The following is a 234,405-nucleotide window of genomic DNA, read 5'->3' as shown; positions in this document are numbered from 1 at the left end:
TGCATCTTTTCTGTTCCTTGGCTCTAGCCAAATATTTAATGTTATCCTTGACTCCTCTGGACAAACTCTCTCCCCAGCACTGCAATGTCCTCCTTAATACCACTTCTCTTTTTCTCAGTTTCATATTTTTCCTGAGCACCTTGTTTTTAGAAATACTTAATGTGTAGGCCATGCATTGTACCAGCTCTCGGTTTGCAGATTGGATTTGTGCTGTCCAACTGATCTGATTGAAGATCAAGAGTAGCTTAAAACAGAGGGTGACTGAAGAACAAACGAGCAGCATTGATTGGAGTCACAAACCTCAAATTGTTTGTTCATTTGAAGAATTTTGACAATGTAATCTTGTTTTCTAATCTGGTGCTTTTTTCTCATCCAGACACTTTATACCTTCAGAATTTAAGTCCACCTGTTCAGTGGGATTTTGAATCAGGAAGTGACTTTATTTTTTTATTTTATATAAAAATAAACAGGATTTCTTCACGTCAGGAAGAACATTGAGGTTTCATAAAATTAGCTTACAGCTGTTTTTACTTTAAGATCAAATGTTGTTGGATGCTGAACTTTTCTCATTTACTGAAGACACTCTTTGGCGAATCGTCGGCTCCCTTTGTAAACACTGTCTCTTGTCCCGTTCTCATGCTGCTGAAGACAGAAGGAGCAACTGCACCTTCCTGCTCTGTTAGTACAAAAAACATAGTCACAAAACTGTCCCACTGATCCCAACAACCAAACATTGGACTGTAGCAAAAAATGGGCAAGCCCAGAACATACCAGTCCACAACAACAGTGATGTAAGAGCACACAAAATAGGAACAGAGCTAGACCATCCGGTTCATACAGATTGCTCCATCATTTAATATGGTCATGGTGATCTTGGCCTTCACCTTTACTTTTCTACCTGCTCTCCATATCTCTTAATCTCCTGAGTTACCAAAGATTTGTCTATTTCGGCTTTAAGTATAGTCAACTATATGACTCTAAATATTTGCAACCCTTTGTCTGAAGTTATTTCTCCTCATCTCAGTTCTAAATAATTGGCCCCTTATCTTGAGAGTGTGCCGTGGTGTTTTAGCCTCCCCAACCAGCAGAAATTATCTCTCTGTCCACCTTGTCAAACCCCAGGTTTCAATGAGATTCGCCCCCCCCCATTCTGCTAAATTCCAAATAAAACAAGTCCAATTTGCTCAGCCTCTCATTGTAGTAGAATTTCCTCATTAGAACCAGGAGCAGGCAATACAGCTTTTCAAGCCTGTCCCATCATTCAATAGGGTCATGGCTTCTCAGCCTAATCTCTACTTTCCTGCTCGTCTTCCATTACGTTTCATCCTCTAGTAATTAAAAAACTATCTATCTTCTCAAATTTTTTTGGTGTTCCAGCGTCTGCTGCACACTGGGGGAAAGAATTCCAGATTGATGACTTTTTCAATGAAGTAACTCCTCCTCGTTCCTGTTTTAAACCTTAGCCAAAAAATATGGTCTCTCATTCTAGGATGTCCAACAAGAGGAAACATTCACTGTACATCTACTCTGTTGATCCACTTTAGCGTCTTATATACCTCAGTTGGATAGGGTCATAGCGTCGTACAATGCAAAAGAGGCCTTTCGGCCCATCAAGTCTACATAAGAGCATAAGACATAGGAGCAGAATTAGGCTACTTGGCCCATCGAGTCTACTCCACTATTCAATCATGGCTGATATTTTTCTCATTCCCATTCTCCTGCCTTTTCCCCATAACCCCTGATCCCCTTATCAGTCAAGAACCTATCTATCTCTGTCTTAAACTAACAATATCTACCACTAAAGGCACACTGATCCCATTTTCCTGCACTTGTCCCATATCCTTGAATGTTGTGATTTTTCAAGTGATCATCTTTTTATACTGCAGTGAAGTTACTGTGAAGATCCCCTTGTCACATTCTGGCGCCTGTTCGGATACACTGAGAGAGAATTTCACATGGCAGATGCACCTATTCAACACATCTTTCAGACTGTGGGAGGAAACCGGAGCACCCTGAGGAAAACCACGCAGACATGGGGAGAACGTGCAAACTCCTCACAGACAGTGACCCAAGCCAGGAATTACAAAGAACAAACAAAATTGACCCGGGTCCCTGGTTCTGTGAGGCAGCAGCGCTAACCAGTGTGGCATTACGCTGCCCTAAGTTAGGCTGTGACCCAACCAACACTCTGTACAAATCTAATATTATCTCCTTGATCTTTTGGGGTGGCACAGTGGTTAGCATTGCTGCTTCACAGAGCCAGGGACTCGGGTTCAATTTCAGTCTCAAATAACTGTCTGGAGTTTCCATATTCTCCCCATGTCTGTGAGGGTTTCCTCCAGATCCAGTTTCCTCCAGATGCTCCAGTTTCCTCCCGCACTCCAAAGGTGTGCAAGTTAGGTGGATTGGCCATGCTAAATTGCCCTTTAGTATCGGGGAAATTAGCAGGGCAAATACGTGGAGTTATGGGGATATGGCATGGTGGGCTTGATGCTGGAGGCTTGATTGACCGAATGACCTCCTCCTGAACTACAGGATTCTATGATTCCATGAGGATTATACTCTATACCACTGTGGCCACCATGGTGGCACAGTGGTTAGCACTGCCATCTCACAATGCCAGGGATCCAGGTTCAATTCCAGACTTGGATCTCTTGTCTGTGCAGAGTCTGTAAGTTCTCTCTGTGTCTGCGTGGGTTTCCTCCGGATGCTCAGTTTTTTCCCACAGCCTGCTAAATTCTCGCTCTGTGTACCTAAACAGGTGCTAGAGTGTGGCGACTAGGGGTTTTTCACAATAACTGCATTGCAGTGTTAATATAAGTGAACTTGTGATGATAAAGGCAAGTGTCCCATATTCCTTCTGACCCATCCTATTAATGTGTTCTGTCGCCTTCAGGGATCTGTGAATAATTATCCCAAAATCCCTCTGTTCCTCTGAGCTACCCAGTTTCCTGCCATTCATTAAATAGTGAAAGGAGATTCGTTAGGAAATCAGATGACATCAGAGCCACAGAAGTGATTCCAGGATGGTAAGTTGTCTCAAGAATTTCACAGAGCATACAAATATTTGAATTAGGAGCTGTAGGAGGCAACTCTTCCCCTTGAGCTATTTGGCCACTCAATAAGATAATGGCTGATCTGATTGTAACTTCAACCCCATATTTCTGCCGACCTCTGATAATCACATTCTCCCCATGTCTGCGTGGGTTTTTGATAAAGAATCTATCAAGCTCTGGTTTTAAAATATTCAAAGACTGCTTCCACTGCCTTTTGGGGAAGAGAGTTCCAGAGACTCACCATCCTCAGAGAAACATTTCCCTAATCTCTGTCTTAAATAAGCAACCCCTTATTTTTAAACAGTGACCCCAAGTTCTAGATTCTTTGACAAGAGAAGACATCCTCTCTACATCCACCCTGGTCCCCTCAGGATCTTAAATTTTTTGATCAAGTCACCTCTCGTTCTTCTAAACTTTAATGGATACAAATCTAACCTCTCCAATCTTTCCTCCTAAGGCAGCCCACCCATTCCTGATATTAGTCCAGTAAACCTTCTCTGAACAGCTTCTAACACATTTACATCTTTCCTTAAATAGGGAGACCAACACTCCAATAATCCAGATGTGGTCTCACCAATATCCTTTACAACCGAAACATAACCTTCCTAGTTTCGTAATCAGTACCCCTCACAATAAACATTAACATTCTATTAGCTTTCCTAATTACTGCACCTGTAGCTTTTTGTGAACATGCACTAAGACACCCAGATCCTTCTGCTTGTCAGAGCTCTGCAAAGTCTCACCATTTTGGTAATAAACATTTTCATTCTAGCTGCCAAAATGCACAATATCAACTTTGCCCACATTATAGTCCATCTCTCAGACCGAGTGCAGGGTGTCGAAATTTGCTGATGACACCAGGATTGGGGGAACGGCAAATTGTGCGGAGGGTGTGGAGAGTCTGCAGAAGGATCTAGATAGGCTGGGTGAATGGGCCAGGAAATGGCGAATGGAATTTAATGTTGGCAAGTGTGAGGTGGTCCACTTTGATAGGAATAATGGTAGGAAGGACTATTACTTACGGGGCGAAAAACTGCAGCAGGCGACGGTGCAGAGGGACCTCGGGGTCCTTGTGCCTGAGTCGCAAAAACCCAGCCTGCAGGTGCAGCAGGTGGTCAGGAAGGCGAATGGGATGCTGGCCTTCATAGCGAGGGGGATTGAATATAAAAGTAGGGAGGTCTTGCTGCAGCTGTATAGGGCATTGGTGAGGCCGCAGCTGGAGTACTGTGTGCAGTTTTTGGCGCCACACCTGCGCAAAGATATTTTGGCCTTGGAGGGAGTGCAGAGGAGGTTTACTAGGCTGATACCGGAGTTGAGGGGGTTGAGCTATGAGGAGAGGCTGAATAAACTAGGCTTGTACTCGTTGGAGTTTAGAAGAATGAGGGGAGATCTCATTGAGACGTATAAGATAATGAATGGGATGGATAGGATAGAGGTGGAGAGACTCTTCCCGCTCAAAAAAGACAGTAGGACTAAGGGGCACAGCCTCAAGATAAAGGGGGTGCGGTTTAGAACGGAGTTGAGGAGGAACTTCTTCACTCAAAGGGTGGTGAATCTCTGGAATTCTCTACCCGTTGAAGTGGTGGAGGCTGCCTCGCTAAATATTTTTAAGACGCGGGTTGATGGGTTTTTGATAAGAGAGGGGATTAAGGGTTATGGGGAGAGGGCCGGAAAGTGGAACTGAGCCACGACAGATCAGCCATGATCTTATTGAATGGCGGGGCAGGCTCGAAGGGCCAGATGGCCTACTCCTGCTCCTATTTCTTATGTTCTTATGTTTTCTCACTCACTTAACCTATGTTCCTTTGTAGCCTCTTTATATCCTCTTCACAATTTACTTTCTAATCTATCTTTGTGTTGTCAGCAAATAGAGCCATAGAGGTTTACAGCATGGAAACAGGCTCTTTGGCCCAACTTGTCCATGCTGCCCTTTTTTTTAAAACCCCTAAGCTAATCCCAATTCCCTGCATTTGGCCCATATCCCTCCATACCCATTGTACCCATGTAACTACGTAAATGCTTTTTAAAAGATAAAATTGTACCCCCTCTATTACTACCTCTGGCAGCTTGTTCCAGATACTCACCACTCTCTGTGTGAAAACATTGCCCCTCTGGACACTTTTGTATCTCCCCCCTCTCACCTTAAACCTATACCCTCTACCCTGGGGAAAAGATTTTGACTATCTACCTTGCCTATGCCCCTCATTACCTTTTAGATCTCTGTAAGGTTCCTAAGCTGCAGAGAAAAAAGTCCCAGTCTATTCAGCCTCTCCTTATAACTCAATCCATCAAGTCCCAGTAGCATCCTAGTAAATCTTCTCTGCACTCTTTCTAGTTTAATAATATCCTTTAACAAGGTGACCAGAATTGCACACAGTATTCCAAGTGTGGCCTTACCAATATCTTGTACAACTTCAATAAGACGTCCCTGTTCCTGTATTCAATGTTCTGACCGATGAAACCAGGTATGCTGAATGCCGCCTTCACCACTCTGTCCACCTGTGACTCCACTTTCAAGGAGCTATGAACATGTACCCCAAGATCGCTTTGTTCTGTAACTCTCCCCAATGCCCTACCATTAACTGTACCATTAATTATGCTGTCATTTTTCTATGTTTCTATAGCCTAATAATCTCTAAGGTGGGGACATGTTCAGCACAACTTTGTGGGCCAAAGGGCCTGTATCAGGCTGTAGTTTTTCTATGTTTTTATTGACTGAGTAAGTCCTGTCCTGGTTCAATCTGCCAAAATGCATCATGTCGCATTTGTCTAAATTAAACTCCATCTGCCATTCGTCAGCCCACTGGCCCAATTGATCAAGATCCTGTTGCAATTGGAGATAACTTTCTTCACTGTCCACTATGCCACCAATTTTGGTGTCATCTGCAAACTTACTAACCATGTACCCTATAATTCTCATCCAAATCATTAATGTGAATGACAAAGAACAGTGAACCCAGCACTGATCCCAAAGGCACACCACTGGTCACAGGCCTCCAGTTTGAAAAACAACTCTGTACAACCTCTACAACTCTCTACAAATGTAGCAATCATAACTTCAGTCCCTTCATGCAAGCCATTGATATAAATTGTAAGAAGTTGAGGCCACAGCACTGACTCCAGTGGTATACTACTCATCACATCTACCAAGATCTATTTCCTGTTAGCCAGACAAACTACAATTCATGCCAATACCTTACCCACATGTTATGATCTTTTATTTTATGCAAGTGCCTTTCATGTGGCACTTTGTCTTCTGAAAATTTAGGTACAGAACATCACCAGCTCATTTTTATCCACAGCACATGTGACTCCTTCCTCTGTGACTGGATCCTGAACTTCGTAACTCACAGACCGTAATCAGTAAGGATAGGCAACAACACCTCCTCCATGATCATCCTCAACACAGGTGTCCCACAAGACTGTGTTCTCAGCTCCCTACGATACTCCTCATACACCAAATTCCACTCCAACTCGATTTTCAGTTTGTTAATGACACCACCGCAGTGGGTCAGATTCAAACAATGATGAGATAGAGTAAGGAATGAGATAGAGAATCTGGTGAACTGGTGTGACAACAATAATCTCTCCCTCAATGTCAACAAAATGAGGGAGATTGTCATTGCCTTCAGGAAGTGTAGTGGAGAAAATGCCCCTGTCTACATTAACAAGGATGAAGTAGAAATGGTCAAGAGCTTCAGTTTTTTTAGGTGTCCAAATAACCAACAACCTGTCCTGGTTGCCCCCATGCCGACACTATAGCTAAAAAAGCCCACCAACGCCTCTACTTTCTCAGAAGGCTAAGGAAATTTGGCATGTCGACTACAATTGTCAGCAACTTTTACAGATGCACCATCGAAAGCATTCTCTCTGGTTGCATCACAGCTTGGTATGACTCCTGCTCTGCCCAAGATGCAATAAACTACAAAGGGTCATGAATGCAGCCCAATCCATCACGCAGACCAGCCTCCCGTCCATTGACTCTGTTTACTCTTCCCGCTGCCTCGGCAAAGCAGCCGGCATAATTAAGGACCCTACACACCCCGGTCTTCCACCTTCCATCAGGAAAAAGATGCAAAAGTCTGAGATCACATACCAACTGACTCAAGAACAGCTTCCCTGCTGCCATCGGACTTTTGAATGGACCTATCTTGCATTAAATTGATCTTCCTCTAAACCTAGGTATGACTAACACTACATTCTGCACTCTCTCATTTCCTTCTCTATGAATAGTATGCTCTGTAGAGCATGCAAGAAATAAGATTTTTCACTGTATGGTTATATATGTGATAACAAATCAAATAATAAATCAATTCAAAAACTTTGAATAATTTGGTTAAATATCATTTCCTTTCACAAAACCATGTTGACTCTGCCTGATTGCCTTGAATTTTTCCCAAGTGTCCGGCTATAACATCTTTAATAATGGCTTCTAACATTTTTCTGATGACATGTTAGGCTAACTGGCCTATAGATTTCTGCTTTCTGTCTCCCTTTCTGAATAAAGAAGTTACATTTGTTATTTTCCAATGTAATAAAACTTTCCCTGAATCTAGGGAATTTTGGAAAATTAAAATCAATGCATCACGTACAATAATAAATCAAATCAAATCAATTATCTCACTAATCATTTCTTCCAAGACCTTAGGGTGAATTCCTTATGGAGCCGAGGATTTGTAAGCCCAAAAGAGCTACAATTTGCTTAATATTATTTCTCTGGTGATTGTAATTATCCTGAGTCCCTCTCTTCCCTTTCCTGCTTTACTGCTATTTCTGTAATGTACTGGTGTCCTCAATAGTAAAGACAAATGTAAAATACTTGTTGAATTAATGTGTCAACAAAGAACAACACAGCACAGGAAACAGGCCCTTCGGCCCAACGAGCCCGCGCCGCCATTTTAACATTGTGAGTCCCCCCTCCACCCATGACCCTTGTCTATGCTTATGGCATTCCACATTGAGGGAAGACTAATTTCGGGACAATTTGTCATATCTTTGGGGTGTGGGAGGAAACTGGAGCACCCGGAGAAAACCCACGCAAGCACGGGGAGAATGCGCAAACTCCCGCAGACACTGGCCCAAATCCATGTGTCTGCACAGCAAACAGTGATAGTCACTGAGCTGTCGTGTTGCCCAGCATCTGGTCCAGTTTAAGCGTACACTAACGACGTGAAGTACTAGTCTACTCTCGAAACAACCAAGAGCAGCCCTCTTACGACCCATCACGTGTACGCCCCTTGTTGGACAACAAGGCGGACCGAAGCACCTGTGGATTAAAAGAGAAAAACATCAATATACATCCTTATACAAACATTTAAGGGAATCCCCAGAAGCTCAAAAGTAAAACAAGTGAGCCAGAAAATATGTTGGAAGGTCCATAGGAATCAATTGATTCCCAGGGACGTCCCAAGGCTCCTGAACCTTATTTAAAACAATCTCCTATATCCCTCCATCTCCATCCCGCTCATGTGCCTGTCTAAGTTACTCTTAAACAACTCCAGCGTGCCTGCCTCCACCACCTTGCTTGGCAGAGCATTCCATACCCCCGCGACCCTCTGTGTGAAAAACCTCCCTCTAACATCCGAATTATACCTCACCCCCCTCACCCTAAGCCCGTGGCCCCTCGTAATGTGCGTTTCCAATCTAGGAAAAAGCTTACCACTGTTTACTCTATCTATACCCTTCATAATCTTATATACCTCTATTAGATCTCCCCTCAGTCGCCGTCTTTCAAGGGAAAATATAAGGGCAGATATATGGCAAATGGAGTTTAATCCTGTTGGCCGGAAGAATGTAGGGGTGAGTTATATGATAAAGGGTAAACCTATAAAGAGTATAGAAACATAGCGGGACCTGGGGGTGCAAGTGCACAAGTCTTTGAAGGTGGCAGTACAAGTGGAGAAGGTTGTGAAGAAAGCTTATGGTATGTTAGCCTTTATAGGAAGGGGTATAGAGTATAAGAGCTGGAGTCTAATGTTGCAGTTGTATTGAACATTGGTTAGGCTGCATTTAGAGAACTGTGTCCAGTTCTGGTCGCCTTACTACTGGAAGGACGTGGAGACTCTGGAGAGAGTGCAGAGGAGGTTTACCAGGAAGCTGCCTGGTATGGAAGGACTGGGTTATGAGGAAAGATTGAGCAGATTGGGGCTGTTTTCCCTTGAAAGACGGCAGCTGAGGGGGGATCTAATAAAGGTGTAGAAGATTATGAAGGGTATAGATAGAGTAAACAGTGGTAAGCTATTTCCTGTGTTAGAAATGCACAGTACAAGGGGCCATGGGCTTAGGGTGAGGGGGGAGAGATATAACATGGATGTTAGAGGGAGGTTTTTCACACAGAGGGTCGCGGGGGTATGGAATGCTCTGCCAAGCAAGGTGGTGGAGGCAGGCACGCTGGAGTTGTTTAAGAGCAACTTAGACAGGCACATGAGTGGGTTGGAGATGGGAGGATATAGGAGATTGTTTTAAATAAGGTTCAGGAGCCTTGGGACATCCCTGGTAATGTATAAGGATGTGGAATGATACTAATGTTTTTCTCTTTTAATTCACAGGTTATAAGTCGGTCCACCTTGTGTCCAACAAGGGGCGTACACACGATGGGTCGTACTTGGGCTGCTCTTGGTTGTTCGAGAATAGCCTAGTGCTTCATGTCGTTAGTGTGTGCTTAAACTGGACCAGATGCTGGGCAACATGACAGCTCAGTGACTATCGCTGATTGCTGTGCAGACACATGGATTTGGGCTGGTGTCTGTGGGAGTTTGCGCATTCTCCCCGTGCTTGCGTGGGTTTTCTCCGGGTGCTCCAGTTTCCTCCCACACCCCAAAGATGTGCTGTTAGGCTGATTGGAAGTAATAAATTGTCCCTAAATTAGTTTTCCCTCAATGTGGAATGCCATAAGCATAGATAAGGGTCATGGGTGGAGGGGGGACTGGTAATGTTAAAATGGCGGAGCGGGCTCGTTGGGCTGAAGGGCCTGTTTCCCGGGCTGTTTTTGTTCTTTGCTCTTTGTAAAACAGCCCCAATTTGCCCAATCTTTCCTCATAACCCAGTCCTTCCATACCAGACAGCATCCTGGTAAACTTCCTCTGCACTCTCTCCAGGGTCTCCATGTCTTTCTGGTAGTAAGGTGACCAGAACTGGACGCAGTACTCCAAATGCGGCCTAACCAATGTTCAATACAACTGCAACATTAGACTCCAGCTCTTATACTCTATACCCCTTCCTATAAAGGCTAACATACCATAAGCTTTCTTCACAACCTTCTCCACTTGTACTGCCGCCTTCAAAGGCTTGTGCCCTTGCACCCCCAGGTCCCTCTGCATTTCTATACTCTTTATAGGTCTAGCCTTTATCATATAACTCCCCCCTGCATTATTTCTCCCAAAATGCATCACCTCACGTCTATCAGGATTAAATTCCATCTGCCATTTATCTGCCCAATATACCAGCCTATCTATATCCCGTTGTCTTGCCTGACACTGCTCCTCACTGTCCGCCAATCCTGCCATCTTAGTGTCATTTGCAAACTTGCTGATCACACCACGTACTCCCTCTTCCAAGTCATTTATATATATTACAAATAGAAGAGGTCCCAGTACTGAGCCCTGCGGCACACCACTAGTGACAGACCTCCAGCTAGAAAAGGACCCTTCCACTACTACTCTCTGTCTCCTATTACCAAGCCAGTTATCAATCCATCTAGATACCTGTCCTTGTATTCCATGAGCCTTAACCTTTTCAACCATAGTTCTACTTTCCATTACCAGTTCCCCAGCAGCACTTACTACAGAACAAATGCTCACTTGGTTTACTCTTATTTGAATATCTACAGAACCTTTTTGTTTGCAGTTCTGGTCACCACACTACTGGAAGGATGTGGAAGCTTTGGAGAGACTGCAAAGAAAGTTCACCAGGATGTTGCCTGGTCTCAAGGATGTTGACGATGAGGAGAGGTTAAATAAACTAGGACTGTTTTCACTGGAAAGACAGAGGTTGAGAGGAGACCTGATAGAGCGCTACAAAATGATGAGAGGCATAGACAGGGTGGATAGAGGTTTTTCCCCAGGGTGGAAGTGTCAATTACAAGGGGGCACAGGTTCATGGTGAGATGGGGTAAGTTTAAGGGAGATGTACAGGGGGTTGTTTTTCACGCAGAGTGGTGGATGCCGGAACACGCTGCCAGAGGAGGTGGTGGGAACAGACACTTTAGTAACATTTAAGAGGCACCTGGATGGGTACACGAATAGGAAGGGAATAGGGAGATACAGTCCAAGTCAGGACAGAAAGTTTTTTTTAGTTTAGTTAGGGCATCATAGAGCATAGAACAGTACAGTGCAGGCCCTTCGGCCCTCGATGTTGTGCCAAGCTATGTCCGAACCCAAGATCAAGCTATCCCACTCCCTATCATTCTGGTGTGCTCCATGTGCCTATCCAATAACCGCTTGAAAGTTCCTAAAGTGTCCGACTCCACTATCACAGCAGGCAGTGCATTCCACACCCCAACCACTCTCTGAGTAAAGAACCCACCTCGGACATCCCTCCTATATCTCCCACCATGAACTTTATAGTTATGCCCCCTAGTAACAGCTACATCCACCCAAGGAAATAATCTCTGAACGTCCACTCTATCTATCCCCCCCTCATCATCTTATAAACCTCTATTAAGTCGCCTCTCATCCTCCTCCGCTCTAAAGAGAAAAGTCCCAGCTCCCTCAACCTTTCCTCATAAGACCTACCCTCCAAACCAGGCAGCATCCTGGTAAATCTCCTCTGCACTCTCTCCAATGCTTCCACATCCTTCTTATAGTGAGGTGACCAGAACCGCACACAATATTCCAAATGTGGTCTCACCAACGTCCGGTATAGTTGCAGCATAACCCCACGGCTCTTAAACTCAAACCCCCTGTTAATAAACACTAACACACTATAAGCCTTCTTCATGGCTCTATCCACTTGAGTGGCAACCTTCAGAGATCTGTGGATATGAACCCCAAGATCTCTCTGTCCCTCCACATTCCTCAGAACCCTGCCGTTGACCCTGTAATCCACATTCAGATTTGTCCTAGCAAAATGAATCACCTCGCTCTTATCAGGGTTAAACTCCATCTGCCACTTTTCAGCCCAGCTCTGCATCCTATCAATGTCTCTTTGCAGCCTACAACAGCCCTCCACCTCATCCACTACTCCACCAATCTTGGTGTCATCAGCAAATTTACTGACCCACCCTTCAGCCCTTCTTCCAAGTCATTGATAAAAATCACAAATAGCAGAGGACCCAGCACTGATCCCTGTGGTACACCGCTGGTAACTGGTCTCCAGTCTGAAAATTTTCCCTCCACCACCATCCTCTGTCTTCTATGAGACAGCCAGTTACTTATCCAATCGGCCAAATGTCCCTCTATCCCACACCTCCTTACTTTCTTCATGAGTCTACCATGGGGAACCTTATCAAATGCCTTACTAAAGTCCATGTATACGACATCAATTGCTTTACTTTCTTCTACACACTTAGTTACCTCCTCAAAGAATTCAATCAAATTTGTGAGGCAAGACTTACCCCTCACAAATCTGTGCTGACTATCCTGGATTAGACTGCATCTTTCAAAATGGTTATAAATCCTATCCCTCAGGACCTTTTCTGTTAACTTACCGATCACCAAAGTAAGACTAACTGGCCTATAATTACCAGGGTCATTCCTATTTCCTTTCTTGAATAGAGGAACAACATTCACCAATCTCCAGTCCTCTGGCACTATCCCCGTGTTCAGTGAGAACCCAAAAATCAAAGCTAGAGGCTCCACAATCTCATCCCTTGCCTCCCAAAAATCCTAGGATATATCCCATCTGGCTCAGGTTTTTCAAATTTGCTAATACATCTTCCCTCAGAACATCTACCTTCTCCATCCTATCAGCCTGTATCACACTCTCCTCCTCAAAAATTTGGCCCCTTTGTGAACACTGAATAAAAATATTCATTCATCGCCTCCTATCTCTTCTGACTCCATGCACAAGTTCCCACTACTACCCTGGACTGGCCCTAACCTCACCCTGGTCATTCTTTTATTTCTCACATAAGAGTAAAAAGCCTTGGGGTTTTCCCTGATCCAACCTGCCAAGGATTTCTCATGCCCCTTTCTAGCTCTCCTGAGCCCTTTTTTAATCTCATTCCTAGCTACCTTGTAACCCTCAAGCGACCCAACTGAACCTTGTTTTCTCATCCTTACATACGCTTCCTTTTCCCTCTTGACAAGACATTCAGTCTCCCTTGTGAACCATGGTTCCCTCACTCAGCCATTTCCTCCCTGCCTGACAGGGACATACCTATCAAGGACACACAGTATTTGTTCTTTGAACAAGCTCCACTTTTCATTTGTGCCTTTCCCTGACAGTTTCTGTTCCCATCTTATGTTCCCTAATTCTTGCCTTATCGCATCATAATTACCCCGCCCCAATTATAAACCATGCCCTGCCGTGTGACCCTATCCCTCTCCATTGCAATAATGAAAGACACCGAATTGCGGTCACTATCTCCAACGTGCTCTCCCACAAACAAATCTAACACTTGGCTCGGTTCATTACCCAGTACCAAGTCCAATGTGACCCCACCTGTTGTTTGGCTTATCCACATATTGTGTCAGGAAACCCTCCTGCTGTTTGTTTGTCCATCATCATCGATGAGGACCTCGACACCATTAGTCATTTTGAGGCTGGTTGCGGTGTGTCTGAAGATAACTGATCAGGGCCAATTCGGGCACGGAATGTCCCGGCACATATTGGACAGACTTGTGTAGACATTGTAGTTGTTGCACTGGTGGCTCTGGACTTGCGCAGCTCATGCTTAAGTTGTGCGTCAGCAATACACCTTGCTTTGTAAGCTTGACAGCCTTTGTGGACTGGTGAACTGGTCCACTTCCTGTAGTTACTGCCCTTTGATTGTGATCATGGGTGCATGAGGAGCAGGCTGGTGCCTGACTTCGGTCTTATTAATGTTGATGGTGAGTCAAAGTTGTCACAAGCCGTGGAAAATTTGTCCATACTGACTTGCATCCCTGGCTCTGAGCCAGCATACAGAGCACCGTCATCGGCAAAGAGGAAATCTCTCAGAACAGTCTCCTTCACTTTGGTAATAGCTTGAAGTCTCCTCAGGTTGAAGAGTTTCCCATCCACTCTGTACTTGAGGCTGATTCCAGCAACACTGTCCTGGAAGGCATCTTTCAGCATGGCAGTAAACATCATGCTGAACAGTGTGGGTGCGAGCACACAGCCCTGTTTGATGCCATTGGTGACTGGGAATGCCTCAGAGGATTCTCCGCCATCCAGTACTCTGGCCATCATGGAACTGGCGTACCATCTGAATGAATTTGGGAGGGCAGCCAAACTTGGACATGATCCTCCACAGGCCTTGTCGGCTTACAGTATCGAAGGCCTTTGCAAGGTCGTCAAAGGTTGTGTAGAGCTCGTGATTCTGCTCCTGACACTTCTCCAGAAGTTGGCGCGCAGCAAAAATCATGTCAGTAATCCCGTGACCTTTGCAGAAGCCACACGGTGACTCTGGAAGCAGGCCCAGCTCTAGATGAGTGACCAGACGAATTAGCAGGACTCTTGTGAGGGTTTTTCCTGCGATGGAGAGCAGTGAGATTCCTCAGCGGTTGTCGCATACTTGCCGATTGCCCTTCTTCTTGTAGAGGTGAACGATGGAAGCATCTTTAAGTTCCTGAGGAATGGATCCTTGCTTCCAAAAGGACTGGAACAACTCGGTGAGCTTCTCGATAAGTGCAGGACCAGCAGCTTTATAGATCTCTGCAGGTATGGCATCTGCCCCTGGGGCTTTGCCACTGGATAGCTGGCTGACAGCTTTCGTGACTTCGGCTACTACTGATGGGTCATCCACGGTGCTGTTGATATCAACCTGGGGAATCCTGTCTATTGCCTCATCGTTAATAGATGACGGTCGGTTGAGGACGGCTTCAAAGTGTTCAGCCCATCTCTGCAGGATCTGAGCCTTCTCTGTAATGAGAGTTGTACCATCTGTACTCAGGAGGGGGGAATCTCCCGAGAAATTGAGGTCTGTAGAGAGAGAGTGTTGACGGCTTCATAGAACCGTTTCAAGTTGTTTCTGTCAGCGTATTTCATCTGCCTTGGCGCTCAGCCAGACATCCTGCATTTACGCAGTTTATTCTGGACTGTCCTGCGAGCACTGGTAAAAGCATTTTTCTTGGCAGCTGAAGATGGGTCGTTCTGACTGGCCCGATGAAGACGGTGCTTTTCAACAAGTAGAGCCTATATCTCCTCATCATCCTCATCCAAACAGTCATGCTGCTTGCAGGTAGAGGACCTGAGCATCTTCAGCGCAGATGTATGGATAGCTTCCCTGAAGTGTTCCCAGTCATCCTCAGCGCTGCCTGCAAGCTTGATTTCTAAGTCTTCAGCCAGTGCTGAAGCTATGCTGGGCTTCTTTAGCTCGGCCACATTGATTCTTTTCATAACCTTGCTTCCTTGTGGTCGCCTCTTGGGTCTGATGCGGAGCCTCATTTTGGAGACAATGAGCCTGTGATCTGTCCAGCAGTCAGCACCACACATGGCTTTGGTCACTCTGTCTTTTCTCCTGACAATGGCATAGTCGATAAGATGCCAATGCTTAGAGCGGAGGTGATTCCAGGTGGTCTTGTTACGGGTAGGCAGACAGAAGGTTGTGTTGGTGATGAGGAGGTCGTGTGCTGCACAGGTCTTCATTAAGAGTAGGCCGTTACTGTTACACTTGCCCACTCCATGCCTCCCAATGACTCCCTGCCACATTGCAGAGTCACACCCTACTCTTGCATTGAAATTGCCAAACAAGATCAGCTTGTCGGTACTGCTCACTGCTGATAGTCGGGCATCGAGTTCTTTGTAGAACTTGTCTTTCATCTCATCCGGGTTGTTCATTGTGGGGGCATAGGCGCTGATCAGGGTGGCTTGACTTCTGTTCTGTAGCGGAAGCTGTAATGTCATAAGTCGGTCGTTCACACCCTTGGGTAGACTATCAAGTTTCTGAACAAGGTGACTCCTGACGGTGAATCCAACTCCAGCATCACAACGCTCATCACTGCCGCTCCAGAAAAAAGCGTATCCACCTCCAGTTTCAGTCAACTGACCTACGTTGGCAAGACGAGTTTCACTCAGGGCTGCAATGTCAATGTTGTATCTTGCAAGCTCTCTGGCAACTAAGGTTGTTCTTCTCTCTGGTCTGTCTGCTGTAGGGTTGTCCAAAAGCGTGCATATGTTCCAAGTGCCAATGATGAGTGGTGTCACCTTGTGTTTTGTTTGTTCGGCCGCAAGATGGGATCCCCGCCAGCCGCAGTAAACTGGCCAGGGTGTAGTGAAGCAGGTAATGTTTAGGGCACGGCACCTTTTCTAGCCCCTTCCTCATTCTGCAGAGGTGAGCAATGCGGTCCTGAAGAGGACTGCTCAGTTGCCCAGGTAGACGCCGAGTTCCACGCCTGCTTCGGTCAGTGGAAAACGACCATCAGCCCCGAGCCGCCTGCGTGCAGGTCCGTGACTACAGCTCCCAGTGTATCCACACCTGCTGCTTCATCGCTCATTACCCAGTACCAAGTCCAATGTGACCCCACCTGTTGTTTGGCTTATCCACATATTGTGTCAGGAAACCCTCCTGCACACACTGTACAAAAAGTGTCCCATCCGAACTATTCGACCTATAAAGGTTCCAATCAATATTTGGAAAGTTAAAGTCACCCATGATAACTACCCTGTGACCTCCACACCTATCCATAATCTGCTTTGCCATTTCCTCCTCCATATCTCTATTGTTATTTGGGGGCCTGTAGAAAACTCCTAACAACGTGACCGATCCTTTCCTATTTCTAACTTCAGCCCATATTACCTCAGTTGGCAGATTGCCCTCGAAATGCCTTTCAGCAGCCGTTAAACTATCCTTGATTAACAATGCTACTCCTCCACCTCTTTTACCGCCTTCCCTACTCTTACTGAAACATCTATACCCTGGAACTGCCAAGAACCATTCCTGTCCCTGTTCTAACCATGTCTCCGTAATGGCCGTGATATCAGAGTCCCAAATACCAATCCACGTTCCAAGTTCATTTACCTTATTCCGGATGCTCCTTGCATTGAAGTAGATACATTTCAACCCACCTTCCTGATCATGATCCACATGAGCTTGCCAAAGAGCCTGATCCTTTGCTGTACTTTTCCTTGTTTTATTTGTAGTTATATTGCTGGCTAGCTTTCACTCGTACTCTAATTCACCACCCCCCCATCTTTTTGTTATACTTTAATTTTTTTCTCAGTCTTCTAACCTACCACTCATCTTTGTGCAAATATATTCTGTTTCTTTAAGTTTAATAGTGTTTTTAACTTTTTTTAGTTGCTCACTGATGATGGGCCCTCTCTCATTGGAATGTGTCAATTCCGTGTATTCTGGAATATGCTTTTAAATATCTGCCAATTGACTTCTGTTGATCTATTCCTTAAGCACATTAATCAGTTCATTTTAGCTTTCATGTCCTCAGAGTTGCCCTTATTTAAGTTTAAAATACTAGTTTGGTATGCACTCTTCTCCCCTTCAAGCTGAATGTCAAATGCAATCATATGATTGCCTCTACCCAGGGTGCCTTCACTGTGAAGTTATCAATTAATCCTGTCTCAATGCACAATGATGTGGGTATGCCGGCGTTAGACTGGCGTAAACACAGTAAAAAGTCTGACAACACCAGGTTTTAGTCCAACCGATTTATTTGATAATACTCACAAGCTTTCGGGGTTAGCCCCTTCATCAGGTGAATGGAGAGTTCTGGCCTCAGACAGAGCATATAAAGCACAGACAGTTTAGAGATTACTGATTAAAATGTGAATCCTTACACCTAACCTGCTGTTCAAGACCTGAAGTGGCTGACAATGTGAATGGAAGGAGCACTGATCACAGTTTAAAGAGATGTGTATTGTCTCCAGACAGTACAGTAAGTGAGGTTTTGCAAACCCAGGCAAGTCACGGGGGTTACAGATAGTGCGACATGAACCCAAGATCCCTGTTGAGACCGTCCTCATGTGTGCGGAACTTGGCTATCAGTCTCTGTTCAGCGACTCTGCGCTGTCGTGTGTCGTGAAGGCCGCCTTGGAGAATGCTTACCCGAAGGTCAGAGGCTGAATGCCCGTGACCACTGAAGTGTTCGCCAACAGGAAGGGAACAGTCTTGCCTGGTGATTGTCGAGTGATGTTCATTCATCCGTTGTTGTAGCGTCTGCATGGTCTCCCCAATGTACCATGCTTCGGGACATCCTTTCTTGCAACGTATCAGGTAGACAATGTTGGCCGAGTTGCAAGAGTATTTACCATGTACCTGGTGGATGGTATTCTCACGTGTGATGATGGTATCCATGTCGATGATCTGGCATTTCTTGCAGAGGTTGCTGTGGCAGGGTTGTGTGGTATTGTGGTCACTGTTCTCCTGAAGGCTGGGTAGTTTGCTGCGAACAATGGTCTGTTTGAGGTTGTGTGGTTGTCTGAAGGCAAGAAGTGGGGGTGTGGGGATAGCCCTGGCGAGATGTTCGTCTTCATCAATGATATGTTGAAGACTCCGGAGAAGATGTCGTAGCTTCTCCGCTCTGGGGAAGTACTGGACGACAAAGGGTTCTGTCCACTGTGTCCCGTGTTTGCCTTCTGAGGAGATCGGTGCGGTTTTTTTGCTGTGGCGCATCGGAACTGCCGATCTATGAGTCGAGCACCATATCCTGTTCTTATGAGGGCATCTTTCAGGGTCTCACAATGCTCCACTTCTCCAGCTTCCACCCTAAACATGTTAAAGAAGCCATTCCCTATGGACAAGCCCTCCGTATACACAGGATTTGCTCAGATGAGGAGGATCGTGACAGACACCTCCAGACCCTGAAAGATGCCCTCATAAGAACAGGATATGGCGCTCGACTCATAGATCGGCAGTTCCGATGCACCACAGCGAAAAACCGCACCGATCTCCTCAGAAGGCAAACACGGGACACAGTGGACAGAGTACCCTTCGTCGTCCAGTACTTCCCCGGAGCGGAGAAGCTACGACATCTTCTCCGGAGTCTTCAACATATCATTGATGAAGACAAACATCTCGCCAGGGCTGTCCCCACACCCCCACTTCTTGCTTTCAGACAACCACACAACCTCAAACAGACCATTGTTTGCAGCAAACTACCCAGTCTTCAGGAGAACAGTGACCACAATTCCACACAACCCTGCCACAGCAACCTCTGCAAGAAATGCCAGATCATCGACATGGATACCATCATCACACGTGAGAATACCATCCACCAGGTACATGGTAAATACTCTTGCAACTCGGCCAACATTGTCTACCTGATACGTTGCAAGAAAGGATGTCCCGAAGCATGGTACATTGGGGAGACCATGCAGACGCTACGACAACGGATGAATGAACATCGCTTGACAATCACCAGGCAAGACTGTTCCCTTCCTGTTGGCGAACACTTCAGTGGTCACGGGCATTCAGCCTCTGACCTTCGGGTAAGCATTCTCCAAGGCGGCCTTCACGACACACGACAGCGCAGAGTCGCTGAACAGAGACTGATAGCCAAGTTCCGCACACATGAGGACGGTCTCAACAGGGATCTTGGGTTCATGTCACCTATCTGTAACCCCCGTGACTTGCCTGGGTTTGCAAAACCTCACTTACTGTACTGTCTGGAGACAATACACATCTTTGTAACCTGTGATCAGTGCTCCTTCCACTCACATTGTCGGCCACTTCAGGTCTTGAACAGTAAGTTAGGTGTAAGGATTCGCATTCTAATCAGTAATCTCTAAACTGTCTGTGCTTTATATGCTCTGTCTGAGGCCAGAACTCTCCATTCACCTGACGAAGAGGGAAACCTCGAAAGCTTGTGAGTCTATTATCAAATAAATAGGTTGGACTAAAACCTGGTGTTGTCAGACTTTTTACTGTTTTCAATGCACAATACCAGGTCTAATGTAGTGTACTTTGTGGTTGGTTTAAGAACATGTTGTTCTCAGGAACTATCCCAAAAACATTCTGTGAACTCTTCATCTACGCTACCTTTGCCCATCTAGTTTTTCCAATGCATATGTAGATTGAAGTCCCCCATGATAATTACAGTCTCTCTCTCTGACAAGCTCTCATGATCTAGTTTATACCCTGTTCTACCATGTAGTTACAACTGGTGTCCTGTATTGCACCCCCACACCACTTGCACACCCTGGTTTGCTGGATTAAGGTAAACCCTCTCTATTGTGCTAATACCATCATTCTTAACAGAACCACCCCTCCACCTTATCCTCACTTCCTGTCCTTCCTAAATGCCACACACCCATCAACATTCAGATCCCAATCTATGTCATCCTGGAACCATGTCTCTGTAACAGCGATCAGATCATACTTATTAATTTACTCTATCAATTCCTGTTTTATTTCAAATGCTACATGTATTCAAATACAGAATCTTAAGCTTTGTCAAAGAACAAAGAAAATTACAGTACAGGAACAGGCCCTTCAGCCCTCTAAGCCTGTACTGATCATGATGCCTGCCTAAACTAAAACTACGGAATCCACTATCGTACCTGCTCCCACCACCTCCCTGGACATTCCAGACATGCACCATCCTCTGTGTAAAAAACTTGCCTCATACATCTCCTCTAAACTTTTCTCCATGCACTTAAACCTATGTCTCCTAGTACTTGACTTTTCTACCCTAGGAAAGAGCATCTGACTATCCACTCTGTCCATGCCACTCGGAATCTTGTCCATGCCACTCGGAATCTATCAGGTTGCCCCTCAATCTCCATCGTTCCGGTGAGAACAAACCAAGTTTATCCAACCTCTCTTCATAACAAAAATTGTACACAATGTCCTAAATAAGGCCTAACTAAGATTCTGTACAGCTGCAACATGACCTGCGAATTTCTCTACTCAGTGCCCTGACTGATGAACGCAGACATGCTATATGCTGTCCTGACTACCTAATACACCTGCGTTGCCTCTTTCAGTGATTGGTGGACATGTATGACAAGATCTCTCTGCCTGTCAATACTCCTAAAGGTTTTACCATTTACTGTATAATTCCTACATGCATTGGACCTTCCAATTGGACCTCACACTTGTCCGGATTAAACTCCATCTGCCATTTCTCCACCTCTATGCTATCCGCAACTCTACCAATTTTTGTGTTCTCTGTGAGCTTACTAATCAGACCAGCTACATTTTCCTCCAAATCATTTATATTTACTACAAACAACAAAGGTCCCTGTGGACCTTAGTCACAGGTCTTCCATTCAGAAAAGCACCCCTCTACTGCTACTCTCTGTCTTCTATGGCCCAGCCGGTTCTGTATCCATCTTGCCAGCTCTCCTCTGATCCCGTGTGATTTCATCTTTCGTACCAGTCTACCGTGAGGTACATTGTCAAAGGTTTTACTGAAGTCCATGTAGACAACATCGACTGCCTTTCCCTCATCTATCATTGTAAGAAGTCTCACAACACCAGGTTAAAATCCAATAGGTTTATTTGGTAACATATGCTACCTGACGCTGTAAGACTACTTACTGTGCCTTCCCCAGTCCAATGCCAGCATCTCCACATGATGGCCTCATTTATCATATTTGTTACTTCCTCGAAAAACTTGGATCAAGTTAGTGAGCACAACCTCCCCTTCACAAAACATAAGAACATAAGAACATAAGAAATAGGAGCAGGAGTAGGCCATCTAGCCCTTCGAGCCTGCCCCGCCATTCAATAAGATCATGGCTGATCTGTTGTGGCTCAGTTCCACTTTCCCGCCCTCTCCCCATAACCCTTAATCCCCTCTCTTATCAAAAACCCATCAACCCGCTTCTTAAAAATATTTAGCGAGGCAGCCTCCACCACTTCAACGGGCAGAGAATTCCAGAGGTTCACCACCCTTTGAGTGAAGAAGTTCCTCCTCAACTCCGTTCTAAACCGCCCCCCTTTTATCTTGAGGCTGTGCCCCCTAGTCCTACTGTCTTTTTTGAGCGGGAAGAGTCTCTCCATCTCTATCCTATCCATCCCATTCATCATCTTATACGTCTCAATGAGATCTCCTCTCATTCTTCTAAACTCTAACGAGTACAAGTCCAGTTTATTCAGCCTCTCCCCATAGCTCAACCCCCTCAACTCCGGTATCAGCCTAGTAAACCTCCTCTGCACTCCCTCCAAGGCCAAAATATCTTTGCGCAGGTGCGGCGCCCAAAAATGCACAAAAGATGTAAGAGGCAGATTTTTTACACAGAGAGTGGTGGGTGCCTGGAACTTGTTGCCGAGGGGAGGTAGTGGAAGAGGATACGGTAGTGACTTTTAAGGGGAGTCTTGACGAGTACATGAATAGGATGGGAATAGACCAAGCTGTCTATCATTAATAAGTCCATTTGTTTCCAAATGTGAGTAAATCCTGTCTCTAAGTATCTTTTCCAATAATTTCTCTGCCACTGATGTAAAGCACCGGCCCACGATATCCTGAATTATCCTTGTAACCCTTCTTAAACAATGGAACAATAATGCCTATTCTCCAGTCCTCTGGAACTTCAATTGTAAAAATGAGGATACAAAGATTTCTCTCACGGCCCCAGCAATTTCTGCCCTTGCCTCCCTCAGTATTTCCTGAGATCCCATCAGGTCCTGGTGACTTATCTACTTTAATGTTTTTTAACATGCCCAACACCTTTTTTGATATTGACATGATCCAGAATATCTACACACCCTACCCTAGGCTTCTCATCCATCAAGTCCCTCTCTTTGGTGAATACTGAGGCAAAGTATTCATTTAGTATCTCACTCATTTCCTCTGGTTATGTGCATAGATTCCCTCCACTATCCTTGAGTGGACCAACCCTTTCTCTGGCTATCCTCTTGCTCTTTAAATATTCATAAAATGGCTTAGGATTTTCCTTAATTCTGTTAGCAAAGGACTTTCCATGACCCTTTTTAGCCCTCGTAACACCTTCCTTAAGTTCCTTGTATTATTCTCGTAGCATCGAGCCTTACTTGCTAATTTCCTCTTAGATTTGTAATCTCTGTCTCTTCCTATCATATTGTATTTATCTCATATTAGTACTTTTCTTTCTTTGATTGTCTCTACTCTTTGGTATATCACATCTTCCCAAATTTGATCCCTAACCCCCAATATTTAGTTTAAAACTCTGTCTACTTCCCTAGTTACCTGGTTCACTAGGACATCATGCCAGCACGGTTTAGGTGTAGACCATCCAGCTGTACAAAGGGGGAGGATTGTGTTAATTAACAATTATTGATGTTAATGATGAAGATTGGAAGATGAATTCCTACATCAGTGTTCTCTTGTTGCTAATTTCCCTGCTTTCAGGAACAACAACTTCTTATTGAATCTCCCTTTAGTTTTCACCACTTTATCCGGCAGCTCATTCCACACTCCCAACACTCTCTGTGTGAAGAAGCACCCCCTAATATTCCCTTTAAACTTTTCCCCTTTCACCCTTAACCCATGTCCTCTAGTTTTTTTCTCCCTTATCCTCAGTGGAAAGAGCCTGTTTGCATTCACTCTCTATATCCATCATAATTTTACACACCTCTATCAAATCTCCCCTCATTCCTCTACGCTCCAGGGAATGAAGTCCTAACCTATTCAACCTTTCTCTGTAACTTAGTTTTTCAAGTCCTGGCAACATCCTTGTAAACCTCCTCTGCACTCTTTCAACCTTATTAATATCCTTCCTGTAATTAGGTGACCAAAATTTCTAGGGACCATATCACTGTTTTTCCATCCTATTCATGTATTTGTCCAGATGCCCCTTAAAAGTCACAATCATATCCACTTCCATTACCTCCATCGGCAGTTCCAGGCACCCATGATCCTCTGTAAAACATTTGCCTCGTACAACTTTAAATCTTGTCCCTCGCACCTTAAACCTGTGCCCTTAGTAATTGACTCTTCCACCCTGGGAAAAAGCTTCTAACTATCCACTCTCTCCATGTCTCTCATAATCTTGTAGACTTCATTCCAGTGAGAACAAACCCAAGTTTTTTCCAACCTCTTCTCATAGCTAATGCTCTCCTTACCAGGCAACATCCTGGTAAATCTTTTCTGTACCCTCTCCAAAGCCTTCACATCTTTCTTTCTAGTGTGGCGAACAGAATTGAACACTATATTCCAAGTGTAGCCTAATTAAGGTTCTGTAAAGCTGCAACATGACTTTTTAAACTCAGTGCCCCTGCTGATGAAGGCAAGCATGCTGTATGTCTTCTTGACTATCTTTGTTGTAGGTAAAATGTTAGAATCCGTCATCAAGGAGGAAATAGCGAGGCATCTTGAAGGGAATTGCTTGATAGAGCAGACGCAGCACGGTTTCGTTACAGGGAAGTCGTGTCTGACAAATTTACTGGAGTTCTATGAGGTGTGTTCAGGAAGGTTTCCTGACACAGTATGTGGATAAGCCTACGAGGGGAGAGGCTGTACTTGACCTGGTACTGGCGAATGAACCAGGGCAGGTGATGGATCTCTCGGTAGAAGAGCATCTTGGGAATGGTGACCATAATTCTATCTCCTTCACAATTGCATTGGAACGAGATAGGATCAGGCAGGCTAGGAAGGTGTTTGTCTGGGGTAAGGGGAGATACGAAGACGTCAGGAAGTTACTTGGACAAATAAACTGGAAGGAGGCGTTCTTAGGGAAAAGTACCGAAGGAAGGTGGCAGATATTCAAGGAATGTGTGTCTGGAGCTCTGAATGACAACGTTCTGATGAGACAAGGGGGTTTTGGTAGGTCGCGGGAACCGTGGTGCACAAAGGATGTGTTGAACCTAGTCAGGAAGAAAAGGAAGGTGTACAAGAGGTTCAGGGAATTAGGAGAGGTTAAAGATCTTGAGGAGTATAAGGACTGTAGGAAGGAACTTAAAAGGGAAATTAGGAGAGCCAGAAGGGGTCATGAGAAGACCTTGGCGGGTAAGATTAAGGAGAATCCCAAGGTCTTCTATAAATATGTGAAAGGTAAAAGGATAAGAAGAGAAGGGATAGGACCTATAAAAGGTGAGGGGGGAAAGGTTTGTGTGGAACCAGAAGAAATGGCAGAGGTGCTTAACGAGTACTTCGCCTCAGTATTCACAGTGGAAGCTGATCTGGGAGATTTTGTTATGGATTTGCAGCAGATGGAAAGGATTGAGTACGTGAATATTAAGGAGGAGGATGTGTTGGAACTTCTGAATTCTATCAAGATAGATAAGTCGCCTGGACCAGATGGGATGTACCCCAGGATACTGTGGGAGGCGAGGGAAGAGATTGCAGAGCCCCTGGCGATGATCTTTGCGTCGTCAATGGAGACGGGAGAGGTTCCGGAGGATTGGAGGATTGCGGATGTAGTTCCTATTTTCAAGAAAGGGAACAAAGATAGCCCGGGAAATTACCGACCGGTGAGTCTGACCTCAGTGGTTGGTAAGCTGATGGAGAGGCTTCTGAGGGACAAGATTTACGACCATTTGAAGAGGTTTGATATGATCAGGAATAGTCAGCATGGATTTGTCAAGGGCAGGTCGTGCCTTACAAGCCTAGTTGAGTTCTTCGATAATGTGACTGAACACATTGACGAAGGAGGTGCCGTGGACGTGGTGTACATGGACTTCAGCAAGGCGTTTGATAAGGTCCCCCATGCAAGACTTCTTGAGAAGGTGAGAGGGCATGGGATCCAAGGGCCTTTGGCCTTGTGGATCCAGAACTGGCTTGCCTGCAGAAGGCAGAGAGTGGTTGTGGATGGGGCTTTTTCTGAATGGAGGTCAGTCACCAGTGGAGTGCCCCAGGGATCTGTTCTAGGACCCTTGCTGTTTGTCATTTTCATAAATGACCTGGATGAGGAAGTGGAGGGATGGGTAAGTAAGTTCGCTGATGACACGAAGGTCGGTGGTGTTGTGGATGGTCTGGAAGGATGTCAAAAGTTGCAGCAGGACATAAATAGGATGCAGGACTGGGCGGAGAAGTGGCAGATGGACTTCAACGCGGATAAATGTGTAGTCGTCCATTTTGGCAGAACCAACGGGATGAACGAGTACACTATCAAGGGCAGGAGTCTTAGCAGTGTTGAAGAGCAGAAGGATCTTGGGGTCCGGGTCCACAGGACTCTTAAATCGGCCTCGCAGGTGGAGGAGGTGGTCAAGAAGGCGTATGGTGTACTGGCCTTCATTAATCGAGGGATTGAGTTTAGGAGTCGGGAGGTAATGCTGCAACTTTATAAGACCCTTGTCAGGCCTCATTTGGAGTACTGTGCGCAGTTCTGGTCGCCTCACTATAGGAAAGACGTAGAAGCTATTGAAAGGGTACAGAGGAGATTTACAAGGATGTTGCCTGGACTGGGAGGCATGCCTTATGAAGTTAGGTTGAGGGAGCTGGGACTCTTCTCCCTGGAGAGACGAAGGTTGAGAGGCGACCTGATAGAAGTTTATAACATGTTGAGAGGAATAGATAGGGTGGACTCTCAGAGGCTATTTCCCTGGGTTGAAATGGTTGCTACGAGAGGACACAGATTTAAGGTGCAAGGAGGGAGGTTCAGAAGTGATGTTAGGGGTAAGTTTTTCACTCAGAGGGTGGTGAGTGAATGGAATCGGCTGCCGTCAGTGGTGGTGGAGGCGAACTCGCTGGGGTCTTTTAAAAGACTTCTGGATGAGTATATGGGGTTTAATGGGATTGGGGGTTATAGATAGGTCTATAGATTGGTAGGTGTTGATGTGATCGGCGCAACTCGTGGGCCGAAGGGCCTGTTTGTGCTGTAGTGTTCTATGTTCTATGGTCTATGTGTCTAGGGCGGTGGATAGAGGAGAGCCGGTGGATGTGGTCTTTCTTGATTTTCAGAAGGCATTTGATAAGGTACCTCACAAGAGGTTATTGCAGAAGGTTGGGGGTAGGGTGTTAGCGTGGATAGAGGATTGGTTGTCAAATAGGAGGCAGAGAGTGGGGGTCAACGGGTGCTATTCGGATTGGCGGTTGGTGACTAGTGGAGTGCCCCAGGGGTTGGTGCTGGGGCCTCAACTTTTTACCATTTATATAGATGATCTGGAGGAGGGAACCGAGTGTAGGGTGTCGAAATTTGCTGATGACACCAAGATTGGGGGAAAGGCAAATTGTGCGGAGGGTGTGGAGAGTCTGCAGAAGGATCTAGATAGGCTGGGCGAATGGGCCAGGAACTGGCAAATGGAATTTAATGTTGGCAAGTGCGAGGTGGTCCACTTTGGTAGGAATAATGGTAGGAAGGACTATTACTTACGTGGCGAAAAACTGCAGCAGGCAACGGTGCAGAGGGACCTCGGGGTCCTTGTGCATGAGTCGCAAAAACCCAGCTTGCAGGTGCAGCAGGTGGTCAGGAAGGCGAATGGGATGCTGGCCTTCATAGCGAGGGGGATTGAATATAAAAGTAGGGAGGTCTTGCTGCAGCTGTATAGGGCACTGGTGAGGCCGCAGCTGGAGTACTGTGTGCAGTTTTGGGCGCCGCACTTACGCAAGGATATTTTGGCCTTGGAGGGAGTGCAGAGGAGGTTTACTAGGCTGATGCTGGAGTTGAGGGGGTTGAGCTATGAGGAGAGGCTGAATAAACTAGGCTTGTACTCGTTAGAGTTTAGAAGAATGAGGGGAGATCTCATTGAGACATATAAGATGATGAATGGGATGGATAGGATAGAGGTGGAGAGGCTCTTCCCGCTCAGAAAGGACAGTAGGACTAGGGGGCACAGCCTCAAGATAAAGGGGAGGCGGTTTAGAACGGAGTTGAGGAGGAACTTCTTCACTCAAAGGGTGGTGAATCTCTGGAATTCTCTGCCCGTTGAAGTGGTGGAGGCTGCCTCGCTAAATATATTTAAGACGCGGGTTGATGGGTTTTTGATAAGCGAGGGGATTAAGGGTTATGGGGAGAGGGCGGGAAAGTGGAACTGAGCCACGACAGATCAGCCATGATCTTATTGAATGGCGGGGCAGGCTCGAAGGGCTAGATGGCCTACTCCTGCTCCTATTTCTTATGTTCTTATGTTCTTACGTTTTCCATCTGTGTTGCCATTTTCAGTGACCTGTATACCTGTACACCCAGATCCCTCTGCCCTATCTTAAGGGTTCTGCCATTTACTGTATATTTCCTATCTGTATTAGACCTTCCAAAATGCATAACCTCACATTTGTCTGGGTTAAACTCCATTTGCCATCTCTCCACCCAAGTCTCCAACTGATCTATATCCTGCTATGTCTTCTGATGGTCCTCATTGTTACCCGCAAATCCACCAACCTTTGTATCATCTGCAAACTTACTGATCAAACCAGTTATATTTTCTTCCAAATCATTTATCTATATTACAAATGGCAAAGGTCCCAGCACTGATCCCTGAGGAACGTCACCTGTCATAGCCCTCCATTCAGAAACACACCCTACCACTGCTACCCTCTGTCTTCTATGACCGAGCCAGTTCTGTATCCACCTTGCCAGCTCACCTCTGATCCCATGCGACTTCACCTTCTGCACCAGTCTGCCATGAGGGGACCATGTCAAAGGCCTTATTGAAGTCCATATAGACAACATCCACTGCCCTACCCTCATCAATCATCTTCGTCACTTCCTCAAAAAACTCAATCAAGTTAGTAAGATACAAACTCCCCTTTACAAAACCGTGTTGCCTCCCACTAATACTCCCGATAAAAAACCCAAACAGGAAGTTTGATTAGGTCTGGATAAAGGAATTTGTTGCTTCCTAAATAATGGATTTATCTGTTTTAAGTTTACTCCTGGTTTTAAGGAATGGGGGCGAAGAGGAAGTAATTGGACAAATTAGCAAACATTCATGAAATGGTTTCAGTGAGATTCCGAGAGAGGAAATCCACTTCCAGATTCAGAAATCAAAATTAAATCTCAATAACTCAGCAAATAAATTGACAACTTGCATTTTAAAAATAACACCTGGGTTTGTTCAATTCTGTGTGGGTCAATTTCAAACTTTGGTTTTACACAAGCAAGAATCAATGGACAAAAAGAGAAAAGACATTCGAGAACCCATTTAACATTCGGGGTTCAGAAGTCTATCTTCTCAAGGCCTTGTTGCTATTTTATCCCCTCACTTTCCCAGAATCTGCTTCATTTGCTGGACTCACCACATTGCCTCATAACCTGGTAGGTTTTGGACTGGATTTTCTTTTCCGTTCCCAGTTTATTCCGAGCTCCTTTAATATCTTCCTCCTTCATCGGTGGCCGTTTCTTCTTAACAACATGCGCTTCCTAAATGGCACATTTTACAACAACAGTTTGCAAAACAAAAACAAAATAATTCAATAAAGAAATGAGATAAAGGTGGAATAGGGAAATTGTACCTGAGACATGATTTGACAATCTCCTCAAAGTTAATCCTCTTCCAAAAGCTCTCGCTTGGAATCCGAGCTCAGCTCAGCTGTCTCTGAGTTTTATTGCTGGTAATTTTCTAATTCTGGAGCAGGAGGTATGAGCTCAGAGTCTGTCACCAGCCACTTATTATTAACCATGATTCTTCTTTGTAGAATTTACTCAACCTGTTTGATGTTTGCAGGCAGCTGCATAGGCTCACTGGGAGGAAACTTGCAGATTTATGACATATCATTCCATCGAGTTTACAGCACAGAAACAGACCAGCCAGGCTCCGAACCATGTTACATTTCTAACTGTGATGAAGAGAGTTGCAGGGTGCAGGCGGGTTGATGAAGGATTGAACTCTGGGTTAATTGGTTGAAAAGTGATAACCATGCAGCCATTCTTCCAACGTGAAAATGAGGGACAGGATCATTCATTGAGCATCTGACTGCTGGCAATCTCAGATCCAGCTGCTACTCCTGACTCAACCCCTATCTATGGCTCTGACATTTAAACACTCTTCACAATGTTTGTACTTTATTTAATTTCATAATCAACATAGCATGCTTTTTGCTAAACCTGTTGGACTTTAACCTGGTGGTTGTGAGAGTACTTACTGTGCTTTTTGTTGATAAAGTCTCATCTACAAATCACTCGGATTTGGTGATGATAAACATTCCCTGAGACAAGATTCATAATCCAGGATTGATGAATGTTAGTCATGTCACTTTCTCAAATTGCAGCCATTAAATTTCTTCCCCGGGACTTCAGAAAAACTTTCTTATGGATAAACATATGGGTGATATTGGAATAGTGTAGGTTAGATGGGATTTAGATTGGTTTCACTGGTCGGCGCAACATCGAGGACCAAAGGGCCTGTACTGCGCTGTGATGTTCTATGTTCTATCTCTTGCTGAATCCCAAAAAGTGAATGGCTCCTGAAAGAATACAGGAGAGACAGAAGATCCCCGTGAGGCAACAGAATGCATCATCTAATACAGATTCTTAGGGATAGGATCTATATACATTTGAAACTGAATTGACTTATTAGTGACAGACAGCATGGTTTTGTACGAGGGAGGTCATGTATCACTAATTTAATTGAGTTTTTTTGAGAAGGTGACAAAAATGCTTGATGAGGGAAGGGCCGTGGATATCGTCTATATGGACTTTAGTAAAGCTTTGACAAGGTCCCTCATGGAAGGCTGGTGCAAAAGATTAAATTACATGGGATCAAGGGTGAACAAACTAGATGGATTCAGATCTGACTTGGCCATAAGAGACAGAGGGTAGCGGTGGAAGGGTGTCTTTCTGAATGGAGGTCTGTAACTAGTGGTGTTCCACAGGGATCACTGCTGTTTGTAATATATATATAAATGTCTTGGAAGAAAGCGTAGCTGGTCTGATTAGCAAGTTTGTGGATGATACTAAGTAAGACTGGCAGAGTTGTGGATGGTGATGAAGGTTGTTAGAGAATACAGCAGGACATAGATAGACTGGAAGATTGGGCGGAGAAATGGCAAATGGAATTTAATCCAGACAAGTACAAGGTGATGCATTTTGGTAGATCCAATTCAGGTGGGAGCTACAAAATAAATGGCAGAACCATCAGGAGCACCGACACATAGAGAGATCTGGGTGTACAGGTCAACAGATTCTCAAAAGTGACAGCACAGGTGGAAAAATTGATGAAGAAATCAAATGACATGCTTGCCTTCATCGGATAGGGCATTGAGTATAAAAGTTGGCAAATTATATACTTACATAAAACGTTGGTGAGGCCACATTTGGAATACTACATCCAATTCTGATCACTGGACTACCAAAAGGACGTGGAGACTTTGGAGAGAGTACAGAAAAGGTTTACCAGGATATTGCCTGGTATGGAGGGTTTGAGCTATGAACAGAGATTGAATAAACTGGGATTGTTCTCCCTGGAAAGATGGAAACTGAGGAGGTGACCTGATAGAAGTTAATAAAATGATGAGGGGTATAGATAGGGTAATCAGTTGGAAGCTTTTTCCCAAGGTAAAATAACAATTACAAGGGGGCACAAGTTCAAGATAAGGGGAGAAAGGTTCAGCACAGGATGGTGGGGGTCTGGAATGCGCTGCCAATTGAGGTGTTGAGGGAGTTACGTTAGTGACATTTAAGACTTATCTGGATAGACACATGAGCAGACGGGGAATAGAGGGGTATAAGCACTTGGTCTAGATAGGTAACCATGATCAGTGCAGGCTTGAAGGGCTGGAGGACGTGTTCCTGTGCTGGACTGTTCTTTGTACTCAAGTTCCTTGATGAAGGATGCCTCATTAGATGGAGAGAAACAGCAGAGGCAATTGACTTTATATTCAAGGTAAAAGGCATGGAAGTTCCTGCAGCACCTGGAAACAGCTGAACAACAATTACATCAATGGCCCAGAGCCCACATTGCTGCTGTAGCTTCACAACTTGTGATAAACATAAAAATATTGATCAGCAGGGAAGAAGAATACATGGTTAAAAAAATAGTCCAGCCCGAAGCAGTTAGATGGCTCAAGTCTTTAGACACAAGAAGCAGTGAACAGTCCCTCTGACAGCTTTCTGGTTCGGCAAAACAGCAGGAGGCAACAGGATTAACCCAGAATTCCAGAAGAAACATCTGATCACTGGAAGGAGTAGCTGGTAAAGCTAATCTTCAACATCCACAGCACAAGTAGCATTCCTAACATCTGGCTACAATCCAAAATAGTGGTCATTGCCAAACCAGGGAAGCCACTCAACGACTCATTCAGCTACTGTTTATCAGGCTTCTCTCAATTACATATAAGGTCCTGGAATGCCTCCTGCTACACAGACTGAGTCCCACTCTGGGAGCAGCAAATTTTCCCATCCCCCAACAGGCAGCTTTCTACATCAACAAGAACAAAGAACAGTGCAGCACGGGCACAGGCCCTTCGGCCCACCAAGCTTGTGCCGATCACATTGTCCTATCTAAACCAACTGCCCAAATGTCTCTACTCCCCATCTGGTCGTGTTTCCATCCAAATAAGTCTTAAATGTCACTAACGTGTCTGCCTCAACTGCTTGGCAGTTCATTCCAGGCGCCCACCACCCTCTGTGTAAAAGACTCCCCCCATACATTTCTACTGAACCTTGCCCTTCTTATCTTGAACGTGTGCCCCCTTGTAATTGTCATTTCTGCCCTGAGAAAAAGTTTCCAACTGTTCACCTTATCTATACCCTTCATAATTTTTAAACTTCTATCAGGTCGCCCCTCAGCCTCCATCTTTCCAGGGAGAAAAATACCAGGATTACAAACAGAAGAGGACCCAGCGCTGATCCGTGCCGACCACTAGTTACAGACCTTCATTCAGAAAAACACCCTTTCAACTGCTCTCAGAAGGTTCTGAAATTGATGTCAGATTCTGAACCTGGCATAAAGGCTTGAAAAATGAGTTTTACCAGCTTGATTCCTGGGATGGTGGGACTGGCTAATGAGGAGAGATTGAGTTGGTTAGGATTATATTTGCTGGCGTTCAGAACAATGAGATGGGGTAGGGGAGAAGAGAGGAATCTTACAGAAAACTCAGGAATGCTCACAGAACCAGACAGGGTGGATAGAGCCAGGAAGGATGTTCCCCATGGTGGAGGTGGCCAGAACCAGGGGTCACAATTTAAGGATAAATGTTTTAGCCATGATGTGGAACATAGAACACAGAACACTACAGCACAAACAGGCCCTTCAGCCCACGAGTTGCGCCGATCACATCAACACCTACCAATCTATAGGCCTATCTATAACCCCCAATCCCATTAAACCCCATATACTCATCCAGAAGTCTTTTAAAAGACCCCAGCGAGTTCGCCTCCACCACCACTGACGGCAGCCGATTCCATTCACTCACCACCCTCTGAGTGAAAAACTTACCCCTAACATCACTTCTGTACTTTCCTCCCCGCACCTTAAATCTGTGTCCTCTCGTAACGACCATTTCAACCCGGGGAAATAGCCTCTGAGAGTCCACCCTATCTATTCCTCTCAACATTTTGTAAACTTCTATCAGGTCGCCTCTCAACCTTCGTCTCTCCAGGGAAAAGAGTCCCAGCTCCCTCAACCTAACTTCATAAGGCATGCCTCCCAGTCCAGGCAACATCCTTGTAAATCTCCTCTGTACCCTTTCAACAGCTTCTAGGTCTTTCCTATAGTGAGGCGACCAGAACTGCGCACAGTACTCCAAATGAGGCCTGACAAGGGTCTTATAAAGTTGCAGCATTACCTCCCGACTCCTAAACTCAATCCCTCGATTAATGAAGGCCAGTACACCATACGCCTTCTTGACCACCTCCTCCACCTGCGAGGCCGATTTAAGAGTGCTGTGGACCCGGACCCCAAGATCCTTCTGCTCTTCAACACTACTAAGACTCCTGCCCTTGATAGTGTACTCGTTCATCCCGTTGGTTCTGCCAAAATGGACGACTACGCATTTATCCGCGTTGAAGTCCATCTGCCACTTCTCCACCCAGTCCTGCATCCTATTTATGTCCTGCTGCAACTTTTGCCATCCTTCCAGACCATCCACAACACCACCGACCTTCGTGTCATCAGCGAACTTACCCATCCCTCCACTTCCTCACCCAGGTCATTTATGAAAATGACAAACAGCAAGGGTCCTAGAACAGATCCTTGAGGCACTCCGCTGGTGACTGACCTGGAAATGCCTGTGTTAGTCTGGGATAGGCACAGTAAATAGTCACAACACCAGGTTAGAGCTCAATAGGTTTATTTGGAATCATGAACTTCTGGAGCACTGCTCCTTCATCACTCACCTGACTGAGACAAGGAGGAATTTCTTCACTCACAGTGTGGATACCTGTGGAATTCGCTATCACAGAAAGTAGTTGAGACCAGAACATTGTATGTTTTCAGGCATGCTACTGAAACTCTGCAAAATTGTCTGTTGTGTGAAAGTCCTATATGTAACTGACTCCACAATCAGCAACCAGAGTACTGTGTGCAGTTAGACAGACAAAACCAGAAATGGGCCCCGTTGGTATTTGTCCTCACGCTGCCTCACTTCAACATATACACTACTGATCTCCTGCCTACAAAGCCAAGGCTCTTTGTATATGTTGATGACTGGGTCTTTGCTCTCCAAGCTGAAGAGTTTTGGGACATTGACTAAATGTCTTGCTAAATATTTGGAAGCTTGCTTCAGATAATGGAAACTTCTTCCAAATGCAACCAAGACTTGTTTCAGCCTTCCACCTGAACAACTCAAAGGCCAGATAGATCTTCATATCCAACCATTCACTCACCACACAATGCAAAAGTATCCTTGTCCATACATTGACCTACCTGAAATAAGAGCATAAAAACATGAGAACTAGGAGCAGGAGTCGGCCATCTGGCCCCTCGAGCCTGCCCCGCCATTCAATAAGACCATGGCTGATCTTTTTGTGGACTCAGCTCCACTTACCCGCCCGCTCACCATAACCCTTAATTCCTTTACTGTTCAAACATTTATCTATCCTTGCCTTAAGTACATTCAATGAGGGAGCCTCAACTGCTTCACTGGGCAGGGAATTCCACAGATTCACAACCCTTTGTGGGAAGAAGTTCCTCCTCAACTCAGTCCTAAATCTGTTCCCCCTTATTTTGAGGCCATGCCCCCTAGTTCTAGTTTCACCCACCAGTGGAAACAACTTCCCTGCTTCTATCTTATCTATTCCCTTCATAATCTTATATGTTTCTATAAGATCTCCCCTCATTCTTCTGAATTCCAATGAGTATAGCCCCAGTCTACTCAGTCTCCCCTCATAAGCCAACCCTCTCAACTCCAGAATCAACCTAGAACAAAGAACAAAGAAAATTACAGCACAGGAACAGGCTCTTCAGCCTTCCAAGCCTGCATCGACCATGCTTCCCGACTTAACTAAAACCCCCTACGCTTTCAGGGATCATATCCCTCTATTCCCATCCTATTCATGTACTTGTCAAGATGCCACTCAAAATTCACTACCGTATCCGCTTCCACTACCTCCCCCGGCAACGAGTTCCAGGCACCCACCACTCTGTGTAAAAAACCTGCTTCGTACATCCCCTTTAAACCTTGCCCCTCACACCTTAAACCTGTGCCCCCCCCCAGTAATTGACTCTTCCACCCTGGGAAAAAGCTTCTGACTATCCACTCTGTCCATGCCTGTCATAATCTTGTAGACCCCTCAACCTCCGTCGTTCCAGTGAGAACAAGTCAAGTTTCTCCAACCTCTCCTCATAGCTAATGCCCTCCATACCAGGGCAACATCCTGGTAACTCTTTTCTGTACACTCTCCAAAGCCTCCACATCCTTCTGGTAGTGTGGCAACCAGAATTGAACACTATATTCCAAGTGTGGCCTAACTAAGGTTCTATTAAACTGCAACTGACTTGCCTATTTTTAAACTCAGTACCCCGGCTGATGAAGGCAAGCATGCCGTATGCCTTCTTGACCACCTTCTCCACCTGCATTGCTACTTTTAATGACCTATGTACCTGTACACCCAGATCCCTCTGCCTATCAATACGCCTAAGGGTTCTGCCATTTACTGTATATTTCCTATCTGTATTAGACCTTCCAAAATGCATTACCTCACATTTGTCCAGATTAAACTCCATCTGCCATCTCTCCACCCAAGTCTCCAACCGATCTATACCCTGCTGTATCCTTTGATGGTCTTCATCATTATTCGCAAATCCACCAACCTTTGTGACGTCCACAAACTTACTAATCAATCCAGTTACATTTTCCTGCAAATCATTTATATATATTATAAACAGTAAAGGTCCCAGCACTGATCCCTGAGGAGCGCCACTTGTCACAGCCCTCCATTTAGAAACACACCTTCCACTGCTACCCTCTGTCTTCTATTGACCGAGCCAGTTCTGTACCCACCTTGCCAGTTCACCTCTGATCCCATGCAACTTCACCTTCTGCACCAGTCTGCCATGAGGGACCTTATCAAAGGCCTTACTGAAGTCCATGTAGACAACATCCACTGCCCTACCCTCATCAATCATCTTTGTCACTTCCTCGAAAAACTCAATCAAGTTTGTGAGACACGATCTCCCCTTCACAAAACCATGTTGCCTCTCACTAATACATCCATTTATTTCCAAGTGGGAATAAATCCTGTCTCAAAGAATCCTCTCCAATAATTTCCCTGTCACTGATGTAAGGGTCACCAACCTGTAATTACCTGGATTATTCTTGCTACCCTTCTTAAACAAAGGAACAACATTGCCTATTCTCCAATCCTTTGGGACCTCCCCTGCAGTCATGATGTGGAGATGCCAGCATTGGACTGGGGTAAACACAGTAAGAAGTCTCACAACACCAGGTTAAAGTCCAACAGGTTTATTTGGCAGCAAAAGCCACTGGCTTTCGGAGTGCTGCCCCTTCATCAGGTGAGTGGGAGTTCTGTTCAAAAGCAGGGCATATAAAGACACAAACTCAATTTACAGAATAATGATTGGAAAGGGAGTCCATATAGCTAATCCAGTCTTAAAGGTACAGACAATGTGAGTGGAGAGATCATTAAGCACAGATTAAAGAGATGTGTATTGTCTCCAGACAGGACAGTTGATGAGATTTTGCAAGCCCAAGCAAGTCGTGGGAGTTACACATAGTGTGACATGAACCCAAGATCCTGGTTCAGGCTGCCCTCATGTGTATCAGTCTCTGCTCAGCGACTGTGCTGTCGTGTGTCATGAAGGTCGCCTTGGAAAACATTTACCCGAAGATCAGAGGCCGAATGCCCTTGACCGCAGAAATGTTCCCCAATAGGGACAGAACAGAGAGAGAGAGCATTAAGCACAGGTTAATTAAGCACCCAAGATCCCGGTTGAGGACGGCCTCAACCAGGATCTTGGGTTCATGTCACACTATCTGTAACCCCCCCACGACCTGCCTGGGCTTGTAAAATCTCACTAACTGTCCTGTCTGGAGACTATACACATCTCTTTAACCTGTGTTTATTGCTGTCTCCACTCACACTGTCTGTACCTTTAAGACTTGATTAGCTGTAAAGATTCGCATTCCAATCATTATCCTGTAAATTGAGTTTGTGTCTTTATATGCCCTGTTTGTGAACAGAACTCCCACTCACCTGACGAAGGAGCAGCGCTCCGAAAGCTATTGGCATTTGCTAACAAATAAATCTATTGGACTTTAACCTGGTGTCGTGAGATTTCTTATTCAGTCATAGAATTTGGAGGGTGGCAGCAGAAGGATGCATTTCTAAATAGAGGGCTGTGACAAGTGGCATTCCTCAGAGATCAGTGCTGGGACCTTTGCTGTTTGTAATATATATATAAATGATTTGGAAGAAAATGTAATTGGTTTGACTGGTCAGTTTGCAGACGACACAAAGGTTGGTGGATTTGCGGATAGCGATGAGGACCATCAGAGGGTACAGCAGGATATAGATTTGGGTGGAGAGATGGCAGCTGGCACTTAATCCGGACAAATGTGAGGTAATGCATTTTGGAAGGTCTAATAAAGATAGGAAATATTCAGTAAATGGCAGAACCCTTAAGCGTATTGATAGGCAGAGGGATCTGGGCGTACAGGTACACAGGTCATTGAAAGTGGCAACGCAGGTGGAGAAGGTAGTCAAGAAGGCATACGGCATGCTTGCCTTCATCAGCTGGGGCATTGAGTTTAAAAATTGGCAAGTCATGTTGCAGCTTTATAGAACCTTGGTTAGGCCACACTTGGAATATAGTGTTCAATTCTGGTCACCACACTACCAGAAGGATGTGGAGGCTTTGGAGACGGTACAGGAAAGATTTACCAGGATGTTGCCTGATATGGTGGGCATCAGCTATGAGGAGAGGTTGGAGAAACTTGGTTTGTTCTCACTGGTTTGACGGAGGTTGAGGGGCGACCTGATAGGGGTCTACAAGATTATGACAGGCATGGACAGAGTGGATAGTCAGAAGCTTTTTCCCAAAGTGGAAGAGTCAATTACTAGAGGGCACAGGTTTAAGGTGTGAGGGGCAAAGTTTAAAGGAGATATACACGGCAGTTTTCTTTACACAGAGGTTGGTGGGTGTCTGGAACTCGCTGCTGGCGGAGGTAGAGGAAACAGATACAATAGTGACTTTTAAATAGCATCTTGACAAATACATGAATAAGAACATAAGAAATAGGAGCAGGAGTAGGCCATCTAGCACTTCGAGCCTGCCCCGCCATTCAATAAGATCATGGCTGATCTGAAGTGGATCAGTTCCACTTTCCCGCCTGCTCTCCATAACCCTTAATTCCCCTGTCTATTATAAGAACATAAGAACACAAGAACATAAGAAATAGGAGCAGGAGTAGGCCATCTAGCCCTTCGAGCCTGCCCCGCCATTCAATAAGATCATGGCTGATCTGAAGTGGATCAGTTCCACTTTCCCGCTTTCTCCCCATAGCCCTTAATTCCCTTGTCTATCAGAAACCTATCTACCCGTGTCTTAAATATATTCGGCAAGGTAGCCTCCACCACTTCAATGGGCAGAGAATTCCAGAGATTCACCACCCTTTGAGTGAAGAAGTTCCTCCTCAACTCCGTCCTAAACCGCACCCCCTTAACTTGAGGCTGTGTCCTCTAGTCCTGCTGTCATTTGTGAGCGGGAAGAATCTCTCTATCTCTACCCTATCCATCCCCTTCATTATCTTATACGTCTCTATAAGATCCCCCCTCGTCCTTCTAAACTCCAACGAGTACAGACCCAGTCTATTTAGTCTCTCTTCATAGTCCAACCCCCTCATCTCCGGTATCAGCCTAGTGAACCTCCTCTGCACTCCCTCCAAGGCCAATATATCCTTGTGCAAGTGCGGCGACCAAAACTGCACACAGTACTCCAGCTGCAGCCTCACCAGTGCCCTGTACAGTTGCAGCAAGACTTCCCTGCTTTTATATTCTATCTCCCTCGCTATAAAGGCCAGCATCCCATTCGCCTTCTTGATCACCTGCTGCACCTGCAGGCTGGGTTTTTGCGATTCATGCACAAGGACCCCCAGGTCCCTCTGCACCGTAGCATGCTGCAGCTTTTCGCCCTTTAAATAGTAATCCCTCCTACTATTATTCCTGCCAAAGTGGATAACCTCATACTTGCTAACATTATACTCCATCTGCCAGGTCCTCGCCCACTCACTCAGCCTATCCAGATCCCTCTGCAGACTTTCCACACCCTCCGCACAATTTGCTTTTCCACTTATCTTTGTGTCATCAGCAAATTTTGACACGCTACACTCAGCCCCCTCCTCCAGATCATCTATATAAATGGTAAATAGCTGAGGCCCCAGAACCGATCCCTGTGGCACTCCACTAGTTACCAACCGCCAATCAGAATAGCACCCATTGATACCAACTCTCTGCCTCCTATTAGACAGCCAATCCTCTATCCACGCTAACACCTTACCCCCAACTCCATGCCCCCTAACCTTCTGAAGCAATCTTTTGAGCGGCACCTTATCAAATGCCTTCTGAAAATCGAGAAACACCACATCCACCGGTTCCCCTCTATCTACCGCACTAGTCACATCCTCATTCCAATAAACTTGTCAAACATGACTTCCCCTTAACGAATTCGTGCTGCATCTGCTCTATCAAACAATTCTTCTCTAGGTGCCTCGCTATTTCTTCGATCAGAAATCTATCTACCCGTGACTTAAACATATTCAATGAGGTAGCCTCCACCACTTCAATGGGCAGAGAATTCCAGAGATTCACTACCCTTTGAGTGAAGAACTTCCTCCTCAACTCTGTTCTAAACTGCTTCCCCCCTTATTTTGAGGCTCTGCCCTCTAGTTCTGGTTTCCTTTCTAAGTGGAAAGAATCTCTCTCTCTCTACCCTATCTAGCCCCTTCATTATCTTGTAAGTCTCTATAAGATCCCTCCTCAGCCTTCTAAACTCTGAGTACAGGCCCAGTCTATTTAATCTCTCCTCATAAGCTAACCCCCTCATCTCCGGTATCAGCCTAGTGAACCTTCCCTCCAAGGCCAATATATCCTTCTGCAAATTAGGGGACCAAAACTGCACACAGTACTCCAGTTGCAATCTCACCGGTACCCTGTACAGTTGCAGCAAGATTTCCCTGCTTTTATATTCAATCCCCCTCGCTATAAAGGCCAACATTCCATTCGCCTTCTTGATCACCTGCTGCACCTGCAGACTGGGTTTTTGCGATTCGTGCACAAGGACCCCCAGGTCCCTCTGCGCAGTAGCATGCTGCAACTTTTCACCATTTAAATAATATTCCATCCTACTATTATTTCTTCCAAAGTGGATAACCTCACACATGCCAACGTCATACTCCATCTGCCAGATCCTCGCCCACTCACTCAGCCTATCCAAATCTCTCTGCAGACTTTCCGCGTCCTCCACGCAATTTGCTTTCCCACTCATCTTCGTGTCATCAGCAAATTTTGTTACCCTACACTCAGCCCCCCTCCTCCAGATCGTCTATGTAAATAGTTGAGGCCCAGCACCGATCCCTGCGGCACTCCACTAGTCACCAGCTGCCAACTAGAAAAGCACCCATTTATTCCAACTCTCTGCTTCCTGTTAGGTAGCCAATCCTCAATCCACGCTAACACTTTACCCCGAACTCCGTGTACCCTAATCTTCTGCAGCAACCTTTTGTGAGGCACCTTATCGAATGCCTTCTGGAAATCTAAAAATACCACATCCACCGGTTCTCCTCTGTCTACAGCACTAGTCACACCTTCATAAAAATCCAGTAAATTCATCAAATACGACTTCCCCTTCACGAATCCGTGCTGCGTCTACTTGATCAAACCGTTCTTTTCTAGGTGTCCTGCTATTTCTTTTATAGGATTGGAATGGAGAGATATGGTCCCCAGAGGGGTCAGGGGTTTTAGTTAAGTTAGGCAGCATGGTCAGTGCAGGCTTGGCGGGCCGAAAGCCTGTTCCTGTGCTGTAATTTTCTTTGTTCTTTCTACTGCATGATAGGTTGTTGCATAAGGTTAAATCTCACAAGATCCATAATCAGGTAGCGAAATGGATACAAAATTTACTTGATGACTGAAGACAGAGAGTGGTTGTAGAGATTTGTTTTTCAAACTGGAGGCCTGTGACCAGTGGTGTGCCTCATGGATTGGTGCTAGGTCCACCGTTATTTGTCATTTATATTAATGATTAGGCAAGAATATAGGAGGCATGGTTAGTACATTTGCAGATGACACCAAGATTGGTGGCATAGTGGACAGTGAAGAAGGTTATCCAGGATTGCAATGGGATCTTGATCAATTGGGCCAGTGGGCTGATGAATGGCAGAACGAGTTTAATTTGGATAACTTGAAGATGATGCATTTTGGTAGATCAAACCAGGTCAGGGCATACTCAGTTAATGGTAGAGTGTTGGAGAGAGTTACAGAGCAGAGATCTAGAGGTGCAGGTTTGTAGCTCCTTGAAAGTGGAGTTACAGGTGGACAGAGTGGTGAAGAAGCATTCGGGCATGCTTAGTTTTATGGGTTAAAACATTAGGAGTTGGGATGTCTTGTTGAAGTTTCACAAGACAGTGGTAAGGCTACACCTGGAATACTGCGTACAGTTCTTGTCAACCTATTATAGAAAGGATGTTATTAAACAGAAGAGAGTGCACAAGAAATTTACTTGGATGCTACCAGGACTTGACAGTTTGAGTTATAAGCAGAGGATAGACTGGGACATTTTTCCTTGGAGTGTAGGAGGCTTAGGGGTGATCTTATAGAGGTCTACAAAATAATGAGGGGCACAGATTGGCTAGATAGTCAACATCTTTTCCCAAAGGTAGAGGAGTCTAAAACTAGAGGGCATAAGTTTAAGGTGAAAGGGGAGATATACAAAAGGATCCAAAGGGTCATGATTGTCTGTATCGAGCTGTCAGAGGTAGTAGTATTTTTGTCTTTTAAAAAGCATTTAGACAATTACATGGGTAAGATGGGTATAGAAGGATATGGGCCAAACGCGGGCAATTGGGACTAGGTTACTGGGAAAAACTGGGTGGTATGGACAATTTGGGCCAAAGGGCCTATTTCTGTGCTGTAAACCTCTATGACTCTAAAGCTTTATCTTTTTTAATATCTGTATGATGCAGTAACAATATTTTCACAACTGTCATTCAGTGTTTGAGTCCAATTGCTAGCTTGATGCTGCTGACTTGCTAATTAGGGTCAATTCTGTGCGGTGCATTTGCATTAATTCTAAACTGGATTGGAATGGCCTGAATTTAATACAGAAGGAAAATTTGGAATAAAAACAGAGAATGCTGGATGAACTCAGCGGGTTTGGCAGTATCTGTGGAGAGAAACAGTTAATGTTGCAGACCTAAATTTGAACTTTCAAGCGGTTATTGGATAGGCACATGGAGTGCACAGAATGATAGGGAGTGGGATAGCTTGATCTTGGGATTGGACATAGCTCGGAACAACATTGAAGGGCCAAAGGGCCTGTACTGTGCTGTTACGTTCTATGTTCTAAATGATTCTTCTATAGAAGGAAAACTTGGTCTGGACTCAAAACCATGTTTGAGGTGAGATCCTTCTCTATGCAATTTATAAGAACATAAGAAATAGGAGCAGGAGTAGGCCATCTAGCCCTTCGAGCCTGCCCCGCCATTCAATAAGATCATGGCTGATCTGAAGTGGATCAGTTCCACTTTCCTGCTTTCTCCCCATAACCCTTAATTCCCTTGTCTGTCAAAAACCTATCTACCCGTGACTTAAATATATTTAGTGAGGTAGCCTCCACCACTTCAACAGGCAGAGGATTCCAGAGATTCACCACTCTTTGAGTGAAGAAGTTCCTCATCAACTCTAATCTAAACTGCTCCCCCCCTTATTTTGAGGCTGTGCCCTCTAGTCCTGCTGTCCTTTCTGAGCGGGAAGAATCTCTCTACCTCTACCCTATCCATCCCTTTCATTATCTTATATGTCTCTATAAGATCCCCCCTCATCCTTCTAAACTCCAGTCTATTCAGTCTCTCTTCATAGTCTAACCCCCTCATCTCTGGTATCAGCCTAGTGAACCTCCTCTGCACTCCCTCCAAGGCCAATATATCCTTGCGCAAGTGCGGCGACCAAAACTGCACACAGTACTCCAGCTGCAGCCTCACCAGTGCCCTGTACAGTCGCAGCAAGATCTCCCTACTTTTATATTCTATCTCCCTCGCTATAAAGGCCAGCATCCCTTTTGCCTTCTTGATCACCTGCTGCACCTGCAGACTGGATTTTTGCGACTCATGCACAAGGACCCCCAGGTCCCTCTGCACCGTAGCATGCTGCAGCTTTTCGCCCTTTAAATAGTAATCCCTCCTACTATTATTCCTGCCAAAGTGGATAAGTTATGGAAAGATACTGTTCTCTTTCAAAATTTTAATCTCTTCCTATAATTCAGAGCATTAAAAAAGGCATTACAAAAAACAGCTTTGTTTTAAAATTTCCAATACTTTAATATAAAGTGATATACAAAGTATATACATCATATACTCATTGCTGTACACATTGCAACGTGATGAGCTTGGCCCAGCCCCCGAGCAGCATCTGTGAATCTGCACAAGTCTTCTGCTGATTTGGTTGATGTAGGAATTACTGTAACATTTGAACTACACAAAAAGGTTTCTCAGACATACAGATTGATTTCAATATACTGGTACCTATTGAGACATTGTTAAAGCATCCAACTTAGTCACAGCTGTATACAGCTTCTGTGGTAATTTGAATAGTTAGTATTTTTACTGACTTATTTCAAACATGATTATACCTTTCCACAGGCAATTCTCACTTACAACACACAGCTTAAACTTGATTTTTTTAAACCAGGAAGTTTTTTATTCTTTTATTTGTCCAATTCTTTCACCCGATGACAAGAAGGAAAGTGAACCAAAATTTAGTGATCAGGAAGCTAGAAAGTGTTATTTCACCATCAAAACTCACCACTTTAATCAGTAACCAATAGGAAGTGATTATTTGGCTGTGCAAAGACCCCGAGTCTTTTCGCAATACATTTTGCCGTAATCTGATCCATGGAAACAAACAATGGACAAAGGCATAAACACAGCTGCAACTGTCAGCCTGAAAGGACTGAACCAAGCATTCAATCTCCCAGGCTATCACACCATTGCACTTAAATTGATCTGCATTCAGGGAGGTTCCCCAGCACTTAATCATAGAATCCTCTCCAATAATTTTCCTACCACTGACTTATAGCTCTCTAGCCTGTAATTACCTGGATTATTCTTGCTACCCTTCTTAAACAAAGGGACAACACTCGCTATTCTCCAATCCTCTGGTACCTCCCCTGTAGCCAGTGAGGATTCAAAGATTTCACACAAGGTGGTGGGGAGCTTAGTAAGAGTGTCTGTTGGGCATGGCCCAGCTGGCAGTGCCCACCAGACACCCTGGCAGCGAACATCTGGCACCAGTGGTGTGCGACTATGCAAGGGGCTATGTCTAGGGGTCGTGTGCGCGTGAGATCCCAGGGTGTTTCACCCCATATTTCTTGCTCTAATGACAGTGAGAAATGTTTGGGGAAAATTTTACCCAAATTTTGCCCGTGGCACAACACAGCTTTCTCCAACTGTCTGAGGTAGTGACACTGTACAAGATTAGCTCTCACCCAGGGTCCAGCATAATCACACCGTCAAAACACTAGCTATATCCAGTGTCCAGGACAATGACACAATACACCACCAGCTCCCTCCTAGTGACCAGGATAATACTGTACAACATCAGCTTTCTTCAGTGTCCTGGATGGAGACACTGTTTGATATCAGCTCTATGGAATCTCCTGAAAAAAGACACCGTACAACATCTGCTCTATGTGATGTACAACACCAGCTCTATCCCATTTCCTGTACAGTGACACTGTAGAACATTTCCTCTATCCCAGTATCCAGGAGGTGACACTGTACTTCACCGGCTCTTTCCCAATGTCCGGGAGAGTGACACTGTTCAACACCAACTGCCATGTGAGGCTCTACAGCTCACCCGTGACTAATATGACACCACTACCAGCACTTATGCCTTGGCTATGACTCTGATGAAGATGTTATGGTAAAGTTATATTCTGATCTTGATAATTATCCCACTGCCACTACATAAAGGGATCGTTCTATTGGGTGACTTCAACATTTGGAGCATGACTATTGGAAAAACATTGGTGGGAAAAGCCAGGATAAATGGTGTCCTTGTATAAGTGTGCACAATTTGACCTCATTATAACAAACTATTTTCCACCAGAAGAAAAAATACAAAACCAGATGGTTTCCTGGATCAAAGCATTGAATTATGATGGTTGTTTTTTTTTGTTTTTTTTTACACTGGATATGGGTATCATTGGCAAGACCAGCATTTTGTTATCCATTCCTAACTGCCCTTGTACTAAGTGGCTTGCTAGGCTATTTCAGAGATCTGTTAAGGTCAACCACATTGTTATAGGCCAGACTAGTGAGGATGTTCCAAAAGGATATTAGTGAACTGGATGGGCCTTTATGAAAATCAAAGATAGTTTTGTGGTCACCATTACTGAGACTAACTTTCAATTCCAGATTTTATTAATTAAATTTAAATTCCACCAATTGCCATGTTGGGATCTGAATCCATGTTCCCTGGCATTAAATTGGTCCTCTAGATTACTAGGCAGTGGCATTAGAACTGCCCAACTTTCTCCTCTTTTACATAGTTCACTCCATTGAGAGGAATGATGCCCACTAAAATTATTGATTGTTTGATCAATGATGAGCATCCATCTGGCACAAAGACATCACAAGATCCAAAAGTTGTAGTGGAAGATCAGGACCTAAGCCCTAAAAGCAGCCCCAAGAGAAGGATTCCAAGTGCAGCCCATGACAATTTAGGAAACAAATTCCAGAACAATGAGATCAAATAAAGTGAGCTCTACTAGACTCTGATGTCCAGACCATTGGGTTCATGTGACCTCTTGGAGCATTACTACCTGAAAGAACAACTCAAGGAGGCAGCATTCCAACAGTTCAAGGTTGATGTTCAAAGACATGTCTGGAAGAGAAGGTACAGGTGGTGATTAGAGAGCACCTGAGAGATTGAACTAATCCTGAGCACTACGGCATTCAAAGTACAACTTCAACAAGATGTCCCAACTCCTGTGTGTATTCAATGTTCTGACCGATGAAACCAAGCATGTCGAATGCCTTCTTCACCACCCTGTCCACATGTGATTCCACTTTCAAAGAGCTATGAAGCTGCACCCTATGATGTCTTTGTTCTATAACTCTCCCCATGTCACTTATCAGGCATCCCTTTTCCTTCCCACAGACTCCTCCAATTAACTTTGAAAGTTCCTGCCAGATCCCATCAGAATTGGCCTTGACCCAATTTAGAATTGGACCAGACTTATCATTCTCCATAGCTGTCTTAAAACTAATAGAATGACGGTCACTGTCCCAAAGAGATCACTCATTAACACTTCTGACACCTGCCCTTCCTTATTTTCCAAGAGGAGGTCAGGTTTTGTCCCCTCTCTAGTCGGGCCATCCACATACTGAATGAGAAATTCCTCCTGAATACACTCAACAAATTTCTTTCCATCCAACCCTCTAATACTATGGCCATCCCAATCAGTGTTGGGAAAATTAAAATCTCTGACTATTACCACCCTATTTTTGTTGGAGCTATCTGTAATCTCCTTACATATTTGCTCCTCAATTTCCCGCTGACTATTTGGGGGCCTATATCACAACCCTAAAAAAGTGATTTCCCCCTTCTTATTTCTCAGTTCTACCCATATAGACTCAGTGACTGAACCCTCGGATACATCCCCTCTCAGTATGGCTGTGATGCTTTTCCTAATCAAAAGTGCAATTCCCCCTCCTCTCTTACCTCCTGTTCTTTCTTTCCTTTAGCATCTGTGCCCTGCAACATTAAGCTGCCAGTCCTGTCCCTCCCTTAGCCACGTTTCAATAATTGCTATAATATCCCAGTCCCATTTACCCATCCATCCCTGAGTTCATCTGTCTTGCCCATCAGGCCTCTTGCATTGAAATAGATGCAGTTTAATCTGTACTTCCCTTGCTCTGTTTTGTTTCTGTCTGATCTGTCTGGTACTAGGATTACTGACACTGCCTTGACTAATTAATGTGCTCTCTTTAATTTCTGTGCTGTCCTCAAACATTAGGCCACACTTGGAATACTGTGTACAGTTCTAGTTACCTTATTATGGAAAGGATATTGTTAAATTGGAGACAGTGCAGAAGAGATTTACTAGGATACTACCAGGACTTGAGAGTTTGAGTTATAAGCAGAGGATAGACTGGGACATTTTTACTTGGACTGGGACATTTTTCCTTGGGTGGCACAGTAGCACAATGGTTAGCACTGCTGCTTCACAGCTCCAGGGACCTAGTTTCAATTCCTGGCTTGGGTCACTGTCTGTGTGGAGTTTGCACATTCTCCTCATGTCTGCATGGGTTTCCTCCAGGTGCTCCAGTTTCCTCCCACAGTCCAAAGATGTGCGGTTAGGTTGATTGGCCATGCTAAAAAAAATTGCCCTTAGTGTCCTGAGATGCATAGGTTAGAACACAGAGAACATAGAAAAACTACAGCACAAACAGGGCCTTCGGCCCACAAGTTGCGCCGATCATATCTCCACCTACTAGGCTTACCTATAACCCTCAGGGATTAGTGGTTAAATATGTAGGGATATGGGTGTAGGGCCTGGCTGGGATTGTGGTCAGTGCAGACTCAATGGGCTGAATGGCGTCTTTTTTGGATTGGCATATGGATAATATTGGAATAGTTTAGGTTAGAGGGTCATTAGATTGGTTCCACTGGTTGGCGCAACATCAAGGGCCGAAGGGCCTGTACTGTGCTGTAATAGAACATAGAACATAGAACACTACAGCACAAACAGGCCCTTCGGCCCACAAGTTGCGCCGATCACATCATCACCTACCAACCTACAGACCTATCTATAACCCTCAATCTCATTAAACCCCATATACTCATCCAGAAGTCTTTTAAAAGACCCCAGCGAGTTCGCCTCCACCACCACTGACGGCAGCCGATTCCATTCACTCACCACCCTCTGAGTGAAAAACTTACCCCTAACATCACTTCTGAACCTCCCTCCCCGCACCTTAAATCTGTGTCCTCTCGTAGCGACCATTTCAACCCGGGGAAATAGCCTCTGAGAGTCCACCCTATCTATTCCTCTCAACATTTTGTAAACTTCTATCAGGTCGCCTCTCAACCTTCGTCTCTCCAGGGAGAAGAGTCCCAGCTCCCTCAACCTAACTTCATAAGGCATGCCTCCCAGTCCAGGCAACATCCTTGTAAATCTCCTCTGTACCCTTTCAATAGCTTCTACATCTTTCCTATAGTGAGGCGACCAGAACTGCGCACAATACTCTAAATGAGGCCTGACAAGGGTCTTATAAAGTTCCAGCATTACCTCCCGTCTCCTAAACTCAATTCCTCGATTAATGAAGGCCAGTACACCATACGCCTTCTTGACCACCTCCTCCACCTGCGAGGCCGATTTAAGAGTCCTGTGGACCCGGACCCCAAGATCCTTCTGCTCCTCAACACTACTCAGACTTCTGCCCTTGATAGTGTACTCGTTCATCCCGTTGGTTCTGCCAAAATGGACGACTACACATTTATCCGCGTTGAAGTCCATCTGCCACTTCTCCGCCCAGTCCTGCATCCTATCTATGTCCTGCTGCAACTTTTGCCATCCTTCCAGATCATCCACAACACCACCGACCTTCGTGTCATCAGCGAACTTACTTACCCATCCCTCCACTTCCTCATCCAGGTCATTTATGAAAATGACAAACAACAAGGGTCCCAGAACAGATCCTTGAGGCACTCCGCTGGTGACTGACCTCCATTCAGAAAAAGCCCCATCCACAACCACTCTCTGCCTTCTGCAGGCAAGCCAGTTCTGGATCCACATGGCCAAAGGCCCTTGGATCCCATGCCCTTTCACCTTCTCAAGAAGTCTTGCATGGGGGACCTTATCAAACGCCTTGCTGAAGTCCATGTACACTACGTCCACGGCACTTCCTTCGTCAACGTGTTCAGTCACATTATCGAAGAACTCAACTAGGCTTGTAAGGCACGACCTGCCCTTGACAAATCCATGCTGACTATTCCTGATCATGTCAAACCTCTCCAAATGTTCGTAAATCTTGTCCCTCAGAAGCCTCTCCATCAGCTTACCAACCACTGAGGTCAGACTCACCGGTCGGTAATTTCCCAGGCTATCTCTGTTCCCTTTCTTGAAAATAGGAACTACATCCGCAATCCTCCAATCCTCTGGAACCTCTCCTGTCTCCATTGACGATGCAAAGATCATCGCCAGGGGCTCTGCAATCTCTTCCCTCGCCTCCCACAGTATCCTGGGGTACATCCCATCTGGTCCCGGCGACTTATCTACCTTGATAGAATTCAAAAGTTCCAACACATCCTCCTCCTTAATATCCACGTACTCAATCCTTTCCATCTATGTTCTATGTTCTCTATGTTCTACATTCTCCCCATGTCTGTGTGGGTTTCCTCCAGGTGCTCTGGTTTCCTCCTACAGTCCAAAGATGCGCGGGTTAGGTTGACTGGCCATGCTAAATTGACCCCAGCGTCAGGGGGTTAGCAAGGTAAATACGTGGGGTGACGGGAATAGAGCTTGGGTGGGATTGTGGTCAGTGCAGACTCGATGGGCTGAAAGGTCTCCTTCTGCACTGTAGGGATTCTATGATTCCAAGAATCAGATACTGAAGCAGTCCATGCCCAGAAGCAGCAAGACCTAGACAGCTGTAATGTGTATTTTCTTCAGCAGCCATGCCAAATTTAATAGGATTATTGTTGCCAAAATCCTTTCAAATAGGATGATCACATTAAACCATGAAGGTTAGTGTCACCAATTAATTAATATTTATTCTGCCAAAGCAGACATGGGTTAGCAACAGGGGTACCATTATGAAATAATTTTGGACGGCTGAATGCTTTTGGACAGAACAGATCAGCAACATACATTTTTAATGCTTTGTTAGTGAAACTTGCAAAGTAAAGCCTGACTACAAGATCTGGATTAGAAATTGAATGCTTTGTTGCTGAACTGGGATAGGGTCATTTAAGAATGGGCAATAAATGGTGGTCTAGCTGGTGATGCCCACATCCCACAAATGAATAAAAAAGTTGGAATTTTGACCAAAGCCCATTGAGGTAAAAGCAAATTACTGTGGATGCTGGAATCTGAAACCAAAAGAAAAAATGCTAGAAAAAGTCAGCACTTTGACAAAGGGTCATTTGGATTTGAAACGTCAGCTCTTTTCTCTCCTTACAGATGCTGCTAGACCTGCTGAGATTTTCCAGCATTTTCTCTTTTGGTTACAGCCCATTGAGGACTGTGTTGCTATACTGTGCTGTCACCTTTAATCAGTTATCAAACTCAGCTGCCATTAGGTTCCAACTGATCCAGGTAAATATAACATAAATAAAGCAATACTTTTTACTTACTGTCATGTCACAATCAAAGAGGACAAGGAAAAGAGAGGCCGGGTTAGAGAAGATGGGGACAGGCAGGGTTAGAAAAGGATGGAATTAATTCACAGTTGGCCCGTGCCCTTTCACCGTCTGGATTTTTAAGCTGTGGCTCCATTATCACTTTGGTAATTGCTGAGGTCTCACACACTCACCTGATCACCAACATGTAACCACATTGTGCAGTAATTACAGCTGCTGGCTATAACCTTTAGGATTCACAGTTCTTGGGCAATATACAAAACATACAAACAAACTGTGTGACAGATTTAATAATTTAAAACAAAAGGAACAAAAAGCTGATTGCTGCAAAAAGAAAAATGTTCTGCAGCATCCAGTGGTCCTGTACATTTTGCATTTCAGGGACTGCTTGGTATCATTGTAAAGAGGAGAGTTGATCATAAACTCACAATCATTGCAATCTCATCTTTTTTTTTAATCTTCCAGATTCACTCCACCATTTTACGCAGTCCATTTTCATATTGCAGCTTAGAGCAGGAAAGTGATGGCACGATTGTTCCTGCTAACTCTGAAGGGCAAGAGCATGACCCTGTGTCATACTGGAAGGCCCCCAAATCGCAGCTTCTTTTTAACAGGCTTTAAGTTCATCAGTCTCCTAAGGTCCTCATCACCTTCAGATTCATCCATCTCGTCATCTGCTGAAATGAGAATCTGTAAACCGCATTTATTAGTGAGATCTGGAAATCACATCAATATCTGCACACAGCACATATTTATCAAAAGTCAGAATTTACTTCAATCTTTCAGCTTCCTACATCTTTTACAGGGTTTGAAATAGCTTAAGAACATAAAGTAAGACCTGGAGTGGACCATATAGCCCCTCGAATCTACTCGCCATTCAGAAAGTTGATGACTAATCTTGGCACCACTGCTACTTTTCCACCTATCTCAAAAACCCGTGATTCCCTTCAGAGTTCAGAAATTGGGGGTGTAGTGGGGCAAGATCCAGGTAGGGCAGTATAGCTGAGAGCAGAGTGGAGTGAAGTAGGCTGGAAGGTTGGGATTGGGGTTAGGGTTGGGGTTGGGATTAGGGTTAGAGTTGGGATTAGGTTGGAAATGGAGCTGGCTGACTTTGGGGACTTGAACTGAACAGGAGTGGGGACAGGAGAGGAATTGCAAAATGATGTCAGAGGACAAGCAATCACACCAGTTACGTATGGTTATGTATAGACCAAGCTTTTAATTTAATCTAAATTAATCAACTATAAAGTAAGGCTTGATAGATTAATCACTATAATTAAAAACTAAAACCAATTTCATAATTTATCACATAGTTAATCAGTTCTAACTTTGAAATTATGAAAGAAATAGTAAACTAAAGAGTGGGCAGCACAGTAGTTAGCACTGCGGCTTCACCTCTCCAGGGACCTGGGTTCGATTCCCAGCTCGGGTCATTGTCTTTGTGGAGTTTGCACATACTCCTCGTCTCTGCATAGGTTTCCTCCGGGTGCTCCGGTTTCCTCCCACAGTCCAAAGATGTGTGGGTTAGGTTGATTGGCCATGCTAAAGAAAATTGCCCCTTAGAGTCCTCAGATGCGTAGCTTAGAGGGAATAGCGGGTAAACATGTAGGGACATGGGGGTAGGGCCTGGGTGGGATTGTGGTCGGTGCAGACTCGATGGGCTGAATGGTCCCTTCCTGCACTGTAGGGTTTCTGAGTTCTGAGTTTTTCAGCAAACTAAAATCTAAAGTATTTAGAAAATAGGAGATTTTGTTTCAGTTAATCTCCCTATGAAAAGAAATGGCATCAGCACAAGAGCAGTAGTTGGTTGGTAAGTAGCTGATGAGTGTTTAAGAACATAAGAACATAAGAAATAGGAGCAGGAGTAGGCCATCTAGCCCTTCGAGCCTGCCCCGCCATTCAGTAAGATCATGGCTGATCTGTCGTGGCTCAGTTCCACTTTCCCGCCCTCTCCCCATAACCCTTAATCCCCTCTCTTATCAAGAACCCATCAACCCGCTTCTTAAAAATATTTAGCGAGGCAGCCTCCACCACTTCAACGGGCAGAGAATTCCAGAGATTCACCACCCTTTGAGTGAAGAAGTTCCTCCTCAACTCCGTTCTAAACCGCCTCCCCTTTATCTTGAGGCTGTGCCCCCTAGTCCTACTGTCTTTTTTGAGCGGGAAGAGTCTCTCCACCTCTATCCTATCCATCCCATTCATCATCTTATACGTCTCAATGAGATCTCCCCTCATTCTTCTAAACTCTAACGAGTACAAGCCTAGTTTATTCAGCCTCTCCTCATAGCTCAACCCCCTCAACTCTGGTATCAGCCTAGTAAACCTCCTCTGCACTCCCTCCAGGGCCAAAATATCCTTGCTCAGGTGTGGCGCCCAAAACTGCACACAGTACTCCAGCTGCGGCCTCACCAATGCCCTATACAGCTGCAGTTAAGTTTTAAGTTTAAAAGTCTAATAAATAGAGGCAGGGCAGGCACCTAGGTCTTGTGGAATTTGCATCCAGTTCCTAGTGGGCACTGCAGGACATTAGAAAATCATATGTGCAGGAAGTGTCGTTAGTTGCAGCAGGTCAAGCTCAGGATCTTGGAGCTAGTAAATCTTACAACATCAGGTTAAAGTCCAACAGGTTTATTTGGTAGCAAAAGCCACTAGCTTCAGAGCGCTGGCTGCCCCTTTGTCAGGCGAGTGACTCACCTGATAAAGGGGCAGTCAACGCTCTGAAGCTAGTGGCTTTTGCTACCAAATAAATCTGTTGGACTTTAGCCTGGTGTTGTAAGACTTCTTACTGTGTTTACCCCAGTTCAACACCGACATCTCCACATTATGAAGCTCGAGCAGCAATGTGGTTAACTCTTAAAAGCCCTCTGAAATGGCCTACCATTAAGTTCAAGGGCAATTAGGGATGGGTAATAAATGCTGGCCAGCAAAGCCCACGTACCTGAATGAATAAAACAAAAGGATCCTAGTATTTTTATTTTTTAGATGGGACATCAGTATTACTGGCAAAGCCAGAATTTGTTGTGCCATCCCTAATTGCATTGAACTAAGAGGCACTAACCAGTCAATGACATTTCTGTGGGTCTGGAGTCACATATAGGCCTGACCAGTTAAGGATGGCAGATTTACTTTTCTAAGGGGCAAAGTGGTTGGGAATGGACCAGAGGTAGTAATGATCACCTAGAACAGAAGCCAGAGAGAGGAACTGGAGGCAGTGAACAGATGAAAAAGAAGCTGTTCTTTATTTAAATGAATGTATGATTGCTTTAAGCGCCTGCCACATGATTTGATGGTGATGTAATTGGGATGTTTCACAGACTGCTGTTTTAGTTTCATTTTCTACTCTGTATAGGCAACAGCTCCTACATTAAATGCGATCTTGTTATTTTGAATCTACGGCCGGAATTCTCTAGCTATTCACGAGATTCTCTGGTCTTGCTGCAGTGAACGGAGATTTGGCTAAGTGGAGAATTAGGACTTACATGTGCAAAGAGCATCTTTATCTTTTTATTTAAAAGCCACAACAATTAATATTTTTAGAACATTACAAAAATAAAACTAGCGACGAGTCAGGATACTACCTGTGCTATCTGCTGGCTGATTGCAAAGATGGTCACTAATCTTATCTGCACATCCTTATGATATAAAATATTGTCAGAGTGTCATGCTAATGCTGATTCATTATCACACCTACCTTTACCAGTTAAGCAGATGCCACCAACTAGTTTTGCTAATATTTTTATTTTTCTCTAGTAGTTCATTTGCCTGAGACAGTTTCTCAAGTTCAGTACATACCAGAAATGATCCTGTGGTGGTATGTTACTGAAAGTAAAAACAGCTGGAATGCATTGTATGCATCTTGATTTGAAACCATATGTGTCTAGAAAGCTTCAGTTGACCATCCAACGTGGGTGCCTATTCTGGGAACTCTGGGTGATTATTTCTCCTAGCCTGCATGGAAGTGTTCTTGAACAACTATATGAAGGACATCCTGGTATAGTCCGGATGGAGGAATTAGCTCATCGTTATTTTTGGTGACCAGGTGTGGATGCTCAGATTAAAGAAAAAGTGGGACAGTGTCAATCCTATGCACAAAAAAGAAATACATCACCGTTGTCTCCTTTACCCCCTTGGGAGTTGCCTAAAATGATGCGGAGATGCTGGCGTTGGACTGGGGTAAACACAATAAGAAGTCTGACAACACCAGGTTTAAGTCCAACCAATTTATTTTATATATAAATTGGTTGGACTTAAACCTGGTGTTGTCAGACTTCTTATTGTAGTTGCCTAAAATGCCATAGCAATGATTGTATGTAGATTTTGCTGGTTCATTTGATGTTTACGTGTCCTTCGTCATATTGATGCACGCTCAAAGCAGACAGAAGTTATCATGAGATCTATTGGAACTAAACAAACCATTGAAAAACTTGACAAAATTTTGCAAGATTTGCCAGACCAGGACAGATCGTTGGTGGTAATGGTTCCCAGTTTACAGATGTTCGAGAATTATTGCAAAAGTAAATGGTATTCAGCATATAAAATCCACACCAATGGATTAGTTGCAAGATCCGTACAATCCTTGAAACATTCTTTGAAAGCTTCAAGATAATAAGATTCAGTATCAAGTCATGTGAATAACTTTTTGGCATCTTATAGAAACACTGCTCATGTGACTATCTAAAGTTTACCTGCATTATTATTCTTAAAGAGAAAGTTGAGAACTACATTTGATTTGTTGTTACCCCCAGAAACTTCAGAGGCAGTAGCATCAACAACAATCTCAAGCTACTGGATGAGAAGGAAGGTCAAACAATGCTCATCTGAACAATGAGATTGAGTGTAATTACGCCTAGAGGGAGAAATGGGTATGGGCCAAAGTGTTAGCAAACACAGGCCCAAATTCTGACACGGTTCAAACTGAAGATGAGCTAGGTTGGTGACACCATGCTGACCAATTGCTGTCATCTCGAAATTATTTCTCAGAATCATCTCCAAAAGTACCAATACATTTAGTCCCTAGTGTTGTGAATACTACTGCGAAAGATTTAGTTGAATCTGAGTTGCCTGATGATTGTGTCTTTGCTGCTGCATGGCATGAGAATGATGCACAATTAGTTCCAAGAGAAGAAGTCAATACTGAAGTTCCAAGGGGCTGTTGGGATCCAAGGGGCTTTGGCCTTGTGGATCCAGAACTGGCTTGCCTGCAGAAGGCAGAGAGTGGATGTGGATGGGTCTTTTTCTGCATGGAGGTCGGTCACCAGTGGAGTGCCCCAGTGATCTGTTCTGGGACTCTTGGTGTTTGTAATTTTCATAAATGACCTGGATGAGGAAGTGGAGGGGTGGGTTAGTAAGTTCGCCGACGACACGAAGGTTGGTGGTGTTGTGGATAGTCTGAAGGGATGTCAGAAGTTGCAGCGTGACATAGGTAGGGTGCAAGACTAGGCGGAGAAGTGGCAGATGGACTTCAACCCAGATAAATGTGTAGTGGTCCATTTTGGCAAGTTAAATGGGATGAAGGAGTATAATATCAAGGGTAAGACTCTTAGCAGTGTAGAGGATCAGAAGGATCTTGGGGTCCAGGTCCATAGGACTCTTAAACTGGTCTCGCAGGTAGAGGATCTAATCAAGAAGGTGTATGGTGTACTGGCCTTCATCAATCGAGGGATTGAGTTTAGGAGTTGGCAGATAATGCTGCAGTTTTATAAGACCCTAGTCAGACACTTGGAGTACTGTGCGCAGTTCTGGTTGCCTCATTACAGGAGGGATGTGGAAGCTATTGAAAAGGTGCAGAGGAGATTTACAAGGATGTTGCCCGGATTGGGTGGCATACCTTACGAGGATAGGTTGAGGGAGCTCGGTCTTTTCTCCCTGGAGAGATGAAGGATGAGAGGTGACCTGTTAGAGGTTTATAAGATGTTGCGAGGTATAGATCGGGTGGATTCTCAGAGGTTATTTCCCAGGGCTGAAATGGTCGCTACAAGAAGTCACAGGTTTAAGGTGCTGGGTAGTAGGTACAGAGGAGATATCAGGGGTAAGTTTTTCGCTCAGAGGGTGGTGGGTGAGTGGAATCGGCTGCCGTTGGTGGTGGTGGAAGGTCTTTTAACAGACTTCTGGATGAGTACATGGGACTTAATAGGATTGAGAGTTATAGGTAGGCTTAGTAGGGAGGGATATGATCAGCACAACTTGTGGGCCGAAGGGCCTGTTCGTGCTGTAGTTTTTCTATGTTCTAAGTCATATTATTGGGTCAAGGACTGCCAAATTCCAAAACATCGTATACAACCAAACAGGAATAGACATCCCCCTGATGGACTTTATTATTAACTGTGTATAATGAATAATGGTGAATATTACTGTGCCTCGAGTTTTACGGATCCAATGTAGAACATTAAGAACATAAGAACATAAGAACATAAGAAATAGGAGCAGGAGTAGGCCATCTGGCCCTTCGAGCCTGCCCCGCCATTCAATAAGATCATGGCTGATCTGTCGTGGCTCAGTTCCACTTTCCCGCCCTCTCCCCATAACCCTTAATCCCCTCTCTTATCAAAAACCCATCAACCCGCTTCTTAAAAATATTTAGCGAGGCAGCCTCCACCACTTCAACGGGCAGAGAATTCCAGAGATTCACCACCCTTTGAGTGAAGAAGTTCCTCCTCAACTCCGTTCTGAACCGCGCCCCCTTTATCTTGAGGCTGTGCCCCCTAGTCCTACTGTCTTTTTTGAGCGGGAAGAGTCTTTCCACCTCTATCCTATCCATCCCATTCATCATCTTATACGTCTCAATGAGATCTCCCCTCATTCTTCTAAACTCTAACGAGTACAAGCCTAGTTTATTCAGCCTCTCCTCATAGCTCAACCCCCTCAACTCCGGTATCAGCCTAGTAAACCTCCTCTGCACTCCCTCCAAGGCCAAAATATCCTTGCGCAGGTGCGGCGCCCAAAACTGCACACAGTACTCCAGCTGCGGCCTCACCAATGCCCTATACAGCTGCAGCAAGACCTCCCTACTTTTATATTCAATCCCCCTCGCTATGAAGGCCAGCATCCCATTCGCCTTCCTGACCACCTGCTGCACCTGCAGGCTGGGTTTTTGCGACTCATGCACAAGGACCCCGAGGTCCCTCTGCACCGTCGCCTGCTGCAGTTTTTCGCCACGTAAGTAATAGTCCTTCCTACCATTCTTCCTACCAAAGTGGACCACCTCACACTTGCCAACATTAAATTCCATTTGCCATTTCCTGGCCCATTCGCCCAGCCTATCTAGATCCTTCTGCAGACTCTCCACACCCTCCGCACAATTTGCCTTTCCCCCAATCTTGGTGTCATCAGCAAATTTCGACACCCTACACTCGGTTCCCTCCTCCAGATCATCTATATAAATGGTAAATAGCTGAGGCCCCAGCACCGACCCCTGGGGCACCCCACTAGTCACCAACCGCCAATCCGAATAGCACCCATTGACCCCCACTCTCTGCCTCCTATTTGACAACCAATCCTCTATCCACGCTAACACCCTACCCCCAACTCCATGTCCTCTGACCTTCTGCAGTAACCTCTTGTGAGGTACCTTATCAAACGCCTTCTGAAAATCCAGAAAGACCACATCCACCGGCTCTCCTCTATCCACCGCCCTAGACACATCCTCATAGAACTCCAGTAAATTTGTCAGACACGACTTCCCTTTAATGAAACCGTGTTGCGTCTGCCCTATCAAGCAATTCCCTTCAAGATGCCTCGCAATTTCCTCCTTAATGACGGATTCTAACATTTTACCTACCACAGACGTTAAACTAACCGGCCTGTAATTCCCCGCCTTTTGCCTGGCACCCTTCTTAAACAACGGCGTAACATTAGCCGTTTTCCAATCCTCCGGCACTTCCCCGGAATCCAGCGACGTCTGGAAAATAACCACCAAGGCATCCACTATCACCTCCGCCATTTCTTTCAGAACCCTCGGATGCATTCCATCCGGTCCTGGGGACTTGTCCACAATCAGCCCCTCCAGTCTGTCGCGCACCACCTCTCTAGTAACAGTAATGTCATTAAGACCCTCCAGTCCTACCACCTTTCCATCGCTAACACCCGGCAAATTATTCACGTCCTCCTCCGTGAAGACAGAAACAAAAAAGTTATTCAAGACCTTAGCCATATCCCCATCCCCTACCACTAGGTCCCCTTTCTCATCCGCTAAGGGACCAACGTTCACCCTAGCCAGCCTCTTCCTTTTTATATATTTATAAAAACTCTTGCTATCCTTTTTTATATTAAGCGCTAGCCCAGCTTCATAGCTTCTTCTACCCTCCTTTATCAACTTTTTTGTCAATCTTTGTTGACATTTAAACCTTTCCCAATCCTCTTCTCGCCCACTGCTCTTAGCTACTCTAAATTCCTCCGCTTTTAATTTAACACTTTCCTTCACCTCCTTCGTTATCCACGGCTTATTACCTCTTATCCACGGCTTATTACCTCATTACCTCATTACCTTATTACCTTATTATAATTTGTTTTCATTATGACAGAACGAAAGAGGGAAGGGTGTTATAGATTTCAGTGGTTGCATGTTTGCTTTCAAATTTGATGGTGATGTCATTGGGGTGTTTTACTGGCTCCTGTTTTAGTTTCATTTTCGACTCTGCACAAGCAACTGCTCCTATATTCCTCCACTGACAGCTCCTCTGACAAAGGGTCATCCAGACTCAAAACGTTGGTTATGTTCTTTCTCCATAGATGCTGTCAGACCTGCTGAGGTTTTTCAGCATTTTGTGTCCCACATTAAATCTGTTGTTGGTTTGAGTCTGTGTGTGCAAAACACATCTTTTTCTTTTTGTTTAAAACCCTCAACCCACATATAATTAGAACATTACAGAGGCAGTAACCACCACAAAGAACAAAAAATATTACAAAGTGCCTCCAGGTGTGTACCGATCATGCTGCCCGTATGAACTAAAACCCACTAACTTTCTGGGGACCATATCCCTGTATTCCCATCCTACTCATGTATTTGTCCAGATGCCCCTTAGAAGTCACTATTGTATCTGCTTCCATGACCTCCCCCAGCAATGAGTTCCAACCACCCACCACCCTCTGTACAGAAAACATGCCTTGTACATCTCCTTCACACCTTGTCCCTTGCACCTTAAACCTATGCTCCATAGTAATTGACTCTTCCACCCTGGAAAAAAAACTTCCGACTATCATTCTGTCCATGCCCCTCATAATCTTGTAGACTTCTATCAGGTCGTCCCTCAACCTTTGTTGTTCCAGTGAGAACAAAGCAAGTTTCTCCAACCTTTCCTCATAGCTAATGCCCTCCAGGCAACATCCCAGTAAATCTTTCTGTACTCTCTCCGAAACCTCCTCATCCTTATAGTAGTGTGGTGACCAGAATTGAACACTATATTCCAAGTGCAGCCTAACTAAGGTTCTATAAAGTGTCAACATGATTTGCCAATTTTTAAACTCAATGCCCCAGACAATGAAGGCAAAAATGCTGTATGCCTTCTTAACGACCTTCCATCTGTGTTGCTACTTTCGGTGACCTGTATACCTGTATACCCATATCCATCTGCCTATCAATACTCTTAAGGGTTCTGCCATTTACTGTATATTTCCTATTTGTATTAGGCCTTCCAAAATGCATTAACTCAAATGTGTCTGGATTAAACTCCATCTGTCATCTCTCCACCCAAGTCTCCAATCGATCTATATCCGGATGTATCCTCTGATGGTCCTCATCTGCAATTCCAGCAACCTTTGTGCCATCTGCAAACTTACGAATGAAACCAGTTACATTTTCCTCCAAATCATTTATATATGCTACAAACAGTAAAGGTCCCAGGACTGATCCCTGAGGAATGTTACTAGTCACAGCCTCCATTCAGAAACGCACCCTTTCACTGTCTTCTATGACTGAACCAGTTCTGTATCCATCTTGCCAGCTCACCTCTGATCCCGTGTGACTTTTGAAGAAGACGTTAGAGAAAGGACCTAGAAGCAAGAAACTAGATTGAAGAGCTATCTGATGTAGTTCAATCTGAGGCTCCAGAGCACAGTGGTCGCATACTGAGAGATATTGCAATTTGCCACCACAGATAACTGATAAGTAACTTGTTGGTGAATACTGTTTCTTTATCTTCAAAACCTACATAGTCAATCTCCTCAAGACCAGGCAACATCCTGGTGAACCTTCTTTGCACTCTCTCCAAAGCTTCCACGTCCTTCTAATAGTATGGCGACCAGAACTGCACGCAATACTCCAAATGCGGCCTAACGAAGGTTTTATATTGTTGCAACATGACTTGCCAACTCTTGTGCTCAATGCCCTGGCCAAAGGCAAGCATGTCATATGTCTTCTTAATTACCTTGGCCACTTCAGTTGCACTTTTAGGGAATATGGACCTGCATACTCAGATCTTTCTGCAAATGCTCCTAATGGTTCTGCCATTCACAGTATAATTCACACCTAAAAATGCATCACCTTGCATTTGTCTGGATTAAACTCCATCTGCCATTTCTATGTCCAAGTCGCCAACCTATATCCTAACGTATAGGTTACGGGGATTGGGCAGGGGAGAGGACCTGGATAAGGTGCTGTGTCAGAGAGTTGGTGCAGACTCGATGGGTCAAATGGCCTCTTCTGCACTGTAGTGATTCTATGAAGTGGGGACAAGAGAATTTATAATGGAGAACAGAGAAATACCAGAGAAACTAAACCATTACCTTGAATCAGTCTTCACACAAAGTTTTTCAGAAATACTAAGCAACCAAGTGACTTGTTAAACTGAGGAACTGAAAGAAATAAGTATTGGTAAATACGTAATACTTGAAATATTAACTGGATTGAATATTGATAAAGTCCTGGAGCAGGTCTGGTTCATCCCAGAGAGTGTTGAAGCAGGTGGTTAGAGAGGTCGTGAATGAACTGGTGATAATCTATCTAAATTCTATAGATTCTGAAAAAGATCTTACGGACTGGAAAGTGGCGAATGTAACCCCACTAGGGAATAAGAGGGAGAATGGAGAACTACAGTCCTATTTGTCTGACAATAATATTAGGGAAAATGTTAGAATCTCTTAGAAGGATGTGATGATTAGATATTTAGGAAAGAATGGTAAAATTGGGCTTACTCAATATAGATTTAAGAGAAGGAAATCATGTTTGACAAAGTTTGGAGTCTTTTGAAGATATTACTTGGGGCATTGGAGAAGGAGAATTGCAGTGTTACACATTGTTCAAAATGGGTGTAAGGATAAGCTCAGCAATTTACACCTTGGTGGTGGGAAAGCTCTTAGAAGAGATAACTCTTGACGAAATTAATGTCACTTTGAAATAAAAGGATTAATTAGGAAATCCAGCACGGATTTTTATAGGCCAACTGTTTTTTACTAACTTAATTTGTTTTTAATGAGCTACAGATAGGGTTGATGAGAGTAATCTGAGATTGATGTAGAATCATAAAATGCTTAGTGCAGAAGCAGGCCATTTTGCTCATTGAGCCTGCACCAACTCTCCAACAGAGTATCTTATCCACACCTTAAAAAGCAGGACCTCCAGGGTAGTAAACTCAGGGTTACTCCCCGTGCCATATGCTTGGAACTGAGAGATAGTACAGTTGAGCAGGTGGCTAAAGAGCAGGTGTCGGAGAGAGGGCTTTAGATATATGGATCACTGGGATGCCTTCTAAGGAAGTAGGACCTGTACAAGAAGGTTGGGTTGCACCTAAATTGGAGGGGCACCAATATCCTGGGCAGGAGGTTTGCTCTTGCTGTTTGGGAGAGTTTAAGCTAGTGCGGCAGGGGGTGGAACCAGAACAGCAGGCCAGTAAGTGTGGGGACTGGAGAAAAAAAGTGAGATTGAGATAAACTTGGTTCAGAGTAAGAGCAAGCAGAGGGAAGCTGCGGGGCTCAGCAGGACTGGGGGTCTGGAGTGTGTTTGCTTCAATTCAAGAAGTGTAACAGGTATTACAGATGAACTGAGAGCCTGGATTATGATGTTATTGAAATTATGGAGACATGGTTAAAGGCAGGATAGGACTGGCAGCTTAACATTCTGGGATATTGTTGTTTTAGACAGGACAGAAGGGGAAACAAAAGGGATGAGGGAGCTGATCAGGAGTACATCTTAGCTGTGTTGAGGGAGGAGCCATTGGAAGATCTTGCAGTGAGGCATTATGGGTGGACCACAGGAATAGGAAGAACATAAGAACATAAGAAATAGGAGCAGGAGTAGGCCATCTAGCCCTTCGAGCCTGCCCCGCCATTCAATAAGATCATGGCTGATCTGAAGTGGATCAGTTCCACTTTCCTGCTTTCTCCCCATAACCCTTAATTCCCCTGTCTATCAGAAACCTATCTACCCGTGACTTAAATATATTCAGCGATGTAGCCTCCACCACTTCAACGGGCAGAGAATTCCAGAGATTCACCACCCTTTGAGTGAAGAAGTTCCTCCTCAACTCTGATCTAAACTGAGCCCCTTATCTTGAGGCTGTGTCCTCTAGTCCTGCTATCCTTTCTAAGCGGGAAGAATCTCTCTACCTCTACCCTATCCATTCCCTTCATTATCTTATACGTCTCCATAAGATCCCCCCTCATCCTTCTAAACTCCAACGCGTACAGACCTAGTCTATTCAGTCTCTCTTCATAGTCCAACCCCCTCATCTCCGGTATCAGCCTAGTGAACCTCCTCTGCACTCCTTCCAAGGCCAATATATCCTTGCGCAGGTGCAGTGACCAAAACTGCACACAGTACTCCAGCTGCGGCCTCACCAGTACCCTGTACAGTTGCAGCAAGACCTCCCTACTTTTATATTCTATCCCCCTTGCTATAAAGGCCAGCATCCCATTCGCCTTCTTGATCACCTGCTGCACCTGCAGACTGGGTTTTTGTGACTCGTGCACAAGGACCCCCAGGTCCCTCTGCACTGTAGCATGCAGCAGCTTTTCGCCTTTTAAATAATAATCCCAATTTCACCAAGGGTGAAATCAAAGTTGGGAATGTACTATAGATCTCCCAACAGTCTGCAGGAGACAGAGAAGCAGTTTGTAGTCAGATACTGAAAAGGTGTGAGAAAAAGCAGGGTAGTTATGGTGGGTGACTTTAACTATCCCCATACTAGAACATAGAACATAGAACACTACAGCACAAACAGGCCCTTCGGCCCACAAGTTGCGCCGATCACATCAATACCTACCAATCCATAGACCTATCTATAACCCCCAATCCCATTAAATCCCATGTACTCATCCAAAAGTCTTTTAAAAGACCCCAGCGAGTTCGCCTCCACCACCACTGACGGCAGCCGATTCCATTCACTCACCTCCCTCTGAGTGAAAAACTTACCCCTAACATCACCTCTGTACTTGCTTCCTTGCACCTTAAATCTGTGTCAGGGAATCCCTTACAGCCAGTGGCTCAGATGGAGAGCAATTTGTTAGATGTGTCCTGGAGAGCTTTTTGATACAGTACGTTGACAATCCAACCAGAGAGGGGGGCCACACTAGACTTGGTATTGGGGAATGAGCCAGGCCAGGTGATCACTGTTTCAGTTAGCGACCATAACTCCATAAAATTTCTGGTAATCAGGGATAAGGACAAGAGTGGCCCCCGTATGAGGGTGCTTAATTGGGCAAGAGCCAATTACATCCTAATTAGGCAGGAACTGGGGAACGTGGATTGGGATTGGCTATTTGAGGACAAATCCATATCTGGCAATTGGGAGGCTTTTATAGGCCAGTTGATTGACGTGAGGACAGGCATGTCCCTACAAAAATGAACGATAGAAATGGCAGGATTCAGAAACAATGGATGACAAAGGAAATTGTAAGCTTAGTCAAAAGGAAAAAGGAAGTACGCAATAGGTCTAAGCATCTAAAAACTGATGAAGCCCTTGAACGAAAGTAGGGAGGAACCATGGACTTAGGAAGGCTAAAAGGGGCCGTGAAATTTCATGAGCAAATAGTGTCAAGGAGAATTCAAGACTTTTTATGCATAGATTAGGAGCAAGAGGCTAGCAAGAGAAAGAGTAGGCCCATTTAACAACAACAGAAGTTACGCATAGAGCCACAGAAGTGGTTGAGATTCTTAATGAGTACTTTGTATTGGTATTCACCAAAGAGAAGGACATAATGTATATTGAGGTCAGGGATAGGTGTGAATGCTCTAGAGAATGTCAATATATCGAAGGAGGAAGTACTGAGTATCCTAAATTGCATTAAGATAGACAAGTCCCCGGGGCTGAATGGGATCTTTCCCAGGTTACTATGGGAGGCAGAAATAGCTGGGACTTTAACAGATATCTTCCCATCCTCTTTGAGCACAGGTGAGGTTCCAGAAAACTGGAGAATAGCCAATGTTGTTCTCTTGCTTAAGAAAGGAAGCAGGGATAATCCAGAAAATTATAGGCTAGTGAGCTTGACATCAGTGGCGGGAAAGCTTTTGGAGAAGATACTGACGGACAGGACATATGTACATTTGAAGAAAATGAACTAGTTAGTGACAGGCAGCATGGTTTTGTACAGGGAAGGTCATATCTCACCAACTTGATTGAGATTTTTGAAGAGGTGACAAAGATAATTGATGAGGCAAGTTTATATGGACTTTAGTAAGGTGTTTGGCAAGGTCCCACATGGTAGGCTGGTTCAAAAACTAAAGTCACATGGGATTTGGGAGGGGCTGGCTGGATGGAATCAGAACTGGCTTGGTTATAGAAGATAGACAGCAGCAGTGGAAATGTTTTTCCAAATTGAGATCTGTAGCTAGTGATGTTCCGCTGTTGTTTGTAGTATTTATAAATGATCTGGAGGAAAACGTGGGGGAATCTTATTAGTAATTTTGTGGATGACACGAAGATTGGAGGAATTTCTGATAATGTGGGGATTGTCAGAGGATACAACAGGATGTAGATAGATTGGACACTTGGGCACAGAAATGACAGATGGAGTTAAGCTGGACAAATGTGAGGTGATGCATTTTGGAGAATCAAATTTAGGTATGAATTATAGTGTAAATGGCAGAGCCCTTAAGAACATTAACATACAGAGGGATCTGGGCGTGAAGGTCCACAATTTCTTTAATGTGGAAACACAGGTGGCCAAGGTGATTAAGAAAGCATATGGCATGTTTGCTTTCATCAGCTGGAGCACTGAGTACAGGAGTTGGGAAATCATACTGCAGCTATATAAAACCTTGGTTAGGCCGCATTTGGAGTATTGCGCGCGGTTCTGGTCACCACACTATTGGAAGGACGTGGAAGCTTTAGAGAGAATGCAAAGAAAGTTCACTAGGATGTTGCTTGGTCTTGAGGGTGTTGACTATGAGGAGAGGTTGAATAATAAATTAGGATTATTTTCATTGGAAAGGCAGAGGCTGCGGAGAGACCAGATAGAGGTCTACAAAATCATGAGAGGCACAGGCAGGTGGGCTTTTTCAATTACAAAAGGGGAAACTTTCAAGGTAAGAGGGGCAAAGTTTCAGGGAGATGTGCAGGGAAAGTTTTTCATACAGAGTGGTGACTGCCTGGAATGCACTGCCAGAGGATGTGTTGGAAGCAGGTACATTAGCAACATTTAAGAGGCATCAGGATGGGTATATAGATAGGGAGGGACGAGAGGGATACAGACCCAGTAAAGGCAGAAGGGTTTTTTTAGTTTAGTTAGGGCACCATAATCAGCTCAGGCTTGGAGAACCCAAGGGCATGATCCTGTACTGTACTCTTCTTTGTATTTGGTAGATCTAAGGAGGTTTAGTGAGTTACTACAGTGCAACTTGTAGATGTACACACTGCTGCTCTGCGTTGGTGGTGAAGGGAGTGAACATTTGCAGGAGCAATATCAATCAAGTGGGCTGCTTTGTCCTGGATGTCGAGCTTCTTGAGTATTGTTGGATCTGCACCCATCCAGGGAAGTGGGAAGTATTCTATCACACTCCTGACTTGTGTCTGTAGTTGTGGACAGGCTTTTGGGAAGTCAGGTGGTGATTTACTCACCACAGGAATCCCAGCCTCTGACCTGCTCTTCAAGCCACAGTATGTATATGGCTAGTCAATGGTAATCCTCAGAATGTTGATAGTGGTGGATTCAGTGATGGTAATGCCATTGAATACCGAGAGGTGATAGTTAGATTCTTTTTTGTTGGAGTTGGCCAATGACTGGGAATTGCGTGGCACAAATGTTACTTGTCACTTATTTACCAGTCCAGGCCTGGGTATTGTCCAAGTCTTCCTGCATTTGAACTACTTCAGTATGTGAGGAGTCATGAATGGTGCTGATCATTGTGCAATCCTCAATGAACATCCTTACTTCTGACCTTGTGATGGAAGAAAGGTTATTGAGAATGCAGCTGAAGATGGTTAGATCTGCTACACTCTCCTGAGGAACTCCTCCAGTGATGTCATGGAGTTGAAATAACTGGGCTCCAACAACCACAACCATCTTCTTTTGTGCTAAGTGTGACTCCAACCAGTAGAGGGTTTTCCCAGATTCCCATTGATTCAAGTTTTGTCAGAGTTCCTTGATATAACAGCCAGTCAAATGAGGCCTTCATATAAAGGGAAGTCACTGTCACTTCACTTCTGGAGTTCAGTTCTTTTGTCCATAAGGTCAAGTGCTGAGTGACCCTTGCGGAACCCAAACTGAGCATCAGTGAGCAGGTTATTGCTGAGTAAATGCCTGTAAATAGCAATGTTGATGATCCCTTCCATCTCTTTACTGATGATCGAAAACAGGCTCATGGGACAGTAATTGGCTAGGTTGGATCTGTCCCATTTTTTGTGTACCTGGGCAATTTTCCACATTGTCGGGTAGATGTCGGTGTTGTAACTGTACTGGAACAACTTCGCTAGGTTCTGGGGCTCGGGTCTTCAGGACTGTTGCAAGAAAATTGGCATTGCCCGTAGCATTTGTGATAAGTGCTACTCCTTTTCTTTTGTCATTCTGCCTGTCTTTTCAAAATTCAATTACACTGAATATGTATTTTCTCACCTTGGTCACAATGCAACTATGTCTATTAGATCAAACCTGTTTATCTTCACTTGCCGTATTAATCTGCCTGTTCTGTTAAAAATTCTTCTTGCATTCAGAGAAAAGGATGTTTCGTTTCAGTGGAAAATGCTGGAAAATTTTACTTTTGTCTTTAATTTCAACTGTTTTACTATTTCCTCAAATTTGAACTTATTCATTGATGTACTATTATTGTTACACTTTTAGTGCCTTTTACCTATATCACCATATTTTGTGACCTTGAATTTTCTCTTGAGAGTTAGAAATTTTCCCCTAGCATTTTAAAGCCTCATCTGTAACCATAGGCAGTCGATTTGCCAGGACACTAGTCCCCATCTGATTTAAGTAGGATATCCCAATGGAACAACTCTCTCTTTCCCAGTATTGGCATTAATGCTTCATAAATCAAAATCGCCATCTTCTTTCAATCACATATTCATCTTTCTGATCCTGTTTCAGTTTGGACAGCTTGTAATCCAGAGATTAAAGTTCTGCTTGTTAATTTGAAATTAACTTACTTGAATTTTAGCTCCTCAAATTCTCTTAATGGAACAGCATTTCTACTTTGAATGTGACAACTGGATCTTACCTCTCCAAGTTGGTGACAAGGACATTACCCCTGGCAACAAGCAGGCAACACAACCAACAGAATTCCCATTGTGGCCATGAAGAACAGTATCTATCCCCCAACTATATTGTATCTTATTATGCCTGCTTTCCTTTTCATCCCCTTCCACTTGATTGGCCTCAGGTACTGCCTCTTAGGAACATAGGGCATAAGTACAGGAGCAGGAGGAGATTCCCCCACCACTCAGTAAGATCATGGTTGATGGGACTGTGGTCTCATACATAAGAACATAAGAAATAGGAGCAGGAGTAGGCCATCTAGCCCTTCGAGCCTGCCCCGCTATTCAGTAAGATCATGGCTGATCTGTCGTGGCTCAGTTCCACTTTCCCGCCCTCTCCCCATAACCCTTAATCCCCTCTCTTATCAAGAACCCATCAACCCGCTTCTTAAAAATATTTAGCGAGGCAGCCTCCACCACTTCAACGGGCAGAGAATTCCAGAGATTCACCACCCTTTGAGCGAAGAAGTTCCTCCTCAACTCCGTTCTAAACCGCCTCCCCTTTATCTTGAGGCTGTGCCCCCTAGTCCTACTGTCTTTTTTGAGCGGGAAGAGTCTCTCCACCTCTATCCTATCCATCCCATTCATCATCTTATACGTCTCAATGAGATCTCCCCTCATTCTTCTAAACTCTAACGAGTACAAGCCTAGTTTATTCAGCCTCTCCTCATAGCTCAATCCCCTCAACTCCGGTATCAGCCTAGTAAACCTCCTCTGCACTCCCTCCAAGGCCAAAATATCTTTGTGCAGGTGCGGCGCCCAAAACTGCACACAGTACTCCAGCTGCGGCCTCACCAATGCCCTATACAGCTGCAGCAAGACCTCCCTACTTTTATATTCAATCCCCCTCGCTATGAAGGCCAGCATCCCATTCACCTTCCTGACCACCTGCTGCACCTGCAAGCTGGGTTTTTGCGACTCATGCACAAGGACCCCGAGGTCCCTCTGCACCGTCGCCTGCTGCAGTTTTTCGCCACGTAAGTAATAGTCCTTCCTACCATTCTTCCTACCAAAGTGGACCACCTCGCACTTGCCAACATTAAATTCCATTTGCCATTTCCTGGCCCATTCGCCCAGCCTATCTAGATCCTTCTGCAGACTCTCCACACCCTCCGCACAATTTGCCTTTCCCCCAATCTTGGTGTCATCAGCAAATTTCGACACCCTACACTCGGTTCCCTCCTCCAGATCATCTATATAAATGGTAAATAGCTGAGGCCCCAGCACCGACCCCTGGGGCACCCCACTAGTCACCAACCGCCAATCCGAATAGCACCCATTGACCCCCACTCTCTGCCTCCTATTTGACAACCAATCCTCTATCCACGCTAACACCCTACCCCCAACTCCATGTCCCCTGACCTTCTGCAATAACCTCTTGTGAGGTACCTTGTCAAACGCCTTCTGAAAATCCAGAAAGACCACATCCACCGGCTCTCCTCTATCCACTGCCCTAGACACATCCTCATAGAACTCCAGTAAATTTGTCAGACACGACTTCCCTTTAATGAAACCGTGTTGCGTCTGCCCTATCAAGCAATTCCCTTCAAGATGCCTCGCAATTTCCTCCTTAATGACGGATTCTAACATTTTACCTACCACAGACGTTAAACTAACCGGCCTATAATTCCCCGCCTTTTGCCTGGCACCCTTCTTAAACAATGGCGTAACATTAGCCGTTTTCCAATCTTCCGGCACTTCTCCGGAATCCAGCGACGTCTGGAAAATAATCACCAAGGCATCCACTATAACCTCCGCCATTTCTTTCAGAACCCTCGGATGCATTCCATCCGGTCCTGGGGACTTGTCCACAATCAGCCCCTCCAGTCTGTCGGGCACCACCTCTCTAGTAACAGTAATGTCATTAAGACCCTCCAGTCTACCACCTTTCCATCGCTAACACCCGGCAAATTATTCACGTCCTCCTCCGTGAAGACAGAAACAAAAAAGTTATTCAAGACCTTAGCCATATCCCCATCCCCTACCACTAGGTCCCCTTTCTCATCCTCTAAAGGACCAACGTTCACCCTAGCCAGCCTCTTCCTTTTTATATATTTATAAAAACTCTTGCTATCCTTTTTCATATTAAGTGCTAGCCCAGCTTCATAGCTTCTCCTACCCTCCTTTATCAACTTCTTTGTCAATCTTTGTTGAAATTTAAACCTTTCCCAATCCTCTTCTCGCCCACTGCTCTTAGCTACTCTAAATTCCTCCGCTTTTAATTTAACACTTTCCTTCACCTCCTTCGTTATCCACGGCTTATTACCTCTCCTCCTACGGTCCTTTTTGACCATCGGAATAAATTTCTGCTGAGCACCAAGAAAGATCTCCTTAAAGATCCTCCACTGCTCCTCAGCAGACCTACCTTCCAACGCGCTCCCCCAGTCCACATTCGCCAATTCTTCTCTCATCCTACCATACTCCCCTCTGTTCAAACAAAGGACGCGTGTCCGGGAACCCACTTTCTCCTCCTCCATCTGCACCAGAAACTCCACCATACAATGATCACTCTCCCCAAGAGGATCCTTCACCGCAAGGTCCCTAATTCTACCCGCCTCATTACATAGCACCAGATCCAAGATAGCTCGCTCCCTCGTCGGCTCCAACACACACTGTTCAAGGAAATTATCCCGGCAGCATTCCAAGAACTCCTCCTCGAGCCCACCTCGTCCAACATGGGTCGACCAATCAATATGCAGATTGAAATCCCCCATAACTACTGCCGTCCCATTCCTGCACGCCGCACTTATTTGCGCGTTAACAGCCCGCCCCACCTCCAGATCATTATTCGGGGGCCTATAGACGACACCCACCAGCGTCTTCCTCCCTTTGCTGTTCCTAATCTCCACCCACAACGATTCCACGTTCTGCTCCTTGTCACCTGCTTCAAGTCCACTTTCCTGGCTGTACCCGAAACCCTTAATTTCCTCGTCAATTAAAACTCTAATTCTGCCTTGAATAAATGCAATAACAAGGCTCCAGTGCTTTTTGGGCAAGAGAATGCCACAAACAACTCTCAGAATAAACAATTCTTATCTGTTTTCAAAGGGAGACCTCTTATTCTTACAATGTGTTTCCTAGCTCTGGTTCTGCCTCATGTCACAGTTATAGTGTAAAGGGTTTAGACAGAATGAATTTCTTGAAATGTTATCAGGGGAGTTTTTTGTATCAATATGTAAAAGGCCCCACAAGAGATGGCGCAGTGCTGGATCTGGTTCTGGAGATTGAAGCCGGACATGTATTCAATGTGGCAGTGGGAGAGCATTTTAGAGATACAGACCACAACATGGTACAGTTCAAATTTGTTATGGACAAGATGATGGCCTGCAAAAAACAAAGGATTGGGGGAAGGCAGATTTTATTAAAATAAAGCAGGATCTGGCCAACGTTGACTGGGAACCGCTTCTTGTGGGAAAGTCTACAGTGCAGCAAGGGGGCATTCAAAAAGGAGCTGGGGAGAGTACAGGTTCAACATGTTCCTGAGAGGGCTAAATGTAGGAGCAATAGGTTCCGGGAATCCTGGATGTCAAGGACAATTCAGGACTGGATGAGGAAGAGGTGAAAGGCTTTTAGCAGATCCAAAGAGAGCAATTCAGCTGTGCCCCTAGAGGAATACACGAAGTACAAAGAGGAACTTAAGAAGCAACTGGAAGAGAAAAAGGGGGCATGACAAAGGAATTGCAAACAAGATTACAGAGAATCCTAAGATATACTATAAATACACTAAAGGGAAAAGGTTAACCAGGGAAACAGTAGGATCCATTAGAGACAAATAGGCAATCTGCGTGGGAAGCCACAGGACATTGGATGGATGTTGAATGGATACTTTTCATTGGTCTTCATTCAGGAGGAGGGCATAAATACAGAATTCAGGAAAAGGGACAGAGGACCTTAAGCAGTTTGACATAATAAGTGAGAAGGTACTGGTGACTTTGACAAGCTTAAAAATGGCCCCAATCAATTGCATCCCAGGTACTTTGGGAGGTGAGGTAGGTAATTGCATGGGCTCAGATACAAATCTTTAATTTCACTCTGGCTACAGGGAAAATGCTAGCAGACTGGAGGATGGCTAATATGGTTCCACTTTTCAAGCAGGGTGGTAGAGATGAACCAGGGAATTACATACCGGAGATATTTCTGAAGGAGAGAATTAATCTCTGCTTAGAAAGCCATGGGTTGATTAGGAATAATGTGGAGGTGCCAGTGTCGGACTGGGGTAAACACAGTAAGAAGTCTGACAACACCAGGTTTAAGTCCAACTGATTTATTTGGTAGTTATTTATGAGTTTACTATCAAATAAATAGGTTGGACTTAAACCTGGTGTTGTCAGACTTCTTACGTGATTAGGAATAATCAGAATAACTTTGTCAGAGGGAGGTCATGTCAAATTTGATAGAATTTTTTGAAAAATTGACGGTGTGTGTGGATGAGGGAAGTGCAGTTGATATAGTTTATATGATTTCAGCAAAACCTTTGACAAGATCCAACAATGGGAGACCGATTGAGAAAGCTGAAGTACATGAAATTCAGGAAAACGTGGTGAGATGGACCCAAAACTGGCTTAGTAATACAATGCAAAGGGTGTTGGTAGAAGGTTGTTCGAGTGACTGGAGGCTGGTGTCCAGTGGCAAACCACAAGGTTCAGTGCTGGGACCCTTATTATTTGTTATATACAGAAATGATATAGATGATAATGTGGGGGGAATGATAAGTAAGTTTGCAGACAACACCAAGATTGGTAGGGTGGTTAATAAAGAAGAAGGTGGTTGTAGGTCACAGGAAGATACAGATGGGTAGGTCAGATGGGCAGAGCAGTGGCAGATGGTATTTAAGCCTGGTAAGTGCGAAGTGATGCAATTTGGAAGAAGCGACAAGACAAGGCAATATTTAACGAATGACGGGACATTAGGAAGCTCAGAGGAACAGAGGGATCATGGGGTACTTATTCACAGATTCCTGAAGGCAGCAGAGTAGGTGAATAGGATGGTTAAGAAGGTATATGGGTCAATTGCTTTACAGAGTATAAAACCAGGTAGGTTATGTTCGAGCATTGGTCAACATAGGACATTCGTTATAGAACACAGAACATAACAATGCAGTACAGGCCCTTCAGCCCTCGATGTTGCGCCGACCAGCGGAACCAACTTAATGAGCCTCTAACTAAACTATTCCAATATTATCCATATGCCTATCCACTGACCATTTGAACGCCCTTAAAGTTGGCGAGTCCACAACTGCTGCAGGCAGGGCATTCCACACCCTTACTACCCTCTGAGTAAAGAACCTACCTCTGACATCTGTCCTATAATTACCACCCGTTAATTTAAAGCTATGTCCCCTCACGTCAGCCATCACCATCTGAGGAAAAAGGCTCTCACGTCCACCCTATCTAACCCTCTGATCATCTTGTATGCCTCAATTAGGTCACCTCTCAACCTAAGGTTAGACTACAGCTAGAGTACAGCGTGCACTTCTGGTCACCTCACTATTGGAAGGATATGTTTGCACTGGACGGGATACAGAGGAGATTCACCAGAATGTTAACATAAGAACATAAGAAATAGGAGCAGGAGTAGGCCATCTAGCCCTTCGAGCCTGCCCAGCCATTCAATAAGATCATGGCTGATCTGAAGTGGATCAGTTCCACTTTCCCGCTTTCTCTCCATAACCCTTAATTCCCTTGTCTGTCAAAAACCTATCTACCCGTGACTTAAATATATTCAGCAAGGTAGCCTCCACCACTTCAACGGGCAGAGAATTCCAGAGATTCACCACCCTTTGAGTGAAGAAGTTCCTCCTCAACTCTGATCTAAACTGCCCCCCCTTATCTTGAGGCTGTGCCCTCTAGTCCTGCTATCCTTTCTAAGCGGGAAGAATCTCTCTACCTCTACCCTATCCAACCCTTTCATTATCTTAGACGTCTCTGTAAGATCCCCCCTCATCCTTCTAAACTCCAACGAGTACAGACCCAGTCTATTTAGCCTCTCTTCATAGTCAACCCCCTCATCTCCGCTATCAGCCTAGTGAACCTCCTCTGCACTCCCTCCAAAGCCAATATATCCTTGCGCAGGTGCGGCGACCAAAACTGCGCATAGTACTCCAGCTGCGGCCTCACCAGTGCCCTGTACAGTTGCAGCAAGACCTCCCTGCTTTTATATTCTATCCCCCTCGCTATAAAGGCCAACATTCTATTTGCCTTCTTGATCACCTGCTGCACCTGCAGACTGGGTTTTTGTGATTTGTGCACAAGGACCCACAGGTCCCTCTGCACCGTAGCATGCTGCAGCTTTTCGCCTTTTAAATAATAGTCCCTCCTACTATTATTTCTGCCGAAGTGGATAACCTCACACTTGCTAACATTATACTCCATCTGCCAGGTCCTTGCCCACTCGCTCAGCCTATCCAGATCCCTCTGCAGACTTTCCACACCCTCCACGCAATTTGCTTTTCCACTTATCCTCGTGCCATCAGCAAATTTTGACACCCTACACTCGACCCCCTCCTCCAGGTCATCTATATAAATGGTTAACAGTTGAGGCCCCAGCACTGATCCCTGCGGCACTCCACTAGTCACCAACCGCCAACCAGAACAGCACCCATTGATACCAACTCTCTGCCTCCTATTAGACAACCAATCCTCTATCCACGCTAACACCTTACTCCCAACTCCGTGCACCCTAACCCTCTGCAGCAGCCTTTTATGAGGCATCTTATCAAACGCCTTTTGAAAATCTAAAACCACCACATTCACCGGTTCCCCTCTACTGCACTAGTCACCTCCTCATAGAAATCCAATAAATTCGTCAAACACAACTTCCCCTTAACGAATCCGTGCTGCGTCTGCTCTGTCAAACCATTCTTTTCTAGGTGCCTCACTATTTCTTTGATGACGGATTCAAGCATTTTTCCAACTACAGACGTTAAACTAACCGGCCTATAATTCCCTGCCTTTTGTCTGCTACCTTTTTTAAACAGCGGCGTAACATTAGCCATTTTCCAATCTTCCGGCACTTCCCCAGAATCCAGCGAATTTTGGTAAATAATTACTAAGGCATCCACTATCACCTGTCATTTCTTTCAGAACCCTGGGACGCATTCCATCTGGTCCTGGGGACTTGTCCACCTTCAGTCCCATTAGTCTATCAAGCACTACCTCTCTAGTGACAGTAATCGCATTCAGGCCCTCAACTCCTACCATCCTTCTATCTTTTAAGATCCAGCAAACTATTCGTGTCCTCCTCAGTGAAGACCGAGGCAAAAAACTTATTTAAGGCCTCAGCCATTTCCTCATCTCCCACCAATAAATCCCCCCCTCATCCTCTTAAGGGTCCAACATTCACTCTAGCCAGCCTCCTCTTCTTTATATATTTATAAGAACTTTTACTGTCCTTTTTCATATTTAGTGCTAGTTTAGCTTCATAGTCTATCTTTCCTTTCTTTATCAACTTCTTAGTCATTCTTTGTTGATTTTTACATTTTTTCCAATCTTCTAATTCCCCACTACTTTTAGCCACTCTGAACGCATCAGCTTTTAATTTAATACTCTCTATTTCCTTTGATAACCACGGCTGGTTATCCCTTCTCCTACAGTCCTTCTTTACCATCGGAATATATTTCTGCTGAGTACCAAAAAAGATCTCCTTAAAAATCCTCCACTGTTCCTCAGCCGTCCTACCAACTAATCTGCGCCCCCAATCTACATTTGCCAATTCCGATCTCATCCTATCGTACTCCCCTCTGTTCAAACTGAGGACACAAGTTTGGGACCCTACTTTCTCATCCTCCATCTGCATCAAAAACTCAACCACACAATGATCACTCATCCCAAGAGGATCCCTCGCAATAAGATCCCTAATTCTACCTGCCTCATTACACAACACCAGATCTAAGATAGCTCGCTCCCATAGCCTGTTGCCTGGGATGGAGCATTTGAGCTATAAGGAAAGGCTGGATAAGCTTGGATTGTTTTCTTTAGAGCAGAGAAGGTTGAGGGGTGACATGAACGAGGTGCATAAAATTATGAAGGGTATGGACAGGGTGAATAGGAAGCTGTTCTCTTGATTGAGGGGTGAATCATAGTTTTAGAGTGAGGGACAGGAGTTTTAGAGGGGATTTAAGTAAAGGAAAAATTCATTCAAAGGGTAGGAAGATTCTGCAATGCGCTGCCTGAGAATGTAGTTGAGGCTGGAGACCTTACATCCTTTAAAAAGTATCTGGATGAGCACTTGAAACATCATTACCATCAAGAATATAGAACAAGTGCTGGAAAATGGGATTGGCAGTGGTAGTTACCATTGGTGCAGACTCGATGGGCCGAAATGCTTTTACTGCACCGTGGTACTGTGTCTTGTAGTCGGAGAACCAACAAAAACAATTGCAGCAATAATAATGGCAGTATTAGCTGCAAAAACAATTGCAACAATGAGAGGCAAGCATGCTGGGACTTTTGGTCAAGTTATCAAAAACAGGTTATAAAGTTGCTATGATCGGGCCTGTGAGCAGTGACCTGACACTTCCTATGCTTCCCAAATAAGGATAGTTGTTTGAACCAAGCTAGACACTTCAGAATCATATGGATTGAGGCTATGTTACACGCCATTTGAACTCAGCATTGTGGAGTTGTTTGTGAATAACTCCACTGGTCTGACTGAAGAATGTGATGGGGAGGCGATGGCCTAGTGGTATTATTGCTAGACTATTAATCCAGAAACTCAGCTAATGTTCTGGGGGAGCATAAGAGAAAATGCTGTAAAATCTCAGGAGGTCTGGCAGCATCTGTAAGGAGAGGAAAAGACCTGAGTTTTGAGTCCAGATGATCCTTTGTCAAAGCTAAAAGGCATAGAAAGTGGGAGATATTTATACTGCAGGGGGAAAGAGTGAAAGATGAGTCATAGCCACAAGAAGAAAGGGAAAGGTTGCTAATGGCAGTCCATAGACAGAATAGAAGGTGTGAATGGCCAAATTTGCTGATGACACAAAGATGAGTGGTAAAGCAAATTGCGTGGAGGGTGTGGAAAGTCTGCAGAGGGATCTGGATAGGCTGAGCGAGTGAGCGAATGGGCGAGGACCTGGCAGATGGAGTATAATGTTAGCAAGTGTGAGGTTATCCATTTTGGCAGAAATAATAGGAGGGGGGATTACTATTTAAAGGGCGAGAAGCTGCAGCATGCTACGGTGCAGAGGGACCTGGGGGTCCTTGTGCATGAGTCGCAAAAACCCAGTCTGCAGGTGCAGAAGGTGATCAAGAAGGCGAATGGGATGCTGGCCTTTATAGCGAGGGGGATAGAATATAAAAGTAGGGAGGTCTTGCTGCAACTGTACAGGGTACTGGTGAGGCCGCAGCTGGGGTACTGTGTGCAGTTTTGGTTGCCACACTTGCGCAAGGATATTTTGGCCTTGGAGGGAGTGCAGAGGAGGTTCACTAGGCTGATACTGGAGATGAGGGGGTTGGACTACGAAGAGAGGCTGAATAGACTAGAGTCTGTACTCATTGGAGTTTAGAAGGATGAGGGGGGATCTTATAGAGACGTCTAAGATAATGAAGGGGAAGTATAGGGTAGAGGTAGAGAGATTCTTCCCGCTCAGAAAGGATAGCAGGACTAGAGGGCACAGCCTCAAGATAAAGGGGGGGGGGGGCAGTTTAGATCAGAGTTGAGGAGGAACTTCTTCACTCAAAGGGTGGTGAACCTCTGGAATTCTCTGCCCGTTGAAGTGGTGGAGGCTACCTCGCTAAATATATTTAAGTCACGGGTAGATAGGTTTTTGACAGACAAGGGAAATTAAGGGTTATGGGGAGAAAGCAATAAAGTGGAACTGATCCACTTCAGATCAGCCAAAATCTTATTGAATGGCGGGGCAGGCTCGAAGGGCTAGATGGCCTACTCCTGCTCCTACTTCTTATAATATGTTCTTAAATGGCAGAGAAGCTGAAATCAGAGGATAAGCTGTGACAGATGAAGATGGGGGTGGGGGGCAGTGGAAGGAGTAGTTGGCAGAGAGGTTAAATTCGTGCAGGGGAAGCAAAAGGGTGGAGAAGGGAAGAAAACATAAGGGGGATAAACTAGGGGGAAAAGAAAAGACAGACAATAAAGAAATAAAAAGATAGAGAACAGTAAAAATAAAATGAAAACAAAGGCGTGGAGGTGGAGCAGAGCTCATCTCTAAAGTTGTTGAATTTGATGTTGAGACTGGAAGGCTGTGAAGTGCCTAGGTGGAAGATGAGATGCTATTCCTCCAGTTTGCATTGAACTTCACTGGAACATTGCAGCAGGCCTAATGTTCTGGGGACCTGGGTTTGAATCCCGCCATGGCAGATCGTGGAATTTGAATTCAATAAAAACACCTGGAATTAAGAATCTACTGATAACTATGAAACCATTGCTGATTGTGGAAAAACCCATCAGGTTCACTAATGTCCTTTAGGAAAGGAAATCTGCCAATCTTACTTGGTCTAGCTTACATGTGATTTCAGAGCCACAGCAATGGGGTTGACTCTCAACTGCCGTCGGGCAACAAGGGATGGGCAATAGATACTGGCCAGCCAGTGACACCCATATTTCACAAATGAATAAAAGAAAAGTCTGAGTGCCAGGAAATTTTCTGGAAGATTGGGACAGTTTGGTAATAAAGATGTGTTTCAGCCCTTTGTTTTCAGCGAAAACTCAGAGACTAACCACCACAAATGTGTCCCGGAAGAACATCTTCAGAGATGATAAAGAACCAAATTGGGAACAGCCTTGGCCATTTCGTTCTGAACCAGGCAGTATTCATTTCAGTTAAAGAGTTAAGAGTTTCAGTTAAGAGTTAATGTTGATATATTAGAATTGTTGTACGTTTGAGTCTGGTACCAAAAGCGTTCAATAAAGAAAACTGTGTTTAAACATTTGAAGCTGACTTTGTCTCTTTGTTCACTATTATGGGTTAAAACACACAGTCTCTATGACTTTGTATCACAGTGCCATGGACAGTTTGCTTAAGACACCCTGCAGTCTTTGCCTTCATCCACACAGGCAGCTAAAACATCAATCCTGTTGGATAAAGGCAAAAGCCAAGGCCCTCTGACACTCCGCCAGCTTGATATCAAGTCACATTCTCAAATTCCTGTTCACTAATCAATGCCACCACTCCATGTCAGTAAGGGCTGTGAATGCCCCTGGACCAAGTGTTCAGGTAACTCTTCCCACCCCAATGCCTCAATAACATCTAAATTTCTTCAAGATGCAGACACTTACTGCGGATATGGTTGTCTGGGATTGCACAGTTTTCCATAAACTCTCACACTGCCATTTCTATATAACCATTTTAGGTGGGGAATCTAATGTATTCCATCAATTTAGCTTAAAGCTTTTAGCTAATTATTTGATTTAGTTCAAATTATAGGCAGATTAAATTTAAAAAAATCTACCTACAACACCATAAATATTACATAGAACCATAGCACAGTACATGCCCTGCGGCCCTCAATGTTGTCCTGAGCTATGTCCGAACCCAAGATCAAGCTATCCCACTCCCTATCATTCTGGTGAGCTCCATGTGCCTATCCAACAACCGCCTGAAAGTTCCTAAGGTGTCCAACTCCACTATCACAGCAGGCAGTGTATTCCACACTCCAACCACTCTCTGAGTGAAGCATCTACCTTGGACATCCCTCCTATATCTCCCACCATGAACCTTATAGTTATGCCCCCTAGTAACAGCTACGTCCACCTGAGGAAATAGTGTCTGCATGTCCACTCTATCTATCCCCCTCATTATCATATAAACCTCTATTCAGTCACCTCTCATCCTCTTCCGCTCTGAAGAGAAAAGCCCCAGCTCCCTCAACCTTTCCTCGTAAGACCTACTCTCCAAACCAGGCAGCATCCTGATAAATCTCCTCTGCACTCTCTCCAATGCTTCCTGTGCTTTATTGGATAGCAATATTGGATAGTTTCCCATGCAATATTAAGAACATAAGAAGTAGGAGCAGGAGTAGGCCATCTAGCCCTTCGAGCCTGCCCCGCCATTCAATAAGATCATGGCTGATCTGAAGTGGATCAGTTCCACTTTCCCACTTTCTCCCCATAATCCTTAATTCCCTTGTCTATCAAAAACCTATCTACCCGTGACTTAAATATATTCAACGAGGCAGCCTCCACCACTTCAACGGGCAGAGAATTCCAGAGATTCACCACCCTTTGAGTGAAGAAGTTCCTCCTCAACTCTGATCTAAACTGCCCACCCCTTATCTTGAGGCTGTGTCCTCTAGTCCTGCTATCCTTTCTAAGCGGGAAGAATCTCTCTACCTCTACCTATCCATCCCCTTCATTATCTCATACGTCTCTATAAGATCCCCTCCTATTGGAAGCAAAAAGCAGCACTTCCTTCCCCTCTGATCCATTCTGTTTGCAATGCACTTTTTTTGTGACCATTTCACGTCAGTAAGAGATTGGAGATCATGATGGGACATATCAAAATGGAAATGTACTCCTCCTTTAAAGGTTATAACAATCAACATGCCTCCTGAGAGCTTGCTGGTCATTTTTCGAATCCATATAGCTAAAGGTTCTTCAGCTTAATGGTGGAGTGAAGGATGGGGAGTGCAGGTGGAAATGCAGAAGCTAAAGTCAGAGAAAGTCAGCAATGTAGAGGTGGAGAATTTTGCAAAGACAGAATAGTATAAGACCGTGGAGCGACTTGAAGATGGGAATGAGGGCTTTAAACAAGAAGGACGGGTTAGTGGGGACAAGGGTGACGTGCGAGTCGGCACAGGATGCAGGCAGTATAATTTTGACAAAGCTGCAATTCATGGAGAATGGTAGCTGGAAAGCCAGTGTGTGGGATGAAACATGAAGGAGATAAAGGAACGTACAAGGATTTCAACAGTTAAGATGGCTGGTAGTGTTGGAAGGTGAGAAGGGCTTGCGCATGATGATGTATGGCGATGATCTAGAAGTGGAAAAAAATGTGTTGTTTGTGCTGGAAAAGTTATGGAATCTGATGCATTCGGAGATGTGAACGACTGATTCAGAAAGTGCAATATGGAAGAGTGTTGGGTTGGGAGGTAGAGGAACAGAGTTTATGCAGCCACTGAACATGAGGACTTTTTAATGGTCATCTAGAGAAAATTATGACTCATCCAAACTCAAGACTAAAAAAAGTAAAACTCAAGTTAGTTATTTGAGTAAGTCAGTAAAGCTTTTTTTACTGGTTAACAAATAAAACAGGTTGATTTTATAAAATAACAGATTGCAGTGTTGCATTGATTGACAGAAACAATAAAAGGAAGGGACAGAGTCTTGGTGCTCCGCTTACAAGACAATTTCAGGTTAAAACAGTGTCCAAAATACGAGCAAATATTTATTTCCACCACCTTTTCAGAGGAATTAGGAATAGCCAATTATCGATGGCCTCGCCGGTGTCCATGTCCTGTGAATGAATAAAAATATTTCCAGCTACTGATTGCCTTCAACCATTAAAGACGCCCTGAATTTAAAACACAGCAAACTGTTTGCTCACCTTACGGCTGTTCATAGAATGACACTGCACAGGAAGTCACCATTTGGTCCATCAAATCAGTGCCAGCTCTTTCAAAGTCTCATTCTGCTGTTCCTTCCCCATATCTCTATTCTCAATTATTTAACAGGCAGTAGTGTTACACTCGTCTCCACAAAACTGTACAATGGTCACTCCTACCAGTACTATATGGACTGTATCTGTGACAGGTAGATTGGCAAGGACAAAGTCAAGTAGGATCTATTCCCTTACTTTTTCAACACCTAAGAGAAGTCCATTCTTGCATCTAATGTTCTTCAGGATCTTTCTAATTTAATAAATAGTGGTGATATTCACCCACTGAGATACATTCAGAACCTTACTATCCTTAGTGTTATCTTTAAATATGTTCAACATGGTGGGGTACTGTTTCATCAGCTGAGGGAGAGCAGTATGTGGTAATCAACAGGAGGTTTCTTTACCCGTGTTTGACCTGATGTCATGAGCTTTAGTGTCAATGCATTGGACTCTCAAAGACACTTCCTCCTGATGTATACCACTGTTTAAAGTTTATTTATTAGTGTTGCAAGTAGGCTTACACTAACACTGCAATGTAGTTACTGTGAAAATCCCCTAGGTTTGTCTTGCTGGTTGGATACAACTGAGTGGTTTGGTAGATCATTTCACTCACTTTGCTCTGGATCTGGAGTCACCTGGCAGCCCAATTGAAAGAGGACAGATTTAGCTTCCTAACAGTAATGAACCAGAAGGATTTTTACAAAAATTCTGAAGTTACATGTTTCATCATTATAAATAATAGTTTTTTATTCAAGATTTATTTAATTAAATTAAAAATTGTCTCTCTGCACTACTGGTCCATTAACTGGAGAAGACAGCTCAACGAACACCTTAATCCTCAATGGTGGCAGAGCCCACAAATGTAAATGTTGAGCTTTCTTTAAGTAGATGTGCCATTTCAGCCTCCTCATGAGGGCCCCATTATCAGATACCTGTCTTCAGCAATTTCGATGCATTATATCAGGTATCAAGAAATGGCTGTGTGAATGGGATGCAACAAAGACCACGGATCCCAAGCACATTCGTCCGCAATGCTAAACGTATTTTAGAACTGGTTTCACTTGTAGCTAAGCTGTTTTTGATCAGTTGTGATACTTCCATCTACCTGACAAAATTAAAAATTGCCTAGACTTTTCCAGTCCACAAAAAGCAAGACAAATCCAAACCAAATCAATTATCATCCTTATTGTCTGCTCGCACCTGTAAACAAAACAAGGTGTCTTCGATGTGATATCCAGCAGCACCTACACACTAATGCTCTATTTGAGTTCCTCCAGGAACAAATGGCCTCAGAGCTCATGACTGCTTTGGTCCAAAGAAGACAAAAGAGCTGAATTCTAGAGGTGAGGTAAGAATGACGGCCCTTGTCAACACTGCACTAGATTGAGTGTGGCATTAACAAGTGCAAGTAAAACTAGAGTCAATGGGAATCAAGAGAAAATTCTTCACTAGCTGGAGTCATACCTAACACAAGGGAAGTTGGCTGTGATTGTTGGAGACCAATCATCTCAGCCCCAAGACATTGCTGCAGAAGTTCCTCAGAGCAGTATCCAAGGCTCAAATATCTTCAACTGCTTCACCAATTATCTTCCCTTCATTACAACTTTAGAAGTAGGAATGTTGGCTGAGAATTGCACAGTGCTCACATCCAGTCACAGCTCCTCAGGCACTGAAGCAGTCCATGCCTGCATACACAATGACCTGGACAACATTCAGGTTTCAGCTAATAGCAACAAGTAATAGATTATGCTTCAGTTGTACAGGATACTGGTGAGACCACCTATGGGGCGCTATGTGCACCACTGGTCTCCTTATTTGTTTACGATTTACACAGACGATTTGTTTGTTTACGATTTACATAGATGATTTGGAGTTGGGGACCAAGTGTACTGTGTCAAAATTGACAGATGACACTAAGATGAATGGCAGAGCAAAGTGTGCAGAGGACATTGAAAGTCTGCAAAGGGATACAGATAGACTAATTGAGTGGGCAAGGGTCTGGCAGATGGAGTACAAGGTTGGTAGATGTGAGGTCATCCATTTTGGTAGGAATAACAGCAAAATGGACTATTATTTAAATGGTAAAAAATTGCAGCATGCTGCTGTGCAGAGGGACCTGGGTTTCCTTGTGCAAGAATCACAAGGAGTTGCTTTGCAAGTGTAGCAGGTTTTTAAGAAAGCAAATGGAATTTTGTCCTTCATTGCTAGAGGGATGGAGTTTAAAAACAGTGAGGTCATGTTGCAGCTCTATAAAGGTGCTGGCGAGGGCACATCTGAATACTGTGTACAGTTTTAGAACATAGAGCATAGTACATTACAGCGCAGTACAGGCCCTTCGGCCCTCGATGTTGCGCCGACCAGTGGAACCAATCTAATGACCCTCTAACCTAAACTATTCCAATGTTATCCATATGCCTATCCACTGATCATTTGAACGCCCTTAAAGTTGGTGAGTCCACAACTGCTGCAGGCAGGGCATTCCACGCCATTACTACCCTCTGAGTAAAGAGCCTACCTCTGACATCCGTCCTATAATTACCACTCCCCCGTGTTAGCCATCGCCATCCGAGGAAAAAGGCTCTCACTGTCCACCCTATCCAATCCTCTGATCATCTTGTATGCCTCAATTAGGTCAACTCGTAACCTTCTTTTGGTCTCTTTACTGGAGAAAGGATATACTGGCACTGGAGGGGGTGCAGAGAAGGTTCACTAAATTGATTCCAGAATTAAGAGTTTGGTTTATGAGGACAGACTGAGTAGATGGGGCCTATGCTCATTGGAATTCAGAAGAATGAGGGGAGATCTTACAGAAACATATAAAAGCATGAAGGGAATAGATAAACAGGGAAGTTGTTTCCACTAGCAGGTGAAACTAGAACAAAGGGGCATGACCTCAAAATAAGGGGTCCAGATTTAGGATTGTTTTAGGATTGAGTTGAGGAGGAACTCCTTCACACAAAGGGTTGTGAATCTGTGGAATCCCCTGCCCAGTGAAGCAGTTGAGGCTACCTTATTAAATGTTTTTAAGGCAAAAATAGATAAAGTTTTGAAACCTCTCAGAATCTTAAAAGTTTCAATCAACTCATCTCTTACTCTTCTAAGCTTCAGTGACTACAAGCCTAACATGTCCAACCTTTCTTTATAAGACAACCCACCCTTTCCAGGTATTAATCTAGTAAACTTTCTCCTAACTGCTAACGCATTTACGTCTTCCTTTAATAAGAACATAAGAACTGGGAGCAGGAGTAGGCCCTCTGGTCCCTCGAGCCTGCTCCACCATTCAATAAGACCATGGCTGATCTTTCCGTGAACTCACTCCACTTACCCGCCCGCTCACCATAATCCTTAATTTATCTATTTTTGCCTTACAAAAACCTTTTTTGTAACTTGTTTACTTCCTTGTCCAAAACAAACTTAAATTGTACCATGTTGTGATCGCTGTTACTAAAAGGCTCCCGCACTACTACCTCAACTACCTGTCCGGCTTCATTCCCCAGAATTGGGTCCAGCACAGCCCCTTTCATTGTTGGACCCTTCCAAACAAACACGATGGCCCAAGAACCTCCTTCTGTGTTGTAAAACTCTATGACTCTAAGTAGATGATGCATTTTGGCAGAAGTAATGGAGAGAGGAAATATAAAGACCTCCCTACTTTTATATTCTATCCCCCTCGCTATAAAGGCCAACATTCCATTCACCTTCTTGATCATCTGCTGCACCTGCAGACTGGGTTTTTGCGACTTGTGCACAAGGACCCCCAAGTCCCTCTGCACCGTAGCACGCTGCAGCTTTTCACCTTTTAAATAATAATCCCTCCTACTATTATTTCTGCCAAAGTGGATAACCTCACACTTGCTAACATTATACTCCATCTGTCAGATCCTCGCCTACTCGCTTAGCCTATCCAGATCCCTCTGCAGACTTTCCACAACCTCCGCACAATTTGCTTTCCCACTCATCTTCATGTCATCAGCAAATTCCGTCACCCTACACTCAGCCCCCACCTCCAGATCATCTATATAAATGGTAAATAGTTGAGGCCCCAGCACTGATCCCTGCGGCACTCCGCTAGTCACCAACCGCCAATCAGAATAGCACCCATTGATACCAACTCTCTGCTTCCTATTAGACAGCCAATCCTCTATCCACGCTAACACCTTACCCCCAACTCCGTGCACCCTAACCTTCTGTAGCAACCTTTTTTGAGGCACCTTATCAAACGCCTTTTGGAAATCTAAAAACACCACATCCACCAGTTCCCCTCTGTCCACCGCACTAGTCACATCCTCATAGAAATCCAATAAATTCGTCAAACACGACTTCTCCTTAACGAATCCATGCTGCGTCTGCATGCTTAACCTAATGTCATGAGATTTCATGGGCTCTGAAGTCAATGTTTGAAGACTCTCAGGACTCCTGACTGTTTAGCATTGTGTTGCCACTTCTGATGGATCTGTGCTAGATGCCACAACACATCCAGGGATGGTGATGGTGGTGATTGGGATGTTGTAAGGTGTGAGATAAGGCTGTTGCTTGACTAGTCTGTGGAACAATTCTCCCAATTTTGGCACAAGCTCCCAGGTGTTAGTAAGGGGAACTTTGCAGAGTTGACATGGCCAGGTGCGCCATTGCCAGTTCTGGTGCCTAGGTCGATATTGGGTGGTTTCATATCTCCTTGACTTTGTAGCATTTTAGTACAACTGAAAGGGTGGTAGAGGAGATTTAGCAAAATGCTTCCAGGATTGATGTTTTTAGTCACAAAAGTTGTCTTCCTTGAAGCAAAGGGAATTGAGGAGCGATTCGATACAGGTATCCAAGATTATGGCAGGCTCCAATAAGCCAGACAAGGAAAAACTGTTCCCCTTAGCTGATCGTACAAGGACTGAGGATACATGTTTAAGATTTTGAGCAAGAGGAGCTGAGGGAGTGTGAAGAGCAGCTCTTTTTTACACACACTGAGTAGGAATGACTTGGAACCTCTTAATCATGAGTTTGGTAGCTGCAGAAACAATGATTTCAAAAGGAAATTGGACAGATACTTGTAGGAAAGAAAGACGCAGAGTTACAGGGTTGTGGGACAGATTGGATTGTTGTGTGTGTGTGTGTGGGTTGGGGTGGGGTGGGATGTGGGTTGGGGTGGGGTGGGGGGCGGGGGGGGAGGGAGGTTGTGCTACCATGGACTTGCTGGGCTGATTAGCCACTCTCTATGTTGTAAATGACTCTAATCATCACTACATCATATTTTCCCATAGCTGTTTGTACCTGCAGCTCACTAACCTTATTAATCACACTTTGCATGGATAGGCTGGAATACCAAATTTAACTCAGTTCTCTTCATAATTAATATGATTCCAAAAAATTCTGCATTATTCCTAACTTTTAACTGTCCCACCCAGAACTGTGTAGAATGTGTCTACTTTTTAAATATTACATTTTGGTGTCCACAAGGAATTACGATCTGGAATGCACTGCCTGAAAGGATGTTCGAAGCAGATTTAACAGTAATCTTTTTCAGAAAAGTGTGGGGCTGACAGGAAATGCACCTTCAAACAGCCAGCACTTGCACAATGTGTCAATTGGCTTCCTTCTGTGCGGTAACATTCTATGACTCTAACCACTCACTTTTTGTTTGTTCCAAATGCAAGAGAGGGGGGAGGCTGGGGGTGTGTGGGGTTGAGGCGGGGGGTGCAGAGAGATGGGAGAATATGCGCCATGGAATCTATAAATTCTAGTAATGCAGAGAGATTCAGTGCGTGACATGAGACCATTGCTTACCTCAGACTCAGATTCCTCATGTGATGCTGCTCTTCTGTATCTGACCTTGTTGCTGCTTCTAGAGTCATCCTCCCCAGTTTCTCCTTCCAGTTTAGCTTTAGTTTTACCTTTTCTCATTAGAAAATTATCTACCACCCAAAACATTAATGCCTGTGAAGAATGAGAAAGCAAAATATGTACCGGAGTTAAGCATTATTTGATTTGATTTGATTTATTATTGTCACATGCATTAACATAGACTGAAAAGTATTGTTTCAAAGAACAAAGAACAATACAGCACAGGGACAGGCCGTTCGGCCCTCAAAGCCTGCACTGCTCATGCGCCCAACTATATAGACAAAGCGTACATCCATAGAGAAGGAAACGAGAGTGTGTGGAATGTAGTACTACAGTCAGCTACAGTGTAGAGAATGATGAACTTTACACAAGGTAAGTCCATTCAAAAGTCTGACAGCAGCAGGGAAGAAGCTATTCTTGAGTCAGTCGGTACGTGAACTCAGACTTTTGTAACTTCTTCCCAACGGAAGATGGTGCAACAGGAAGGAGGCCTATAATCCTGAGTCTGTTCCATCATTCAATGAAATAACGACCGATTTGTATCCTAACTTTATATCTACCTTTGTCCCATACCTTATCTTTTCATATAAAGTCATAGAGATTTACAGCATGGAAACAGGCCCTTTGACCCAACTTGTCCATGCTGTCCTTTTTCTTTTAAATCCCTAAGCTAATCCCAATTGCCCACATTTGGCCCATGTTCCTCCATACCCATCTTAGCCATGTAACTGTCTAACTGCTTTTTAAAAGACAAAATTGCACCTGCCTCTACTACTGCCTCTGGCAGCTTGATCCAGACCTCACCACTCTCTGCGTGAAAATATTTCCCTTCTGGACACTTTTGTATCTCTCCCCTCTCACCTTAAACCTACGCCCTCTAGTTTTGGATTCCCCTAACTTTGGGAAAAGTTACTGACTAACTGATCTGTGCCACTCATTATTTTATAGACCTCTCTAAGGTCACCCTTCCATTGTGTGCTGGAGCAGACGAGTGAAGGAGCAGAGAGAGAGCTAAGAAATTACCTGTTAAAAACCTGTTTAAATAAGTTTAAAGCACTTTGTACCTTGTAGAACTGTTTAAATCATTTAAAAGCATTTTTGTGGGCTTTTTGTATTTACCACTTTAAGAATTCTGAGGGAGTGGTTAGAAGGGAGTTGTGGGCCAGCAAGCTTTAAATCAGTGCCAGGTTTAAAAGGAGGCCTGGTGTAGACAGCGGGCAGCGGAGTGAGGGGGAAGCAGAATGAGCTATTAGGGCTTAATATCAAAAGGGCTGGGGAGAAAAAGGGCCAGGTAAGTTCATGTGGAAATTTTCAATACTACCACAGTGAATAATGGAGGGGCATGTGATGTGTTGTTTCTGTATGATGTGGGAACTGGTGGACTCCAGGGTCCTTCCCAGTGACCATGTCTGCAGTAAGTGCAGGTTACTGGAGGAGCTCCAGCTCAAGGTAAATGAGCTGGCCTCTGAGCTACAGACACTGAGGCTCATCAGGGGGAGAGAGGGTGCCATTGTTAATGGGGTGCAAGTGACATCCACCCCCCCTGGACTGGCTAACTCTAAGGGTCAGGAACAAGACGGGGCTGCTGAGAGGAGGAAGGGGGGTGGGGAGCGGAGGCATCAGCCTCTCAATCTGCATAACAGGTTTGAGGTTCTTGCTTCCAGTCTGGACGAGGACGAGGGAGGTGAGGTCGGTGAGCAAACTGCACACAGTACAGTGATGCAGCAGGACATAGGCAAAGAGAAAGTGAAAAGGAACATAGTAGTGATTGGGGATAGTGGGGTGAAGGGTATTGACGCTGTCCTTTGTCACAATGACAAAGTGCACAGAAGGGTGTGTTGTCTGCCTGGTGCTCGGGTCCGGGATGTCGCATCTGGGCTGCAGAGGAACCTGGAGTGGGAGGGTGAGAATCCGGTCATTGTGGTACATGTGGGTGCCAACGACGTAGGAAAATGCGAACTGAGGATCCGGGGAGGGAGTATGAAAAGCTGGGAATGGTATTAAAAAGTAGAACCGACAAGGTGGTTATCTCTGGGCTACTGCCTGAACCGAGTGCAGACGGGCGTAGGGTTGACAGGATTAAGGAAGTGAATGGGTGGCTCAGGAATTGGTGTGGGAGGAATGGGTTTGAATTTATGGGGCATTGGCACCAGTATTGGGGTAGGTGGGACCTGTTCGGGCGGGATGGGGTGGGTCTGAACCGTGCTGGGACCAGAGTGCTGGCTAATCGAGTAAAGAGGACTGTAGACAGGGCTTTAAACTAATTGGGGGGGGGGGGGGGGGGGGGGGGGGGGGAGAGGAGGGAAGGGTGCGAGGGTAGGTGACATTACGGGGTCTAAAGTTAAGGAGAGGGTACAGGTAAGGGAAGAGGCCGAGGATGTCCCAATAATAGAGGGAGTAGGGTGCGTGAGTATGGTTGGTGGCGTTACGGCAAATAGGGTCCAGGTGAAGGCTGGGATGAAGGCGCTTTATCTGAATGCACGAAGCATTCGGAATAAAGTGGATGAGCTGGTGGCGCAGATCGGCACAAATGGATATGATCTGGTGGCCATTACAGAGACGTGGCTGCAAGGTGACAGGGACTGGGAGATGAATGTACAGGGCTATCAAGTGTTTAGGAAGGATAGGCGGGAGGAAAAAGCGGGGGGCATAGCTCTGCTGATTAAGGATAGCATCAGGGTGGTAGCAAGGGATGATATTGGAGCCAAGGAGCAGAAAGTGGAATTGTTGTGGGTAGAGATTAGGAACAGCAAAGGGAGGAAGACACTGGTGGGTGTCGTCTATAGGCCCCCGAATAATGATCTGGAGGTGGGGCGGGCTGTTAACGCGCAAATAAGTGCGGCGTGCAGGAATGGGACGGCCATAGTTATGGGGGATTTCAATCTACATATTGATTGGTCGACTCATGTTGGACGCGGTGGGCTCGAGGAGGAGTTCTTGGAATGCTGCCGGGATAGTTTCCCGGAACAGTGTGTGTTGGAGCCAACGAGGGAGCGAGCTATCTTGGATCTGGTGTTGTGTAATGAGGCGGGTAGAATTAGGGACCTTGCGGTGAAGGGTCCTCTTGGGGGGAGTGATCATTGTATGGTGGAGTTTCTGGTGCAGATGGAGGAGGAGAAAGTGGGTTCCCGGACACGCGTCCTTTGTTTGAACAGAGGGGAGTATGGTAGGATGAGAGAAGAATTGGCGAAGTGGACTGGGGGAGCGCGTTGGAAGGTAGGTCTGCTGAGGAGCAGTGGAGGATCTTTAAGGAGATCTTTTTTGGTGCTCAGCAGAAATTTATTCCGATGGTCAAAAAGGACAGTAGGAGGAGAGGTAATAAGCCGTGGATAACGAAGGAGGTGAAGGAAAGTGTTAAATTAAAAGCGGAGGCGTTTAGAGTAGCTAAGAGTAGTGGGCGAGAAGAGGATTGGGAGAGGTTTAAATGTCAACAAAGATTGACAAAGAAGTTGATAAAGAAGTGTAGGAGAAACTATGAAGCTGGGCTAGCGCTTAATATAAAAAAGGATAGCAAGAGTTTTTATAAATGTATAAAAAGGAAGAGGCTGGCTAGGGTGAACGTTGGTCCCTTAGAGGATGAGAAGGGGGACTTAGTGGTAGGGGATGGGGAAATGGCTGAGGTCTCAAATAACTTTTTTGTTTCTGTCTTCACGGAGGAGGACGTGAATAATTTGCCGGGTGTTAGAGATGGAAAGGTGGTAGGACTGGAGGGTCTCGATGACATTACTGTTACTGGAGAGGCGGTGCTCGACAGGCTGGAGGGGCTGATTGTGGACAAGTCGCCAGGACCGGATGGAATGCATCCGAGGGTCCTGAAAGAAATGGCGGAGGTGATAGTGGATGCCTTGGTGGTTATTTTCCAGATGTCGCTGGATTCTGGGGAAGTGCCGGAAGATTGGAAAACGGCTAATGTTACGCCGTTGTTTAAGAAGGGTGCCAGGCAAAAGGCAGGGAATTATAGGCCGGTTAGTTTAACGTCTGTTGTAGGTAAAATGTTAGAATCCGTGATCAAGGAGAAAATAGCGAGGCATCTTGAGGGGAATTGCTTGATAGAGCAGACGCAGCACGGTTTCGTTAAAGGAAAGTCGTGTCTGACAAATTTACTGGAGTTCTATGAGGATGTGTCTAGGGCGGTGGATAGAAGAGAGCTGGTGGATGTGGTGTTTCTTGATTTTCAGAAGGCGTTTGATAAGGTGCTGCACAAGAGGTTATTACAGAAGGTCAGGGGGCATGGAGTTGGGGGTAGGGTGTTAGCGTGGATAGGGGATTGGCTGTCAAATAGGAGTAAGAGAGTGGGGGTCAATGGGTGCTATTCGGATTGGCGGTTGGTGACTAGTGGAGTGCCCCAGGGGTCGGTGCTGGGGATTAAGGGTTATGGGGAGAGGGCGGGAAAGTGGAACTGAGCAGCGACAGATCAGCCATGATCTTATTGAATGGCGGGGCAGGCTCGAAGGGCTAGATGGCCTACTCCTGCTCCTATTTCTTATGTTCTTATGTTCACCTTCTGCACCAGTCTACCATGAGGGACCTTATCAAAGGCCTTACTGAAGTCCATGTAAACAACTTCAGAGGGTGGTGGGTGAGTGGAATCGGCTGTCGTCGGTGGTGGTGGAGGCGAACTCACTGGGGTCTTTTAAGAGACTTCTGGATGAGTACATGGGACTTAATAGGATTGAGGGTTATGATCGGCGCAACTTGTGGGCCGAAGGGCCTGTTTCTGCTGTAGTTTGTCTATGATTTTAACAGCCACTGCCCTACCCTCATCAATCATCTTCATCACTTCCTTGAAAAGCTCAATCAAGTTTGTGAGACATGACCGGCCCTTCGTAAAACCATGTTGCCTCTCACTAATACATCCACTTATTTCCAAGTGGGAATAAATCCTGTCTCGAAGAATCCTCTCCAATAACTTCCCTCCCAGCTCACCGGCCTGTAATTACCTGGATTATTCTTGCTACCCTTCTTAAACAAAGGAACAACATTGCCTATTCTCCAATCCTCTTGGAGATCCCCTGTAGCCAGTGAGGATACAAAGATTTCTCTCAAGGCCCCAACAATTTCCTCCCTTGCCTCTCTCAGTATTCTGGGATATATCCCATCAGGCCCTGGGGGATTTGTCTACCTTGATGTTTCTCAAGAACCCCAATACCTCCTCCTTTTTAATCTCAACATGACTCAAACTATCTACATGTCCTCTCCCAGGCTCATCATCTACCAACTCAGATTTAAGGTGCAGGGAAGCAAGTTCAGAGGTGATGTTAGGGGTAAGTTTTTCACTCAGAGGGTGGTGGGTGAGTGGAATTGGCTGCCGTCAGTGGTGGTAGAGGTGAACTCGCTGGGGTCTTTTGGGGGACTTCTGGATGAGTATATGGGATTTAATGGGATTGGGGGTTATAGATAGGTCTATGGATTGGTAGGTATTGATGTGATCGGCACAACTTGTGGGCCGAAGAGCCTGTTTGTGCTGTAGTGTTCTATGTTCTAAAGGCAGAATATAGTGAGCTAGGAAGCAAATTGAAAAGTAGGATCTCAAAAGGTCGTGATCTGAGGATTACTGCCTGTGCCATGTGCTAGTCAGAATAGAAACAGCAGGATATATAGGATGAATACATGCCTGAAAAGATGGTGTGAGGGGGAGGGTTTCAGATTTCTAGGGCATTGGGACCTGTACAAACTGGATGGGGGACTGCTGTCCTTGAAGGGTGGTGGTGGTGGTGGTGCATGGTAGAGTGGTTGGGAAGGTTTAAACTAATATAGCAGGGGGATGGGAATCTTTGCAAGGATTGCTAGCAGGGGGAAATAAGAACAGGAGGAAAATACTGCAAGGAGAATGAGGAAAATGATAGAGAAATCGAGGGCCAGAGTCAGATAAAGACTGAGTAAAGAATAGTAGGAAATGGAAAACAAATGTTAAGAGTGCCACCTTAAGGTTTTGTACCCAAATAATCAGAGCATTCAAAAAAAATGGATGAATTTGTTGCACAGATAGATGAATAGGGGTATGATAATTGTAGGCATTATGGAGACATGGCTCCAAGATGACTAAGGATGGGAACTAAACATTGAGGGCTATTCAGCGTTTACGAAGGACAGGAAAGAAAAGGTAGTGGAGATTCATTGTTAATAAAAGATGATACTGATATGATATTGAGGAAAAATATTAGTATAGATGAGGAATCTGTATTGGTTGAGTTAAGAACAACAAGGGACAAAAAATATAGGTAGGGGTAGTATACAGACCACCAAATGGTAGTGGTAACGTTGGGAAAGCATTAGACAGGAAATCAGAGATGCGTGTGTTAAAGGAACATCTGTGATTATGGACATCAGCAAATAGATTGGGAGAGTCAAGTTAGTCACTGTATGATAGAGGAGGAATTTCTGGAGTGCATATGGGATGGTTTTCTGGAGCAATACATTAAGGAACCAAGAAGGGAATAGGCCATCTTGCATAGGTGTAGTGCAATGAGAAAGGATTAGCTGGCAGTCTAGCTGTGAGAAAACCCTTGGGCATGAGTGACCATAATATGGTAGAATTCTTTGTCAAGATGGATAGTGATGTAGTTGATTCTGAGACCAAGGTCCTAATTGTCAATAAAGGTAACTATGATGGTACATAAAAACATAAGAACATAAGAAATAGGAGTAGGCCATCTTGCCCTTTGAGCCTGCCCCGCCATTCAATAAGATCATGGCTGATCGGAAGTGGATCAGTTCCACTTTCCCGCTTTCTCCCCATAACCCTTAATTCCCTTGTCTATTAGAAACCTATCTACCCGTGACTTAAATATATTTAGCGAGGTAGCCTCCACCACTTCAACAGGCAGAGAATTCCAGAGATTCACCACCCTTTGAGTGAAGAAGTTCCTCCTCAACTCTGATCTAAACTGAGCCCCTTATCTTGAGGCTGTGACCTTTAGTCCTGCTATCCTTTCTAAGCGGGAAGAATCTCTCTACCTCTACCTGATCCATCCCCTTCATTATCTTATACGTCTCTATAAGATCCCCCCTCATCCTTCTAAACTCCAACAAGTACAGACCCAGTCTATTTAGTCTCTCTTCATAGGCCAACCCCCTCATCTCCGCTATCAGCCTAGAGAACCTCCTCTGCACTCTCTCCAAGGCCAATATATCCTTCCGCAAATGTGGCAACCAAAACTGCGCACAGTACTCCAGCTGCGGCCTCACCAGTACCCTGTACAGTTGCAGCAAGACCTCCTGCTTTTATATTCTATCCCCCTCACTATAAAGGCCAACATCCCATTCGCCTTCTTGATCACCTGCTGTACCTGCAGACTGGGTTTTTGCGACTCGTGCATAAGGACCCCCACGTTCCTCTGCACCATAGCATGCTGCAGCTTTTCGCCTTTTAAATAATAATCCCTTCTACTATTATTTCTGCCAAAGTGGATAACCTCACACTTGCTAACATTATACTCCATCTGCCAGGTCCTCGCCCACTCGCTCAGCCTACCCAGATCCCTCTGCAGACTTTCCACACCCTCCAAGCAATTTGCTTTTCCACTCATCTTCATGTCATCAGCAAATTTCGTCACCCTACTCTCAGCTCCCACCTCCAGATCATCTATATAAATGGTAAACAGTTGAGGCCCCAGCACCGATCCCTGTGGCACTCCACTAGTCACTAACCGCCAATCAGAATAGCACCCATTGATACTAACTCTCTGCTTCCTATTAGGCAGCCAATCCTCTATCCATGCTAACACTTTACCCCCAACTCCGTGCACCCTAACCTTCTGTAGCAACCTTTTGTGGGGCACCTTATCAAACGCCTTCTGGAAATCTAAAAACACCACATCCACTGATTCCCCTCTGTCTACCGCACTAGTCACGTCCTCATAGAAATCCAATAAATTCGTCAAACACGACTTCCCCTTAACGAATCCGTGCTGCGTCTACTCGATCAAACCATTCTTTTCTAGGTGCCTCGCTATTTCTTCTTTGATGACGGATTCTGGCATTTTTCCAACTATAGACGTTAAACTATAAAGGCCTATAATTCCCTGCCTTTTGTCTGCTACCTTTTTTTAAACAGCGGCGTAACATTAGCCATTTTCCAATCTTCCGGCACTTCCCCGGAGTCCAGCGAATTTTGATAAATAATTACTAAGGCATCCACTATCACCTTTGCCATTTCTTTCAGAACCCTGGGATGCATTCTATCCAGTCCTGGGGACTTGTGTCCATTTTCAGTCCCATTTGTCTATCAAGCACTATCTCTCTAGTGATAGTAATCGCATTCAGCCCCTTTGATCCTACCATCCTTCTGTCTTTAATATCTGGGGTATGAGGTGTGAATTGACCATGATGGACTGGGAAACATTACTGAAATGAAAGACAGTGCACAGGCAATGGCAGGCATTTAAAAAATGAATGGGTGAACTACAGAAGCTGTTTATTTCTGTTTGGCACAAGAATGGGAAGGTCTTGCTGCAGCTGTATAGGGCATTGGTGAGGCCGCAGCTGGAGTACTGTGTGCAGTTTTGGGCGCCGCACCTGCGCAAGGATATTTTGGCCCTGGAGGGAGTGCAGAGGAGGTTTACTAGGCTGATACCGGAGTTGACGGGATTGAGCTATGAGGAGAGGCTGAATAAACTAGGCTTGTACTCGTTAGAGTTTAGAAGAATGAGGGGAGATCTCATTGAGACGTATAAGATGATGAATGGGATGGATAGGATAGAGGTGGAGAGACTCTTCCCGCTCAAAAAAGACAGTAGGACTAGGGGGCACAGCCTCAAGATAAAGGGGAGGCGGTTTAGAACGGAGTTGAGGAGGAACTTCTTCACTCAAAGGGTGGTGAATCTCTGGAATTCTCTGCCCGTTGAAGTGGTGGAGGCTGCCTCGCTAAATATTTTTAAGAAGCGGGTTGATGGGTTCTTGATAAGAGAGGGGATTAAGGGTTATGGGGAGAGGGCGGGAAAGTGGAACTGAGCCACAACAGATCAGCCATGATCTTATTGAATGGCGGGGCAGGCTCGAAGGGCTAGATGGCCTACTCCTGCTCCTATTTCTTATGTTCTTATGAGTTGTGGCCAAACCATGGCTTACAAGAAAAATTAGAGATAGTATCACATTTCAGTAAGAGGGTTTAGTGAGAGTAGGAATAGGAAGATTAGGCACATGAATGTGTGGCTTTGAGATCTGGAGCAGGGGGCAAGGATTTAGATTTGTGGATCACTGGGATCTCTTCTGAGGCAGGGGTGACCTGTTCAAGAGGGACAGGTTACATTTGAACTGGAGGGGACTAATATCCTGGCAGGGAGATTTACTGGAGCCACTGGGGGGGGTGGTGCACGGAGGGCTTTTCAACTAATTTGGCAGGGGAGTGGGACTCAAAGCAGCAGGGAGACAGAAGAGGAAGTTGAGGGCAGCATGGAAGTTAAAGAGAGCATGTTATATAATAAATGCAGTGTCAGTAATCCTAGTACTAGACAGATCATTCAAAATCAGGGCAGAGAGCAGGGGAGGTCCAGATTAAACTGCATTTATTTCAATGCAAGAGATCCAACGGACAAGGCAGGTGAACTCAGGACATGGATGGGTACGTGGGACTGGGATATTAGAGCTATTACTGAAATATAGCTAAGGAAGGGATGGGTCAGTTCAATGTTCCAAGGTACAAATGCTATAGGAAAAATAGAACAGGAGATAAGAGAGGAAAGGGAATTGCAATTTTAATGAGGGAAAACATCACGGCAGCACTAAGAGGGGATATTTCTGAGGGTTTGTCCACTGAGCCTATATTGGTAAAACTGAGAAGGGGGAAATCACTTTGATAGGATTGTACTATAGGCCCCAAATAGTCAGCAGGAAATTGAACAAAACATATGGAAAGAGATTACAGGTAGCTCCAAGAAACTTAGAAACATAGAAGACAGGAACAGGAGGAGGCCATTTGGCTCTTCGAGCCTGCACCACTATTCATCACGATCATGACTGATCATCCAACTCAGTAGCCTAATCCTGCTTTCTCCCCATAATCTTTGATCCTCTTCACCCCAAACGCTATATCCAGCCACCTCTTGAATACATTCAATGTTTTGGCATCAACTATTTCCTGTAGTAATGAATTCTAGAAGCTCACCAATCTTTGGATGAAGAAATGTCTCCTCACCTCTGTCCTGGGGGTTATAGATAGGTCTATAGATTGGTAGGTGTTGATGTGATCGGTGCAACTCGTGGGCCGAAGGGCCTGTTTGTGCTGTAGTGTTCTATGTTCTAAATGGTCTACCCTGGATCCTCAGACTGCGACCCCTGGTTCTGGACTCCCCCACCATTGAAAACATCCATCTTGCATTTACCCAGAATAATCTTGTTAGAATAAGTTTCTATGAGATCTCCCCTCATTCATCTGAACTTCAGTGAAAACAATCCTAACCTAGTCAATCTCTCCTCATACATCAGTCGCACCATCCCCAGAATCTGCCTGGTAACCTTCGCTGCACTCCCTCGAGAACAAGAGCTTCCTTCCTCAGAAAGGGAACCAAAACTGCGCACAATATTCCAGGTGTGGCCTCACCAAGGCCTTGTATAATTGCAACATAAGAACATAAGAAATAGGAGCAGGAGTAGGCCATCTAGCCCTTCGAGCCTGCCCCGCCATTCAATAAGAACACGGCTGATCTGTCGTGGCTCAGTTCCACTTTCCCGCTTTCTCCCCATAAGCTTTAATCCCCTTGCCTACCAAAAACCTATCTACCCGCGACTTAAATATATTCAGCGAGGTAGCCTCAACCACTTCAACGGGCAGAGAATTCCAGAGATTCACCACCCTTTGAGTGAAGAAGCTCCTCCTCAACTCCGTTCTAAACTGCCCCCCCCCCCTTATCTTGAGGCTGTGCCCTCTAGTCCTGCTGTCTTTTCTGAGCGGGAAGAACCTCTCCACCTCTACCCTATCCATCCCTTTCATCATCTTATACATCTCAATGAGATCTCCCCTCATTCTTCTAAACTCTAACGAGTACAAGCCCAGTCTATTCAGCCTCTCCTCATAGCTCAACCCCCTCAACTCCGGTATCAGCCTAGTAAACCTCCTGTGCACTCCCTCCAAGGCCAAAATATCCTTGCGCAGGTGCGGCGACCAAAACTGCACACAGTACTCCAGCTGCAGCCTCACCAGTGCCCTGTACAGTTGCAGCAAGACCTCCCTACTTTCATATTCAATCCCCCTCGCTATGAAGGCCAGCATCCCATTTGTCTTCCTGATCACCTGCTGCACCTGTAGGCTGGGTTTTTGCGACTCATGCACAAGGACCCCCAGGTCCCTCTGCACCGTAGCATGCTGCAGCTTTTCACCCTGTAAGTAGTAGTCCTTCCTACCATTATTCCTACCAAAGTGGATAACCTCACACTTGCCAACATTGTATTCCATCTGCCAGGTCCTCGCCCACTCACTCAGCCTATCTAGATCCCTCTGCAGACTTTCCACACCCTCCAAGCAATTTGCCGTTCCACTTACCTTTGTGTCATCAGCAAATTTCGACACCTTACACTTGGTTCCCTCCTCCAGATCATCTATATAAATGGTAAATAGCTGAGGCCCCAGCACCGATCCCTGGGGCACTCCACTAGTCACCAACTGCCAATCCGAATAGCACCCATTGACACCCACTCTCTGCCTCCTATTTGACAGCCAATCCCTATCCACGTTAACACCCTACCCCCAACTCCATACCCCCTAACCTTCTGTAACAACCTTTTGTGCGGCACCTTATCAAACGCCTTCTGCAAATCAAGAAACACCATATCCACCGGTTCCCCTCTATCCACCGCATTAGACACATCCTCATTGAATTCCAATAAATTCATCAGACACGACTTCCCCTTAACGAAACTGTGCTGCATCTGCTCTATCAAACAATTCTTCTCAAGATGCCACGCTATTCTCTCCTTGATTACGGATTCAAACATTTTTCCTACAACAGACGTTAAACTAACCGGCCTATAATTCCCTGCCTTTTGCCTGCTACCGTTTTTAAACAGCGGCGTAACATTAGCCCTTTTCCAATCTTCCGGCACTTTCCGGAATCCAGCGAGGTGTGGAAAATAATCACCAAGGCATCCACTATCACCTCTGCAACAACACATCCCAGCTCCTATACTCGAAACCGCTCGCAACGAAGGCCAACATACCATTTGCCTTCTTTACTGCCTGCTGCAACTGCATGCTTACCTTCAGCGACTGGTGCACAAGGACACCCAGATCCCATTGCACACTCCCCTCTCCCAATTTACAGCCATTCAGGTAGTAATCTGCCTCCTTGCTTTTGCTTCCAAAGTGAGTAACCTCACATTTATCCAAATTATACTGAATCTGCCATTGATTTGCCCACTCACCCAAACTGTCCAGATCATGCTGAAGGATCTCTGCATCCCCGTCGCAGTTCACCCTCCCACCCAACTTGGTATCATCTGCAAACTTTGAGATGTTACATCTTGTTCCCTCATCCAAATCATTAATATATATTGTGAATAGCTGGAGTACCAGCACAGATCCTGTGACACCTCACTAGTTACTGCCTGCCAATTTGAAAAGCATCCATTAATTCCTACTCTTTGTTTCTTCTCTGCTAACCAGTTTTCTATCCATCTCAATCCCATGTGCTTTAATCTTGCACAATAATCTCTTAAGCGGGACTCAGTCAAATGCTTTTTAAAAGTCCAAATATACCACATCGACTATCTTCCTCTTGTCAACTCTACTAGTTACAACTTCAAAGAATTCCAACAGATTGGTCAAGCATGATTTCCCCTTCACAAATCCATGCTGACTCTGTCTGATCCTGCCACTGCTTTCTAAATGTTCTGCGATAAAATCCTTGATAATGGATTTGAGAGATTTCCCCACTACTGATTTTACGCCTAATGATCTATAATTCCCTGTTTCCTCACTACCTCCCTTTTTGAATATTGGAGTGACATTAGTTACCCTCCAGTCTGCAGGGACTGTTCGAGTCTATGGAATCCTGGAAGATGCATCCACCAATGCATCCACTATTTCTAGAGCTACTTCTTTAAGTACTCTGGGATGTAAATTATCAAGCCCTGGTGATTTATCTGTCTTCAATTCCATCAATTTTCCCAGCACCATTTCTGTACTAATATTGATTTCCCTCAGTTCATCCCTCTCACTAAATCTTGCATTCTTCAACATTTCTGGCATCTGATTTGTGTCCTCTTTTATGAGGACAAAACCAAAGTCCATATTCAGTTGCTCAGCCATTTCTTTGTCCCCTATTATACAATCCTGTTTCTGTCTGTAGGGGATCTACATGTGTCTTCACCAACCTCTCTCTCCACTTATATACAGAAACTCTGAGTGTCAATCTTTATGTTTCTTGCAAGCTTACGTTCGTACTCTATTTTCCCCTTCTTAATCAATTCCTTGATCCTTCTTTGCTGATTTCTAAACTGCTCCCAATCCTCAGACCTGTTATTTTTCTTGGCCAATCTATACGCTTCTTCCTTGGATCGGATACTATCTCTAATTTCCTTTGTAAGTAATGGATTGGCCCTCTTACCCATTTTGCTATTGTGCCAGAAAAAAGGGTGGTAATAGTAGGGGGCTTTAATTTTCCCAACATTGACTGGGACAGCCATAGTATTAGGGGCTTGGATGGAGAGAAATTTGTTGAGTGTATTCAGGAGGAATTGCTCATTCAGTATATCTGCACCTTGTCAAAATAAAGGGCCCTTTATACCCAATGACCAACGTTGTTTCGTGTGATCATGGTATTAAATATAAAATGAGTAGTTTCAAGAAACTAAATATTTCTACTTCAAAGTGTGTATGGATATTTAAAAAACGTTATTCTCTATGTCAAAACAATCTCTGGCAGAAATGACAAACGCATTGAAATGGCTCAGTTCACGGTCAATTCGCTCAATAAAGGCCAGTTTGTAAGGACTACTTACATTGACAAAAAAAGGAACTATAAGCATCACAATTGCCAATTCCAACTGTGGGTTCTGGATTGGATTCAGCAAGGCCACCTGTAAACAATAAGAAAGACAGGGCACAAATGATGAAAAGCTTATTTCACCAAGCAAAATTACTCCCATGACCTCCTTTCACAATACAACCACAAATGATCAAAAGCTTCAAGTTTCTAGGTGTCCAGATGGCCAACAACCTGTTCGTTTCAATGTGGGTTTCCTCTGGGTGCTCCGGTTTCCTCCCATAGGCTGAAAGTAGTATGGTTAGGTGCATTGATTATGCTAAATTCTCCCTCAGTGTACCAGAACAGACACCAGAGTGTGGCAACCAGTGGATTTTCATGGTAACTTCACTAGGAGCCTATTTGTGATGCTAATGAATAGACTTTTCTTCTCCTCTATGAATGGCATGCTTTATCTGTATCGCCGCAGGAAACAATACTTTTCACTATATACTAATACATGTGACAATAGTATATCAAAAATTTCCTTTGAATGCTGACATCACTGATCACATAAACTGCAATTGCCTTCCATGGCCAATGTTACTGACCACCACACCCACAATCTCCTGCCACTCCCACTTCACCCCATCCTAAATCTCCTTAGAATTCTTCTAAGCTCCAATAAGTATAGGCCCAATGTACTTAACCTTCCCTCCATACTCAGGAGGAATCTAATTAACCTTTTCTGGACTGTCTCTGATGCTATTATATCTTTCCTTGGAGCTTAAAGCTGGCCTAACTAGTATTCTCTATAGTTTTAGTAAAACTTCCTTATTTTTACACGTCATTCCCTTTTAAGTAAGGGCCAACATTGCACTGGCCTTCTCAATTACAAAGAACACTGAAACAAGGAACAAACAACGGTACAGCACAGGAACAAACCCTTTGGCCTACCAAGTCTGTGCCGACACATGATGCCTTTCTAAACTAAAGACATTTTGTCTTTCAGTGGTCTGTATTTCTTTAATCCCTGCCTATTCATGTATCTGTCAAGATGCCTCTGAAACATTGGTATTGTAGCTGCTTCTACCATCTCCTCTGCCAGCACATCCCAGGCACTTAACAGCCTCTGTGTAAAAAAACTTGCCTCTCATTTCCCTTAAACTTTCGCCCTTTTACCTTAAATCTATGTCCTCTAGTAATTGAGATTTCAATCCTGGGAAAAAGTCTCCGGCTATCTATGCCGCTCAATTTTGTTAACTTCTATCAGGTCACCCCTCAGCCTCTGATGTTCAAGTGAAAGAAAAAAAGAAAAGCAGAAAGTTGGTAATGCAGATACACTATGAAACAAAAAAAAAGAAAATGGAATGTTGGCATTTATTGCAAAAGGACAGGAGCATAAATGTAGAGAAGTGTTGTGGCACGATGGCACAGCAGTTAGCGCTGTTGCCTCAGTGTCAGGAACCCAAATGCGATTCCCAGCTTGAGTCACTGTCTGTGTAGAGTATGCATGTTCTTCTGTGTCTGCATGGGTTCCCTCCAGGTACTCCAGTTTCAACACTCAGTCTGAAAGACGTGCAGGATAGGTGCATTGGCTGTGCTAAATTCTCCTTCAGTGTACCCGAAGAGGCGCCGGAGTGTGGCAACTTGGGGATTTTCATAGTAACTTCATTGCATTGTTAATGTGAGCCTACAAGTGACACTAATACCTAAACTTATAAACATAAACGTATATGGTGTTGGTGAGACCAAATCTGGAGTATTGGTCTCCTTACCTGAGGAAAGATGTGGTGTCATTGGAGGCAGTTTGGAGAAGGTTCACCAGATTGATTCCAGTATTGAAAGGGTTGACTAATATGGTAAGTAAACAGTTTGGGCTTATACCTGCTGGAGTTTAGAAGGATGAGAGAGGACCTGATCAAAGTATATAAAATTCTAAAAGGAATTGATAGAGTAAACATAGACCAAGTGTTTCCTCTTTTGGGGTAATCTAGAACAAGTAGTTACAGGTAGGTTATTGCAGAAGGTCAGGGGACATGGAGTTGGGGGTAGGGTGTTAGCGTGGATAAAGGATTGGTTGTCAAATAGGAGGCAGAGAGTGGGGGTCAATGGGTGCTATTCGGATTGGCGGTTGGTGACTAGTGGGGTGCCCCAGGGGTCGGTGCTGGGGCCTCAGCTATTTACCATTTATATAGATGATCTGGAGGAGGGAACCGAGTGCAGGGTGTCGAAATTTGCTGATGACACCAAGATTGGGGGAAAGGCAAATTGTGCGGAGGGTGTGGAGAGTCTGCAGAAGGATCTAGATAGGCTGGGCGAATGGGCCAGGAAATGGCAAATGGAATTTAATGTTGGCAAGTGTGAGGTGGTCCACTTTGGTAGGAAGAATGGTAGGAAGGACTATTACTTACGTGGCGAAAAACTGCAGCAGGCGACGGTGCAGAGGGACCTCGGGGTCCTTGTGCATGAGTCGCAAAAACCCAGCTTGCAGGTGCAGCAGGTGGTCAGGAAGGCGAATGGGATGCTGGCCTTCATAGCGAGGGGGATTGAATATAAAAGTAGGGAGGTCTTGCTGCAGCTGTATAGGGCATTGGTGAGGCCGCAGCTGGAGTACTGTGTGCAGTTTTGGGCGCCGCACCTGCGCAAGGATATTTTGGCCCTGGAGGGAGTGCAGAGGAGGTTTACTAGGCTGATACCGGAGTTGAGGGGGTTGAGCTATGAGGAGAGGCTGAATAAACTAGGCTTGTACTCGCTAGAGTTTAGAAGAATGAGAGGAGATCTCATTGAGACGTATAAGATGATGAATGGGATGGATAGGATAGAGGTGGAGAGACTCTTCCCGCTCAAAAAAGACAGTAGGACTAGGGGGCACAGCCTCAAGATAAAGGGGAGGCGGTTTAGAACGGAGTTGAGGAGGAACTTCTTCACTCAAAGGGTGGTGAATCTCTGGAATTCTCTGCCCGTTGAAGTGGTGGAGGCTGCCTCGCTAAATATTTTTAAGAAGCGGGTTGATGGGTTTTTGATAAGAGAGGGGATTAAGGGTTATGGGGAGAGGGCGGGAAAGTGGAACTGAGCCACAACAGATCAGCCATGATCTTATTGAATGGCGGGGCAGGCTCGAAGGGCTAGATGGCCTACTCCTGCTCCTATTTCTTATGTTCTTATGTTCTTATGTATAGGTTTAATACTGAAAAGAGGAAGAAATACTTCTTGCAGAGTGTGGAGAATTTGTGGAACTCACAGCCTCGTAGCATGGTGGAATCCAAATCATTAAATGGTTTCAAAAAGGAGTTAGATATTTTGTCATACAAAACTGGTTAAAAGGATATGGGGAACAGGTAGGTAGGTGGCTTTGAGATTGGGGAGAGATCCGCCATGATCTGATTGAATAGTGCTGGGTTCACTGTTATTTGTCATTTATATTAATGATTTGGATTAGAATATAGGGGGCATGGTTAGTAAGTTTGCAGATGACACCAACATTGGTGGCATAGTGGACAGTGAAGAAAGTTATCTCCAACTGCAATGGGATCTTGATTAATTGGGCCAGTGGGCTGACGAATGGCAAATGGAGTTTAATTTAGACAAATGCGAGGTGATGCATTTTGTTAGATTGAACCAAGGCAGGACTTACTCAGTTAATGGTAGGGCATTGGGGAAAATTACAGAACAAAGAGATCTAGGGGTACATGTTCATAGCTCCTTAAAAGTGGAATCACAGGTGGACAGAGTGGTGAAGAAAGCATTCAGCATGCTTGGTTTCATTGGTCAGAACATTGAATACAGGAGTTGGGACATCTTGTTGAAGTTGTACAAGACATTGGTAAGGCCACACTTGGAATACTGTGTACAGTTCTGGTCACCCTACTATGGAAAGGATACTATTAAACAAGAAAGAGTGCAGAAAAGCTTTACTAGGGACTTGACAGGCTGGATAGACTGGGACTTTTTTCTCTGGAGCACATGAGGCTGAGGGATGACCTTAGAGAGGTCAATAAAATAATGAGGAGCATAGATAAGGTAGATAGTCAATACCTTTTCTCAAAGATAGGGGAGTCTAAAACAAGAAGACAGAGGTTTGAGGTGAGAGGGGAGAGGTACAAAAGTGTCCAGAGGGGCAATTTTTTCACAGAGGGTGTTGAGTGTCAAAAGCTCACAGCTTCCATAAGCTGCCAGAGGTAGTAGTAGAGGCAAGTAAAATTTTGTCTTTTAAAAAGCATTTAGTTACATGGATAAGATGGGTATAGAGGGATGTGGGCTAAATGTGGGCAATTGGGATTAGTTTCAGGGTTGAAAAATAAAATGGCAGCATGGATAAGTTGGGCCGAAGGGCCTGTTTCCATGCTGCTGTAAACCTCTATGACTCTAACAGGTTTGAAGGGCTGAATTTGCCTATTTCTGCTCCTAATTCCTAAGTGAAAACAAACCACGTTTGTCCAATCAGGGAGACAAGAGATGAAATTGCTGGGCCTCTGACGGAAATCTTTGTCTCTTCACTAGACACAGGTGAGGTCCCTGAGGTTTGCAGGATAGCGAATGTGGTACAGTTATTTAAGAAGGGTAGCAGGGATAACCTGGGTATTTATAGGCCAGTGAGCTTAACGTCCATGGTGGGGAAGTTGTTGGAGAGGATTCTTAGAGATAGGATGTATGCGCATTTAGTACAGAACAATCTCATTAGTGACAGACAGCATGGCTTTGTAAGAGGGAGGTCGTGCCTTACAAATTTGGTGGAGATTTTTGAGGAGATGACAAAAACGGTTGATGAAGTAAGGGCCGTGGATGTCGTCTACATGGATTTCAGTAAGGCGTTTGACAAAGTCCCTCATGGTAGGTTAGTCAAGAAGGTTAAGGCTCATGGGATACAAGGAGAGGTGGCTAGATGGATAGAGAACTGGCTTGGCCACAGGAGACAGAGGGTAACAGTCGAAGGGTCTTTTTCCCACTGAAGGTCTGTGACCAGTGGTGTTCCGCAGGGCTCTGTACTAGGACCTCTGCTATTTGTAATATATATATGAATGATCTGGAAGGTGTAACTGATGTGATCAGTAAGTTTGCGGATGACACGAAGATGGCTGGACTTGCGGATAGCTATGAACATTGTCGAACAATTCAGCAGGATATAGATAGGCTGGAAAATCGGGTGGAGAAATGGCAGATGGAATTTAATCCAGATAAATGCGAGGTGATGCATTTTGGAATAACTAATGTCGGGGGGAGCTATACAATAAATGGCAGGGCCATCAAGAGTACAGACACACAGAGGGACCTAGGTGTGCAAGTCCACAAATCCCTGAAGGTGGCAGCACAGGTGGAGAAGGTGTCGAAGGCGGCACATGGTACGCTTGCCTTTATAGGATGGGGTATAGAGTACCAAGTTTGTATGAAGAGTATGAGAACAAACCAAGTTAGAGTATGAAGCTAAACTAGCACTAAATATAAAAAATGACAGTAAAAGTTTTTACAAATATATAAAGAAGAGGAGGCTGGCTAGAGTGAATGTTGGACCCTTGGAGGATGAGAGGAGGGATTTAACAGTGGGAGATGAAGAAATGGCTGCGGCTTTAAATAAGTTTTTTGCCTCGGTCTTCACGGAGCAGGACACGAATAGTTTGCCGGATATTAAAGAAAGAAGGATGGTAGGAGTTGAGAGCCAAAGTGTGATTACTGTCACTAGAGAGGTAGTGCTTGATAGACTAATGGGACTGAAGGTGTACAAGTCCCCAGGACTGGATGGAATGCATCCCAGGGTTCTGAAAGAAACGGTAGAGATGATAGTGGATGCCTGAGTAATTATTTATCAAAATTCGCTGGACTCCGGGGAACTGCCAGAAGATTGGAAAATGGCTAATGTTACGCCGCTGTTTAAAAAAGGTAGCAGACAAAAGGCAGGGAATTATAGGCCAGTTAGTTTAATGCCTGTAGTTGAAAAAATGCCAGAATCCGTCATCAAAGAAGAAATAGCGAGTCACCTAGAAAAGAATGGTTTGATCGAGCAGACGCTGCATGGATTCATTAAAGGGAAGTCGTGTTTGACGAATTTATTGGATTTCTATGAGGGTGTGACTAGTGCGGTAGACAGAGGGGAACAGGTGGATGTGGTGTTTTTAGATTTCCAAAAGGCGTTTGATAAGGTGCCTCACAAAAGGTTGCTACGGAAGGTTAGGGTGCACAGAGTTGGGGGTAAGGTGTTAGCGTGGATAGAGGATTGGCTGTCTAATAGGAAGCAGAGAGTTGGTATCAACGGGTGCTATTCTGGTTGGCGGTTGGTGACTAGCGGAGTGCCGCAGGGATCAGTGCTGGGGCCTCAACTATTTACCATTTATATAGATGATCTGGAGGAGGGAGCTGAGTGTAGGGTGACGAAGATGAGTGGAAAAGCAAATTGCGTGGAGGGTGTGGAAAGCCTGCAGAGAGATCTGGATAGGCTGAGCGAGTGGGTGAGGACCTGGCAGATGGAGTATAATGTTAGCAAGTGTGAGGTTATCCACTTTGGCAGAAATAATAGTAGGTGGGATTATTATTTAAAAGGCAAAAAGCTGCAGCATGCTACGGTGCAGAGGGACCTGGGGGTCCTTGTGCACGAGTCGCAAAAACCCAGTCTGCAGGTGCAGCAGGTGATCAAGAAGGCGAATGGAATGTTGGCCTTTATAGCGAGGGGGATAGAATATAAAAGTAGGGAGGTCTTGCTGCAACTGTACAGGGTACTGGTGAGGCTGCAACTGGAGTACCGTGTGCAGTTTTGGTCGCTGCACTTGCAGAAGGATGTGCTGGCCTTGGAGGGAGTGCAGAGGAGGTTCACTAGGCTGATACCGGAGATGAGGGGGTTGGACTATGAAGAGAGACTAAATAGACTGGGTCTGTACGCGTTGGAGTTTAGAAGGATGAGGGAGGATCTTAGAACATAGAACATAGAACACTACAGCACAAACAGGCCCTTCGGCCCACAAGTTGCGCCGATCACATCAATACCTACCAATCCATAGACCTATCTATAACCCCCAATCCCATTAAATCCCATATACTCATCCAGAAGTCTTTTAAAAGACCCCAGTGAGTGCGCCTCCACCACCACTGACGGCAGCCGATTCCATTCACTCACCACCCTCTGAGTGAAAAACTTACCCCTAACATCACCTCTGTACTTGCTTCCCTGCACCTTAAATCTGTGTCCTCTCGTAGCGACCATTTCAACCCGGGGAAATAGCCTCTAAGAATCCACCCTATCTATTCCTCTCAACATTTTATAAACTTCTATCCGGTCGCCTCTCAACCTACGTCTCTCCAGGGAGAAGAGTCCCAGCTCCCTCAACCTATCTTCATAAGGCATGCCTCCCAATCCAGGCAACATCCTTGTAAATTTCCTCTGCACCCTTTCAATAGCTTCCACGTCCTTCCTATAGTGAGGCGACCAGAACTGCGCACAGTACTCCAAGTGGGGCCTGACAAGGGACTTATAAAGTTGCAGCATTACCTCCCGACTCCTAAACTCAATCCCTCGATTAATGAAGGCCAGTACACCATACGCCTTCTTGACCACATCCTTCACCTGCGAGGCCAATTTAAGAGTCCTGTGGACCCGGACCCCAAGATCCTTCTGCTCTTCAACACAGCTAAGACTCCTGCCCTTGATAGTGTACTCGTTCTTATAGAGGTGTATAAGAGAATGAAGGGGATGGATAGGGTAGAGGTAGAGAGATTCTTCCCGCTTAGAAAGGATAGCAGGACTAGAGGACACAGCCTCAAGATAAGGGGGGCGCAGTTGAGATCAGAGTTGAGTAGGAACTTCTTCACTCAAAGGGTGGTGAATCTGGAATTCTCTGCCCGTTGAAGTGGTGGAGGCTACCTCTCTAAATATATTTAAGTCACGGGTAGATAGGTTTTTGATAGGGGAATTAAGGGTTATGGGGAGAAAGCGGGAAAGTGGAACTGAGCCACTTCAGATCAGCCATGATCTTATTGAATGGCAGGGCAGCCTCGAAGAGCTAGTTGGCCTACTCCTGCTCCTATTTCTTATGTTCTTATGTACCTTCTTTATCAGCCTTCCACGAGGGAACTTGTCAAAGATCAGGGTTCATAGGACTCTCAAATTGGCTTCACAGGTAGAGGATGTGGTTAAGAAGGCGTATGGTGTATTGGCCTTCATCAAATCGAGGAATTGAGGTTAGGAGTTGGAAGATAATGCTGCAGCTTTATAAGACCCTGGTCAGACCCCACTTGGAGTACTGTGCTCAGTTCTGATCACCTCATTACAGGAAGGATATGGAAGCCATTGAAAGGGTGCAGAGGAGATTTACAAGGATGTTGCTTGGATTGGGTGGCATGCCTTATGAGGATAGGTTGAGAGAGCTCGGTCTTTTCTCCTTGGAGAAACAAAGGATGAGACGTGACCTGATAGAAGTGTATAAGAAGTTGAGAGGTATTGATCTGGTGGATTCTCAGAGGCTTTTTCCCAGGGCTGAAATGGCTGCCACAAAAAGGGGTAGCAGCACACAGCAGGCAGCGGAGTGAGTGGGAGCTGAGTGAGAAGGGCTTTGGCTCGCTGGGCTTAGGAGAGAGCAGGCTTGGAGAAGGGGCGTTGTACATTTCTATCTTTTGGCGCTTACAGGAGGTTGGGACATGGCAGGGAATATAGGGAGGAATATAAGCTGTGTCAGGTGCTGCATGTGGCAGTTCTTGGTGGCGTCACGTGTTCCCAAGGTCCACATCTGTACTAAATGTTTAGAACTGCAGCGCTTGAGGGCCCGGGTCAGGCAACTCGAGGGGCGTCTGGAAGATGCGTTTCTAGTCAGGGAAAACGAGGAGTTAATGGCTAGGAACGATGAGCAGGAAGAGGTCCCAAGGGCTGAAGAGCAGGAAGGGTGGACGACTGTTAGGAGGAGAAAGAGGAAGAAGAAGAGTAGTCAGGGTCCCCCGGCCTCCCCAGAGGCCCCCCAGTGTTCATCGACAGGGGCACAGAAAGATAGGCAGGAAGGGGGAGACTGACTTAGAGGGACAGAAGGGGGCTGGCAAGGTGATAGTGGTAGGGGATGGGAGGGTCAGAGGTATCGATAGGAGGTTCTGTGGACAGAGGCGTGACTCCAGGATGGTGGTCTGCCTCCCTGGAGCAGGGGTAAAGGATGTAACAGAAAGGGTAGAGGGAATTTTGAAAGGGGAGGGGGCACAGGCTAAGGTTATAGTACACGTAGGGGAGGGGGACATAGGAAGGAGGAGTAGGGTAGAGGTCCGTAGGCAATTTAGGGAGTTGGGGTCCAAACTAAAGAGCAGGACCTCCAGGGTGGCACTCTCTGCTGCCCAGTACCAGCAGGGCAAAGAATGACGAGATCATGCAGCTGAATGCATGGTTGAGGGATTGGTGTAGGGTAGAGGGCTTTACTTTTGTGGATCACTGGGAGGTATTTAGGAGAGAAGGGCAACTGTACAGGAGGGGTGGGGAGAATTTGAATGGGAGGGGAACTAGTGTCATAGCGGGAAGGTTAGCTGGGGTGTTTAGGAATGGTTTAAACTAATAGGGAGGGGGGAGGGTGGGGATGTGGCTGGGAGAGAGTCGGGTGAAAGGAAAATTGTCAGGGAGAAGGAGGTTCCAAGGGACACTCGTGGGTTGAACTGTGTCTGTTTCAATGCTAGGAGTGTGACAGGGAAAACGGATGAGCTTAGGGCCTTGATGTTTGTGAGGAAGTTAGATGTGGTGGCTGTAATGGAGATGTGGTTACGGGAAGGGCAGGACTGGCAGCTGAATGTTCCTGGGTACAAGTGTTTTAGGTGTGACAGAGGAGGGTTGAAGAGAGGTGGAGGGGCGGCACAGTAAAGGAGAACATCACAGTAGTGCAGAGGGAGGATAATATGGAAGAGATAGGGATTGAGTCACTGTGGGTGGAGTTGAGAAATAAAAAGGGAGAGATTACGTTGCTAGGGGTGTACTATAGGCCACCCAACAGCCCGAGGTCAGTGGAGGAAGGCATTTGCAGGGGCATTTTGGATAGGTGCAGGAAGAATAGGGTGGTTGTAGTGGGTGACTTTAATCTACCTGGAGTGAACTGGAGGGGGCCTAGAGCTGGGGGTACGGAGGGAGAGGAGTTTGTGAAATGTGTTTTGGAAGGGTCTCTAGAGCAGTATGTAACTAGCCCGACTAGGGGAGGGGCTATACTGGATTTAGTGTTGGGTAATGAGCCAGGGCAGGTGGTTGAGGTAGAGGTAGGCGAACATGTGGCTAACAGTGACCACAAGTCCATCTACTTTAGGATAAAAATGGAAAGGGACGAGTGCCGGCCGAACGGGAGTGTGCTGAACTGGGGAAAGGCGAGCTATAGCAGGATTAGGAGGGAGCTGCAGGACACTGATTGGGAGGGACTGTTAGCTGGAAAGTCCACGGTTGGCAAGTGGGAGGCTTTTAAGGGCAAAATGAAATGGTTGCAGGGGAGGTATGTTCCGGTTAAGCGGAAGGATGGGAAAGGTAGGATTAGAGAGCCATGGATTACAGGGGGTATTGAAGACTTGGTCAGGAAGAAGAGGGAGGCGTATGTTAAGTCGAAACAACTGGGTACAGAGAGTGCGCTGGAGGAATATAGGGAGAGTAGGAGGGAGCTAAAAAGGGGAATTAGAAGGGCAAAGAGAGGGCATGAAATGGCTTTGGCTGGTAGGATTAAGGAAAATCCAAAGGCATTTTATTCCTATATTAGGAGCAAGAGAGTAGTTAGAGGGAAAATTGGTCCTCTTAGGGACAAAAGTGGGGAGTTATGTATTGAGTCGGAGGGAATGGGGGAACTCCTGAATGAATACTTTGCGTCGGTATTCACGAAGGAGAGGGGTTCGGAATCGTGCGGTCTCTTGGAGGGAGCTGAGGATCAGTTGCAGGAAATATCTATTACGAGGGAGGAAGTGCTAGGGCTTTTAGGTAGCGTAAGGACGGATAAAGCTCCGGGGCCTGATGGTATTTATCCCAGGCTGCTTAGGGAGGTGAAAGATGAAATTGCTGGGCCTCTGGCGCAAATCTTTGTCTCTTCTTTGGACACAGGTGAGGTCCCAGAAGACTGGAGGGTAGCAAATGTGGTACCGCTGTTTAAAAAAGGTAGTAGGGATAACCCTGGAAATTATAGACCGGTGAGTTTGACATCGGTGGTAGGGAAATTAATGGAAAAAATACTTAGGGGTAGGACGTATGAACATTTGGAGCGTTGCGATCTGATTAGGGATACGCAGCATGGCTTTGTTAGAGGGAGGTCTTGCCTTACGAATCTGGTGGAATTCTTTGAGGAGGTGACAAAAACGGTTGACGATGGAAGAGCCATTGATGTCATCTATATGGATTTCAGTAAGGCGTTTGACAAAGTCCCTCATGGTAGGCTGGTAGAAAAGGTTAAGGCGCATGGGATACGAGGTCAGGTAGCTAGGTGGATTGAGAACTGGCTGGGCAATAGGAGTCATGATGTGGGTATGCCGGCGTTGGACTGGCGTAAACACAGTAAAAAGTCTGACAACACCAGGTTTTAGTCCAACCTATTTATTTGATAATATTCTCACAAGCTTTCGAGGGGACAGCCTCTTCGTCAGGTGAATGGAGAGTTCTGGCCTCAGACAGAGCATATAAAGCACAGACAGTTTAGAGATTACTGATTAAAATGCGAATCCTTACACCTAACCTGCTGTTCAAGACCTGAAGTGGCTGACAATGTGAGTGGTAGGAGCACTGATCACAGTTTAAAGAGATGTGTATTGTCTCCAGACAGTACAGTAAGTGAGGTTTTGCAAACCCAGGCAAGTCACACACATGAGGACGGTCTCAACAGGGATCTTGGGTTCATGTCGCACTATCTGTAACCCCCGTGACTTGCCTGGGTTTGCAAAACCTCACTTACTGTACTGTCTGGAGACAATACACATCTCTTTAAACTGTGATCAGTGCTCCTACCACTCACATTGTCAGCCACTTCAGGTCTTGAACAGCAGGTTAGGTGTAAGGATTCGCATTTTAATCAGTAATCTCTAAACTGTCTGTGCTTTATATGCTCTGTCTGAGGCCAGAACTCTCCATTCACCTGACGAAGAGGCTGTCCCCTCGAAAGCTTGTGAGAATATTATCAAATAAATAGGTTGGACTAAAACCTGGTGTTGTCAGACTTTTTACTGGGCAATAGGAGACAGAGGGTAGTTGTCGAGGGGACCTTTTCGGACTGGAGGCCAGTGACCAGTGGTGTGCTGCAGGGCTCAGTACTGGGACCTCTCCTCTTTGTAGTATACATAAATGACTTGGAAGAGAGCGTAGGTGTTTGCAGATGACACCAAGATGGCAGGGTTGGCGTGTACTGAAGTGGAATGTCAGGTGATACAACAGGATATAGATAGGTTGGTGCATTGGGCAGATAGGTGGCAGATGGAATTTAATCCTGACAAATGCGAGGTGATGCATTTTGGAAGGAATAATGCAGAGAGGAGCTATGTGATAAAAGGTAGACCGATTAGGAGTATAGAAATACAGAGGGACCTGGGAGTGCAGGTTCACAAATCCATGAAGGTTGCGACACAAGTGGAGAAGGTTGTTAGGAAGGCTTATGGAATGCTAGCCTTTATAGGAAGGGGTATAGAGTATAAAAGCTGCCGTCTAATGCTTCAGTTGTTTAGAACGTTGGTTAGACCGCATTTGGAGTACTGCGTCCAGTTCTGGTCACCTTACTACCGGAAGGACGTGGAGGCTCTGGAGAGGGTTCAGAGGAGGTTTACCAGGATGTTGCCTGGCATGGAGGGGCTGGTTTACGAGGAAAGGTTGGAGAAACTGGGACTTTTCTCCTTGGAAAGACGGAGGTTGAGGGGGGACATGATAGAGGTATATAAGATACTGAAGGGAATAGATAGAGTCAATAGTGAGAGACTGCTCCCTAGACTGGGTACAAATACGAGAGGTCATGATTTAAGGGTGAGGGGGGAAGAGGTATAATTTGGATGTGAGAGGAAGGTTCTTTACGCAGAGAGTTGTGGGGGTATGGAACGCGCTACCGAGTAGGGTGGTGGAGGCAGGAACGTTGGACTCGTTTAAGGTTCAGTTAGACAGACATGAGTGAAACGAGGATGGAGGGTTATAGTAGGGGCTATTAAATAAGGTCAGAACCTCAGGAGACACCGGAAATGCAGACTTGTAAGTTAACGTTTTTGTCTTTTTATTCCGCAGGTGGAGGTCCACCTCGTTGTCAAACGAGGGGCATACACACGGTGGGTCGTGCGTGGGCTGCTCTTGGAGGTTCCGGGAGTGGCCTAGTACTTCGTGTCGGTGTGTGTGCTTGATCCTGGACTGGTAGACGGGCGCCGCAACAGCTTGGTGACTAGCACTGCTAGCTGTGCAGATACATGGATTTGGGCCTGTGTCTGCGGGGGTTTGAGCATTCTCCCTGTGGTTGCGTGGGTTTCCTCCGGGCGCTCCGGTTTCCTCCCACACCCCAAAGATGTGCTCTTAGGCTGATTGGTTTACCAAATCGACACTATTCTCCCCTGAATCTGGCTAAGTTAGGGGTTCCATTCGTAGACACGCAGGGTAGAATAGGTGTAGGAGGATGTGGCGGCACGGGCTCGTTGGGCCGAAGGGCCTGTTTCCCGTGCTGGGTTGTTCTTTGTTCTTGTTTGTACAAGAGGACACAGGTTTGGGATGCTGGGGAGTAGGTACAGAGGACATGTCAGGGGTAGGTTTTTCACTCAGAGGGTGGTGGATGAGTGGAATCGGCTGTCGTTGGTGGTGGTGGAGGCAAATTCGATAGGGTCTTTTAATAGACTTCTGGATGAGTACATGGGACTTAATAGGAACGAGCGTTATAGGTAAGCCTAGTAGGTAGAGATATGATCAGCGCAACTTATGGGCCGAAGGGCCTGTTTGTGCTGTAGCTTTTCTATGTTCTATGATCACCTGGTATCAACCCAGACACCAATAAAACAAACAACCCTTGTGCCAAAATTGGAAGAGCTGTCTCATAGAGTAGTCAAGCAACAGCGTGACATAGGTATGATTCTGCAAGAATGACTAACAGACAACACCCCAGACACCACCATTACCATCCCGTGATATGCCCTGTTTCACTGGCCGGGTAGACCCAGCAGAGGTGGTGACACAGTGGTATATAGTAGGGAGGGAGTTGCCCTGGGAGTCCTTAACGTGGACTTTGGACCCCATGAAGTCTCATGGCTTCAGGTTAAACATGGGTAGGGAAACCTCTTATTGGTTACCATGTTCTGTCTTCCTTCGGCTGATGAATTAATACTCCTCCATGTTGTACAACAGTTGGAGGAAGCACTGAGGGTGGCAAGGGTGCAAAATGTACTCTGGATGGGGTATTTCAATATCCATCACTGAGAATGGCTCAGCAGCAGCAATACTGATCAAGCTGGTTGGGCCCTAAAGGATATACTGCTAGACTGGCTTTACAGCAGGTGATGAAGGAACCAATAACAGGGATCTCATCCTCACTAATTTGCTGGCTGCAGATAGAGAATCTGGTGAACTAGAGCGACAACAATAATCTCTCCCTCCAACGTCCGTAAAAAGAATGTGATAGTCATCAACCTCAGGAAGCACAGTGGAGGACATGGCCCTGTCTACATCAACAGGATAAAGTGGAAATGGTCAAGAACTTCAAGTTTGTAGGTGTCCAGCTCACCAACCCCGACAAGAGATACTGATTTGATTTATTATTGTCGCATGTATTAACATATAATGAAAAGTATTGTTTCTTGCGCGCCATACAGACAAAGCATACCATTCATAGAGAAGAAAACGAGAGAGTGCAGAACGTAGCAAACGTTACAATCATAGCTAGGTGTAGAGAAAGATCAATTTTATGCAAAGTTCATTCAAAAATCTGAAGCAGCAGGGAAGAAGCTGTTCTTGACTCTGTTGGTACGTGAGCTCAGACTTCTGTATCTTTATCCTGACGGAAGAAGGTGAAAGAGAGAATGTCCAGGGTACGTGGACATTCAATTATCCTGGCTGCTTTGCCAAGGCAGCGGGAAGCGTGGACAGAGTCAATGGATGGGAGGCTGGTTTGCATGATTGATTGGGCTATATTCACGACCTTTTGCAAGTCCTTGCGGTCTTGGGGCAGAGCAAGAGCCATACCAAGCTGTGATAATAACCAGAAAGAATGCTTTCTGTGGTGCATCTGTAAAGGTGACAGTTATAGCTGATATGCCAAATTTCTTTAGTCTTCTGAGAAAGTAGAGGCAGTGGTGGGCTTTCTTAACTATCGTGTCAACATGGGGGAACCAGGACAGGTTGTTGGTGATCTGGACACCTAAAAACTTGAAGCTTTCTTTCTACTTCATCCCTGTTGATGTAGACAGGGGGATATTCTCCTTTACACTTCCTGCAGTTGATGACAATCTCCTTCGTTTTGTTGACATGGAGGGAGAGATTATTGCTGCCACACCAGTTCACTAGAGTTAAGAAAACCCACCAATGCATTTACTTTCTAAGAAGGCTAAGGCAATTCAGCACACCTGCTACGACTCTCACCAACTTTTCAGATGCACCACGTAGAAAGCATCCTTTCTGGATATATCACAGCTTGGTATGACTTCTGCTGCGAGCAAGGCTGCAAGAAACTACGAAAGGTTGTGAATGTAGCCCAGTCTATCACCCAAGCCAGCCTCCCACCCACTGACTCTGTCTACACATCCAGCTGCCTCAGCAAAGTAGCCAGCGTGATCAAAGACCCCACGCACCCCAGGCATTCTCTCGTTCGCCTTCTTCCATCGGGAAAAAGATTCAAAAGTCTGAGGTAATAATAATTGCTTCTTCTCTGCTGCCATCAGACTTTTGAATGGACGTACCTCACACTAAGTTGATCTTTCTCTATTCCCTAGCTATGACTGTAACAGTACATTCTGCACTTCCTCCTTTCCCTGTCCCCATGTTCTCTAAGAACAGTATGCTTTGTCTGTATAGCGCAAAAGAAACAATACTTTTCACTGTATACCAATACATGTGACCAAAATAAATCAAATCATTGCAACATAGGAAAATGCAACGTAAGTAGGCAAATTCAACCCTTTGAGCCTGCTCTGCCATTCAATCAGATCATGGCTGATCTTTCCCTGGTCTCAAATCCGCCTCCCCATCTGTTCCCCATATTCCCTTATCCCTTTTTTTAAAATTAGGAATATATCTAACTCCTTCCTGAAACCATTCAAAGATTCAGACTCCACCGTGCTATGGGACAGCGAGTTCCACAGTTTATCACCCTCTGCAAGAAGTAATTCTTCTTCATCTCAGTTTTAAATCTACCACTTATCAGCCTATACCTGTAACTTCTTGTTCCAGATTACCCCATAAGAGGAAACATTTGGTCTACATTTATTCTATCAATTCCTTTTAAAATTTTACATACCTTGAGCAAATCCCCTCTTGTCCTTCTAATGCCCAACTTTTCAATCTCTCCTCATACATTAACTCTTTCATCCTTGGAATCAACGTGGTGAACCTCTTTTGAGCTGCCTCTAGTGCCACCACATTCTTCCTCAAATAAGGAGACCAAAACTGAACACAATAGTCCAGATATGGTCTCACCTACACCCTATACAATTGCAACAACACTTCTCTACTTTTTTACTCCAGTCTCTTTGCAATAAATGCCAACATCCCATTTGCCTTTTTTATTACACCTGCACATTGACTTTCTGCAATTCACGAACCTGGATCCCTCTGTCCGGACACACTTTGAATCAAATCAAATCGCTACCACTGACGTGAAACTCACTGAACTATAATTTCCTGTTCATTTCTATCACCCTTCTTGAAAAGTGGAACCACGTTAACCATTCTCCAGTTCTCTGACACTTCCCCCCAAGACGCGGAGATGCTGGCATTGGATGGGGGTAACAACAATAAGAGGTCTCACAACCCCAGGTTAAAGTCTAACAGCTGTTGGACTTTAACCTGGTGTTGTGAGACTTCTTACTGTACTTCTTCTTCATTCTTTGTTGATTAAAAATCAACAAAGAATGACGAAGAAGTTGATAAAGAAAGGAAGGATAGACTATGAAGCTAAACTAGCGCTAAATATAAAAAAGGATAGTAAGAGTTTTTATAAATATATAAAGAGGAGGAGGCTGGCTAGGGTGAACGTTGGACCCTTAGAGGATGAGAGGAGGGATTTAGTGGTGGGGGATGAGGAAATGGCTGAGGCCTTAAATAAGTTTTTTGCTTCGGTCTTCACGGAGGAGGACACGAATAGTTTGCTGGGTATTAAAGATAGAAGGATAGTAGGAGTTGAGGGCCTGAATGCGATCACTATCAATAGAGAGGTAGTGCTCGACAGACAAGCGGGACTGATGGTGGACAAGTCCCCAGGACCGGATGGAATGCATCCCAGGGTTCTGAAGGAAATGGCAGAGGTGATAGTGGATGCCTTAGTGATTATTTTCCAAACCTCGCTGGATTCCGGGGAAGTGCCAGAAGATTGGAAAACGGCTAATGTTACGCCGCTGTTTAAAAAGGGTAGCAGGCAAAAGGCAGGGAATTATAGGCTGGTTAGTTTAACGTCTGTTGTAGGAAAAATGCTCGAATCCGTCATCAAAGAAGAAATAAGAACATAAGAACATAAGAAATAGGAGCAGGAGTAGGCCATCTAGCCCTTCGAGCCTGCCCCGCCATTCAATAAGATCATGGCTGATCTGTTGTGGCTCAGTTCCACTTTCCCGCCCTCTCCCCATAACCCTTAATCCCCTCTCTTATCAAGAACCCATCAACCCGCTTCTTAAAAATATTTAGCGAGGCAGCCTCCACCACTTCAACAGGCAGAGAATTCCAGAGATTCACCACCCTTTGAGTGAAGAAGTTCCTCCTCAACTCCGTTCTAAACCGCCTCCCCTTTATCTTGAGGCTGTGCCCCCTAGTCCTACTGTCTTTTTTGAGCGGGAAGAGTCTCTCCACCTCTATCCTATCCATCCCATTCATCATCTTATACGTCTCAATGAGATCTCCCCTCATTCTTCTAAACTAACGAGTACAAGCCTAGCGAGGCATCTTGGGAAGAATTGTTTGAGAGAGCAGACGCAGCACGGATTTGTTAAGGGGAAGTCGTGTCTGACGAATTTATTGGAATTCTATGAGGTTGTGTCTAGTGCGGTGGATGTATTTCTCGATTTTCAGAAGGCGTTTGACAAGGTGCCGCACAAAAGGTTGTTACAGAAGGTTAGGGGGCATGGAGTTGGGGGTAGGGTGTTAGCGTGGATAGAGGATTGGCTGTCAAATAGGAGGCAGAGAGTAGGTGTCAATGGGTGCTATTCGGATTGGCGATTGGTGACTAGTGGAGTGCCGCAGGGATCGGTGCTGGGGCCTCAGCTATTTACCATTTATATAGATGATCTGGAGGAGGGAGCTGAGTGTAGGGTTTTGAAATTTGCTGATGACACAAAGTTAAGTGGAAAAGCAAATTGAGCGGAGGGTGTAGAAAGTCTGCAGAGGGATCTAGATAGGCTGAGCGAGTGGGCGAGGACCTGGCAGATGGAATACAATGTTGGCAAGTGTGAGGTTATCCACTTTGGCAGGAATAATAGGAGGAGGGACTACTATTTAAAGAGCGAAAAGCTGCAGCATGCTACGGTGCAGAGGGACCTGGGGGTCCTTGTGCATGAGTCGCAAAAACCCAGCCTACAGGTGCGGCAGGTGATCAGGAAGGCGAATGGGATGCTCGCCTTCATAGCGAGGGGGATTGAATATAAAAGTAGGGAGGTCTTGCTTCAACTGTACAGGGCACTGGTGAGGCCGCAGCTGGAGTACTGTGTGCAGTTTTGGTCGCTGCACTTGCTCAAGGATATTTTGGCCTTGGAGGGAGTGCAGAGGAGGTTCACTAGGCTGATACCGGAGTTGAGGGGGTTGAATTATGAAGAGAAGCTGAATAGACTGGGCTTGTACTCGTTGGAGTTTAGAAGGATGAGGGGGGATCTTATTGAGACGTATAAGATGAAGAAGGGGATGGATAGGGTAGAGGTGGCCAGGGGATTTGTGCATTTGTAAGCCTGTCAGATCCTCCAATACTTCCCCATTTCCTATGTCAAACTGTGCAAGTTCCTCACTGTGCCCTTTTCTGAATTCTATACCTACATTCTCCTTTTGCTGAGTGAAGATCCATGAGAAGTATTCAGTAACATCCTTCTAATACTCTGCGGTTTCACACACAGATTACACCCTTGGTCTCTAATGGGCTTTACCCTTTATCTGGTTAGCATCTTTCTTCCCTTTAATAACGAACAAAGAACAATACAGCACAGGAACAGACCCTTCGGCCCTCCAAGCCTGCACCAATGACGTGTTCCTAACTAGACCATCTGTTTGTATTCCTCTATTCCCAGTCTGTTCATGTGGCTATCTAGATAAGTCTTAAATGATCCTTGCCTTTCTGCCTCAACCACTTTGCTATGGAGCGCATTCCAGGCCCCCACCACCCTGTGTGTAAAATATGTCCTCCACATATCTGTATTGAACCTTCCCCCTTTTACCTTGAACTTGTGACTCCTTGTGTTTGTCATTTCTGACCTGGGAAAAAGCTTCCAACTGTTCACCCTGTCTATGCCCTTCATAATCTTATCAACCGCTATTAGGTTGCCCCTCAACCTCTGCCTTTCTAGGGGGAGCAACCCTATTTTATTCAATCTCATCACATAGCTAAGACCCTCCATACCAGGCAACATCGTAGTGAACCTTTTCTGCACTCTCTCCAAAGCCTCCATGTCCTTCTGGTAGTGTGGCAACCAGAACTGGACGCAATATTCCAAATATGACCTAACCAACATTCTATATAACTGCAACATCATAATCTAACTTTTATACTCTATGCCCCATCCAATAAAGGCAAGCATGCCATAAGCTTTCTTCACCACCTTTTCCAGCTGTGCTGCCACCTTTAAGGATCTGTGTACTTGCACACCCAGATCCCTCTGTGTCTATACTCCTGATGGTTTTGCCATTTATTGTATAGCTCCCCCCTGCATTAGATCTGCCAAAATGCATCACTTCACAATTATCTGGATTAAATTCCATCTGCCATTTCTCCACCCAATTTTCCAGTTCATATCCTGCTGTATTCTCTGACAATGTTCATCACCATCCGCAACTCCAGGGATCTCTGCGTCGTCTGCAAACTTATAATCAGACCAGCTACATCATCTTCCAAATCACTTTACATATATATCACAAACAGCAGAGGTCCCAGCAGAATACGTAAATAATGTATTTATAAAATATCTTAGGATTTTCTCTAATCCTGTATGCAAGTCCTTTTTCATGCCCTCTTATGTAGCATGCAACAGGTAGCTTAAATTGTTGCTCAAATGTTTGAGACACTTTCGCCTTCCAGGGTATTCCAAGGTTGACTGGGCATTTTTCAGACTCATTCATGAGTTTGTGCAATATATAGCAAGTGATCTGTTCAGAGCAGTCATTATTCTGCAGAATAGCTTTGACAAGCCCTATATGATTGCCAGGTATATAGGCCATACATCCCAATGATTGGTGGCAGCAGATTATATCAAACAGTATTTTCCTTTGCCTGTCCATACCCAACCGACTCGCAATCTGTGCGCTTCAATGAGCTCATGAGTTACGCAAACAAGTGAAGAATTCAGAAATATACAATGTAAATTTAAGTCAAGGCTGGCGAGGAAGAGGACAAAAGATACAAACCTTCTTCCACTGAGGTAACAGCAGCACTACAATCACCACAGTCTTCTCTAACATCATAATTAATAGGTAAAGTGCACACTGTCCAACCCAGGCACTGCATTCCACAGGGTCTCCTGCAATTAAAGTTCAGTACATGGAGTTAGTGCTGTATACAACTAGTTAACAACTGGATTATTGCATTACAATTTCAATAAACAATCAGCAAGAATTGGACAACATTCAAGTTTGGACTCATAGGTGGCAATTAATATCCATTTCACGCAAGTCGGAGGATAAGATCAACTTGAACAACGAAGTTCAACCACACCCCTGCCACTCTTGACATTCAATGGCATTACCAATACAGACTTCCCACTATAACATTCTGGGCGTTACCTGCCACACAAAGACTGTGTTACAAGAGCAAGTCAGATGCTGGGAAGTCTTTGGGAGGTAATTCCACTCCTGATTCCCCAAAGCATGTCCACAAAGCTAAAGACAGGAGTGTGATGGAATAATCCCCACTCGCTAGAGCGTGTGGAGCTCCAACAACATTCAAGGTGCTTGACGTAGGATAAAGTTGCCCACTTCATCGGCATCCCACCTACCACATTCAACATTCACTCCCTCAATCAAAGACGCACAATAGCAGCTTACTAAATATAAGATATCGCGTAGCAACTCACTAAGGTTTCACTCAGAAAATAATCAGCAAGGTTCCTTTGACAGCACTTTCCAACCCATTCTGAGAAGCACAAGTTTTAGTGTGGAGCTGAAGGAAATCAATATGGTTTTGGGGAAATTAATGGGACCAAAGGCAAATAAATCTCCAGGGCCTGATAACTAATTGATTTATGATTGTCACACATACTGGGACACATTGCGAGCTATATGGACAAACCATACTATTCATAAGAGTACATGGGGAAAAGGAAAGGGTGCAGAATATAGTGTTGCAGTTATCAGTGGGGTGAAGAGAAAGATCAGCTTAATATGAATAGGAACATTTAAAATTCTGATGGCAACAGGGGAGAATTTTACACGTTTTCATATTTTTCTCCTGACGGAAGAAGGTGGAAGAGAGCATGTCTGGGATGCGTGTGGTCCTTGATTAGGCTGGCTGCTTTCTTGAGGCAGTGGGAAGTGTCGATGGATTCAATGCATGGGAGGCTGTTTTGCCTGATGGACTGGGCTAAGTTCACAACTGTTTGTAGTTTCTTGCAGTCTTGGTCAGAGCAGGAATCATACCAAGCTGTGATGCATGCAGAAAAGATGCTTTCTATGGTGCATCTGTAAAAATCGGTGAGAGTCTTAGTGGACATACCGAATATCCTTAGCCTCCTGAGAAAGTGGAGGCATTGATGGACTTTCTTAACTATAGCACTGGAGTGGAGGAATAAGGATGAGAAAGGATGCCCTGAGACATGGTATATTGACGAGACCATGCAGATGCCATGACAACAGATGACTGGACACCGCACGACAATCACCTTCCTGTCAGGGAAGACTTCAGTAGTCAAGGGCATTCAGCCACTGATCTTTGGCTAAGCATTCTCCAAGGTGGCCTTCAAGACACACGACAATGCAAACTCATCAAAGAGAAACTGATAGCCAAGTTCTGCACACAAGGATAGCTTCAACTGGGATTCTGGATTCATGTCACATTATCTGGAACCCCCACGACTTGCCTGGGCTTGCAAAATGTCACTAACTGTCTTAGCTTGAGATAATTCTTTAACCTGTACTTAACCCTCTCTCCACTCATATTGTCTGTACCTGTAAAGACATGATTACTTGTTAAGACTTACATTCCAATCATTATCTGGTAATTCAGTTTGTGTCTATATATGCCCTGTTTATGAACCCAACTCCCACTCACCTGATGAAGGAACAGTGCTCCGAAACTCGTGCTATCAAATAAACCTGTTGGACTTTAACCTGATGTTGAGACATGGCCTCCACTACATTTCCTGAAGTCGATGGTTGTCGCTTTCACTTTCCTGACAGAGGGAGAGATTCTTGTCATCACACCAGTTCACCAGATTCTCTATCTCCTTCCTGTAATCCATCTCATCATTATTTGGGAACCAAACAGAGGGGAACCGGTGGATGTGGCGTTTCTCGATTTTCAGAAGGTGTTTGATAAGGTGCCGCACAAAAGGTTGCTACAGAAGGTTGGGGGCATGGAGTTGGGGGTAAGGTGTTAGCGTGGATAGAGGATTGGCTGTCTAATAGGAGGCAGAGAGTTGGTATCAATGGGTGCTATTCTGATTGGCGGTTGGTAACTAGTGGAGTGCTGCAGGGATCGGTGCTGGGGCCTCAACTATTTACCATTTATATAGATGATCTGGAGGAGGGGGCTGAGTGTAGGGTGATGAAATTTGCTGATGACACAAAGATGAGTGGAAAAGCAAATTGTGCAGAGGGTGTGGAAAGTCTGCAGAGGGATCTGGATAGGCTGAGTGAGTGGGCGAGGACCTGGCAGATGGAGTACAATGTTAGCAAGTGTGAGGTTATCCACTTTGGCAGGAATAATAGTAGGGGGGATTACTATTTAAAGGACGAAAAGCTGCAGCATGCTATGGTGCAGAGGGACCTGGGGGTCCTTGTGCATGAGTCGCAAAAACCCAGTCTGCAGGTGCAGCAGGTGATCAAGAAGGCGAATGGGATGCTGGCCTTTATAGCAAGGGGGATAGAATATAAAAGCAGGGAGGTCTTGCTGCAACTGTACAGGGCACTGGTGAGGCCGCAGCTGCAGTACTGTGTGCAGTTTTGGTCGCTGCACTTGTGCAAGGATATTTTGGCCGTGGAGGGAGTGCAGAGAAGGTTCACTAGGCTGATACCGGAGATGAGGGGGTTGGACTATGAAGAGAGACTAAATAGACTGGGTCTGTACTCGTTGGCGTTTAGAAGGATGAGGGGGGGTCTTATAGAGACGTATAAGATAATGAAGGGGATGGATAGGGTAGAGGTAGAGAGATTCTTCCCGCTCAGAAAGGACAGCAGGACTAGAGGGCACAGCCTCAAGATAAGGGGGAAGCAGTTTAGAACGGAGTTGAGGAGGAACTTCTTCACTCACAGGGTGGTGAATCTCTGGAATTCTCTGCCCGTTGAAGTGGTGGAGGCTACCTCACTAAATACATTTAAGTCACGGGTAGATAGGTTTTTGGTAGGCAAGGGAATTAAGGGTTATGGGGAGAAAGCGGGAAAGTGGAACTGAGCCACTTCAGATCAGCCACGATCTTATTGAATGGCAGGGCAGGCTCGAAGGGCTAGATGGCCTACTCCTGCTCCTACTTCTTATGTTACGTTCTTACGTTCAACGCACCAGTGAGTCATCAGCAAACTTGAAAATAGAGTTGGAATGGAATTTGGTCACGCATAGTCCATAAGGAATTGAGCAAGAAGCAGAGGACACAACCTTGCGGGGTACCGGTGTTGAGGATAACGATGGAGGTGGTGTCATTACCTATCGTTACTGATTGTAGTCTGTGGGTTATGAAATCCAAGATCCAGCCACAGAGGGAGGAGTCAAGTCCTAGGCCACGGAGATTGGAAATAAGTATTGCTGGGATAAAGATAATGAAGGCTGAGCTCTGGTCAATAAAAAGGAATCTGACACAAGTCCTTGTTGTCCAGATGTTCCAGTGTTGAGTGAATGGGCAGGGAAATGGTGTCTGCTGTGGACCTGTTGCGGCGGGAAGCAAACTCCAGTGGATCCAGGCAATCCGGGAGGCTGGAACTGATTCATGCCATGACTAAACCTTTCGAAGCACTTCATAATGATGGATGTCACAGCCACCAAACGATAGTCATTAAGGCACACTGCTTGACTTTTCTTCGGTACCGGGATGACGGTCATCTTCTTGAAGCAGACAGGGACCTCAGATTATTGTAAAAGTGGTTGAAGATGTTTGCAAATACCCCCATCAGCTGATCTGCACAGGATCCGAGTGATCGTCCGGGTACCCCATCCAGGCCAGTTGCCTTCTGTGGATTGACCTTCGAGAAAGCCGATCTGACATCTGCAGTAGTGACCCCAGATACAGGCTCTTTCAAGGCTTCTGGGGTGCATTAGAGGAGCTACATCAAATTTTTTCAACCCAAGGATTTGCTCATTTCAGATAAACTGCACTAAGTTTGCAGGTGAAGTCTTTCAGGAATTCATAAAAAAGAATGGTACACGCCACGTGTACATTGTGCTGTTTCATCCAGCTTCAAATGGTTTGGCAGGGAGAGTGGTTCAAACTCCAAAGGAGGGATTGAAGAGAATGGTTTTGATTTAATTTATTATTGTCACAGGTATTAGGATACAGTGAAAACTATTGTTTCTTGCATGCCATATAGACAAAACATACCATTCATATAGTACATAGGGGAGAAGGAATGGAGAGGGTGCAGTAGTGTTAAAATCATAGTAAGGAGTATAGGGAAAGATTAACTTAGTATAAGGTAGGTCCATTCAAAAGTCTGATGGCAGCAAAGTTAGGTTAGGGCAGGACTTACATTAGCGATCTTATGGTCTGAAGGAATCATTCCAGAATCTAAAGAATTTTGGGAAATGACCACCAATGGATCTACTATTTCTAGGGCCACTTCCTTAAGGCTTTGGGATCAAGATATCCTTGCTTCGATCTGAAGTCCTTAGCCATTTCAAGAAGATGACTATCATCCCTGCGCCAAAGAAAAGCCAGCGTACCTTAATGACTATCGTTCTGGAAACATCAACTCCAATCCCCCAGATTGTCAGGATCGACTACAGTTTGCCTATCACCCCAACACATCCACAGCAGACGCCATCACCCTGGCCTGACACTCAACCCTAGAACACCTAGATAACAAAGACACCTACATCACCTATTTATTGGCTACAGCTCAGCCTTCAACACCATTATTCCTACGAAACTCATCTCCAAACTCCGTGGCCTGGGGCTCGGCACCTCCCTCTGTGACTGGATCCTGAACTTCCTAACCCATAGACCACAATCAGTAAGAATAGGCAACAACATCACCTCCAAAATCATCCTTAACACCGGTGGCGCACAAGGCTGTGTCCTCAGCCCCTTATTATACTCCTTATACACCTATGACTGTGTGGCTAAATTCTCCTCCAACTCGATTTTTCAGTTTGAAGATACCACCGTAATGGGTCAGATCTCAAACAACGATGAGATAGAGAACAGGAATGAGGTAGAGAATCTGGTGAACTGGTGCGGTGATGATAATAAGAACATAAGAAATAGGAGCAGGAGTAGGCCATCTAGCCTCTGGAGCCTGCCCCGCCATTCAATAAGATCGTGGCTGATCTGATAGTGGTTCAGTTCCACTTACCCGCTTGCTCCCCATAATTCCCTTATTGGTCAAAAATCTACCTGTGACTTAAACACATTTAACGAGGTAGCCTCCACTGCTTCAATGGACAGAGAATTCCAAAGATTCACTATCCTCTGGAAGAAGTTCCTCCTCAACTCTGTTCTAAATTGACTTCGAGGCTGTGCCCTCTAGTTCTTGTTTCCATTCTAAATGGAAAGAATCTCTCTGCCTCTACCCTGCCTAGCCCCTTCATTATCTTATATGTCTCTATAAGATCTCCCCTCAGCCTTCTAAGCTCCAATGAGTACAGGCCCAGTCTACTCAATCTCTCCTCATAAGCAAACCCCCTCATCTCTGGAATCAACCTGGTGAACCTTCTCTGCACTCCCTCCAAAGCTAATATATCCTTTCTCAAATAAGGGGACCAAAATTGCACACAGTACTCTAGGTGTGGCCTCACCAGTACCTTGTACAATTGCAGCAAACTTCCCTGCTTTGAAACTCCATCCCTCTCGCGATCACCTGCTGCAACTGCAAACTGAGTTTTTGTGATTCATGCACAAGGACCCCCAGGTCCCTCTGCACAGTAGCATGTTGTAATTTTTCACCATTTAAATAATAGTCCATTTTACTATTATTCCTTCCAAAGTGGATAACCTCACACTTGATAACCTCAATCTTTTCCTCAATGTCAATACAATGAGGGAGACTGTCATCGATTTCAGGAAGTGTAGTGGAGGGCATGTCCCTGTCCAAACCAATGGGGGCAAAATAGAAATGGTGAAAGCTTCAAGTTTTTAGGTGTCCAGATCACCAACAACCTGTCCCCCATGCCACCACTATAGTTAAGAAAGCTCATCAATGCTTCTAACTTCTCAGAAATCTAAGGAAATTTGGCATATCAGCTGCGACTCTCACCAACTTTTACAGATGCACCATGAAAAGCATCCTTTGTGGTTGTATCACATTCGGATAGTGCACTAGAGAGCTTTAGATTGGCTAGGAGGGAGTTGAAGAGCGAGCTAAGAAGGGCTAAAAGAGGACATGAGAAGACTTTGGCTGATAGGGTTAAGGAGAATCCTAAGGCGTTCTATAGGTATGTCAAGAACAGAAGGTTAGTTAGGGCAAGGTTAGGGCCAGTTATAGACGGAAGAGGGAAGTTATGTGTGGAACCGGAGGAGATTGGTGAAGCATTGAACCAATATTTCTCTTCGGTGTTCACGCAGGGGGACATGGATATAGCTGAGGAGGACACTGGGTTGCAGGGGAGTAGAATTGACAGCGTTACAGTTGATAAGGAGGATGTGCTGGATATTCTGGAGGGTCTGAAAATAGATAAGTCCCCTGGTCTGGATGGGATTTACCCCAGGATTCTCTGGGAGGCAAGAGAAGTGATTGCAGAGCCTCTGGCTCTGATCTTCAGGTCGTCATTGGCCTCTGGTATAGTACCAGATGATTGGAGGTTAGCGAACGTTGTCCCATTGTTTAAGAAGGGGAACAGAGACTTCCCCGGGAATTATAGACCGGTGAGTCTCACTTCTGTTGTGGGCAAGGTTTTGGAAAAAATTATTAGGGATAGGATTTATTGTTATTTGGAGAGTAATGAGTTGATTGGAGATAGTCAGCATGGTTTTGTGGCGGGTAGGTCGTGCCTTACTAACCTTATTGAGTTTTTTGAGAAAGTGACCAAAGAGGTGGATGGGGGTAAGGCAGTGAACGTGGTGTATATGGATTTTAGTAAGGCGTTTGATAAGGTTCACCATGGTAGGCTTCTGCACAAAATGCAGATGTATGGGATTGGGGGTGATCTAAGGAACTGGATTAGGAATTGGCTAGCGGATAGGAGACAGAGGGTAGTGGTTGACGGTAAATATTCATCATGGAGTTCGGTTACAAGTGGTGTGCCTCAGGGATCTGTGTTGGGGCCACTGCTGTTTGTGATTTTTATTAATGATCTGGATGAGGGTATAGTTGGGTGGATCAGTAAATTTGCTGATGACATCAAAGTCGGAGGTGTGGTAGATAGTGAGGAAGGGTGTCATAGTTTGCAGGAAGACTTAGACAGGTTGCAGAGCTGGGCCGAGAGGTGGCGGATGGAGTTTAATGCAGAGAAATGTGAGGTAATTCACTTTGGTAGGAATAACAGATGTGTTGAGTATAGGGCTAACGGGAAGACTTTGAATAGTGTGGAGGAGCAGAGGGATCTAGGTGTATGTGTACATAGATCCCTGAAAGTTGGGAATCAAGTAGATAAGGTTGTTAAGAAGGCATACAGTGTCTTGGCGTTTATTGGTAGGGGGATTGAATTTAGGAGTCGTAGCGTTATGTTGCAACTGTACACAACTCTGGTGCGGCCGCACTTGGAGTACTGTGTGCAGTTCTGGTCCCCACATTACAGGAAGGATGTGGAGGCTTTGGAGAGGGTGCAGAGGAGGTTTACCAGGATGTTGCCTGGTATGGAGGGGAGATCCTATGAGGAGAGGCTGAGGGATTTGGGGTTGTTTTCGCTGGAAAGAAGGCGGCTAAGAGGGGATCTTATTGAAACATATAAGATGATTAGAGGTTTAGATAGGGTGGATAGTGATAGCCTTTTTCCTCTGATGGAAAAATCTAGCACGAGGGGGCATGGCTTTAAACTAAGGGGGGGTAGTTATAGGACAGATGTCAGGGGTAGGTTCTTTACCCAGAGGGTGGTGAGGGATTAGAATGCCCTGCCTGCTGCAGTTGTAAATGCGCCTAGTTTGGGGGCGTTTAAGAGGTCTGTGGACAGGTTTATGGACGAAAAGGGATTGGTTTAGGTTAGTGGGTCATTGTTGTTTTTTTTAACTGGTCGGCGCAACATCGTGGGCCGAAGGGCCTGTTCTGCGCTGTAATGTTCTATGTTCCTCTGTCCTAAGATCACAAGAAACTACAAAAGTGAATGTAGCCCAATCCATCACACAAACCAGCCTCCCATTAACATCGAGGGATGGCATGCTGGCATAGTGGTTAGCACTTCTACTGCACAGCGTCAGGGACCCCAGTTCAATTTCAGCCTCAGGTCACTGTGTGGAGTTTGCACATTTTCCCCGTCTGCGTCAGTTTCCTCCTGGTGCTCCAGTTTCCTCTCAGTCCAAAGATATGCGGGTTAGGTTGATTGGCCATGCTAAATTGACCCTAGTGTCAGGGGGAAAAGCAGGCAAAATATGAGGGGAATAGAATCTGGATGGGATTGTGGTTGGTATAGACTTGATGGGCCGCATGGCCTCCTTCTGCACTGTGGGGATTCTATGACTCTGTCTACACTTCCTGTTGCCTCGAAAAAGCAACCAGCATAATTAAGGACCCCATGCATACTCTCTTCCATCTTCATCCATCGGGAAAAAGACACAAAGGTCTGAGGTCACATACCAACCAACTCAAGAACAGCTTCTTCCCTGCTGCCATCAGACTTTTAAATAAACCTACTTCACAGTAAGTTGACCTTTCTCTATACCTTAGCTATGACTGTAACACTACATTCTGCACTCTCTTCTTTCCTTCTCTATGAACAATATGCTTTGTCTGTATAGTGAGCAAGAAGCAATACTTTTCACTGTATGTTAATACATTTGACAATAATAAATCAAATCTATCAGAAGAGTTGCAATATTACTCATATGTGCTTCCAACCATTTTGAATGCGCATCAACGATGACCAAAAATAAAAAGGCCCCACAAAGTCCATGCTTGTGGGTGGTACAGTGGCACAGCAATTAGCACTGCTACCTCACAGTGCCATGGATCCAGCTTCGATTCCTGGGTCATTATTTGAGTGGAGTCAGCACATTCTCCCCATGTCCGTGTGGGTTTCTGCTGGGTACTCCAGTTTCCTCCCACTGTCTGAAAGACATGCTGGTTAGGTAGATTGGCCGTGCTAAATTCTCTCTCAGTGTACCCAAACTGGGGCCAGAGTGTGGCAATGAGGGGAATTTCACAGTAACTTCATTGCAGTGTTAATGTAAGCCTACTTGTGATACTAATAAAAAAAAATTAAGTCCACGTATAGGATTGACCACGGCCAATTAAGCCGTTTCCAACAATGAAGTGGTGCTGGTGGCTCCATCTTCTGATGAGTGAACAGATCTGCATCGTGTTCTGCAAATCCAGATCCATATTAGGCCACCAAATGTATGACCTGGCTAGACTCTTCATTCAAGAGATACATGGCTGAGCCTCAAATTTCATTCATGACTTGCGAGTGACCAGGAGGGTGGAATGATCACTCTAGATCCAACAGCTTAGTAACAGGACTAAAAAGGTAATTGTAGAAGGCTGTTTGAGTGACTGGATGCCAATGCCCATCGGGACTGCTCGACAGCACTGACAACGTAAGCATCAAGTGTTGTATTCTTCCAGCTCCTCCTCTGCTTTCTTTCTCTTGGCACCATTCTGAGCTTGAAAAGATAAAAGTAGCTGGAGGATACATAGAAACTCGAAGCACAAGTAGGCCATGTAGTCTTTCAAGCCTGCTCCGCCATTCATTGTGATCATGGCTGATCGCTGAATTCAATATTCTGATGCCACCTTCCCCTCATATCCCTTGATCCCTTTAGCCCCAAGAGCTATACGTATTTTTTTTTCTTGAAATCAAACAATGTTTTGGCCTTAACTACATTCTGTGGTAGTGAATTCCACACATTCACCACCCTCTGGGTGAAGAAATCTCTCCTCATCTCAGTCCTAAAAAGTTTATCCCTTATCCTCAAACTATGACACCTAAATTGGGACTGCCCCACCATTGGGAATATTCTTTTGAACCTACCCCGTCTAACCCTGTTAGAATTTTATAAGCTTCTATGAAATCCCCTCTCACTCTTCTAAACTCCAGTGAATATAATCCTAACTGACTTAGTTTCTCCTCATATAAAAGACCTGCTATGCCAGGAATCAGCCTGGTAAACCTTTGCTGTGCTCCCTCTATAGCAAGGGCATCATTCCTCAAATAAGGACACCAGATCTGCACACAATACTCCAGGTGTGGCCTCACAACACCCTATACAATTGCAGCAAAACATCCATATCCCTGTACTCAAATCGTCTCACTATGAAGGCCAAGATACCATTTGCCTTCTTTACTAACTGCTGTACCTATGCGCCGACTTGCAGCGACTAAGGAATTAAGGAAAGTCCCAAGGCTTTTTATACATATATAAAGAGTAAGGTGGTAGCCAGGGAGAGGGTTGGTGGATCATAGAACCCTCCAGTGCAGAAAGAGGCCCTTCGGCCCAGCAAGTCTGCACCGACTACAATCCCACCTAGGCCCTACCCCCATATCCCGACATATTTTACACGCTAATCCTTCTAACCTAAGCATCTCAGATACTAAGGGGTGATTTTAGCATGGCCGGTCAACCTAACCCACACATCTTTGGATTGTGTGAGGAAACCGGAGCACCCGGAGGAAATCCATGCAGACACGAGGAGAATGTGCAAACTCCACACAGACAGACCTGAGCCGGAAATCGAACCCAGGTCCCTGGAGCTGTGAAGCAACAGTGCTAACCACTGTGCTGCCCACGGATGAGAAGGACTTGGTGGATGACAAGTCTGGGGAAGGTTGTGTAAATAGCTTGAGTCATGTTGAAATCAAAAAGGAGGAAGTATTGTGGGGGCGGGGGGTCTTGAAAAACGTTAAGCTAGACAATTCCCCAGGGCCTAATGGGATATACTGCAGAATACTGAGAGAGACAAGGGAGGAAATTGCTGGGGCCTTGACAGAAATCCTCGTATCATCACTGACGACAGGGGAAGTCCCACAGGACTGGTGAATAGCCAATGTTGTTCCTTTGTTTAAGAAGGGTAGCAAGGATAATCCAAGTAATTATAGGTCGATGAGTCTTGTATCAGTGGTAGGGAAATTATCGGAGAAGACTCTTCAAGACTAGTCTGCAGGGAGGGGTCAGTGGGCGGAGCTGAGCGTAAATGAGTATAAAACTAACTAACCTCAGGGATCCGTGGCCCAGTCTGTGGGTGGAACAGAGCGTGTTTGACGAATTTATTGGATTTCTATGAGGATGTGACTAGTGCAGGAGACAGAGGGGAACCGGTGGATGTGGTGTTTTTAAATTTTCAAAAGACGTTTGATAAGGTGCCTCATAAAAAGTTGCTACAGAAGGTTAGCGAGCAAGGAGTTGGGGGGAAGGTTTTAGAGTGGATAGAGGATTGGTTGTCTAATAGAAAGCAGAGAGTTGGTATCAATGGGTGCTATTCTGATTGGCGGTTGGTGACTAGTGGAGTGCCACAGGGATCGGTGCTGGGGCCTTAGCTATTTACCATTTATATAGATGATCTGGAGGAGGGGGCTGAGTGTAGCGTGATGAAATTTGCTGATGACACGAAGATGAGTGGAAAAGCAAATTGCGTGGAGGGTGTGGAGAGTCTGCAGAGGGATCTGGATAGGCTGAGCGAGTGGGCGAGGACCTGGCAGATGGAGTATAGTGTTAGCAAGTGTGAGGTTATCCACTTTGGCAGAAATAATAGTAGGAGGGATTACTATTTAAAGGGCGAAAAGCTGCAGCATGCTACGGTGCAGAGGGACCTGGGGGTCCTTGTGCATGAGTCGCAAAAACCCAGTCTGCAGGTGTAGCAGGTGATCAAGAAGGCGAATGTGATGCTGGCCTTTATAGCGGGGGGGATAGAATATAAAAGTAGGGAGGTCTTGCTGCAACTGTACAGGGCACTGGTGAGGCCGCAGCTGGAGTACTGTGCGCAGTTTTGGTCGCCGTACTTGCGCAAGGATATATTGGCCTTGGAGGCAGTGCAGAGGAGGTTTACTGGGCTGATACCGGAGATGAGGGGGTTAGACTATGAAGAGAGACTAAATAGACTGGGTCTGTACTTGCTGGAGTTTAGAAGGATGAGGAGGGATCTTATAGAGATGTATAAGATAGTGAAAGGGTTGGATAGGGTAGAGGTAGAGAGATTCTCCCCGCTTAGAAAGGATAGCAGGACTAAAGGACACAGACTCAAGATAAGGGGGGGCAGTTTAGATTGGAGTTGAGGAGGAACTTCTTCACTCAAAGGGCGGTGAATCTCTGGAATTCTCTGCCCGTTGAAGTGGTGGAGGCTGCCTCGCTAAATATATTTAAGTCACGGGTAGATAGGTTTTTGATAGACAAGGGAATTAAGGGCTATGGGGCGAAAGCGGGAAAGTGGAACAGATCCACTTCAGATCAGCCATGATCTTATTGAATGGCGGGGCAGGCTTGAAGGGCTAGATGGCCTACTCCTGCTCCTCTTCCTTATGTTCTTATGTTCAGAGCGTAACTGAATGTAAAACTAACTTACCCCGGGGATCCGTGGCCCGGTCTGCAGGGCGCAGTCTGTGGGCGGAGCACAGCATAACTGAATATAAAACTAACTTACCTTGGGGATCCACGGCCTAGTATGCAGGGAGTGGTGAGAGGGCGGAGCAGTGTGTAACTGTGAGTATAAGACTAGCTTACCCATAAAGGTGATTGGCGGTTGCAGGTCACATTTGCCTAAGTGCAGTCACTGTGACCAGAAGGTAGTTTGTGAAGGAGCTGCTGCGAAGGGACAGTTAAACCCCAAACACGACTTCAGTGTTTTGCTCCCTCTCTTCTCTAACCAAAAAAAAGTCAGCAGGGAGACCACAAGCAAAGGAAAGGTGAGTTGCAACGTTTTTATCCGTGTAAGGGCAGTATGGCAGCTAGGGTAGTGGCATGCTCCTCCTGCCAGATGTGGGCAATTATGGAGCAATCTAGAATCCCTGACAACTTTGTCTGCAGAAAGTGTGTCTAATTGCAGTTCCTCACAAACCGCATCATTTGGATGGAGCAGCAGGTGGATGCACTGCGGGGCACACAGGAGGCAGATTGTGCGGAAGGTGTGGAAAGTCTGCAGAGGCTGAGCAAGTGGGCTAGGACCTGGCAGATGGAGTATAATGTTAGCAAGTGTGAGGTTATCCACTTCGGCAGAAATAATAGTAGGAGGGATTACTACTTAAAGGGCGAAAAGCTGCAGCATGCTACGGTGCAGAGGGACCTCGGGGTCCTTGTGCATGAGTTGCAAAAACCCAGTCTGCAGATGCAGCAGGTGATCAAGAAGACGAATGGGATGCTGGCCTTTATAGCGAGGGGGATAGAATATAAAAGTAGGGAGGTCTTGCTGCAATTGTACAGGGCACTGGTGAGGCCGCAGCTGGAGTACTGTGCGCAGTTTTGGTCGCCGCACTTGCTCAAGGATATATTGGCCTTGGAGGGAGTGCAGAGGATGTTCATTAGGCTGATACCGGAGATGAGGGGGTTGGACTATGAAGAGAGACTAAATAGACTGGGTCTGTACTTGTTGGAGTTTAGAAGGATGAGGGGGGATCTTATGGAGACGTATAAAATAATGAAAGGGATGGTTCGGGTAGAGGTAGAGAGATTCTTCCCGCTCAGAAAGGATAGCAGGACTAGAGGGCACAGCCTCAAGATAAGGGGGGGTGGGCAGTTTAGAACAGAGTTGAGGAGGAACTTCTTCACTCAAAGGGTGGTGAATCTCTGGAATTCTCTGCCCGTTGAAGTGGTGGAGGCTACCTCGCTAAATATAGTTAAGACACGGGTAGATAGGTTTTTGACAGACAAGGGAATTAAGGGTTATGGGGAGAAAGCGGGAAAGTGGAACTGAGCCACTTCAGATCAGCCACGATCTTATTGAATGGCGGGGCAGGCTCGAGGGACGAGATGGCCTACTCCTGCTCCTATTTCTTACGTTCTTATGTTCAGAGAGTGTGATAGACACTAGTTACAGGGAGGTTATCACACCACAGGCTCAGGCAGGTAGATGGTGACTTCCAGGAGAGAGAGGAAGGTAGTGCGGGAGCCTCCTGTGTCTATTCCCCTTTCAAACAGGTATATCATTTTGGATGCTGCTGACAGGGATAGCCTCTCAGGGGGAGATACCAGCAGTAGCCAGGGCTGTGACACCACAGCTGGTTCTGCTGTGGGAAAGGGTCAGGCAAACAGCAAGCGAACAGTAGTAATAGGGGCTCACGAGTTAGAGGCACGAACAGGCGTTTCTGTGGCCACAATCGAGAGTCCAGGATGGCGTGTTGCCTTCTTGGTGCCACAATCAAGGAAGTCTCTGAGTGATTGCAGGACGTCTTAAGGGGGAGGGTGAGCAGCCAGAGGTTGTGGTACATATTGGTACCAACGTCATAGGTGGGAAAAAGGATGAGATCCTGAAATGTGAATGTAGAGAGTTAGGCAGAAGGCTAACGTACAGAACATCAAAGGTAGTAATTTCAGGACTACTACTGGTACCACGTGCTAGTAAGAGTAGGAATAGGAGGGTTAGGCAGATGAATGCCGGGCTTGAGAGCCTGTGCAGGGGGCAGGGATTTAGATTTTTGTATCATTGGGATCTTTTCTGGGGAAGGGGTGTCCTGTTCGGGAGGGATGGGTTACATTTGAACTGGAGGGGGACTAACACCCTGGTGGGGAGAGTTGCTAGAGCCACTCAGGAGAGTTTAAACTAGTTTGGCAGGGGTGTGGGATCCAAAGCAGTAGGGAGACGGAAGTGAAGTTTAAGGACAGCATGGAAGTTAAAGAAAGCACATTAATTAGTAAAGGCAGTGTCAGTAATCCTAGTATCAGACAGAAGCAAGGCAGAGAGCAAGGGAAGTATAGATTAAACTGCATTTATTTAAATGCAAGAGGCCTGACAGGCAAGGCAGATGAACTCAGGGCGTTGATGGGTACGTGGGTTTGGGATATCATGGCAATTATTGAAACATGGCTAAAGGAGGGTCAGGACTGGCAGCTTAACGTTCCAGGAAAGATAGAACAGGAGGTAAGAGAGGAGGGGGAGTTGCATTTTCAATTACGGAAAGCATCACGGCCGTACTGAGAGGAAATATGTCTGAGAGTTCGGCCACTAAGTCTATATGGGTAGAACTGAGAACTAAGGGGGAAATCACTTAGATAGGGTTGTAACATAGGCCCCCAAATAGTCAGCGGGAAATTGAAGAGCAAATATGTAAGGAGATTACAAATAGCCCCAAGAAAAATAGGGTGGTTATTGTCAGAGATTTTAATTTGCCCAACATTGACTGGGACGGCCATAGTATTAGACAGTTGGATGGAGAGAAATTTGTTGAGTGTATTCGGGAGGAATTTTTCATTCAGTATGTGGATGGGCAGACTAGAGAGGGGACAAAACTTGACCTCCTCTTGGGAAATAAGGAAGGACAGGTAACAGAAGTGTTAGTGAGGGATCACTTTGGGATCAGTGACCATAGTTCTATTAGTTTTAAGACAGCTATGGAGAATGATAGGTCTGGCCCAAAAGTTAACATTCTAAATTGGGACAAGGCCAATTTTGATGGTATCAGGCAGGAACTTCCAAAAGTTAATTGCGAGGAGTCTGTGGGAAGGAAAAGGGATGTCTGGTAAATGGCATGCTTTCAAAAGTGTGTTAACCAGGTTTCAGGGTAAACACATTCCTCTTAGAGTGAAGGGCAAGGCTGGCAGAAGTCAGGGACCCTGGATGATTTGGGATATTGCAGCCCTGGTCATGAAGAAAGACAGAGGCACATGACGTGCAAAGGCAGCATGGGATCAACTGAATCTCTTGAAGAATATAGAAGATGTAGGGGTAGAATTAAGAGAGAAATCAGGAAGGCAAAAAGGGATACGAGATTGCTTTGGCAGATAAGGCAAAGAAGAATCCAAAGAGCTTCTACAAATACATAAAGAGCAAAAGAGTAACAAGGGGGAGAGTAGGGTCTCTTAAGGATCAACAAGGTAATTTATGTGCAGCTCCAACAGATGGGTGACATCTTAAATGAATATTTCTCATCAGTATTTACTGTTGAGAAAAGCATGGATGTTAGGGAACTTGGGGAATTAAATATTGATGAGTTGAGGAGCGTACATATTACAGAGGTGGTGGTGCTGGAAGTCCTAAAGCGAATCAAGGTAGATAAATCTCCAAGACCTGATGAGGTATATCCCAGGACATTGTGGGAGGCTAGGGAGGAAATTGCGGGTCCCTGGCTGGGATACTTAAATCGATAGTCATGGGTGAGATTACTGAAGATTGGAGAGTCGCAAATGTTGTGCCTTTGTTTAAAAAGGGCTGCAAGGAAAAGCCTGGGAACTACAGGCCAGTGAACCTCGCATCTGTGGTGGGTAAATTGTTGGAAGGTATTTTGAGAGACAGGATCTACAGGCATTTAGAGACACAAGGACTGATTAGGGACAGTCAGCATGGCTTTGTGAGTGGAAAATCATGTCTCACAAATTTGATTGAGTTTTTTGAAGGGGTAACCAAGAAGGTAGATGAGGGCAGTGCAGTTGATGCTGTCTACATGGACTTTAGAAAGGCCTTTGACAAGGTACCGCATGGTAGGTTGTTGCATAAAGTTAAATCTCATGGGATCCAGGGTGAGGTATCAGAAGCCAGAGGGTGGTTTAGAGGGTTGTTTTTCAAACTGGAGGCCTGTGACCAGTGGTGTGCCTCAGGAATCAGTTCTGGACTCACTGTTATTTGTCATTTATATTAATGATTTGGATGAGAATATAGGAGGCATGGTTAGTAAGTTTTGAGATGACACCAAGATTGATGGCATGATGGACAGTGAGAAAGAATATCTCCAATTGCAATGGGATCTTGATCAATTGGGCCAGTGGGCTGACGAACGGCAAATGGAGTTTAATTTAGCCAAATGCGAGGTGATGCATTTTGGTAGACTGAACCAGGATAGGACTTGCTCAGTTAATGGTAGGGTGTTGGGGAAAGTTACAGAACAAAGAGATCGAGGGGTACATGTTCATAGCTTCTTGAAAGTGGAGTCACAGGTGGACAGAGTGGTGAAGAAGGCATTCGGCATGCTAATTTCATGGGTCAAAATATTGAATACTGGAGTTGGGACGTCTTGTTGAAGTTATACAAGACATTGGTATGGCCACACTTGGAATACTGTGTGTAATTCTGGTCACCCTATTGTAGAAAGGATATTATTAAACCAGAAAGAATGCAGAAAAGATTTACTAGGATGCTACCAGGACTTGATGGATTGAGTTATAAGGAGAGGCTAGAGAGACTGAGACTTTTTCCTCTGGAGCGTTGGAGGCTGAGGGGTGACCTTATAGAGGTCTATAAAATAATGAGAGGCACAGACAAGGTAGATAGTCAATATCTTTTCCCAAAGTAGGGGAGTCTAAAACTAGAGGGCATAGGTTTAAGGTGAGAGGGGAGAGATACAAAAGTGTCCAGAGGAACAATTTTTTCCACACAGAGGGTGGTGAGTGTCTGGAACAAGCTGCCAGAGATAGTAGTAGAGGCGGGTACAATTTTATCTTTTAAAAAGCATTTAAGTAGTTACATGGGTACGATGGGTATAGAGGGATATGAGCCAAACAGCTAGGTGTTTTAAAAAAGAGGCGGCATGGACAAATCCTGTCTGACTCTAAGACAGGATTTACTCCCACTTAGAAGTAAGTGGACATATTAGTGAGTGGCAACGTGATTTTGTGAAGGGGAAATCATGTCTCACTAACCTGATCGAGTTTTTCGAGGAAGTGAAGAAGATTGATGAGGGTAGGGAAGTGGATGTTATCTACATGGACTTCAGTAAGGCTTTTGACAAGGTCCCTCATGTCAGACCGATACAGAAGGTGAAGTCACACACGGGATCAGTGGTGAGCTGGCAAGATGGATACAGAACTGGTTCAGTCAAAGAAGGCTAAGGGTAGCAGTGGAAGGTGCGTTTCTGAATGGGTAGCTGTGACAAGTGGCATTCCTCAGTGATCACTGCTGGGACATTTACTGTTTGTAATATATATGTAAATGATTTGGAGGAAAATATAACTGGTTTGATTAGTAAATTTGTGGATGACACAAAGGTTGGTAGAATTGCGAATAGTGATGACGACTGTCAGAGGATACAGCAGGATATAGAACAGTTGGAGACTTGGGTGGAGAGATGGCAGATGAAGTTTAATCTGGACAGATGTGAGGTAATTCATTTTGGAAGGTCTAATACAGATGGGAAATATACAGTAAATGGCAGAAACCTTAAGAGTATTGATAGGCAGAGGGATATGGGTGTACAGGTACACAGGTCACTGAAAGTGACAATGCAGATGGAGAAGGTAGTCGTCCTTCCGATAGTAAGGCAACAAGAACTGAACTCGCAACAGAATTCGGATTGGCGGTTGGTGACTAGTGGAGTGCCCCAGGGGTTGGTGCTGGGGCCTCAGCTATTTACCATTTATATAGATGATCTGGAGGAGGGAACTGAGTGTATGGTGTCAAAATTTGCTGATGACACCAAGATTGGTGGAACGGCAAATTGCGCGGAGGGTGTGGAGAGTCTGCAGAAGGATCTAGATAGGCTGGGCGAATGGGCCAGGAACTGGCAAATGGAATTTAATGTTGGCAAGTGCGAGGTGGTCCACTTTGGTAGGAATAATGGTAGGAAGGGCTATTACTTACGTGGCGAAAAACTGCAGCAGGCGACGGTGCAGAGGGACTTCGGGGTCCTTGTGCATGAGTCGCAAAAACCCAGCCTGCAGGTGCAGCAGGTGGTCAGGAAGGCGAATGGGATGCTGGCCTTCATAGCGAGGGGGATTGAATATAAAAGTAGGGAGGTCTTGCTGCGGCTGTACAGGGCATTGGTGAGGCCGCAGCTGGAGTACTGTGTGCAGTTTTGGTCGCCGTACTTACGCAAGGATATTTTGGCCTTGGAGGGAGTGCAGAGGAGGTTTACTAGGCTGATACCGGAGTTGAGGGGGTTGAGCTATGAGGAGAGGCTGAATAAACTAGGCTTGTACTCGTTAGAGTTTAGAAGAATGAGGGGAGATCTCATTGAGACGTATAAGATGACGAATGGGATGGTTAGGATAGAGGTGGAGAGACTCTTCCCGCTCAGAAAGGACAGTAGGACTAGGGGGCACAGCCTCAAGATTAAGGGGGTGCGGTTTAGAACAGATTTGAGGAGGAACTTCTTCACTCAAAGGGTGGTGAATCTCTGGAATTCTCTGCCCGTTGAGGTGGTGGAGGCTGCCTCGTTAAATATTTTTAAGATGCGGGTTGATGGATTTTTGATAAGCGAGGGGATTAAGGGTTATGGGGAGAGGGCGGGAATGTGGAACTGAGCCACGACAGATCAGCCATGATCTTATTGAATGGCGGGGCAGGCTCGAAGGGCTAGGTGGCCTACTCCTGCTCCTATTTCTTATGTTCTTATGTTAAGACATACGGCATGCTTCCCTTCATTGGCTGAGGCATTGAGTTTAAAAATTGGCAAGTCATGTAGTAGCTGTTTAGAACTTTAGTTAGGCTGCACTTGAAATATAGAACATAGAACACAGAACACTACAGCACAAACAGGCCCTTCGGCCCACGAGTTGCGCCGATCACATCAACACCTATCTATAACCCCCAATCCCATAAAACCCCATATACTCATCCAGAAGTCTTTTAAAAGACCCCAGCGAGTTCGCCTCCACCACCACTGATGGCAGCCGATTCCACTCACTCACCACCCTCTGAATGAAAAACTTACCCCTAACATCACTTCTGTACTTTCCTCCCCGCACCTTAAATCTGTGTCCTCTCGTAGCGACCATTTCAACCCGGGGAAATAGCCTCTGAGAATCCAAGTGTTCAATTCTGGTCACCACACTAACAGAATTGGGGCCACTGCTGTTTGTCATTGTTATAAATGACCTAGAGGAGGGTGTAGAAGGATGGGTTAGTAAATTTGCGGATGACACTAAAGTCAGAGGAGTTGTAGACAGTGAGGATGGATGTTACAGTTTGCAGAGGGACATAGATAAGCTGCAGAGCTGGGCTGAGAGATGGCAAATGGAGTTCAATGTGGAAAAGTGTGAGGTGATCACTTTGGAAGGAATAACAGGATTACAGAGTATTGGGAAAGACTCTTGGTAGTGTGGATGAGCAGAGGGATCTCGGTGTGCACGTGCACAGATCCTGAAAGTTGGCACCAGGTTGATAAGGTTATTAAGGAGGCGTGCGGTGTGTTAGCTTTTATTGCTAGAGGGATTGAATTTCAGAGCCTTGAGATCATGTTGCAGCTGTACAAAACTCTGGTGCGGCCGCACTTACAAGTACTGCGTACAGTTCTGGTCGCTGCATTAGAAGAAAGATGCGGAAGCATTGGAAAGGGTGCAGAGGTTTACCCGGATGTTGCCTGGTATAGTGAGAAGGTCTTATGAGGAAAGGCTGAGGGACTTGAGGTTGTTTTGGTTAGAGAGAAGTTTAAGAAGTGACCTAATTGAAGCATACAAGATGATCAGAGGATTAGATAGGGTGGACAGTGACAGCCTTTTTCCTCGGATGGTGACGGCTAACACGAGGGGACATAGCTTTAAATTGAGGGGTGATATATATAGGACGGATGTCAGAGGTAGGTTCTTTACTCAGAGGGTAGTAAGGGCATGGAATGCCTTGCCTGCAGCAGTTGTGGGCTCATCAACTTTAAGGGCATTCAAATGGTCATTGGATAGGCATATGGATAATATTGGAATAGTTTAGGTTAGACGGTCATTAGATTGATTCACTGGTTGGCGCAACATCGAGGGCCAAAGGGCCTGTACTGCGCTGTAATGTTCTATGTTCTAGAAGGATGTGGAGGCTTTGGAGAGGGTGCAGAAAAGATTTACCAGGATTTTGCCTGACATGGAAGGCATTAGCCAAGAGGAGAGGTTGGAGAAACTTGGTTTGTTGTCACTGGAATGATGGAGGTTGAGGGGTGACCTGATAGAAGTTATATAAGATTATGAGGGGCATGGCCAGAGTGGATAATCAGAAGCTTTTTCCCAGGGTGGTAGAGTCAATTACTAGGGGGTATAGGTTTAAGGTGCGAGGGCTAGGTTTAAAGGAGATATACGAGGCAAGTTTTTTTTTAAGAGGGTGGTGGTTGTCTGAAACTTGCTGCTGGGGGAGGTAGCGGAAGCAGATATGATAGTGACTTTTAAGGGGTGTCTTGACAAATACATGAGTAGAACATAGAACATTACAGCGCAGTTCAGGCCCTTTGGCCCTCGATGCTGCACCGACCAGTGGAACCAATCTAATGACCCTCTAACCTAAACTATTCAATGTTATCCATACGCCTATCCACTGACCATGTGAATGCCCTTAAAGTTGGAGAGTCCACAACTGCTGCAGGCAGGGCATTCCACGACCTTACTCCCCTGAGTAAAGAACCTATTCCTGACATCCTTCCAATAATTACCACCCCTTAATTTAAAGCTATGTCCCCTCGTGTTAGCCATCACCGTCTGAGGTAAAAGGCTCTCACTGTCCACCCTATCCAATCCTTCGATCATCTTGATGCCTCAATTAGGTCACCTCATAACCTTCTTCTCGCTAATGAAAATAACCTCAAGTCCCTCAGCCTTTCCTCATAAGACCTTCCCACCATACCAGGCAACATCCTGGTAAACCTCCTCTGCACCCTTCCCAATGCCTCCACGTCTTTCTTATAATGCGGTGACCAGAACTGTATGCAATACTCCAAGTGTGGCTGCACCAGAGTTTTGTACAGTTGTAACATGACCTCACAGCTCCAAAATTCAATCCCTACCAATAAAAGCTAACACACCGTACACCTTCTTAACAACCTTATCAACCTGGCTGCCAACTTTCAGGGAGCTATGCACATGCACCCCGAGATCTCTCTGCTCGTCAACACTACTAAGAGTCCTTCCATTAGCCCTATATTCTGTAATCCTGTTACTCTTACCAAAGTGAATCACCTCACACTTTTCCGTATTAAACTCCATTTGCCACCTCGCAGCCCAGCTCTGCAGCTTATCTATGTCCCTCTGCAAACTGTAACTTCCATCCTCACTGTCTACAACTTCTCCAATTTTGGTGTTGTCAGCAAATTTACTAATCCATCCTTCTACACCCTCATCTAGGTCATTTATAAAAATGACAAACAGTAGTGGCCCCAAAACAGATCCTTGAGGTACACCACTTGTAACTGAGCTCCATGTTGAATATTTCCCATCAACCACCACCCTCTGTCTTCTATCAGCTAGCCAATTCCCGATCCAAACTGCTAAATCACCCTCAATCCCATGCATCTGCATTTTCTGCAATAGCCTACCATGGGGAACCTTATCAAACGCTTTGCTAAAATCCATATACACCACGTCAACTGCCTTCCCCTTATCCACCTCTCTGGTCACCTTTTCAAAAAACTCAATAAGGTTTGTGAGGCACGACCTACCCTTCACAAAACCGTGTTGACTATCCCTAATCAATTTATTTCCCTCTAGATGATTATAAATCCTATCCCTCATAATTCTTTCCAAAACTTTGCCCACAACAGAAGTAAGGCTCACTGGTCTGTAATTCTCAGGATGGTCTCTACTCCCCTTCTTGAACAAGGGGACAACCATATACTATCCTCCAGTCTTCCGGCACTATACCTGAAGCCAATGACGACATGAAAATCCAAGCCAAAGGCTCTGCAATCTCCTCCCTAGCCTCCCAGAGAATCCCAGGGTAAATCCCATCCGGCCCAGGGGACTTATCTATTTTCATACTCTTAAGAATTGCCAACACCTCCTCCTTACGTACCTCAATCCCGTCTAGTCTACTATCTGGTATCGCAGTATTCTCCTTGACTACACTGACTTTTTCCTGCGTGAATACTGATGAAAAATATTCATTCAGTGCTTCTCCTATCTCTTCAGGCTCCACGCACAACTTCCCACTGCTGTCTCTGACTGGCCCTAATCTTGCCCTAACTAAACTTTTATTCTTGACATAATTGTAGATAGCTATAGGATTTTCCTTGATCCTATCCTCCAAAGTCTTCTCATGTCCTCTTCTAGCTCTTCTTAACTCTCTCTTTAGCTTCTTCCTGGCTAATTTATAACTCTCCAGTGCCCTAACTGAGCCTTCACGTCTCATCTTTACATAAGCTTCCTTCTTCCTCTTCACCAGAGATTCAACTTCCTTAGTACATCACGATTCCCTTGCTCGACCACTTCCTCCCTGCCTGACAGGTACATATTTATCAAGGACTCGCAGTAGCTGCTCCCTGAATAAGCTCCACATTTCAGATGTTCCCAGCCCCTGCAATTTCCTACTCTACCCTATGTATCCTAAATCTCGCCTAATTGCCTTATAATTACCTTTTCCCCAGCTATAACTTCTGCCCTTCGGTATATGCCTATCCCTTTCCATCACTAAAGGTAAACATAATCGAACTGCGGTCACTATCATCAAAGTGCTCACCTACCTCCAAGTCTAACACCTGGTCTGGTTCATTACCCAGTACCAAATCCAATGTAGCCTCACCTCTTGTTGGCCTACCTACATACTGTGTCATGAAACCTTCCTGCACACATTGGACAAAAGCTGACCCCTCTAATGTGCTTGAACTATAGCTTTTCCAATTGATATTTGTAAAGTTAAAGTCCCCCATAACAACTACCCTGTTACTTTCGCACCTATCCAGGATCATCTTTGCAATCCTTTCCTCTACATCTCTGGAACTTTTTGGAGGCCGATAAAAAACTCCCAACAGTGTGATCTCTCCTTTCCTGTTTCTAATCTCAGCCCATACTACCTCAATAGACAGGTCCACATCAAACGTCCTTTCTGCCACTGTAATACTGTCCTTGACTAACAATGCCACGCCTCCCCATCTTCTACCACCTTCTCTGCTCTGACGGAAACATCTGAACCCCAGAACCTGCAACAACCATTCCTGTCCCTGCTCTATCCATGTCTCTGAAATGGCCACAACATCAAAGTCCCAGGCACCAGTCCAGGCTGCAAGTTCATCCACCTTATTACATATGCTCCTAGCATTAAAGTATACACACTTCAAACCACCCTCCCGCCTGCCAATACACTGCTGTGACCTAGAAACTTTATCCATGACCTCCCTATTCTCATCCTCCTGTACATTGGAGCTACAATTCAGGTTCCCAACCCCCTTCTGAATCAGTTTAAACCCCCCTGAATAGCATTGGCAAATTTCCCCCCCAAGATATTAGTACCCCTCTGGTTCAGGTGCAGACCATCCCTCTTGTAGAGGTCCCACCTACTCCAGAATAAGCCCCAATTGTCCAAGTATCTGAACCCTTCCTTCCTGCACCATCCCTTTAGCCATGAGTTCAAATGTTCATAAGAACATAAGAAATAGGAGCAGGAGTAGGCCATCTAGCCCTTCGAGCCTGCCCCGCCATTCAATAAGATCATGGCTGACCTGTCGCTGCTCAGTTCCACTTTCCCGCTTTCTCTCCATAACCCTTAATCCCCTCTCTTATCAAAAACCCATCAACCCGCGTCTTAAAAATATTTAGCGAGGCAGCCCCCACCACTTCAACGGGCAGAGAATTCCAGAGATTCGCCACCCTTTGAGTGAAGAAGTTCCTCCTCAACTCCGTTCTAAACCGCCCCCCTTTAATCTTGAGGCTGTGCCCCCTAGGCCTACTGTCTTTTTTGAGCGGGAAGAGTCTCTCCATCTCTATCCTATCCATCCCATTCATCATCTTATACATCTCAATGAGATCTCCCCTCATTCTTCTAAACTCTAACGAGTACAAGCCTAGTTTATTCAGCCTCTCCTCATAGCTCAACCCCCTCAACTCCGGTATCAGCCTAGTAAACCTCCTCTGCACTCCCTCCAAGGCCAAAATATCTTTGCGCAGGTGCGGCGCCCAAAACTGCACACAGTACTCCAGCTGCGGCCTCACCAATGCCCTATACAGCTGCAGCAAGACCTCCCTACTTTTATATTCAATCCCCCTCGCTATGAAGGCCAGCATCCTATTCGCCTTCCTGACCACCTGCTGCACCTGCAAGCTGGGTTTTTGTGACTCATGCACAAGGACCCCGAGGTCCCTCTGCACCGTTGCCTGCTGCAGTTTTTCGCCACGTAAGTAATAGTCCTTCCTACCATTCTTCCTACCAAAGTGGACCACCTCACACTTGCCAACATTAAATTCCATTTGCCATTTCCTGGCCCATTCGCCCAGCCTATCTAGATCCTTCTGCAGACTCTCCACACCCTCCGCACAATTTGCCTTTCCCCCAATCTTGGTGTCATCAGCAAATTTCGACACCATACACTCGGTTCCCTCCTCCAGATCATCTATATAAATGGTAAAAAGCTGAGGCCCCAGCACCAACCCCTGGGGCACTCCACTAGTCACCATCCGCCAATCCGAATAGCACCCGTTGACCCCCACTCTCTGCCTCCTATTTGACAACCAATCCTCTATCCACGCTAACACTCTACCCCCAACTCCATGTCCCTCGACCTTCTGCAATAACCTCTTGTGAGGTACTTTGTCAAACGCCTTCTGAAAATCTAGAAAGACCACATCCACCGGCTCTCCTCTATCCACCGCCCTAGACACATCCTCATAGAACTCCAGTAAATTTGTCAGACACGACTTCCCTTTAATGAAACCGTGCTGCGTCTGCTCTATCAAGCAATTCCCTTCAAGATGCCTCGCAATTTCCTCCTTAATGACCTCTCTCTCTATTCTTCTCCATGCTATCCTGCGGCACAGGTAACAAACCAGAGATAACCACTCTGCTTGTTTTAGCCCAAGCTTCCACCCTAGCTCTCTGAATTTCTGTTTTATATCCCCGTCCCTTTTCCTACCTATGTCATGGGTGCCTACATGAACCACAACTTGGGGCTGGTTCCCCTCCCCCTTAAGGATCTCGAACACTCGATCAGAGATATCATGGACCCATAAAGTAGGATGTATCTCCTTCAAACGAAGGAGATTATCATTGACTTCAGGAAGCATAGTGGAGAAGATGCCCCTGTCTACATCAACAGGGATGAAGTAGAAATGGTCGAGAGCTCCAAGTTTTTGGGTGTGCAGATCACTAACAACACGTCCTGGTCCACTATAGTTAAGAAAGCCCACCAATGCTTCTACTTTCTCAGAACACTAAGAAAATTTGGTATACCAGTTACGACTCTCGCCAACTTTTACAGATGCACCACAGAAAGCATTCTTTCTGGTTGTATCACAGCTTGGTATAGCTCCTGCTCTGCCCAAGATCACAAAAAACTACATAAGGCCGTGAATGTAACCCAATTCATCGCACAAACCAGCCTCCCATTCATTGGCTCTGTCTACACTTCCTGTTCCTTCGGCAAAGCGGCCACTATAATCAAGGATCCCACACACCCGGGACATTCTCTTTCCCACCTTCTTTCGCCTGGAAAATATAAAAGTCTGAGGTCACGTACCAACCAACTCAAGAACAGTCTCTTTCCTGCTGCTGTCAGACTTTTGAATGGACCTACCTTGTATTAAGTTGATCTTTCTCTGCACCCTAGCTATGACTGTAAGAGCACATCCTGCATGCTTTCGTTTCCTCCTCTATGAATGGTGTGCTCTGTCTGTATCTCGTGCAATAAACAATACTTTTCACTGTATGTTAATACATGTGACAACAATAATTCAAATCAAATAAAGGCCCTTTCATGCTGCACTGATAACAAATAGCATCCATAAGCTTGCAATAATTGGTACAGCATAGCCTTCCATATTTAAATCACTTCACTGCTTTGACTTTTTTTGCTAGAAGCTTCTATCTGTATTTGGTGCTGTGCGCCCACCTGGGGACCACCATTAGCCTGCTGAACATCTCTGGCATAACTAGTAGCCATTTCCAAGCCTTTAGAAATTTCTGGAGCAATGATGCTGAAAGTTGTCCATGTTGATACCACAGACCAGCCTCTCTCTGAGCATAGCTTCTAAAACTGTTCAGAAAGCTGGCCATAAAGTTAGCGATGGATTGACCTGCTTTTCAAAAGCAGCTAAGAAATTTTAATCTTTGAACAATCACCAAAAGCTTTGGATTATGGCAATTCTGGACTAGAGCAACTAAGTCTTCAAGTGAAATCTCCCTTGGTTTCCCGTGACACAATCAGATTCCTCATCAACTTAAGTCCTCCTCCCACATACACTGGAGAATCGAGTGCTACTTTGCTGCATCTTCCATTCCCTTTGCTAAAAAGAAATGCTGCTGCCTATGTATTTTGCCCAGTCCTCATTTCACCAATTAAATTCTTTGATTTCCCTGAACATAACTATAAGGCTAACATGAAATTTCATAATAAATTCACAGAGAAACTAGCAACTCATTGTTTGCAACCGTGTCTTGCAACACTGAATAAAGAAAAAAAACATTGCTTTCTCTTCTTCCATTTGTCAGGGTTCTGAACCAGAACACCAAGTTACTTTAGGACACCAGTCTAGACCTCAACAACTTTTCTATTTTGGCATAAATGTGAGGGTAGGAAGTTTTGCTCCAGAAGTAATATCAAATGAGGGATCTTTTATAGTAAAAGAAACTTTATTCAATAACACGGTTTAAACACAATTCACAAATTAAGCTGCTTAATCAAAGAACAAAGAAAATTACAGCACATGAACAGGGCCTTTGGCCCTTCAAGCTTGACCATGCTGCCCAACTTAAACCCCCTACCCTTCTGGGGACCATAACCCTCTATTCCCATCCTATTCATGTACTTGTCAAGATGCCCTTTAAAACTCACGACTGTATCCGCTTCCACAACCTCCCCCAGCAACGAGTTCCAGACACCCACTACTCTCCGTGTAAAAAATCTGCCTCATACATCTCCTTTAAACATTGCCTCTCACACCTTAAAACTTTGCCCCCTAGTAACTGACTCTTCCACCCTGGGAAAAAGCTTCTGACTATCCAATGGTTAAACATTTAACCATTGAACAATACTTAAAATGAAAAGGAAAGAAGTTTAGTTTCTAACTTATTATTTTTCAGTTCCAAATAAGCAACTCTTATGGTCTTAAATGCCACTTTAAATTGTGATGTTAGTGTACCTTTAAGAGATTTTTTTTTAAATCATGATCTCTGCAGCTCTCACAGACAGTCTTTCTCAGCTCACAGCCTAAGCTGATGTCATTATATGTTGCTGGGCTGACTACGCTGAGTCCATTTTATTGCTGTTTAAGTGTTTGAAATGGGGTTGTTTGTGTTTACTGTAGGATTAAGTTTTACAATCCTGCATCGTTAGAAGGATGGTCATGTGTTTTTAGGCACATTTTTCTCCAGTGAGTTTAAGGTTTAATTTTCAGTTCTGAACTGCAGTTAGGCTATAACAGGGATAGAAAGTTGAATAGAAGTCTCTTCCTCCCTATTTTGTTCAGAAATTCTGCAGGTGATCCTAAAGTGAGGTTCTGACTTCCTATGGAGGGGATAGCTTGATCTTGGGATTGGACATAGCTCGGCACAACATTGAGGGCCAAAACGCCCATATTGCGCTGCAATGTTCTATGTTCTAAGCAAAGAATCTACTGTTAGCCGTTTGCCTAAAATCCTTGATGTTCCTAAAATCCTTGATGGGCGCAGATTGGTCGGTAAGACTGCTGAGGAACAGTGGAGGATCTTTAAGGAGATCTTTTTCGGTGCTCAGCAGAAATTTATTCCAATGGTAAAGAAGGATCGTAGGAGAAGGGATAATCAGCCGTGGTTATCAAAGGAAATAAAAAGCTGATGCGTTTAGAGTGGCTAAAAGTAGTGGGCGAGTAGAAGATTGGGAGAGGTTTAAAAATCAACGAAGATTGACTAAGAAGTTGATAAAGAAAGGAAGGATAGACTATGAAGCTAAACTAGCACTAAATATAAAAAAGGACAGTAAGAGTTTTTATAAATATATAAAGAGGAGGAGGCTGGCTAGAGTGAATGTTGGACCCTTAGAGGATGAGAGGGAGGATTTAGTGGTGGGGGATGAGGAAATGGCTGAGGCCTTAAATAAGTTTTTCGCCTTGGTCTTCACAGAGGAGGGCATGAATAGTTTGCCAGGTATTAAAGATAGAAGGATGGTAGGAGTTGAGGGCCTGAATGTGATTACTGTCACTAGAGAGGTAGTGCTTGATTGACTAGCGGGACTGATGGTGGACAAGTCCCCAGGACCGGATGGAATGCATCCCAGGGTTCTGAAGGAAATGGCAGAGGTGATAGTAGACACCTGAGTGATTATTTACCAAACTTCGCTGGATTCCGGGGAAGTGCCAGAAGATTGGAAAACGGCTAACGTTACGCCACAGTTTAAAAAAGGTAGCAGGCAAAAGGCAGGGAATTATAGGCTGGTTAGTTTAGAACATAGAACATAGAACATAGAACATTACAGCGCAGAACAGGCCCTTCGGCCCACGATGTTGCGCCGACCAGTTACAAAAACAATGACCCACTAGCCTATACCAATCCCTTTTCGTCCATAAACCTATCCAGAGATCTCTTAAACGCCCCCAAACTAGACGCATTTACAACTGCAGCAGGCAGGGCATTCCAATCCCTCACCACCCGCTGGGTAAAGAACCTACCCCTGACATCCGTCCTGTAGCTACCCCCCCTTAATTTAAAGCCATGCCCCCTCGTGCTAGCTTTCTCCATCCGAGGAAAAAGGCTATCACTATCCACCCTATCTAAACCTCTAATCATCTTATATGTTTCAATAAGATCCCCTCTTAGCCGCCTTCTTTCCAACGAAAACAACCCTAAATCCCTCAGTCTCTCCTCATAGGACCTCCCCACCATACCAGGCAACATCCTAGTAAACCTCCTCTGCACCCTCTCCAACGCCTCCACATCCTTCTTGTAATGCGGGGACCAGAACTGCACACAGTACTCCAAGTGCGGCCGCACTAGAGTAGTGTACAGTTGCAACATTACACTGCGACTCCTAAATTCAATCCCCCTACCAATAAACGCCAAGACACCGTACGCCTTCTTAACTACCTTATCTACTTGATTCCCAACTTTCAGGGATCTATGTACACACACACCTAGATCCCTCTGTTCATCCACACTATTCAAAGTCCTCCCGTTAGCCCTATACTCGACACATCTGTTGCTCCTACCAAGTGAATTACCTCACACTTCTCCGCATTAAATTCCATCCGCCACCTCTCGGCCCAGCTCTGCAACCTATCTAAGTCTCCCTGCAGACTATGACACCCTTCCTCACAATCTACCACACCTCCAATTTTGGTGTCATCAGCAAATTTACTAATCCACCCAACTATACCCTCATCCAGATCATTAATAAAAATTACAAACAACAGTGGCCCCAAAACAGATCCCTGAGGCACACCACTCGTAACTGTACTCCATGATGAATATTTACCATCCACCACCACCCTCTGTCTCCTATCTGATAGCCAATTCCTGATCCAACTTCCTAGATTACCCACAATCCCATACATCTGCATTTTCTGAAGAAGCCTACCATGGTGAACCTTATCGAACGCCTTACTAAACGTCTGTTGTTGGAAAAATGTTTGATTCCGTCATCAAAGAAGAAATAGCAAGGCACCTCGAGAAAAACTGTTTGATAGAGCAGGCGCAGCATGGATTCGTTAAGGGGAAGTCATGTCTGACAAATTGATTGGAATTCTATGAGGATGTGACTACTGCAGTAGACAGGGGGGAACCGGTGGATGCGGTGTTTCTCGATTTTCAGAAGGCGTATGATAAGGTGTAGCACAAAAGGTTGTTTCAGAAGGTTGGGGGCATGGAGTTGGGGGTAAGGTGTTAGCGTGGATAGAGGATTAGATGCTTAATAGGAGGCAGAGAGTTGGTATCAATGGGTGCTATTCTGATTGGCGGTTGGTGACTAGTGGAGTGCCTCAAGGATTGGTGCTGGGGTCTCAACTGTTTACCATTTATATAGATGATCTGGGGGAGGGGGCTGAGTGTAGGGTGTCAAAATTTGCTGATGACACGAGGATAAGTGGAAAAGCAAATTGTGCGGAGGGTGTGGAAAGTCTGCAGAGGGATCTGGATAGGCTGAGTGAGTGGGCGAGGACCTGGCAGATGGAGTACAATGTTAGCAAGTGTGAGGTTATCCACTTTGGCAGGAATAATAGTAGGAGGGATTACTATTTAAAGGGCGAAAAGCTGCAGCATGCTACGGTGCAGAGGGACCTGGGGGTCCTTGTGCATGAGTCGCAAAAACCCAGTCTGCAGGTGCAGCAGGTGATCAAGAAGGCGAATGTGATGCTGGCCTTTATAGCGAGGGGGATAGAATATAAAAGCAGGGAGGTCTTGCTGCGACTGTACGGCACTGGTGAGCCACAGCTGGAGTACTGTGTGCAGTTTTGGTCGCCACACTTGCGCAAGTATATATTGGCCTTGGAGGGAGTGCAGAGGAGGTTCACTAGGCTGATACCGGAGATGAGGGGGTTGGACTATGAAGAGAGGCTGAATAGACTGGGGTCTGTACTTGTTGGAGTTTAGAAAGATGAGGGGGGATCTTATAGAGACGTAAAAGATAATGAAGGGGATGGATAGGGTAGAGGTAGAGAGATTCTTCCCGCTCAGAAAGGATAGCAGGACTAGAGGGCACAGCCTCAAGATAAAGGAGTCGGAGGGGGGGGCAGCAGTTTAGATCAGAGTTGAGGAGGAACTTCTTCACTCAAAGGGTGGTGAATCTCTGGAATCCTCTGCCCATTGAAGTGGTGGAGGCTACCTCGCTAAATATATTTAAGACACGGGTAGATAGGTTTTTGGTAGGCAAGGGAATTAAGGGTTATGGAGAGAAAGCGGGAATGTGGAACTGATCCACTTCAGATCAGCTAAGATCTTATTGAATGGCGGGGCAGGCTCGAAGGGCTAAATGGCCTACTCCTGCTTCTATTTCTTATGTTCTTATGTTCTGAGAAGTTGTTCTGACTTTAGCCTCCTCTGAGTGAATCAAGGCACTTTTCAGTTCTCCAACCAAGAGACTCAAATTCCAGTATCACCTGATCATTAGTCTTGGCTGTGTTGAACTTGTTTAAAGGGTTTTGTCTATGGAAGGTTTTGATTCGAACACATTAGATATATTTGACAGAAACCAGAGGGTAGTTTTAGAGAGCTGTTTTTCAAATTGGACGCCTGTGACTAGTGGAGTGCCTCAGGAATCAGTGCTGGGCCCACTGTTATTTGTCATTTATATTAATGATTTGGATGAGAGTATAGGGGGGCATGGATATTCAGTTTGCAGATGACACCAAGATTGGTGGCATGATGAACAGTGAAGAAAGTTATCTCCAATTGCAATGGAATCTTGATCAATTGGGCCAGTGGGCTGAAGAATGGCAGATGGAGTTTAATTTAGACAAATGCGAGGTGATGCATTTTGGTAGATTGAACCAAAGCAGGACTTACTCAGTTAATGGTAGGGTGCTGGGGAGAGTTACAGAACAAAGAGATCTAGGAGTATACGTTCATAGCTCCTTGAAACTGGAGTCACAGGTGGACAGAGTGGTGAAGAAGGCATTCAGCATGCTTGGTTTCATCAGTCAGAACATTGAATACAGGAGTTGGGACGTCTTGAAGTTGTAAAAGACATTGGTAAGGCCACACTTGGAATACGGTGTGCAATTCTGGTCACCCTATTATAGAAAGGATATTATTAAACTAGAAAGAGTGCAGAAAAGATTTACTAGGATGCTACCGGGACTTGATGGATTGAGTTATAAAAAGAGGCTGAATAGACTGCGTCATTTTTCTCTGGCGCGTAGGAGGCTGAGGGGTAATCTTTTAGATGTCTATAAATTAATGAGGAGCATAGATGAGGTAGATAGTCAATATCTTTTCCCAAAGGTAGGGGAGTCTAAAAGTAGAGGACATAGGTTTAAGATGGGAGGGGAGAGATATAAAAATATCTAGAGGGGCAATTTCTTCACACAGAGGGTGGTGAATGTCTGGAACAAGCTGCCAGAGATAGTAGTAGAAGCGGGTACAATTTTATCTTTTAAAAAGCATTTAGATAGTTATATGGGTACGATGGGTATAGAGGGATATGGGCCAAATGCAGGCAATTGGGATTAGCTTAGCGGTTTAAAAAAAAAAGCGGCATGAACAAGTTGGGCCAAAGGGGCTGTTTCCATGCTGTAAACCCACTATGACTCTATGCTTGTCAATGGTTATACATTATAGTCATTGCTCTGTTTCTTGTTTGTAATTCGTAAAAGTTCTTGCTAATTTTCTTACTATATATTTTAACTATGTTCTTAAATAAACTTTGTTTGTTAGAAGTTCCTTCGTGGATTATTTTAATCATACCTGAAGTGAAACATATCATGCTTATCCTAGTCAAATTCAAGATGCAAAACTTATGATCCAGGCGGGCTCCATAGAACACTTTGGAGTTTCTGACCTGAACCATAACAAAATACAGTTAGCAACCATAAATATACTTGTTATAATGAGTGTAGACAGTCTTGAAGCTTTCAGAGAGAGATAGAATTCCAGAAGTCTGCAAAATCCTTCTACCTTCATCCCAGGCTTCAGCTACAAATGAAACCACTTCCTGCAAAAGCTGCTTTTTTTAAACATAGAACACAACATCACAAACAGGCCCTTTGGCCCACAAGTTGCGCCGATCATATCCATACCTACCAGGCCATAGAAATATCTGTAACTCCCAATCCCATTAAATCCCATGTACTCATCCAGAAGTCTCTTAAAAGACCCCAGCGAGTTTGCCTCTACCACCGCCGACAGCAGCCGATTCCACTCACTCACCACCCTCTGAGTGAAAAACTTTCCCCTAACATCTCCTCTGTACCTGCTCCCCAGCGCCTGAAACCTGTGTCCTCTCGTAGCGACCATTTCAGCCCTGGGAAATAGCCTCCGAGAATCCACCCTATCTACACCTCTCAACATTTTATAAACCTCTATCAGGTCGCCTCTCAGCCTTCGTCTCTCCAGGGAGAAGAGACCTAGCTCCCTCAACCTACCTTCATAAGGCATGCCTCCCAATCCAGGCAACATCCTTGTAAACCTCCTCTGCACCCTCTCAAAAGCTTCCACATCCTTCCTGTAGTGAGGCGACCAGAACTGCACACAATACTCCCAAGTGGGGTCTGACAAGGGTCTTATAAAGTTGCAGCATTACCTCCTGACTCCTAAACTCAATCCCTCGATTAATGAAGGCCAGTACACCATACGCCTTCTTGACCACATCCTGCGAGGCCAATTTAAGAGTCCTATGGACCTGGACCCCAAGGTCCTTCTGCTCCTCAACAGTGTTAAGACTCCTACCCTTGATATTGTACTCCTTCATCCCACTGGACCTGCCAAAATGGACCACTACACATTTATCCACGTTGAAGTCCATCTGCCACTTCTCCGCCCAGTCTTGCATCCTATCTATGTCATGTTGCAACTTCTGACATCTCTCCAGACTATCCACAACACCATCAACCTTCATGTCGTTGGCGAACTTACTAACGCATCCCTCCACTTCCTCATCCAGGTCATTTATGAAAATGACAAACAGCAAGGGTCCTAGAACAGATCCCTGGGGCACTCCACTGGTGACCGAACTCCATGCAGAAAAAGACCCATCCACAACCACACTCTGCCTTCTGCAGGCAAGCCAGTTCTGGATCCACAAGGCCAAAGCCCCTTGGATCCCATGCCCTCTCACCTAATATAATATTGGAATAGTTTAGGTTAAAGGGTCATTAAATTTGTTCCACTGGTCAGCGCAACACTGAGGGCCGAAGGGCCTGTACTGTGCTGTAATGTTCTATGTTCTATGGAGGGTACAGAAAAGATTTACGAGGATGTTGCCTGGTGTGGAGGGCATTAGCTATGAGGAGAGGTTGGGGAAACTTAAGAACATAAGAAATAGGAGCAGGAGTAGGCCATCTAGCCCTTCGAGCCTGCCCTGCCATTCAATAAGATCATGGCTGATCTGAAGTGGATCAGTTCCACTTTCCCGCTTTCTCCCCATAGCCCTTAATTCCCCTGTCTATCAGAAACCTATCTACCCGTGACTTAAATATATCTAGCGAGGTAGCCTCCACCACTTCAATGGGCAGAGAATTCCAGAGATTCACCACCCTTTGAGTGAAGAAGTTCCTCCTCAACTCTGATCTAAACTGATCCCCACTTATCTTGAGGCTGTGTCCTCTAGTCCTGCTATCCTTTCTAAGCGGGAAGAATCTCTCTACCTCTACACTATCCAGCCCCTTCATTATCTTATACGTCTCTATAAGATCCCCCCTCATCCTTCTAAACTCCAACAAGTACAGACCCCAGTCTATTTAGTCTCTCTTCATTGGCCAAACCCCTCATCTCCGGTATCAGCCTAGTGAACCTCCTCTGCACTCCCTCCAAGGCCAATATATCCTTCCACAAGTGTGGCGACCAAAACTGCACACAGTCCTCCAGCTGCGGCCTCACCAGTGCCCTGTACAGTTGCAGCAAGACCTCCCTGCTTTTATATTCTATCCCCCTCGCTATAAAGGCCAACATTCCATTCGCCTTCTTGATCACCTGCTGCACCTGCAGACTGGGTTTTTGCGACTCGTGCACAAGGATCCCCAGGTCCCTCTGCACCGTAGCACGCTGCAGCTTTTTGCCTTTTAAATAATAATCCCTCCTACTATTATTTCTGCCAAAGTGGATAACCTCACACTTGCTAACATAGACTCAGTGAGCATACCCTTCGATATATCCCCTCTCAGTACTGCCATGATGTTCTCATAGATCAAAAACAGAACTCCTCACTTACCTCCTGTTCTATCTTTCCTTTAGCATCTGTACCCTCGAACACTGAGCTGCAAGTCCTTCTCCTCCCTTAGCCATATGCAGTAGGAGAGGTGGGTACAATTTTATTTTTTATAAAGCATTTAGACCGTTACATGGACAAGATGGATATAGAGCAATATGGGTCAAATGCAGGCAACTGGGACTAGCTTAATGGTTAAAAACTAAGTGGTATGGACAAGTTGTGCTGAAGGGCCTATTTCTATACTGTAAACCTCTGTGACTCCGTCTCCATGTTTAAATTCCTCCAATGAGGTTTCCACTTTTTGTCATACGATTGATCCTATCAATTGTTCATCATGGTAAATGTGACTGTTGCACATTATCCTCCCTTGTCTTCTCAATCCAGCTGCAGCCTTTGAATAGGCAGACCACTCCATCCTCCTCAAATGCCTCTTCTGTTGTCCAGGACCTTTGACTTGTTCACTGCCAAGATATTAAGTTGATCTTTCTCTACACCCTAGCTATGACAGTAACACTACATTCTGCACTCTCGCGTTTCCTTCTCTTTGAACATATGCTTTGTATAGCACTCAAGAAACAATACTTTTCACTGTATGTTGATATACGTGACAATAATAAATCAAATCAAAGGTATTACCTTCAAAAGCTACTCTTCCCATTCTTTCTCATTACTTCTGAAACTCAAGAATATAACCTTGGCCCCCTCCTATTTCTTAAACGTAATGGCAAAATATCTAAAAATATGACAGCGGGTTCTACATGCAAGCTGGTGACACTCAGCTCTACTTCATCACTACTGCTTTTGACCTTTTCACTGTCACTAAATTGCCACACAACTGCCCGACTACTAGTCATAAAAGAGCTTGAGTTTCTTCCAGTTACAACTGTTGGGAAAACCAAAACTTTCATGTTCAGCCCCTGCCACATATTCCACGCACCCACCTTCCATTTTAACCATCTCCTCTGACTTTAGGTTGAAGCCAGTAACATGCTGAAGTTACAAACAATGTGACACTGTTTGAATTTCCAATTCCACATCTGCTCCACTACATAGATTACCTAGTTTCACCTGCATAACATTGTCCATTATCATCCCTGCATCAGCTCTTCAGCTGTTGAAACTCTCGTTCATGCCTCTGTTACCTCCAGACCAGACTATTCATAAGAACATAAGAAGTAGGAGCAGGAGTAGGCCATCTAGCCCTTCGAGCCTGCCCCGCCATTCAATAAGATCATGGCTGATCTGAAGTGGATCAGTTCCACATTCCCGCTTTCTCCCCGTAACCCTTAATTCCCTTGCCTACCAAAAACCTATCTACCCGTGTCTTAAATATATTTAGCGAGGTAGCCTCCACCACTTCAACGGGCAGAGAATTCCAGAGATTCACCACCCTTTGAGTGAAGAAGTTCCTCCTCAACTCCGTTCTAAACTGCCCCCCCCCCCTTATCTTGAGGCTGTGCCCTCTAGTCCTGTTGTCCTTTCTGAGCGGGAAGAATCTGTCTACCTCTATCCTATCCATCCCTTTCATTATCTTATACCCTTATTCTAATGCTTTCTTTGTCAAATTCCCAACTTCTGCCCTCCATATAGTCATCTTATCCAAAACTCTGTTGCCGATATCTTATCTCATACAAAGTCCCATTCCTTAAAGTCTAAAATATTCTCATGTATGAGGATCCTGTATATATTTATTAAAATATATGGAGATATGCTCACTGCCACCTCTAAAAATTGAAAACTGGACAAAGACCCAAAAATGACTAAATTTATGTCTGTTTGTGACCCTCGAACGAACATGCTGACCGCACTGAAGAAACATGCGCCTTGTTATCCCTGAATAGAAACCAACTGTAGACTGTGCATTCGAAATCCAAACAGAACTATACAAAAGCCAACTGCTTTTCATAACTTAGGCTGGCCAACCAAGGTCTATTTGTCTGGTGGAACATAGCACTCTGCAATCTTCCTTTCAATTCATAGTGGGGAGGGGCTGGCGGGTGGGTCAGTATTTAACGATCCCAGGGCTACAGGCAAAGATACACATCCTTTTCAAAGACAGTGCAAAGAGGTGCGAGTTGTGTGACATAGATCTCTAGCTTATGGAACCAATAACATTGCCTTGTGGAACTACGAAGTCTCGGTCTGCCATTTTACCATCTAAATAGCAGCATCTTAGACAAGAGGCTCTGGCCAATGGGTTGGAAAATATGCCAGCACTCTTTAAGGGGAAGCAAATAAAAAACATTTGTTTGTGGATGGGTGGCATGAGGAGAAATTAGTGTTCTTTAAATTAACCCCATCCTGTCCATCATACTCATCGTATTCAAATATCTGTAGCCTCTTCCAGGCCTAAAACCCTCCATAAAAAGTACCAGCAAATTCCCCTCCGAACTACTCATTACCCTGATTGGGCAGTAATGGTATAGTAATGGTCCTCCGGGAAATGTTCTGGGGACCACAGCAGATGTCGAAATTTAAACTTAATAATTATCTGGAATTCTTAAATGCCCTCTGAAATGGCCTAGCAAGCCATTCAGTTTAGGACAAGTAGATATATATAGAACCCCACAGTGCAGAAACAGGCCCTTTAGAGATGGATAATAAATGCAGATCCAGCCAGTGATCCCCATTTCCCATGAACAACATAGTTTTTAAATTTGGAACGATATTAAGCTTTCCTCCCCTGTTGCGTGATCAAATTCCTGGAAAACTCTTCCCAGTAGCACTCTCAGTGTACCTACACTGGATGGACTGCAGCGATTCAATAAGGCAGCTCACCACCATGTTTTCAAGGGCAATTAGGAATGGGCAATAAATGCTGGGCTTAAACATCCCATTTTTTTTTAATCTTTGCACTCTTCCTTGTGCATTTCACTTCATCACTGGTGGCCATACATTAATCTGCCTTAAACCTCAAATTCTCTCTACTCCTTTAAGACCCTCCAAGTTCCCCTCCAAAATACTTTGTTGATCAAGTTTTCGGTCATCTCTCCAAATGCCCCCTTTGGAGTTTAGTGATACTACTTAGAAACATTATAAACCCTGTAAATATAACAGTTGCTGCTGCTACTGTATAAATGGAATATTTGGAAGTTTAAATTATGTGCAAAACTTCATGGTTGAGTTTATGCAAACAATCTAGGTGGATTTTGACATCACAGAGGAAAGCTCCATGGAAATGTCAACGTCAAAACACTAAACAGCAGTCAAATATGAAGGGATGTTTGACATTGTGTTAAATGCATAATCCTAAATATTAACATTCAGTGTGCACTTTGAGGCTGCCACCACTCTCAACAGGAATCTCGATTGTCAGTGTTTAAAATTTAGGAGAGAACTGCTGATGCCTGCCTTATGCTCTTACACCACTGCACTCTGACCCTAGCTGCACAAAAGTGACAATAAAACCTTTTACAGAAATGGAATTATTTATATAAATTCAAACATTTTACAAAGTTACACTGAACAGGCTTATATCATGGCTTAGCTCCAATAGAGAGAGCAGCCATGTTGTCACAGAATAAATAGAAACACAGAAGATAGGAGCAGGAAGGGGCCATTTGGTTTTTCGAGCCTGCTCCGCCATTCATTACGATCATGGCTGACTGTCAATACCCTAATTACAAAACGCTATCACACCAAACACTCCAACTGCAACCCAATTTGTCTTTACAAATTTAAAATTAACTCCCATTTTTTTCACTTTGTGCCTCGAGATGCTAAGCCAAGGACTGTTTGATTTTTATGGCATTGTTATATTTAAAGACCTCACATCTACACTAGGGTTCTCAGGTCTAAGTACAGAATGTACTTAAAATCTGGTTATTTAAGATGCATTTCCTGTCCCTATTTTCATAAGGGAAATATTCCGATTTTATATTTTCCAACTGTCACTCCACTTTTTTAAAAAAGGCAGTAGAAACTAGGAAAGTACAAGCCTGCTAGTCTGACATCAGTTGTGGGAATTTATTATCAAGGAACAGAGCGACTAAGAAGATGGGCAATGACAGCTGAGCACAGAGTAAATCATGGATTTCTGAAGGATTGGTCATAAAAACATAAAACACAAGATATAGGAGCAGGAGTAGGTCATTCAGCACTTTGAGCCCACTGTCATTCAATGACATCCTGGCTGATCTTCTACCTCAACACCATTTTCTTGCACTATCCCCATTTTTCATATGTAGAAATGTATATATTTCAGCCCTGAACAGATTCTACAGCCCCCAGGACACAGAATTCCAAAGATTCACCATCCTCTGAGTGAAGAAATTGCTCATCACAGCCTTAAATGGTCTGCTCTTGTCCTCAGGCTGTGTCCCCTGATTCTAGACCCCATCCAGCACTCTCTTGCCAAGGGAAACGTCCTTCTATCAAGTTGGGCCCCGTAAGAATTTTGTATGTTTGAACGAGATCACCTCTCATTCTTGTAAACTTTAGCAAATTAAGGGCACATCCATTTAATTTTTCCTCATTTGACGATCTCTCCATCTCAGTAATGAGCTTAATTAACCTTTGTGTTCCCTCTGTGGCAAGTACATTTTTCCTTGGTTGAGGAGAACAAAACTGTACACAATATTCTAGGTGTGGTCCATATAATTTCAGTAATAGTGCTGCAATACTGTGTGCAGTTCTGCCCACCACACCACAGGAAGAACGTGATTGCACAGGAGAGGGTGCAAATGAGATTTACCAGGATGCTACCTGGAATGAAACAGGATAGACGGGGGTTGTTTTTGTTGGAACAGAGAAGACTGAGGTGCGACCTGAGATGTACAAGTTTATGCGGGGCATGGACAAGGTGCATAGGGAGCAGCTTTGCCATTTAGCTGAAGACTCAGTCACAAGGGAACACAAGTTCAAGGTGAAGCGCAGGAAGTTTAGGGGGGTACGTGAAGAAAAACATTTTTACCCAGAGGGTAGTGATGATCTGGAATGTGCTGCCTGGGAGGGTGGTAGAAGCCTTTAAAAAGTACCTGGATTAGCACTTGGAAAGTCATAACAATCAAGGCAATTGGTCAAGTGCAGATAATTGGGATTAGGTAGATAGGTCAGGTGGTTCTCACATGTTGGTGCAGACTTGATGGACCATAGGGCCTCCTCTGCATTATGAGATTCTGTGAAGACAGCTTTACTCTAACACTCAATCCTCTTGTAATAAAGGCCACCGTACCATTTCCCTTCTTAATTGCATACTGTGGCTGCATGTTAACTTTCAGTGATTCATAAACAGGCACACCCAAGTCCCTTTGAAGTTCAACACTTTCCAGCTTTTCATCATTTAAGAAAGTGTGTATCTTTTGTTTTTCCTATAGAAGTGGAAAATATCACATTTCTCCATTGTATTCCATTTACCACATTTTTGCCCCTCCAAATCCCCTTGAAATATCTTTGCATCTTCCTTACAACCCTCTCATCCACCTAGAGTCATAGAGGTTTACAGCATGGAAATGGGCCCTTCAGCACAAATTGACAATGCCGCCCTTTTGTTTTTAACCACTAAACTAGTTCCAATAGCCCATGTTTGGACAATGTCCCTCTATAGAAGCAAATCTCATCTTATCCATGTAACTGTCTAAATGTATTTAAAAGGCAAAACTGTACCCACCTCTACTACTATCTCCAGCAGCTTGGTCCAGACATTCACCACCCTGTGTGACAAAATTGCTCCTCTGGATCCTTTTATATCTCTGCCCTCTCAATTTTGATGATATTAGGCAGGAAGTTTCAAAAGTTAACTGGGGGAATTTGTGGGAAGGCAAAGGGATGTCTGGTAAGTGGCAGGCTTTCAAAAGCGTGTTAACCAGATTCAGGATAAACTCCTTTCTCTTAGAGTGAAGAGCAAGGCCGGCAGAAGTAGGGAACCCTGGATGACTTGAGATATTGAGGCCCTGGCCAAGAAGAAGAAAGAGGCACATGACACGTATGAGAAGCTGGGATCAAGTGAATCCCTTAACGAGTATAGGTGGTGTAGGAGCAGAGTTAATAGAGAAATCAGGAGGGCAAAAAGGAGACACGACATTGTTTTGGCAGATAAAAGGAGGCCTGTGACTAGTGGTGTGCCACAGGGATCAGTGCTGGGTCCATTGTCGTTTGTCATTTATATCAATGATCTGGACGATAATGTGGTAAATTGGATCAGCAAATTTGCTGGTGATACAAAGATTGGAGGTGTAGTGGACAGTGAGGAAGGTTTTCAAAGCTTGCAGACAGATTTGGACCAGCTAGAAAAATGGGCTGATAAATGGCAGATAGAGTTTAATGCAGACAAGTGTGAGGTATTGCACTTTGGAAGGACAAACCAAGGTAAAACATACAAGATAAATGGTAGGACACTGAAGAGTGCAGTTGAGCAGAGGGATCTACGAATAGAGATACATAATTCCCTAAAATTGGTGTCACAGGTAGACAGGGTCGTAGAGTGCTTTTGGTACACTGGCCTTTATAAATTGAGTACAAGAATGTTATGGTAAGGTTGTATAAGATATTGGTGAGGCCGAATTTAGAGTATTGTGCGCAGTTTTGGTCACCTAATTACAGGAAGGATATTAATAAGGTTGAAAGAGTGCAGAGGTTTACAAGGATGTTGCCGGGACTGAAGAAACTGAATTACAGAGAAAGGTTAAATAGGTTAGGATTTTATTCCCTGGAGGATAGAAGAATGAAGGGAGATTTGATAGCGGTGCAGCATGGTAGCACAGTGGTTAGCACTGCTGCTTCGCAGCTCCAGGGACCTGTGTTTGATTCCCGGCTCGGGTCACTGTCTGTGTGGAGTTTGCACATTCTCCTCGTGTCTGCGTGGGTTTCCTCCGGGTGCTCCAGTTTCCTGCCACAGTCCAAAGATGTGCAGTTTAGGTTGATTGGCCATGCTAAAATTGCCCCTTAGTGTACTAGGATACTTAGCTTAGAGGGATTAGCGGGTAAATATGGGGGTAGAGTCTGGGCGGGATTGTGGTCGGTGCAGACTCGTTGGGCTGAAGGGCCTCTTTCTGCACTGTAGGGTTCTATAAAATTATGAGGGTATAGGTAGAGTGAATGCAAGCAGGCTTTTTCCACTGAGGCTAGGGGAGAAAAAAGCTAGAGGACATGGGTTAATCATAGAACGCTACAGTGCAGAAAGAGACCCTTCAGCCCATCAAGTCTGCACCGAACACAATCCCACACAGGCCCTACCCCCATATCCCTACATATTATACCCACTAATCCCTCTAACCTACGCATCCCCAGACACCAAAGGGAAATTTCTTAGCATGGCCTATCAACCTAACCCGCACATCTTTGGACTGTGGGAAGAAACCACAGTACCCACAGGAAACCCACACAGACATGAAGAGAATGTGCAAACTCCACACAGACCGTGACCTGAGCCGGGAACTGAACCCAGGACCCTGGAGCTGTGAAGCAGCAGTGCTAACCACTGTGCTACCGTGCCACCCAAGGGTGAAGGGGGAAAGTTTAAAGGGAATTTGCGGGGTGGGTGGGGGTGTTCTTCACACAGAGGGTGGTGGGAGTGTGGGATGAGCTGCCAGAGGAAGTGGTGAAAGTAGGCTCACTTTTAACATTTAAGAAAAACTTGGATAGTTACATGGATGAGAGGGTGTGGAGGGATATGGTCCAGGTGCAGGTCAGTGGGACTAGGCAGAAAAATGATTCGGCACAGCCAAGAAGGGCCTAAAGGCCTGTTTCTGTGCTGGAATGTTCTATGGTTTTACGGTTCTATGAGGCAAAGGAGAATCCAAAGAGCTTCTACAAATATATAAAGAGCAAAAGAGTAACAAGGGAAAGAGCAGGGCCTCTTGAGGATCAACAGGGTCATCCCTGTACGGATCCACAAGAGATGGGTGAGATCCTAAATGAATATTTCTCATCAGTATTTACTGTTAAGAAAAACATGGATGTTAGGGAACTTGGTAAATAAAATAGTGATGTCTTGAGCAGTGTACACATTACAGAGGAGTGGTGCTGGAAGTCTTAAGCGCATCAAGGGAGAGGAACCCCGGGGCCTGATGAAGTGTATCCCAGGACGTTGTGGGAGGCTAGGGAGGAAATTGCGGGTCCCTTAGCCAAGACATTTGAATCAACGATAGTCACGGGTGTGGTGCCTGAAGATTGGAGAGGGGCAAATATTGTGCCTTTGGGTGGTGAATCTCTGGAATTCTCTGCCCGTTGAAGTGGTGAAGGCTACCTCGCTAAATATATTTAAGTCATGGGCAGATGGGTTTCTGATAGACAGGGGAATTAAGGGTTATGGGGAGAAAGCAGGAAAGTAGAATTGATTCGCTTCATATCAGCCATGACCTTACTGAATGGCGGGGCAGGCTCGAAGGGCTACATGGCCTACTCCTGCTCCTATTTCTTATGTTCTTTGTTTAAAAAGGACTGCAAGGAAAAGCCTGGGAAGTACAGACCAGTGAGCCTCACATCTGTGGTGGATAAGTTGTTGGAAGGTATTTTGACAGACAGAACCTACAGGCATTTGAAGATGCAAGGACTGATTAGGGACAGTCAGCATGGCTTTGTGAATGGAAAATCATGTCTCACAAATTTGATTGAGTTTTTTGAAGGGATAACAAAGAAGGTTGATGAGGGCAGTGCTGTTGATGTTGTCAACATGGACTTTAGCAAGGCCTTTGACAAGGTACGTTTTTCTCAGGCTTTTGTCCTTTCAAAAGTTTTTATTACTGGGAAAGCTGAAGCAGGCCGTGGGGTAATCTGGGAGTTTGAGCTTTTTTCTAATTTTAATATAAAAGTCACTTACTTGGGGAATCGACCTCATTGTGCGACCAGAGCAAGATTGAGAGGGAGAGATTTGTGCTGAGGGTAAGGCAGCTAGTGTTTGCTTATTTATTTATCCGTTAAGTTTAAGTTTTTTCGCAGGCTTTTTTCCTTTCAAAAGTTTTTATTACTGGGAAAACTGTGCAGGTGCCTGACACTAGCTAGTGGTGAATGGGAACTATAAAGAGCAGGCCACTCTATACAGCAGGCAGCGTTGAGAGCGGACGCAGAGTGAGAGGAAGCAGAGTGAAGGCTGAAGTGCTTTGGCTCAACAGGCTTTGGCATAAAAGGCAGAGGCAGGGTAGGTTCTGTTCTTCGTTTTTCCAGTAGTTTAAAGAAAGGGGTAATTATGAGTCAGGGGCCACTTTGTTGCTTTCAGTGTCGGATGTGAGTGTTCATGGAGTCACTTAGCCTCCCGGGAGCCCATATCTGCGTAGGTGTGTTGAACTGCAGCTCCTGAGGGACCGCGTTACGGAACTGGAGCTGCGGCTCGATCACCTCAGTCTAGTTAGGAAGAATGAGGAATTAATTGAGAGAAGTTACAGGAAGGTAGTCACATCGGGGCCACGGGAGGAAGACACGTGGATCACGGTTAGGAAGGGTAAAGGTCATGCACCAGAGAGTACCCCGGTGGCTGTCCCATAAAAACATAAATAGGAGCAGGACTAAGCCATCTAGCCCTTCGAGCCCGCCCCGCCATTCAGTAAGATCATGGCTGATCTGAAGTGGATCAGTTCCACTTTCCCGTTTTCTCCCCATAACCCTTAATTCCCCTGTCTATCAGAAACCGACCCACCCATGACTTAAATATATTCAGCGAGGGAGCCTCCACCACTTCAACAGGCAGAGAATTCCAGAGATTCACCACCCTTTGAATGAAGAAGTTCCTCAACTCCTAGCTAAACTACCCCCCCCCCGCCTTATTTTGAGGCTGTGTCCTCTAGTCCTGCTATCCTTTCTAAGCAGGAAGAATCTCTCTACCTCTACCCTATCTATCCCCTTCATTATCCTATATGTCTCTATAAGATTGTGCCTCACAAACCTTATCGAGTTTTTTGAAAAGGTGACCAAAGAGGTGGATAAGAGTAAGGCAGTTGACGTGGTGTATATGGATTTTAGTAAAGCGTTTGATAAGGTTCCCCATGGTAGGCTACTGCAGAAAATGCAGATGCGTGGGATTGAGGGCGATTTAGCAGTTTGGATTAGGAATTGGCTAGCTGATAGAAGACAGAGGGTGGTGGTTGATGGGAAATATTCAACCTGGAGTTCAGTTACAAGTGGTGTAGCTCAAGGATCTGTTTTGGGGCCACTGATGTTTGTCATTTTTACAAATGACCTAGATGAGGGTGTAGAAGGATGGGTTAGTAAATTTGCTGATGACACCAAAGTTGGAGGAGTTGTAGACAGTGAGGATTCAAGTTACAGTTTGCAGAGGGACATAGATAAGCTGCAGAGCTGGGCCAAGAGGTGGCAAATGGAGTTTAATATGACAAAGTGTGAGGTGATTCACTTGGTAAGAGTAACAGGAGTACAGAATATAGGGCTAATGGAAGGACTCTTGGTAGTGTCGATGAGCAGAGAGATCTCGGTGTACAGGTGCATAGTTCCCTGAAAGTTGGCACCCAGGTTGATAAGGTTGTTAAGAAGGCGTATGGTGTGTTAGCTTTTTTTGGCAGAGGGATTGAATTTTGGAGCCGTGAGGTCATGTTGCAACTGTACAAAACTCTGGTGTGGCCGCACTTGGAGTATTGTGTACAGTTCTGGTCATCGCATTATAAGAAAGATGTGGAGGCAGTGGAAAGGGTGACCAGGAGGTTTACCAGGATGTTGCCTGGTATGGTGGGAAGGTCTTACGAGGAAAGGCTGAGGGACTTATTTTCATTAGAGAGAAGGTTACGAGGTGACCTAATTGAGGCATACAAGATGATCAGAGGGTTAGATAGGGTGGACAGTGAGAGCCTTTTTCCTCAGATGGTGATGGCTGACACGAGGGGACATAGCTTTAAATTAAGGGGTGGTAGTTATAGGACGGATGTCAGAGGTGGGTTCTTTACTCAGAGGGTAGCAAGGGCGTGGAATGCCCTGCCTGCAGCAGTTGTGGAGCCAACTTTAAGGGCGTTCAAATGGTCAGTGGATAGGCATATGGATAACATCGGAATAGTTTAGGTTACAGGGTCATTAGATTGGTTCCACTGGTCGGCGCAACATCGAGGGCCAAAGGGCCTGTACTGCGCTGTAATGTTCTATGTTCTAAGATCCCCCCTCAGCCTTCTGAACTCCAACGAGTACAGACCCAGTCTATTCATTCTCTCTTCATAGGCTAACCCCCTCATCTCCGGTATCAGCCTAGTGAACCTTCTCTGTACTCCCTCCGAGGCCAATATATCCTTCCACAAATGCAGCGACCAAAACTGCACACAGTACTCCAGCTGCGGCCTCACCAGTACCCTGTACAGTTGCAGCAAGACCTCCCTACTTTTATATTCTATCCCCCTCGCTATAAAGGCCAACATTCCATTCGCCTTCTTGATCACCTGCTGCACCTGCTGACTGGGTTTTTGCGATTTGTGCACAAGGACCCCTAGGCCCCTCTGCACCGTAGCATGCTGCAGCTTTTCGCCTTTTAAATAATAATCCCTCCTATTATTATTTCTACCAAAGTGGATAACCTCACATTTGCTAACATCATACTCCGTCTGCCAGGTCCTCGCCCACTTACTCAGCCTATCCAGATCTCTCTGCAGACTTTCCGCACCTTCCACGCTATTTGCTTTTCCACTCATCTTTGTGTCATCAGCAAATTTCGTTACCCTACACTCAGCCCCCTCCTCCAGATCATCTAATGTAAATGGTAAACAGTTGAGGCCCAGCACTGATCCCTGATGACCTGGGAAAAAGCTTCTCACTGTTCACCCTAATGGGATGGGAGGAATTTATAAAATGCTTACAGGAAGGTTCTTTGGAACAATATGTTGATAGTCCAACTAAAGAGGGGGCTATGCTGGACCTAGTACTGGGGAATGAGCCCAGTCAGGTCATCAAAGTTTCAGTAGGGGAACACAGTGACCACAATTCTGTAAACTTTAGGATAGTAATGGAAAAAGATGCTTGTTGTCCTATGGGTAAGGTGCTGAATAGGGGAAAGGCTAACTACAGCCATATTAGGCAGGATTTGGTGGCTGTTGATTGGGAGAGGTTGTTCGAGGATAAATCCACATCTGGCACGTGGGAGTCTTTTAAGGAGCAGTTGATAGGGCTGCAGGACAGGTATGTGCCTATAAAAAAGATAGGAAAGGTAGGATTCAAGAGCAGCGGATAACCAGTGAAATTGTGGGTCTAATCAAAAAGAAAAAAGAGGCATACATAAGGTCCAGGCAGTCAAAAACAGACGGAGTACTGGAAGAATACAGAGAAAGTAGAAAAGAAGTCAAACAGGGAGTTAGAAGGCAAAAAGGGGACACGAAATGTCCTTGGCAGACAGGATAAAGGAGAATCCTAAGGCATTTTATACATATGTTAGGAGCAAGAGGGTCGTCAGGGAAAAAAAAGAAATCAAACTCTCAGGGACAAAGGATGGGAATTATGCTTAGAACCCAAGGAAGTAGGTGAGATCCTAAACGAATACTTCGCATCGGTATTCATAAAGGAGGGGGACATGTTGACTGGTAGTGTCTCAGAGAGATGTGTTGACCCATTAGAAAAAAAATCTCAATTACAAGGGAGGAAGTATTAGTCTTTTAGGAAACATTAAGACAGACAAATCCCCAGGGCCTGATGGCATCTATCCTAGACTGCTCAGGGAGACAAGAGATGAAATTGCTGGGCCTCTAACAGAAAGCTTTGTCTCTTCACTGGACACAGGTGAGGTCCCAGAGGACTGGAGGATAACAAATGTGGTCCCGTTATTTAAGAAGGGTAGCAAGGATAACCCGGATAATTATAGGCTGGTGAGCTTGACGTCCATGGTAGGGAAATCGTTGAAGATTCTTAGAGATAGGATATATGCACATTTAGAACTGAATAATCTCATTAGCGATAGACAGCATGGTTTTGTACAAGGGAGGTCATGCCTCACAAATTTGGTTGAGTTGCTTGAGGAGGTGACAAAAACGATTGATGAGGGAAGGGCCATGGATGTTGTCTATATGGATTTTAGTAAAGCGTTTGACAAGGTCCCTCATGGCAGGCTGGTGCAAAAGGTTAAATCTCATGGGATAAAAGGTGAGCTAGCTGGATGGGTGGAGAACTGGCTTGACCATAGAAGACAGAGGGTAGCAGTGGAGGGGTCTTTTTCCGGTTGGAGTTTGTGACGAATGGTGTTCCACAGGGCTCTGTACTGGGACCTCTGCTGTTTGTGATATATATAAATGATTTGGAAGAAGATGTAGCTGGTGTGATCAGTAAGTTTGCAGACACAAAGACTTCTGGAGTTGTGGATAGTGATGAACATTTTCAGAGAATACAGCAGGATATAGGTAGGCTAGAAAATTGGGCGGAGAAATGGCAAAAGGAATTTAATCCAGATAAATGTGAAGTGATGCATTTTGATAGATCTAATGGAGGGGGGAGCTATACAATAAATGGCAGAACCATCAGGAGTATAGACACACAGAGGGACCTGGGTATGCAAGTCTACAGATCCTTAAAGGTGGCAGCACAGGAGGAGAGGGTGGTGAAGAAGGCATATGGATGCTTGCCTTTATTGGACAGGGCACAGAGTATAAAAGTTGGCATATAATGTTGCAGCTATATAGAACGTTGGTTAGGCCACATTTGGAATACTGCGTCCAGTTCTGCTCGCTACACTACCAGAAGGACATTTTGGAGAGAGTACAGAAAACCAGGATGTTGCCTGGTATGGAGGGTCTTAGCTAATGAGGAGAGATTGGGTAAACTGTGGTTGTTCTCCCTGGAAAGGAGGAGGATGAGGGGCAACCTAATAGGGGTATATAAAATTATGAAGGGCATAGATAGGGTGAACAGTGGCAAGCTTTTTCCCAGGTCAGAGGTGACGAACATAAGGAGTCACAAGTTCAAGGTGAGGGGGACAAGGTTCAACACAGATGTCAGGGGAACGTATTTTACACAGAGGGTGGTGGGGGCCTGGAATGCACTGTCAAGCAAGGTGGTTGAGGCAGACACACTGGGATTGTTTAAGACTTATCTAGCTAGCCACATGAACAGACTGGGAATAGAGGGATACAAATGAATGGTCCAGTTGGGCTCATGACCAGTGCAGGCTTAGAGGGGCAAAGGGCCTGTTCCTGTGCTGTATTGTTCTTTGTACAATAAGAAGTCTGACAACACCAGGTTTAAATAAGATTTATTTGATAGTAAACTCACAAGCTTTCGGGTTTTGCCCCTTCGTCAGGTGAATGGAGAGTTCTGGCCTCAGACCTTTGTACCACATGGTAGGATAGAACATAGACCATTACAGCGCAGTACAGGCCCTTCGGCCCTCGATGTTGCGCCAACCAGTGGAACCAATCTAATGACCCTCTAACCTAAACTATTCCAATGTTATCCATATGCCTATCCACTGACCATTTGAGCACCCTTAAAGTTGGCAAGTCCACAACTGCTGCAGGCAGGACATTCCACGCCCTTACTACCCTCTGAGTAAAGAACCCACCTCTGACATCTGTCCTATATTTATCACCCCTCAATTTAAAGCTATGTCCCCTCGTGTTAGCCATCACCATCCGAGGAAAAAGGCTCTCACTGTCCGCCCTATCTAATCCCACGATCATCTTGTATGCCTCAATTAAGTCACCTTTTAACCTTCTTCTCTCTAACGAAAACAACCTCAAGTCCCTCAGCCTTTCCTCATAAGACCTTCACACCATACCAGGCAACATCCTAGTAAATCTCCTCTGCATCCTTTCCAATGTTTCCACATCTTTCTTATAATGCAGCAACCAGAAGTGTACGCAGTACTCCAAATGCGGACGCACCAGAGTTTTGTACAGCTGCAACATGATCTTACGGCTCCGAAACTCAATCCCTCTACCAATAAAAGCTAACAACCCTATCTGATGGTGGACAAGTCCCCAGGACCGGATGGAATGCATCCCAGGGTTCTGAAGGAAATGGCGGAGGTGATAGTAGATGCCTTAGTGATTATTTTCCAAACCTTGCTGGATTCCGGGGAAGTGCCAGAAGATTGGAAAACGGCTAATGTTACGCCGCTGTTTAAAAAGGGTAGCAGGCAAAAGGCAGGGAATTATAGGCCAGTTAGTTTAACGTCTGTTGTAGGAAAATTGCTTGAATCTGTCATCAAAGAAGAAATAGCGAGGCACCTAGAGAAGAATTGTTTGATAGAGCAGACGCAGCACGGATTTGTTAAGGGGAAGTCGTGTCTGACGAATTTATTGGAATTCTATGAGGACGTGTCTAGTGCGGTGGACGGAGGGGAACAGATGGATGTGGCATTTCTCGATTTTCAGAAGGCGTTTGAAAAGGTGCCACACAAAAGGTTGTTACAGAAGGTTAGGGGGCATGGAGTTGGGGGTAAGGTGTTAGTGTGGATAGTGGATTGGCTGTCAAATAGGAGGCAGAGAGTAGGTGTCAATGGGTGCTATTCGGATTGGCGGTTGGTGACTAGTGGAGTGCCCCAGGGATAGGTGCTGGGGCTCAGCTATTTACCATTTATATAGATGATCTGGAGGAGGGAGCTGAGTGTAGGGTGTCGAAATTTGCTGATGACACTAAGATAAGTGGAAAAGTAAATTGTGCGGAGGGTGTAGAAAGTCTGCAGAGGGATTTAGATAGGCTGAGCGAGTGGGCAAGGACTTGGCAGATGGAATACAATGTTGGCAACTGTGAAGTTATCTACTTTGGCAGGAATAATAGTAGGAGGGACTACTACTTAAAGGGCGAAAAGCTGCAGCATGCTACGGTGCAGAGGGACTTGGGGGTCCTTGTGCATGAGTCGCAAAAACCCAGCCCACAGGTGCAGCAGGTGATCAGGAAGGCAAATGGGATGCTGGCCTTCATAGCGAGGGGGATTGAATATAAAAGTAGGGAGGTCTTGCTGCAGCTGTACAGGGCACTGCTGAAGCCGCAGCTGGAGTACTGTGTGCAGTTTTGGTCGGCGCACTTGCGCAAGGGTATTTTGGCCTTGGGGGGAGTGCAGAGGAGGTTCACTAGGCTGATAGCGGAGTTGAGGGGGTTGAACTATGAAGAGAGGCTGAATAGACTGGGCTTGTACTCATTAGAATTTAGAAGGATGAGGGGGGATCTTATTGAGACGTATAAGATGATGAAGCGGATGGATAGGGTAGAGGTGGAGAGGTTCTTCCTGCTCAGAAAGAACAGCAGGACTAGAGGGCACAGCCTCAAGATAAGGGGGGCGCAGTTTAGAACGGAGTTGAGGAGGAACTTCTTCACTCAAAGGGTGGTGAATCTCTGGAATTCTCTGCCCGTTGAAGTGGTGGAGGCTACCTCGCTAAATATATTTAAGACGCGGGTAGATAGGTTTTTGGTAGACAAGGGGATTAAGGGTTATGGGGAGAAAGTGGGAAAGTGGAACTGAGCCACTTCAGATCAGCCATGATCTTATTGAATGGTGGGGCAGGCTTGAAGGGGCTAGATGGCCTACTCCTACTCCTATTTCTTACGTTCTATCAACCTGGATGCCAACTTTCAGGGATCTATGCACACGTACACCGAGATCCCTCTGCACATCCACATTACCAACAGTCTTTCCATTAGCCCAATACTCTGTAATCCTGTTACTCCTTCCAAAGTGAATCACCTCACACTTTTCCGCATTAAACTCCATTTGCCTCCCCTCAGCCCAGCTCTGCAGCTTATCTATGTCCCTCTGCAAAGCGTAACATCCATCCGCACTGTCTACAACTCCTCTGACTTTTGTGTCATCCGCAAATTTACTAACCCCTCCTTCTACGCCCTCATCTGGGTCATTTATAAAAATTACAAACAGCAGTGGCCCCAAAACAGATCCCTGCAGTAACCACTAGTAACTGAACTCCAGGTTGAATATTTCCCATCAACCACCACCCTCTGTCTTCTGTCAGCTAGCCAATTCCTGATCCAAACTGCTAAATCACCCTCAATCCCGTGCACCTGCATTTTCTGCAGTAGCTTACCATGGGGAACCTTATCAAACGCTTTACTGAAATCCATATACACCACGTCAACTGCTTTACCCCTATCCACCTCCTTGGTCACCTTCTCAAAGAACTCAATAAGGTTTGAGAGGCACAACCTACTCTTCACAAAACCGTGTTGACAATCTCTAATCAAATTATTTCTCTCTAGATGATTATAATTCCTATCTCTTATAATTCTTTCCAAAATTTTGCTTACAACAGAAGTAAGGCTCACAGGTCTATAATTTCCAGAATGGTCTCTACTCCCCTTCTTGAGCAAGGGGACAACATTTCCTATCCTCCAGTCTTCCGGCACTGTACCTGTAGACAATGATGACATAAAGATCAAAGCCAAAGGTTCTGCAATCTCCTTCCTAGCCTCCCATAGAATCCTAGATAAATCTGATCCGGCTCAGGGAACTTATCTATTTTCATACTTTCAAGAATTGCTAACACCTCCTCCTTACGTACCTCAATCCCGTCTCTCCTTGACTACATTGACTTTTTCCTGTGTGAATACTGACAGAAAATATTCATTTAGTGCCTCTCCTATCTCTTCAGGCTCCACACACAATTTCCCATTACTGTCCCTGACTGGCCCTAATCATTATTTTATTCCTGACATACCTATAGAAAGCTTTAGTGTTCTCCTTAATCTTACCTGCCAAAGTCTTCTCATGTCCTTTTCTGGCTCTTCTTAACTCTCTCTTTAGTTCCTTCCTGGCTAACGTGCAACTCTCCAGTGCCCTAACTGAGCCTTCACGTGTCACCTTTACATAAGTCTCCTTCTTCCTCTTCACAAGAGATTCAACTTCCTTACTAAATCACAGTTCCCTCACTCGACCACTTCCTCCTTGCCTGACAGGTACACATTTATCAAGTAGGCGCAGTCGCTGCTCCTTGAACAAGCCCCACATTTCAATTGTTCCCATCCTCTGCAGTTTTCTTCTCCAATCTATGTATCCTAAATCTCGCCTAATCACCTCATAATTTCCTTTCCCCCAGCTATAACTTGTGCCCTTCGGTATATACCTGTCCCTTTCTATCACTCAAGTAAACGTAACCGAATTGCGGTCACTATCACCAAAGTACTCACCTACCTCCAAGTCTAACACCTGGTCTGGTTCATTACCCAGTACCAAATCCAATGTGGCCTCGCCTCTTGTTGGCCTATCTACATACTGTGTCATGAAACCTTCCTGCACACATTGGACAAAAACTAACCCCTCTAACGTACTTGAGCTATAGCTTTTCCAGTCAATATTTGTAAAGTTGAAGTCCCCCATAACAACTATCCTCTTACTTTTGCTCCTATCCAGGTTGTTGCATAAGGTTAAATCTCTCAGCGTCCAGGGTGAGGTATCTATATGGATACAAAATTGGCTTCTTGACAGAAGCTACAGGGTGGTTGCAGAGAGTTGTTTTTCAAACTAGAAGCCTGTGACCAGCAGTGTGCCTCAGGAATCATTGCTGGGTCCAGTTATTTGTCATTTATATTAATGATTTGGATGAGAGCATAGAGGGCATGGATATTCAGTTTGCAGATGAAACCAAGATTGGTGGCACGGTAGACAGTGAAGAAAGTTCTCTAACTACAATGGGATCTTGATCAATTGGGCCAGTGGGCTGACAAATGGCAGATGGAGTTTGATTTATACAAATGCGCGAGGTGATGCATTTTGGTAGACTGAAGCCGGCAGGACTTACTCAGTTAATGGTAGGGTGTTGGGGAGAATTACAGAACAAAGAGATCTAGGGGTCCACGTTCATAGCTCCTTGAAAGTGGAATCACAGGTGCACAGTGTGAAGGCGGCGGCATTCAGCATGCTTGACTTCATCGATCAGAACATTGAATACAGAAGTTGGAATGTCTCCAAGTTGTACAAGACATTGGTGAAGCTACACTTGAAATACTGCGTGCAATTCTGGTCACCCTATTATAGAAAGAATATTATTAAATTAGGAAGAGTGCAGAAAAGATTTACTAGGATGCTACCAGGACTTGATGGATCAAGTTATAAAGACAGGCGGGAGAGACTGGGACTTTTTTCTCTGGAGCATAGGAGGCTGACGGATGATCTTATAGAGTCTATAAAATGAGGGGCACAGATCAGCTGGATAGTCAATATCTTTTCGCAAAGGTAGGGGAATCTAAAACTAGAGGGCGTAGGTTTAAGGTGAGGGGGGGAGATACAGAAGTGTCCAGAGGAGCAATTTTTTCACACAGACGGTGGTGAATGTCTGGAACAAGCTGCCAGAGGTAGTAGAAGAGGCGGGTACAATTTTGTCTTTTAAGAAGCATTTAGGTAGTTACAGGCATATGATGGGTATAGAGGGATATGGGCCAAATGCAGGCAATTGGAATTAGCTTAGGGGTTTAAAAATAAAAGGATGGCATGAACAAGTTGGACCAAAGGGCCTGTTTCCATGCTATATACTTCCATGACTATGAATCTCACCTTAAACCTATGTCCTCTAGTTTTAGATTCCTCTACCTTTGGGAAAAGATGTTGACTATCTAACTGACCTCTGCCCCTCATTATTTTATAGACCTCAGTAAGGGTTTTTTATTACCTGCAAACTTGGAAATATTACATTTAATCTCCACATCCAAATCATTGATGTAAATTATGAAGTGCTTGCACCCAAGTATTGTATGGCTCTGTGGAGAGTTATACAGCAAAAGAGATCCAGGGGTCCAAGTTCATCGCTCCTTGACAGGCGGACAGAGTGGTGAAGAAAGAATTCAGCGTGCTTGGTTTCGTTGCTCAGAACATTGAATACAGGAGTTAGACATCTTGTTGAAGTTGTGCAAGACATCAGTAAGGTCACATTTGGAATATTGTGTGCAATTCTGGTCGCCTTATTATAGAAAGGATATCATTAAACCAGAAAGAGTGCAGAAAAGATTTATTAGGATGCTATGAGACTTGATGATTTGAGTTATAAGGACATGCTGGATAGACTGTGGATGTTCTCCCTGCAGCGTAGGAGGCTTGGAGGTGATCTTACAGAGTTCTATAAAATAATGACAGGCGTAGATAATGTTGATAGTCAACATCTTTTCCCAAAGGTAGGGGAGTCTAAAACGAGAGGCATCGGTTTATGGTGTGAGGGAAGAGGTACAAAAGTGTCCAGAGGGGCAATTTTTCAGAGGGTGGTGAGTGTCTGGGATGAGCTGCTAAAGATAGTAGCAGAGGTAGGTAAAATTTTGTCTCTTAAAACGTGTTTAGATCATTACACAGGTAAAGTGGATATAGAGGAATACGGACCAAACACAGGCAATTGGGATGAGCTTAATAAACCAGGTGAGTGGAATCGGCTGCCATCAGTGGTGGTGGAGAGGAATTCGTCAGGGTCTTTTAAGAGACTTCTGGATGAGTACTTGGGATTTAATGGGATTCAGGGTTATAGGTAGGCCTAGTAGGTAGGGATATGATCAGCGCAACCTTTGGGCCGAAGGGCTTGTTTGCGCTGTAGTTTTTTTTCTATGTTTCTAAACCTCTGACTCTAAGTAGATCTGACTTTTGTCACCATATATAGGTATAACCAAATCCTCAGCATATCCATTTCAGGTTTGCCTTCTATACGATTGGCAAGGAATGATGCAATTCAAAGCAAAAACACAACTGCAGCATGGATTCACATGCACCATTGGCATCTGTCCATAGGGTGCAATATTAACTGGCCCAGTATCTCACGATATTCACAGTATAAAATTCACCTGTCCCAGGAGTACACTGAAGGGAATGGACGTGGTTAAAAGGCTGCAAGGATAATATTGAACTTAGTGTTGTTTCAGCTGCATCTTTCCAATCAAGAATTCTATCTCACTGCTGGTTTAGTCCGTCTCTTTGAACTGAACCACACAGCTGTTCTTTGAAATTGTGCAGAATTTGTTTAAATTTAATCCAAGCTCCATCACAAACTCTGGTAGATATAATCATCAGTCATATTTAGACCAATGATGTTTCATAATGTGTGATGCTTCTAGCACACACCATTGAGCCATCACACACTGCATCAAGTGACTTACCTTCAACCAGGAGGCCAAACAACAGCTGTTTCCTATTGTGATGTGTCAGACACTACACAAGTAGAAAAATCTCAGACTGTGCCTTCAATGTGGGGAAAAAATAGGTTAAGGGTCAGAACGATAAAAACAAAAGCAATTAATTCTTCTCACCATACTCTCCAAAACGAAGAGACTCCCAGTGTCGCCATTCCACAAGGACACCCACAATTCGCACTCCAGCGTAGATCAAAAGCATTCCCAGAGTGGCATCAAGCATGAAATTAATCAGATACCTCAAACAGGAAAAGAAAAATGTCAGTTGTGAAACACAAGGCCTCAATTCAGCAAACTCATAGTGCCAGCAGTGTGTATTATCTACAAGATGCACAGTGGCAACTCAAACAGTCTTTGATGCCACTTCCAAACTGGTCTGTCATGAGAAGAGACTAAGTATGTTAGGACTGTGTTCATTGAAGATCAGAAGAGTAAGGGGATCTCATAGAAATTTAGAAAATTCTAATAGGATTAGACAGGATAGATTCAGAAAAAAATGTTCTCAATGGAGGGGGAGTCCAGAACCAGGGGTCATAGTTTGAGAATAAGGGATAAACATTTTAGGACTAAGGTGAAGGGAAATTTCTTCAACCAGAGGGTGATGAATGTGTGGCATTCACTACCACAGAAAGTACCTGAGGTCAAAACGTTGTTAGATTTCAAGAAGAAATCAGATATAGCTCTTGGGGCTAAAGGGATCAAAGGACATGGCAGGGTATGAGGGAATCAGGATATTGAATTTGATGATCAGCCATGATCAAAACGAATAGCGGAGCAGGCTCACAGGACAAATGGCCTACCCCTGCTTCTGGTTTCTATGTTTCCACGTAACCCATAACTTCTCTATCAGGTATAAGAATATAGGTAGTAGACACCTGGGAACTCCCTCACCTGCAAAGGTGGCGGTGTAGTCGTACTGTCACTGGGTTAATAATCTAGAGTTCCAGGGTAATTTCATCATGGCATAATGAAATTTGACATCTACAAAAATATGGAATTAACCATTGACGATGAAGCCATTATCGATTATTGTGATAACCCATTTTGTTCACGAGGGAAGGAAATGTGTTGTTTTTACCTGGTCAGTGACTCTAGACCCATAGCAATGCAGTTCATTCTTAAGTGCCCTCTGAAATGGCCTCGCAGGCCATTCAGTTCAATTAAGGATGGGTAGTAATAGCTAGCCCAGCCAGCGATGTCCACATTCCATTAATTAATATGTAAACAAAAACTTCAAAGTTCCCTCTTAAGCCACACAACATCCTGACCTGGAGTTCAATTAGGAATCGGCGGTAATAGCTAGGCCAGCCAGCGATGTCATTAATGTATTACAAAAATTAGAAGTTCCCTTTCAAGCCAGATACCATCTTGACTTAGAACTACATTGCCACTCCTTCACTGTCAGTGGGTGAAAACCCTGGAACTCCCTCCCTCAAAGTATTGGTGCATCTAAACTGTAGTTGTTCAAAAAGGCAACTCAGCACCGCTTTCTCAAGAGCAATTAGGAATGGACAATGCCAACAATGCCTACATTGAAAGAATAAAGGTTGGAAAGACTTGAGCTGTTCCTCTGAGTAACGAGATCAAAGGGAGATTTGAAAAGAGGTGTATAATATTATGACAGGTACACAAAGATACAGTCCAAAGATGTGCAGGTTAGGTTGATTGGCCATGCCAAATTGACTCTAGTGTCAGGGGTGTTAGCAGGGTAAGTGTTAGGGCTACGGGAATAGGCCTGGGTGGGATTGTGGTCAGTACAAACTTGATGGGCTGAATGGCTTCCTTCTATACTATAGGGATTCTATAAGCTATCCCCATTGGCTAATGGGGCAAGATCCATGGAAAACAGATTTAAAGTTTTGGCTAAAGTTTGGGTGCAGAGATGGAGGAAAAACTACTTGCACTGTCCAAACAGTGATGAAAACATTCAAATTTTGTTTGATTCACACCTTGTAAAGCACCTGGCATGTTATGTGCATTTATAAATGGCAGGAAGTGACAATGATCAATGGTAATCAGTGAATAACAAAGTGAAAGTGAGCAAGGAGCAGTGGTGACGGATAAACTTTGAGCAGCAGAAAATAACAATCAGCAGCGAGTGACAGGTAGTGAACAGTGACCCTGCTCCTATTCTAAATAAAGGTCACCATTTGTATTTGTAAACTTTAAAACTCATGGTTGATTATTCTGAGCAGGGCCTCTGAACACATCTGAATCAACAATCGAGACTTAAGGCTTTTGAAAAATTGCAACATTGGAAATATATGATAATGACTCACAGTGAACACGGGTCCTCTTCAGTCAGGTCAGATAAATAGACATTGGCAAAGTGGATAAAAAGCATCCCAATTGCCTGCTTGGAAGTATCCAAGAACCTGCAAAAGCAACAAGTTCAACTGTTATTTATTAAATACTGATTAATGCATTGAAAATGGACTGAGGATCATTGTAGTTAAAAAAACTGCAGCAGAATCACAAACATGCCAAAGATCGGAAGCCTGCATGTACAGTGATTTGGAGATTTGAATAACTGCAATAATTAGAAATTTTGGCAGCAATATCCAACAACAATTCTGTTCATTTTGTTCAGCATTTGGGTGGGGTCAAAGACAGAAAAGCAGAAAACAGTGACTCTGCAGGTACAAGGCTACTTTATGCCTGGAAGGAACTGGGGAAAGCTGGGTGGAGTGGCTGACAGAAAGAGAGTGGGATCGTTGTGGGTGGAGATAAGGAATAGTAAGGGGAGGAAGACGATGGTGGCTGTGGTCTATAGGCCCCCAAATAATAACTTTGAGGTGGGGCGGGCTATAAACAAGCAAATAATTGATGCGTGCAAAAACGGAATGGTGATAATTATGGGGGATTTTAATCTGCATATTGATTGGATGACCCAAGTCGGGCGCGGTGGGCTTGAGGAAGAGTTCTTGGAATGCTGCCGGGATAGTTTCCTTGAACAGTATGTAATGAAACCTGCGAGGGAGCGAGCTATCTTAGATCTGGTGCTGTGTAACGAGGCAGGTAGAATTAGGGACCTTCTTGTGAGGATCCTCTTGGGACGAGTGATCATAGTATGATTGAATTTCTGATGCAGATGGAGGATGAGAAAGTAGGGTCCTGAATCTGTGTCCTCTGTTTGAACAGAGGGGAGTATGATAGGATGAGATCGGAATTGGCGAATGTAGATCGGGGTGCAGATTGTTTGGTAGGATGGCTGAGGAACAGTGGAGGGTTTTTAAGGAGATCTTTTTCAGTTCTCAGCAGAAATATATTCTGATGGTAAAGGAGGACTGTAGGAGAAGGGATAACCAGCCGTGGTTATCTAAAGAAATAAAGGAGTATTAAATTAAATGCTGATGCGTTCAGAGCGGCTAAAAATAGTGGGCAATTAGAAGATTGGGAAAGATTTAAAAATCAACAAAGAATGACAAAGAACGTGATAAACATAACATAAGAAACATAAGAAATAGGAGCAGGAGTAGGCCATCTAGCCCTTCGAGCCTGCCCCGCCATTCAATAAGATCATGGCTGATCTGTCGTGGCTCAGTTCCACTTTCCCGCCCTCTCCCCATAACCCTTAATCCCCTCTCTTATCAAGAACCCATCAACCCGCTTCTTAAAAATATTTAGCGAGGCAGCCTCCACCACTTCAACGGGCAGAGAATTCCAGAGATTCACCACCCTTTGAGTGAAGAAGTTCCTCCTCAACTCCGTTCTAAACCGCCTCCCCCTTATCTTGAGGCTGTGCCCCCTAGTCCTACTGTCTTTTTTGAGCGGGAAGAGTCTCTCCACCTCTATCCTATCCATCCCATTCATCATCTTATACGTCTCAATGAGATCTCCCCTCATTCTTCTAAACTCTAACGAGTACAAGCCTAGTTTATTCAGCCTCTCCTCATAGCTCAATCCCCTCAACTCTGGTATCAGCCTAGTAAACCTCCTCTGCACTCCCTCCAGGGCCAAAATATCCTTGCGCAGGTGCGGCGCCCAAAACTGCACACAGTACTCCAGCTGCGGCCTCACCAATGCCCTATACAGCTGCAGCAAGACCTCCCTACTTTTATATTCAATCCCCCTCGCTATGAAGGCCAGCATCCTATTCGCCTTCCTGACCACCTGCTGCACCTGCAAGCTGGGTTTTTGCGACTCATGCACAAGGACCCCGAGGTCCCTCTGCACCGTCGCCTGCTGCAGTTTTTTGCCACGTAAGTAATAGTCCTTCCTACCATTCTTCCTACCAAAGTGGACCACCTCACACTTGCCAACATTAAATTCCATAAAGAAAGGAAAGATAGACTATGAAGCTAAACTAGCTCTAAATATAAAAAATGACAATACAAGTTTTTACAAATATATAAAGAGGAGACTGGCTAGAGTGAATGTTGGCCCCTTGGAGGATGAGAGGGGGGATTTAGCGGTGGGAGATGAGGAAATGGCTGAGGCTTTAAATAAGTTTTTTGCCTCGGTCTTCACGGAGCAGGACACGAATAGTTTGCCGGACATTAAAGATAGAAGGATGGTAGGAGATGAGGGCCTTAATGCGATTACTGTCACTAGAGAGGTAGTGCTTGATAGACTAATGGGACTGAAGGTAGACAAGTCCCTGGGACCGGATGGAATGCATCCCAGGGTTCTGAAAGCAATGGCAGAGGTGATAGTGGGTGTCTTAGTAATTATTTATCAAAATTTGCTGGATTCCGGGGAAGTGCTGGAAGATTGGAAAATGGCTAATGTTACACAGCTGTTTGAAAAAGGTAGCAGACAAAAGGCAGGGAATTATAGGCTGGTTAGTTTAATGTCTGTAGTTGGAAAAATGCTAGAATCCGTCATCAAAGAAGAAATAGAGAGGCACCTGGAAAAGGATGGTTTGATCGAGCAGATGCAGCACGGATTCGTTAAGGGGAAGTCGTGTTTAACGAATTTATTGGATTTCTATGAGGATGTGACTAGTGCGCTGGGGAACCGGTAGATGTGGTGTTTTTAGATTTCCAAAAGGCGTTTCCAAAAGGTTGCTGAAGAAAGTTAGGGTGCACAGAGTTGGGGGTAAGGTATTAGCGTGGATAAAGGATTGGCTGTCTAATAGGAAGCAGAGAGTTGGAATCAATGGGTGCTATCCTGCTTGGCAGTTGGTGACCAATGGAGTGCCGCAGGGATCAGTGCTAGGGTCTCAACTGTTTACCATTTACATAGATGATCTGGAGGAAGGGGCTGAGTGTAGGGTGACAAAATTTGCTGATGGCACGAAGGTGAGTGGAAAAGCAAATTGCGTGGAGGGTGCAGAGAGATCTGGATAGGCTGAGCGAGTGGGCGAGGACCTGGCAGATGGAGTATAATGTTAGCAAGTGTGAGGTTATCCACTTTGGTAGAAATAATAGTAGAAGGGATTATTATTTAAAAGGCGAAAAGCTGCAGCATGCTACGGTGCAGAGGGCCCTGGGGGTCCTTGTGCATGAATCGCAAAATCCCAGTCTGCAGGCGCAGCAGGTGATCAAGAAGGTGAATGGAATGCTGGCCTTTATAGCGAGGGGGATAGAATATAAAAGTAGGGAGGTCTTGCTGCAACTGTACAGGGTACTGGTGAGGCCGCAGCTGGAGTACTGTGTGCAGTTTTGGTCGCTGCACTTGCGGAAGGATATATTGGCCTTGGAGGGAGTGCAGAGAATGTTCACTCGGCTGATACCGGAGATGAGGGGGTTAGCCTATGAGGAGCGATTGAATAGACTGGGTCTGTACTTGTTGAGAGTTTAGAAGGATGAGGGGGGATCTTATAGAGACATATAAGAAAATGAAGGGGATAGATAGCGTAGAGGTAGAGAGATTCTCCCTGCTTAGAAAGGATAGCAGGACTAGAGGGCACAGCCTCAAGATAAGGGGGGGGGGGGGGTAGTTTAGATCAGAGTTGAGGAGGAACTTCTTCACGCAAAGGGTGGTGAATCTCTGGAATTCTCTGCCTGTTGAAGTGGTGGAGGCTACCTCGCTGAATATATTTAAGTCATGGGTAGATAGGTGTCTGATAGACAGGGGAATTAAGGCTTATGGGGGGGAAGATGGAACTGATCCACTTCAGATCAGCCATGATCTTATTGAATGGCGGGGCAGGCTCGAAGGGCTAGATGGCCTACTCCTGCTCCTATTTCTTATGTTCTTATTATAGGATCTCTTTGCATCCCCTTTGTGGCAGGAAAATGTCGTAAAATCAGGCATAAAGTGGATAGTGGGAATGGCACCCATCACAATTTTATGACATCCAGATTTCTGGAGCGATCAGCTTATCACCTGAAATGGCGACGCACTAATTAATTGATTGAAATGGTGTTTTCCATGTGTTTCGCGAACCCACCACTCAATTGTCCGGGCTCGCTTGCCATTATGGCCTTGCCAGGAAAGGAAAACGTCTGCTCCCCACAAACAGAGGAGAACGGTCGTATTGGCCTCGCCAGTAGTACCGGAAAGGCCATCGAGGCCTCCCAGAGAGGCATTGTGCAAGGCAGGGATGCCCCTTGAGCAGTGCCAAATTAGCAATGCCACTCTGGCATCTTGGCACTGCCAGCCTGGCATCAGGGCAGTGCCCACTGGGCACCTTGGCACTGTCCACTGGGGAAGGGAAGGAGGCCACAGTCGGTCTGAGCAATGGGCACTGCACCCTGGGCCCTTGCGATTGCAGGGAGAGGGGACTGCCTGCAGTAGCAGGACCCTGACACAGCTGGTTCTTTCTGTCAGACCTCTGCTACTGCTAACGCACAGGTGCAGCATCAGAGGCCCGCAAATGGCAATATCTCCCACGGCCAGCTGGTTAGTGATTTAAGCCTCACCCACAGCCTCTCTGGCTAGAATCTGACTAGCCCATCTTTTCAGAGACAGACTGCATAAGACTGAGTGTGAAAAAAAAAAGGATCTGTAACACTCCCATTTTCAGACTAGTTGGACACTTAGAGAAAATCTTGTAAAATCCCACCCAGTGTGTTTTCAGCAAGGCAGAGTGCTTAAATCCAAGGATCTGCTAAGTGAAGGATGAAGTACTGTTCTGCAGTCGTCCAAGAGAGGGAGCCAGAGACAGCAAGTGAGAGCTAACGGTATTAATTATGTGAGAAGGTAGGTAATTGGTAAGTTTTAAAATATGCCCCATTAAGATGGGGCAGTAGTTTAAACAGTTGCTGGGAAGTATTCTATTAATTTAATTAAGAAACAGATAAGATAGAAGCAGGGAAGTTGTTTCCACTGGTGGGTGAAACTAGAACTAGGGGGCAAAGCCTCAAAATAAGGCGAAGCAGATTTAGGACTGAATTGAGGAGAAACTTCTTCCCACAAATGGTTGCGAATCTGTGGAATTCCCTGCCCAGTGAAGCAGTTGAGGCTATCTCATTGAATGTTTTTAAAGCAAGGATAGATAAACTTTTGAACAGTAAAGGAATTAAGGGTTATGGCTCGAAGGGCTAGATGGCCTACTCCTGCTCCTATTTCTTACGTTCTTATGTGAGCGGGCAGGTAAGTGGAGCTGAGTCCACAAAAAGATCAGCTATGATCTTACTGAATGGCGGGGCACGCTCGAGGGGCCAGATGGCCTACTCCTGCTCCTAGTTCTCATGTTCTTAATTTATAGCATAAATTAAATTCCACAACATACTACAATTAGAAGATGGACGGGTTGCACCTGAACTGAAGGGAGAACAACATCCTGCAGGGGAGGTTTGCTCGTATTGCTTGGGAGGGTTTAAACTGGTGTGGCAAGGGGGTGGGAATCAGAACAGCAGGTCAGTAAGGACAAAAATCGGGGAAAGAGCTTGAGACTAAGGCAAATATAGTTAAGAGGAAGAGCAGTCAGGGAGAGGTTGCTGAGCTCAAGAGGACTGGAGGCTTGGACTATGTTTACTTCAATGCTAGAAATATAACAGGTAAAACAAATGAATGTAGAGCTTGGAATATGCGTGGAATTACAATGTTGCTATCACAGACCTGGTTAAAGGAGGGACAGGGTCAGCAGCTTAACGTTCTGGGACATCATTGTTGTAGATGAGGCAGAAGAGGACATTTTGTGAAGGGGAGGTCATATCTCACTAACTTGATCGAGTTTTTCGAGTAAGTGACGAAGATGATCGATGAGGGTAAGGCAGTGAGTATCGTCTACATGGACTTCAGTAAGGCTTTTGACAAGGTCCTTCATGGCAGACTGGTGCATGGGATCAGAATGAGCTAGCAAGGTGGATACAAAACTGGTTCTGTCAAAGAAGACAGAGGTTAGTAGTGGAAGGATGCATTTCTAAATAGAGGGCTGTGACAAGTGGCATCCTTCAGGGATCAGTGCTGGGACCTTTGCTGTTTGTAATATATATATATAAATGATTTGGAGGAAAATGTAACTGGATTGATTAGTAAGTTTGTGGATGACACAAAGGTTGGTGGATTTGCAGACAGAGTGAGGACCATCAGAGGATACAGCAGGATATAGATCAGTTGGAGACTTGGACGGAGAGTTGGTAGATGGAGTTTAATTCGGATAAATATGAGGTAATTCATTTTGGAAGGTCTAATACAAATAAGAAATATACAGTAAATGGCAGAACCCTTAAGAGTATTGATAGGCAAAGGGACCTCGGTGTAGAGACACACAGGTCACTGAAAGTGGCAATGCAGGTGGAGAAGGTAGTCAAGAAGGCATACGGCATGCATGTCTTCATCAGCTGGGGCATTAAGTTTAAAAATTGGCAAGTCATGTTGCAGCTTTATAGAACCTTAGTTAGGCCACACTTGGAATATAGTGTTCAATTCTGGTTGCCACACTACCAGAAGGATGTGGAGGCTTTGGAGAGTGTACAGAAAAGAGTTACCAGGATGTTGCCTGGTATGGAGGGCATTAGCTATGAGGAGAGGTTGGAGAAACTTGTTTTGTTCTCACTGGAACTTCTAGCAGGTCACCTCTCACTGGAGGTTGAGAGGTGACCTGTAGAAGTCTGCAGGAACTTGCCCGTCTTGTGCTAATCAACTGGTGTTTAAAAGACGCCCACGTCAGATGTGGATTAAACCCTCAGACAACCGCTCCCAATCCACCTTTTCCTATTCTTGTTATAGTTGGCCTCCCGTTATCCCCCGAGCCAGATGGCAGATGGAGTATAATGTTAGCAAGTGTGAGGTTATCCATTTTGGCAGAAATAATAGTAGGAGGGATTATTATTTAAAAGGTGAAAAGCTGCAACATGCTGCGGTGCAGAGGGACCTGGGGGTCCTTGTGCACAAGTCGCAAAAACCCAGTCTGCAAGTGATCAAGAAGGCAAATGGAATGTTGGCCTTTATAGCGAGGGGGATAGAGTATAAAAGTAGGGAGGTCTTGCTGCAACTGTACAGGGTACTGGTGAGGCTGCAGCTGGAGTACTGTGTGCAGTTTTGGTTGCCGCACTTGCGGAAGGATATATTGGCCTTGGAGGGAGTGCAGAGGAGGTTCACTAGGCTGATACTGGAGATGAGGGGTTGGCTTATGAAGAGAGACTAAATAGGCTGGGTCAACACTCAGAGTTTAGAAGGCTGAGGGGGGATCTTATAGGGACGTATAAGATAATGAAGGGGATGGATAGGGTAGAGGGAGAGAGATTCTTCCCGCTTAGAAAGGATAGCAGGACTAGAGGACACAGCCTCAAGATGGGGTGGGGGGGGGGGGGGTGCAGTTTAGATTGGAGTTGAGGAGGAACTTCTTCACTCAAAAGGGTGGTGAATCTCTGGAATTCTCTGCCCGTTGAAGTGGTGGAGGCTACCTCACTAAATATATTTAAGTCACACACAACATAACAGCGCAGTACAGGCCCTTTGGCCCTCGATGTTGCGCCGACCAGTGGAACCAATCTAATGACCCTCTAACCTAAACTATTCCAATGTTATCCATATGCCTATCCACTGACCATTTGAATGCCCTTAAAGTTGGCGAGTCCCCAACTGCTGCAGGCAGGGCATTCCACGACCTTACTACCCTCTGAGTAAAGGGTCACGGGTAGATAAGTTTCTGATAGACAGGGGAATTAAGGGTTATGGGGAGAAAGCGGGAAAGTGGAACTGATCCACTTCAGATCAGCCATGATCTTATTGAATGGCGGGGCAGGCTCGAAGGGCTAGATGGCCTACTCCTGCTCCTATTTCTTATGTTCTTATGACTCCCTCATTTAACGCCTTTACCCGAGGACCATTCTTGTCTTTGTCCATAAGTATCTGAAAATGTAGAGAATTATGGTCACTATTTCCAACATGCTCCTCTACTGAAAGATATTATGAGAGATATGGACAGATTGACCTACTCAAGAGTATTCACATACCCTTCCTTCACCTCAACATCCCTTGTGTCCCTCACTTTGGTGGATACCCATGCAAAGTACTCAGGAAGGATCTCACCCACTTCCCCAGGCTTCGTACATAACTTCCCTCCTTTATTCTTGAGTGTGCCTAGTCTTTCCCTAGCTATCTTCTTGCTCCTAATAAATGTATAAAATGCCTTGGGATTCTCCTAAGCTCTGCTGGTCAAAGATATTTCATGGCCCTTTTTAGCCCATTTGGGTTCCTTCCTACATTTTGTCTGATTTTAGTTACCTTTGACCTTAATATACTTCCTTTCTTTTGTAAGTTTAAAGCACATGGGATTGTAGGTAATGACTTGAGATGGATAGAAAGCTGGTTGGCACATATGAAGCAAAGAGCTGGTATAAATAGGTATTTTTCTGATTGGCAGGCAGTGGCTAGTGGGGTGCCGCAGGGATCTGTGCTAGGATCCCAACTGTTCACATTATATATTAATGATTTGGAAGAGGGAATTAAATGTATTATCTCCAATTTTGCAGACGATACATAGTTGCGTGGGAGGGTGAGCTGTGAGGAGGATGCAGAGATGCTTCAGCATGATTTGACAAGGTACCTCACAAGAGATTATTGCAGAAGGTCGAGGGACATGGAGTTGGGGGTAGGGTGTTAGCGTGGATAGAGGATTGGTTGTCAAATAGGAGGCAGAGAGTGGGGGTCAATGGGTGCTATTCGGATTGGCGGTTGGTGACTAGTGGGGTGCCCCAGGGGTCGGTGCTGGGGCCTCAGCTATTTACCATTTATATAGATGATCTGGAGGAGGGAACCGAGTGCAGGGTGTCGAAATTTGCTGATGACACCAAGATTGGGGGAAAGGCAAATTGTGCGGAGGGTGTGGAGAGTCTGCAGAAGGATCTAGATAGGCTGGGCGAATGGGCCAGGAAATGGCAAATGGAATTTAATGTTGGCAAGTGTGAGGTGGTCCACTTTGGTAGGAAGAATGGTAGGAAGGACTATTACTTACGTGGCAAAAAACTGCAGCAGGCGACGGTGCAGAGGGACCTCGGGGTCCTTGTGCATGAGTCGCAAAAACCCAGCTTGCAGGTGCAGCAGGTGGTCAGGAAGGCGAATGGGATGCTGGCCTTCATAGCGAGGGGGATTGAATATAAAAGTAGGGAGGTCTTGCTGCAGCTGTATAGGGCATTGGTGAGGCCGCAGCTGGAGTACTGTGTGCAGTTTTGGGCGCCGCACCTGCAAGGATATTTTGGCCCTGGAGGGAGTGCAGAGGAGGTTTACTAGGCTGATACCAGAGTTGAGGGGATTGAGCTATGAGGAGAGGCTGAATAAACTAGGCTTGTACTCGCTAGAGTTTAGAAGAATGAGGGGAGATCTCATTGAGACGTATAAGATGATGAATGGGATGGATAGGATAGAGGTGGAGAGACTCTTCCCGCTCAAAAAAGACAGTAGGACTAGGGGGCACAGCCTCAAGATAAAGGGGAGGCGGTTTAGAATGGAGTTGAGGAGGAACTTCTTCACTCAAAGGGTGGTGAATCTCTGGAATTCTCTGCCCGTTGAAGTGGTGGAGGCTGCCTCGCTAAATATTTTTAAGAAGCGGGTTGATGGGTTCTTGATAAGAGAGGGGATTAAGGGTTATGGGGAGAGGGCGGGAAAGTGGAACTGAGCCACAACAGATCAGCCATGATCTTATTGAATGGCGGGGCAGGCTCGAAGGGCTAGATGGCCTACTCCTGCTCCTATTTCTTATGTTCTTATGATTTGGACAGGCTGAGTGTGTGGGCGTCTGCATGGCAGATTCCATATAATGTGGATAAATAAGGTTATCCACTTTGATAACAATGATAGGAAGGCAGATAGGAAGGCTCTTGGAGGTTCCAGAAGTGGCCTAGTACTTCGTGTCGGTGTGTGTGCTTGATCGTGGACCGGTAGACGGGCGCCGCAACAGCTCGGTGACTAGCACTGCTGGCTGTGCAGTTACATGGATTTGGGCCTGTGTCTGTGGGAGTTTGTGCATTCTCGCTGTGGTTGCGTGGGTTTCCTCCGGGCGCTCCGGTTTCCTCCCACACCCCAAAGATGTGCTCTTAGGCTGATTGGTTTACCAAATTGACACTATTCTCCCCTGAATCTGGCTAAGTTAGGGGTTCTATTCATAGACACGCAGGGTAGAATAGGTGTAGGGTGATGCGGCGGCGCGGGCTTGTTGGGCCGAAGGGCCTGTTTCCCATGCTGGGTTGTTCTTTGTTATTAATTGAATGAGTGTAAATTGAAAGGTGGATACCCAGCGAGACTTTGGGGTCCTCGTGCATTAGTCGCTGAAATTAAGCACACAGGTACAGCAGACAGTAAAGAAAACAAATGGTACGTTGGCCTTCATAGCGAGAAGACTTGAGTATAGGAATAGGGATGTTTTACTGCAATTGTACAGGGCATTGGTGAGGCCACACCTGGAGCATTGGTGTCCTTATCTGAGGAAGGATGTCTTTGTTACAGAGGGAGTACAGTGAAGATTTACCAGGCTAATTCCTGGGATGTCAGGTCTGTCAGAGGCTAAGTTGGTTAGGATTATATTCACTAGAGTTTAGAAGAGTGAGAAGGGATCTCATAGAAACTTATAAAATTGTAACCGGGTAAATTCAGAAAGAATGTTCCCAATGGTGGGAAGTCTAGAAGTAGGGGTCATAGTTTGAGGATAAGGGATAAGCCTTTTAAAACTGTGAGGAGAAACTTCTTCACCCAGAGTAGTGAATATATGGAATTCACCACCACAGAATATTGTTGAGGCCAAAATCTTGTCTGATTTCAAGAAGAAATTAGGTATGGCTCTAGGGGCTAATGGGATCAAGGGATATGAGAGGGAAGGGGAAATCAGGATATTGAATTTGATGATCAGCCATGACCACAATGAATAGAGGAGCAGGCTCAAAGGATCAAATGACCTACTCCTGCTTCTAGGTAAAATTTCTACGTAAAATTGAATGTAGCTGTAGTAGGAGCCAGTGTGGTTATAGGTATAGACATTGTTCTCTGCTGCTAAAAATGAATCCTGAAGGCTGCTCTGCCAGCTCAACGGGACTTTGGTGGGATGGGGGAGAGAGGTGGGGTGGGGGAGAGAGGAGGGAGGGAGGGAGGTGTCTGGCTGTTGTGGCCCATGAGAATACTAATGATATAGGCAGGATTAGGAAAGTGGTTCTATTGACTGAGTATGATGTGAATCCAGGATGGAGTTTTGACTCCCTTATGTAAGGGTCAAGGATGTCACTGAGCAGCTGCAGAGCATCCTGAACTATAATGGTGAACAGCCACAGTTGGTATAAACAACATAGGCAGAAAGTGGGATGTGGCCGACAATCAGAATTTAGGGAGAGTAGGTTGGAAGTTAGCAAGCATGACCACAAATGTTGTAATCTCTGGTACTTTGGAACACAGGATTTAGGAGCAGGCCATTCAACTCTGAGTCTGCTCCGCCATTCAATATGATCATGACGGATCTGGTGGTAGTCCCAATGCACTTTTCTGTCTCCCCCACCACCCCCATTACCCTTACTCCCTTAACTATGAAAACTTTGTCCATCTCTGCTTTGAAAAAAGTCCACTGCTTTCTAAAGAGAATTTCACAAACTAACAAAGAAAGAAGAATTCTCACCTCCATCTTAAACCATAGACCTCTTTGTCTTAATTGTATCACCTAGTTCTCATACCTCCCACAAGCAGAAACATTCCTCCAAGTTGGGGTGTCAATTATCAGGGGCATAGATTTAACGTACAAGATTATAGGGGACACGAGATAAGACCTTTTCACCCAAAGGGTAGCGAGCTTTTAGAATTCACTGCCTAAGTTGGTGGTTGAAACTGAAATCCTAAAATTCTTGAAAAGGTACGTGGATCTGTATGTGAAATGTTGTAACCTGCAAGGCTATGAACCTGCTAGAAAGCGGGATTAAAATATGTGACTAGCCACTTTTGTGTCCAAGAAAATTTTTTGCACTAGAATGTTTCCAGTCTTAATAGGAAGGGGTCACTACTAGACCTGGTTCTTGGGAATGAGTTGGGCCAACTGGACAAAATAGCAATAGGCTGGCATTTATCATTATATCACCATGCTTAAGCTGGCTATGGACAAGAAAAACAATCCAGAATCAGAATACTTAACTTGGGGAAAGCCAACTTAAATGGGGTAAGAACAGATCAGTAGGAATGATTATTTTAACGATCTATCATAGAGTCACAGAAGTTTAACAGCATGGAAAGAGGCCCTCCAACCCAACTTGTCCATGCCGCCTATTTTTTTAAACCACTAAGCTAATCCCAATTGCCTGCATTTGGCCTCATCCCTCTATATCCTTCTTACCCATGTAACTGTCTAAATGCTTTTAAAAAGACAAAATTGATGAGGATGGCTGTAGCGGGTTGTTTTTCAAACTGGAGGCTTCTGACCAGCGATGTGCCTCAGGGATTAGTGCTGGGTCCACTGTTATTTGTCATTTATACTAATGATTTGGATGAGAGGTCCCTGAGGCACACCGCTGGTCACAGGGCTCCAGTTTGAAGAACAACCCTCTTCTGTCATCCAGCCAATTTTGTATCCATTTAGCTTCCTCACCCTGGATCCTGTGAGATTTCACCTTATGCAACAACCTACCATGCAGTATTTTGTCAGAGGCCCTGCTAAAGTCTATGTATACAATTAACTGCACTACTCTCATCTACTTTCTTGCTTACCCCTTCAAAAAACTCAATCAAATTTGACAGACATGATTTTCCATCAATACTCACCATATCTTCCATGGTCGTCTCTCATACTGCGGCTCACGGAAACGTTTCACTGCAAGAAACAAAGCACTGTATCAATTTCAAACATATTCTAAATTCCTCTATTTAATTCAACAAATGCTGATTGTTTTGCAGGTATAAATGTAGTCTTGATTACATAGAACTCAACAATTCTGTTGCAATGTATTAAGGACTGCAGGTTTTACGTGGGAAGAGTCTGAAGTCGACCTCTTTTAAAGTTGTGCCAAAACTGACACAAATATTTTGAACAGCCTGCATAGGCACGAGCTTCAAAGCCTGCTATCATAACAAACTAGTACCACTATGATTTTTCTTTTGCTATTTGATAGGGTGCAATACATCCAATAGCAGTCACTAATTCAATGAACTCTCTGGGGACTCGAGTTGAGTCGTTTTGTTTACAACAAAGTTGCTATCATTCATGGGCTTTTGAGGTATTGGGATACTTCAGCCTTGATGGGACGCAAAACTATTCAAGGCATGTTGCTTTCAGGAAGCTATTCTACGCAGACATCAGATCAGCCTTCTTGAAAGTCATTGTGGAAAACGACTGGCCCACATGGGGAATGCAGATGAGCACTCAGATCCTGTGTGGACCAGCTGGCAGAGGTATTCACAGACATTTTTAACCTCTTACACCAATCTGAGATTCCTACCTGCTTCAAAAGGATGACCATCATCCAGTGGGGTGCACAGTTGCACAGTGGCACAGTGATTAGCACCGCTGCCTCACTGTGCCACAGATCGGAGTTCAATTCCCAGCTTGGCTCGCTGTGTGTGGAGTCTGCATGTTCTCTCAATGTCTCTGTGGGTTTCCTTCGGGTGCTCCGATTTCCTCCCAGTCTGAAAGGTGCTGGTTAGGTGCAATGGCCATGCTAAATTCTCCCTCTGTGTATAGGCAGCGGAGTGTGGTGACTGGGGGCTTTCACAGTAATTTCATAGCCATGTTAATACAAGTCTATTTGAAATTTAACTGTACCAAAGAAAAGCCAGGCATTGTATGTTAATGACTACTGCCCAGTAGTGCTGACATCCATAAATAAGAAGTGCTTCGAAAGGTTAGTCACAACACCTGCTCCACGATTATCCTTTTTTAATTCATTTGTGGGACATGGGTGTTGTTGGTTGGCCAGCATTTATTGCCCATCCCTAGTTGCCTGGTGGCAGTTGACAGTCAACCACATTGGTGTGGCTCTGGCAGATTTCTTTCTCAGAAGAGCATGAGTGAACCAGATGAGTTTTTCTCACAATCAACTATGGTTTCATAGAACATAACAGTGCAGTACAGGCCCTTCAGCCATCGATGTTGCGCAGACCAGTGGAACCAATCTAATGATCCTCTAACCTAAACTATTCCAACATTATCCATATGCCTATCCATGACCATTTGAACGCCCTTAAAGTTGGCGAGTCCACAACTGCTGCAGGCAGGGCATTCCATGCCCTTACTACCTTCTGAGTAAAGAACCTACCTCTGACATTTGTCCTAGAATTACCACCCCTCAATTTAAAGCTATGTCCCCTCGTATTAGCCATCGCCATCCGAGGAAAAAGGCTCTCACTGTCCACCCTATCTAACCCTCTGATCATCTTGTATGCCTCAATTAGGTCACCTCTTAACCTTCTTCTCTCTAACGAAAATAACCTCAAGTCCCTCAGCCTTTCCTCACAAGACCTCATGGTCATCAGTAGATTCTTAACTCCAGATATTCCTAACTGAATTCAAATTCCACATCTGCTGTGGCAGGTTTTGATACTGGGTCCTCAGAACATTAGCTGAGTTTCTCGATCAATAGTCTAGTGATAATACCACTAGGCCATTGCCTCTCCCCTGACACCAGTGCCCTGCAAGGCTGCATCCTCAGCCCCTTACTATATAAGAACATAAGAACATAAGAAATAGAAGCAGGAGTAGGCCATCTAGCCCTTCGAGCCTGCCCCGCCATTCAATAAGATCATGGTTGATCTGAAGTGGCTCAGTTCCACTTTCCCGCTTTCTCCCCATAACCCTTAATTCCCTTGCCTACCAAAAACCTATCCACCCATGTCTTAAATATATTTACCGAGGTAGCCTCTACCACATCAACGGGCAGAGAATTCCAGAGATTCACCACCCTTTGAGTGAAGAAGTTCCTCCTCAACTCCGTTCTAAACTGCTCCCCCTTTATCTTGAGGCTGTGCCCTCTAGTCCTGCTGTCCTTTCTGAGCGGGAAGAATCTCTCTACCTCTACCTTATCCATCCCCTTCATCATCTTATACGTCTCTATAAGATCCCCCCTCATCCTTCCAAACGCCAACGAGTACAAACCCAGTCTATTCAGCCTCTCCTCATAGTTCAACCTCCTCATCTCCGGTATCAGCCTAGTGAACTTCCTCTGCACTCCCTCCAAGGCCAAAATATCCTTGCGCAAGTGTGGCGACCAAAACTGCACACAGTACTCCAGCTGCGGCCTCACCAGTGCCCTCTACAGTTGCAGCAAGACCTCCCTACTTTTATATTCAATCCCCCTGGCTATAAAGGCCAGCATTCCACTCGCCTTCCTGATCACCTGCTGCACCTGCAGACTGGGTTTTTGCGACTCATGCACAAGGACCCCCAGGTCCCTCTGCACTGTAGCATGCTGCAGCTTTTCGCCCTTTAAATAGTAGTCCCTCCTACTATTATTCCTGCCAAAGTGGATAACCTCACACTTGCTAACATTGTACTCCATCTGTCAGGTCCTCGCCTACTCGCTTAGCCTATCTAGATCCCTCTGCAGATTTTCCACACCCTCCGCACAATTTGCTTTTCCACTTATCTTAGTGTCATCAGCAAATTTCGACACCCTACACTCTGCCCCCTCCTCCAAATCATCTATATAAATGGTAAATAGCTGAGGCCCCAGCACCGATCCCCGGGGCACTCCACGAGTCACCAACCACCAATCCGAATAGCACCCATTGATACCAGCTCTCTGCCTCCTATTAGACAGCCAATCCTCTATCCACGCTAACACCTTACCCCCAACTCCATGCGCCCTAACCTTCTGAAGCAACCTTTTGTGCGGCACCTTAGCAAACGCCTTCTGAAAATCGAGAAACACATCCAACGGTTACCATTTATATAGATGATCTGGAGGAGGGAACCGAGTGCAGGGTGTCGAAATTTGCTGATGACACCAAGATTGGGGGAAAGGCAAATTGTGCGGAGGGTGTGGAGAGTCTGCAGAAGGATCTAGATAGGCTGGGCGAATGGGCCAGGAAATGGCAAATGGAATTTAATGTTGGCAAGTGTGAGGTGGTCCACTTTGGTAGGAAGAATGGTAGGAAGGACTATTACTTACGGGGCGAAAAACTGCAGCAGGCAACGGTGCAGAGGGACCTCGGGGTCCTTGTGCATGAGTCGCAAAAACCCAGCTTGCAGGTGCAGCAGGTGGTCAGGAAGGCGAATGGGATGCTGGCCTTCATAGCGAGGGGGATTGAATATAAAAGTAGGGAGGTCTTGCTGCAGCTGTATAGGGCATTGGTGAGGCCGCAGCTGGAGTACTGTGTGCAGTTTTGGGCGCCGCACCTGGGCAAGGATATTTTGGCCCTGGAGGGAGTGCAGAGGAGGTTTACTAGGCTGATACCGGAGTTGAGGGGATTGAGCTATGAGGAGAGGCTGAATAAACTAGGCTTGTACTCGCTAGAGTTTAGAAGAATGAGGGGAGATCTCATTGAGACGTATAAGATGACGAATGGGATGGATAGGATAGAGGTGGAGAGACTCTTCCCGCTCAAAAAAGACAGTAGGACTAGGGGGCACAGCCTCAAGATAAGGGGGAGGCGGTTTAGAACGGAGTTGAGGAGGAACTTCTTCACTCAAAGGGTGGTGAATCTCTGGAATTCTCTGCCCGTTGAAGTGGTGGAGGCTGCCTCGCTAAATATTTTTAAGAAGCGGGTTGATGGGTTCTTGATAAGAGAGGGGATTAAGGGTTATGGGGAGAGGGCGGGAAAGTGGAACTGAGCCACGACAGATCAGCCATGATCTTATTGAATGGCGGGGCAGGCTCGAAGGGCTAGATGGCCTACTCCTGCTCCTATTTCTTATGTTCTTATGTTCCTCCGTCTACCGCACTAGTCACATCCTCATAGAATTCCAATAAATTCGTCAGACACGACTGCCCCTTAATGAATCCGTGCTGTGTCTGCTCTATCAAACAATTCTTCTCAAGGTGCCTCGCTATTTCTTCTTTGATGATGGATTCAAGCATTTTTCCAACAATAGACGTTAAACTAACCAGCCTATAATTCCCTGCCTTTTGCCTGCTACCCTTTTTAAGCAGCGGCGTAACATTAGCCATTTTCCAATCTTCCAGCACTTCCCCGGAATCCAGCGAGGTTTGGAAAATAATCACTAAGGCATCCACTATCACCTCTGCCATTTCCTTCAGAACCCTGGGATGCATTCCATCTGGTCCTGGGGACTAGTCCACAATCAGTCCCGCTAGCCGATCAAGCACTACCTCTCTAGTGACTGATCGCATTCAGGCCCTCAACTCCTACCATCCTTCTATCTTTAATACCCAGCAAACTATTCGCGTCCTCCTCCGTGAAGACCGAGGCAAAAAACTTATTTAAAGCCTCAGCCATTTCCTCATCCCTCACCACTAAATCCCTCCTCTCATCCTCTAAGGGTCCAACATTCACCATAGCCAGCCTCCTCCTCTTTATATATTTATAAAAACTCTTACTATCCTTTTTTATATTTAGTGCTTGTTTAGATTCATAGTCTATCCTTCCTTTATCAACTTCTTAGTCAATCTTTGTTGATTTTTAAACCTCTCCCAATCTTCTACTCGCCCACTACTTTTAGCCACTCTAAACGCATCAGCTTTTAATTTAATACTCTCCTTTATCTCCTTCGTTAACCACGGCTGATTATCCCTTCTCCTACGATCCTTCTTTACCATTGGAATAAATTTCTGCTGAGTACTGGAAAAGATCTCCTTAAAGATCCTCCACTGTTCCTCAACAGTCCTACCGACCAATCTGCACCCCCAATCTACATTTGCCAATTCTTCTCTCATCCTATCGTACTCGCCTCTGTTCAAACAGAGGACCCAGGTCCGGGACCCTACTTTCTCATCCTCCATCTGCATCAAAAACTCAACTATACAATGATCGCTCTTCCCAAGAGAATCCCTCACAACAAGGTCCCTACTTCTACCTGCCTCGTTACACAACACCAGATCTAAGATAGCTCGCTCCCTCGTCGGTTCCATCACACACTGTTCAAGGAAACTATCCCGGCAGCATTCCAAGAACTCTTCCTCAAGCCCACCGCGTCCGAGATGGGTCAACCAATCAATATGTAAATTGAAATCCCCCATAATTATCGCCGTTCCATTTCTGCACGCCTCATTTATTTGCGCGTTTATAGCCCGCCCCACCTCCAAGTTATTATTTGGGGGCCTATAGACCACCCCCACCAGCGTCTTCCTCCCCTTGCTGTTTCTTATCTCCACCCACAAGGATTCCACGTTCTGCTCTTTGGAGCCTATTTCTTCCCTTACAACCGCCCTGATACTATCCTTAATCAGCAGAGCTACCCCTCCCCCCTTTTCCCCCCGTCTATCCTTCCTAAACACTTGATACCCCTGGACATTCAGCTCCCAGTCCCTGTCACCCTGCAACCATGTTTCTGTAATGGCCACCAGATCATATCCATTTGTGCTGATCTGCGCCATCAGCTCATTCACTTTGTTCTGAATGCTTCGTGCATTCAGATAAAGTGTCTTTATTCAGCCTTTATCTGGACCCTATTTGAAGGAACACTACCAACCTTTCTCATGCCCCCTACTCCCTTTATTATTGGGACATCCTTGACCTTTTCCTGTACCTGTACCCTCTCTTTTACTTTAGACATTATAATTTCTCCTACCCTTGCACCCTCCCTCCCCCTAATTAGTTTAAAGCCCTATCTACAGTCCTAGTTATATGATTCGCCAGGACTCTGGTCCCAGCACGGTTCAGACCAAGACCATCCCATCTGAACAGGTCCCACCTATCCCAAATACTGGTGCCAATGCCCCATAAATTCAAACCCATTCCTCCCACACCAATCCCTGAGCCACCCATTCATCTCTTTAATCCTACCTACCTTACGCCCATCTGCACGCGGTTCAGGTAGTAATCCACAGATAACCACCTTGTCGGTTCTGCTTTTTAACTTTATTCCCAGCTTCTCATACTCCCTCTGCAGATCCTTAGTCCCCAATTTGCCTATGTCGTTGGCACCCACATGCACTCAAACCAGCGGATTCTCACCCTCCCACTCCAGGTTCCTCTGCAGCCCAGACGATACATCCTGGACCCGAGCGCCAGGCAGACAACACACCCTTCCTTCTGTGTTCTTTATCATTGTGACAAAAGACAGTGTCTATGCCCCTAATTACACTGTCCCCAATTACCACTACATTCCTCTTTACTTCTTCCTCTTTGTCCTGTGTCTGCAACACTGTACCATGGGCAGTTTGCTCACCAACCTTACGGCCCTCGTCCTTGTCCACACTGAGGGCAAGAACCTCAAACCTGTTGTGCAGATTGAGGCGCTGAGGCCTTTGGGTCCCCACTCCTTCCTCCCCACCCCCCCACTCCCCCCCCCGCAGCAGCACCCTCTTGTTCCTGACCCTTAGAGTGAGCCAGTCTAGGGGGTGTGGATGTCTCATGCACCTATACACCTATATCTCCTATACACTTATGACTGTGTGGTCAAATCCCACTTCAATTCCATTTTCAAATTTGCTGATGACACTATTGCACTGGATCAGATCTCAAATAATCATGGAATACAAGAAAGAGATAGAGAATCTGGGGAACTGGTGTGACAGTAATTTCTCCCACAGTGTCAGTAAAACAAAGGAGATAGTCATCGATTTCAGGAAACGCAGTGGAGGACATACTCCTGTCTACATCAAGGGCAGTGAAGTGGAAATGGTTGAGAGCTTCAAGTTTCTAGGTTTCCAGATCACTATCATGCCCTGCTCTCTCCATGTTGGTGCTATAGTTAAGTCAGTCCACCGACTCCAAAGAACCATAGAAAATTACAGCTCAGAAACAGGCCTTTTGGCCCTTCTTGTCTGTGCCGAACCATTTTTTGCCTAGTCCCACTGACCTGCACTTGGACCATATCCCTCCACACCCCTCTCGTCCATGAACCCGTCCAAGTTTTTCTTAAATGTTAAAAGTGACCCTGCATTTACCGCTTTATCCAGCAGCTCATTCCACACTCCCAACACTCTCTGCGTGAAGACTCCTTTACTTTCTCAGAAGGTTAAGGAAATTTGGCATGTCAGCTACACTCTCACCAATTCTTGCACCATAGAAAGCATTCTTTCTGGTGGCATCACAGTTTGGTATGGCTCCTACACTGACCAAGGCTGCAAGAAACTACAAAGGGTTGTGAACATAGCCCAGTCCATCACGCAAACCAGGTTCCCATCCATTGACTCCATCTACACTTTCTGCTGCCTCAGAAAAACAGCCTGCAAATCAAGAACCCCATGCACCCAGACATACTCTTTTCCACCTTCTTACATTCAGCATGGAACATAGAACACTACAGCACAAACAGGCCCTTTGGCCCACAAATTGCGCCGATCATATGCATAACTACCAGGCCATAGAACTATCTGTAACTCCCAATCCCATTAAATCCCATGTACTCATCCAGAAGTCTCTTAAAAGACCCCAGCGAGTTTGCCTCTACCACCACCAACAGCAGCCAATTCCACTCACTCACCACCCTCTGAGTGAAAAACTTACCCCTAACATCTCCTCTGTACCTGCTCCCCAGCACCTGAAACCTGTGTCTTCTCGTAGCGACCATTTCAGCCCTGGGAAATAGCCTCTGAGAATCCACCCTATCTATACCTCTCAACATCTTCTACACCTCTATCAGGTCGCCTCTCAGCCTTCGTCTCTCCAGGGAGAAGAGACCTAGCTCCCTCAGCCTATCTTCATGAGGCATGCCTCCCAATCCAGGCAACATCCTTGTAAATCTCCTCTGCACCGTCTCAATGGCTTCCACATCCTTCCTGTAGTGAAGCGACCAGAACTGCGCACATACTCCAAGTGGGGTCTGACAAGGGTTTATAAAGTTGCAGCATTATCTCCTGACTCCTAAACTCAATCCCGATTAATAAAGGCCAGTACACCATACGCCTTCTTGACCACATCCTCCACCTGCGAGGCTGATTTAAGAGTCCTATGCACCCGGACCCCAAGGTCCTTCTACTCCTCAACACTGCTAAGACTCCTACCCTTGATATTGTACTCCTGCATCCCATTGGACCTGCCAAAATGGACCACTACACGTTTATCCACATTGAAGTCCATCTGCCACTTCTCCGCCCAGTCTTGCATCCCATCTATGTCACGCTGCAACTTCTGACATCCCTCCAGACTATCCACAACACCACCAACCTTCGTGTCATCGGCAAACTTACTAACCCATCCCTCCACTTCCTCATCCAGGTCATTTATGAAAATGACAAACAGCAAGGGTCCTAGAACAGATCCCTGGGGCACTCCACTGGTGACCGACCTCCATGCAGAAAAAGACCCATCCACAACCACTCTCTGCCTTCTGCAGGCAAGCCAGTTCTGGATCCACAAGGCCAAAGCCCCCTGGATCCCATGCCCCCTCACCTTCTCAAAAGTCTTGCATGGGGGACCTTATCAAACGCCTTGCTGAAGTCCATGTAAACCACAGCCACCGCTCTTCCTTCGTCAATGTGTTCAGTCACATTTTCAAAGAACTCAACTAGGCTCGTAAGGCACGACCTGCCCTTGACAAAGCCGTGCTGACTATTTCTGATCATACTAAACTTCTCTAAATGCTCATAAATCCTGTCCCTCAGAATCCTCTCCATCAACTTACCAACCACTGAGGTTAGACTCACCGGTCGGTAATTTCCCGGGCTATCCCTGTTACCTTTCTTGAAAATAGGAACCACATCCGCAATCCTCCAATCCTCCGGAACCTCTCCCGTCTCCATCGACGACGCAAAGATCATCGCCAGGGGCTCTGCCATCACTTCCCTCACCTCCCACAGTAACCTGAGGTACATCCCATCCAGTCCCGGCGACTTATCTATCTTGATAGAATTTAAAAGTTCCAACACATCCTCTTTCTTAATGTCCACATACTCAATCTTTTCAGTCCACCACAAACCTGTAGTACAACCTTCCAGATCACTTTCCACCGTGAATACCAAGGCAAAGTACTCATTAAGCACCTCTGCCATTTCTTCCGGTTCCACGCAGACTTTTCCCCCTTCACCTTTTATAGGTCCTATCCTTTCACTTCTCATCCTTTTACTCTTCACATTCCTTCGGGAAAAAGATACAAAGGTTAGAGATCATGTTATCAACCAACTCAAGAACATGCTGCCTTCCCTGCTGCCATCAGACATTTGAATGGACCTACCTCACATTAAGCTGATCTTTCTCTAGCTATGACCATAACACTACATTCTGCACCCTTTCATTTCCTTCTCCCTTATGTACCCCATGAACAGTATGTTTTGTCTGTTTTCCCAAGAAAGAATATTTTTCATTGTATCCCGATATATATGTGACAATAATCAAATCAAATTTGTGAATTTTGAACGTTTTATATCCAACCCTCTGCATGTACAGCAATTAGTTTGCCACAATTTTTGATATAAAATAATTCTCATTCCATTCATTACCATAATTTGAGGTTTTGTGGAGGTTCAACAGGGTAGCTAATTTGGCTACTAACCCAAAGCCCTGGGTAAACAAAGGAACTCTTTTCCTAAAATGTTGATAAAGTGACCAATGTCTAACATGGTCACCTAATATCTATACATTTTTGAGCAAATGAAAACAAAAACCAAAGAGCATTCATCAGACAGAGGACAAAATGTCTGAACTGGCTGTGACAGTGGTAAAAGCGAGCTCCAGGCAATTCTGCTTTGGCCATTTTGAACCAATCTGGAGTTCAAGAGGGTTATTATTCAGGCCACTAATGTATGTTAGATACGTGTGTATATCAAACCCAAAAACCCAGTCTGCATGTGATCAAGAAGGTGAATGGGATGCTGGCCTTTATAGCAAGGGGGATAGAATATAAAATAGTAAAAAGTCTGACAACACCAGGTTTTAGTCCAACCGATTTATTTGATAATACTCACAAGCTTTCGAGGGGACTGCCTCTTCGTCAGGTGAATGGAGAGTTCTGGCCTCAGACAGAGCATATAAAGCACAGACAGTTTAGAGATTACTGATTAAAATGCAAATCCTTACACCTAACCTGCTGTTCAAGACCTGAAGTGGCTGACAATGTGAGTGGAAGGAGCACTGATCACAGGTTACAGAGATGTGTATTGTCTCCAGACAGTACAGTAAGTGAGGTTTTGCAAACCCAGGCAAGTCACGGGGGTTACAGATAGTGCGACATGAACCCAAGATCCCTGTTGAGACCGTCCTCATGTGTGCGGAACTTGGCTATCAGTCTCTGTTCAGCGACTCTGCGCTGTCGTGTGTCGTGAAGGCCGCCTTGGAGAATGCTTACCCAAAGGTCAGAGGCTGAATGCCCGTGACCACTGAAGTGTTCGCCAACAGGAAGGGAACAGTCTTGCCTGGTGATTATCAAGCGATGTTCATTCATCCGTTGTCGTAGCGTCTGCATGGTCTCCCCAATGTACCATGCTTCGGGACATCCTTTCTTGCAACGTATCAGGTAGACAATGTTGGCCGAGTTGCAAGAGTATTTACCATGTACCTGGTGGATGGTATTCTCACGTGTGATGATGGTATCCATGTCGATGATCCGGCATGTCTTGCAGAGGTTGCTGTGGCAGGGTTGTGTGGAATTGTGGTCACTGTTCTCCTGAAGACTGGGTAGTTTGCTGCAAACAATGGTCTGTTTGAGGTTGTGTGGTTGTCTGAAGGCAAGAAGTGGGGGTGTGGGGATAGCCCTGGCGAGATGTTCGTCTTCGTCAATGATATGTTGAAGACTCCGGAGAAGATGTCGTAGCTTCTCTGCTCCGGGGAAGTACTGGACGACAAAGGGTTCTGTCCACTGTGTCCCGTGTTTGCCTTCTGAGGAGATCGGTGCGGTTTTTCGCTGTGGTGCATCGGAACTGCCGATCTATGAGTCGAGCACCATATCCTGTTCTTATGAGGGCATCTTTCAGGGTCTGGAGGTGTCTGTCACGATCCTCCTCATCTGAGCAAATCCTGTGTATACGGAGGGCTTGTCCATAGGGAATGGCTTCTTTGACATGTTTAATAACATAATAACACGATGGCATTGCTGCGACTGCCTCAGTACTCAATGCTGACAACTGCCAGTTTCCAGATGCAATTTTACAACTCATCCGCTTTATCCTGGACCACAATGTCTTCACCTTCAACAACCAGTTTTTCATCCAGACACATGGAACAGCCATGGGGACCAAATTTGCACCTCAATGTGCCAACATCTTAGAACATAGAACACTACAGCACAAACAGGCCCTTCGGCCCACGAGTTGCGCTGATCACATCAACACCTACCAATCTATAGACCTATCTATAACCCCCAATCCCATAAAACCCCATATACTCATCCAGAAGTCTTTTAAAAAGACCCCAGCGAGTTCGCCTCCACCACCACTGACGGCAGCCGATTCCATTCACTCACCACCCTCTGAGTGAAAAACTTACCCCAACATCACTTCTGTACTTTCCTTCCCGCACCTTCAATCTGTGTCCTCTCGTAGCGACCATTTCAACCCAGGGAAATAGCCTCTGAGAATCCACCCTATCTATTCCTCTCAACATTTTATAAACTTCTATCAGGTCGCCTCTCAACCTTCGTCTCTCCAGGGAAAAGAGACCCAGCTCCCTCAACCTAACTTCATAAGGCATGCCTCCCAGTCCAGGCAACATCCTTGTAAATCTCCTCTGTACCCTTTCAATAGCTTCCAGGTCTTTCCTATAGTGAGGTGACCAGAACTGTGCACAGTACTCCAAATGAGGCCTGACAAGGGTCTTAAAGGGTCTTTTATCTTCATGCACAGGTTCGAACAAGACTTCTTCACTGCACAGAATCTTCAACCAATGCTATACACTAGATACATCGATGACATTTTCTTCCTTTGGCCTCATGGTGAACAATCACTGAAACAACTATATGATGATATCAACAAATTCCACCCCACCATCAGACTCACCATGGACTATTCCCCAGAATCAGTTGCATTCTTGGACACACGCATCTCCATTAAGGACGGTCACCTCAGCACCTCACTGTACCGCAAGCCCACAGACAATCTCACAATGCTCCACTTCTCCAGTTTCCACCCTAAACATGTTAAAGAAGCCATTCCCTATGGACAAGCCCTCCGTATACACAGGATTTGCTCAGATGAGGAGGATCGTGACAGACACCTCCAGACCCTGAAAGATGCCCTCATAAGAACAGGATATGGTGCTCGACTCATAGATCAACAGTTCCGATGCGCCACAGCGAAAAACCGCACCGATCTCCTCAGAAGGCAAACACGGGACACAGTGGACAGAACCCTTTGTCGTCCAGTACTTCCCCGGAGCGGAGAAGCTACGACATCTTCTCCGGAGTCTTCAACATATCATTGACGAAGACAAACATCTCGCCAGGGCTGTCCCCACACCACTTCTTGCCTTCAGACAACCACACAACCTCAAACAGACCATTGTTTGCAGCAAACTACCCAGTCTTCAGGAGAACAGTGACCACAATTCCACACAACCCTGCCACAGCAACCTCTGCAAGAAATGCCAGATCATCGACATGGATACCATCATCACACGTGAGAATACCATCCACCAGGTACATGGTAAATACTCTTGCAACTCGGCCAACATTGTCTACCTGATACGTTGCAAGAAAGGATGTCCCGAAGCATGGTACATTGGGGAGACCATGCAGACGCTACGACAACGGATGAATGAACATCGCTTGACAATCACCAGGCAAGACTGTTCCCTTCCTGTTGGCGAACACTTCAGTGGTCACGGGCATTCAGCCTCTGACCTTCGGGTAAGCATTCTCCAAGGCGGCCTTCACGACACACGACAGCGCAGAGTCGCTGAACAGAGACTGATAGCCAAGTTCCGCACACATGAGGACGGTCTCAACAGGGATCTTGGGTTGGACTATCTGCAACCCCCGTGACTTGCCTGGGTTTGCAAAACCTCACTTACTGTACTGTCTGGAGACAATACACATCTCTGTAACCTGTGATCAGTGCTCCTTCCACTCACATTGTCAGCCACTTCAGGTCTTGAACAGCAGGTTAGGTGTAAGGATTTGCATTTTAATCAGTAATCTCTAAATTGTCTGTGCTTTACATGCTCTGTCTGAGGCCAGAACTCTCCATTCACCTGACGAAGAGGCAGTCCCCTCGAAAGCTTGTGAGTATTATCAAATAAATCGGTTGGACTAAAACCTGGTGTTGTCAGACTTTTTACTGTGTTTACGCCAGTCCAACGCCAGCATTCCCACATCATAGAATATAAAAGTAGGGAGGTCTTGCTGCAACTGTACAGGGCACTGGTGAGGCCGCAGCTGGAGTACTGTGTGCAGTTTTGATCGCCGCACTTGCGCAAGGATATTTTGGCCCTGGAGGGAGTGCAGAGGTTCACTAGGCTGATACTGGAGATGAGGGGGTTGGACTATGAAGAGAGACTAAATAGACTGGGTCAGTACACGTTGAAGTTTAGAAGGATGAGGGGGGATCTTATAGAGACGTATAAGATAATGAAAGGGATGGATAGGGTAGAGGTAGAGAGATTCTTCCCACTCAAAGGACAGCAGGACTAGAGGGCACAGCCTCAAGGGGGGAGGCAGTTTAGAACAGAGTTGAGGAGGAACTTCTTCACTCAAAGGGTGGTGAATCTCTGGAATTCTCTACCTGTTGAAGTGGTGGAGGCTACCTCGCTAAATAGATTTAAGTCACGGGTAGATAGGTTTTTGGTAGGCAAGGGAATTAAGGGTTATGGGGAGAAAGCGGGAAAGTGGAACTGATCCACTTCAGATCAGCCATGATCTTATTGAATGGCAGGGCAGGCTCGAAGGGCTAGATGGCCTACTCCTGCTCCTACTTCTTATGTTCTTAACACAAACACCACTTAACAACTAGTGTTCATATGAGTTCCACAGTAACTTAAGCTTGGCCACTAGTTGCCACAATGCCAAAGCCCAAGTTGGCCTATGGGGAAATTGCCCTTGGCAGTAAAGCTGGGACTTTTCATTAGAGAGAGATATTGTGTGTGCTTATGCATGTATGCGTGAAATCTGCACGTGTGTCATTTTCTTAGGGCAAGAAGTCATTTCTTTCCCCCATTTTGGTTACGGGTACAACCATAGAACATTACAGCACAGAAATAGGCCTTTTGGCCCTTCTTGGCTGTGCCGAACCATTTTTTTGCCTAGTCCCACTGATCTGCACCTGGACCATATCCCTCCACACCCCTTTCATCCATGCACCTGTCCAAGTTTTTAAGTGAGCCCGCATTTACCACTTCATCTGGCAGCTCATTCCACCTTCCCACCACTCTCCATGTGAAGAAGTCTCCTCTAATATTCCCTTTAAACTTTTCCCCTTTCACCCTTAACCCATGTCCTCTAGTTTTTTTCTCCCTTATCCTCAGTGGAAAAAGCCTGTTTGCATTCACTCTCTATATCCATCATAATTTTATACACCTCTATCAAATCTCCCCTCATTCTTCTACGCTCCAGGGAATGAAGTCCTAACATATTCAACCTTTCTCTGTAACTCAGTTTTTCAAGTCCCAGCAACATCCTCGTAAACCTTCTCTGCACTCTTTCAACCTTATTAATATCTTTCCTGTAATTAGGTGACCAAAACTGCACACAATACTCTAAATTCAGTCTCACCAATGTCTTGTACTCCTGATTTAATTTTTTACCTCTCCAAAGTATCTTTTTAAAACCCATAACTTAGCCATTTGTGGAATTTATTCTGTCTGGCCTCCCAAGGCTGACCAGAATCTACTCTTTGTTGTGGAGATATCCAAATAAACATTATCGTTGTGTGGTAATATCCCCGGAAAAGAAGAGTTTCAGAATTTAGGAATAATTCCAGGCATTTCATCCTCAGTCTGTAGATGGTACAGCGGCCCACCTCTGTCAACAGCTCCAAGTAGGCTGACTTACACCATGCCACTGGGCAGCTCAATGACACAGTGGTAAGCATTGCTGCTCCACAGCGCCAGGAACCCAAATTTGATTCTGGCTTTGGGTCACCCTCTGTGGTGTTTGCACATCCTTCTGGTGTCTGCATGCGTTTCCTCCGGGTGCTCCAGTTTCCTCCTATGGTCCAAAGATGTGCAAGTTAGGTGGATTGGCCATGCTAAATTGCTCCTCAGTGTCCCAAGATGTGTAGATTAAGTGTATTAGCCATGGTAAATGTGTAGGGCTATGGAGCTAGAGCAGAGGGGAGGGCCTGGGTGCTCTTTTGGAGAGTCAGTGCAGATTCAATGGGCAGAATGGGTCTGTAGGGATTCTATGCTTAAGTGCAAACAAAAATTCAAGGATTCTTAAGCTAATAAAAAGGGCTACAGCCTATGTACATATTGTCCACAGACTCCACAAGACCATAAAAATGATGGGAGTCAATCAACTGATGAATTCTATGATTGTACTGGACTGCTGTGTCTAACACTCTCCATTCAAGTTTCCTGATATTAAAGGGGGAGGACACTTCCATAGAGACCTCTACTGGGGACCTGTGTCACCGGACAGCAACAAGGCATGCCAAAGTGTGCCCAGGCAACAGAGAGCAAGGAAGTGAAGGGTGTGCGGTAGCAACCCTTACAGGAACACACTCTCTGCATTGCTAAAGGGCAGTGGCGTTTCCCTGACATGGCTTAGGCTGGGGAGCTCCAGCTCCCGAGTGAGTGGTTGGGCCTTGGGGCCAATATAAAATTTCATCCGAGCTGTTGTAGTTCAGACAGGAGTCCATCACACATCTCCTCTGCCTCAAGACTACGACTGACTTCAGGTTAGAGATGACCGCTTTGAGGTCATGGATGACATTGGTTTGTGAACTGGAAGCTCACTGCCGTCTGAAGAGCCAATTTACAGGGCACCATCCAGTCCACTCCCCCCACCACCCAACATGTCCCCGACTCTGGTCACCTTGGCTGCCACAGACCATCTCTCCACCAGTCACTTGAAATGGGATTGACGGAGGAGAAGAATCCTGAGCAGCAGCTCCCTGACAACAGCCACCACTCCAGATGGGGCAGATGTGGCACAAAACAACCATGTCCCAGACTCTGAGTCGGTCCTGGTGAAAGACAGGTAACGTCTGCAAGGAGTTACAAAGACCCATCAAGTCTATAAACAGGAGTTGCAAGTCATAATTCAGGCCATACACATAACAGAGGAAATGAAGGCCAGGGCACACCATCTAGGTTCCAGTTAGAGGTATCACTGCCTGGTATTAAGGCAGAAGGTCGCCACCCGGGTGTGAAACCAAACCAGCGCCTGACCGCTTTCCCTAAGCAGGAGGCTCAGAACTTCAGCGGCTACCCAGTGCAATCTTCTGTCTCAGAAAAACTACACAAGAATCCTGTGGATGTTTGTCACAAAGTCAGGGAGGTGGATCAAAGTGACCAGCCAGTACCACAGCATGAAAGCAATCAGTTGCTTTATGGCCAGAATGTCAATATCTTTTCCCAAAGGTAGGGAAGTCTAAAACTAAAAGGTGTTTAAGGTGAGAGGGGAAGAGATACAAAAGGGTCCAAACAGACAATTTTTTTCCACACAGAGGGTGGAGTGTGTCTGGAACAAGCTGCCAGAGGCGAGTACAATTATGTCTTTTAAAAAGCATGGGCTCGAGGAATATGGGTCAAATGCAGGCAAGTGGGAATAGCTTAGGGGTTTAAGAAAAAGGGCAGCATGTACATAAGAGCATAAGAAATAGGAGCAGGAGTAGGCCATCCAGCCCTTCGAGCCTGCCCCACCATTCAATAAGATCATGGCTGATCTGTCACTGCTCAGTTCCACTTTCCCACCCTCTCCCCATAACCCTTAATCCCCTCTCCTATCAAAAACCCAAGATTTTCTCCTGCTCCTTCCGCCAGTTGTTGGCATCTTTGGAAAGATTTGCAGATTGTTTGGCTGTGTCACAAACACACTTCCCTTGGCCATCAAGTTATGGGGTGGGGCTTGACCCGAAGCTTCTGGTTCAGAGGTGCTAACCCACTGCGCCACAATATCTCATCAAAGGTAAAGATCCATACAGGGGTGCCAATTTGTTTGATTGATTGGCTGATTGACAATTGCCTAATACTGTGTTCCCTACATTCACTTAATTATCAGACTACCCCCTTGTCTGATATGGAGTATTGGGAGAACAGAAATTTCCTCCAATTAAACATTGTAGGACCAAACCCACTGTCCACCACTGTTTTAAATAACAATTTTTAATTATGAAAATAAGACCATAGAACATAGAACACTACAGCACAAACAGGCCCTTCGGCCCATGAGTTGCGCCGATCACATCAACACCTACCAATCTATAGACCTATCTATAACCCCCAATCCCATTAAACCCCATATACTCATCCAGAAGTCTTTTAAAAGACCCCAGCGAGTTCGCCTCCACCACCACTGACGGCAGCCGATTCCACTCACTCACCACCCTCTGAGTGAAAAACTTACCCCTAACATCACTTCTGTACTTTCCTTCCCGCACCTTCAATCTGTGTCCTCTCGTAGCGACCATTTCAACCCGGGGAAATAGCCTCTGAGAATCCACCCTATCTATTCCTCTCAACATGTTATAAACCTCTATCAGGTCGCCTCTCAACCTTCGTCTCTCCAGGGAGAAGAGTCCCAGCTCCCTCAACCTAACTTCATAAGGCATGCCTCCCAGTCCAGGCAACATCCTTGTAAATCTCCTCTGTACCCTTTCAATAGCTTCTACGTCTTTCCTATAGTGAGGCGACCAGAACTGCGCACAGTACTCCAAATGAGGCCTGACAAGGGTCTTATAAAGTTGCAGCATTACCTCCCGATTCCTAAACTCAATCCCTCGATTAATGAAGGCCAGTACACCATACGCCTTCTTGACCACATCCTCCACCTGCGAGGCCGATTTAAGAGTCCTGTGGACCCGGACCCCAAGATCCTTCTGCTCTTCAACACTACTAAGACTCCTGCCCTTGATAGTGTACTCGTTCATCCCGTTGGTTCTGCCAAAATGGACGACTACACATTTATCCGCGTTGAAGTCCATCTGCCACTTCTCCGCCCAGGCCTGCATCCTATTTATGTCCTGCTGCAACTTTTGACATCCTTCCAGACCATCCACAACACCACCGACCTTCGTGTCATCAGCGAACTTACCCATCCCTCCACTTCCTCACCCAGGTCATTTATGAAAATGACAAACAGCAAGGGTCCTAGAACAGATCCCTGGGGCACTCCACTGGTGACTGACCTCCATGCCGAAAAAGACCCATCCACAACCACTCTCTGCCTTCTGCAGGCAAGCCAGTTCTGGATCCACAAGGCCAAAGGCCCTTGGATCCCATGCCCTCTCACCTTCTCAAGAAGTCTTGCATGGGGGACCTTATCAAACGCCTTGCTGAAGTCCATGTACACCACGTCCACTGCACTTCCTTCGTCAATGTGTTCAGTCACATTATCGAAGAACTCAACTAGGCTCGTAAGGCACGACCTGCCCTTGACAAATCCATGCTGACTATTTCTGATCATGTCAAACCTCTCCAAATGCTCGTAAATCTTGTCCCTCAGAAGCCTCTCCATCAGCTTGCCAACCACTGAGGTCAGACTCACCGGTCGGTAATTTCCCGGGCTATCTCTGTTCCCTTTCTTGAAAATAGGAACTACATCCGCAATCCTCCAATCTTCCGGAACCTCTCCCGTCTCCATTGACGACGCAAAGATCATCGCCAGGGGCTCTGCAATCACTTCCCTCGCCTCCCACAGTATCCTGGGGTATATCCCATCTGGTCCGGGCGACTTATCTATCTTGATAGAATTCAAAAGTTCTAACACATCCTCCACCTTAATATCCACAAACTCAATCTTTTCCATCTGCTGCAAATCTGTAGCAAAATCTCCCAGATCAGCTTCCACCGTGAATACTGAGGCAAAGTACTCATTAAGCACCTCTGCCATTTCTTCTGGTTCCACACAGACCTTTCCCCCTTCACCTTTTATAGGGCCTATCCCTTCTCTTCTCACCCTTTTACCTTTCACATATTTATAGAAGGCCTTGGGATTCTCCTTAATCTTACCTGCCAAGGTCTTCTCATGACCCCTTCTGGCTCTCCTAATTTCCCTTTTAAGCTCCTTTCTACAGTCCTTATACTCCTCAAGATCCTTAACATCTCCTAGTTCCCTGAACCTTTTGTACACCTTCCTTTTCCTCCTGACTAGGTTCAACACAGCCTGCAGTCAGTATCAGATGTGAGAAGCTACACACTAATGGAACATTTCGAAATAAAGTCCCAGTTCATTAAGGCCCACATGCTTAACGTCTACACCTTTGAACGGCATTTCCACTATTAACAGTCACAATACACCCCGTGCTGACATCGGCAGTCAGAGATGGAAGTGGGAGGAAAATTTTAGGCCACTTAGCTGGACCATAGTGGTGGAAGTTATTACAAAAATACTGAGGTATAGCACACATTGTTTAGAAAGGCATGAATTACTCAAGGCCGGACAGCATGGATTTGTTAAGAGAAAGTCCCCATAAAGTCATCACGACATGGAAGCTCAGTCTGTCTAGGCCAAATCAGCTCTCTGTATAGTAACAAAATCAGTCCCATTCCAGCCTGCAAAGCTGAAATTATTAGCAATTATCATAAAAGCCCATCTGTTCACTAATGTTTTTTAAAGACAGAAATCAGCCATCCATAGCTGATCTGGCAGACGAGAGGCACAGGGGGCAAGTGAGCGATAGGACAATCCTGCTTCATTGAAAACAGCAGAATGGCACCTTGGAAAAGCACCAAGCATACTTAAAAATAAGGTATCAACCTGGTGAAGTGACAACATAGGACTACTCGCACACCAAACAACATAAGTAGCAAACAATAGGCAGAACTAAGAGATTCCTCAGCCAATCAGATCCAAGCTCTGCAGATCGGCCACATCCAGCCGTCAATGGTGGTGGACAATTAAACAACTCACTGGAGGGAGGTTGGGGTCATCCCTACGCATTAGTGCGAAAGAAAGATTGAAGCATTTGCAACAAGCTTCAGCTAGAAGTGCCGGGTTAATGATCCATTTTAACTTCCCCCAAAGGTCCCCAGCCTCACAGACAGCAGGCTGTAGCCAATTCAATTCACTCCACGTGTTATGATCCCAGCTAATGTTTCTATTAGACAAGTCAGACCCTAAAGTGGAACCCTAACTTTTAAATTTTAATCACTTGAAAGACAACTAAAGAACAGTTACGGGAGTCAGCTAACAAATTTTAAAAATATTTATTAAATCAGAAATGATGAACCATAACATACAATTCCTTCTCCCTGACTGTACTTTACAGATATGTACAGATTTGTGTAGATAATGCATATTACAAAAGTCTATTTTCTAATTGATACAAAGTTGGTGTAAAACAGTAGGCTGTGAATGTACTGAATCAACTCGTCTTAGGAAGTTCCATCTTCTGCACGAAGGTTTCCCCACCCCGACCATATGAGACCTTCTCCACCATTGTGATTGGCATGGGGTCAATTGAGGCAGGACTGGATGGGAGTGTGAAGCAGACTGGAGACCTTCGCTTCTGAAAGGAGTGCCATAAAGCCACTGACACTGGTCCTTCCTGAGGTCTCACTTCAGTAAGGGCAGCAATCCCTTCCGCTCCTATCTCAGAATCCATGACCCTGTCACCCAGAGAAGCAGAAGGGGTTGACCTCCAGTTGTGGCTTGACGTAGGCAGTGGTCGTCCTCATGACTGGTAATGAGGCTTGGCACAGGCTCCCTATTCCTGAGATGGTTCAGATGTTTCCTGACGATTTTCCTCTGCACATGAACCTTGCAAGACACGGGCCCTGTTTATAATGATCCCAGGGACCCAACTGAGGCTGATCCCAATGGGCTGGGTCACTGGTTTTGAACGTTCTTTCATTCCTTGCAGAATCATAGTTCCTGTTCTGGATCTCTTGTTGAGACTCCACATCCCTGCTAGATTTGGGAACAGTAGGCTTAATCTTGTCCGACTCCTCCATTCCATTAACAATTCCGCTGGGGCAATTCCTGTCATTGTGTGGGTGTCAGTCCTGTACTTAACTAGAAGTCACACAACTTTGGTCTCCATGGACAATTCTGGTTGCTCCTTCAGGCTGAGTTTAAAAGTCTGCACTGATCATTCAGCTAACCCATTCAACGATGGATGATAGGGTGCAGTTCTAATGCATTTGACTCCATTGGAACTGAGTCTGCAGCAGGTGGTGAAGGAATCAACAAGAGTGAAAAACATACTTGACCTCATCCTTACCAATCTGCCAGGTGTAGATGCATCTGTCCATGCCAGCAGAGGTTTACCAGGCAGATTTCTGGGATGGCAGTTCTGTCATACAAGAGACTAAATTAGTTAGGATTATACTCACTGAAGTTCAGAAGAGTGAGGGGGTCTCATAAAAACTTATAAAATTGTAAAGAAAATCACAGAAAGAATATTTGTAATGGTGGTGGAGTCCAGAAGTAGGAGTCTTAGTTTGAGGATAAGGGGTAAACCTTTCAGAACTGAAGTGAGAAGAAAGTTCTTCATCCTGAGGGTACGGATGTGCGGAATTCACCACCACAGAACACAATTGAGGCCAAAACATTTTCGATTTCGAGAATAAATTAGGTACAGCTCTTGCGGCTAAAGGGATCAAGGGATATGGGAGGAAGGACAGATCAGGATATTAAATGTGATGATTAGCCATGATCGAAATGAATGGCGGGGCAGGCTCAAAGGGCTGAATGGCCGATTTCTGCTTCTAGTCTATATAACTTCATGTCGACTTTGTCAAATCCTGTTATCACATCCTTTTTAAAAGACTAACATTTGCTCCATTACTGATGTTAAGCTAACTGGTCTGTCATTCCCTGTTTTCTCCCTCCCTTCTTTCTTAAAGAGCAGAGTTATATTTGCCAGCCTCCAATCTGGTGGGACAATTCCAAAATCTTGTAATGACAACCAATGCATCCACTACTGCTGTGGCCACCTCCATTCGAGATAATCAGGCCCTGAGAATTCATCAACTTTCAATTCCATTAATTTCTCCAATATGATTTTTCCAGTAATGCTCATTTCCTTTAATTATTCCTTCTCACTAGACCCTTGATTCTTTAGCATTTCCAGGAAGCTTTTTATGCTTCCCTCCATGAAGAGGAAAATAAAATCGTTATTTAATTGCTCTGCCATTTGCTTGTCAATTATAAATTCTCCTGTTTCTTCGTGTGAGTGACCTACATTTTTCTCACTCATCTCTTTGTTTTCATATACTAATACAGGATTTAAGAGTCTGTTTTTATTTAATATCTTATTTCAAATACTCTATTACTGAACACTACATGATATCAAGAAATGGCTGAAGGCACTGGACGTTGCAATGGTCATGACAATATTCCTGAAATAGTACTGAAGACTTGTGCTGTAGAACTTCCTATCGCCTAGTCAAGCTGTCCCAGTCCAGCTGCATCACTGGCATTTACCCCAAGTGGAAAATTGTCCTGGTACGATCGTACACAAAAAGCAGGAAAAATCCAACCCTGACAATTATTGGCTCATCAGTTTACTCTCGACCATCATCATGAGACCTACCCCGAAACAGCATTTGCTCAGCAATAAGCTGCTTAGTGATATAAATGTAAAATACTGTGGATGCTGGATTCTGAAATAATCATAGAAAATGCCGGAAAATTTCAGCTGATGGGACAGCATCTGTGAAGAGAGAAATGTTGGTTCTATTTTTTGTGCACAAAAAAAATCTGGTATGTTCGCTACAACTCTCACCAATTATTACAGATGCAACATAGAAAGCATTCTTTCCAGATCACAGCTTGATATGGCTCCTGCTTTGACCAAGACAACAAGAAACTACAAAAGATGTGAACATAGCCCAGTGCATCACTGAAACCAGCCTCCTATCCATCGACTCTGTCTACACTTCCCTTTGCCTTGGAAAAGCAGCCAGGATAATCAAAGACCCACGCACCCTGGACATTGTCTCTTCCATTTTCTTCAATCGGGAAAAAGATATGAAAGTCTGACATCACGTATCAAGAAGAGCTTTTTCCCTGCTGCCATTAGACTGTTAAATCTTACATTAAGTTGGTCTTTCTCTACCCACTAGCTATGACTGTAACACAACATGTTGAACCCTCTCCTTTCCTTCTCCCCACGTACACAATGAACAGAATGCTTTGTCTGTGCAGCATGTAAGAAATGATACTTTTCACTGTATACCATTACATGTGACAATAATAAATCAAATCAAAATGCTGTCAGACCTGCTGAGATTATCCTGCATTTTCAGTTTTTGTAGCTGCTTACTGATGCTCAGTTTGGGTTCCACCAGGCTCCCTCAGCTCTTGACCTCAATATAGCCTTGGTTAAATTCAGGCTCCTGACATAATTACAGCTTTGGTTCAAACATGGACAAAAGAGCTGAACTCCAGAGGTGAGACTGACTTTCCATGACATCAAAACAGCAGTTGATCAAATGTACTATCAACATACCCAGCAAAACTGGAGTCAATGGGAATCAGGAGAGATTTCTCTTCTGGTGAGAATCATAACAGACACAAAGCAAGATAGTTGTGATGTTTAGAAGTCAATCATCTCAGTTCCAAGATGTTCAAAAGCCTTGGGAAAAGACTCTTTGTAAAGACTCACATTCTAATCAGTAACCTGTAAGCTGTGTGTGCTGTTATATGCTCTGTCCGAGGCCAGAACTCTCCATTCACCTGACAAAGGGGCAAATCCCAAAAGCTTGTGAGTTTACTATCAAATAAATTGGTCGGGCTTTAACCTGGTATTGTGAGACTTCTTACTGTGTTTACCCCAGTCCAATGCTGGCATCTCCACATCATGACTGCAGGGGAGGTCCCAGAGGATTGGAGAATTGCCAATGTTGTTCCTTTGTTTAAAAAGGGTGGCAAGAATAATCCAGGTAATTACAGGCCGGTGAGCCTTACATCAATTGTTGGGAAATTATTGGAGAGGATTCTTCGAGAAAGGATTTATTCCTACTTGGAATTAAGTGAACATATTAGTGAGAGGCAACATGGTTTTGTGAAGGGGAGATCATGTCTCACGACCTTGATCGAGTTTTTCGAGGAAGTGACGAAGATGATTGATGAGGAAAGACAGTGGATGTTGTCTACTGAAGTCCTTCAGTAAGGCCTTTGACAAGGCCCCTCATGGCAGACTGGTGCAGAAGGTGAAGTCGCATGGGATCAGAGGTGAACTGGCAAGGTGGATAAAAAATTGGCTTGGTCAAAAAAGACAGAGAGTAGCAATGGAAGGATGCATTTCTGAATGGAGGGCTGTGACAAGTGATATTCCTCAGGGATCAGTGCTGGGGCCTTTGCTGTTTGTAATATATATAAATGATTTGGAGGAAAATGAAAAATGCATTTTGAAAAGTCTAATACAGATAGGAAATGTACTATAAATGGCAGAACCCTAAAGAGGATTGATAGGCAAAGGGATCTGGGTGTATAGGTACACAGGTCACTGGAAGTAGCAATGCAGATGGAGATGGTAGTCAAGAAGGCATATGGCATGCTTGCCTTCATTGGCCGGGATACTGAGTTTAAAAATTGGCAAGTCATGTTGCAGCTTTTTAGAACCTTAGTTAGGCCCCTTGGAATATAGTGTTCAATTCTGGTTGTCACACTACCAGAAGAACGTGGAGGCTTTGGAGATGGTACAGAAAAGATTTACCAGGATATTGCTTGGTATGGAGGGCATTAGCTATAAGGAGAGGTTGGAGAAACTTGGTTTGTTCTCACTGGAGTGTCGGAGCTTGAGGGGAGACCTGATAGAAGCCTATAAGATTATGAGAGACATGGACAGAGCAGATAGTCAGAAGCTTTTTCCCAGGGTGGAAGAGTCAATTACTAAGGGGCATAGGTTTAAGGTACGAGGGGTGAGGTTTAAAAGAGATGTACGAGGCAGTTTTTTTTTACACAGAGTGGTGGATGTCTGGAACCCGTTGCGGGGGAGGTAGTGGAAGCGATACGGCAGTGACTTTTAAGGGCTGTCTTGACAAGTACACGAATGAGTTGGGAATAGAGGGATATGGTCCCCAGAAGGGTCGGGGTTTTAGTTAAGTAAGGCAGCACAGTCAGTGTAGGCTTGGTGGGCCGAAGGGCCTGTTTCTGTGCTGTAATTTTCTTTGTTCTTATCACTGCAGAAGTGTCTCAGGGTAGCGTCCTAGGCCTAATCATCTTCCATGGCTTCATCAATCCATCATAAGGTCAGAAATGGGGATGTTCACTGATGATTGCACAATATTCAGCTGCATTCGAAATTCATAGAAACGTACATAGAAAATAAAAGCAGGAATAGGCTATTCAGCCCTTCATTGTGATCATGGCTGATCATCAAATTCAATATCCTCATTCCCCCCCATATCCCCTTCATCACTTTAGTCCCAAAGCTATATCTAATTCTTACTTGAAAGCACACAATGTTTTGGCCTCGATTACTTTCTTTGGTAGTGGATTCCACAGATTAATCACACTCTGGGTGAAGAAATTTCTCCTCACTTCAGTCCTAAAAGGTTTACCCCTTATCCTCAAACCATGACCTCTAACTCTAGACACCCCCACCACTGGGAACATTTTCTCTGAATCTTCCCAGTTGAATCCCGTTAAAATTTTATAAGTTTCTATTACAAGCCCTCATATGGCAGTCCAGTCATCCCAGGAATCAGCCAGGTAGGCCTTTGCTGCATTCCATTACAAGAACATCCTTTCTCAGATAAGGACACCAAAACAGTACACAGTGCGCCAGACATTACTCAGATATTGAAACAGTCCATTTGCAAGTGCAGCAATATCCACGCATGGGCTGATAAGTGGCAAGAAACATTTATGCCATCCAAGTTGTCAGGCAGTGACAATCTGCAACAAGCATGAAGCAAATGCTTAACGCCCATTGACATTCAATGCCATTACCATCACTTATTCTCCCATCATCATCATCTGAGGAGTTATAACTTCGAGCAGAAATTGAATTGGGCTAGACCAGCTAAGTAAATATGGTGGTTACAAGAGGCTAGGAATCTTGCAGGAAGTCACCTCCTGACTTCTCAATGCATGTCCACCATCTACAAGGCACAAATCAGGAGTGTGATGGAATAGTCTCCACTTGCTAGGATGAGTGCAGCTCCAAGGACGTACAAGAAGATTGCCACCATCTGTTGGGGAAGAAGTTCCAGGATTTTGATCCAGTGGCAGTAAAGGAACAGTGATATATCTCTAAATCCCTTCCACAAACATGGACGCCCTCCCCCACAGAGGAACAGTGGCAGTAATGTGCAGCTTAGGCCGAACCTTCAAGCATCAGAACTGCTGCTCTAGAAGGACAAAGACAGCGGGCACATGAGATCATCACCATCCGAAAGTTGCTGGAGAAGCCACTCATCATCCTGACTTAGTCAGTTAGGTTACTGGTCCTTCGCTGTCACTGGCTCAAAAACCTGGAACTCCTTCCCTAAGAGCACTTTGGGTGTATCTACACCACAGGAACTGCAATAGTTCAAGAAAACATCTCGCCACCATCTTCTCAAGAGCAATTAGGGATGGACAATAAATACTGGCCTAGCCAGCATTGCCCACATAACTTGTCAAAAACTGGACAAGGCCAATCTAGTGTCCATCCTTGAGCCTTCATAATGCTTGGTTCAAGCATCATTTGGTGTACTGAGTAATTCTAGTCACTGTATTGAAAAACCTATATTTGCATTCACAAGGCACCAGGATGTGTAGAGGTGACAAACTACAAAACATTTAAGAACAGTAAATGCTGGAAAAACTATAGGTAGGGAGAAAAACAGTTAATGTATTGAGTTTGGATGAGCACTTAAAACAGCAACTCTGTTTTTCTCTTCACAGATGCCACCAGACCCGCTGAGATTTGTTTATCTCAGATTTCCAGCATCCCACTGTACTTTGTTTTTATGAAAATGTTTAAACTGAAAATTGATAGTCTACAGGACAACAGCACTGGAGAAGGGGAAGGGAAACTCATTCAGGTTCACAAAATATTACACGTAATGCAATTTACAATTAAAACATTAGTGAAAATGGAGCATTAATTGAAACTCCATCAACTTCAGCTCATCTAAAATTCTGCCCATCACCACAGTGACAGCACAGTGGTTAGCATGGCTGCCTCACAGCATTAGGGACCCAGGTTCGATTCCCGGCTTGGGTCACTGCCTGTGTGGAGTTTGCACGTTCTCCCTGTGCCTGCTTGGGTTTCCTCCAGATGCTCCAATTTCCTGCCACATTCCGAAAGATGAGCTGGTTAGGTACATCGGACATTCTAAATTCTTCCTCAGTGTACCCGAATAGGCACAAAAGTGTGGCAACTAGGGGATTTTCACAGCAACTTCATTGCAGTGTTAACATAAGCCTACTTAAAAAGATACACTTTAAAAGCATGTCCTTCATCATCCCCATGCCCAGTGAGCTACAGTGGCCCCCAGACTACTCCCATTCTGTTTTATTTGTCAATGGAAAGCTTTTATACTGACAGCCCCTCCCAGCTGTGAACACCCAGTGTGAATAACCACACTGAAAGGTCACCCAGACTCGAGACGTTGTCTCTATTCTCTCTCCACAGAGGCTGTCAGACCTGCTGTTTGTTTCTGGTTGCAGCCTCCGCGGTGTTTGGCCTTTATCTCAGTCAATAACCAATCACTCGGCACCTACACTTGTCTGAGCTACCGCCCTGCCTTCCACTTAATCTCACTCTTTGTTCCGAGCTCTGGCTGAACAGTCACCTGGCGGCTGCACCGCTGCTTCTTGGCAGCCTCGTCCCACCCAGCGCCGGTACTCACGCATCAAGAGGCTGAAGGCCACGACCCCGAGTAGGGCCTGGATGAACATCCCGAAGTTTCCCATCAAGGCGCCGTTCTCGCACCCTCGAGATCCGTGTCGTGGGTGGCCGGACGTGTCGACTGAAACAGTCATGTTGGAAGCGGCGCTGGTGCCGCGGAAGAGCCGCTGGACAGTGTCCGGCGGTCGGAGCTCACTGCTGGCCATGGGTTCGGCTCCGGCCTGAGGCCTCAACCCAGCCGCGGCCTCAGTTACCGAAAGCCCACCCGCAACGCATTCTGGGAGCTGTAGTTCCGGCCGCAGTGGATTGTGCACACGCTACTTCCGGCCCATTCTGCGCAGCTGCAGCGCCCATGGTGCCCCACGGCATCTATCAGAGCATATAGCAACTTGCATTTATGTAGCGCCTTTAACATAGATTATTCCCAAAGCCCTTCTCTAAATACTTAAAATAAAATTGTAGGCCGATTGTTCACTGTGGGTTGCTATATATCTGTGACTGCTATGAAATGGCTTTGGGACCAGCGGAAAATGATGTCAGGAATATTTAGCAGGAATTGGGTAGATTTTGAAAGCTGTAAGCGAGCCAGATCTTCCAGAAATATGGGATCCTGAGGGACTTAATAGGGTGAGTAATCAAAGGATGTTTCGTCTTCTGGGGGATATAAAAGGTCTTTTTAATGCAAAAAATGAGGAGAAATAGACATGATGTGGAGATGCTGGCGTTGGACTGGGGTGGACTCAGTAAGAAGTCTCACAACACCAGGTTAAAATCCAACAGATTAATTTGGTAGCATGAGGTTTCGGAGTGCTGCTCCTTCAGTTGGTGAGTCACCTGATGAAGAAGTAGCACTCTGAAAGCTCGTGCTACCAAATAAACCTATTGGATTTTAACCTGGTGTTGTGTGACTTCTTACTAGGAGAAATAGTAACATATGCTGGAATTGTATCCCCTCCCCCACCCCCCGCCCATCACAAAAATTGGAGTGGGCGTGGGGTGGGCAATTGAAAGATCTATTGATCACAGGTGGAATTTTCTGGTCTCGGCCAAGTAAGGCTGTAAAATCCCCCTGATTTTGTAAGAGGTCCAAAAGGCCAATGTGTCTGCGCTGACCATCAAAAATCTAATCCATTGTTCCAGCACGTGGCCCCTTTGTCCGTAGTCTTGTATGCTATGCTAAGTGCTCATCTAAATGCTTTCCAAATGTTGTGAGAGTTTCCACCTCTAACACCCTTTCAGGCAGTGAGTTTCAGGTTCCCACCAGCTTTCTTGTGAAAACCTTCTTCTTCAAATCCTCCCTAAATCACTTGCCCCTTACCTTAAATCTATGCCCTGGTTATCCCCTATTAAAGGAAAATGTTTCTTTTTATCTACCCTATCTATGGCCTTCATTATTTTTAATGTCCTTCATTATTAATCAGGTCCCCCTCAGCCTTCTCTGCTCTTAGTAGTCCAACCCCAATCTAACCAACCTCTCTTCATAGCTGAAACACTCCAGCACAGACAACATCCTGGTGAATCTTCAGTGCACTCTTTCTAGTGCAATTACATCCTTCTGATGGTGTGACGACCAGGATTGCACACAGTCTTTTAGTGGTTGAATGAACATTTTATACAGTTCCATAATAATCTCCCTGCTTTTGAATCCAAGCTTGGCAATTAAAGACACGGATCCTGCTAGGAAATCAAAGGTAATTTAAAAGGAGATTTCGTATTGTTATAAATCAGGTCAGAAACTCCAAAGCGTTTTCAGAAGTCTGGGCAGAGAAGTGGCAGATGGACTTCAACATGGATAAATGTGTAGTGGTCCATTTTGGCAGGTCCAATGGGATGAAGGAGTACAATATCAAGGGTAGGACTCTTAACAGTGTAGAGGATCAGAAGGATCTTGGGGTCCGGATCCATAGGACTCTTAAATCGGCCTCACAGGTGGAGGATGTGGTCAAGATGGCTTATGGTGTACTAGCCTTCATTAATCGAGGGATTGAGTTTAGGAGTCGGGAGATAATGCTACAGCTTTATAAGACCCTTGTCAGACCCCACTTGGAGTATGTGCGCAGTTCTGGTCGCCTCACTACAAGAAGGATGTGGAAGCTATTGAAAGGGTGCAGAGGAGATTTACAAGGATGTTGCCTGGATTGGGTGGCATGCCTTATGAGGATAGGTTGAGGGAGCTAGGTCTTTTCTCCCTGGAGAGACGAAGGATGAGAGGTGACCTGATAGAGGTTTATAAGATGTTGAGAGGTATAGATAGGGTGGATTCTCAGGGGCTATTTCCCAGGGCTGAAATGGTCGCTCCGAGAGGACACAGGTTTGAGGTGCTGGGGAGTAGGTACAGAGGAGATATCAGGTGTAAGTTGTTCGCTCAGAGGGTGGTGAGTGAGTGGAATCAGCTGCCATTGGTGGTGGTGGAAGTGAACTCATTCGGGTCTTTTAAGAGACTTCTGGATGAGTACATGGGAATAAATGGGATTGAGAGTTATAGATAGGCCTGGTAGGTATGGACATGATCGACGCAACTTGTGGGCCGAAGGGCCTGTTTGTGCTGTAGTGTTCTATGTTCTATGTCTGCCTGGATCATAAGTTTTGCACTTTGAATTTGGCTAGGATGAGCATGAGATGCTTCACTTCAGGAATGATTCAATTGACCCACTGAGGAGCTTTTAGCAAACAAAGTTTAATTAGGTCTACAGTTCACATGTATAGAAAGAAAATGAATAATAACCTTTACCAATTATAAACAAAAAAACATAATATTGTATAACTCTTAACCAGTATACAAAATGTTTCCATCAAACAAACTTCCCTATACAAAACCTTCGCCACAAGTTTAGCACAGAAAATACGAATGTTCACGTGATGCTGAAACTTAGTCCTTTGTGTGGAGAATTAGAACTCTGATTTTCCAGCCTCGTAACTCCTAGCAGCCCTTTTGATATACAACCAGAATAGCTAAAGTCAGAACAGCTTCCCAAAACACCAGAGAGAGAGAAAAACTCTAGGCAAGCCAACCATCACCAATAGATGTTCCACTCCAGGAAGGCCAGGAGACCTGCTGTCAGCTGGCCAGCAAAATCTATAATACCAGGAAGAGAGAGAGAAAATCACTGCTTTCCACTTGACAACCAAGACAGCTTCTAACTAAACCAGCAGCTCGCAGCCCTAAAGGTGAAAATGAAACACATGACCTTTCACCCTAACGATGCAAGATCACAAAACAAATCGCAGAAAGTACCAGAGGCCCAGAGTAAAAGAAAACAAAACCCCATTTAAAACAAAGAAGCAGCAATAAAAGGGTGTTTAATAGACAGCTGATGCCACAATGAAACCAAAATGCCAGTTTACAAGCTGCAGAGAACATGACTTTAAAAATTCATTTCTTAAAGGTACACCAGCATTACAGTATGGGTAAACAATAGAAATAAGGTATAGTTTTAGGTGGGTTTAATTTAATGTTTCTGTGCCTGGAAGGACCTATAGTTATATTCAGACTGGACCAAAATTGTTTATATGTGTGGGGGGTTTGTTAAGTTCCAACTGTGATAGAGAGAATTATAGTGTGTAAAACTATATAGTTGTTTAGCAACTAGAGGCCCTAATAAGAAAAAAGGCTTTCTACAGCTTTATCTGAAAGTTGGTGATGGACAGCTAAAGAGGCAGCTTTGCCAGAAGCAAAACCACACAGTGTAATAAGAATGGTTAAGAAAGCCAATGCAAAAAATCTGAAGGACAGCTACTTAAGGAAAGTAGAAAAATTAAGGAGAGCTTCCAGGGAGTCTGAAGTTAAATGAATAAAGAGGACCCAAGAACATAAGAAATAGAAGCAGGAGTAGGCCATCTAGCCCTTCGAGCCTGCCCCGCCATTCAATAAGATCATGGCTGATCTGAAGTGGATTAGGTCCACTTATCCGCCTGCTCCCCATAACCCTTAATTCCTTTATCTATCAGAAATCTATCTACCCGTGACTTAAACATATTCAATGAGGTAGCCTCCACCACTTCAATGGGCAGAGAATTCCAGAGATTCACCACCCTTTGAAGAAGTTCCTCCTCAACTCTGTTTCAAACTGCCCTTATTTTGAGACTGTGTCCTCTAGTTCTGGTTTCCTTTCTAAGTGGAAAGAATCTCTCTACCTCTACCCTATCTAGCCCCTTCGTTATCTTGTAAGTCTCTATAAAATCCCCCCTCAGCCTTCTAAACTCCAACAAGTACAGGCCCAGTCTATTTAATCTCTCCTCATAAGCTAACCCCCTCATCTCCGATATCAGCCTAGTGAACCTCCTCTGTACTCCCTCCAAGGCCAATATATCCTTTTGCAAATACGGGGACCAAAACTGCACACAGTACTTCAGTTGCGGCCTCACCAGTGCCTTGTACAGTTGCAGCAAGATTTCCCTGCTTTTATATTCTATCCCCCCCGCGATAAAGGCCAACATTCCATTCGCCTTCTTGATCACCTGCTGTGCCTGCAGAGCAGAACATGATCTTGTTCTTTTCAAGTCGCAATTTTGATATTTTACTACAGTTATTTTACTGTATACTGTATACTACAGCTATTGTGATATTTTACTACAGTTTGTGGGACATTAATGTAAATAATTGTGGATCAGTTGTTGGATGGATATCAGAATTTGTACGTATGAGTTATCAAGGCAAACGACTCCTAAAAGGGATTGGTTTAGAACCTGGTTTGCTGGTAAAAGTTTTACAACTTTTCACTGCAGATGCACCATAGAAAGTGTTCTTTCTGGTTGTATCACAGCTTGGTATGGCTCCTGCTCTGCCCAAGACCGCAAGGAACTACAAAACGTTGTGAATGTAGCCCAACCCATCACGTGAACCAGCTTCCCATCCATTGTCTCTGTCTACACTTCCCGCTGCCTCGGCAAAGCAGCCAGCATAATTAAGGATGCCACGCACTCCGGATATTCCCTCTTCTACCTTCTTTTGTTGGGAAAAAGACACAAAAGCCTGAGCTCACGTACTAACAGACTCAAGAACAGTTTCCCTGCTGCAGTCAGACTTTTGAATGGACTTACCTTGCATTAAGTTGATCTTTCCTTACACACTAGCTATGACTGAAACAGTACATTCTGCACTCTCTTGTTTGTGCTTTGTCTGTATAGTGTGCAAGAAACAATACTTTTCACTGTATGTTAATACATGTGACAATAATAAATCAAATCAAAAAGTCAAGCAGAAGCTCTGTTCACAAGAATCTTTTGGAAAACGAGGACTGGGTTTTGGAATGCAAACTGCTAATGCATTATTATGAAAGAAGATTTTAATCTTGCTTTCGGGAATAGAGTTTGAAAAACTTTATGTGACAATCACCTATGGGGACTCTAAGGAGAAATTAAAAGCTACTAACTTGGCCTGAAAGAGAGCAGCACAGCGGTTAGCCCTGCTGCCTCACAGCGCCAGGACCCAGGTTCAATTCCAATCTTGGGTGACTGTATGTATGAAGTTTGCACATTCTCCACATGTCTGCATGTGTTTCCTCCAGGTACTCCAGTTTCCCCCCATGGTCCAAAGATGTGCTGGTTAATTGGATTGGCCATGCTAAATTGTCCCTTAGTGTCCTACAATTTGTAGGTTAGGGAGATTAGTGGAGTAACTGTGGGTTATGGGAATAGGGCCTGGGTAAGATAAAATGTGGGTTGATGCAAATTTAATTGGCCAAATGACCTCTTTCTGCACTGTAGAGATTTTATTATTCTGAGTGTGTATTTGACAACAGTGTGCATCAAAGTGACTTTGGGTGTCAATGAGACCATTGTAACTTCAAAGGTACTTTGTCATCTGCATTACTCGTAAAAACTGTGTATTTGTTAAACTAAGGGGGAGTAAAGGAATATTGTATTACAAAGAACAACACAGCATGGGAAACAGGCCCTTTGGCCCAACGATCCCGCGCTGCCACTTTAACATTATGAGTCCCCTATAATCCAATTGTTCCAATTAAATAATTTTTTTGTTGAAAATAACTAGCAGTCCTTTGACAATGTTCATCCATGTTTGATTTTTTAAAATGTTTTTGAGCCAGGGTTCCATTCTGGAATCTTCCCATAGAATCGTAAGACCATAGAACACTACAGCATAGAAACAGGCCTTTTGGCCCTTTTTAGCTGTGCCGAACCATTTTTCTGCTTGGTCCCACCGAGCTGCACCTGGACCATATCCCTCCACACCCCTCTCATCCATGTACCTGTCCAAGTTTTTCTTAAATGTTAAAAGTGAGCCCGCATTAACCACTTCATCTGGCAGCTCATTCCACACTTCCACCACTCTCTATGTGAAGAACCACCCCCCCAATATTCCCTTTAAACTTTTCACCCTTAACCCATGTCCTCTAGTTTTTTTCTCCCCTAGCCTCAGTGGAAAAAGCCTGTTTGCATTCAGTCTATCTATACCCATCATAATTTTACACACCTCTATCAAATCTCCCCTCATTCCTCTATGCTCCAGGGAATGAAGTCCTAACCTATTCAACCTTTCTCTGTAGCTTAGTTTTTCAAGTCCTGGCAACATCCTTGTAAACCTCCTCTGCACTCTTTCAACCTTATTAATATCCTTCCAATGATTAGATGACCAAAATTGCACACAATACTCTAAATTCAGCCTCACCAACGTCTTTTACAACGTTACCATAACATTCCAACTCTTATAGTCAATACTTTGATTCATAAAGGCCAATGTTCCAAAAGCACTCTTTACGACCCTATCTACCTGTGATACCCCTTTTAGGGAATTATATACCTGTATTCCCAGATCCCTCTGCTCTACTACACTCTTCAGTGTCCCACCATTTAGCCTGTATGTTCTTCCTTGGTTTGTCCTTCCAAAGTGCAATACCTCACACTTGTCTGCGTTAAATTCCATCTGCCATTTTTCAGCCCATTTTTCTAGCTGGTCCAAATCCCTCTGCAAGCTTTGCAAACTTTCCTCATTGTGCACTACATCTCCAACCTTCGTATCATCAGCAAATTTGCTGATCCAATTTACCACATTATCATCCAGATCATTGATATAGATGTCAAACAACAATGAGCCCAGCACTGATCCCTGTGACACACCACTAGTCACAGGTCTCCACTCAGAGAAGCAATCCTCCACTACCACTCGCTGGCTTCTTCCATTGAGCCAACGTTTAATCCAATTTACTACCTCTCTATGTATACCTAGCAACTGAACCTTCCTAACTAACCTCCCATGCAGGACCTTGTCAAAGGCCTTACTGAAGTCCATGTAGACAACATCCACTGTTTTCCCTTCATCCACTTTCCTGGTAACCACCTCGAAAAACTCCAATAGATTGGTTAAACATGACCTATCATGCACAAAGCCATGTTGACTCTCCCTAATAAGTCCCTGTCCATCCAAATATTTGGAGATCCTATCTCTTCAAACTCCTTCCAATAATTTATCTACTACTGACGTCAAGCTTACTAGCCTATAATTTCCTGGATTACTTTTTGAGCCTTTTTTAAACAACAGAACAACATGAGATCTTCCTCCAATCATCTGGCACCTCATGCGTGGATACCAACATTTTAAATATATCTGCCAGGGGCCCTGCAATTTCAACACTAGTCTCTGAAGGAATATCCTGTCCGGTCCTGGGGATTTATCTACTCTGATTTGCCTCAAGACAGCAAGCACCTCCTCCCCTTTAGTCTGTATAGGTCCCATGACCTCCCTACTTGTTTGCCTTATTTCTGTAGACTCCATGCCAGTTTCCTTAGTAAATACGGATGCAAAAAAGCCATTTAATATCTCTCCCATTTTGGTTCCATACATAGCCAACCACTCTGATCTTCAAGAGGACCAATTTAATCCCTTACTATCCTTTTTGCCCTTAATACACCTGTAGAAGATCTTAGGATTATCCTTCACCTTGACTGCCAAAGCAACCTCATGTCTTCTTTAAGCCCTCCTGATTTCCTTCTTAAGTAGTTTCTTGCACTTTTTATACTCCTCAAGCATCTTGTTTGTTCCCTGTTGCCTATACATGTCATACATCTCTCTCTTCTTTATCAGATGGGCAATATCCCTCGAGAACCAAGGTTCCTTATTCTTATTCACTTTGCCTTTAATCCTGACTAGAACATACAAACTCTGCACTCTCAAAATTTCTCCTTTGAAGGCCTCCCAGTTACCAGTCACATCCTTGCCAGAGAACAGCCTGTCCCAATCCATGCTTTTTAGATTGTTTCTCATTTCTTCAAATTTGGCCTTTTTCCAGTTCAAAACCTCAACCCGAGGACCAGATCTATCTTTATCCATGATCAAGTTGAAACTAATGGCATTGTGATCACTGGAACCAGAATGTTCCCCTACACACACTTCCGTCACTTGCCCTAACCCATTTCCTAATAGGAGATCCAATATTGCATCCAGTTATTACATCAACTGCAATCGTGATAATCCCAAATGTCATTTTAACCAGTTTATCTACCATCCTGCTTCCTTCAGGAACCTATGGACATGCACCCAAAGTTGCCTCTGTTCTTCTGTACTTCCTAGCATCCTACCATTCGTGGTGTATTCCCTGGCCTTGTTATTTCTCCCAAAATACATCACCTCACATTTTTCAGGATTAAATTACATTTGCCACTTCTCTGCCCATCTGACCAGCCTGCCTATGTTGCCCTATAATGTAATGCTTTCCTCCTCACTATTTACCACACCTACCAATTTTTGTGTCATCTGCAAGCTTACTGACCACACCTGCACATTTCTATCTAGGTCATGATTATGAACTACAAACAGCAAGAGACTCAACACCAATCCATCCGGCACACCACTGATCGTAGGCTTCCGGTCACAAAAGCAATCTTTGCCCATCACCCTCTGCCTCCTACCACAGTGGCACAGTTGTTAGCAGTGCTGCCTCACAGCACCGGGGTTTGATTCCTTTCTTGGGTCACTGTGCAGTCTGTACATTCTCCCCAAGTGATTTCCTTCAGCTGCTCCGGTCTTCTCCCACAAGTCCGAAAGACAGGCTGGTTATGTTGGGGTGGCACACTGCTGCTTCACAGCATCATGGACCCAGGTTCAATTCCAGCCTCAGGTCACTGTCTGTCTGTCCATGTGGCATTTGCACATTCTCCCCATGTCTGCGTGGCTTTCTTCCGAGTGCTCCAGTTTCTGCCCACACTGCAAAGATGGGTGGGTTAAGTTGATTGGCCATGCTAAATTAATCCTTGTGGCGGGGGACTGGCAGGATAAATGTGTCAGGTTACGAGAATAGGGCCTGGTGAGATTGTGGTCAATGCAGACTCGATGGGCCAAATGGCCTCCTTCTGCATTGTCGGGATTCTGTGACTCCATGATTGGCCATGATAAATTCTCCCGCAGTGTGTACCCAAACAGGCGCCAGAGTATGTCAACTATGAAATTTTTCAAGCTTTAATGCAGTGTTACTGTAAGTCTACTTGTGACACCAATAAATAAACTTTAAACTTCAAACCAATTTTGGATCTAAACTGCCAAATTTCCTTGATCCCATGGGCTCTTGCTTTCTTGATCAGTCTCCCATTCAGACCATTAAATAAATAATTAAATAATTAGTGCTCCAGGTAGGCTTACATCGAACATTTCAGCGCAGTACAGGCCCTTTGGCCCTCAATGTTGCGCCAACCTGTGAAATTCAATCTAAAGCCCATCTAACTTACACTATTCAAATATCATCCATATGTCTATCCAATGACTATTTAAATGCCCTTAATGTTGGCGAGTCCACTACTGTTGCAGGCAGGGCATTCCACACCCTTACTACTCTCTGAGTAAAGAACCTACCTCTGACATCCGTCCTGTATCTCTCATCCCTCAATTTAAAGCTATGTCCCCTTGAGCTAGCTGTCACCATCAGAGGATAAAGATTAAAGTGCACAGAAGGGTGTGTTGTCTGCCTGGTGCTCGGGTACGGGATGACGCAGCTGGGCTGCAGAGGAACCTGGAGTGGGAGGGTGAGAATCCGGTCATTGTGGTACATGTGGGTGCCGGCGACGTAGGCAAAATGCGGACTGAGGATCTGGGGAGGGAGTATGAAAAGCTGGGAATGGAATTAAAAAGTAGAACCGACAAGGTGGTTATCTCTGGGCTACTGCCTGAACCGAGTGCAGACGGACGTAGGGTTGACAGGATTAAGGAAGTGAATGGGTGGCTCAGGGATTGGTGTGGGAGGAATGGGTTTGAATTTATGGGGCATTGGCACCAGTATTGGGGTAGGTGGGACCTGTTCGGGCGGGATGGGGTGGGTCTGAACTGCTGGGACCAGAGTGCTGGCGAATCGAGTAAAGAGGACTGTAGACAGGGCTTTAAACTAATTGGGGGGGGGGGGGGGGGGAGGGTGCGAGGGTAGGTGTTGTTACGAGGTCTAAAGTTAAGGAGAGGGTACAGGTAAGGGAAGAGGCCGAGGATGTCTCAATAATAGAGGGAGTAGGGGGCGTGAGTATGGTTGGTGGCATTACGGCAAATAGGGTCCAGGTGAAGGCTGGGATGAAGGCGCTTTATCTGAATGCACGAAGCATTCGGAATAAAGTGGATGAGCTGGTGGCGCAGATCGACACAAATGGATACGATCTGGTGGCCATTACAGAGACGTGGCTGCAGGGTGACAGGGACTGGGAGCTGAATGTACAGGGCTATCAAGTGTTTAGGAAGGATAGGCAGGAGGGAAAAGGGGGGGGGCGTAGCTCTGCTGATTAAGGATAGCATCAGGGTGGTAGCAAGGGATGATATTGGAGCCAAGGAGCAGAGGGTGGAATCGTTGTGGGTGGAGATTAGGAACAGCAAAGGGAGGAAGACGCTGGTGGGTGTCGTCTATAGGCCCCCGAATAATGATCTGGAGGTGGGGCGGGCTGTTAACGCGCAAATAAGTGCGGCGTGCAGGAATGGGACGGCCGTAGTTATGGGGGATTTCAATCTGCATATTGATTGGTCGACCCATGTTGGATGCGGGGGGCTCGAGGAAGAGTTCTTGGAATGCTGCCGGGATAGTTTCCTCGAACAGTGTGTGTTGGAGCCGACGAGGGAGCGAGCTATCTTGGATCTGGTGTTATGTAATGAGGCGGGTAGAATTAGGGACCTTGTGGTGAAGGATCCTCTTGGGGACAGTGATCATTGTATGGTGGAGTTTCTGGTGCAGATGGAGGAGGAGAAAGTGGGTTCCCGGACACGCGTCCTTTGTTTGAATAGAGGGGAGTACGGTAGGATGAGAGAAGAATTGGCGAATGTGGACTGGGGGAGCGCGTTGGAGGGAGGGTCTGTTGAGGAGCAGTGGAGGATCTTTAAGGAGATCTTTCTTGGTGCTCAGCAGAAATTTATTCCAATGGTCAAAAAGGATAGTAGGAGGAGAGGTAATAAGCCGTGGATAACGAAGGAGGTGAAGGAAAGTGTTAAATTAAAAGCGGAGGAATTTAGAGTAGCTAAGAGTAGTGGGCGAGAAGAGGATTGGGAGAGGTTTAAATGTCAACAAAGATTGACAAAGAAGTTGATAAAGAAGGGTAGGAGAAACTATGAAGCTGGGCTAGCGCTTAATATAAAAAAGGATAGCAAGAGTTTTTATAAATATATAAAAAGGAAGAGGCTGGCTAGGGTGAATGTTGGTCCTTTAGAGGATGAGAAAGGGGACCTAATGGTAGGGGATGGGGATATGGCGAAGGTATTGAATAACTTTTTTGTTTCTGTCTTCACGGAGGAGGACGTGAATAATTTGCCGGGTGTTAGCGATGGAAAGGTGGTAGGACTGGAGGGTCTTAATGACATTTCCGTTACTAGAGAGGTGGTGCTCGACAGACTGGAGGGGCTGATTGTGGACAAGTCCCCAGGACTGGATGGAATGCATCCGAGGGTTCTGAAAGAAATGGCGGAGGTGATAGTGGATGCCTTGGTGGTTATTTTCCAGATGTCGCTGGATTCCGGGGAAGT

At 45.1% G+C, this 234,405-nt stretch overlaps 1 protein-coding gene across 1 annotated transcript; it reads right to left on the bottom strand.

Annotated features, from left to right (window-relative positions):
* Positions 1–286: 286 nt before the first annotated feature.
* stimate (STIM activating enhance) lies at positions 287–222,936 on the bottom strand. The gene is made up of 11 exons (XM_080218591.1): positions 222,472–222,936; positions 194,359–194,407; positions 181,575–181,670; positions 179,413–179,534; positions 122,496–122,608; positions 101,871–101,948; positions 87,879–88,028; positions 51,507–51,617; positions 36,367–36,379; positions 29,189–29,308; positions 287–676 (listed from the first exon to the last, which is right to left on the bottom strand). The coding sequence occupies exons 1-11, from the start codon at positions 222,674–222,676 to the stop codon at positions 567–569; spliced, it is 1,167 nt and encodes a 388-aa protein (XP_080074717.1). The 5' UTR covers positions 222,677–222,936; the 3' UTR covers positions 287–566.
* Positions 222,937–234,405: the final 11,469 nt, after the last annotated feature.

The sequence above is a fragment of the Carcharhinus amblyrhynchos genome, chromosome 3, assembly GCF_965287045.1.
Source record: "Carcharhinus amblyrhynchos chromosome 3, sCarAmb.v2.hapA, whole genome shotgun sequence".
Lineage (NCBI taxonomy): Eukaryota > Metazoa > Chordata > Chondrichthyes > Carcharhiniformes > Carcharhinidae > Carcharhinus > Carcharhinus amblyrhynchos.
The sequence above is the reverse complement of the archived record's forward strand: the minus strand, read 5'-3'. Positions and strand labels throughout refer to the sequence as shown.

Excerpts from the sequence above, each read along its gene's own strand:
- stimate (XM_080218591.1), bottom strand. The coding sequence starts at position 222,676 with ATGGCCAGCAGTGAGCTCCGACCGCCGGACACTGTCCAGCGGCTCTTC. Across the intron at positions 181,671-194,358 it reads AGACGACCATGGAAGATATG|GTTCTTGGATACTTCCAAGC; the intron begins GTGAGTATTGAT and ends TTGCTTTTGCAG. Across the intron at positions 101,949-122,495 it reads TGTTACCTCAGTGGAAGAAG|GTGGCCTTGCTGAATCCAAT; the intron begins GTTTGTATCTTT and ends TATTGTTTACAG.